Source organism: Narcine bancroftii, chromosome 5 (assembly GCF_036971445.1).
Source record: "Narcine bancroftii isolate sNarBan1 chromosome 5, sNarBan1.hap1, whole genome shotgun sequence".
Lineage (NCBI taxonomy): Eukaryota > Metazoa > Chordata > Chondrichthyes > Torpediniformes > Narcinidae > Narcine > Narcine bancroftii.
Genome location: NC_091473.1, coordinates 121,730,635 through 122,018,992, shown reverse-complemented (window position 1 = coordinate 122,018,992; position 288,358 = coordinate 121,730,635). Strand labels below are relative to the sequence as shown.

General features: G+C 41.0%; 5 protein-coding genes and 1 long non-coding RNA gene across 17 annotated transcripts in view; 4 read left to right on the top strand and 2 right to left on the bottom strand.

Annotated features, from left to right (window-relative positions):
- Positions 1-3,731, top strand: part of rad54l (RAD54 like) — a 36,062-nt gene extending 32,331 nt beyond the window's left edge. For both annotated transcript variants that reach the window (XM_069938953.1, XM_069938954.1), the window contains 2 exons: positions 1,201-1,364; positions 2,686-3,731. In XM_069938953.1, the coding sequence (XP_069795054.1) occupies positions 1,201-1,364; positions 2,686-2,887 (366 nt within the window). In that variant the 3' untranslated portion in view covers positions 2,888-3,731. The remainder of the gene's footprint in view (positions 1-1,200; positions 1,365-2,685) is intronic.
- Positions 1-32,157, bottom strand: part of lrrc41 (leucine rich repeat containing 41) — a 33,546-nt gene extending 1,389 nt beyond the window's left edge. Inside the window, exons 1-10 of one of the 4 annotated variants that reach the window (XM_069938949.1) lie at positions 31,182-32,157; positions 23,941-24,027; positions 19,764-19,834; positions 17,011-18,682; positions 16,117-16,356; positions 15,153-15,317; positions 14,251-14,349; positions 13,281-13,400; positions 11,394-11,469; positions 9,630-9,904 (exon numbers count right to left, since the gene is read on the bottom strand). In XM_069938949.1, coding sequence (XP_069795050.1) covers positions 9,664-9,904; positions 11,394-11,469; positions 13,281-13,400; positions 14,251-14,349; positions 15,153-15,317; positions 16,117-16,356; positions 17,011-18,682; positions 19,764-19,834; positions 23,941-24,027; positions 31,182-31,401 — 2,991 coding nt within the window. In that variant the 5' untranslated portion in view covers positions 31,402-32,157 and the 3' untranslated portion in view covers positions 9,630-9,663. Of the gene's footprint in view, positions 1-9,629; positions 9,905-11,393; positions 11,470-13,279; positions 13,401-14,250; positions 14,350-15,145; positions 15,318-16,116; positions 16,357-17,010; positions 18,683-19,763; positions 19,835-23,940; positions 24,028-31,156 lie in introns of those variants that run through there. The other 3 variants (XM_069938950.1, XM_069938951.1, XR_011357911.1) reach the window with 3 other exon arrangements.
- On the top strand, positions 31,554-63,029 carry atpaf1 (ATP synthase mitochondrial F1 complex assembly factor 1). Its single transcript, XM_069938955.1, has 9 exons — positions 31,554-31,848; positions 33,762-33,867; positions 40,334-40,390; positions 41,621-41,683; positions 44,011-44,061; positions 44,154-44,201; positions 45,134-45,229; positions 48,080-48,187; positions 58,110-63,029. Exons 1-9 carry the CDS (start codon positions 31,619-31,621, stop codon positions 58,299-58,301), a joined length of 951 nt encoding a protein of 316 aa, XP_069795056.1. The 5' UTR covers positions 31,554-31,618; the 3' UTR covers positions 58,302-63,029.
- A 50,153-nt stretch (positions 63,030-113,182) lies between these two features.
- On the top strand, positions 113,183-174,462 carry LOC138763934 (MOB kinase activator 3C-like). Its single transcript, XM_069938948.1, has 4 exons — positions 113,183-113,384; positions 144,142-144,702; positions 166,824-167,026; positions 173,768-174,462. Exons 2-4 carry the CDS (start codon positions 144,285-144,287, stop codon positions 173,795-173,797), a joined length of 651 nt encoding a protein of 216 aa, XP_069795049.1. The 5' UTR covers positions 113,183-113,384; positions 144,142-144,284; the 3' UTR covers positions 173,798-174,462.
- LOC138763935 (uncharacterized) lies at positions 146,084-196,229 on the bottom strand. 3 transcript variants are annotated; one of them, XR_011357909.1, is made up of 4 exons: positions 195,469-196,229; positions 188,681-188,971; positions 164,217-164,327; positions 146,084-147,263 (listed from the first exon to the last, which is right to left on the bottom strand). It is a non-coding gene; the product is annotated as an uncharacterized lncRNA (long non-coding RNA). The 3 variants fall into 3 exon arrangements; XR_011357910.1 differs by lacking the exon at positions 164,217-164,327 and having other exon boundaries at positions 146,084-146,310; positions 147,172-147,263; XR_011357908.1 differs by lacking the exon at positions 164,217-164,327.
- LOC138763933 (MAP kinase-interacting serine/threonine-protein kinase 1-like) lies at positions 195,085-265,380 on the top strand. Of its 6 annotated transcripts, XM_069938947.1 has the most exons (14): positions 195,251-195,942; positions 212,183-212,284; positions 213,912-214,009; positions 224,415-224,494; positions 233,634-233,707; positions 237,566-237,670; positions 239,684-239,739; positions 242,571-242,666; positions 251,146-251,340; positions 253,228-253,392; positions 255,069-255,112; positions 257,155-257,390; positions 263,471-263,546; positions 264,637-264,960. In XM_069938947.1, exons 2-13 carry the CDS (start codon positions 212,188-212,190, stop codon positions 263,509-263,511), a joined length of 1,287 nt encoding a protein of 428 aa, XP_069795048.1. In that variant the 5' UTR covers positions 195,251-195,942; positions 212,183-212,187; the 3' UTR covers positions 263,512-263,546; positions 264,637-264,960. The 6 variants fall into 6 exon arrangements, with proteins under 6 accessions (XP_069795043.1, XP_069795048.1, XP_069795047.1 ...); XM_069938942.1 differs by lacking the exons at positions 195,251-195,942; positions 237,566-237,670 and adding an exon at positions 195,085-195,172; XM_069938941.1 differs by lacking the exons at positions 237,566-237,670; positions 264,637-264,960 and adding an exon at positions 265,055-265,380 and having other exon boundaries at positions 195,257-195,942.
- The last annotated feature ends 22,978 nt before the right edge of the window (positions 265,381-288,358 follow it).

Genomic DNA, 288,358 nt, shown 5'->3' with positions numbered 1-288,358 from the left:
GTATGGATAAAGTATTCATTTTTTCACAATGTCTGAAATTTTCGGCACTCCCTTGCTATTTTCTGACTTTTGGTTCTGCTATGTTTAATCGACTGAGGTTTTTTTAACTGAGGTAAATGTTTTTATTTTAAGTTGAGTAAACATTTTCATCAATCAAAAACATTTGAAAAGTCCATTTAGTAGTTGTTCAAAATGGCAGCTACATCTAGTGTTGAGACTAAGAAATAAGATGTAGATACATTGCAATTTACAGTTAGAGACTATGTTCTAACCGGCCATATTCCATTTTATTTTTTTAAAATTCATCCTGGGCCACTTAAAAATAGGCAACAGGCCGCAGTTGGCCTGGGGGCCTTAGTTTAGCCACCCTGTCCTAATCTATTCCAATTTCCATTCATTATTGGCCCCTTGATTTTTTCTTTTTTTCTCTCAACATGTCCTCCAAATGTAAAACCCTTGGTCTGGTACATACACTTTAATGGTTTTCCATCCAGTCGTGTCTTTAGAAACTCAGTATTAAAGCTATGTTTTTACTCCTAAAAATCTTAACTAAAACTTATTCAAGCATTAGAATGTCAATTGATATCTTTTTAAGATCAAGAAATAAAGAAAATCTAAAGGTAATAATTTTCCTGATAGTCATTTCAGTTTGTTAATAGGATTTTTGCATTATTTACATTATCATAGTTTTACATTACAGAAATGGGCCCTATGGCTCACCGCATCCATGTTGACCATTTCATGTTTCATTTTGTTGATATGTTTGTCCATATAATATCGAAGACAGAATTTCAATAGTATCCATGAATTATAAAGCATTTTCAGTAATACACAGGATATGATAAGATGGCATGTAATTCTATTTTTCTCTTTAGAACTATTTCACTCTGTTACAGCATTACTTGTAAAGGTTTTCCAAAGATTATTTGCATAGAAGGAAACACATTGCATCCCCTTTATAAACTTGAGCTTTTCTATTCTGTTTTTGGTTGCAAACTATTTTATTATGTATCCTGGCATCTGGGAGGCATGGGTAGTATAATGGTTAGCACAACACCAACAATCGGGACATGGGTTCAAATCCTGTGCTGTCATTAAGGAGTTTGTATGTTCTCCCCATGTCTACCTGGATTTCCTCCCACCTTTCAAAATGTACCGGGGCTTGTGGACCAAAGGTAACTCTGTCTTGTAATGTTTCAGACTGGGACAATCGAGGAGAAGATTTTCCAGCGTCAAACACACAAGAAGGCACTGAGTAGCTGTGTTGTTGATGAGGAGCAAAATGTTGAAAGGCATTTCTCTCTTGGAGAGCTTAAGGAGCTCTTTACTCTAAATGAGACCACAGCAAGTGATACACATGATAGGTAACAATTATGACTGATCAATTTTACAGCTGTTTTTAAATCTGTTACTTCACAATATGAGTTGCTATAAAGATAGGGTATGGAGTGATGTTGATTCTGCATTAATTTTTGGTCAAGTTTATTAAGCATCGATGCAATTAATAAAAAGCAGAAATAAAGCTCCGAGAGAAGAAAATGAAGATTATTTTGTTCTTTTTTGCTATTTTACTTAAATTAATAGGTACAGGCTCCTTTAATAGTTAATCCTGAGTAAAAGGTAATTTTCCCCTTCATTTGGCCCAAAAATCACGCATTTTCCATATATCCCATGTAAAAAGTCAACGCCCCGCGACCGCGGATCCTCGTCCTAGCCGATCGCCCATCCGAGCTTTCAGTGCCCCAACCCCGCATTTGAGCTCCCGACGCTCCGAACGCAGACTTGCCACCCGATCCCGCCCATCCGAGCTCCCGACATCTCGACCATGAACCCTCGCTCCAGACGTCTGCCTACCAGAGCTTCCAACACCCCGACTGCAGAACCTCTCATGGCTTGCTCCCGATGCCCTGACTGTGGATTACCCCGGCTGCCCAACCACTGGAGCTCCTAATACCCCGACCACGGATCCCCGCCCCAGCTGTCCCCCCACTGGAGCTCCCGAAGCCTTGACCATGAACCCTCATTCCAGACACCCACCTATTGGAGCTTCCCACACCCCAACCATGGATCCTTGCTTCGGCTGCCTGCTCATCTGAGCTGCCATGCCCTGAACGCAGACTTACCGCCCAGACCCGGCCATCTGAGTTCCCAACATGTTAAACGTCACAGAGATTTGCCATGGACAAAAGTAGTATCTGTGATAGTCGACCTCCTCAATTTGACCTGCAAAATTGGTCCGCAAAGTTTTGCATATTACATGAGAAATGGAAACAGATAAGGCTCAAATTGGTAGTTTAGGTGTGCTTGTTATAATAGATTTGCTCCACACATAGTTATCTCGAAGAAAACTGCAATTAAGCATCCTAGCTACAGGAGAAATATATCACAGATTCATTCTGACCTTTATCTGTTTCCCATTCCTGATGTATATTTAGCACTGAAGATTTAAGTTATGTACTTAATCATGGAGTTTTCAGATCACTCCACTAATTCAAATTTCAATCAGTTGCACATAGACCAGAACATTGTTATAAGGCAATGAGACCAGATGAAGGTTGATCTGACAGGTATTTTCTAACCCAGAATAATGTCACTTAATTGTAATCTGCAGTGGTTTAGTGAAATTGTGTAATTTATTTTCTGTATCTGAAGCTTGCTGGTGTCACCACCCCTTCCTTTCTGTAGGTTGAAGTGTCGTCGATGTGTAAATGGTCACCAGGTGCGCCCTCCTCCTGAAGGTTCAGATTGTACATCAGATCTTTCTCAGTGGAATCACTGTGCAAATAAACGTGGACTACAAGATACGGTCCTTCAATCTGCCTGGGATGCTGCAGTCTCCTTTGTGTTTCATCATCACTCTCACGAGGAACAACGTGGTCTTATCTGAGATATCTGAATACACATGCAAAATTGTGGTGAAGACTCATTAGTTAATGGTGTCTGGAACAGTTTGCCTTTATGAAATCTAGTTGCATTGTAGATTCAGCGGTGTGCTCTCAGTGGAATCTCTGAACTTTAAGGAATCTGAGGATCAGCGAGCTACATTGTCCACCTTGACTGTATTTATTTGAATATGCTGCTCTGTAATGATGGCTAAAAATATGCATTACTGTCCTGTTCTCGAATGTTTTCATCTCCTGATGAGACACCTGTCTATTAAGGGAATTTGAATGACCACACAGCTTATTATATAAAGATGTTTTATGATCTATTCTGTGAATAGCCAAAGGCTTCTAAACTATATTTTGCAAAAGGTTTTGGCGAGTTGAAAGTTGTATTGATGAATCAGTCATACTGAAGTGTTCACTTGATATTTTATGTTCGGTGTATGAGGAATAACTGATTTAAAATTTACAGCTTAAGCATATACAATTTCTGTCATTCTCTCCAATGCTATTAAAAAATATTCAGGAATCCTGAAGATCCTGGATCTTTGAGCTACCCATCGTCAGCAAACATGGAAGCACAGCTGTGTGGCTGTGATACTGATTATTGGGAATATCAGTATTGTTTTCCACTGTATTCTTTTCTGAGGGTGCAATTTTTTGTCTGGCTCTATGTAAAACACCATGATCCTGCTTAATAAAGTTACAGCTGTAATTTGGGGAAGTCTGACCTCTGCACTCAATTAATTCTGCCTTTGTTAACTATCTGCCCTTGAAGTACCTGTTGGTTGTGGCCCTCTATTATATTCATGATGTGATCAGCCGTGGCAAGGATCAAATGTAATCGTCTCCCTTAGTTTTAATTGCACCAAGTGCACAATACTGAGCTCAATGTACTGAGATAATGAAAGTCCGAGTTTCCCTTTGGTTTGAATGTAAATCATGACTGAAGTAAACCCGTTACCTTTCCATTTTGAAGTAGGTGTGGGTTACTTTAAATTAAACATGTACCTTTCTCATTGGATGTGGTATTAGTAATGCATGTTTTTCATTGATTGTGGTGACATGTACCCTCTTGAATGGCTTCAGTCATTGCTGCCTGATAGGCAAAAAGTTTCAGGATTTTCAGCCAGTTGTGAAACAACAGCTATTTTTGCAAACAAAAAAAAAGGCTGAAGTATTTATGTTTCTGCTGCACCTTGATGCACTTCATCAGCCATTCTCAATTTTTTTTTGGCAATGGCTCCCCTAGGACTCTGCTCACTTCCCTATGAAGCAGTCAAGATTTGGTTTCTTCCATACTTTTCTCCTACAGACTACATAAAAAAAAATGTGAGATGAAAACAAGGCTTTTAAATGTACTGTGCCCCATCCCCCCCCCCTCAGGGACTGTTGGGAATGTTCTAAATGGTAGAGGTAATAAATTTTAGAAGTACTGTGCAAGTTTTTCAATTGTGGAAGTATATAATGTACAATCGCTGGATAGGGTGCCTATCAAGCTTTTGTTTTCGGAGCTGAATGCATCCAGGTCTCTGGAGATTATTCCATTGCCCTCTGTGGCTCACAGAAAGTAGACAGGAGATGAGCCAGGTGTTGCAGAAATCTGCTGATGCTTTGTATTCACCCTACTAACGTAACAGGTTCAGCCAAGCCACTGATCAGCGGTAATCCCATGGACAAAGGGCTGACGTTGAAAATGAAGACCAATGAAGAGGGCAATGAAGGCCAGTGAGGAGGGCAATGAAGGCCAGTGAGGAGGGCAATGAAGGCCAGTGAGGAGGGCAATGAAGGCCAGTGAGGAGGGCAATGAAGGCCAGTGAGGAGGGCAATGAAGGCCAGTGAGGAGGGCAATGAAGGCCAGTGAGGAGGGCAATGAAGGCCAGTGAGGAGGGCAATGAAGGCCAGTGAGGAGGGCAATGAAGGCCAGTGAGGAGGGCAATGAAGGCCAGTGAGGAGGGCAAGTAAGGCCAGTGAGGAGGGCAAGTAAGGCCAGTGAGGAGGGCAAGTAAGGCCAGTGAGGAGGGCAATGAAGGCCAGTGAGGAGGGCAATGAAGGCCAGTGAGGAGGGCAATGAAGGCCAGTGAGGAGGGCAATGAAGGCCAGTGAGGAGGGCAATGAAGGCCAGTGAGGAGGGCAATGAAGGCCAGTGAGGAGGGCAATGAAGGCCAGTGAGGAGGGCAATGAAGGCCAGTGAGGAGGGCAATGAAGGCCAGTGAGGAGGGCAATGAAGGCCAGTGAGGAGGGCAATGAAGGCCAGTGAGGAGGGCAATGAAGGCCAGTGAGGAGGGCAATGAAGGCCAGTGAGGAGGGCAATGAAGGCCAGTGAGGAGGGCAATGAAGGCCAGTGAGGAGGGCAATGAAGCAGTAAGTTGAAGATGGTTTAACCTCGAACTTGGCTATGAAAATGTCCAGCAATGTTTTGAGGCCAAGGCAATTAACTTGGAACAAGTACCATGTTTGAGATTTTGATTAAAGTTTCCCTCATCTTTTATTGAGGCTCCTTTATACCATAATAGTGCAAAGGCTGCTAGCATGAGAATGAAAGAGATAGCTGGGGCAGGAGCTATGATCTTTGAATCCTCTGGCTGCAGGGGAGGGGCTGGAGGATGGGAAAATGGCAAATGAAGTCCCATTGTTTAAACAAAGGTAATAGAATCTTCAGATTATAAACCGGTGGGTCTTGTGTCATTGGTGCATAAACTAATGGAGAGAATTCTTAAGGATAGGATCTATGACGATTTGGAGAAGTATAGTCTACTCAAGGATAGCCAGCATAGCTTTGTGAAGGGAAGGCCATGCCTCACGAGCCTAATTGAGTTTTTTGAGGAGGTAACAAAAAAGATTTGAGGGTAGGGCAGTAGATGTGGTCTATGTGGATTTTAGCAAGGTTTTTGACAAGGTTCCCCACAAGAAACTCATCCAGAAAGTCATGGAGCTTGACTGTGTGGATAAAAAAAAAAATTTGCTGGTATAAAGAAAGCAGTGGAAGGAAAGTATTCTGCCTGGAGGTCACTGATTAGTGGAGTGCTGTAGCGATCTGTTCTGGGACCCCTACTTAATGATTTTTATAAATAACCTGGATGAAGAGGCAGAAGGATAGGTCAGTAAGTTTATGGAGGTTGTTGAAGGTAACAAGAGGATATAGACAGGATGCAGAGTTAGGCAGAAAAGTGGCAGATGGATAAGTGAGGTGGTGCATTTTGGAAGGACAAACCAAAAGGGTTAATGGTCAGTTGCTTTAAGTGTTGAACAGAGGGACCTTGGGGTTCAAATCCATACATCCCTCAAAATCGCCGCACATGTTGATAAGATAGTTAAGGCCTGTGGGACGCTGGGCTTCATTAATAGGAGGATTGAGTTCAGAAGTAGAGAACTCTACAAATATCTGCTAAGACCACTCGGAGTAGTGTGTTCAGTTTTGGTCACCTCATTATAGGAAGGATGTGGAAGCTATGGAGAGGAGGTAGAGATTTAACAGGATGTTACCTGGAATGGACAAAACGTCTTGAGGCAAGGTTAGCAGAGCTGGGACTTTTCTCTTTGGAGCACAGAAGGATGGGAGGAGGCTTAATAGAGGTTTACAAGACTGAGAGGCATAGATAAGGTAGACAGCGGGCACCTATTTCCCAGGGCAGGAATAGCAAACACCAGAGGACATGTATTTAAACTGGAGGGAGGGAAGTTTAGTGGAGACATCAGGATAAGTTTTAAAAAAATCTACATAGAGTTGTGGGTGCCTGAAATGACTTGCCAGGGATGGTGGTGGAGACTGAAACATTAGGGCAATTAAGAGACTCTGGCACATGGATGGAGGAAAAGAGGAGGATTACAGAGTAGGGAGTGTTTTTAAAGGAACATATGGGCCTGTACTGTACTGTTCTGGGTTAAGTCACTTAGATTGTCTAATATTTAATAGTGTACTGAACCTAAATTCAACCTTAAGTGAATTGGAATAATTTTTGAACACCAGCTTGCTCTTCTTTCTACCCTATGTTATCACTGAGATATCCCAATTGCAAATCATTAGCCTATTGCAGAAAGTCTTGTACTTTTTAAAAAAAAAATGCTTTGCCCAATGAACTTTATTGAAAAATGTCATTACAATACTTAAATCAATAACTCATTACTTCAAAGTACATTTTCTTTATAAAACCATACAGAGGTACATAAAATTAAGTGTAACCCAAGATCAGTACATGCTAAGGCCAAGTCAAAATCCCACTTTAAAAAAAAATAGCTTTAGTCCAACATGCTGTCTGAGAACTTCAGGGTGGTGGTGGGGGGGGGGGGGGGGGGTTTGTGGGAAGGAGGAGAATATTTACTTCAAAATACTTAAACAGTTATGTTTGAAATAGGTTCTTTGGAGTGACTTGGATTTTGAGGTTTGGAAGACTACCTGAGTGCAAGTAAGCAATAGCTTTGGTCATAAAATACTTATTTGTACAAGGGCTCCAAAGGTACAGACCTACTCCACAACAATCTATCGCTACCCTACCACACACCTGTAATCTGTTTTACTCACATCCATCTGAGTCTCAAGTGTTCCTATTGTTCCAGCCCCCATCATTGTTTTTTTAAAAAAACTTAACTGACATCTCCCCAAAATTTACTCACAGATTTCCTTTGTACCCGAGAAAAATGCAGTCTGTAAATGCTAAATAATATGCTTTCTTCAAATGGCAATTTGTACAAGGGCAGATCAGGACAATTCTCTGAAGGGATTGCAGAAGTTAATCAATTGTTATGCACTCTGCAAGAATTACCAATGGGACAAGCCATGAAAGACTGGGCCATGAATAAAGGCATTTTTTGGGTGTATTATGTACCCTATTATCCCCAAGCATCAGAGTTGATTGAGAGGATGAATGTACTTTTGAGGCAACAAATCTCTCTGCTTAAAAGCCACCCACATCCAACAGGGGTGGTTAGCTGTCCTGAACAGACCTTTCCTCAGGACCTTTCACAGAATGATTGTGAGTACCACTGAACTGGAGGAGGAAGCAGACACATGCTACAGGGGTGGTTAGCTGTCCAAAACAGACCTTTCCTCAGGACCTATCACAGAATGATTGTGAGCACCACTGAACTGGAGGAGGAAACAGACACATCCTACAGGGGTGGTTAGCTGTCCTGAACAGACCTTTCCTCAGGACCTATCACAGAATGATTGTGAGCACCACTGAACTGGAGGAGGAAGCAGACACATCCTGCAGGGGTGGTTAGCTGTCCTGAACAGACCTTTCCTCAGGACTTTTCACAGAATGATTGTGAGCACCACTGAACTGGAGGAGGAAGCAGACACATGCTACAGGGGTGGTTAGCTGTTCTGAACAGACCTTTCCTCAGGACCTATCACAGAATGATTGCGAGTACCACTGATCTAGAGGAGGAAGCAGACACCTGCTGAAATGATTCCTCCAGTGTGCTGGAGTGGATGAGTGCACATAAATTCTCTGGCTTGCAAGGGGGAAATTGTAACAAACAAAGAATGTTAACATTTAACAGGTATCAGGACCAGGGAAACTCCATCTGGTGTATTTAAATCGACAAAGTGAGAGCAGTCTCAACATTTGTACAAAAATGATGCTACTTTGTTTGCTTTTAAATAAAATGAGGGTAACGGATCAACAACATGGACTTTCCTCTGGGGTAGAGGATGCCTCCTGGATGTGGAGGAAGGACAGACAAGGATCACCCTCATGTTAAGGGAATAATGCTTCTCATTCTGACGGAATGAACAGTGACTGAGGCCTTGGTTGATTTTGCTTCAGGAACTGCTCTAGCAGCAGCAAATTTCTCAACAGTCATAATGATTCTTGAGAATACTCAGTGATCTTTTTAAAATCTCTCTCGACTATTCTGAATTACCCTTGATAGATAAATAGAAGACCTGAATTTGTACAACGCAGCGATTAGATAGTTTGACATGCACCTTGGAGGATGCAAAGGTAGAGTTCTCGTAATACCTACATGGGACTGTCGTTATGTTAATTCTGCTGTTTAACATTGATACTACGATCAATTTACATTTAATGTGCTGTTTTGTTTCTCACAACATACTCATGAGAAATCAAAGGGATGGAATGTACAGAAAGGTTCATCAAAGGCACTGTAATTTCTCTTTGGTAGGTGTAGAGTGTTGATACCAACACAGTAGTTATAGGTTGCAAGTGAACAGGGTCTTTAATGCAGACTCATTGCCTCGGTTTCTAAGATAATGTGCCAAGGCAAAGGGTCACAAGAGCAAGACATTATAAAATGGCACCTCAGAACAGATAGAAAAGTACTGGGAAAAGAATGTAAAGTTTAATTGCGTGACATACAGACAGTATAGTGGATAGTTCTGAAGAAATGACAAAAATTCTGGTGAGGCTTCCAAGTAAAAATTTGTACCATCACTCCATAGGAAAGGTACTGGGCTGCAGACTCTACTGAAAATCAGATGGGTAGAAAAAGTTGCTATTTCTTGGTGCAGCTGAGACTTCATTTTAGATTTGGAATCATAGGACAAGTGCTACGAGTTGGTGCTAACCGACTGATACAAGAAGGCTGCTAAACCAGGGTTTCCCCATAACATGGGAGCAATTGATTAAGTATTTTCCTTCTGTATTTTATTGAGGATTTGATGAGTAGTTTGATATAATCTTTGTGTAATCAGAATAAAGTAGCTTTTAGTCTTTAACATGTATATAGTGTCTCCTTTGTGAATACCTCTTGCTGCTGGATCAGAAAAGAACAAGGAACAAATTTTGAAATATTATTGGTACAATTGGAATATTTACATCACACTGGAATGGTCTGCAAGTGCTTGCAACGGGTCTGTAAGAGACTGTACAGTGATTATACGACACTTGTTTTTGAAGAGTTTGAGTGCTTCTTCAGTAAGTGCAGGATCTCTGAAGAATAGGTTCTCGCTTACGTTCAGTTCCTTCAGCTTTAGCCCACCAGGCAGTTCTGATTCAGCTCTCATAAGTAGCATTGCAAACTCAAGTAGTCCATCTCCGCGAATACAATTAGCACTTAAAACAGAAAATATGTTGAGATCATAAGATTTGATTTAATTTGAAAATGCAGTTTTATAAATTGCTGTCGTGTCGTGCAATGGACATCACTGGTGAAATTAAATGTCCTTGCTTCAAGCAAATTGACATTTTTGTTCCCAGTGCAATTTGCATTAAACTGCATATGATTTCTACAGGGATGTATTAGATACCTCAGAAGGCATAAAGGTAGATTGGGGCGGCATGGTTAGCGTAGCAGTTAGTGGAACGGTGTTACAGTGCCAGTGATCGGGACCAGGCTTTGAATCCTGTGCTGTAAGGAGGTTTGTATGTTCTCCCCGTGTCTGTGGGTTTTCCCACTATTTGCATGTGAATGTAGTACTTGTGACTCATTTTAAAAATCGATGGCATAAAAAGTTGTGATGTTGATGTCGGAGTCGTCTTAAGAAAAACACAAAAGTCATGGTTGAAGTAAAAACACAATGCTGGAGAACTCAGCAGGTTAAATAGTGTACTTTACAGAGCAAACATAAATATACATAACCCAGGTTTCGAGCTTGAGCTGTTCATCAAGATGGGCAGGCACCCGAATAAAATAATGTTAGGGTGGGGGAATGGGGGGGCCACTTTGTGGTCTTATTCCACAGAAAAATATTGATCAGATGGAAAGATGGACAATATCAGATGGAATATAATCCCAAATAAGAACAGGGCAATAAGCTTTGATGGCTCCAATAAGGGTAGTACATAGACCATGAATGGTAGAATCACAGGGATTATTGAGGACTGGAGGGACCTTGGTGCATGTTCATAGATCCCTAAAGATGACAGCACAAGTAGATAGGTGAAAGATAATGTATGTGTGATCCTTGCTCTCAGAAGCTGAGGCTTTGAACTGTAGGGTCCTGGGAATCAGAAAGGAAGGAGATGCAAAAAAATTTACTTGGGGCAAGTATAAAGTGAAACTTAATATTTCATGATATTTACGAGATGGGAAAGAGAATCACTCCAACAAAGACGTTCCCCCTGTTCCAACCATCCCCTTCTCCTAACTTTTTATCCTCATTCTCAGTTCTGATGTAGACCTTGGACCTGAAATGCCAACTGTTTCTTTCCATAGATGCTGCCTTAACTGTTGCGCTTTTCCAGCATTTTCAGTTTTTAATCATTGAACAGAAGAGCATAGAGCTCACAGTATATAAAAAAAATCTTTTATAGCACCTACAGCTGAAATATTTTGTGCAGTTCTGATTGACACTTGAAGAAGGATGCGTTTCCATTAAAGAGTGTTTACAGGAGACTTAGCAGAACATCACCCTGGGATGAAATGTTTAATTTAGGAGAAAGAAAGAAAGAAAGAAAGAGAGGGGAAGCAGTGAGATGGATATTTGATATGGGCAGAATTAGCTTTGTGGCTTTTTGTGTGGATAACTATGAAAAGCAGGAGGTTATCTACCATCATCTCAATCTGAGGATCTGGAATGAAGTAATTAAGAAAGAAAATTACCTCACATTCAAGCAGGTGATGCATGATAATGAATCCTCGGTAAAGAGTTTGGCCAGTGCCAACAGACCCTTGTTTCCTGATTACAAAAAAAATCATTATGTAGCAATTCAAAAATGCAAAACCGTAATCAAAACATTCTTGCCTTTTTAAAAAAATTTTTTTTACATCGACTAGTTAGCCCATTTTGGCATTTAAACATCTCACACTCTACTCATTGGATTGGGAAGCCAAGAGCTTCTGGAATGTGGAAAAAAAATGTTCTTTTAAATAGAGGCTGACAAAGAGAATGTTCCAAGTTTATTCACATACAAGGTTCAAAGGTCAGTTAATAATTGGAAAATCAGAAAAGAAATCAGCACAGGCTCAATTAAAGTAAATATCTGGATTGACACAAGTTAGGAAATTCAAAGCGAGGACTAAAATTAACGAAGAAATACCAAAGACTGGAAAAATAGAAGTTGAAATTACAAAGTGTGTACTGTTAGGTCTGCTTTGTTCATGAATGAGTGAGTCAGACACCAGACTGAGTCGAAATCAAGGTTCTTTGTTCTTTATTACCGGACTGTAACACTTGCAACTAACAGTGTTAGTTGGAGAAGGCGCATTCTCCCGTTATCAGCAAGTGGTGTTTTTTTTATACCTTAGGATATGTACTTAGTAAATTATCATACCATGACATTGTCCAATGAATAAACTGTTGCTATCCTTCTCTGCTAGCTTCCTGCACATCAATTTGTCATCCCCACTCTTATCTTGAGAGTACAAGGTCACAACTGCATCTTGTTACGGCCCAGCACTGGGTGACTCCTTCTACATTCCCAGCTCATGATGTTTTTACCTAACAGTACATAGTGTTCAGAAGGTACTGTATAAAGTTAATTATCCAGTCATCTTAATAAATGAAAGAATGACAAATTCCAAAAGTGGGCATGGACTTAGACTGAATGCTGAATGGAATTTACTGAGTGATGACTTTGTTGTTGGAATCTATGAGATGTCCAATTATGTAACTAGCTCTTGCTAGTATTCTGTAGCATAACGATGGAGAATTAGTGCCTCTAATTCCATGCCAGGACATATCTGCCATGGGATTATTAGATGCGTTTATTACAAATGGGGATTCTCAACCTGGCAAATGATAAAATCAGGTTTTATTTTTGGTTAATTTTGATTTAAATTATTTTATAGTTCATACAGAATTTGTGGATAAATGTTAGTCAATTAAGATATTTTTTTTTGTCAATCTCTGAATAGCAGAAAGCAGCAACCAGGCAGGTTGACTGCAAATGCAATCCCCTCTTAGGTTTGGCTTCTTTTAAAGGCCATGATGGTGAAGACAGACTCAGTCGTGTGGTACACAAAGCCTGTTTGCTGAAATGTTCTCACTGGTTTACTCTGAAGTGTGAATGCCTTGGAAATAGATCTTCTGAATCTTGTCCATATAAGTACAGATTTGCAGGGATCACGGGCGGCAAGTTAGATAACAGTATTATTCATATCAAGTTGTTTCTAAATTATATTACCTTGTGCATAAAAATATTTCTCCTTGGAATAATAGATTAGAATACTCAATTACATGACTACAAACCAACATTAAATATTTCCACAAAAGTGGAACAGTACCAGAGTATGAATGGTAAACAGAAATACTACACAAAATAGACACCTCAGCCCTCTCCATCTACGGTAATCCTGCTTCATTAACATTAATCCTTTCTTAATTGCCATCTTTTATTCTTCCCATATTTCTTAGACTTTTACCAGGTTCCGACCATATTAGGGACAACTTAGAGGTCAATTAACCTACAAGTCTGTATATTTTTGGACGCGGGAGGAAATTGAAGAAACTAGAGGAAATCTATGCTATGAGTAAAGAAATATACCAACCCAATCGATTTGCAGGTAAGGACAGGAATTTGAGGAACCGATTCTGTTTCAGAGCAGTAACAATTTCAGGCACTGTTTCAGTGTGGTTTTCAAACAGCCGGCAGTTATCAAAAGTTAAGCCTGTGAACATCATGAGAAAAGATATTTACTGTAGTTTTCAGGTTATTTTGATTTGTCATAAATTTTTAAATTCTTTTTTTATTAAATTTATAGGACAGTAGAAGCACATTCAAGCTATTTAAACTTCTGGTGCCCAATTACATCCAAATTAACCTGCAACCCTGTACATTTAAGAGGGTGGAAGTAAACTGGAGCAACTGGGGAAAACCAATGGATATGCAGCAAGAACGTACAAACTCCTTGCAGACAGTGCTGGATTCGAACCCAGGTCTAACTCCACTAACCTTGCAACTGGTCAAATAATTAGTACACAAAGGAAAAGAACTACACTAATATGCACCTTTTAAAAAAATTTTTTAAGGTGTCCCAAATGCAGTACTGCCAGAGAACTATTTTTGAAATGCATTTCCAATTTGCATGGAGCGGGATGCAAGGTAAAAGAGCAAAAAAAAAGAAGCATTTGCTTCTTTAGTGAAAGTTAAAGTATAATTGTTGATCAGAAAAATTACCCAATTTATTCTTCAAATAAATCCAGATAATTTTTTTTAAATATATTGATCATAATGCCTTGGTTACAAGTTTCATTTCAAATTAGAGGAAAGAAAAATTGTTTGTAGTTATCAATTTATGTGATCACATTTTTGGGTTTAAGTAGAAAAAATATTGCATTAAATATTTACACCAGGGTTAAGAGGGAAAAAAATTACTAATTTAGGATCCATATAGCTTGCAGCAGTGTAGCACTATTTTAAATTTCGAACACCTTTTACAAATGCCTTCACATTCTTCACACCCTACAAAGTTATCAAACATTTTTCATCAATAGTAATACATCATCGTTTGTTCTCACCTTTAAGAGGAGCATTACGCAAAAGTTCTAGAAATTCCTTAAAGCAAGCAGCAAGGTTAACATCTTGTATTGTAATCCATTCTAATGAAGGGAGAGAGACTAGGAACAAAATTATTAATTCAGTAAGTAACAGTGCTTAACAAATAAAGACCACAGGCGATGTGGAGTTCTGCTATCAGCAGAACACTTCTTTTTAAACTTTCACCAATAATACAAGAATTTTGAAATTGATAACTTATCCATGTTCCAAGCAACATATAATAGAGGTGTAAGATTAACAAACTCAATGTTAAAATCTTTCACATTCAATACACAATTGCAGAGTTACATGCTACACTATAGAATGATCACTTCAGCTAATGGGCTTTACAAAATTATGAAAGTAATAGATGGAGTAAATGCGAGCAGCACCCCCCCCCAAAAAAAAACCCCCACTAATGTTAGGTGAGACAAGGACGAGAGAACATGGGTTAACCACGAAAGGAAAAAAATTAAAGGGAACACTCTCTTCAAACAGAGGGTGGAGAGATTGTGAAACAAGCTACCAGCTGAAGTGGAGAATACAGCTCCATTTTGACATTTAAGAAATAAACTGGGTGGGTACATGGACAGGAGGAGTATGGCAGGCTATGGATCAGGTTCAGGTCATTGGGACTAAGAAGAATAATAGTTCATCGCAGACTAAATGAGTTGAAGGGCCTGCTTCTACCCTGTAGTGTTTTATGCTATGGTTCTATCACTTTCAATGGAACAGATAGCATATTTGTGATTGTGGTTGAGACAAAGTGAATAATGTTTGCTTCACAGTGAAGTATACATCACTCCACATAGGTTGTGCAATGACAGTAGAATTTTGATTTAAATAAAACTTTCAACAAACTTTAGGGTACATTACCACGCACATGTAGTTGCATGCAGCAGTTTGCCAAGTTCCTCAGGTGGACTGAATGATGCCCTGTGCAAATTTAGGCTTCTGAGAAATTTCAACTCTTTCAAAACAGTGAGCAAAATGTCAACCTGCAGAGGTATATTTGTGCAACTCAGACTCAAATTCTCCAGACAACTACCTGCAGAAACAGAAGTCAGAAAAAGGAAAGACATTTCAAAGTATCCAAATCTTTCGATCTTTATAATTAGAAGTTAGAAAATAATTTTGTAATGCCATGTACATTAACTAGGACAGTTAACCAAAATTCGTTCAGTACTAAACTATACAAGTTTAAAAAATAACAAAATCAGGTGCAGAATTGATCATTCAGCAATCCAGCCCATTTCACCATTCAATGGCTGATCTAACTATAACTTGAGCTCTGCCTGGAGTAACATCATTTCTTACCAAAATTCATCAACATCTGCCTGATGAATTCAACATTTTGATTCTACCACCCTTTGACGATGAGAATTTCAAAGTCATAACCTTGACAGAAAAGAATGTCTCTGCTCTTTTTGAAATAGGTGACCATTTACAAAAAAAAGTACCCCTAGTTCTAGATTCTCACATAAAAGAAACCTCCTCCCTTCACCAATCATTATAAAACCCATTTAGAAAACATTTCACTCTTATAAACGCCAGTGGATTCAAGCTAGCCAATCAGTATTTTCTCACAAGACAGACTGTTCATTCCAGATCTGTCAATCTCTCCACTTTTGCCCAGCTGAGAATCTCCTGTTGTTCTGTAATCAATTATACCTCCAACATTTTCCAAATTAATCAAAAGATTGATCACTTTCCCAGCTTTCTTGGCAATCTTCTTCTGCACAGATTTCACATACATGTTTTGGAACAGGGATAATGATCATATTTTTCTTTCAACAATCCTGGCAATAAGGTGAAATAAATTAATCCAATGGACATGTATTACCAACCTGTTATGTCTGGAGTACCCGTCAACAACTTGTTTTCTAATGTCTCATTTTGTATTTCCAGCAGAAATCCCAAATGGAATATTTGAAGGCGAGGGAAGATGCCAATAATAATTTTTATTAATTTTACCAAGGGAAGGTGTAGGATGTCATCTTTTAATACAAGAGTGGAAAGACAACTGCTGCGGCAACAAGAGAGAACGTAGAGTCCCTTGAGGATCAAGAAAATAGCAGGACCCAGGCCTAAAAGCAAAGAGAACAACCAAATGTGACTAGTGAGTTTTTTTTAAAAAAAGCATGTGACAATTTCTATTGAGCAATGTTTTGTGAAGCTTTTTGACTAATTCATCCCTAATCTACCATCAGGTTATAAGGTCGATCAAAGTCTACTTACAGGTGAATTACTTGACGAATGATAGACAGAAATTATGTTGATGTCTATTCCTCAAACGCTTAGAATAGCAAAATTGCTTAATAGAATTAGATGAAATGATCATTGCTCTTTTTTTATATCCTCAGAAAAGTGAAAAATAGTAATAAAAACCTTTAAATAATAGCATTTCTAACAAATTGATGGTTTCTAAAATTCAAGAGAATTGCACATGGCAAAACATGTTTTTTTTTTAAATCTGGAGGGGAGACTCAGCAAAGCCCTCAAAATTCAAATTCCTAAATATTTTTGAAGGCAAGAGTTGGGGAGAGGTGGTTAATAAAAATCCTTTAGGATTTGCTGCACGTACAAAGCCAAAATTAAAATGTTACCAATTTCATGTTACATTTGTGTAATAAAGATACTTCATCATGTTCTAACTTCCTGCTTTTCTCAAACAGTATAGGATGAACTGTAATTCCAAATTAGATAAAGCTATTATTTCTTTGAAAACCTAACAAACTGACCATTATACTCTAAGACCAGCTTCTGAAGAGAAACCCACGAACTGAGCAACTTGGATAGCATCACAGCAGACTTGTAGGACAATGAGACTGAGGTAATTTCCAGCACTGACACACTCCTGAAATGCAGCTCAAGACAGGGAGGAAGTGTTTTGTCAACTTGCTCTTCTCCAGTGGAAGGATAATCATTCAGTTCTTCCAACAGGCTGTCGTTGTTTGCATCAGTACCTGATGTGTCTTGTATAGACTTTGTTTCACTTTTACCCATCATGAATATATAGTCATAGATGTCCCCTTGTTTCTCAATCTCTTCAGATAACCTTTGATTTGTCTTTGATTTTTCTGCTGTCTTGAAATTACATACATCGGTGAGTCGTGGCTTTTTACATACTCTGTTATTTGCATAACATGGAGCCAAATCTTCTGAAGGACAAGTATTTGGATGGAAAACATACAATTCATTTAAAGCTTCACTGTGAGCAGTTGCTTCACATTCCAAGTTCACACTTGCAGATCCAAGTTCTTCTGAAAAAGTAACTTCTTCAGTTACAGAGCTGTGTTTCTGAAAACCATTTGCACATTTATGAGGCACCAGCTTTTCTGAAGGTCCTGGGGCAGTACCGAGAAACCTCGGCCCAGTAAAGGTTCTTTTAGCTTCATGAGAATAGATAGCTTTTTCTTCAAAAGCATAGTGCTGTTCAGAACACCCACTTTCTTTCAGAACTCTGTCACAGGTACATGCAGGATATAACTGCCCTTTAATAATCTGCTGCCCTCTGCAACAATTGCTTCCACAAGAATTATTAAAAAGATAGGTAGGTTCAAACAAATCAAGTCGTACACAAGAATGTGATTCTGACAAAGCTCTTTCATTATCTTCATCTGAAGCGCTGCTAAGTGCATCACGATTCCTCAGTGGATCACACACCCTGAGACAGGATTTGCATTTTATAGGGTCAGTCTTGCATGTATTGCGCCTACTAGACCCCTCTGCCATCCCTACTTCGCCGTGCAAAATTTCCTGATAGATTCCATGATATATATTTGGAGATATCAGATCACAGGAAGTCAGGTTGACAATTGTAGACAGGTCTTTCTTTGCTCCACTTTTGTCAGTGGTGGTGAATCTCCCATCAAATAAAGCAGTCTTTCCAGTCTCCTGCTGGTAACAACCCAATATATTTCTCTGAACCGTTGAATCCTTTCTTTTCAAGTTCAACTTTAATCTATCCTCATTACAGCATTCAACGCACTGATATTCCTTCTTCCCTACGTGCCACAGCCCTGCACTTGTCCTCAGGAGGAGGGCCAATAATTCAGGGTGGGGTTCATTCCAATGTGACAATGCCACTTGCCTCACAACTCCATGATGAATGAGGTTATGAAGCAACGTTAACAACGAATCTTGCAACATTTGATCAACAGAGCGTAGATGCTGAAACACCAGCTTATGTACGGTGCATACCAAATGTTTACAAATGTTTGAATTATCAGCAAGTTCTTTCACTCCTTGCAACTTGTTGCGTATGACCAGCTTGCTAACATGTTGGGAAGCAAGAGCTAATGCAGAACAGCGAGAATTATTTAATCGCCTGTCATTCAAAATATCCAGTGTTCCCCACAAAACACCATGGAAGAATGTTTGTAAGAATTTTTGCCTCCAGTTAATAGGTTCCTGTAATAATGAAAGAAAGACATGTTAAGATAAAGAAATAACATTTCACTGTAGTATTTCCAAAATCATCATATACAGCCTGGGCTAGAGAGAGAAAGGCTAAGCGGGCTAGACCCTCATTCCTCAGAACACAGGACGAGTGATCTCTTGGAGGAATAAAGCTGGTGAATGCACGGAGTCTTTTGCCCAGAGTGGCAGAATCAGTAGCTAGAGGACATAGGTTTAATGTGAGGAGGTGCGATTTAATAGGAATTTGAGGGATTAATTTTTTTTTAAAAAAAGGGTGGTGAGTGTATGGATCAAGCTCTCAGAGGAGATAGTTGAGGTACAATTGCAACATTGAAAAACCATTTGGACAGATACCAGGATAGTACCAGTTCCAATTACACCCAAATGACCTACAACCCGGTAGGTTTATTGAAGGATGGGAGAAAACCAGAGCACCTGGAGGAAACCCACGAAGACACAGGGAGAATATACAAACTCCTTATAGGCAAGGTGTGGATTTTATATGTGCAAAAATTCAAATTCATTTATGTACATTCAACAATGTACATGCCAATAAATTCATAACCAAATGTTTCACTCTATGTTTCCATTCACTTACTGATCAGATGATCTTGTGTGCAGCTTATCCCAGGGTCATCTCAGTTTTACCCGATCGACGACATTTCCCTTCCACATCCTCTCTACAGCTAGATAAACTTTTTTTTCTCTCCTTCCAAACTCTAAAGGGTTTTCAATCTGAAACATTAGCTTTTTTTTTTCTTCCCACAAATACACCCTGATCTGCTAAGAATTTCCAGCACTTTCTTTTTTTTAAAACTTCATTTTTCATTTAAACCCATTTAAACTTCTTTACATTGTGGCGAATTAAAGGGAAAAACTAAGTAAAAGACATAATACAAATTAATATTTTCATCAGTAACAATAATATATACTGCAGCATGTTTTAGAATTTGAAAAAAGTATTAACAATGAATCTAAATGCTGAAGTCACAAATTTTGATTCAAAAGTATCTTAAAATTTGCATGGAATAAGCATAAAATTATGAAAGGGGTCCAGAGTGCATAAACTCACTGTTTTAGCTTTAGGATTCGTTCCTATCACATCCTTCCAAATTTGATGCCAAAAAGCCTGAGTAGAAATACCTAGAATACATAAAAGCACACTAAATAATAAAAACTGATCAGCAAACTCCAAGACCTGTGACTCAACACCCCTTTGTGTTATTGGATCATGGACTGTCTCACCTCCAGACAACAATCAGTGAGGATTGATAAGAAAATTTTTTCCACATTCTCCATCAGTACGGAACACCTCAGGGCTGCATTCTTAGCCCCGTACGGAATTATTGTATGTAATATTTTACTGCTCCTGTGCTTATTCACAGACATGTCGCTTCAAATGTTGGGTGACTGGAGCTGTAAACTTGCAGTGTAATAACCTGAATTATTCAATCCGTTGAGTGGTCAAAAAGTTTAGTTCTCCCACAGATGCTGACAGGATGTTTCCTTGTGTATTTGTCAGTAATATTGTTGAGGGCAATTGCATAAGTTGCGAGTGAAGAGTTGAAAAAATAACATCAAAGGTGATTCTTAAGAATTGAGTCATAGAGGATGGAAACAGGCCTCTTCAGCCCAACTTGCCCATATCAATCATACCAGACAAAATATCCCACCCACACTAGTTCCACCTGCCTGCATTTGGCCTATATCCCTTGGAAATTGTAGTGGGTTGCATAATGAAAGGTGACGAGTCAGCATACAAGAGGGAGTTTTAAAACTTGGCTGAATGGTGCACCAACAACCACCTTGCACTCAATGTCACCAAAACCAAGGAGCTGATTGTTGACTTCAGAAAGAGAAAGCCAGAGGTTTACAATCCAGTGATCATTGGGGGATGAGAGGTGGAGAGGGTGAGCAAATCCTCGCTTGGAGGATTTTTTCTGGACCCAGCACACTAATGGCACCACGAGGAGATCATGTCCATGCCTCTACTTCCTCAGGAGTTTGTGGAGGTTTAGTATTTCAACTGAAACCCTGGCAATTTCTACAGCTGTATGGTGGAAAGTGTGCTGACCGGCTGCATCATGGTCTGATATGGAAACACCAATACCCCTGAGTGTAAAGCCCTCCAAAAGGTAGTGGAGACAGCCCAAGACATCATAGCAAAACCCTCCCCATTATTAAGATTATCTACAGGAAACACTGCTGTCGGAGAGCAGCAGCAATCATCAAGGATCCACATCACCCAGCACACACTTGGTTCTCACTGCTGCCATCAGGAAAGAGGTAATAGGTGCCAAAAGACTTGCACCACTAGGTTCAGAAACATCTGCTACCCCTCTACTATGTCTCCTCAACAACAAACTCAATCAGGGACTCATTTAAGGACTCTTACTTGTGCACTTTATTGATTTTTTTAAATTCTCTCTGTATTGCAGTTTTCTTTCATTTTCTGTTTACAGTTCTTTATTTTGTTTACATGCATAGCGGTGTACATTTTTTTTGCACAACCAATAAGCGGTAATTCTGCCTCGCCCACAGAAAAAAAATCTCAGGGATGTATGTGATGTCATGTACGTCCTCTGACAATAAATTTGAAATCTAAAAATTTGATATCTGAATCTGAAATCTAATGGAGTCCAAAATTTTATTATTGAAAGTCAATTATGTTTCATCTTAAACAAATACATGAATAAAAAATGGTTTAGAGATGTGGGCCAATTGCAGGCAAATAACAGTTCAGCAAAGATTAAGAGGACTGAAGGACTTGTTTTCTGTGCTGTAATATTCAAGGTAAGAATTAGGATTAGCTTGGTAATCATGGACAAGTTGGGCTGAAGGGCCTGTTTACTTGCTGTAGAACTCTAAGACTAAGTTAGAATAGAAGTGAAACACATTAAAATATTAAGACAAATACAGTAAAAGTCCATTTTCACAAATGTTCTGGGAATTCAGGAGTCTGATGGCTTGGGGGCAATAAATTGTTGCCCAACTGGACACAAGGGCCCGAGTGCTGTAGTACCTCCTGCCAGAAGGGAGAACAGTTTACATGAGGGGTGTGTGGAGTCCTTCACAATGTTTATTGCCTTTTGCCTGCATCGAGTATTGTAGACGTCCTTCATGGTAGGAAGAGAGCCCCCAGTGATCTTTTCCGCCAACTTCACTATCCTTTGAAGGGTCTTGCAGTTCAAGGAGGTACAGGTTTCAAATCAGGCTGTGATGCAGTTGCACAGGATGCTTTCGATATATCCTCTGTAGAATGTAGTGAGGATGGAGGGTGAGAGATGAACTTTCCTCAGCCTTCACAGGAAGTATAGGCACTGCTGGGCTTTCTTGACTACGAGCTGGTGTTAAGGGACCAGGTGAAATTCTCTGCCAAGTATACTTGTTAGGGTTGACAATCTCAACAGTGGAGTCATCAATGGTCATCCATGGTCCCCGCAGGCCCTCCTGAAGTCGACAGCATCTCTTGTTTTTTTAAAAAAAATGTTCAGATACAGATTGTTGGCTCTGCACCAGACCATTAGCAACTATGCTCTAAAGAACATAGTAATATTTGAAAGTGTTTCAAGCATTTAATAGAGTAATACAGCATGGAACTTCATTCTAACTCATCTTAGATTTTCATTTATGTTAATCCCATTTGCTTGCATTTAACCCATACCTGTCAATCAAACTAAAGCGGCATCGTCTGCAAAGAGTAGTTCACGGACAAGAGCAACTTGTCCGTGAACTACTCTTTGCAGACGATGCCGCTTTAGTTGCCCATTCAGAGCCAGCTCTTCAGCGCTTGACGTCCTGTTTTGCGGAAACTGCCAAAATGTTTGGCCTGGAAGTCAGCCTGAAGAAAACTGAGGTCCTCCATCAGCCAGCTCCCCACCATGACTACCAGCCCCCCCACATCTCCATCGGGCATGCAAAACTCAAAACGGTCAACCAGTTTACCTATCTCGGCTGCACCATTTCATCGGATGCAAGGATCGACAACGAGATAAACAGACTCGCCAAGGCAAATAGCGCCTTTGGAAGACTACACAAAAGAGTCTGGAAAAACAACCAACTGAAAAACCTCACAAAGATAAGCGTATACAGAGCCGTTTTCATACCCACACTCCTGTTCGGCTCCGAATCATGGGTCCTCTACCGGCATCACCTACGGCTCCTAGAACGCTTCCATCAGCGTTGTCTCCGCTCCATCCTCAACATTCATTGGAGCGACTTCATCCCTAACATCGAAGTACTCGAGATGGCAGAGGCCGACAGCATCGAATCCACACTGCTGAAGATCCAGCTGCGCTGGGTGGGTCACGTATCCAGAATGGAGGACCATCACCTTCCCAAGATCGTATTATACGGCGAGCTCTCCACTGGCCACCATGACAGAGGTGCATCAAAGAAGAGGTACAAAGACTGCCTAAAGAAATCTCTTGGTGCCTGCCACATTGACCACCGCCAGTGGGCTGAGATCGCCTCAAACTGTGCATCTTGGCGCCTCACAGTTCGGCGGGCAGCAACCTCCTTTGAAGAAGACCGCAGAGCCCACCTCACTGACAAAAGACAAAGGAGGAAAAACCCAACACCCAACCCAACCAACCAATTTTCCCCTTCAACCGTGTCTGCCTGTCCCGCATCGGACTTGTCAGCCACAAACGAGCCTGCAGCTGACGTGGACATTTACCCCTCCATAAATCTTCGTCTGCGAAGCCAAGCCAAAGAGAAGAGAACCCAGACCTGTCTAAACCTTCCAAGCTGTGTACCTGTCTGAATGAATTTTAAACAATGTAAGAGAAATTACCTCTACCACCTCCTCTGGCAGCTTGTTCCAGATACAGTAAAACCCCTGGTATCCGGCATCTATGGGGATTGGTAGATGCCGGATAAGTAAATTTTCCGGTAGCTTAAGATCGTGTGGATACTCAACTAATAGTGAGGCACGGCAATTATAAACTTCAGTATTTCTTATCTATTTTCCGTGATTTTTGTTTCCGGTTGCTTGAATTCTGGATAACAGGGGTTTTACTGTACTCACCTCCCTCTGTGTCAAAATATTGCCTTTTAGATCTGCTTCAAATTTTCCTCCTCTTGCCTTAAACCTATGCTTGCTAGTTTCAGGCTCCCCCAATCTGGGAGAAAGACTGTGGTTATCTACCCTTAACTAAACATATAGTCCAATTTTGAAAAGAATTCAATGAAAAAATTATAGAATTTCTCCAAATAATGATTTAAAGAACTCATAACTTTGATCTTACCTTTTTTTACTGCAGCCTTTTCAATCTTTTCAAGGTCATAAATGTTAAGAAATTGCAACAGCTCTTGAAAAACTGCTGCTGGTAAATCTACATGGTAAACACAAGATTGAAAAGACAAAAATCAAGGAATCGTGTACATACACTTCCCTTTCGCAGTCTCTCCCCTCTTACCTTAAACCTATCATTTTAATTCTAGAATTGTCTACCCTGAAAAATATACTGCAAACTAAATATGACCATCATGATTTTATTAATCTCCATAAGGTCACCCCTCAACATCCTACACTCTACAAATAAAGATCCAGCCTTTCCAACTCCTCTACCTAACTCCAGCTCTTCAGTCACAACATCCTGGTGAATCACCTCCGCGGTCCATTCCCTTTCCTTTATCGGACCCACTGAATATACCTTTGATGACTCCACTGTTAGGAGCTTCTATTTGTTCATGATTCCAGCATGTTTAGCTCTTGTGTTTCTCATCAATATATCTCCAGTGTCCAAGTACTTATTTTTGGTTCTCTACTGTTTCTTACAAGAAAAAGGAAATGATGGTGGATTTGAGGAGGACCAGGAACAACCACTCTCCAGTGCACATCCATAACTCAGCAATGGAGAGAGTTGAGAACAGCGAGTTCCTTGTAGTGACCCATCGAGGACGCCTCACGTCAAGAAAGTGCAACAACGATTGCACTTCCTGAGAAGACAAGCGGGCATGGTGTTAAGGGTTAACACTGTGAGGGTGTGACGCCATTCGTCACACGTGTGACTGACATTATCATGTTAACGTCGGGAGGGGCAATGTACTAGGGAACCATGTTATTTATTTATTTGTTTGTTTATTTTAATATTATATTTTATTAGAAGATAAAGTTATAACCACAATTACAAAATTGAAACGTTAACAACTATCCAAAAATACTACATGGTTACATAGAAAAAAAACTACAAAGACTACAGAAAACCCTACAAGAGATCCTAATCCTCCCACCCCCCCCCCCCACTAATCCTAGAATCTACTCCCTAAAAGAAAAAAAGTAAGGAGAATAACTTAAATCATTACAATGTGGAGGTGAAGCTGCACCCATTGCCATTCTCAAATTTTCAATTTAAAACAATCCAAATATGGGCTCCAAATCTCCCTAAATACATAATATTTACCTGTATATTATGTCATTTTCTCCAATGGCATACAAGACCTCATTTCTAAATGCCATCTTTGTAGATTAAGTTCCATCTAATCTTTCCATGAAACTGCTGCTAGCAACACTAATCGTAAAAATGCTATTTGGAATTTATCTAATTTATTAACCAAAACCATTTCAGTAAATACCCCAATTAGAAAAATCTTTGGATCTAAATTAAATTGTATTTTCAGGATGTCTTGCAAACAATTTCTCAATCTCATCCAAAAACCCTTAACCTTAACCCAAAACCAGACTGAATACAAAAAAGTACCTTTCTGCTCATTACAACAAAAACACAAATCCGAATCCCTCAAACATTCTGGGGTTAAATACAATTGATTTAGAAAGTTATATGTTAACAACCTATACCTTACATCACACATGTCAAACTCTGGCCAGCGGGCCAAATTTGACCCGCGATATAATTATATTTGGCCCGCAAGATCATATTAAATATATATTAGAGTTAGCCCGCTGGCCGCCGCGCCAGTATAGTGCATGCACACTGAAGGTGAAAATGAAGACGTGGAGGGATCTCAGAGTCCCGAATCCCGGGGATCGGAGCGCCGCACTCAGCCCGCCCGGGTCCCGGACACACAGACGCGGCTGGAGTTGGAGACCATCCTCGCTGGGCCTGCACTTCAGCGGCGACGCTGGACCGAACGTCTCATTGGCGATGCCTTCCCCCTCGCTCCGTGTGCGGCGGACCCTGCCTCCCGCTCCTTTTGTTGGAGACGAGCCCGGCGCCGTGAGATCGCAGTTTAATCCCTCTCCAACCATAGCAGGGGGGTGGGAGCAACACACTCTTCTCGGCCAATTCCTCCACCGCCCCGGACGCCGGCGTTTCAACGGGGGGTTCGGGTGCCTTCGTCAGGCGATCGACCTGTTGGTCCAAGACAAGGGGAGAGCGTACAAACTCCACACAGACAGCACCTGAACTCGGGTGAACGTGGAGCTGCGACCCCACATTCCACATCAGGACTGTGTGTAAGATTGGGAGCTTATTTTGTTCCTGTGATTTAAGCCTTTCTTGGGGTGGGGTGGGGGTCCTTCTCTGACCACATGCCTAACAATTAACCTAATCAGATGTGGAGTTACCACAATGCAACAGTTCTCAACCTTTTTCTTTCCACTCGCGTCCCTGTGCCATTGGTGCTCTGTGATTAGAAAGGGATTGCTTAAGGTGGTCTGTGGGTGGAAATAAAAAGTTTGAAGACCACTGCTTTAATCATCCCTCATTGACTCGTCATGTGCACGGTTTCAGACGCTAAAGGAAATGGGCCAATGACAATGACAATTAAAGAGTTTATCCAAAACTATTATTAAACATTTATTTTAATAAGAAAAAGTTTAACATTACATATGTTGAAAGAAGAGAAAACCTGCAGATGTTGTTGAAAATTTTCAATAAATATTTAGTTCGGCCCTCGACTTAGTCCAAGTTTTTAATTTTGGCCCTCCGTGAATTTGAGTTTGACACCTCTGCCTTACATTGACCAACTTTGTCATAGTGTCCCTATTTAGCTTCCTCCAACCATTTTAGTTTTTGGAGTAATAAAGAATACTGAACAGCTAACTGGTGTGTTGGACTCTTTGTAAGCCCAAATACACAACAGACTGGGGACAAGGATAAATTTGAACCTCACCAGCAGAAAGGACACACCACTAAATGCATTGGTGGTGAGGAAAAACAAATATCCAAGCAAACAGCTCAGCCACAGAGAACAAAGACATACTGCCTCAGTATGAAGCAGTCATTGCAGAAAATGAAGATTGATTGATTATGTAGAGAGATTTATACACATACAACCGTATTTCATATGGAATATCGGCAGCACCAGAAATATTCCAAGAGGTAATGGATAAACTACTACATGGAATCAAAATGGGATGTTACCTCGATGACATTATAATCACAGGCCAAAATGACACTAAGCACCTCACCAACTTCAAGAAAGTGCTGCGCTTACAGCAAGCCAACATACGTCTCTGTCAGGACAAGTGCGTTTTCATGGTACCCTCGGTGACATATCTAGATTTCACCATCGATGGAAAAGGGGTAAGAATGGACCCGGAGGGGACAGAAGCCATCCGCAAAGTATCCTACACCACAAGTCAAACAGAATTGCAATCATTTCTGGGATTAATCAACCATTATCGAAAACACATCCCCAACATGTCCACCCTATGTAGGCCATTAAACTAGCTGATGAAAAAGGAGCAAAAATGGTACTGGAATGAAGAAAGCAGTAATGCAGTAGACAGGTTAAAAGAGACACTGACACTCCAAGATAATGTCCTCATCCACTACAACCCAAGTAAAGAAATTACCCTGGCAGTGCGTGTTTCGCCAATCAGACTGGAAGCAGTATTAACGCAAATCATAGATAAAGGAGAGCAACCAGTAGCATACGCCTCTCGATTCCTAATGACCAGTGAACAAAATTATGCGCAGCTGGAAAAAGAAGAACTAGAGATAATATTCAGCGGAAAATGTTTCCATCAATACTTGTATGGTCGAAAATTTACGCTGGTAACTGACAACAAACCACTCCGTCTGATCTTAGGCCCAAAGAAAGGTATACCAGTACGAGCCGCAACCGGGATCCAGAGGTGGGCCATATTACTTGCTGCTTAGGATTTTGACATAAAACATAAGCCAGCAGCCCAAAACAATCACCCTGATGCGCTATCTCGCTTACCACTGCCCAAGACAGGATCAAAAGATGAGATAATCAAATGAACGGCGGAAATAAAGAACAAATCAATCACTTATGGCCAAAATAATCAGCAGGGAAGCGAAAAAGAGTCCTATACCTCACCTTGAATGGATAGCCCAAGGCTGAAGCCATTGCAGCTGAACTAAAACTATAGTATCAACAACGACATGAACTGTTGATCGAAGTAGGATGTTTACTATGGGGATTCCAAACAATTATCCCCGCCAAATGGCAAGAAGCCACCCTAGCTGATCTTCATCAGAATCATCCAAGAATAAAAGCTTTAGCACGGATGCATGTATGGTGGCCCGCTCTTGATATAGACATAGAACTAACTGTGAGGAGATATAGTACCTGTCAATAGATGCAAACAAAAGCCCCCATGGCTGAAGCAAACCCATGGAAATGGCCATCACGACCGTGGCACAGAATTCACATCGATTTTGCCGGACCCTTTATGGGGGGGAAAACTTCCTGATTGTGGGAGATATACATTCAAAATAGCCAGTGGTGCAAAAAATAAGAAAAACGACAATGAAACTGACCATCGTATAACTACGAGACATCTTTGCAACATATGGGTTGCCAACAGAACTGGTCTTGGATAATGGGCGCAGTTCACATCAGAGTTTCAAAACATTCATACTCAATAACATTCGGCACATCTATTCAGCACCATATCACCCAAGCACCAATGGGGAGGCCGAACGCTTTGTGCGAACCTTCAAAAGGGGCATGAAAGCCAAGAAAGAGCAAAATGCCATGTGGGTTCACAAAATCGCAGATTTTCGGTTGGGATACCACAATACACCCCATGCTACAACCCAGCAGACACCAACAGAATTGATGTTTGGATGGAATTTGCACACAGTATTTTCAATGGCACACCCAAACATCGGCCTTCTCATACAACAATCTGCATTGCCGAACAAACCTCTCAGACCGATCAGATCACTGCAGGTGGGTGAGCAAATGTTGGTACAAGATTTTCAAGCTAACAAAGAATCTTGGGTAAAAGGAGTCCTACTTACAAAATTGAGTCCTTGTGCATACCTGATGCTGGTCGGTACCAAAACATGGAAAAGACACATTGATCAGATAAGAGCAGTGGATGACCCCAAAGCTACACCCAAAGGCTATGATATAGATGAAGACCCCGTATATCAAAATTACATTCGCTGGTAAGTATCCTTCCAAGACACAATATCCATTGGGGATAGACTTCAAACATTAACAAGCCCTGCCTCTGAAAGGACAACAGCAAAATCCGATTCCAGAGGGACAAGAGCGAAGTTTAGCCTTACAGGCTTCCCCACCAGTCACAGCCAAGAGCCCAAGAGAAACGGCAAAGGCCAAAAGCCCAGGGAAGGCCCAAGACCTGGAGAAGACCACAGGCCGTCAAACTCAATGATCTGATCCACCTGTCCTTCAGCAGTCTAAAAGAGAAAGATGACCCCCAGAACGATTGAAAAACTATGTAACATAATGGAACATTACTAATATTTTCTGATATGTAGCCACCTCAGCACACATTATAATCTATTCCCTTATATTTACTGTACATTAGCATCACGCCATGTGTATTTGTTGGCAGTCCCTTAGTAATTTCACATCATAGTTATATGGATGAGGGGGGAAGAAAGAGTATTAAGGGTAAATAAACACTGTAGGGACGTTATCACATTAATGTCAGGAGAGGACTAGAATACAATGTACTGGGAGAACCATTTTAGTTATTGGAGTAATAAAGAATACTGATGTGTGGGACTGTTTGTAAGCCCAAATACATAACACATCACCATCATGTTAGCAGGTGCACTATTGAGTACATCCTGGCCGGCTGCATCAGAGTGCGGTAGGGTTCCTGCATAGAACTGAACCGGAGGTCAATTTTCTATCCACAAAATCTATATCCCAAAATACTGGTTTTGTCTTTCTGCGATAGGTCCAACCTCAACACCACATATTCTACTCGGATGAGTATTCATGTCCAATGCGCCTCTCGATCACACGACTCCAGCAGTGTTTCACCAACCTATTATTGAATTTCTCTTCCAAACTTTTACTGCCACTGGACCTGACTCTTCTCAGTGGACGTATTATTTCTCATCCTCCAGGAATTTCAGCCCTTCCATTACTTTCCAACCTATCTCTTTCTATCCTACCATAAAGCCATCCTTCACGAAGATCTAGGTCACACATGTCAAACTCAGGCCCGCGGGCCAAATTTGGCCCGTGATATAATTATATTTGGCCCGCAAGATCATATCAAATATGTATTAGAGCTGGCCCGCTGGCCGCCGCGCCAGTATAGCGCATGCACAGCAAATCCCAGAATGCTTTGCAAATGCATTGCCGCCGGCCCATCAGCCCGCTAATCGCCCCCACCTCCTCTCTTTACTTTCATTAGCACCTGTGACCTGTCGCCCAACTCACATGTAATAAACCCCTTATGAAAAATGGCCAAACGAAAGACAGAAAACAGGACCTTTCAAGACAGGTGGGAGGCAAACTCTGACCCCAGAGTTTGATGAACTTGCATCTAAGAAGAGATGCCAAGTATCTGGTTTAGACCCAGGTGCATCAGAGTAAATCACAGTAGAGCAAGCTAAGCTTGGATTCATATTTTCTTTGGTTCACTTAGTTGAAAGATTGAATTTTCATTGAAGCAAGTTGTTATTTTTTTGACTTGTTGGCTTGTGAAAAAAAATACATTTAAAAGGAGCTTAAAGGCTATAGAGAAATATTATTTATTGAATATTTTATTTCTCATTTGTTAATGCTTCTTCTGGAAAGAGTTTAACCAAAACTATTATTAAACATTTATTTTAATAAGAAAAAGTTTAACATTACACATGTTGAAAGAAGAGAAAACATGCAGATGTTGAAAATTTTTAGTTTGGCCCACGACTTAGTCCAAGTTTTTAATTTTGGCCCTCTGTGAATTGGAGTTTGACACCCCTGATCTAGGTGATCTTCTCACCTAGATCATCAATCCTGGTGGTCTCCTTCACACCCTCTTCCCACACAGTTCAATTAACCTTTTTCAGTTCTGTGCCATCTGCCAACTCTCGAATTCCTCCCCCCTTCGAAACCCTGCTTAAAACCTGTCCGAGAATATGCTGCCCTGCCCAAAGTGTGCCCCAGCCATCGAACCTCAACAGTTCAAGGCATTCTCCTTCCTGAAGCAATGTCTCCTCATTAATAGAGGGAGTTTCTCACTGGCGCCAATGTCCTGACACCAAGTGGCTCCCCAGAAGTGACGCCGGTTGCCGGCAGCGTGGCAGTCACCCAGAGCTCCAGGTCTCTTACCACACACCCCCTGCTCCAGTCTAACCATATTCTCGCTGATGTTCCGGGCACAGCAAGTGAATAGAGTGGGTACATCGCCACTGATCTCGCCGCAGCCGCTGGCCTCCATCATCCACCCGTGGTTTGGGGGTGGGGGGCTGACCTTCATCCGTCCCGCACATCAATTCATTCCGCCGCATGACGGGCTCGGGCTGGTGGAAACGTCCGTGCTCGAGACCAAATGCCGCCGCAGTGGTTGAAAACATATTATGTTACGTGAATAAGATTATTCTGAAGGGAAAGTTCTTCTGTTTAGGATCGCCCCTCTAATTTGGGGGGGGGGCGGAACCTTTGTCCGGGGGTCCTGCTTCTGTTGCGCCGCGTGATGTGCGCGGAACCTTTGTCCGGGGATCCTGCTTCTGTGGCGCCGCGTGATGTGCGCGGAACCTTTGTCCGGGGATCCTGCTTCTGTGGCGCCGCGTGATGTGCGCGGAACGGGACGGGATGGCAGCCGTCCGGGTGCTCTGGTCGTTCTCTCACCCAGCCCTGGCTGTCAGGAACCGCTGCCCTCTCCCTTCCGGGCTCGGCGTGGTTTCCAACCACGTCCGCACTTTCTCCCTGTCCGGCAGTTTCCAGCGGGCCGAAATGGAGCAGGAATGGCGGGCAAATCCCTATTATAGCAAGTACCAGAGGAAGATCCAGGAGCTGAGGAGGTGAGAGAGAACCGACGTCCAACCCTCGTTCCTAACCCAGTCTATTTACTGCTGGGAACACGGACCCCCGTGTTTCTGTTCGGAAACAAAGCACAGGCTGCTGGAACAGTTACTTTCAAAGTATTTTAAAGCGGATAAATCTTGCAGCTTGGAAGAAGGTCATTCGGTTCGTGCAGTCGCTGTCTGTCTGTCTCTTGGGCGCTCTCGGTAGCCCCAGTCACGACGCAGACTGAGGGGAACGATGGGCTTCATTGAGCTAGGGGACTGCTGGCCTGGGTCCAGGCTAGGAAAATGAACGGGAAGGAGAGAGAACTCGACCTTTATGGCCCGGAGGATTGAGGGAGGAGCTTAAGGCAGGGAGACACCCGGAGGGCGGGCCAGCCAGTGCAAACAGTCATATCACCACAAACTGCCCGAAGTTCCTCTTGCTGTGAATTATTTCTTGTGCATCCAGTCTTATTTGGGAGTACTTATTTGTAATCAAATCAGTGCCGTATTGTGGTTTTTCATGATGACCTTTCTCTCATCTATTGTTTCTATTTGTGTATCAAAACCTAGATTTAAATGAATTCATAACTCACTCTGTCACTTTCAACAATTTGTTCACATCAGGATCAAGATTCATTTTATTACCACAGTAATAAAACAGTGACGTATTACATTAAATTTCTTTTTGCTTGCAGCAAGGCAGACAGATTCGCCACTGGCAGAAAATGCCTAAGTGCCCCGTACAGTCAGACTTGTCGTCAGAGAGAGACAAGCAAAAGAGAGTCCTCCCAGAGTCACTGAGTGTCTGCAGCTGTTCCGCAGCCCCCATAGCCACAGAGTCCAGTCCAAACCATTGGCAACCCACGCTCCAGATCTGAGCCTCTGACACAGTTGGGAACCCCTCAATGCCCTTCAACACCTCCTCGCATCATGGTTCTGATATCTGGTACCCCTCCAGCCAGTTCGAGCCAGACTCCAGCAGTCCACAGCGAGTCTCCTGACAGCAATCTCCAGCAACCCCCAGCTTCCACGGATTCCTCGCCTCAAGTCTCCAGTTGCCTGCTGAATGCGCTGGTCCGTCAGCCGCAGATCCCCCTCACTGATCCTCTGTTGTGGTCATCGTCCATGCGGGTCATCTCCTCTGCTTCTCCCTCTCAAATAATGCATGATCTTCCTGTTCTCTGGTGCCCTGCTCCAGACCTCCGCTTCTCTAGGGTCTGCAGCCCCTCGTGGTGCTGACAATTAATAGGTGCCACCATTTTGGGTGCAGACCTGCAGACGCGAGTTTTCAAATGAAACCCCCCTCCCCCGGCTGCTCCCTCAATGGGCCACTCAAAGCATGTGAGGAACCAAAGGCAGTCAACTGGGTGGCTAGACCTGTGGGACCGCTGCATCTCCACTTCCTTGCTCCCTGCGGGTCTGCACGAGCGGCAGCGCTGCTGCTATAGCGGCTCCATAAGTACCGCCATCTATTTACCTCCAACTCTCTTTATTCCCTACTAAGAATTGAACTCTCTGGCTTGTATCCCTTTATCTTGTGCTTTCTACTGAAATGTTTTTTCTACTCAAATTTTGTATTGGAAGGTGACTATTAACATTGCACTGGCACAAAAATATGAAATGTAACAAATAAGCTGGAGTGTCTAGTCAGCACTTGATTCTGCGCTGCCACAGTGATGCTCTCCTTGCAGCAACAATGTGTTAGTATGCCTCTTAAGCATGCTTTGTTACAGGTATAACGTTAGATTGATGTCTCTTTTTCTAGTTTTGATAAGTTATTTACATGGTTACACTATTTATAGTAGATTGGTGTTTCCCTATCTTTTCCATAGTTCTGTAATTTATTATTTATAATATTAGAATCTTTGTCTTCCCTGCTTCCATTTTTATCTTTTTAATTTTTTAAAATCAATTTTTATTTCTAGAATAAAACCAGCTGAGTATGAGACTCGTATGTTAAAAAAAGAAGTTACAATGCAGCCACTAGGACATTCAAAGCAGGCTGAATTTGTCAAATTTATGGAAGAGAAGGTAAGAATCTGTATGGTAGTATTAAAATACACAGATTTAAGTTTTCAGTTAGTTTAGTGAGTTATTTGGAAATTAATAAAGCGTCGGCTTTGGCCCCAGGTGGTAGTACCATTGCCTCTTGAATTGGAAAGTTGTGGTGTTCAGTTACATTCTAAAGAACTGGACTCAGAAACCTAGAATAACAATTTCGGTACTCAGTGAATGTCACACTGTTCAAGGAGCAATAAAGAGGCAGGCATTCATCAGGATGCTCTATCGACTATAGTTTGGCATTTAACGCCAACATCCCTTCAAAAGCAAACTCAAAGACCTAAGATTCAAAACTCCACTATGTAATTGGATCATGGATTTCCTCACCTCCAGGCCACAATCAGTGAGGATTAAGAACAATCTCCATCAGTACTGGAACACCATAGGGCTTTGTCCTTAGTCCCCTGCTCTACTCACTTTACACCTACGATGGTACAACAATAACACTATCTACAAATTTGCCGACGATGCCACTGTTATTAATTTCATTCAGGTGCCTTGCTGTTTGGCATAGGCAATCATGTGTCTTCATCCATCATGATCTCTGACCCTCCAAATTGTAGTTGTTGCCTCTTCTCCTTCTTTGAGCTGAGACCATAGTCGATGTTGAATTCATGATTATATCAGTGAAAAATACTGAAGTGGTTTCCCATTGTCTTCTTCAGTTGCAATGTCCTGTTGTGGGCCCAGAGGAACCTAAAACCCAGCAGCAATAGAAATTCACCAAATCAAATGGTTACTTAAACAAAAGTTCCTTTTAATTATCTTTAAACATGAAAAGAGGATTAAACTTTAACATTACTATTAACTTAACTTAACCCCCTTCTAATTCTAAGCGCACATGTATGTAATTTGTATGTAAGTTCAGAAAAGTCCTTTAATTCACAGTTCAATCTCACTTCTCACTCCTCCAAGTTCACTGGTTGCAGGCAATTCTTATATTGTGCACAGAATTTAACATTTATGAATTTCATCAGGCATTGGTGTTTGAAAGGTAAATGGTTACTGCTCAGGAAGGTTCTTGTTGGTTTTCAAAGAGAGATTTGTTGTTCGTTGGACACCCACTTCTGATCTGCCACTTCAGTGTCTTGCCGAAGAAACTTGCCCCATCAGGGTTTTCCAAATGATAACCTTTTTCTTTCAGGTCACCATAGAGTTCCTTTTTGTTTCTCTTATTTCAAGTAAAACATTATGCAGCCAGCCATCTCCTCTTGTATGTAACACAAGGGCTTTGACCAGGCTGAATAAAGAACTCACAACCCATCTTCAAAATGGGGTTTTTCCACAAGCTTGCCAGCTTGTCCTGTTCCAGTCCCAGCTGCTGCTGCTGAACTGTAGAACTGAATTCTCTTTCTTTTTTTCTCTCTCACTCAGAGAAAACCATATGACCCTCTCGGATTTGCCAATTGCACACAGACAGACTGCGGCTCTGGACCTAATCTTCCGAGTTCGTTCATCTGTTGCTTTCCAAAACTATAATCCATTACTCCACAGCATGTCCAATTAACACCTACTTGTGAAGTCCTTATAAGTATTCTTCAAAGTTTTTGCAAAGGCACTTGGAGCCTGGGCTGTCTGGCTTGTGTAGAGCTCTGGCATTTTAAATGAGATCTGTTTTGTTTATATGTGACCTACACTAAAAAACTTGCCATAATTTATCTCCTTTAAAACCTATCTTTATACAATATAACATAATCTGTCATAGTTCATACTGGATGGGTAACCCTGGTTATTGATCAGCTGATTCATCTGCCCAGCGGTTTTAGTTTTAAATTCCAATTTGTAGAAGCTGCTTGTAAAAACCATCCACCACCTGCAAACCATGTGACCTTGATTTGGAACCTAAGCAGGTACTACACATTTCCCAAGGGTGACCTGAAGGCTGTTGGACTGAAGGTGCGCCTTCCACCTCCTTTTGCTGAGCAATTGTACCAGCACCAACACCGATACTGCTATAGTGGGTTGTATAAACAAAAGTGATGAATCAGTATACAGGATGGAGATTGAAAACTTGGCTGAATGGTACACCAACAGCAGCCTTGCACTCATCGTCCATACAACCATAGAACACTACAGCACAGCAAACATTCCGCTAGTCCCACTGACCTGCACCCATTCCATAACCATCCAGACCTCGCCCATCCATATATCTATCCAATTTATTCTTAAAACTTAAGAGTGAGCCTGCATTTATGTCAGATGGCAGCTTGTTCCACACTCCCACTACTCTCTGAGTGAAGAGGTTCCCTCTAAATCTGCCCCCTTTCACCTTAAAGCCATGTCCTCTTGTATTTATCTCTCCTAATCTCTCATCATTCTTCTATGCTCCAAGAAATAAAGTCCTAACCTGTTTAATCTCTCCCTGTAACTCAACTCCTGAAGACCCGGCAACATCTCTGCACTCTTTCAATCTTACTGATATCCTTCCTGGGTAGCTTGGTGATGAGAATCGCACACAATACTCCACATTTGGCCTCACCAATGTCTTATAAAACCTCACAATAGCATCCTAACTCTTATATTCAATACTTTGATTTATAAAGACCAAAAGTTTTTTTTTACAATCCTGTCTTCCCATGTCACCACTTTTAGGGAATTATGTTGCTGTATTCCCAGATCCCTTTGTTCCTCCGCACTCCTCAGTGCCCTACCATTTACTGTGTATGTGCTATCTTGGTTTGTCCTTCCAAAATGCAACACCTCACACTTGTCTGTATTAAATTCCATCTGCCATTTTATGGTCCATCTTTCAAGTTGGTCTCGATCCCTCTGCAAGCTTTGAAGGCCTTCCTCACTGTTCATGATGCCTCCAATTTTAGTGTCATCATCAAACTTGCTGATCCAATTTACCACATTATTAGCTAGATCATTGATATAAGACAACAAACAACAATAGTCTCAGCACCGATCCCTGAGGCACACCACTACTCAGAGGCCTCCAGTTTGAGAAGCAATCATCCACTATCAAAACTAATGAGCGGATGGTTGACTTCAGAAAGGGAAAGCCAGAGGTATACAATCTAGTGATCATTGGGGGATCAGAGGTGGAGAGGGCTAGCAAATTTAAGTTATTTGGAGTCACTCGCTCGGAGGATCTTTCCTGGACCCAACACACTAATGGCACCATGGGGAGAACATGTCAGTGCCTCTACTTCGTCAGGAGTTTGTGGATGTTTGGTATTTCAACTGAAACCCTGGCAATTTCTACAGCTGTATGGTGGAAAGTGTGCTGACTGGCTGCATCCTGGTCTGAAAGGTAAACACCAATACCCCTGAGTGTAAAGCCTTCCTCAAGGTAGTGGACACAGCCCAGGCCATCACCGGCAAAACCCTCTCCGCAATTGAGAAAGTCTACAGGGAACACTGCCATCAGAGAGCAGCAGCAATCATCAAGGATTCACACCACCTAGCACACGCTCTGTTCTCGTTGCTGCCATCAGGAAAGAGGTGTAGATGCCACAAGACTCACACCACCGGGTTCAGGAACAGCTGCCACCCCTCCACCATCAGACTGCTCAACGACAAACTCGATCATGGACTTATTTAAGGGCTCTTGTGCACTATTAATTTTAAAAAATTCTCTCTATATTGGACACTTTGTGTACATTTGTTATCTGTTTGCAGTTCTTTATTCTGCCATGCCCGCAGGAAAAAGGAATCTCGGGTTGGTTTGTGATGTCATGTATGCTCTCTGACAATAAATCTGAAATCGAAATCTAATTAACCATAGTATTTTGGCTAATATTGATCGCCTTGTGAAATAGTAGATCCATTTTTTTTTTGTATGTCAATTTGTATTCACTTTCTGCGTAGAAATTAGCAGTACATATACCCTATATCGCAATGAGGAATAAATTTTAAATAAAGAGACATGAAAGATGCAGCTTAGCTGCACGTTTCCTCTGTTGTATGTTCTTGCTTTATTCATTATTGGGATGTTAGTTTTAAAAGCAAAGCCGGTTCTTAGAATAAAATGCTGTCATTAAATGCTTGAGCAATAAGATGATGGATGTAGTATTATATAAATGTCAAAAATATAAGATGTGAGAGATTAACAATAAATATTGGAATTCAGAAGGAATTGAGATTATTGTGGACAAATCTCTGAAAAATTCAAACAATTTAGAAAGCAAATTGAATGTTGGCCTTTATTGCAAAGGTCTGTCGTTTTCAATTGTTTATTCTCACATGTACTGAGATATAGCAAGAGGCTTGGATTTGTGTTCTATCGGACAAGTTAATCAATAGTGTAGTAGCAGAATCAAACAAATAAATAAACCATATAGGGATGAGTGTTAACTATGAGATAAAAGTTCAAAACCTACTGCTGGGTATAAAGAAGTTTGCAGTGACAAACAATGCAGGGCATTTTCTTTTGCCAGTGAGATATCCATTTAAGACTCTAATTGCCTTAGGAAAAAAATGAGTTTTAAATCTGTAGCTTCATTTTTTTCAAGCTTGTGTATCTTCTGCCCAATGGAAGGAGGAGAGATGGCTGGGGTGGATGGGTCCTTTGCTATCTCATCATCTTTACTCAGACAGGGTAGAATATAGGTGGAGTTAATTGAGTGAAGGTTGATTGGAATGATGCCTTTTCTTGCAATCTTGGGGTAAGCAGTTCCTGAAATGCATATGTTGGTGAGGATTTTGTTGGAATTCTCGTAGATCTTTGAAGAGGCCATATCTATAATAATGATCCAAAAAAAGGATTTGCTTTCCTTTGGTGATGGCAGCAATGGTACTCAATATTTATTTCCATGTGAAAAGACTGCCGCACAAGAAGTCCTGCACCATGGTCTCTTCACAAAAGTTAAGAAGAATGAGGGCTGGTTTCACTGTAATGTATGAAATTCTCAAGTAATAGATGCCACTGAGAGTTCCTTTTGAGAGAACATAGATCTTAAGAGGCCTAATTCTAGAATTAGGCATTTGGAACTAGAGGATCTTTCTTATCAGAGAGAGCATTCAAGATTTTGAACTTTTGGTAGAAGTGGAATAAAGGGAAAATGCTGGATGATGTTGTTTCAGCCATGATTATTGAATGGCAAATGGATATGGACTGCTAAAGTAACTGTATGAAAATATGGTGAGATACTCATGGTCTTATTGAGTGGTAAGGCAGACTTGAGGAGGCACATTTCTGTGTATGTTGAATACTACTGAAGTTATATTAGTTGATTATGAGTACTAATCTATATAAAAATTAACATGTACTTCTCTACATTTTCTGGGAATACCCACTACTCAGCAGGAACACAGTTGAAATCATCAGTGAAATCATTTGGAAATATTGTCCTGGATTTTGCAATTAAAACATCGGTGAAGCTGTGAATGTCTTGTGATATTAGGCTACAAAACCTCTAACAATTTGTGGAAAGTACAACTGCATGGTCAAATACACAAATCGAGAGATTCCTTTTCCATCACAGGTTTCCTGTTGTAGCAAACTTCTGGTATAGTCAACAGATTAGGTACGCTGAAGAGAACAGATATTTACCAATAGTTCCCGCCATTTAAAAAAGAAACTGAAAACATGATATTTTGTTACAGGAATTGAGAGAGTTTGTTTGCTGGCACACTACTGTATATTTACTACTAACCTTTTATAATCTCAAAAATTTCCTAAAATTTATTGCTAAATGTTGTGGCTTTTAATCTTTCATTTTTAAAAATGCATTTGTTACTTCATCTTCTTACTTTATTTCACGTGTATTTGTTCTGTGTGAAAAATTTTCTCTTTGTGGATCTTCTTTGTGATTAATTTTTAAGGCAACCAGAGATCCCCAGAGCTGATGTCAAGAAAGGTAAAATTCATGCCACATAGATCATAGGATGATGTGCATAGTCAGGGCCAATGCTCAGTTTTCTGCTCTATTTCCCTAATTTAACTGTGGTACAGTAATCTACCAATTGTGCCCTCTGGTGGCAATTACAGAAACTTTGTAACAAGATTGCCTTTGGGATTATGCTTCTACATTTTTTGAATGCTCTCTAGTTATAATTATATTAAGAATTTGTGTCCATCAGTTCTTTGCTCAGCTTCTCAGAAAAGTAGACTGCAATGTAAATGTAGTTCCAGGGTAAACAGATACATTTTAATCCATTGGTTGCCACAAATTTATTTTACATTACCATTCTCTCACAGTAGCACCCATTGATTTCATTTCTGTGAAAATTAGTTTTTTTAGAATAATGTTGTGTTGCTGAATCTTAAGTCACTTTTGTAGGAATGAAAACTACAGATGTTCACGAGAAATATTCAAAGCATGATTAATTAAAATACCACTTGCTGGACTGAATGCCTATTGAGTGCAAGTGAGGTCTTTGTAAACCGCTCCAAGACATGAGTATTTAGACGGGGTCAGTGTCTGGAATGGTCAGTACCTTAGTGTGTTTGAGATTTTTGTTGCATGGTATTCTTTTTTTCCCTCCACAGTCAAAACAAGTCAGTGAACGAGCATCTGGAAAAAGAATTGGTTTCACTAAAGATAAGGTAAGAGGTATTTAGTCCCTTGAAACTCTATCATGTAGAATTACAGCCCATAGGCAATTGTAAATGAGATGAATTTAATAGATCAAATATTGCCATGATGTTGCTTGAACCATGAGATTAAATTGCAGCATTTCAGTCTTTTTTTGGTATTCTGGGTTTATGCAATTTACTCTCTGAGTATGATGCAACTGATTTAATCTAATTCCTGAATTATACAAGATTTTCTAAGTTGGCTAATTTAAGATGTTCATTTTGGGGTTGTGAATTTGAACTAGATTACTGTTGTATTGAAATTAATAGTTAATTGTTGTTCAAGCATCAAAGCATTTACCATATATACTTGTGTAATAATTGAGTCCTTTAGATCAATTTTTTTGGTCAAATTTGGGGTGTCAACTTCTACATGGATACTACTATTTTTCAGCGGTAAGTACCTGCATCGTTCAAGGTGTTGGGAGCTCACACATGGCTGGGTAGTAAGTCCTCATTTGTGGGATTGGGAGCTCTGATGGGCAGGCGGCCGAGATGAGGATCTGCAGTGGGGACGTCAGAAGTTCAGATGGGCAGGCGGCCAAAACAAAAATCTGCAGTCGGGGTGTCGGGAGCTCTGGTGTATGTGTAGCTGGAGTGAGGATCCGTGGTCAGGGTGCCGGGAGATCAGATGGGCAGGCGGTCTGGGCCAAAAAATAGGGGGGGGGGGGGTCATCTTTTATACGGGCCATATAAAAATCGAGCGATTTGTGGGCCAAAAAACAGGAGGGTTGACTATTACACAAGTGTATACGGTATGTGCTTGCTAACAGTATGGAGATGTGAATTTTCCTTACTACATGATGAGTAGAAATGCACTGCTTGCCAGAACAACAATGAAAAATGCTCTAAACACTTTATAGATCAATAGATCAATTTTTTCATAAGTCGCCTTGCCCTGTTTAGGGATTGAGATATTACCTTGAAAATGGCAGTTAAAAAGGGCGATCAGATTAAATTGTTGTTAAATTAGAAATCCTATTTTCATTTCATCCAGATTGTTTTCTTTGCACTTTATCCCAGTTCTCCCTTGTCAAATTTCTTCTTCCATAAGCTGTCAGCTCAAAGTGTGAAGTAATTGCTCTTGATCAGTGTGTGCAAATATTATTCAACATTTTCAGTTTCATTAAGATTCGTTATTTTGGTTTTGATGAGATGATTTGTCTGAGGTTTATTGAATCTTTCTCCGTTGTGCTTTAGACACTCCAGTCAATACTCAATCTGGATATGGTGAAAGATAAAACACCAGATGAAATAGCTCAGGTGAGTATTTAAGTAGAAAATAAGCCATGAAAGAAACATCCCCAAAACAATTTAAAAAACCCTCCCTCCCAACCCTCCCTCCCAACCTTCCAAAGTACTTAGTGTACTAACCCCCTCCACGACACTGGTAGCGAGCGGCCTAAGCCACTAAGTGACCAACGGATTCGGGTTGAGATACAATGAGGTTTTGCATCTCTCCCAAACAGAAATAGCAACACAGTATAAACAAAAAGTTCAAGTATGATGAGCTTCTTTCAACTCTTTAATCACCTGCTCCTCATCAATAGTTATCTCTTCAAAATCACTACATTCCTTCTTTTGCGCCTCTTCGGTCTTTCTGTGCTTTCTTCTTTTTCTCCTTCTGCACCCCATTATCCTTCTCTCTGGAAACTCCATTGGATTTTTGCATCTTAGAAGACGAAGACTGACCCTTTTTAAGATCAAGTAAAGAATTGGCAAAAATCAATGCATCTCCACCATCATCAAAAAATTGAGATTCATATTCCCCATAAAAAAACCTTTAAAATACAGGAAATCTGAAAGCAATTTTATAGCCTTTCTGCCACAGGGCTGCTTTCACCGAATTAAATTCTTTGCATCTTTTAATAATATTTTAACTGAGGTCCGCATGAAAGAACACTCGATCACCAATGGGCATCCATGATATCGGCCATTTTGAACTGCCAATCTTAATATCAGTTCTTTGTCTTGATAGCATAAACACCTCACCAAAACAGACCAAGGTGGCTGACTGGGCAATGGTTTCCTTTTAAATCGCTCTGTGGGCCCTGTTCAATTCCAACCCATCTGGAAACATCTGATCCTAAAACCTCTGGAATCAATTTTTGGAAATTGGAAACTTGGTTTGAAAAAAGAGGGAGTACTACAATAAATATAGGAAACAGGGAAAGAAGGAGATGTTTGGGTACTATATTGAATGTAAAAAGAATCTTAAGAAAGAAATTAGAAAAGCTAAAAGAAGGTATGAGGTGGCTATAGCAAGCAGGGTGAAAATAAATCCAAAGGGTTTCTACAAATATGTAAATAGCAAAATGAAAGTGAGAGATAAAATTGGTCCCAATAGAGAATCAGAAAGGACAAATGTGTGTGGAGCCAAAAGAGATGGGGGAGGTCTTGAACAATTTCTTTTCCTCAGTATTTACTGAGGAGAAGGTTATTGAACTGTGCAGGGTAAAGGAAGCAAAGGGGGTATATATGGAGACTATAGTGTTTAAGAAAGAGATAGTACTGGAGCTTTTGAAACATAAATGTGGATAATTCTCCATGTCCTGACAGGATTTTCCCCAGGACCTTGAGAGAAGTTAGTGAGGAAATAGCGGAGGCTCTGGCAGTGATTTTTCAAATGTCATTAGAGACGGGTAAAGTGCCGGAGGATTGGCATGTTGCACATGTGGCTTCTCACGTGCTTGCGGAGCAGGATTGGCCCTGGGGATGTCAACCAGGTTGGCAGCATGGTCCCTGACACGGATTTCCAGGGGAAGGGAAACAACCTTTCATGTGGGGTGGCATTGGTGGCAGTGCACAGCAGGAATCTGATTGTGTGGAACTGATCCCTTTTAATCAGCCACATCAGTGTCTTTCTGAAGAAACTTGCCCCATCAGGATATTCCAGATGAGCTGAAGTTACTTTGCCTTCAAAGCTTAGTGTTTCAATGCCACTTATTTCTTATTTCAAGTGAAACATTAGGCAGCCAGTCCTCTCCTCTTGTATGGTTCACAAGGGCTTTGACCAGGCTGAATTTACAACCCGTCTTCAAAATGGGTTTTTTTCCACAAGCTTGCCAGCTTGTCCTGTTCCAGTCCCAGCTGCTACTGCTAAACTGAAATCTCTCTATCTCACTCAGAGAAAACCCTGTTTTATTCTCTCTCTGCTTGCAAAACCACATAACCCTCTTAGAACAGCAACCTCCACTCAGACGGACTGTGGCTCGGAACCTACTCCACCGCGTTTTTTCATCTGTTGCTTTTCAAAACAGCAATCCATTAGTGAAGTATCAAAGCTTTTGCAAATGTATTCTGAGCCGGCCTGTCTTGCTTGAGCAGAGCTCCAGTATTTTAAATGAGATCTGTTTTGAAGTGTTTGTATGTGACCTACACTTAAAAAAACCCTGCCACACTTATAAAACACAACACATTCTGTCACACAATTCTTGCATAGCTTGTCAATGTTAGTTTTGTGAAGGTTGTGTTAAAAAGTTATTCATCTGAGTTTGATTGATGCAAAAAGATTATCTGCTTTTTTTCAAATGTTATGTAAACTTTGGGAATACCTGCAGTTTAATTCATTCATATTTATATATTTTCAGATCTGGAATCTGTATTTTGCTTCAAAGAATACAATCTCGGCAGTTATTCCTGTAAGTATGATTTTGATTTAAGGATTAACTAAAGAACAATTAATTTTAACTTTTAAAATGGCCAATTTTGTAATAATTTTCTTCCTTCAAAGAGTGCAACATTTGATCTGATGCACAGGAGATCACAAAAATGCCCCACTGTGAGTAATAATTTAAATTTAATGTCACCATAATGAGATCTGTTAATTTTTTCATTGAAAGGACTTTATTGTAGAAGAATTATTTAATTTGCATATTCACAATGTTTTTTTTCTCAACTCATATTCAGTTTGTAAAATTGTTCAAAAACTGAAGAAATCATAAAGGTTTGACAAGTATATTTCAAGAACTTGAATTGAGAAGAAAAAATTAACTACATTTGCAGCAGAGAAAGAGCAAGAAAGGAAAATTCAAAGCCAACCTATTGATACAATCAAGTCAAGAAGTGTTATTGGCTGAATAGAACAAGAGGGAGAAAGGGTGGTGGAGGAGAGGTGGGTGGGTAGGGGGAAGGAATTGAGACCATATGTGAGATTTTTTTTGGTGACTCCACCAGATGTGCAGCTGTTTTAGCAGAACCTTTACCAAATATAGGAATATATAACGGTGAGCTGAAATAATATTCCAAAGCAATTCAATAATCAGAATACACTTTTACTTTTTGTGAGATTATCTGTGATGCAGCCCAGGTTCACAAATCTGCTGAGTCTGGGTCCTGGGATGTAGTTTTGAATTCCACCCTCCTTGCCATTTTAATCCAAAATACAACAAAACAAAAATCGCCCCCAATGAACTTCGAGAAGGAGTCTTGATGGCAAGAGTTACCCTGTCTAAACAGTTGTTTTGAATATGTTCCATGCCACACGATAGATATCTCTGAAGGCTATTTTTCATTTAAGTAAAAATATAAAATGCTGGAGAAACTCAGCAGGTCAAACAGTGTCTTTTATGTAGCAATACAGAACCGACATTTTGGGCTTGAGCCCTTCATCAAAGTATGAAAAAATGCCGGCAGGTATCTGAACTAAAAGGAGGGTGGGAGGGTCATTTTTTCATTTAGATGCTTTTTATAATCAAAGTATTTTTGTTCCAGTTCCTATATGCTTTGCCAAGACAAACAGGCTATGAGTTCTTTGTGGGGCAGTGGTCTGCAACTGAGCTTCATTTTTCTTCATTAATAAACTTTCAGGTATGTGACTGAATATCTAAGGAGTGTCTGACATTAGAGAAAGCTCTTTTGCTGCTCTGTGGTGCATTATTGATGTGCTAACAATATCTGTTATCATTATAATTTATTTCCAAGAAAACTACTCCATTACAGTTACTCAAAAGAACTTGCCACTTTTAGAAAATAAAAAGACGGAATCAGGATGTCAATGAAATGTTTTCCTTCTTCCTGAATCTTGGCTTCCCCTCCACCATTGTAGACCAAACCTGTATCCATGTCTTATCTACTTCCTACATCTCTGCTCTTGCCTCTTTTCCCTTTTGGATAGAGTAAGAACAGTGTTCATCCTGTACTCACTGTCCAACCCATCTTTCAGATCCAACAAGTCCTCACTAACAAGCACCTATTACCTTCCCCTTCAGTTTTTCAAAGAGAAGGGTTCCTTTGCAACTCTCTGGTTCACTCTTCCACCCCCAACTGCTATTCTCTTTCATATAAGCTCTTTTCTATGCTACTGTCAGAGCTGTATTACCTGTTCTTTCATCCTTTGCTTTCCTACCACCCAGAGACTTGAACAGTCTTTCCAAGTCAAGCAGCAATTCACTTGCACTTCTTCAGATCTTGTGTACATGTACTCCATTTAGTCTTCACAAATGAGGCTCTTCTGTGATGGAGAAACCAAACAGAAATGAGTGGGAATGCTCTACAGAGCACCTGTGCTCATTCTGCAGGAGGGAACTTGTGGTCTTTGCTATCTTGTTTAATCCATACATCTCTCAAGGTTGCTGTGTTGGTTGATAGGATAGTTAAGAAGGCCTATAGGATGCTGGGCTTCATTAGTCGGGGGATTGAGTTCAAGGATCGAAATGTCATGTTGCAGCTCTATAAATCTCTGGTGAAACCACTAGAATATTGTGTTTAGTTTTGGTCACCTCATTATAGGAAGGATGTGGAAGCTATGGAGAGGTTGCAGAGGAAATTTACCATATGTTGCTTGGATTGGAAAATTTATCTTTTAAAGCAAGGTTAGCAGAGCTAGGGCTTTTTACTTTGGAGTGAAGCAGGATGAGGGGTGACTTACTAGAGTCTATAAAATTATGAAAAACTTAGATAAGGTAGAGCACCTTTTTTTCCCAAGATGGGAGTAACAAATACCAGAGGACATCTCTACAAAGTGAAGGGAGGAAAGTTTAGGGGAGACATCAGAGTTAAGTTTTTTTTTACATACACATGTATGGGTGGTGGTGGAGGCTGGAACGATCGGGGCATTTAAGAGACTCTCAAACAGGGATATGGATGAAAGAAAAATAGAGAGCTATGAGGTAGGAGGGGTTTAGTTTTTAGGTAGGTATATATAGGTCGACACAACATTGTGGGCTGAAGGGCCTATACTGTGCTGTCATGTTGTATAGCCAGAAGCAAAATAAAGGGTGGATTCTAACTGAGGTTTATAGATATAGTAAGGGAGAAAGTTTCAGGCTAGAATTTAATCATGTGGTCAGATAGCTGGGAGTGGACTATTTAACTTAAAGATATGTAAAATCGGACCAGAAAGTTTGTGCAAATTGTAAACCCAAGTAACCATTGAAATTTAGTTGTAATTTATATCGTTAAACCTCTTCTCTATTTGGTATGTGTTTAAAAGTGCACATCTCCATTCAAACTGAAGGCAATAAGCATCTCCATTTGCTGCTGTCCCCAGTTACAGCTGCTGGGCATTTCAGAGATTGTCTTGTCAGTTTCCTTGACAATTTTGCAGGAATGCCACCCCTCTATAATCTGTTTGGGGGGGGAAATGGAGGGGGTGTCACTTGAATATACCCACACTCTGCTTTGAGCTTTCTTGCAAAACAAGGATACATTATAGTCCTCTTACTCCAGGAGTTCACAGATGCATACCTCCTTGTACTTTAAAGAAGACCACCACTTGGTGTCTTCTTAACAACAGGAACCTAGTGGAATTCTGTTCCTCCACTGGTGCTCCCTTAATAATGAAAGGGTGCCATCATAATTAAGTGTCTTGCTGTTGTGCATCCATTAAGGCAATTTACAGAGATGTTTGTGTCCGCTGTGTTTGTTGAGCAATGGTGGACTTTGTTGAGATGTGGAACACAGGGCTGCATCCTGGCTGACAATTTGAAAAGATCATTACTGGGCATTGTGCAGTGAGTGTCTGTAAAGACTAGTGTTGGAAGGTCTGGGGCATCCCATTTCTAAATTGCAGACTCAGGCTGCACTCGATCTATGACAAATTACATATTTGATGGTGACTCCCACAGTCTTTTCAATTGGTTTTGTATCTCTTCTTCTTCTTCATTTGGCTGCATAGCTCACCCCAGGCTAGAGATTTTTCTATGGCAACAAGCACAACAGTGATCATCATGGCCATCAACTTCCATCAAATCTAGGAGAAGATGAGAAAGACTAGAGGCTCTGACATTTGGAGCAGCTGCTGCCAGACCTAGCGATGGTCTTCATTCACTGCCCTGGCCAGGAAACAGCCCTAATACTTATCTCAGCATTGAGCAGTTACTCCACTCATCCTACTTTGCCCAACACCAGCCCTCACAGATGGCCTTAGTTGCTCACTCCATACTGAGCCATGAAATGAGGTGACCTCTAATCATCTCACTGTTCCAGGATGAAAAGCAAATGCTAGGCTTTTTGTACATTTCTCTCTCCATTGAGAGCTGGTACCATTAGCATAATCTTTGCTGGGAATATATACTGAGACATCCGTGGATGTTATTCTATTTTCTCTTGTTCATCTGTGCCCTTTTTATGCCGAGATTATGCATCCTATTGCTCAAGAGCCATTGGTATAAAAAGCTTCTTGATTCTCTGTCCCATGATTTCACTTATGCTTTGCAGTCTTTGGGAGAGAATTCGCCAAGTCAGCTCATAATATATCATTACCCCGACCTTCAGAAGGAAAAGGGCATTGTGCTTCTTACTGCAGAAATTGACTCAACCTTTCTGGTAAGGCATTTTATTTCTCTATGTAAAAATATTAAATATTTGGAATAAATCTTTCTCAAAAAGTGGTTGCTAAGGAAATTCTTTGCTCGAGTGTGAGTGAAGTTGTAGGGTTCAGAATAGATTGGGATAAAATTGTGTAGAACTAAATTACTGGGATTTTTGAGTAGCTGAGGAATGACCACGGCCGTTGTTTTACAATATAATGTGCCTGCAAATGTGTGAGAATCTAGATAGTGAACAGAAATCATTTGCACAGAATTTTATAAGTCATCATAGAAAGATACAGCACAGAGAGGGGCCCTTTGGTCTTCTAAGACCATCAATCACCCATTTACAGTAAAGTTACATTAATCTCTTTTTTAAATTCTCTCGCATTCATCAAACACCCCTGCACTCACCCACGCACTAGCAGCAATTTACATGGTCAATTACTTACAGCTTTGTCATGTGGAGGAAAACTGAGTGTTAAGAGGAATCTGCAAACTCCACATCAAAACACCCAAGATGAGGATTGAATAGGTCTCTGGCACCGTACTGCTGTGCCGGTTGACTGCAAGATTATGGGAGAAAGGGTCAGAAGAATTGAGGAAACCTCTTTTTCAAATTGTTGTAGGTGTGTGGCACTCAAAGCCTAGATAGGAAGTGGTAACAGAAACTTTTGTCACATTAAAGTGTACCTGGATAAACCCTTGAATTCCTGTAACCAGCAGAAATATAACGAGAGCTGAGAAGTGTGATTAGCCTTTCCTGGCCAACATGGGGATGATTGTCTCCCCCTTAACTAAATTTCTATGATTCTGCACGTGATGTTTTGTGGAAAAAGGTATTTTCTTAATTTTAATAAGTAGAGTTTTTTTTAATTTAAAATATATTCCTACTTGCACTGTATGAGAAATGTCTTCATGCTCATTAATAAAGAGATCCTCAGGATTAAATAACTATTCTTGAAGTCATCTCCCATAGATGGCACTGCCAGATAATTTTCAGACCTACACAATGTCACTTACATTTTATTATACACAAATGTATTAGCTGGTCTGGACAGTCTCTTCAAAGTGGGGAAATTAGCTCGAAAAGTGATAAATAGCCTGAAAATAGCCTCTGTTTTACAGTTTACCACAGTTTGGTCATTGTAAATGCCAATACTGAGATTGAGTATACTGTCTGCCAGTTGTGTGGAGTAGACAGGATGCAAACTCTGCTCTTAAACAGCAAAGCAGCACTTCAAAGAAGAATCAGAAACAAAGTAAAATAAAAATATTTTATTGGCATCTATTTTCAGAAGTTCTAAATTAAGCTAATTTTATTTAAACATTGCACAATTGTAAAGGGGAGAAGTGCAAATGGGTGGCATGAATAATTTTTGAGCTTTACAGTTTTTACATTATTTTTTAGGACATCATTGTCAGTATTAATTGCCCATTCCCACATGCCTTTGAGCTGGTGGTGGCAAGCTGCAGCCTTGACATTCTAGATGTTACCGTTGGGTAGAATTTTAGATCTAGTATCAGGTCATGAGAAAGTGAACATTAATCATAAATTTTGTCTAAAAATTTTGAGATTTAGGAAGTAGTTTTGTTCCATCTGAAACCAGAGTCATAAATCTGAATCAGCAAATCGTACAGCACACTGATTGTTGTGGTTGATCAGGAAACTGCATATAAGAATGCAGCAATAAAGCAATGGCTAACATTAAAAAAACTAGTTTACATATTATTAAGACCAAGAAAAGGAAATGTAATCTAGCCTTGGCTATTAAGGGAAGTTAGAGATTGTATTAAATTAAAGATTAAAGCTTGTAGAATTCAAAAATGGATGATTGAGATGTTGAATAGAATGGAAAATGGAATACAGAAGTGGTTTTGTTGAGAAAAAAAAAGCAAAAACTGGTTGTAAGAGCTTCCAGTGAAATATTAAAAGGAAGAAATTAACAAAAGTTAATGTGTTTACTTTGCAATGATGCAACATAATTGGAAACTAAAGAAAATCAGAAAAGGGAGGAGTCATGTGATGGGAGTAATGGCCGGTAGGGTAATACCAGCCCTCTCCAGAAAAGAAGAAAAAGAAGTTAAAAAAGACAAAGTTCAATATATACAAAATATAAGAAATAAAAGATAAAGTTGCAGAGAAGAAAAAGAAAATGACACCTCAGAAAGAAAAAGTAAAAACAACGGGGGAAAAAAAGAAAATATACCAGAAAAGAAAGGAGAAGGCCTTACCTGCACAAAGGAACAGAGAGCCGTGGTGGAGAAGAGCGCCCGATCTCCGAGGTTGGTGACGGCCCTGCGGAGTCGCGAACCCCCGACCGGTGGACTGCAAAAATGGCTCTCTGAGCCAAACAAAAATGCACAGTGCCCAATCTAAGGTGAAGGAAAACACTGACGGGAGGGGTCTCAGCCAAGGAGAGGGCAACCACGGCACGACCAACTGAGGGATGCCCGACACCAGGGCTCTGAGCTGGAAGATGAGGAAAGTGGTAGGAGAGGGAATGAAGTACCAGGTGAGAAAGAAAGTCGACGGGGTGAAAGGAAAGAGGAGCAGCAGCAGAAGGCTCAACAGATGAGCATCTCAGAAGAAGAGGACCAACACAAGAGGCCAATCAAGAAGAGGCCCGACAAAGTGAGACAAGCAACTCGGGAAAATCAGAAGAGAAACAGATACAAAGAAGAGAAGAAGAAGACACAAACATAGGTACAGACACAGAAGAAGAAGACCAAGATCTTCACAGAGATAGAAGGTAAAACAGATGAACAGAATTTTTTTGAAGAACAAATGAGAGCATTAAAAGAATGGTTGTCGTTAGAATTTAGTGCAATTAAAAGAAAAATGAAAAGAACAGGAGATAAAATGTAAAGATTAGAGCTCGTCATGACAGAAATAGGGAAAAGAATAGAAAATGTGGAAGAATGAGAAACGGCTATAGAAATGGAAGTAAACAACAAGAGGAAAATTGAAAGAAAGTGATTAAAAAAAAATTAAAGAGACACAAGAGTTGTTAGCTCAGAAAATTGATATGTTGGAAAATTATAGTAGGCGAAACAACATAAAAATAGTGGGCCTAAAGGAAGATGAAGAAGGCACAGATATGAAGGAATTTATAAAAGAATGGATCCCGAAAGTCCTGGGAACGGCAGAAATGCAGGAAGGAATGGAAATAGAAAGGGCACAAAGCTCAAAAACCACAGACACATCAAAAAGCAAGATCCATTTTAGTAAAAGTTTTGAGATATACAACAAGAGAAAACATGCTATAACAGACAAGGAATAAAATTAGAGAAGACAATAAACCATTGGAATACAAGGGCCAAAAAATATTTTTTTACCCAGACATAAGTTTTGAACTCTTAAAGAAGAGGATGGAGTTTAATACAGCAAAATCGATCCTATGGAAAAATGGATATAAATTCATGTTAAGACATCCAGCTGTGCTTAAAATATTTATCCCCGGGGAGCAAAACAGACTGCTCCCGGATCCGGAGGAAGCACAAGAATTTGCAGAACGCTTTCAGGAAAGAAGTAGAGATGAAGAGAAGTAATAAGAATGAAGAACGGTGATAAAATATATATAAAGATGTAAAAACAATGTATATGTAAAGAACTAAAGAAGGGAAAGAGAAGGGAAGGAAGGAAGTAAGGGGGAAAGAAAAGGGAGAACTTTGTTATATATGTAAAAATAAGTGTTTTCTGGAGGGGTTGGGAGGGGGAGAGAATAATTGTCACTGTGAAATCAGTTGACACTTGCGAGCAGGTTCGCAATCCAAATGGAAAGGGGAGTTGTGGTTGCCTGGCAAGGGATAAGGGGCAACTCAGAGAGGAGGGAGATATTTGGGGTTAAGGGAATATTGGATGTGGGAGTTGTTGGTGTATTTTATGTTTTAAATGTGTTGTCATACATTGAGTTTAAAAAGGGAAAACAGATGAAAATGGGGAAAAGGGGGATGGTGGTGGTGAGGAAGCGGGAATGAGGTGTAAACAGGATATGAGATGGCCACGTTGAAGTATATGACTATAAACATTAATGGATTACATAACCAAATTAAAAGGAAGAGGCTATTAAATTTACTGAAAAAAGAAAAGATAGACAAAGCATTTGTGCAGGAAATGCATCTAACTGAAGTGGAACATAACAAATTAAAGAAAGACTGGGTAGGGTACGTAGCGGCAGCATCATATAATTCAAAAGCTAGAGGTGTAGCTATATTAATTAATAAAAATGTACCAATCAAAATAGAGGAGGAAATAATAGATCCAGCAGGGATGATAAAGTGTCAGATATATTCAGAATTTTGGAATTTGCTCAATGTATATGCACCTAATGAGGAGGATCAAAAGTTTATGCAAGATATTTTTTGAAGATTGTAGATACACAAGGAAATATATTGATATGAGGGGATCTTAACCTTAATTTGGATCCAATGTTGGATAAAACTGGACAAAAGACTAGTAAAAAGAATAAAGTGGCCAAATTTATGGTTAAATCAATGCAGGAAATGAAACTTATGGATATATGGAGGAGGCAGCACCCAAGAGAGAAGGAATACTCATATTATTCAAGTAGGCATAAAACATACTCAAGGATTGATATGTTTTTGTTGTTGGCCCATATTCAAGGGAGAGTTAGGAAAACTGAATATAAAGCTAGATTACTATCTGATCATTCATCCTTGTTATTAGCAATAGAACTGGAGGACATCCCACCAAGAACATATAGATGGATGTTAAACTCCATGCTACTTAAAAGGCAGAATTTTAGAGTGTTTATTGAACGCCAAATTAAAACATATTTTGAAATAAATACGGAATCAGTGAAAGACAAATTTATATTATGGGACGCAATGAAAGCCTTCATTAAAGGGCAGATAATGTTATGTAACTAAGATGAAAAAGGGAAATAGAGCAGTTGGAAAGGGAGATAGTAAGTACAGAAAAGGAACTAGTAAAAAGGATGATATAACGAAAAGAAGAGAATTGGCGGTCAAAAAAATAAAATACGAAACATTACAAATGTACAAGGTGGAGAAGAACATAATGAAAATAAAGCAAAAGTATTACGAACTAGGAGAAAAAAAACACATAAAATATTAGCCTGGAAACTTAAAACAGAACAAGCTAAAAGAACGGTATTGGCATTAAGGAAAAAGGACAAACAAATTACATATAACCCAACAGAGATTAATGAGAACTTTAAGGAATTTTATGAACAATTATACCAAACTGAGAACGAAGGGAAAGATGATGAAATAGAAGAGTTTTTAGCTAAAATTGAACTGCCGAAATTGCAAGAGGAACAAAACAAACTGATAAAACCATTTGAAATAGAGGAAGTACAAGATATATTAAAAAAGCTACCGAACAATAAAACGCCTGGGGAGGATGAATTCCCAATAGAATTCTATAAAACATTTGAAGAGTTATTAATTCCTCCTCTCTTGGAAGTAATGAACCAGATAGAAGAAACACAAAACTTGCCAGATTCATCTAAGACAGCAATAATTACATTAATACCAAAGACAGGGAAGGATCCACTAAACACCAGCATCATATAGACCAATATTTCTACTTAATTCAGATTCTAAGATAATAGCAAAATTATTAGCATACAGATTGGCCGATTGTGTAACAAAAATAGTAAAACAAGATCTAATTGGATTTATTAAGAAAAGAGTTATTAATCTAATTCATGCAGTTCAAGGAAATAGGAAGCCAACAGTGGCTGTTGCTTTAGACGCAGAAAAAGCCTTTGACAGAGTAGAATGGAATAATTTATTTAAAGTATTACAGAGGTTCAGTGTACCAGAAAAATATATTAATTGGATTAAAGCATTATATAATGGACCATTGGCAAAAAAATGGATATGAATTGAACCAATTTAAATTATGTAGGTCAACTAGACAGGGATGTCCATTATCTCCCTCACTGTTCACTTTAGCAATAGAACCATTGGCAGAACTGATAAGAACAGAAAATAAAATGGAAGGGATAAAAATAAAGGAGTATAAAATCAGTTTATTTGCAGATGATATCATAGTATACCTAACAGAACCAGAGGTATCAGTAAAAGAATTACATAAGAAATTGAAGAAATATCAGGGTACAAGATCAACGCAAATAAAAATGGTGATGCCAATGAGTAATGCGGATTATACAGAATTTTTTTTTTAAAATCACCATTTAAATGGCAAACACAAGCAATCCAATACCTAGGTATTAGGTTAGATAATAACTTAAGCCACCTGTACAAACTAAATTATCAGCCATTAATAAAGAAATTGCAGGAAGACTTAGAACATTGGAAAGAATTATCGCTAACATTGATAGAGAGGGTAAATGGCATTAAAATAAATGTTTTCCCAAGGATACAATACTTATTTCAATCATTACCAATTCCCTTAACAGAGAAATTCTTTAATGAACTAAAGAGAATGATAAGGAATTTCTTATGGAAAGGGGGGAAACCGATGATATCACTAGATAAATTGACAGAGAGGTACAGCCAAGGTGGTTTGCAGTTACCAAACTTCAAAAATTATTATAGAGCAGCACAATTAAGGTATTTATCAGATTTTTACCAGACAAGGGAAAAACCAGACTGGACTAAGATAGAACTAGATTAAATAGGGGAGAAGGTACTGGAACATAAACTTTATAAGTGGGATGAAAAGCTGGTACAATATAAAAGCTCACCAGTCTTCTTTTTGTCTTCTTTGGCTTGGCTTCGCGGACGAAGATTTATGGAGGGGGTAAAAAGTCCACGTCAGCTGCAGGCTCGTTTGTGGCTGACAAGTCCGATGCGGGACAGGCAGACACGATTGCAGCGGTTGCAAGGGAAAATTGGTTGGTTGGGGTTGGGTGTTGGGTTTTTCCTCCTTTGCCTTTTGTCAGTGAGGTGGGCTCTGCGGTCTTCTTCAAAGGAGGTTGCTGCCCGCCAAACTGTGAGGCGCCAAGATGCACGGTTTGAGGCGTTATCAGCCCTCTGGCGGTGGTCAATGTGGCAGGCACCAAGAGATTTCTTTAGGCAGTCTTTGTACCGCTTCTTTGATGCACCTCTGTCATGGTGGCCAGTGGAGAGCTCGCCGTATAATACGATCTTGGGAAGGTGATGGTCCTCCATTCTGGAGACGTGACCCACCCAGCGCAGCTGGATCTTCAGCAGCGTGGATTCGATGCTGTCGGCCTCTGCCATCTCAAGTACTTCGATGTTAGGGATGAAGTCGCTCCAATGAATGTTGAGGATGGAGCGGAGACAACGCTGATGGAAGCGTTCTAGGAGCCGTAGGTGATGCCGGTAGAGGACCCATGATTCGGAGCCGAACAGGAGTGTGGGTATGAAAACGGCTCTGTATACGCTTATCTTTGTGAGGTTTTTCAGTTGGTTGTTTTTCCAGACTCTTTTGTGTAGTCTTCCAAAGGCGCTATTTGCCTTGGCGAGTCTCACCAGTACTGCATCATTTACTCAATATATGGAAGAAGATCCACTTAGAAAGGAAAAAAAATGAATTACCAAATACCAAAATTACTATTGACGCAAAATCCGCTAATCCCTTTTACAACAGATAACCTTTCCTTTAGAGAATGGGAGAGAAAAGCAATCAAAAGAATAGAAAATTGTTTTTTGGGAAATAATTTATTAGCATTTGAACAGTTGAAGTACTCATGGTACAATGTTTGCATATTATCAATTGAAAGCTTATTTAAAGGATAAATTGGGAAACAGACTGAGATTACTAGAAGGAAGCAGCTTTGAATATGTGATTACAGACACAATGATAATTAAAAGATTTATAACGAACATGTACATTAAGCTACAAGATAAGGAAAATGATGAAATAAGCTATAAACCCAAACAAAAGTGGGAAAAGGATTTAAACATAAAGATAAAAAATGAAACATGGGAAAAGTTATGTTCTGGAACTATGAAAAATATAATAAACACAAGGATTTGCATGATACATTATAATTGGTTACACAGGTTATATATCACGCCCCAAAAGTTTTTTTAAAAATGGGATCCAACATTATCAGATAGATGTTTTCGCTGTAAGAAAGAAATGGGAACAACAGTACATGCAATTTGGGCATGTAAGAAAGTGAAAATTATATTAAATAAAATCACAAAAAATCACATACCAAAAAGTCCAGAGATCTTTCTTCTAAGTAATATAAGAAGTAAGGAATTAGTCCTCAAATTGGATAAAACGCAAAAAACATTTATTATGATAGCCTTAGCAGAAGCAAAAAAAATGTATAATGTCAACTTGGAAAATGGAAGAGAGCCTGAGTACAGCAATGGTACATGGAAATGAATAAATGTATTCCATTGGAAAAAATAACATATAATTTAAAAAATAAAGTAACAGTATTCGAACAAATTTGGGAACTGTACATGGTACACCACAGAGAGGGCCTACCGTGGACCCTCCACCCCCTAAAATGATAAAATGACAAAACAACTTGATCCAGTGTGTAAAAGTAGATGACACATTTTTCTTGTTTATTTTCATTGTGTGATGACATTGTTTAATGGGTTTATTGTATTGTATATGTTGAACATTTTATGGGTTTGGAGGGAGGTGAGAAGTGGGGGAGGGAAGGTAGGGGGGGGAAAAAAGGGGAGAAAATGCCACTGTGTACATTTAATGAGAAACATTTGTATATATTTTGGTTGATATGGCTCACAATGTGAAAAATAAAAAAAATATATATATAAAAAAAAGAAAATCAGAAAAATGAAAGGAAGATTTCATGTCTATCTTCATGATGGAGGATGCAGAAACCCTCCTGGAAATAGCAGAAGCTGCAAGCCTAGAGTGAATGTGGAGTTCTAAGAAATTAGTGAAAAAGTGTAATATTGGAGAAATTAATGGGACTGAAAGGGAACAAGCCATCTCAGGACCTGATGAAGTGCGTCCTTGGTTTTGAAGGAGGCAGCAGTAGAGATAATGGATCCATCTTCCAAATATCTAAAGATTCCGGAATGATTCATAGAGATTAGAAGATAACCCCATAATCTAAGAGGAAAAGAGAAAGGAAAATGTGATTGCTTGGGTGACACTTGCATGCTTTGTCTTGGGTTGTGTTGAGCTTTCTGATATTTATTGAGCAATTCTCATTCTGAAAGATTAATCATCATATTCCTGTTTGTCTTACTGTGATTTGTCATTCAGCCCATCAAGTTCATACCAGCTCCCAGTAGGATAATCCCTTCACTCTTATTATCCCTCTCACTGTTTCCTTGGAGCTCAGCAATTTGTTGTCTTTATTCTTTCCATCATGCCCTTTAAGTCTCCCTGCCACATATTAGTATGAACCTCTCAGCACATCTTTAAGATTTGAGAAGGAACAGAAGTACCCAGGGATATCTCGTCTAGTTATGGTGTGCAAATTCCATCCTGTCAACATCCATGGTCAGTATTGATTCTGGGACTCTGGAGCTATGTGACAGCAGCACTAACTGCTGCATCACCATGTTGATTTGAGTTTAGTAGATGGTAAAAATGCCATGGGGTTGTCAGGAGGTCTCCAAAACTCCTGCACAAGGATCCCAACCTCTGACTTGCCCACTTTGTTGGCTCACTTAAGTTTCTGGCTAATTCTGATCCCATCAATGTTAATGGTAACAGAATCAGAGAGGATTGTTAAAGTATGCAATTGGACTATTTTTGGACATGGCCATGATTTGGCACCTTATTATTTGATGCCTGAATGTTGTCTAGATCTTGTTGCATTCATTTTTTAAGGATCTTAACACTTATGAAATTACAAATTAAGAAAGGTCATTAAAGATGGATGGACCTATGATGCTGTCCTGTCAGACTCGTGCAGTTATGACTGGGGTGATATGTAGAGGAGGAGGATGGATAGTTTAAAATTGAGGTGATGTTTAAATAATACAATTTACTGAAATTTGTGGTTCTGACTTAGAGCATTCAAGACGCACAGTGTCTGGCCAATGAAGCTCAGCTTTTCTACGCCACAGACTGCCAAAGGACCTTCAATCTGGTGAAGACATTCAACCTTAAATCCAGTGATTTCAAACACATGTCAGTTATTGCTGAGATTGAGCAACATGGAATCGGAGGCCAGTTGGTGAAAGAGGGGAACAAGCAGATTTAGACATGCATATCTCTCACAGAGAAGTACAATATCATTAAATCCAAGTAATCATTTTCGTGGAGTTTAAAGCATCCAATTTTGTTGGATGATTTCTGTGAACAAGTAGGAATGTTAGAGCAATAATTCACCAGATAAAGTTTCAAGAGAAGCTGGGGCATTGTTATCATAAACAAGCCACTGAGTTTTGGTGATTTCTAAAGAGCAAAGTGAAATCTTAAATTCATTAAGCAGTTTGTGACAGCTTGTGTACATTGGGAATGTGACATTTATAAACCTGCCCCAAATCTTTCAATCCCATTCATGGGCCAGTTGCTGACCAGGTAATCCATTTATCTGTGTCCAACAGTATCATTATGTAATTTGATGCAAAATAGCCTGAGAAAGTAAATGTAGGTGTGACTTTTACCCACTGCCTTCCAGAAGCAAAGCTCATTGTCCAGAATCTCAAAGTGAGGAATTGCAAGCACAGCCATTCCATCGCAACGTATGTTTATGACGACTTCTGTTTTAAGATGATTACAATCTATTCTATTCTATTCCAATGTAATTTTCTAATGTTCATTTGAAAATATTTAAACAAAAATCAGCCATCGTCTGCTGCAATATTTAGAACTAAAATTTGTCACTATTTGACCCTATAAATAAACTTTATTCTTCAAATGAAAGTATTGGTTTAAAAATAACATTAGCGATGTAATATATGGAAATGGCCAGTATTTTGGGCCTCAGAATTAAAAGGTAAATGTTATAACTAACTGCAGTTTTTCCAAGAATGGGATTGTAGCTTTTGCACCAATCATATATTTGGGACCTTTAATAGAGTAAAACATTACAGGCTGTGGAGGGGCATTGTCCAACAAATTTTGGCCCTGAGCCACATTAGGAGTTATTGAGGCATATAGGTACTTGATTGCAAGTAGAAGTTTTAATGAGCGTCTTAAATCAAGAAAGAGAGATAAGGATTTGGGGAGGAATTCCCAAAGCTTAGAATTTGGAAGTTAAATGTATAGTTCCTGATTGTGATTTGTTTAAAATCATAATGTTAAAGAGGCTAAATGACTCATTTCACCTCTGTAACATTGTTGACTCCACTGATGTCTCATCCACATCTTTGTTGTTCTCAAATCTGAACCATTTTAATGTAGACTTGACCAGTCATATTTGTTCCACCCTCTATAAACTTGATATGTTTCAAATCTCTAGTGCAAGGACCTGTTTAACCATCTTGCTCATTCTCAATAACTAACATTTATGTTTGGTTTAGCAGTTCCTTCAACTTTAAAATTCATTTTTTTGGTAATCTCAGAGGTGCATACAAGTGAAGTGGCTATAAATAGGTCCTCATGTAAGTTGGGACCAGAGTTTTGGAACACCTTGACTTTATGCAGGGAATAAACAAGTATGGGTGGTTAAGACCAAAGGGTAACCAAGATGTTGAGACATCAGTGGAGTCAGTGATGCTATAGTCATAGAGTGCGACAGTGCAGAAATACCTTTTACCGAACTCCACTACACCAACCAAGTTGCTGACCTGAGCCAGTTCCATTTGCAGAGGATGGAATGGGTAGTGTTGGTGATACTGCAAAATCAAAACGTTGAAGGTTTGCAGACAGTCTTACTCAATTACATATGGTTACCTGGGACAGGGATACATTAGTGGCTACAAAACCTTTTTTGGGGTCTGCATTGTGATATTGATTTTTTTTAAAAATCTATAGATGTTTGAAGCCCAGAAAACGTTTGAAGCATTTAACTATTTTGGGCAGTTTTGTTTTCCAGAGATGCTGCCTGACCTGTTTCCAGTAGCTTCAAGTTATTTTTTTCAGTATTCTGATTTAAATTGGATGTAGGTAAAATAGAGGTCCAGGTGACTTTAAAGGATCAGTTCATTGGCGTAGTTTGGGATAGGTTGTTTTCCAGCAAGAATATACAAGGTAAGTGTAGGACCTTCAAAGGAGAAATTTTGAGAGTACAGAGTTTGTACGTCCCTGTCAGGATCAAACGCAAGGTTAGAAAGTTTTGGGAAGCTTGGTTTTCAAGGGATATTGGGAATCTGGTTCAGAAGGTGTATAGCAGATCTAGGCAACATGGAGCAAATGTGGTACTTGAGGAGTATAGAAAAATGCAAGAAAAACCTCGAGCAAAATCAGGAGGGCTTAAAAAAAAAAGACAAGGTTGCTTTGGTAGATAATGTGAAGGTAATCCTGAATGATTTATATAAGTATATTAAGAGTAAAAGGATAGAAAGGGGCAAAATTGGTCCCCTAGAAGATCAGAGTGGTCGTGTATGTGGGGAGTTTCAAGAGATAGAGGAGATCTGAAACAGTTTTATTGCATCAGTATTTACTCAGGAAACTGGCATAGATTATAAGGAAGGAAAGGAAACAAGCAGTTGTGTCATATTAGAGATGAAAGAGGAGGAGGTGCTTACTGCCTTACAGCGAATAAAGGTAGATAAATCCCGCAGGCCTGACAGCTAGTGTAGAAATTGCATGGACCCTGTCAGAAATATTTAAAATGTCCTTAGCCATGGGTGAGGTGCTGGAGGATTGGAAGGTAGCTCATGTTGTTCCGTTGTTTAAAAAAGGCTCCAAAAGTAAACCAGAAAATTACAGGCCGGTGACCCTGATGTCAGTAGTAGGTAAATTATTGGAAGGTGTTCTGAGAGTTCAAATATACAAGTGTGACAGAGTATATAGATATGTTTTTGGGAGATAAATTGGGAAAGGTTTGTTAGAGTAGGTCACATACAAACATTTTAAAACAGGTCTTATTTGAAATACTGGAGCTCAGCCCAATGCTAGACATATCGGGACCTTAGAAATTTTGCAAGAGCTTTTGAAGAGTGCTCAAGAGACTTCACTAATGGATTGTTGTTTGCAAAAGGCAACAGATGAAAGACCATGTTGGAGCCACTGCTGTATGGAAGAGAGCCTGCTGTTGTAAAAGGGTCATGTGGTTTTGCAAGCAGAGAGAGTCAAACAGGCTTTCTCTCAGAGAGAGAGAGAGACACACACACACAGATCACATGTACAGTGTTACAGCCAGTAGAAGTAGCTGGGACTAGAACAGGACAAGCTGGCAAACCTACTTGGAAGACGACCTGGTCAAAGCCCTTGTGGTTCATGCAAGAGGACAGGACTGGCTGTCTAATGTTTCACTTGGAATAAGAGAAACAAAAAGGAACTCTGGTGACCTGAAAGAAAGAGGTTATCAGCTGGAGATCCCTGAAGGGGCAAGTTTCATCAGCAAGACACTGAGATGACTGATGGAAGTACCTCAGTTGTGGATGTCCCGGAATGACAAATCTCTCTCTAAAAACCAACAAGTACCTTCCTGAGCAGTAACCATTTACCTTTCAAGGATCAAAACCTGGTGAACTTTATAAATGTTAAATTCTGTGCACAGTATAAGAATTGCCTGCAGCCAGTGAATTTGGAGGGATGAGAAGTGAGATTGGACTGTGAGCCAAAGAACTTTTCTGAACTCACACACACACACACACACACACACACACACACACACACACACACACACACACACACACACACACACACACACACGGGATCTGTGCTGGGACCATTGTTATTTGTTGTCTATACCAATGATCTGGATGATAATGTGGTAAATTGGTTCACCATGTTTGCTAATAGTACTAAGATTAGAGGTATGGACAGTGAAGAAGGTTTTCAAAACTTTCAGAGGGATCTCGACCAACTGGACAAATGGGACAGAATATGGCAGCTGGAATTTAATGCAGACAAGTGTGAGGTTTTGGGTTTTGGAAGGACAAACCAAGACAGGACATACACAATAAATGATAGAGCACTGAGGAGTACAGAGGAACAAATGGATCTGGGAATACAGATACATAATTCTTGAAAGTGGTGTCACAGGTAGACAGGGTTGTAAAGAAAGCTTTTGGCATCTTGGCCTTCATAAATAAAAGTATTGAGTATAGGAGTTGGGATGTTAGGTTGTATAAGTCATTGGTAAAGCCAAATTTGGAGTTTTATTTTCAGTTCTGATCACCTAACTACCGGAGGATTAAAAAATTGCAGAGAAAATTTACTAGGATGTTGCTGGATTTTCAGGAGTTGAGTTGCAAGGAAAGATTAAACAGGTTAGGACTTTATTCCTTGGAGAGTAGAAGAATGAAGGGAGATTTGATAGAGGTTTACAAAATTATGAGGGGGTATAGATAGACTAAATGCAAGTAGGCTCTTTCCACTTAGATTAGGAGAGATAAATACGAGAGGACATGGCTTTAGGGTGAAAGGGGAAAGGTTTATGGGAAACATTAGTGGGGAACTTCTTCACTTCGAGAGTGGTGCAAGTGTAGAACGAGCTGCTATCTGATATAAATGTGAGCTCACTCTTATGTTTTAAGAATAAATTGGATAGATACATGAATGGGAGAGGTCTGGAGGGTTATGGAATCGGTGCAGGTCAGTGGGATACGCGGAATGATATTTTGGTACATACTAGAAGGGTCAAATACCCTGTTTTCTGCACTGTAGTGTTTTATGATTCAGATTTATTGTCAGAGAACGTGCATGATACCACATACAACCTGAGAGTTGTTTTCCTGCCTAATTTCTACTTATCGGTTACTGTAAACTGAACTTAAGAAAAAGATACATATACAAAAGAGAGAAATGTAAATAAAGAAAGAAATGTAAGCAAACTGACTGCAATACTGAATAAAATAAATACTGTAAATGCTTATTCTTTTTGAACTATTTTTATAAATTTGATAGAAATGTTACATTATATATTTAGATATTAATTTTATAGCTTTTATATAATGCAATACAGAATATAAGTCACATATCAATTATACATTGTCTTATATAATTATCAAAAACAGTGAAATATCCTTATGAGAATTTCACCTCATATTCTAATACTGAGGTATACATTGTGATTATGTAAATAGACCTATGTCTTCTAGTTAAAAAACAAAAATAAGAACAAAAGAAAAAGGAAGAACCTCGCCCCCCCCCCCCCAAAAAAAACCTAATTAACCCTCCCACTAAACATGGTCAACAGCAAATAAATTGTAAAGAATCGAGTATTGGCTGTCAGATATCGGATAGAAAAATCCCAGAGCAACACTGCCTAAGTAATCAAATTTTGATAATAGTCCATGAATGGGGCCTATATCTTGTCAAATTAAACCTTGATTTCTTTAACATTATATCTAATTTTCTCCAAACTCAAGCAAGACATAACATCCTGTGACCATTGTACATGGGTTGGTGCTCTGCTGTCTTTCCACTTTATCAAAATTGCTCATCTAGCCATCAATGAAGTAACATCAAATACTGTATAAGTCTGTAAAAGTCAAATTTCGTAGGCCATTTTTAATGTCAAATTTATGGGGTTGGTGGATACTTTTGAGAGGCTGAAATTCACACAAGAATCCAAAATACTCTATCAGTAGTAGAATCTAAATAATATCTAAATGAATAATAAACAGAAACACAATGAATTAAAGTAATAATGCAGAATCTGGGCATCAAAACACGTCCTACCAGGGAGAAGGTTGGAACCGCTGTAAGTATCTGCATTGTTGGAGCTGTCGGGAGTACCGATTGGCGCATAGCCAGGGCCAAGACGAGAGTCCACGTTTGAGACATCAGGGATTCCAAAGGGCGGTTGGCTGGGGCCAAGGTGAGAGTCTGCATTTGAGGGTCAAGAGCTCAAAGGGCGGGCAGCCGGGGCTGAAGCATGACTTTGCTACCCAGAGCTCCAGTCTCTGGGTGGCCAGGGTAGAGGTGAGAAAATTGGGTCTACCTTTAGACGAAATTGACTTTTACGCAAGTATATACAGTATTCAATAATAAATAATGTGCAAAGTAAGATTCCTTGAATGAGTCTCTGATTGAGTTTGTTGTTGAAAAGTCTACTGATGGAGGGGTACCAGCTGTTCCTGAACCTGGTGCTGTTGAGTCTTGTGGCACCTGTACCTTTTTCCGGATGGCAGCAGCAAGAACAATGTATGTAAAAGCACAATGTTGGGAGAAACTCAGCAGGTCACACAGTGTCCTTTATGTAGCAAAAGTAAAGATATATCACTGGTGTTTTGGGCTTGAGCCCACCGTCAAGTATAGAAAAATGTCAGCAGGTGTCTGAACAGAAGAGTGGGAGGGTGGCATGGTTGCAAAGGCAGGAGGTAATAGGTGGAGAAGAGAGGGAGGGACCAGCAGCAAGCAAGGGGAGGAGGGATAGCTAGGTGAAAAGAGAGGGAGGAGAGCTGGAAGTGGGGAGGGGGAAGTGTGGGGGAGAGGAGAGCAGGTCAGCAGAAACCAGAAAATTCAATGTAATACCAGCTGGCTGGAGAGTGCTAAGACCAAAAATCAGGAGTTGTTTCTCCAATTTACGGGTGGTCTTTAAGGCCGTGGATAGATGTGAGTGTGGGAGGGTAACAACAAACTGAAATGGTTGGCTACAGGGAGGTCTCTGTCACTTGTGCAGACGGAGCGAAGGTGCTCAGTGAAGCCATCTCCCAATCTGCACCCAATCTGATGTAGAGAAGGCCACAAAGGGAGCACTGGATGCAGTAAATCAGTCCTGCGGATACACAAGTGAAGTGTTGCTTCACTTGAAAGGACTATTTGGGGCACTGGACTGTGGTGAGGAAGGAGGTGTGGGCGCAATTGGTGGGGAAGGATGAGTGCATGAGGCAGTCATGGAGGAAGCAGTCCCTATGGAAGGTGAAGAGAGGAAGATGTGTTTGGCAGTGGGATCCTGTTGAAATTGCATGAAAATCCAGAGGATAATGTGTTAGATGTGGAAGCTGGTGGGGGGTTAGTTGAGGATAAGGGGAATTCTCTGTTTGTTGCATCTGGGGGCAGAGAGCCAGGGTGGATAAGCAGGAAATGGATGGAGATGCAGGAGAGGGCTAAGTTGATGGTGGTGGAGAGGAAGCCATGATTGTGGAAGAGTGCAGACATCTCAGAAGATTTGGACTGGAGACCTCATCTTGGGAACAGATACAGTGGAGATGCAGAAATTAAGAGAAGGGAATAGAATCCATGCAGGGGACAGGATATGAGGAAGTGTAGTTAAGGGAGTTGTAGGATTAGTGAGTTTGTAATGTATGTCGGTGGAAAGCTGGTCTGAGATGGAGACAGAAATTCAGAAAGGGCAGTGTTGTTGGAGATGGACCAGGTGAGTTTAAGATCAGGGTGGAAGTTGACCATAAAGTGGGTGAAGTTGATAAGCTCATCGCATATGCCTGAGGCAGCCCTGATGTCATCAATATAGCAGAGGAAGAGTTGAGGGGTCTTGGCAGTGTAGGCTTGTATCATGGATTGCTCCACAAAGCCCACAAACAGGCTGGGTCCCACACACGTACCCCTGGCTACTCCTTTAATTTGGAGGGAGTGAGATGAGTTAAAGGACAAGTTGTTTAGAGTGAGGCAAGTTCTGCCAGACAGAGGAGAGTGGTGGTAGAGTGTGACTGGTCAGGTCTCTGATCCAGAAAGAAGCACGAGATTGACTTTTACACAAGTATATACGGTATTCATTAATAAATAATGTGCAAAGTAAGATTCCTTGAATGAGTCTGATTGAGTTTGTTGTTGAGGAGTCTAATGGTGATGGGTCCAGGAAAGGTCCTCTGAGATAGTGACTCTTAGGAATTTAAATGTTCTCATCTTCTCCACCTCTGATTCCCCACTAATCATTGGATCATACACTTCTGGTTACCCCCACCCCCCCACTAAAGTCCCCAATCAGCTCCTTGGATTTTATGGCATTGAGTACAAGGTTGATATTAGTGCACCATTCAACCAAGTTTTCAATCTCCCTCTTGTATTCTAACTCATTGGCCCTTTTTATATAGACCACCAGCATGGTATCAACAAATTTGTAAATGTTGTTGTACCGGGCCACAGTCATAGGTTTAAAGTGAATAGGTACATGGTGGAGTGGTGCTGATGTAGCTCATGGAGGAGATGTAAGAAAATATTTTGTTAAATACAAATGTGTGCAACCTTCCATTTCACTTTCAGTATTTAACAATAGCTCTAAGATCTGCACTGTTCATTGTCGATTGTTTATGCTGAAGACAATGATTAATAGTTGCTCAACATCTGACCTCTAGCTAGTTTCTGACTTCTGGTTTAAAGTCCACAGGAATTAAAATCAGAAATGAGCTCTTCTGTGTCAGGATCTGACTCCTGGCTCAACCCACATTGCAATGCACAGACAACGATGCTAACGTAAACTGTACCTGGCCACCGATCCTCTGTCAAGTTCATGATCAGAATCAATGTCTGTCAGTGCAACCTCAGCTACACTTTTCCCCAATGCTTCTGCCTAATTGCATGTTTTAGTATGGAGCATTCACTTTCAATGCAACCATTGTGAACTTTTTAGCACAAATGTTTTTTTTTCAAGTACATGTCATCTTTTCTGTTGATCTAAAATGCCAGAAGTAAGACCTTTCACAAGCTAGTCAGCAATGAATGGTAATTCTTGGGCATTTCTACAAATTGTGCTTGCTCATGGACCTCTGAGGAGCTTTCAGAAATTGATCTAAACCTTTTGGGTATAAATAAACCAATATAAAATTTAAAAAGTTTCTGAATGATGTTTTTAAGTTATGGAGGAAGTAATAACCATACTTCAAAGCAGCTGGAATGTTCAGTGAATTGAATATTGGCATGGAAGAATGACAGCAGTGTGTAAGTCTGTAATATCTCGAATAAAGATCTAATTGAAGATGTGGATTAATTTTCAGGTTCAACTTCATGGAAGATTTTGTTATGTGTTTGATCATGTTAGAATGGCACATGGTCTTCCAGGTTTTACACTGTTGCCATCTTCCCTGCTAATGTAGTGATCTTCCCAAGTGACAAATGAATCTGGCAATTTTGAACCTTGTGGTGGAATCTGTTCATTATATAACCCGACCCTGTCACCATGAGCACAGGTGATAATAATGCAAGTCACATCAAGCAAATCCTGAAGCCATTGAACATCCTGCCAGAATCGATATCCAGTTTTTACATTTTTCCTATTTGCTATTCATATTAATAGAATTTAATATTCTTCAAATGTTGCAAAAAGTTTATTTCCCTGATGAAATATTTGAAAGGTATTAATCAAATTGTAGATAAACAAGAAAATCTTCAGATGCTGGAGTCTTGTACAGAACGCAAAAGAGGTGGAGAAACTCAGCAGATCATGCAGCATCCGAGGAAAGCTCAACACAGTCAACATTTCAGGCCTGAGTCTTTCATCAGGAATGTTGATGAAAAGGTGGAAGAAGGGGAGGAAGATGAGGCCACTCTAAGAGATTATAGGTGGGAGGGCAGAAGGGAAAAGTTGAGAAGCGATGTGGAGAGAGGGCTAAGAAAAATAGCTCTGATAGGAGAAGGAAGGGGGTGGGGAGGTGAAGGAAGTCAGACAGAGGGATAAGAAAGAGACCAGGGGAGAGGATCAATGGAAATTGGAGGTCGATTTTTAAGCTATCTATTTGGAGAACGGCAAGACAAAATATAAGGTGTTCCTCCTATTTGTAGGTGATCTCAATTTGGCAGTACTTGAGCCCATGGACTGACATGTCTGGTAATGCTCTGTTCAATTAAAATGGTTGTCCACTGTGAGGTCCTTGCTGTTGCAGTGGACAGAGTCAATGAAACAATCTCCCAGTCTGTGTCCAGTCTTCTCAATATAGAGGAGGCCACATCTAGAGCATTGAATGTTGTAAATAAACCCTACAGATTTGGAGGTGAAGTCTTGTTTCACTTGGAATGACTGTTTGGAATCAAATTGTACCAAGTTCATGAAAATGAGTAATTTAAAACAAAAATTGAAATTCAATAGATTGAGAGATTGTAATAGAATTTCTGATGAAGTTTGATTTGTACGAGGCTAATTATAGGAAACATACTAGTGTGAATGGAACTTTGGCTGATTGGGAGGAAGCAGAGAATTGGAATTCAGGAATTATATTCAGGTTGACTGTCAGTTGCTAGTGGTGTTCCACAGGGGTCGGTGTTGGGGCCATTTCTTTTATTATGTTGATTATAGAATGAGATGGCTTTGTGGCCATGTTTGTAGATGATACAATGGTAGGTGGAGGACCAGGAAGTGTTGAGGAAACAGGGTAGCTGAAGAAGGACTTAGCAGATTAGGGTGGCACTGTTGGTGTAGCGGTTAGCACCATGCCTTTACAGCACCGGCGATGGGAACCAGGGTTTGAATCCCATGCTATCTGTAAGGAGATTGTACACTCTGTCTGTGTCTGCATAGGTTTTCCACAGGTCTCCAGTTTCCTCCCACCATTCGAAACGTGCCGGGAGTGTCATTTAATTAGGTATAAATTGTGCAGAATAGACTCATGGGCCGGAATGGCCTGTTACCATGCCGTATCTCTAAATTGAAAACAAAAATTAAAATAGGAGAATGGGCAAACAAATGGCAAATGAAATACAATATTGGAAAATGTATGTTCATGCACTTTGGTTTAAAAAATAAACAGGCAAATTATTTTTTTTAATGGGGAGAAAATTGAAAATAACCAGATGCAAAGGAACCCAGGAATACACTTGCAGGATAGCCTGAAGGTAAACTTGCATGTTGAGTCAGTGGTGAAGAAGCAAATGCAATGCTAGCATTCATTTCAAGAGGAATAGAATACAAGAGCGGCAATGTGATGTTCATGCTTTATAACACACAGTGAGAACTTATTTGGAGTATTGTGATCAGTTTTTGGCTCTTCAGTTAAGAAAAGATGTGATGATGATGGAAATGGTTCAGAGGAGGTTCACAAGGATGGTTCCAGGAATGGAAAGGTTTATCATATGAGGAGCATTTGACAGCTCTTGACCTATACTCATTGGAATTTAGGAGAATGAGGGGGGAATCTCATTGAAACATTTAGAATGTTGAAATATGTAGACAGAGTAGATGTAGAAAGATTGGGAGTGTCTAGGACAAGAGGGTACAACTTCAGGATGGAAGGGCATCTGCTTAGAACAGAGATGCGGGGAATTTCTCCAGCCAGAGGTAGTAAATCTGTGGAATTTGTTGCTAAAGGTGGTTGTGGAGGCCAGGTCATTGGGTGTATTTAAGGCAAATATTGATAGATTCTTGAATAGCCAGGACATCAAAGATTGTGGTGAGATGGCCAGGTAGTGGGGCTGTAGGAACATGGATCAGCTCATGATTAAATGGCTGGGAAGATAAGATAAACTTTATTGTCATTGCGCAAGTACAATGAAATTGAGTACACATCCTGATGGTGCATACATACATCAAACACATAAGATATAGAAACAAAAACACAATAAAACAATACAATATTCAATGTTTGCCAATATTTAGTTCACATATGGCTCTAGGGTGAAAACTTTTTAAATCTGTTTGTCCATGATTTAATAGACCTAAAACATCTACCGGAGAGCAGCAGATCAAGCAGTTGATGATCAGGGTGGTAAAGGTCTGTCAGGATTTTGGCTGCGCTATTAAGGCAGCAATAGCTGAATAAATCCTCCTAAGAGGGCAGTGAGCATCTGATAATCTTCTTGGCCGTATTGATCACCCTCTGAAAGTCCCTCTTGTCTGCTACTGAGCAGCTGGAAAACCACATAGGAATGGAGTAGGCCAGCGCACTCTTGATAGAGCAGTGATAGAAGGACACCAGCAGTTTCTTCTGCAATTTAATTTTCCTGAGAATCCTCAGGGCATGGAGTTGTTGTGCCTTTTTAACTACTGCAATGGTATTGGTAGTCCAAGAGATATCTTCAGCAAAATGCTCACCCAGAAACCTGAAAGCAGTGACCCTTTCCACACAGTCCCTGTTGATATATAATAAATCTGGAACTATTCTTTGGCTTGGCTTTGCGGACGAAGATTTATGGAGGGGGTAAATGTCCACGTCAGCTGCAGGCTCGTTTGTGACTGACACGTCCGACGCGGGACAGGCAGACACGGTTGCAGCGGAAAATTGGTTGGTTGGGGTTGGGTGTTGGGTTTTTCCTCCTTTGTCTTTTGTCAGTGAGGTGGGCTCTGCGGTCTTCTTCAAAGGAGGTTGCTGCCCGCCGAACTGTGAGGCGCCAAGATGCACGGTTTGAGGCGATATCAGCCCACTGGCGGTGGTCAATGTGGCAGGCACCAAGAGATTTCTTTAGGCAGTCCTTGTCCCTCTTCTTTGGTGCACCTCCTGAAGTCTATTATAAGTTGTTTTTGAGGAGTACAAGACGAGATTGTTCTCTGAACACCATGCCGTCAGTCTTTGGACTTCATCCCTGTAGGCTGCCTCGTTTCCTCTTGAAACGTCCAATCACAGTTGTGTCATCTGCAAACTTGATGATGATGTTGGTAGAATATGTGGAAGCACAATCATGGGTATAGAAGAAATAGAGGATGGAGCTCAGTACACATCCTTATGGGGATGTATTGGCACTCATCTCAGTAGAGTAAAAGGGTAGAGATCAGTGCCAATTTTAACAGTCTGGGAGTGATTCTTTAGAAAGCCCTTAATCCAGAGACAAATAGTTTGGGAAAATCCTATTTCAACCAATCTGTAACTAGTCTGACCGGGATGATGATATTAAAGGCAGAGCTGAAGACTCAATGGGCTGAATAGCCTATTATTCTCCTATGTGTATGGTCTTGTGGCCAATGTTTTCATGGGATATTTTCTAATCTTTTATTAATAGAATCAATGGGGGAAAGTCTACTTCATTTCCACCAAACCATAACTGTGCATTCTTGAAATTTCAGTTTTTCCAGTTTAATTAAATCACTTTTTCCTCCTAATTAGAATTTTATATTGCCTAAGGCACTTGTTCTGAAGGAAAGCAGACTTTAGTAAGGCCTTTGACAATGTTTCACATGGGAGGTTGGTTCAGAAGGTTAGAACACAAGGTATACATTGAGAGGTTGCAAACCGGATTCAAAATTGGCTTGGTGAAAGAAAACAGAGTGGTATTGCATTGATGCTTCTCCGACTGGAGGTCTGTAATGAGTGGTGTGCCTCAGGGATCTGTGTTAGGACTGTTACGGAGTCCAGAGGACCCCAAAAACCAGCACCACAACACAGGGTTACTTAAACAAAAGTTGTTTTTAATTATATTTGAACAAGAAAACAGAATTAAAATCTAACTTATTACTTAACCTACCTAACTACTTAATTCCCCCGCCCCCACCATCAAATACTAAGCACAGGTGTGTACAATGTATATTTAAGATTAGAAAAGTTATTTGGATCACAGTCCAATCTCACTGGTTGCAGGCAATTCTTGGACTGTGCACAGAAGTTAGCATTTAAAAAGTTCACCAGGCTTTGGTGCTTAACTGGCAAATAATTACCACTCAGGAGGGTTCTTGCTTATTTTCAGAGAGAGATTCCTTTTCCAGGACATCTGCAACTGATTCCTTCTCAATCAATCTTGCTGACGAAACCTGCCCCCTTCAGGGTTCTCCAGATGATCCTCTTTCTTTCAGGTCATCTTTCATACCACCAGTCTTCTCCTTTGTCCAGGCAGCCTTCCAAAGTTTGCCAGCTTGTCCCTCTGGAATGGATTTCTATCTCTCTCCTCTCTGTTTCACACCCTCCCACTCTGCGAGCAGAACTCTTCTCCTCTGCCTGCAAAGATCACATGCTCTCCTAGGCAATCTGTTGTCAATACTTTGTTGTCTCCTGCAAAAACTATTCTGCAAAAGACCTGCAAATATTCTGTGTTTTAAAATGTGTCTGTGGAAGCTGCTCTAACAAGTCCTCCCAAACCACCTCTAAATGCTCTGTCACACCTTCCCCCTTTTTAACAATAATTTATTTTTCACACTGTGAATCATGTCAACCAAAATATGTACAAACGTTTCTCATTAAATTTACAGTGACCTTTTCTCCCTTTATTCCCCCTTTCCCTCCCTCCCCTCTACCCACCTCCCCAAAACCCATTAGTATTCAATATATACAATACAATAAAACCATAAAACGATATCTTCACACAAAGGAAAATAAACAAGAAAAATGCGTCATCTATTTATTACACTCTGAATTTAGTCATTTTGTCTTCTTATTTTCATTTTAGGGGATGGAGGTCCAAGGCATGCTCTCTCTGATAAGTTCCATGTATGGTTCCAAAACTTGTTCAAACATTGTGACTTTGTTTTTTAAATTATATGTTATTTTTTCCCAATGGAATACATTTATTCATTTCCATGTACCATTGCTGTATACTCATGCTCTCTTCCATTTTACAAGTTGACATTATAAATTTTTTGCTACTGCTAAGGCTATCATAATGAATTTTATTTTGTACTTTGTCCAATTTAAGGCCTAAATCTTTACTTCTTAAAAGAAATATCTCTGGTTTTTTTTGGTATGCTATTTTTTATAATTTTATTTAGTATCTGATTTAGTACTTCCTAAAAAGTATTCACCTTCGCACATGTCCAAGTTGCATGTAAAGTTGTTCCCATTTCCTTCCCACAGCGAAAACATCTATCTGATAATGCTGAGTCCCATTTTTTAAAATTTTTGAGGAGTAATATATAATATATAAGTAACCTTGTTGAGGAACTTTGGGGGACATCCGATGCGCTCTAGTATTTGCCAAAGCCCTTTCCTGCTCACGGTGTCGAAGGCTTTGGTGAGGTCAACAAAGGTGATGTAGAGTCCTTTGTTTTGTTCTCTGCACTTTTCTTGGAGCTGTCTGAGGGCAAAGACCATGTCAGTGGTTCCTCTGTTTGCGCGAAAGCCGCACTGTGATTCTGGGAGAATATTCTCAGCGACACTAGGTATTATTCTATTTAGTAGAATCCTAGCGAAGATTTTGCCTGCAATGGAGAGCAACGTGATTCCCCTGTAGTTTGAGCAGTCTGATTTCTCGCCTTTGTTTTTGTACAGGGTGATGATGGTGGCATCACGAAGATCCTTGGTCCCAACAAAGCTTGAAAAACTCATGCAGTTTGGCATGCAGAGTTTTGCCGCCAGCCTTCCAGACTTCTGGGGGGATTCCATCCATACCTGCTGCTTTGCCACTTTTCAGTTGTTCGATTGCCTTATATGTCTCATCCAGGGTGGGAACCTCATCCAGCTCTAGCCTTAGGGGCTGTTGAGGGAGCTGGAGCAGGGCGGAATCTTGGACTGAGCGGTTGGTACTGAAAAGAGATTGGAAGTGTTCTGACCATCGGTTGAGGATGGAGATCTTGTCGCTGAGGAGGACTTTGCCATCTGAGCTGCGCAGCGGGCTTTGGACCTGGGGTGAGGGGCCGTACACAGCCTTTAGAGCCTCGTAGAAACCCCTGAAGTCGCCAATGTCCGCGCTGAGCTGTGTTCGTTTGGCGAGGCTAGTCCACCACTCATTTTGGATCTCCCGGAGTTTGCGCTGAAGATGGCTGCATGCGCGACGGAAGGCTTGTTTCTTCTCTGGACAGGACGGCTTTGTAAGGTGAGCCTGGTGGGCAGCTCGCTTCTTTGCCAGCAGCTCCTGGATTTCCTGGCTGTTTTCGTCAAACCAGTCCTTGTTTTTCCTGGAGGAGAAGCCCAGTACCTCTTCAGTGGATTGCAGTATGGTAGTCTTCAACTGATCCCAGAGGGTTTCAGGGGACGGGTCCGTGAGGCGGGTTGCAACGTCGAGCTTTGCTTTGAGGTTTGCCTGGAAGTTTCCTCTCGCTTCGTCTGACTGCAGTTTTCCAACATTGAACCTCTTTCTGGGGGCTTTATTGTTCCTGGGCTTTGGCTTGAAGTGAAGGTTGAGCTTGCAGCGAACCAGCCGGTGGTCAGTGTGGCATTCCGCGCTAGGCATGACCCTGGTGTGGAGCACATCTTGTTTGTCACTTTCTCGCACCAGGATGTAGTCCAGGAGGTGCCAGTGTTTGGATCGGGGATGCATCCAGGTGGTCTTAAGGCTGTCCCTCTGCTGAAAAAGGGTGTTTGTAATGACAAGCCGCTGTTCTGCGCAGAGCTCCAACAGGAGGCGCCCATTGTCATTGCACTTGCCGACGCCATGCTTGCCCAGGATTCCTGGCCAGGTTTCTGAGTCTTTGCCGACACGAGCGTTGAAGTCGCCCAGGATGACAACCTTGTCGGCTGTAGGGGTACGTTGGATGAGGTTGCGCAGGTCGGTGTAGAACTTGTTCTTTTCTGCTGGTTCCGCCTGGAGGGTTGGAGCATAGACACTGATGAGGGTGATGTGACGCTTGTTTTGAAGTGGGAGTCGCATGGACATGATTCGGTCCGAGAGGCCTGTCGGAAGGTTTTCGAGTTTGGAGGCAATGAAGCTCTTGACCATGAAGCCTACACCAGATAGGCGTCGTTCATCCGAAGGCTTGCCAGACCAGTAGAGTGTGTAGCCCGCGCCGCGTTCTTGGAGGCTGCCTACATCTGCCTTCTCCATTAACAATGGCGTGAAGCAAGGCTGTGTTCTCGCACCAACCCTCTTTTCAATCTTCTTCAGCATGATGCTGAACCAAGCCATGAAAGACCCCAACAATGAAGACGCTGTTTACATCCGGTACCGCACGGATGGCAGTCTCTTCAATCTGAGGCGCCTGCAAGCTCACACCAAGACACAAGAGAAACTTGTCCGTGAACTACTCTTTGCAGATGATGCCGCTTTAGTTGCCCATTCAGAGCCAGCTCTTCAGCGCTTGACGTCCTGCTTTGCGGAAACTGCCAAAATGTTTGGCCTGGAAGTCAGCCTGAAGAAAACTGAGGTCCTCCATCAGCCAGCTCCCCACCATGACTACCAGCCCCCCCACATCTCCATCGGGCACACAAAACTCAAAACGGTCAACCAGTTTACCTATCTCGGCTGCACCATTTCATCAGATGCAAGGATCGACAATGAGATAGACAACAGACTCGCCAAGGCAAATAGCGCCTTTGGAAGACTACACAAAAGAGTCTGGAAAAACAACCAACTGAAAAACCTCACAAAGATAAGCGTATACAGAGCCGTTGTCATACCCACACTCCTGTTCGGCTCCGAATCATGGGTCCTCTACCGGCACCACCTACGGCTCCTAGAACGCTTCCACCAGCGTTGTCTCCGCTCCATCCTCAACATCCATTGGAGCGCTCACACCCCTAACGTCGAGGTACTCGAGATGGCAGAGGTCGACAGCATCGAGTCCACGCTGCTGAAGATCCAGCTGCGCTGGATGGGTCACGTCTCCAGAATGGAGGACCATCGCCTTCCCAAGATCGTATTATATGGCGAGCTCTCCACTGGCCACCGTGACAGAGGTGCACCAAAGAAAAGGTACAAGGACTGCCTAAAGAAATCTCTTGGTGCCTGCCACATTGACCACCGCCAGTGGGCTGATAACGCCTCAAACCGTGCATCTTGGCGCCTCACAGTTTGGCGGGCAGCAGCCTCCTTTGAAGAAGACCGCAGAGCCTACCTCACTGACAAAAGGCAAAGGAGGAAAAACCCAACACCCAACCCCAACCAACCAATTTTCCCTTGCAACCGCTGCAATCGTGTCTGCCTGTCCCGCATCGGACTGGTCAGCCACAAACGAGCCTGCAGCTGACGTGGACTTTTTACCCCCTCCATAAATCTTCGTCCGCGAAGCCAAGCCAAAGAAAATAAGTAACCTTATATATGGTTATATAATATATACCCTGTGTAACCAATTATACTGTATCATACATAACCTTGTGTTTATTGTATTCTTCATAGTTCCAGAACATAACTTTTTCCATACTTCATTTTTTATCTTTATGTTTAAATCCTTTTCCCATTTCAGCTTAGGTTTATAGTTTATTTCATCATTCTCCTTATCTTGCAGCTTGATGTACATGTTCGTTATAAATCATTGTGTCTGTAATCACATATTCAAAGTTGCTTCCTTCAGGTAACCTCAAGTTGTTTCCCAATTTATCCTTTAAATAAGCTTTCAATTGATGATATGCAAACATTGTACCATGAGTTATTCCATATTTGTACGTCAACTGTTTGTAGAGCGTGTCAAAAGAACCAAAGACTTGTTGATCCAAACCAAGGCTTTTATTAACTAGAAGACTGGAGCGTATCACATGTAGGTCGACCAGTCCAGAATGACCTGGTCTGGCTAGGATCAACCCTTTAAGACTTGCCAGTAGGCATGGCTATGCTCTCAGCCAATCGCAGTCATTCTACACTACAATCTGTACATAGACACATTGGTGATAGAATCTGTCCTATCACACTGCACAAGCATTAATAAATTATTTCCCAAAAAATAATTTTCTATTCTTTTGATTCTTTTTCTCTCCAATTCACTAAAGGAAAAGTTATCTATTGTAAAAGGAATTAGCGGATTTTGCGTCAATAATAATTTTGGTATTTGGTCATTCACTTTTTTTTCTTTCTAAGTGCATCTTCTTCCATGTATTAAGTAAATGTTGCAATACTGATGAGTTTTTATATTGCACAAGTTTATCATCTCACTTATAAAGTATATGTTCCGGTACCTTCTCGCCTATTTTATCTAGTTCTATCTTAGTCCAGTCTGGTTTTTCCCTTGCCTGGTAAAAATCTGATAAATACCTTAATTGGGCGGCTCTATAATAATTTCTAAAATTTGGTAACTGCAAACCACCTTGATTATACCTCTCTGTTAATTCATGTCATGCTACGCTTGGTTTCTTCCCTTTCCACAAGAATTTCCTTATTGTTCTCTTTAGTTCATTTTAAAATGTGTATGTTAAGGGAATTGGTAACGTTTGAATTAAGTATTGTATCCTTGGGAACGTGTTCATTTTAATGCAGTTTACCCTCCCTATCAACGTTAGCGGCAATTCTTTCCAATGTTCTAAGTCTTCCTGCAATTTCTTTATTAGTGGCTGATAATTTAGTTTGTACAAGTGGCTTAAATTATTATCTAACCTGATCCCTAGGTATCGGATTGCTTGCCATTTAAATGGTGATTCTTTTTTAAATTCTGCATAATCTGCGTTACTCATTGGCATCACTTCACATTTATTTATGTTGATCTTGTATCCTGATATTTCTCCATATTCCTTCAATTTCTTATGTAATTCTTTTATTGATATCTCTGGTTCTGTTAAGTACACTCTAATGTCGTCTGCAAATAAGCTAATTTTATACTCCTTCTCCTTTAATTTTCTCCCTTTTATTTTATTTTCTATTCTTATCAGTTCTGCCAAAGGTTCTATTGCTAAGGCAAACAATGAGGGGGGATAGTGGACATCCCTATCTAGTTGACCTACTTAATTTAAATTGATTTGATACTTATTCATTTACTGCTACTTTCACCAACGGTCCATTATACAATGCTTTAATCCAATTTATATATTTTTCTGGTAGATTGAACTTCTGTAATACTTTAAATAAGTAGTTCCATTATACTCTGTCAAAAGCTTTTTCTGCATCTAAAGCAACAGCCACTGTTGGTTTCTTATTTCCTTGAACTGCATGAGTTAAATTAATAAATTTACAGACATTGTCCGCTGTTCATTTTTTCTTAATAAATCCAGTTTGATCTTATTTTACTATTTTTGGTACACAATCGGCCAATCTTTTTGCTAATAATTTCACAATTATCTTATAATCTGAGTTAAGTAGAGACATTGGTCTATATGATGCTGGTGTTAATGGATTCTTCCCCATCTTTAGTATTACTGTAATTATTGCTGTCTTAGATGAATCTGGCAATTTTGTGTTTCTTCTACCTGGTTCATTACTTCCAGGAGAGGAGGAATTAACTCTCTAAATTTTTTATAAAATTCTATTGGAAACCCATCCTCTCCTGGTGTTTTATTGTTTGGCAGCGTTTTTAATAAATCTTGTACTTCCTCTATTCAAATGGTTTTATTAGTTTGTTTTGTTCCTCTTGCAATTTCGGCAGTTCAATTTTAGCTAAAAATTCCTCTATTTTGTAATCTTTTCCTTTGTTCTCAGTTTGGTATAATTGTTCATAAATTTCCTTTAAATTTTCATTAATCTCTGTTGGGTTATATGTAATTTGTTTGTCCTTTTTTTCCTTGATGCCAGTACCATTCTTTTAGCTTGTTCTGTTTTAAGTTTTCAGGCTAATAATTTATGTGTTTTTTCTCCCAGTTCATAATACTTTTGCTTTGTTTTCATTATGTTCTTCTCCACCTTATACGTTTGTAATGTTTCGTATTTTATTTTTTTGACCGCCAATTCTCTCCTTTTCGTTATATCATCCCTTTTTACTAATTCCTTTTCTGTACTTACTATCTCCCTTTCCAACTGCTCTGTTTCCTGATTGTAATCCTTTTTCATCTTAGTCATATAACTTATTATCTGCCCTCTAATGAAGGCTTTCATTGCATCCCATAATATAAATGTTATCTTTCACTGATCCTGTGTTTATTTCAAAATATGTTGTAATTTGGCGTTCAATAAGCTCCCTAAATTCCTGCCTTTTAAGTAGCGTGGAGTTTAACTTCCATCTATATGTTCTTGGTGGGATGTCCTCAACTTCTATTGCTAATAATAGGGGTGAATGATCTGATAGTAGTCTAGCTTTATACTCAGTTTTCCTAATTCTCCCTTGCATATGGGCTGACAATAAAAACATATCAATCCTTGAGTAAATTTTGTGCCTACTTGAATAATATGAATATTCCTTCTCTCTTGGGTGCTGCCTCCTTCACATTAGTTTAATTTCCTGCATTATTTTAACCATAAATTTGGCTACTTTATTCTTTTGTCCAGTTTTACTAACATTGGATCCAAATTGAGGTTAAAATCCCCTCCTATCAATATATTTCCTTGTGGTGTGTCTGCAATCTTCAAAAAAAATATCTTGCATAAACTTTTGATCCTCCTCGTTAGGCGCATATATATTGAGCAAATGCCAAAATTCGTATATCTGGCATTTTATCATTACATACCTCCCTGCCGGATCTGATATTTCCTCCTCTATTTTAATTGGTACATTTTTGTTAAATAGTAGGGGTACACCTCTAGCTTTTGAATTACAAGATGCTGCCACTACGTGTCCAACCTTGTCTCTCTTTAATTTGTTATGCTCCGCTTGCAGTTGTGTTTCTTGCACAAATGCTATATCTATTTTTTCCTTCTTCAATAAATTTAGTAGCTTCTTCCTTTTGATTTGGTTATGTATTCCATTAATATTTAGAGTCATATAGTTCAACATGGGCATCTTAAATCTTGCTTATATTTCTTTTCCACCTCTTCACTACCTCCATCCCCCTTTTCCCCATTTTCATCTCTTAGTTTTCTCTTATCAAACTTAATGTACAACAACACATTTAAGACATAAAGTACCCCCGTGGTTCCAACATTCACTAATACCTTAACCCCAAAAGTTCCCTCCCTCTCTGAGTTGCCCCTTATCCCTTGCCGGGCAACCACAACTCCCCTTTTCATTTGGATTGTGATCTTACTCGCAGTGTCAACTGATTTTGCAGTGACAGTTCTTCCCTTTCCCCCCCAGCCCTCCCCAGAAAACACTTTTTTAAAAAAAACACATATTACAAAGTTCTCTCTCTCTCTTTTTCCACCTTTACTTCCTTCCTTCCCGTCTATTTTCCCTCTTTAGATTTTTACATATACATTGTTTTTACATCTTTAAATATACTTTATCACTGTTCTTCATTCTTATTACACTTCTTCATTTCTTCTTCTGTCCTACAAATGTTTTGCAAATTCTAGCGCTTCCTCTGGATCCAAGAATAGTCCGTTTTGCTCCCCAGGTATAAATATTTTAAGCACAGCTGGATGTCTTAACATGAATTTGTAACCTTTTTCCTATAAAATCATTTTTGCAATATTAAACTCCTTCCTCCTCCTTAAGAGTTCAAAACTTATGTCTGGGTAAAAAAATATTTTTTTGACCCTTGTATTCCAATAGTTTATTGTCTTCTCTTAACTTAATTCCTTGCCCGTTCCAGTATGTTTTCTCTTGTCGTATATCTCAAAAAGTTTACTAAGATGGATCTTGGTTTTTGATGTACTTGTGGTTTCGGAGCTAGTGCTCTGTGAGCCCTTTCTATTTCCATTTCTTCCTGTATTTCTGTAGTTCCTAGGACCATTGGGATCCATCCTTTTATAAATTCCTTCATGTCTGTGCTTCCTTCACCCTCCTTCAGGCCCACTATTTTTATGCTGTTTCATCTACTATAATTTTCCAACATATCAATTTTCTGAGAGAACAACTCTTGCGTCTCTTTAATTTTTTTGTCACTTTCTTCCATTTTTTCTCTTAAGTCATTTACTTCCATTTCTACAGCTGTTTCCTGCTCTTCCACATTCTCTACTCTTTTCCCTATTTCTGTCATTACCAGTTCTAACCTTTGCATTTTATCTTCTGTTCTTTTCATTTTCCTTTTAATTGCATTAAATTATAATGATAACCATTCTTTTAATGACCTAATTTGTTCTTCAAAAAAAACTTTATCTATATTCTGTCCATCAGTTTTTCCTTCTATTTCTCTTTGTCCATCAGTTTTACCTTCTATTTCTCTGTAAAGATCTTGGTCTTCTTCTTCTTCTGTGTATGTGTCTTCTTCTCTTCTTTGTGTCTGTGTCCCTTCTGTTTTTCCTGTGGATCTGCTTGCATCTCTTTGTCAGGCCTCTTCTTGCTGGTCTTCCCCTCTTGGGCTACTCCTCTGTTGTGCCTCCTGTCGTTGATCTCTGTCTCTGTCCCATGTTGGTCCCTTCTCCGCTGCCTTTCTCGTCTTCCAGCTGAGTGCCCTGGTGTCGGTGGTCCCTCAGCTGTTCGTGCTGCGGCGGCCCGCTCCTCTGCTGAGCCCCCTCCCACCGATGTCCTCTTTTCCCCTTATTTCCATTGGTGGCGCACTGCGCACCTTTGTTTGGCTCTGAGAGCCATTTTTGAAGTCCACCGGCAAGTGAGTCGCAATTCCACAGGGCACTGACCTCAGGGGTCGGGCGTTCTTCGCCACTTCAGTTCTCGTACTTATTTCTATCTCCATTCTTAATTTCTCTAATTGAAACTTTCTGTCCTTTTCAGGTTCTTCTACCTCATATATAATTTTTTTCTCTTTCTTCCTCCACCCTCAACTTCTCCAATTCCAATTCAAAAGATCTATTCTCTGGAAAATTTTCTAAGTCTTCCTCAACAAAATTTCCCTTACTTACATAATATTTCACTATAATCCTCTGTATTTGTACTTTGCTCATCCAACGTTTAACTTCAGTCAGTTTTAATGACTTAGAAATAGCCATCAGTTCCTCTTTTCTCTTGCTCTGCAGGTGATGGTTGTAATAAAAATGTATCAACTTCCATTGCTGCTGTTTTTCCAGGTATCAGTTTGCAAAAATAGCTTACAAAAATTCCAGACACAATAGCTTGCAAAAAAACCCAATTAACTAATAAATCTCCAAATCGCAATGTTCAAATCCTATAGGACGACCCCCATAAAATGTTACGGGGTCCAGAGGGCCCCAAGAACCAGCAGCAATAGATATTCACCACAACACAGGGTTACTTAAACAAAAGTCGTTTTTAATTATATTTGAAAAAGAAAACAGAATTAAACTTTAATTTATTACTTAACCTACCTAACTACTTAATTCCGCCCCCCCCCCCACCATCAAATATTTAAGATTAGAAAAGTTCTTTGGATCACAGTCCAATCTCACTGGTTGCAGGCAATTTTTGGACTGTGCACAGAAGTTAGCATTTAAAAAGTTCACCAGGCTTTGGTGCTTAACTGGCAAATGATTACCACTCAGGAGGGTTCTTGCTTATTTTCAGAGAGAGATTCCTTTTCCAGAACATCTGCAACTGATTCCTTCTCAATCAATCTTGCTGACGAAACCTGCCCCCTTCAGGGTTCTCCAGATGATCCTCTTTCTTTCAGGTCACCTTTCATACCACCAGTCTTCTCCTTTGTCCAGGCAGCCTTCCAAAGTTTGCCAGCTTGTCCCTCTGGAATGGATTTCTATCTCTCTCCTCTCTGTTTCACACCCTCCCACTCTGCGAGCAAAACTCTTCTCCTCTGCCTGCAAAGATCACATGCTCTCCCAGGCAAGCTGCTGTTGATACTTTGTTGACTCCTGCAAAAACCATTCTGGAAAAGTCCTGCAAATATTCTGTATTTTAAAATGTGTGTGTGCAAGCTGCTCCAACAATTCCTCCCAAACTTCCTCTGTGATAGTACAGATTCTATCACCGATGTGTAGATATACAGATTGTAGTGTAGGATGACTGTGATTGGCTGAGAGTGTAGCCACACCTACTGGCAGGTCTTAAAGGATTGCTCCTAGCCAGACTAGGTCATTCTGGACTGCTCCAGTCTTTTAGTTAATAAAAGCCTTGGTTTGGATCAACAAGTCTTTGGTTCTTTCGAAGCACTCTACAACCTCTAAATACTCTGTCACGGGTCCATTATTGTTTGTTATCTATATAAATGACCTAGATGATAAGGTGGTGAATTGGATCAGCAAATTTGCTCATGACACAAAGATAGGAGGCATCGTGGACTGTGAGAAAGATTTTCAAAACTTGCAGGGGGATCTGGACCAGTTTGGAAATTGGGCCAGTAAATGGCTTATGGAATTTAATGCAGATAAGTGTGAGGTGTTGCACTTTGGAAGAATGAATCAGGGTAGGACATACACAGTAAATGGTAGGCCATTGAGGAGTGCAGAGGACCAAAGAGATCTGGGAATACATATACATTGTTCCCTGAAGGTGGCATCACATGTAGACAGAGTTTTAAAGAATGCTTTTGGCATCTTAGCCTTTATAAATCAAAGAATTGAGTATAGGAGTTGGGATGTTATGTTGAAGTTATTCAAGTCATTGGTGAGACCACACTTAGAATATTGTGTGCAGTTCTGGTCACCCAGTAGCAGGAAAGATATCAATAAGATTGAAAGAGTGAAGAGATTTACTATGTTACCAGGTCTTCAGGAGTTGAGTTGCCAGGAAAGTTTAAACAGATTAGGACTATACTCCTTGGAATGAAGAAGGAAGAGTGGAGACTTGATAGAGGTTTATAAGATTATGAAGGGTATAGACATAGTAGATGTAAGTAGGATGTTTCCATTTAGATTGGGGGAAATAAATAGAAGAGCTCATGGCTTTAGGGTGAAAGGGGAGAGGTATAAGGGGAACATAAGAGGAAAGTTTTTCACTCAGAGAGTGATAGGAGTGTGGAATGGGCTGCCATCTGATGTAGCGAATGCAGATTCAATCTTGAGTTTTAAAAATAAATTGGATAAATGCATGGATAGGAGAGGTCTGGAGGGTTATAGAATAAGAGTAGATCAGTGGGACTAGCTCATTTCATTGGTCAGCACAGACTGGCCTGCTTCTGTGCTCTAATGTTCTATGGTTCTAATTATTCTTGCTACTTCTTGCAAAGCCAACTCAAGAAAATTTTAAGTATAGGTCTCTATTAAAATAATGGCAATTTGGGTTTGCATTTATTTTCCAAAAAAATGTAATTGTGTAAAGAGAATTTCTAAGTTTCAGCTGTCTGCACTAAATTTTCAGATGTTTCCTCTTTGGTCTCCTGCCAACCCAAGTTTGGCAATATATCACCTCGAAAGTGAAGGCAGATCTTCTTTCCTCCTTTTACTGATGTTGCCGTTGAAGTAACTGCTAAGATTTGCACTGTCATGGTTTGGGAGCGATTTGTTTGTCATTTCTCCTTTCTCTGTCAGAAACAATTGTCATGAGCTGGGAGAAATGAATTAAATCTCTGTTAATTAAATGGATACATTTTTAACAGCCCGCAAATGGCCATTTGCTGATAGAAAAAACATCTATTTTATTATTTTTTAAAAATAATGGAATTTAGCAAATTCAAGTTCAAATTTATTGTCATTTGATTATACATAACAACCTGACAAAACAGCACATCTCTAGACCATAGTACAGACATACAGTGCACCCGAAACATGAACAATTTGTAGACATAGCAATCCAAAATAAATATAATTTACAGGTTTCTAGGATTATTCAACAGTCTCACAGCCTGCAGGAAGAAACTGTTTCTCAACCTGGCAGACCTGGTTTTCATGCTCCTGTACCTCTTCCTTGAAGGTAGCGTGTCAAAGATACTATGGGCTGGATTATAAGGATCCTCAATGATTCCCTGAGCCCTCTAAGCACCATTCCTGATAGATATCATCAATAGAGGGAAGCGAGACCCCAGTGATTTGCTCAGCAGTTTTAATCACCCTCCATGCTGACCTCCAAGCTGATGTTTTGCAGCTATCCATATGCAGCCAACCAGGACACTCTCTATTGTGCTCCTTTAGAACATTGTTGGGATGAACATTGTTAGGATGGTGGCTGGTAGCCTTGGCCTCCAACCTCCTTAAGAAATGTAGGCACTGTTGCACCTTGCTGAGAAATGAGGAGGTGTTGTGTGCCCAGGATAGGTCATCTTTTAAATGGATGCCAAGGAACTTTGTACTCCCCATTCTCTCGACAACTGAGCCATAGATATGTAGTGGGGAGTGGACCTTCGTCCTCCTGAAGTCAACAAACATCTTCTTTGACTTGTCCACATTGGGACTCAGCTTCTTGCTCTTGCACTACTGTACAAGCCTTTCAACCTCCTCTCTGTTGCCAATGAAGAAAACTGCCATGTTATCTAAAAACTTGATGACTCTGTTGGAGCCAAACCTGGCACTACAATCATGAGTTAGCAACACGAACAGTAGTGGTCTGAGCACACAGCCAAGAGGTGGACCATGCTCAGTGTGATGGCACTTGCGATTTTGCTGACAACCCAGGTGGACTGTGGTCTTTCAATCAAGAAGTAAATGTGTGAAAAAGAAAAAGTGTATATCATGGCTAATGTGATTTATGGTGTGAAAAATAAAAAAAATAAAAAAAAAAAAAAGAAAGAAGCCCAGGATTCAGTTGCAGAGAAGGGTACTGAGTCCCAGTGAATACAGTTTATCCACCTGCCTCTGAGGTACAATCGTGTTGAACGCCGAGCTGAAGTCAATGAACAACAGTCTGATATATGAGACATCATTCTCTAGATGGGTCAGAATAGAATGGAGGGCTATTGCGTCATCTGTGGATCAAACTGGAATGGTTCCATTGTTGCTGGTCGGTGCGCTTTGATGCATTCCATTACCAGTTGCTCAAAGCATTTCATGATCGTGGAGGTCAGTGGCACTGGATGGTAGTCATTTAGTCCAGCTACTGTCGCTCCATTGGGCACTGTGATTTACTTCAATCCTGCGGGGACAATGGAGTGAGATATTAACGATGTCCATTGGGACCTCAATCAGCTGGTCTGCTTTCCCTCAGCACCTGACCAGGTATGTAACCTGGTCCTGCTGCTTTGTGCAGATTCACCCTAGATAGGATCCTCCTCACCTCAGCTGCAGCTATGCAGGGGAAAATGGGGCTTTGGCATCATGTGGTTTTCTGCCTCAAACCATTCGTGGAAGGTGTTCAGCCTGTAGGAAGAAGGGCATCACTGTCACTGACCTGCAAGGTTGACTTGTGGACCATTATGGTTTCAGTACCTTGCCTCGTGTTGCCAGTGTCACACAGTTGTCTGTCGATCTTCTATGTGTACCTCTGCTCTGTTTTTTTTCCTTTGGCTTGGCTTCGCGGACGAAGATTTATGGAGGGGGTAAAAAAGTCCACGTCAGCTGCAGGCTCGTTTGTGGCTGACAAGTCCAATGCGGGACAGGCAGACACGATTGCAGCGGTTGCAGGGGAAAATTGGTTGGTTGGGGTTGGGTGTTGGGTTTTTCCTCCTTTGCCTTTTGTCAGTGAGGTGGGCTCTGCGGTCTTCTTCAAAGGAGGTTACTGCCCGCCAAACTGTGAGGCGCCAAGATGCACGGTTTGAGGCGTTATTAGCCCACTGGCGGTGGTCAATGTGGCAGGCACCAAGAGATTTCTTTAGGCAGTCCTTGTACCTTTTCTTTGGTGCACCTCTGTCACGATGGCCAGTGGAGAGCTCGCCATATAACACGATCTTGGGAAGGCGATGGTCCTCCATTCTGGAGACGTGACCCACCCAGCGCAGCTGGATCTTCAGCAGCGTGGACTCGATGCTGTCGACCTCTGCCATCTCGAGTACTTCGACGTTAGGGATGAAAGTGCTCCAATGAATGTTGAGGATGGAGCGGAGACAACGCTGGTGGAAGCGTTCTAGGAGCCGTAGGTGATGCCGGTAGAGGACCCATGATTCGGAGCCGAACAGGAGTGTGGGTATGACAACGGCTCTGTATACGCTTATCTTTGTGAGGTTTTTCAGTTGGTTGTTTTTCCAGACTCTTTTGTGTAGTCTTCCAAAGGCGCTATTTGCCTTGGCGAGTCTGTTGTCTATCTCGTTGTCGATCCTTGCATCTGATGAAATGGTGCAGCCGAGATAGGTAAACAGGTTGACCGTTTTGAGTTTTGTGTGCCCGATGGAGATGTGGGGGGGCTGGTAGTCATGGTGGTGAGCTGGCTGATGGAGGACCTCAGTTTTCTTCAGGCTGACTTCCAGGCCAAACATTTTGGCAGTTTCCGCAAAACAGGACGTCAAGCGCCGAAGAGCTGGCTCTGAATGGGCAACTAAAGCGGCATCGTCTGCAAAGAGTAGTTCATGGACAAGTTTCTCTTGTGTCTTGGTGTGAGCTTGCAGGCGCCTCAGATTGAAGAGACTGCCATCCGTGCGGTACCGGATGTAAACAGCGTCTGCTCTGTAAAGTACAACTAACATCATTTTTTTTGGACTAACTTCAATCTGAAGCCAAGGCTGAAAGTGGCTTTATTAAAGTAAAAGTCAAAATAATATTTTACTCGTATAAGAATAAAATAGTGGCAGAACCATGACCCACACAAATATGTTTCTTTGGGAACCTCAAAACTTGCGAAGATTATTTTTGGCCATTTAAGGAATCATACAGCTCAAAAATGGGCCCTTGGGGCCACTGAATCCATGCAGGACATTTTATGCCCATCTGACAGAAATATTTAAAATGTCCTTAGCCACGGGTGTGGTGCTACAGGGTTGGAGGGTAGCTCGCATTGTTTTGTTGTTTAAAAAAGGATCCAAAAATAACCCTGGAAATTATAAGCCTGTGTTCTAAGAGATCGGATATACGATTATTTGGATAGCCATGGATTGTAAATAGTAAGCCTAGGAAGATTATATGCTTCTTCATGGTGCAATGTGCCTCCCCAGCAAAGAGATGCACTTGATCTGTGAAACTTGTTGGCCATTTGGATTTGAGCCACCTTGACAGGATAAGTAGCAATTGGCTAGTGAGGGATGTGACAGAGTATTTAAAGTTGGTTTTGGAGGAATTGTAAGAGCTTGCATATATACACATTTTAAAGCACAGAATATTTGCAGGACTTTTGCAGAAGATATCAACAGCAGCTTGCCTGGGAACATGCGATCTTTGAAGGCAGGAGGAGAAGAGTTTTGCTCTCAGAGAGGGAGGGTGAAAACACAAAGAGAGAGGTGACAGAAATCATTTCCAGAAGGACAAAGCTGGCATACTTTGGAAGGCTGCCTGGTCGAAGGTGAAGGCTGGCGGTGTGAAAGGAGTCCTGAGAAGAAAGAAGATCACCTAGAGAATCCTGATGGGGGCAAGTTTAGTCAGCAAGACTGATTGAGAAGGAATCAATTGCGGATGTCCTGGAAAAAGAATCTCTCTCTGAAAACAAGCAAGAACCTTCCTGAATGGCAATCTTTTGCCTCTTAAGCACCAAAGACTGGTGAGCTTTGTTAATGCTAACTTCTGTACACAGTACAAGAATTGCCTGCAACCAGTGAGATTGGACTGTGATCCAAAGAACTTTTCTACTCTTGAATATACATTACACACACAGGGATCTCTATTGACAGCGGTGGACAATACTTTTGGAAAGCATGCATAAAACCCATGGTGCCATTTGAAATGTTATGGAACAAAAGGTCGGCACACTGAAACAGCAATTCCATTGCCAGGAATGATCTGATGACCACTGCAGAAGTCTGAACGAGTGGCCATATATGTGATGGGGGCTTAATTTTGAACAACTTTGTCAGTAGCTACAAGGCATGCGTATGTTTGTAAGCCAGGGGAAATCAAGCATCATTGGATGTGTGAGAACAAGGAATGCATATAAAGATACCATTAAAACTTCAACAATAACTCCCACCCAGCACTCCCCACCAAGCCCTCTCCCATAGATGCTGTTCGGCCCATCTCCAGCAGTTTGTTTACTGCTTCAGATTACAGCATCTGTAGACTCTTGTGTTCCAAGATCTACCATTAATTTAATTTTAAATTTAGACATACAGCACGATAACAGACCTTTTTGGCCCATGAGCCTATGCCACTCAGTTATTCCCAATTGACCTACATCCCCACCCTGCTTTGTTTTTTGAACAATGGGAGTAAACCGGGGCACTTAGAGGAAACCCACACAGCGCCATGGGGAGAGCATACAAACTCCTTATAGACAGCATCTAATTCAAAGCCCTGGTGCTGCAGCATCTTTCCACTAAATGTCCATATAACAATGACAGTACGGAAACAGGCCATCACGGCCCTTCTTGTCCATGCCGATACTCTCCTAGTCCCACTGACCCGCATTCTTCCCAGAACCCTCTATACCTTTTACATCCATGTACTGATCCAAAGTTTTCTTAAAAGATAATATTGTATCTGCCTCCACCAGAAACTCATTCCACACAGACCCCGCTCTCTGAGTAAAGAAGCTTCCCCTTGTTGTGCACCTAAACTTTTGCCCCCTCACTCTCAGCTCTTGTTTGAATCTCTCCCATCCTCAATGGAAAAAGTCCATCCACATTTACCCTATCTCTCCCCCTCAACATTTTAAAGACCTCTATCAAATACTCCCTGAGCCTTCTATACTCCTAGGAATAAAGGCATAACTTGTTTAACCTTTCTCTAGGACGTAGGAGCTGAAACCCAGGTATTGTTCTGGTTAATCTTCTCTGTTTTTTCTCCTTTGTTCACATCCTTCCTGTAATTTGGTAACTAGAACTGAACACAATATTCCAAATTTGGCCTCACCAATGCCTTGTACAATTTTAACATGACCTCCCAAATCTTATACTCTATGCTCTGAATTATAAAGGCCATTATTCCAAAAACCTTATTCACTACCCTCTCCACCTGAGATTCCACCTTCAGGGAACTGTGCACCATTATTCCTAGATCTCTTTGTTCAATTGCATTATTTAATGCTCTACATTCACCATGTATGTCCTATTTAGATTAGTCCTACCAAAATGTAGCACCTCACACTTGTTAGCATCAAACTCCATTTGCCAACTTTCAGCCCACTCTTCTAACTTGCCCAAATCTCTCTGCAACATTTGAAAACCTTCCTCATTTTCCCCAACACCACCTTTCCTAGTATCATCTGCATATTTACTCATCCAATTTACCACCCCATCAGCTAGATCATTCATGTACATTACAAACAATGGGCCCAGTACAGATCCTTGAGGCACACCACTAGCCACCAGCCTCCAACCCAACAAACATTTCTCCACCACCACTCCACACCTAACGATTGAACCTTCCACGTGGGACCTTGTCTCAGGCCTTACTGAAATTCATATAGGCAACATCCACTGCTTTTCCCTCATCAATTTTCCTGGTAAACTCTTCAAAAATTTCAATAAGATTTGTCAAATATGACCTTCCACACACAAATCCATGTCGACTGTTACTAATCATACCATGTCTATCCAGATAATTATATATACCATCTAAGAACATTTTCCATGAGTTTGTCCACCACTGACATCAAACTTACAGGCTGATAATTGCTCAGTTTACTCCTTGAACCCTTTTTATAGAATGGGACAACATGCGCAATCCACCAATCATCTGGCACCATCTCTGTCACTAATGACATTTGAAATATTTCTGTCAGAGCCTCTACTATTTCTACACCAACTTACCTCAAAATCCTAGGGTATATCCTGTCCACCTTTATATTTCTTAAAAGCTCTAAATCTTCCCCCTTTTCAATCATCTGTTTTCATAATTTCCCTACTTGTTCCTCTTTCCTTACACAATTCACTATCTTTCTCCTTAGTAAATACTGAAGAAAAGAAATAGTTCAAAATCTCCCCCATGTCTTTTGGTTCCACACACAGCTGACCACTCTGATTCTCTAAGGGACCAATTTTATCCCTCAGTATCCTCTTGCTGTTAATGGAACTGTAGAAATCCTTTGGGTTTACTTTACCTTATTTGCCAAAGCAACCTTGTATTTCTTTTAAGCTTTTCTAATTTCTTTCATCAGATCCTTTTTATTGTACGTTTGTTAGATTCTTTGAGTGCCTCATTTTCTCCACGCTGCCTATATTTACTGAGGGCATCTCTCTTTTTTCTGAACCAAGTTTCCAATTTCCCTTGAGAACCATGGCTCCCTCAATCTTTTAACCTTCCCTTTCAACTTAACAGGAACATAAAGATTTTGTACCTCAAAATTTCACCTTTGAATAACCTCCATTTCTCCATTACATCCTTCCCTTAAAACAAATCACCCCAATCCACTCCTTTTAATTCCTCTCATTTCCTCAAAATTTGCCTTTCTCCAATCGAAAATCTTAGCCTTCTCCATGACTATTTTGAAACTTATGACATTATGATCACTGCTCCCAAAGTTCTCCCAAACATACATCTGTCACCTGACCTATCTCATTCCCTGACAGGAGATCCAACACGGCCTCTTCTCTAGTTGTTCTTTTATGTATTGCTGCAAAAGATTTATTGCACACCATTTAAACTCCAAACCATCCAGCCCTGTTACCATATGGGTCTCCCGGTCTATGTTCAGAAAATTAAAATCTCCCACAATCACCACCCTGTGATTACTGTACATATCTGCAATCTCCTTACAAATTTGTTCCACCAATTCTCACTCCCCATCAAGCATTCTATAATACATTTCTATAAGTGTTACTTGCCTTTCCCGTTCCTCGTTTCCACCCAAATAGCCTCCCTAGAACGAGTCTTCTAATCTATCCTGCAAAAGCAATGTGATAATATTTTCTCTGCAAGCAATGCCACACCTCCGCCTCTTGTCCCTTCCAATCTATCACACCTGAAGCAACGAAATCCAGGAAATGTGCCATCCATTGTCTCAATAACACCACAGATGGTGGCCACCACAGTAGCTCCTCCTCTGGGTGAGAGGTCATTCACCTGTGTCTTTTGTCAGTTAATTGTTGTCTTGATTTTGCCTCACCTTGTTCTGCATTGAAGAGGGAAATGAGCTGTGTGCAATGTGTTTGGGTGACAAGATATCATAGTGAAGTCATTGTCAATGTGTGCAAGTTGTAAGGTGTATGTGTGTGTGTATACAGTTTGCATAAATCCCATTTGTAAAGATGAAGTCAAGTATCAGAATTGGGAAGGTACTAAATTTCTGACTGAGGAAGATCGGGAAGCTAAGGGGTTAGCATAGTGATTTAATGCAACGCTGTAACAGCGCCAGCGTTCAGGACCAGGGTTTGAATCCCATGCTGTCTGTAAGGAGTTTGTATGTTCTCCCTGTGTCTGCATGGGTTTATTTTCCTAGGGCTCTGGTTTCCTCCCACCCTTCAAAACCGTGCCGGGGGTTGTTGGGTAATTGGGTGGCATGTGTTCATGGGCCAAAATTTAAAATTTATAAATTTAAAAGTAAGATAAAAGTATTGTGATTGAGCATTGAATGAGGAGACAGTGGAACAGTTGGCAGCATTGGAATTTGTATTTAGATTCTGTGACCTTGACCATCCAGAAGGCCATTAAATTGCTTTCAACACCACATCCAAGTTTGAGCTTGAACGTTGCATTGGCATCCACTGCCTTTGGGAAGTTTTGCATCTTAGCTTCCTGTAAATTATACACATTTCCCATTCTCCTTTTCCCCAGAACCAAGGCTTCCAATGTAAAGGGAGAAAAACCCAGAAGATCATCTTCTGAGTTGTGGTTTTCCTCAATGTCTGTTGGTCATAATGAGTTGAGTAATGTTATCTGACAACAAAGGGGTACCCGCTTGGATCCCAGTTCAGCATACCCATTTTTGGCTTTATGGAGCAATCCATGCTACAATCCTACACAGGCAAGCCTCCTCAATCTTCTTCCGCTAAATTGATGCTATATCGGTACTGCCCCATGCACCCATGAGAGGCTTGTCAACTTTATTCACTTTGCTGCTAACTTTCACCCCAACCTCAAATTCACTCGGTCCATCTCAGATGACACTCTCGCCTTTCTCGATATCTCTCTGCCTCCATCTTGGGAGACAAACATACTGTAGTATTCTTTACAAACTCATCAACTCCCATAATGACCTCGACTACACTTATTCACACCCTGTCCCCTGTAATGATTCTATTCCTTTCTTTCAATTCCTCCATCTTCATCATATCTGCTCCCAGCTTGAGGGCTTCTATTCCAGATCGTCCATGATGTCTTCTTCAAAAAACGTGACTTTTCCACATGACATAGGATGCCATCAGTGTTCTGTGGTTAAAAAGGCATTACTTAAGGTGATATGTAAGTGGGAAAAAATATTGAGAACCACAGCCCAAGACACCACAAGAGCAAAATTCTTCTTGCCCCTCGTCAACCACCCCACCAACCTCTGCATCCAACATATCATACTCTGCAATTTCCATCACCCAAACATGATCCCATCACCAGACACAACAACTCCTCTCCTTCCCTCTCCGCTTTCCTCAGGGACCACTCCCTCTGTGTCTCACTCATCCCTTCGCACTGTTTGCCCCCTGAGCACCTACCCCTGCAACTGCAGGAAGTGCAACAAATTGGCCACACCTTCTCCATGACTATCATTCTGGGCTCCAAACAGTCCTTCATTCACTTGATCTGCAGGGTTCATTAACCTCATCTGGTGCTCCCATTGTGGCCTTCTCCTCATCGGAGAGACTGGAGTTTGCTTCGCTGAGCACCTTTGCTCCCAGAGGTCAACCGTTTCAATTGCGTGCTCTACTCCCTTGACGACATGTCGTCCATAACCCCATCCACTCCCAAAACAATGGCACCTTTAAATTGGAGGAGCAACACCTAATATTCCATCTGGGTACTCTCCAACTTGGTGGCTTTAACATCAATTTCTTGGTTTTCTTCTAGTCCACTCCCCTGTTTCCCTCTCTTTCCCATCCCCTGGTGTCCTTTTCTCCAGCTCTCCACCCTCTTCCCTCTGCATTCAGAGCTATCCCCTTCCCCATCACTTCTCAGCATTTTTCTCTTGTGCTCTCCCTCCCGTATCCACTGATGACCTCTTGCCTTTGGGCCTGTACTCCTCCCCCAACCATTTTATTCAAGCACCTGCCCACATTTTGCTCATGTCTTGCTAGAGGGCGCAGGCCTTTACTACATCAAGAACGCTGTGAGACTTGCTGAATTTATCCAGCAATTTTGTGTACAGCCAGTCCCTCAGTGAGTCCCTGACTGAGTTTGTTGTTGAGGACATCCGATTTATGAACAACCCATGGTTATGAACCGGCAAGCTGACTGGACATAGAATGGTGTCAACTTCCAGTTCGAGCGAGGTTGGGTCTAATTTAAATTAAATTCTTTTTCTTAAATGGGGGGAGGGGGAAAAGAGTAAGTGAATGCAAAGGATAGAGGAAGCGGGGGGAAGAAGAGAGTGAGCAAGAGGGAGGGGGAAGGAGAGAAGATGGGGAAGAAGTGAGGGGGAAGGAGCAAGTGAGAGGGAGGGAGGTGGAAGGAAAGAGCAAGTGAGAGTGAGGGGGAAGGAGAGAGTGAGAGAGAGGGGAAGGAGAGAGCGAGCAAGAGGGGGAAGGAGAGCACAAGCGAGGAGGGAAGTAGAGAGCAAGCGAGAGAGTGGGGGAAGGAGCAAGCGAGTGAGAGGGAGGGGGAAGGGGATGGAGCGAATGAGAGGGAAGAGCGAGCAAGAGGGAGGGGGAAGGAGCAAGCAGGAGGAAGGGGGATGGAGTGAACACCAAGGGGAAGAAGGAGCAAGCAAATGGGGTGATGGAGTGAGCGAGGGGGGAAGGAGCAAGTGGGAGGGAGAGGGGAAGGAGTTGAGAGGGAGGGAGAGAAGGAGCAAGCAGGAGGGAGGGGAAGCAGAAGGGAGGGTAAAGGAGCAAATGGGCAAAGGATGGAGAGAGCAAGGGGGGAGAGGAGCGAGGGAGGGGGAAGGAGTGAGCAAGTGAGTGAAGATGTGGGAGGGCCATGGAGTCAGGGGCGGAGTTGCTGCCATCGCCCAGCATCGCGTGAGAGTAGCCATCTGTTCATCATCTTCTGTGTGTTAACTTTTAATCGAAAAAAATGACCGTATGTAGTTATTTTTATTATTGTGTACAGTACTGTATTATTATTATTATGTACTGTAATATGTTTAAGATGCTTTAGTTCATGGGGAAGTGTTTTACATGCTTAGAAAGATAAAAATATATACCAAATATGCTAAACATTTGCTTGATGCTAAATAAGGACCATATGCACTTGTTCCGACTTAAATACAAACTTGTTTTTAACCCAGGGACTGCCTGTATTCTACAATCTTAATGCATATCCAATTAAGAGTTGTAGATGCCCTTTACATTATGAAGGATGCTAGTCAATCACTGGTGAGCTTAACATCATCTCCGTGAGGTGACTCGGTGAATCCTGAGCGGCATCCTGTGGGACGACGAGTGGTGGAGGTACTGGCTGAAGGAGGAGTATCAGGCCCTGATTGTGGTGCACTGTAAACTCTGAGAGTGTCTTCGAAGGGCTGGCTCAGGCTTATATGCCGGATGGTGATTGACACGTGACCGGGTGGGGCTTGGTCTATTCAGGTCAGCTGATTGAAAGCCGACCAGGTGTTGTCTTGTCCCCGTGCTCTTCTGCAGGTACAGAGGTTACTCCCTGCAGTAAGCCAGAGGTGTACCATCACACTGATTAAGTACGTAGAGAGCAACAAACTTATGGACGATTGATTTGGACTGGAGTCCAACAAGGACAGGATGAGGTGGATCTGAAAATGTTGGTACATCTATGAACTTCTGAAGTATAAATTCGATATCTAGTTTGATATCCCTGTCACCTAATCCATGAAAACTCTGGAGATCATAGTTTCCAAGATGGATGGAAATAGTGTGCAAATGTACAGAGGAGGAAAGATCTGTTTGACCGAACACTTCAAGCCATTGTGGGCTTGGAACGTGCCAAAGTTTGGGTTGGAGCACCTGATGGGATTAGGTCCTTGGCTGGCCGTCGAAGTGCCCAATGTCATCACCAAAGACCTCATCCAGCACAGAAAGGGGCAGGGAAGGGCCAGGGGAAGGAAGATTGGAAGGTGCCATTGGGAGCTGGATGGAGTTCAAAGCTCTTTTCAGAGCACATACAAACCAAAGATTCTTATTCCTGCCAGGCAAGCAAAATTTCGAATCATCAGGATCTGTAAACTGTACTCAAGTGGAAAGGTATGTATACAAAAGAAATATATGTAAACAAACTGTGCAATACAGAAAATAAATATTCAGTAAAGTGCAAAGTAAGAGTTAAACAAAACCAAAAAAACAGTGAGGTTAGCACTGACTGCAAAGAGCAATCATATAAATTAGAAGAAAGTCATAGCTCAGACTAATGAATGTGCCTAATTTAACGCCCAATACCTTTGTTCTGAATTTATTTGCCTGAAGATCTCTTGCTTGTTGTAGATAAAAGGAAATGAGCTGGACAGTGTGGAATGTTGAGAGAGAGAAAAAGCAGAAAATTCTGGGGGTATAAATTAGGCCAGTCAGCAGAGCAAATCAAAACATCATTAATTCTCTTTGGTACCTTAACAAGAGGTTACAGATACCAGACCAGCAGAAAGAAGGTGAACAAATCATTTAAAGTGAACATCTCTCTGAAAATGGGATGGTAAATATTGAAATTGAATGCCTGTGGGAAATGATAATGTCAGCAATATCTGCAGATAATTGTACATTCATAAGACAGGCAAAGTGGAGGAAATGAGATTTAAATCAGTCAATACAGGAGTTGCATATTTCAACCACCTGCGGCTGAATGCTATCCTGCTGCATGTTAAACACATAATGCTTACTGGTATATCTCCTGCAATGAGGAGTTTTTGAGCTTTGTATATACAGATCTTGTGATTCTCTTTTAGCGGCTATATTAAAATCAAGCAGCATTGCTAAACGTAACCTTTTATAAACTTCCAAATCCAAAGATGAAAAGTAAGTGTGCCCTTACAATAACTACTGTTACAAACTAGATACCTTGATGAAGGGCTTAGGCAGGGGTGTCAAACTCCAATTCACAGAGGGCCAAAATTAAAAACTTGGACTAAGTCGTGGGCCAAACTAAAAATTTTCAACATCTGCATGTTTTCTCTTCTTTCAACATGTGTAATGTTAAACTTTTTCTTATTAAAATAAATGTTTAATAATAGTTTTGGTTAAACTCTTTCCAGAAGAAGCATTAACAAATGAGAAATAAAATATTCAATAAATAATATTTCTCTATAGCCTTTAAGCTCCTTTTAAATGTATTTTTTTTCACAAGCCAACAAGTCAAAAAAATAACAACTTGCTTCAATGAAAATCCAATCTTTCAACTAAGTGAACCAAAGAAAATATGAATCCAAGCTTAGCTTGCTACACTGTGATTTACTCTGATGCATCTGGGTCTAAACCAGATACTTGGCATCTCTTCTTAGATGCAAGTTCATCAAACTCTGGGGTCAGAGTTTGCCTCCCACCTGTCTTGAAAGGTCCTGTTCTCTGTCTTTCGTTTGGCCATTTTTCGTAAGGGGTTTATTACATGTGAGTGGGCGACAGGTCGCAGGTGCTAATGAAAGTAAAGAGAGGAGGTGGGGGCGATTAGCGGGCTGACGGGCCGGTGGCAATGCATTTGCAAAGCATTCTGGGATTTGTAGTATTAGCTGTGCATGCGCTATACTGGCGCGGCGGCCAGCGGGCCAGCTCTAATACATATTTGATATGATCTTGCGGGCCAAATATAATTATATCACGGGCCAAATTTGGCCCGTGGGCCTGAGTTTGACATGTGTGGACTAAGGCCTGAAATGTTGGTGATACAGGTACATAATCTTTTATCCGAAACCCCTGGGACCAGGTACTTTTTGGAACTCGGAATTTTTCGGATAATAGAATAGTAATGGCAGAACGTTAAGTAAATGCACTGATTTCAGATTCATGCAAAACAAAGACACACTCCAACAAGAAGGGTTTATGGACATGGGGGGGTGGGGGTGGTGATGGTGCTGAATGGGGTGAGGGGGGGCTTTGTAAAAGAAATGAGGTAAAGATACCTAGTGTACTTTTTATTTTTAAGTAAAACGCAGTATAACCTCAAACATAAACTGGTGCAAACTAAGCTAAACACCATCATCTTCAGGTTGGAGTCTTTTTAAAGACTTCTTCCAGTGTCATCAGGCTTCCGAGCAGGAGCGGGGACGCTGGGTTCCTGGGCAGGAACGGCAACTGGCGGCAGCCATGGGCAGGTGCTGGGGACCAGCAGCCGTCTGAATCGAAGAAGTTGCCTCGGGCTCCTGGGCAAGAATGTGGACCATGGGTTCCCGGCAAGTCTAACTGGTAGGAGCACTGAGGCATGGTGCTGGATGCGGGTGGGTCACGTTGCTTGGTGCCAGACATGATCTTAGGTGTGCCGACAGCATCCATGGAAATAATGTTTGATTTTCAGATGTTTTGGTGTTCAGAATTTTGGATAAAAGAATATGTACCTGAATATCATTGCCTTCCATTGACACTGTGGGACCTGCTGAATTTCTCCAGCACTTTTATGTATTAATTGCTGCATTGATCTGAATGGGGTACCCTACCATCTGTCATTCTGAAAACCATTTTAATCCTTTTGCTTACTTTCAGTTTTGTAGTTTGCTGTATATTCTTTATTACTTGGTGCAAGCCTCTGAATCTGCTATTATTTAAGCTTTTTTAAAATCCAGATATATTACATCTGCTAGTCTACCTTTTCTGTTAACACTTTTAAAAATTCAATTAGGAGCCAAGTTTTATCTTCCTTCTTTTTTGTATTCCCTATTTTTCATTCTTTCTTGTATTAAACTGTGCATTTTGTGTTATATTTTCTGTTTCTCTTTCTAAATGTTTAATTGGTCCATCCCAGGTGCATAAAACACAGCATGTTGATAAAAAGATAATAAAAGGAACAGAGAAAAAAATAAATATTCTCAATTGGCTGAAGTGTAACAAATGTGCTGAGTCAGTTGTGCAGACAAATGATTGGTGGTCTTGAAGTAGTGTTCAAGTGAGGATGAGCAGGGAGATTCAACAGTTTGATTGTTGGAATCAAATATGAACCTTCACTGATAGGGGTATGCTGATGAGGAAGATGAGGTTCCAGTTGCAGAGTCTCGGATCCCTGAATATGGTTGTCAGTCCAGAAGGTGCAATGGCATTAAATGCCAGGATGTTGTCAATCCAAAACAGCCTGATGTAGGTTTTCCCAATTGAGCACAGAGTGAAAGGGCCAGTAGAATGGCATGTACTGTTGGCCTGTTGTGACAGTAGGTGGAGAGAAGTGGGTCTAGGTCTTTCCTGAAGCAGAATTTGATTGACTCTCTAACTAACTCTCAAAACACTTCATCGTGGTGAGAGTAAATGCCACCAGCCGGTAGTCAGCATGACAGACTTATTTAATTTAGATTTCAGATTTTATTGTCAGATATCACGTACAACCCCGTGATTCTTTTTTTCTGTGGGCGAGGCAGAATTGCCACTAATTGGCAGGACAAAATAAAACTGTACATAGCATATACATGTAAACAAATAAAGAACTGTAAACAGATAACAAATGTAAAGAAATTGCAATGTAGAGAGAATTTTTAAAAATCAATAAAATGCACAAAGACTTTAAATGAGTGCCTGACTGAGTTTGTTGTTGAGAAGTGTGATGGTGGAGGGGGAGCAGCTGTTCCTGAACCTGGTGGTATGAATCTTGTGGCACTTATACCACATTCCTGATGGCCACAGTGAAATCAAAGTGAGCGCTGGGTGGTGTGAAACCTTAAATCTATTTATTTATTTTTCACACTATGAACCAGACTGACCAAAATACACACAAACATTTCCCTCTTGAATATACACAGTGTCATTTTCTCCCCTTTTCCCCCCTCCCTTCCCTCCCTCCCTCATCCCCACCCACCCAACGCCCAACACACATGATACATTGAACCCATTAAACAATGTCGTCACACAATGAAAATAAACAAGAAATTTGTGTCCTCTACTTTTATATATTGGGTCAGTTCATTTGGTCTTCTTCTCTTTCTGTCATTTTAGGTGGTGGAGGTCCCCGGTAGGACTTCTCTGTTGTGTTCCATGTATGGTTCCCAAATTTGTTTGAACACTGTGATGTTATTTCTTAAATTATATGTTATTTTTTCCAATGGAATACATTTATTCATTTCTATATACCATTGCTGTATTCTCAGGTTATCTTCTAATTTCCAGGTTTACATGATACATTTTTTTTGCTATAGCTAGGGCTATCATAATAAATCTTTTTTGTGCTCCATCCAAATCGAGTCCAAGTTCTTTACTTCTTATATTACTTAGAAGAAAGATCTCTGGATTTTTTGGTATGTTGCTTTTTGTGATTTTATTTAATACCTGGTTTAGATCTTCTCAAAACTTTTCCACTTTCTCACATGCCCAAATTGCATGTACTGTTGTTCCCGTTTCCTTCTTACTGTGAAAATATCTGTCTGATACTGTTTGGTCCCATTTATTTAACTTTTGGGGCATGGTGTATAGCCTTTGTAACCAAATATATTGTATCATGCGTAACCTCGTGTTTATTGTATTCCTCATAGTTCCGGAGCATAGCTTTTCCCATGTTTCATTCTTTATCTTTATGTTTAGATCTTGTTCCCATTTTTGTTTAGGTTTACAGTTTGTTTCCTCGTTCTCTTTCTCTTGCAGTTTTATGAGTCTGGAAAAACAACCAACTGAAAAACCTCACAAAGATAAGCGTATACAGAGCCGTTGTCATACCCACACTCCTGTTCGGCTCCGAATCATGGGTCCTCTACCGGCACCACCTACGGCTCCTAGAACGCTTCCACCAGCGTTGTCTCCGCTCCATCCTCAACATCCATTGGAGCGCTCACACCCCTAACGTCGAGGTACTCGAGATGGCAGAGGTCGACAGCATCGAGTCCACGCTGCTGAAGATCCAGCTGCGCTGGATGGGTCACGTCTCCAGAATGGAGGACCATCGCCTTCCCAAGATCGTATTATATGGCGAGCTCTCCACTGGCCACCGTGACAGAGGTGCACCAAAGAAAAGGTACAAGGACTGCCTAAAGAAATCTCTTGGTGCCTGCCACATTGACCACCGCCAGTGGGCTGATAACGCCTCAAACCGTGCATCTTGGCGCCTCACAGTTTGGCGGGCAGCAGCCTCCTTTGAAGAAGACCGCAGAGCCCACCTCACTGACAAAAGGCAAAGGAGGAAAAACCCAACACCCAACCCCAACCAACCAATTTTCCCTTGCAACCGCTGCAATCGTGTCTGCCTGTCCCGCATCGGACTGGTCAGCCACAAACGAGCCTGCAGCTGACGTGGACTTTTTACCCCCTCCATAAATCTTCGTCCGCGAAGCCAAGCCAAAGAAAAGAAAACAGTTTGTTTCCTCGTTCTCTTTCTCTTGCAGTTTTATGTACATGTTTGTTATAAAATTTTAATTATCATTGTGTCTGTAATCACATATTCAAAATTGCTTCCTTCTGGTAACCTCAGCTTGCTTCCCCATTTGTCCTTCAAGTAGGTTTTCAGTTGGTGGTATGCAAACATTGTACCGTGAGTTATACCATATTTGTCCTTCATTTGTTCAAAAGATAATAATTTATTTCCCGAAAAACAATTTTCTATTCTTTTGATCCCTTTTCTCTCCCATTCTCTAAAGCAGGGGTGTCAAACTCAAATTCACCGAGGGCCAAAATTAAAAACTTGGACTAAGTCGAGGGCCGAACTAAATATTTATTGAAAATTTTCAACAACATCTGCATGTTTTCTCTCAACATATGTAATGTTAAACTTTTTCTTATTAAAATAAATGTTTAATAATAGTTTTGGTTAAACTCTTTCTATAAGAAGCATTAACAAATAAGAAATAAAATATTTAATAAATAATATTTCTATCTAGCCTTTAAGCCAAGGATCGCACGTTGCCGAGAAGCATGCCAAGGAGCGGAGGGCTGCAGGGAGCCCTCCCCAGCCCAGCCAGCAAACCCGAGCGGCATCCCCCCCCGCCCCCTCTCCCTCCTCCGCCCCGTCCTCCGCCTGCCGCAACCGCCGCCAACAACCCAAGGAGTCCCCGCTGGTCTCGCCATCTCACTGGGAATACCGTGAGAGCGGTGGAACTCGTCCGCGACCTCCACCCCAGCGGAAAGTCCGATGCCCAGCAGCACCCGCCCACAGATGAAGCTCGAGGAGACGCGGAGGTGACCCACCATGTCCAGCCACATGGAGCTGGGCGGCGGGTCCGTTGGAGCTGGGCGGCGGGTCCGTTGGAGCTGGGCGGCGGGTCCGTTGGAGCTGGGGGGCGGGTCCGTTGGAGCTGGGCGGCGGGTCCGTTGGAGCTGGGCGGCGGGTCCGTTGGAGCTGGGCGGCGGGTCCGTTGGAGCTGGGCGGCGGGTCCGTTGGAGCTGGGCGGCGGGTCCGTTGGAGCTGGGCGGCGGGTCCGTTGGAGCTGGGGGGCGGGTCCGTTGGAGCTGGGCGGCGGGTCCGTTGGAGCTGGGCGGCGGGTCCGTTGGAGCTGGGCGGCGGGTCCGTTGGAGCTGGGCGGCGGGTCCGTTGGAGCTGGGCGGCGGGTCCGTTGTCTCGGCGCCACTGTGAATATCTAATTAACGTTCCCGTTAACTATATCGGTGTACTGCTGTGCCTGCTGTGGAAGTGCTAAAAACTACTATGGTGGTGCCTGCTGCTGTGCATGTGCTATACTTGCGCGGCGGCCAGCGGGCCAACTCTAATATATATTTAATATGTTCTTGCGGGCCAAATATAATTATATCGCAGGCCAAATTTGGCCCTCGGGCCAGAGTTTGACATGTGTGCTCTAAAGGAAAGGTTATCTATTGTGAAAGGGATTAGTTGATTTTGTGTCAATATTAATTTTGGTAGTTGATAATTTGTTTTATTCCTTTCTACGTGAATCTTCTTCCAAATGTTGAGCTGATGGTGGAGTACTGGTGAATTCCCCTGTTGCACCAGCTTTTCATCCCACTTATATAGTATATGTTCAGGTACCTTCTCCCCTATTTTATCTAGCTCTAATCTGGTCCAATCTGGTTTTTCCCTTGTTTGATAAAAATCTGATAGGTATCTTAATTGTGCTGCTCTATAATAATTCTTAAAGTTTGGTAGCTGTAAGCCCCCTTGTTTGTACCATTCTGTTAATTTATCTAGCGCTATCCTCGGTTTCCCTCCTTTCCATAAGAATTTCCTTATTATTTTCTTTAGCTCCTTGAAGAATTTCTCTGTTAGGTGAATTGGTAATGATTGAAATAGGTATCGTATCCTTGGGAAGATATTCCCAATTTACCCTTCCTATCGGAGTTAGTGGTAAGTCTTGTAATTTCTTCATTAATGGCTGATAATTTAGTTTGTATAGATAGCCTAGATTATTATCTAGTTGTATACCTAGGTATCGAATTGCTTGTGTTTGCCATCTAAATGGTGATACTTTCTTAAACTTTGTGAAATCCGCATTATTCATTGGCATTGCTTCACTTTTATTTGCATTGATCTTGTACCCCGATACTTATCCATATTCCTTCAATTTCTTATGTAATTCTTTTATTGATATTTCTGGTTCTTTTAAGTATACTATGATGTCATCTGCAAATAGACTGATTTTATATTCATTCTCTTGTATTTTTATCCCTCTTATTTTATTTTCTGTTCTTATCAGTTCTGCCAGTGGTTCTATAGCTAACACGAACAGTGAGGGAGATAGTGGACATCCCTGCCTAGTTGATCTGCTTAATTTAAATTGGTTAGATATATATCCATTTACTGTCACCTTCGCCAATGGTCCCTTATATAATGCTTTAATCCAATTAATATATTTCTCTGGTAGGTTGAACCTCTTTAGTACTTTGAACAAATAATTCCATTCTACTCTGTCAAAGGCTTTCACTGCAACTAAGGCCACCACCACTGTTGGCGTCTTGTTTCCTTGTACTGCATGGATTAAGTTAATGAACTTACAGATATTGTCCATTGTTTGTCTTTTCTTAATAAATCAGTTTGATCTAATTTTACTTTTTTTGGTACACAGTCGGCCAATCTGTTTGCTAATAGTTTAGCTATTATCTTATAATCTGTATTGAGTAGAGATATTGGTCTATATGATGCTGGTGTTAATGGATCTTTCCCCGTTTTTGATATTACTGTAATTATTGCTGTTTTGCATGAATCTGGCATGTTTTGTGTTTCTTCAATCTGGTTCATTACTTCCAGGAGAGGTAGAATTAATAAGTCTTTAACTGTTTTATAGAATTCTATTGGGAGTCCGTCCTCTCCCGGCATTTTATTGTTCGGTAGTTTTTTTAATATATCCTGTATTTCCTCTATTTCAAATGGTTTTATTGATTTATTTTGCTCCTCTTTTTGCAATTTCGGTAGTTAAATTTTAGCTAGAAATTCATCTATTTTGTCTTCTTTCCCTTCGTTCTCAGTTCGATATAGTTGCTCGTAGAATTCCTTAAAGTTTTCATTGATCTCCATTGGGCTATATGTAATTTGTTTGTCCTTTTTCCTTGATGCCAATACCGTTCTTTTAGTTTGTTCTGTCTTAAGCTGCCAAGCTAGTATTTTGTGCGTTTTTTCTCCTAGCTCATAATACTTGTTTTGTCTTCATTATGTTCTTCTCCACCTTATATGTTTGTAGTGTTCCATATTTTATTTTTTTGTCCGCCAATTCTCTTCTTTTTGTTGTATCTTCCTTTATTGCTAATTCTTTTTCTGTACTTGCTATTTCCCTTTCCAGCTGTTCTATTTCCCGATTGTAGTCCTTCTTCATCTTAGTTACATAACTTATCTGCCCTCTGATGAACGCTTTCATTGCATCCCATAGGATAAACTTATCTTTCGCTGATTCCATATTTATTTCAAAGTACATTTTAATTTGTCGCTCAATGAATTCTCTAAAATCCTGTCTTTTAAGTAGCATGGAGTTTAATCTCCATCTGTACGTTCTCGGTGGGATGTCCTCCAGCTCTATTGCCAATAACAGGGGTCAGTGATCCGATAACAATCTAGCTTTATATTCCGTTTTCCTAACTCTCCCTTGGATGTGGGCTGACAACAGGAACAGGTCTATCCTTGAGTATGTTTTATGTTTACCTGAATAATATGAGTATTCCTTCTCTTTTGGGTGTTGTCTCATCCATATATCCAAAAGTTGCATTTCCTGCATCGATTTAACCATAAATTTGGTTACTTTGTTCTTTCTGCTAGTGTTTTTTCCAGTTTTATCCATCTTTGAGTCCAAATTAAGGTTAAAATCCCCTCCTATCAGTATATTCCCCTGCGTATCTGCAATCTTCAAAAAGATATCTTGCATACATATTTGATCTTCTTCATTAGGTGCATATACATTGAGCAAATTCCAAAATTCTGAATATACCTGACACTTTATCATTACATACCTCCCTGCTGGATCTATTATTTCTTCCTCTATTTTGATTGGTACATTTTTATTGAGTAATATAGCTACTCCTCTAGCTTTTGAATTATATGATGCTGCCGTTACGTGCCCTACCCAATCTCTCCTTAATTTCTTGTGTTCCCCTTTAGTTAGATGTGTTTCTTGCACGAATGCTATATCAAATTTTTCTTTCTTCAGTAAATTTAACAGCCTCTTCCTTTTGATTTGGTTATGTATTCCGTTAATATTTATAGACATATAGTTCAACATGGCCATTTCATATTTTGTTTACCTTTCCTTTCCGCTTCCTCATCACCACCTTCCCTCCTTATCCATTTCTGTTTTCTTTTTTTGAACACACTGTAAGACAACCCTTCTAAAACATAAAATATTTCCTCTATTCCCACATCTAAAATTCCCTTAACCCCAAGTGTCCCCCCCCCCACCTCTCTGAGTTGCCCCTTGTCCCTTGTCAGGCAACTAGGGTGGTGTGAATCCTTGATTCCAACATTAGCGTTCGCTGTATATGTTCTCAATAGTGGGGAGGGTTTTGCCTGTTATGTCCTGGGCTGTGTTCATTACCTTTTGGAGGGCTTTTCACTCTGGGGTATTGGTGTCTCCATTACAGACTATGATGCAGCCAGTCATCACACTTTCCACCACACCTCTAGAAATTTGCCAGGGTTTATGGTGTCATACCAAACCTCCATAAATTCCTGAGGAAGTAGAGGTGCTGACGTGCTTTCTTCACAATTACATTAGTGTATTGGGTTCAGGAAAGATTCTCCAAAATAGTGATTCCCAGGAATTTAAATTTGCTCACCCTCTCCACCTCTGATTCCCCCAAATGATCATTGGGTCATTCACCTCCTGCAGTCAACAATCAGCTCATTAGTTTTGGTGACATTTTGGTGAAATTTTAGCTTTTAACTCATTGATAGGTAGATGAGTAATTTTAATGAAATGGAAAGATAACTCTCCACCCACTCATTCTCAGTGGTTACATGATGTTATGTCCGATTTAAGCTTGGAAAAAAAATAGGTACAGCATTAAAAATGCAAAGTTTCAATTTGACAAGATGTGGAGTCCATTCATCGATTTACCATTATAAGAAATCTGGAGGCTCCGGTGACTCTGTCCTGGTGTCTGGAATCTACATCCTTATGATTTTACAAGTTAACCTTGGTTAGAGGGAGGGTTTGATTAGTCAGAGGAATTTTGTTTTCTTTTTTTTGATTAATTAGTTAAAGATGGGTTTAAATATGGTTTATCGTGGATCATATCATTAATTAAGATCGAATTTACCCTTTGTTTATATAAAGGGATTGTTTAATTTTGTTTTATCTATTTGCGATCCAAAATTATACTAGGATATATTATGAGAAAGGGATAAACTGTTAAATACCATATTAATAGAATTTGATGTCTTGTAGAAACAAGTTAAATAAACAATTATGGATAGATTTTTGATTTAGACGTTTAATATATATGTAGATGATATGACCTGCTATTATTAGATGACTTTGTATGTAGGAATTACATATTAAACAGATAAAAATATTTTAAAAGGAAAGACATTGAGTGTTCTTGGTGCATCATTCAGCCAAGTTTTCAATCTCCCTCCTGTGTGCTGACTCATCACCTTTCTTTATACAACTCACTACCGTGGTATTGTTGGCAAATTTGTAGTTGGTGTTATTGTCTTACAGAGCCACCCAGTGGTTGATGTAAAGTGAGTAGAGCAGGGGGCTAAGAATGCAGCCCTGTGATGCTCTGGTACTGATGGAGATTGTGGAGATGTTCTCACCAATCCTCACTGATTGTGGTCTGGAGATGAGGGAATCCATGGTCCAATTACACAGTGGAGTTTTGAATCCTAAGTCTTGGAATTTGCTGATCAGTTTTGAGGGGAAGATGGTGTTAAATGTCAAACTGTAGTCAATAAAGAGTATCCTGAAGAATGCATCTTTACTGTTGAGGTGTTCCAGGGCTTGATGTAGGGCCAGTGAGATGGTATCTGCTGTAGACCTGTTGCTATGATAGACGAACATGTTGCCGCTCAGACAGGAGCTGATGTGCTTCAACCACCAGCCTTTCAAAATACTTCATCACTGTTGATGTAAGTGCTACTGGTCAATAATCATTAAGACAGGTTCTTAAACATTGATATGATTTAGTGCCTGTTTGAAATAGGTGGGTAGCATGCCCTGCTGGAGTGAGTTGATGAAGATATCCATGAAAACATTGGTAAGTTGGTCAGCACTGATTTTTAATATTCAGCCAGGTAGTCCATCTGGGCTGGATACTTTCCTCAGATTCACTCTCCTGAAGGGAGCACACACGACACCCTTAAATATGGACAGGATGATGTCATCAGGTGACTTGGGGATGCGAACAGGTGTTTCTTCGCTGTTACTCTGGTAAAATCAAGTCAAGTTGATCAAATCACATTCAATAAATTTCTGAAAATTCATATGTATTTCTGCAAATGATTTTTGAACACATCACTTGTTAATGTGGTCAATGTTACACTTGATATACTAGTGTGGACAAAAATGAAAAAATGCAGTTCACATTCTTTAGACTGATGCATCTAGTAATGTAGTAACCACATTATCACACAATAAATGAAAAATAATTTACAGAAATGCATTTGATTTAGTATCTATAGTTAATTGATTAGCTTAGATATATTTCCAGTGTCATTGGATAGTTCTTGTATATCCTCAGGAAAGATTTTACAACTGGATTGTGAATTCATTCGGAGGTACAAAAGAGCTGTGAATTGGTAAATGTGCAATTCTCAAACATTGTCATCTGCAGTCCAGAGCCAGCTCAGGAAGGAAACAAGTTACAACGGAAAGCATTCAGGATAAGTTATTTAAAAATCAATTAAACAATCCATGTAAACTTCCGGCTGCAGTGTAACAAGAACTATGATTAGTCTCTAATTGCCACTGAACTATGCTCACTCTATTGTGGAAACAAGTAGTTATTATATTTGTATTTATTCTTGCCCTTTAATGACTGTGTCATTGTTGAAATTGTGGCTAAAAGCAGGTGCACAGCTAAGAAGAAGCAAAAATAAAGACTTTGCAGTAAGGACTTCAGGAGGATGTCTGTATTGTTAGATCAACAAGTGATTATAAGAATTTTATAGTTCTGCAAACCTTTTGGGAACTTGCTCATTTTTAATATGGTCAAAAATGTGGGTTTGCATCCAATTTCTGATGGATAAATCTGGCCAGCCATAGAGAAACAAAGTTGTGACCTATTCACCATGAATAAGATGAGAGCATATGGAATTAACAGAAAAATAATAGATTGGGTAGAGCATTGGCTGATAGGCAGGAACCAAAGGGTGGGAATAAAGGGATCCTATTCTGGTTGGTTGCCTACTACCAGTGGTGTTCTGCAAGGGTCGGTGTTGGGGCTGCTTCTTTTTACAATATATATTGATGACTTAGATTGTGGATTAAAAGATGTCGTGGCGAAGTTTGCAGATGACACCAAGATAGGTGGTAGAGTACAATGTGTAGAAAGAAATCGAAAGCTTACAGAGACTTGGACAGCTTGGGAGAACGGGTGAAGAAATGGCAGATGAGATATGATTTTCAGAAATGTACGGTTGTGCATGTTGGTAGAGGAAATAAACGGTCAGATTATTATTTGGATGGGGAGAAAATTCAAACCTCAGGAGTACAAAGTGACTTGGGGGTCCTCATGCAGGATAACCTGAAAGGTGACCACCAGATTAGATCAACGGTAAAAAAGGCGAATGTTATGTTGGCATTTGTTTCAAAGGGGATTGTGTATAAAAATAAAGAGGTGTTGATGAGACTCTATGAGGAAGTAGTGTGTGCAGTTTTGGGCCCCATATCTCAGAAAGGATCTTAGCAAGTTCGGAGAGGGTACAGAGGAGGTTTACCAGTGATTCCAGGAATGAGAAGGGTAACATATAAGGAAAGCTTAGCAGTTCTTGGACTCTATTCATTAGAATATAGAAGAATGAGAGGGATCTCATCGAAGCATTTCAAATAATGGATGGATTGGAAAGAGTGAATGTAAATGTTTCTCCTGTTGGGTGATTCCAGGACAAGAGGGTACAGTCTTAGAATTAAAAAGTTCCAATTTACAACAGAGATGAGGAGAAATTTCTTTAGCCAGAGGGTAGTGGATTTGTGGAATTTGTTGCCACATACAGCTGTGGAGGTAGGATCATTAGGGGAATTTAAAGGGGAAATTGATAGGTATCTAATTAGTTAGGGTATCAAGGGATATGGGGACAAGGCTAAAACTTGGAACTAGATGTGAGAACATTGTAGCCCAGGGAGGTTTCACTGAGCAGACTCGATGGGCCAAATGGCCTGCTTCTGTTCCTTTATCTTATGATCTTGTGAAGTGCAAAAGATGTAGTCTTAACATTTTCATTTATCATTCAAACTGTACCAAGAATTGTTTAATTTCCGTGATCTTATATGAACATTAACTTTGTATATTTTGGAATGAGAATTGATTTTGAAAGAGCTTGATTAAGTTGTGGTGAAGAGTGACTCAGAGACTGGACCAGAGGATGCAATATATCTTAGTTTGATTTCAATACAAACATTATGCAGGGAAGATCCACATGAAAGGGCTTTCCTTGAGATTCGGAACATATTATGTATCATATACTTTAAATTAATTGACAAAAATCAGAAGTGCCCATGACCACTTTGTTGAGACAGGTAACTGCCTAACCTCAATTGAAATATCAAGAGAAGACAATGAGATACCAATATAGGATACAATAGAAATAGATTAAGGGATAATGTTTTCTTATTTCCAATTTCTCTCTCTCTCCCTCTCTCTCTCTCTTTCCCTCTCTCGCTCTCTCTCTCTCCCTCTCTCTCTCTCTCTCTCTCTCTCTCTCTCTCTCTCTCTCTCTATCTATCTAACAGGTAAAAATTAAGCCAATTTAATAATGGATATAATTGATTATAAAAATTGAAAATAAACAGTAATGGAGTCAGAGTTCTACAGCATAGAAAATGGCCCCTCAGTTTTCAGTTTAGGATGAGCATCCTGCGTATCTATTCTAATTCCAGTTTCCTGCATTAATTTAAAACTGCTCTAGGCCCTGCTCATTCAAGTACCTCTCCAGATGCTTTTTGAGCAGCATGGTTAGTATAGCAGTCAGCACGACGCTATTACAGCACCAATGACCCTGATTCAAATCCGGCATTGTCTGTAAGGAGTTTGTACATTCTCCCCAAGTCTGCATGTGTTTTCCTTGCGTGCTCCAGTTTCCTCTTGCCCTTCAAAACGTTTGGGAATTGTAGGTTAATTGGGGGATTTAAGAGGCACATCTTCTTGAGCTGGAAGGGCTTGTTATTATGCTGCATGTCTAAGTTTTAAAAAGATTAAAATAAATATAATTTTTTAAAAATTATTCTTGCTGTTCCTGTCTCCAGCACTTGGTCTTGCAGCTCATTCCAGATAACAACACTTTGCCTGAAAAAATGTATCCTTCAAATATCATTTAAACTATCTCGCTCTCTGATTTTTCCTATGCCCTCTAGTTTAAGATACCACTATCATTGCAACAGACATTGCCATTTACCATGTTATGAGCCCAGAGGACCCATAAACTCAGCAGCCACAGATATTCATCAAGACAAATGGTTGCTTAAACAAATGTTGTTTTTAATTATCTTTAAACATGAAAACAGAATCACACTTTAACTTATCACTATTGACTTAAATAACCTAACTTAACCCCACGCATGTCTATGTAATGTGAGTGTAAGCTCAGAAAAGTTCTTTGATTCACAGTCCAATCTCACTTCTCATTCCTCCAAGTTCACTGGTTGCAGGCAATTCTTATACTGTGCACAGAATTTAACATTTATAAAGTTCACCAGGCTTTGGTGCATGAAAGGTAAATGGTTACCACTCAGGAAGGTTCTTGTCAGTTTTCAGAGAGAGGTATTTGTTGTACCAGGACCTCCACAACTGATTTACTTCCATCAGCCACTTCACTGTCTTGCTGATGAAACTTCCCCCCCTCAGGTTTCTTCAGATGATAACCTCTTTTTTTCAGGTCACCACAGTATTCCTTCTTGTTTCTCTTATTCCAAGTGAAACAATAGACAGCCAGTCCTCTCCTCTTGCATGAACCACAAGGGCTTTGACCAGGATGAAATAAGAACCCATCTTCCAAATAGGGTTTTCCACAAGCTTCCCAGCTTGTCCTGTTCCCGTCCCAGCTACTGTTGCTGACTGTACCACTGTAGCAGTGATTTCTCTCTGAGAGAAAAGCCTGTTTGACTCTCTCTGCTTGCCAAACCATGTGATCCTCTTCGAACAGCTCCAGACAATCTGCGGCTCCGACAAGATCTCTCATCTGTTGCTTTTTTTTAAAACAGCAATCCATTAGTGAAGTCTCTTGAGCACTCTCCAAAGCTCTTGCAAAGGCTGTGGAGCTGATGTGTCTAGCATGAGCAGAGCTCCAGTATTTCAAATAAGATCTGTTTTAAAGTTTTTGTATGTGACCTACTCTAACAAACCTTTCCCAAGTTACCTCCCAAAAACATATCTATATACTCTGTCACACCTGAATATGTCTCTCATAATTTTATATACCTCTATTATGTTACTTCTCAGGCTCCTTTATTCAAGGAAAACTGACCTAACCTATAGTTCTTATAGATATCATGATTAGTAAACACTGTTACTGTTAACTGTGTGGCAGCAAATGATATCCATCATTCCTGTTGATGTGGATCTTGTGTAGCTTCGGGCAAATCATGTTTAACTTTCCTGATTGGGTTATTAACGAGGTTATTATCTGTGATAAATTTGTAAGTAAAGAACAAAGTGTTTGGGATTAAAAATAATGCAAGCAGAGATATTAAAATTAACCAAGGGATAGAATGTGAAGAACATTGCTGAATGAGGATCTTGTGCTCCATGTAATTAGAAAGTAATTCCCTCAGTTAGTATTCTGCTCCAGCGCAAAGCAAGTGATGGGTTAGTTTTCTCCTTGCTCTTCCACAAAGCCAGCCAGATGTATGATTAATCCTCAAGCATTCAAATCATAGCAAAGCATTTATTAGATCATTTGTCAGTTTTTCAGAGGTTGAACTTGGAAACTCAGAGAATATGATCCCATTGCTTTTCTTGGAGAACATTTGTATGGTATTGCCAGCCGTAGGTTCATGTATCAGGAGCATAGTGTGCCGTGCAAATATGGTGGAAGGTGCAAACCTCCTACTCCATCGTGGAAGAATCTGGTTTGCACATCAGCCTATCAATTATGTCAGAACTCACAAAATCAGAGTGGAAGCAAGTCATCCTCGATTGTCAAAGAAAAGGTTAAATTAAAAAGTATTTATGTGAGGAATTACAATCCATTTTTGTATTATCTTTTCTTTAGAATCAGTGAGTTTAGTGAACAATAAATTTTGCACTTTGAACAATTATGAATTCATTCAGACTTTGTGCAACAAAGTGTAATTATTTTGAGAGTATTTACAATGAGGCTATTTGTTTAATCTTCAAGCAAATTCCCTTGAGATGGAGAACACTGCGGAACAATGTAGCTTGAGAAGTGCCAAATTACTGACGGAGATTTGGAAGTTCATCATTAAAACAGAAGTGGGGAGAAATCTCAAATTTGCTATCAGTTTTACATGTGAAGGCTAGTAGCTTTTGATGAGGTTCCATTACATAATCTTGGCCAGAGATTATTGTGAAATAACTCCTTTTTGACATCTCATATTTTACTTAGATCTAAAAAAAAGTGAATAAAAGATTCTCAGAGAAGCATTTTGAATAATTGTGATCTCACTGAAGAGTTTAAAGAAGAAAACTGCTAAATATGCATGGATGAATACAGTCACTTAAAGCATTTCATTTATCACTGAGGTTTCAGATATTTGATCTGTTTAGCATTTGATCTGAAATTTGTATGAAGTTAAAAATGCTGAATATTCTGTTAAAATGATAAAACACAGACTTGCAATGAATGTGGTTCCTTATCCTCCACAACCCTGACATGCATATTCTGACACTTTGCAGTTAAACTAGATAGAAATGACTTAAAAAAAACTTTATCATTTAAAAACACAAAATACAGTTCTTGAATTGAAATAATGAATGAAACAATGGCATTTTTTTCTCATTCCTTTGACATCCACTTCCTTTGCACGGAACTGTACGAAACCAGGAAGTGAACCTTTTAAAGATTTTTTTAAAAGAAAGTTTATGAAAATAAAGATCAACAGATGTGTCTCAGGATGTGACATCATAGACAGGAAAACAGAAGAGTAACCCAGTTAGCTTCTACGCGCTTGTCCTAGCACCGTGTGAAATACTGGACTGGATTTGTAGAGAAGAAAGAACCAAACTGTGTAGCTGTGTTAAATTGACCTTCTCAACAATGTAAACCCCCTGCAGCTGCAGCTTCCTGTGGCAGCTCTGAAGATCTGAGTACAGCAGAAAAAGTAATGCTCCTTGAAGTATATGGGGTAAGTTCAAAAAGTTATTATTCTTTTCACTCTCTTCTTTATTTAACTGTAACAAATAACGTGTGATCCTTTCCCAGGAATTGCTCTGCAGATTTCAATTCACTGAATATCAGCCTTTGGGAATCAACTGCAGAGTGATTTGTGGTATGCAGACTAAATGTAAAGGCAGCTGTTTCAGTACATTCCCCACATCAAAGGAATTTTAACAACTTTTCTCATGCCAGGAAAATGAAATGGTTGAAAAAAATTACAACCCGCTTTAAACAATTGAAAAACAGATAACTGTTTAATTATGATTTATTTTGAAATTGCAGAAACTTTTCCAGGATATTACAAACAGTTAAAATTGGATTTCTGGGCAAGGACAACTCATAGACACAACACACTGGGGGAAAATGAATAGATAGGACGTGGATGAACATTAAACAATCCCTGGCCTTCTATTAAAGTTAAACTCTGTGATTATGCTGCAGTTCTTTATGAAATATTTGACAAGTTTCTTGCCTGGAAATTATACCGCACCCTGAAGGTTGTCTAGAATAGTGTCTAGAATAATGATGACTGCTTTGGGTTATTGGCTAAAGGCAGGAAAATTCAGCTGCATCGGTTGGAAGAAACCTGGTGTTGCAAGTTTTTATACTTCTCTCCCAAGGCCAGGCTCAGGATGTCAGGCATTTCCCTCAGAGACTGTGTGGGGGGTGGGTGAGGGGGAACTGGGGGTAGGGCTCTGGATCAGGGTTTTCGTCACCTCTGCAGCAGTTGCTATTTCATACGTGCAAGAGAAGAGATGAGTCACCCCAGCATGTCTGGTCATGGGAGGGGGAAATTCTAAGCCAAGTGTTTGGGTGAAAATGTGATTGAGGAGGCTGGCATTTTCCAAGAAAAGATCAGGAAAAGGCTGAAATAAAGAAATTTGGCGCTTGAGAGTAGCAGTAAAGGTGAAAGAGTCAATGGGTTGAGTGGATTGTGCAGTCTAGGGTTCAAGAGTAGATGGAGAAGGTTGGGGTCAGGTTGGTCTGGTGTAAGCAAGGACAGGAATGCTGAAGATGGCAGTAATTTACTTAGCTTTCAAGTCTTATAAATTGTTTTTTTTTAAAGGCCATCTGATGTTTCAAATTTCCCTGCCAGGTGTGAAAAGTAGTGTAACATTGGGGTACAACACGTATGTGCCTCCGATATAAAAATGTCAGCAGGTTTGCTCAGGTGTCTCACACAATGTTACATTAAATGGGAATGGTTCTAATCTCATTCAGGGTTGAAGAATCCAGTTTCAATTGAACAATGCTGGAAGAAACATGGATATATGTTTGAATTTCTTCACATTTATCTACTTGTGCTGTGAAAATTAAAAATAGTGAGCTGCCAGGATGTATTTATGTCTCTATAATGACGACTGGCATTTATCCCTATAGAAATCCTTTTGCTAGGGTTAATTGCCAAAACTAAACATTTAGAAGCCTTCACAATCACCCACGTATCATGAGGCTCAAAAGATTGAAGATGCTGGAAATCCAAAATGAAATCAGAAAATGCTGGAAACACTTCAGTCAAGTGGCATCTATGGATAGAAAACAACTTACTGCAAATGTCACACAGTGCAGTTGCAAATGGGGCAAGGAGGGTAAAATATCCTGACATATCGTGAAAGCACACATGTATTAGATATTAGGTAGGAGATGGGTTAAAGCCAAGACTGTGGTCAAAGAGGTTAGTTTTGAAGAGATCTTTTTGGGTAGTGGGTGAGGAAACATAGGTCCATTCAGGAATTTAATGGCTGTGGAGAAGAAACTGTCTTGGGAAATTGTTGGTTCATGATTTCATACTCTTCAACCTTTTTCTTGATGGAAGGAGGGAGATGAGAGAGTGGCCAGGCTGGGGTGGAACCTTCAGTATGTTGGCTGCCTTTCCAAGGGATGGAGTTGATAGTTGATGAAGGGAGGGGGTGGGGGGAAGGAGGAGTTGTGTGAAAATCTGAGCTGCATTCACCACCTTCTGCAGTTTCTTGCAACCATGGACAGAGAAGCTCCCAAGGGACATTGAGATGCATCCAGTGAATTTCCTGAAGGACATGGGGGATATGCCAAACTTCCTGATCCTTTGAAGGAAGTAAAGGATTTGGTGTGCTTTGTTGACCTTCACATGGACGTGGTTGGTCCAGGTCACATCACTGGCAAAGTTTACGCCAAAGCTATCTACTGTCTTGACTTCACTAGTATTGATATGGACAGAGGTTTGGGCCCTATGGGAGTTGAATACATAGTGTAACAATCTCAGAGGACCCCAAAACCCAGCAGTATAGACATTCACCAAGACAAATGGTTACTTAAACAAAAGTTGCTTGTAATTATCTTTAAACATGAAAACAGGATCAAACTATAACTTATTACTATTGACTTACCTAACCTAACATAACCCCCTTCTAATTCTAAGCACACGTGTACGTAATGTGTATATAAGTTCAGAAAAGTTCTTTGATTCTGTTACAAGGCCAAAGGACCCCAAAACCTAGCAGCAGTAGATATTCACCAAGACAAATAGTTACTTAATCAAAAGTTGTTTTTAATGATCCTTTTCCATGAAAACAGAATCAAACTTTAATTTATCTCTATTAACTTAATTAACCCAATATAACCCCCTTCTAATTCTAAGTGCAGGTGTTTGTAATGTGTGTGTAAATTTAAGAAAAGTTCTTTGGTTCACAGTTCAATCTCACTTTTCATTCTTCCAAGTTCACTCGTTGTAGGCAATTCTTATACTGTGCACAGAATTTAAGATATATAAAGTTCACCAGGCTTTTTTGCTCGAAAGGTTAAGGTTTACCGCTCAGGAAGGTTCTTTGTAGGTTTGCAGAGACAGATTTGTTGCTCCAGGATTTCCACATCTGAGATGCCACCATTAGTCACCTCAATGTCTCACTGATGAAACTTGCCCTGTCAGGATTCTCCAGATGATAACCACTTTCTTTCAGGCTAACACAGAGTTCCTTTCTGTTCCGCTTATTCCAGCTACGACTGTTCAGTCTCTCTCTCTCTCTCTTTCTTGCAAAAACCCCCTTCTTCACCAGAAAACAATAGAAGTTAGTCTTCTGCTCTCATCTGTTGTTTTTAGGTCAACAAGAACCCAGGAATGAGCACTTTGCAGCAAGGTCAGAAGTCTTGTAAAAATATTCAACACAATTACCTGTCTCCAGTCCATTCATTTTATGACATAATTTCAATTAGCACCTACTTATGAAATGTGCATAGCATTCTACATAGTTTCTGTAAAGTCACTGAATATAAATTCTTCAGTATTTCAAATAAGATCTGTTTTAAAATGTGTATATGTATGCAACCTACTCTAATTTTACCAATTTATTTCCCAAATACATCTACAAATATTACATCACAATTCACAGTCCAATCTCACTTCTCATTCCACCAAGTTCACTGGTTGCAGGCAATTCTTATACTGTGCACAGAACTTAACATTTATAAAGTTCTCCAGGCTTTGGTGCTTGAAAGGTAAATGGTTACTGCTCAGGAAGGTTCTTGTCAGTTTTCAGAGAGAGATATGTTGTTCGCTGGTCACAAACTGATTCCTTTTAATCAGCCACATCAGTGTCTTGCCAAAGAAACTTGCGTCATCAGAGTTTTCCAGATGATAACCTCTTTCTTTCAGGTCACCACAGAGTTCCTTTTTGTTTCTCTTATTTCAAGTGAAATATTATACAGCCAGTCCTCTCCTCTTGTATAGACCACAAAGGCTTTGACCAGGCTGAACTCAGAACTCATAACCTATCTTCAAAATGGGGTTTTTCCACAAGCTTACCAGCTTGTCCTGTTCCAGACCTAGCTGCTGCTGCTGAACTCAATTCTCTCTCTCTCTCTCTCTCTCTCTCTCTCTCTCAGAGAAAAAAAAACCTGTTTGACTCTCTCTGCTTGCAAAACCACCACACCGTCTTAGAACAGCAAACTGCACTTAGACAGCCTGTGGCTCTGAAATTAATCCTCCAAGTTCTTGCATCTGTTGCTTTTCAAAACAACAATCCATTAGTGTAGTCTCTATATGCCCTCCTCAAAGCTTTTGCAAAGGCCCTCAGAGCCATCCTGTCTGGCTTGAGCAGAGCTCCAGTATTTTAAATGAGATCTGTTTGGAAGTGTTTGTCTGTGACCTACACTAAAACCTGCCTCAATGTATCTCCTTTAAAACATATCTATATACAATATACAATTCAACGAAATCTGTCACAATAGCCTTGCAGAGTTGAGTATGATCACAGGGGAATGTTGATTCCCACCTTCCCACCTTCAGCAGACTGTGAGTCAGGAAGCCATAAATCCAGTTGCAGAGGGGGTGGCCGAGGGCAAAGTCTTGAAGTTTAGGGATGCATTTACTGGGGACTAGAGTAGTGAAGGCAAAACTGTAGTTGATAAGCTCATGGGTGACCTTGGTATCCAAATGTTTTGGTGCCAAATGGAGGGCTAGGGAGATGGCATCTGCCATGGACCTCTTTGGATGGCAGGCATATTAAAATGGGTCAAGGTTGAAAAGGAGGTTTGAGTTGATGTGAGCCACAACCAGCCTCTCAAAGTACTTCAAGATTGTGGATGTCAGAGCCACCAGTTATTTAGACCTGTTATTGTTCTTTTCCTTGGTAAGAATAGGTGAAACAGGTGGGAAGTACTGCCTGTGGCTTGCAGAGATTAAAGTTCAAAATATTCCTCAAGAGGAAGTTAAAAGAACACAAACTAGTCCTCATCGAGTGAAGGTAGGTCAAAAAATTCAAATTCATAGTTGTCAACTTCTCTGTGGATCTGCTCTGGAGCCTCCATGTTGATGCAATCATAAAGAAGGCTCGTCAGTGGCTCTACTTTGTGAGGTGTTTGAGGAGATTTGGCATATCATTGAAGACTCTCTCAAACTTCTACAGAGGTCCTGTGGAGTCCATTCTGGCTGGTTGCATCAACATCTGGTATGGAGGTGCCAACACTCAGGACAACAAAAAACTCCCAAGATGTAGACAGCCACTGCCTTTGGATTGCAGCCGCCATACTCGCAATAGTACACTGTGCATGCGTGAGCTCCACGAGAGTGCGTCAATTGAATTGACTACTAGCAGGGAGCAGATGCCATGCTCTGGGCTCTCTCTCCCTCTCTCTTTGATTGTGTACAGTAAATTTGTTTGCCTCACCTCATCTGCTGACTTGTCTAGTTATTCAGCATGCATTAATGAGTATGGTGTCAGAAGCAGGATCGAGAGTATCCCAAGCCTGATGCATTCCAATTGGTCGCAGTGAGTAACCAGAATCACATTTGCAACAGCTGCCATAATGGCGGACCGATTTAGACAGCCTGACCCACTCGTGTTTGAAGGAAATGTAGCAGAGAACTGGCATATTTTTGAGCAAGAGTGCGACATATTTATTGCAGCAGCACACATCAACAAGCCTGCCCCCACCAGAGCATACATTTGGTTAAATTTGGAGGCGCTGGAAGACATTGAAAGGTAGAGGTCATTCGTGTACGCAGATGAAGAGGAGCTCTTTACCAGCTCAGCTAAGTTGAGATAGGACCCCGAATGTTTAAAACAAAAATTCAGGGAAATGTGCAATACACAGAGAAACATGACGATGGAAAGGTACAAGTTTAATACTTGAGACAAAAAGCCTGGAGAGACAATCCATTCATACATCAGCGATTTGGAAATCAAGGTAACCTGTAACTTTGAAACGCTCTGTGAGGAATTAATTAAAGATGGGATGATTTGTGATGACAGCATGCAGAAAGTGCTTCTGCACAACAGCGAGCTAATGCTAGCAAAGGCCATTTCTACCTGTCTGGCGTATGAAACTACCAAGGAAAACAGCAAAAAGCTCGCCTCTCCACAATAGCAGGCCACATGCATCAATGCAATCCAGCAAACAGACAATAGCTGGAGGCCAGGAGGAAGAGCCAGCCAGGACACCTAACACCCTCATCCAGGGCAGGGTGCGGCGATCACATGCCGAGAAGAGAAATATGCCCAACGTTCGGCCAGCAGTGCAGAACCTGTGGGAAGTGGAACCATTTCAGCAGATGCTGCAGATCCAGGCAGCAAGCCAACACACGGACCAGACCCAGAAGGACAATCGACCAGTTGGAGCCAGACAGGGGAGAGACTAGGGCTATAATAAGTACTATGTTGAAGGGCTGACCCCACTGATAGCAGGAAACTCAGTGGAAACCCGGATCAGAGGAAACAACGAGGCATTCGTATCCATGAAAGTCAACGGCAAGGCAGCAGAGATAAGGATCGACACAGGAGCAAAGTGCAACGTCGTGTCACTAAAGATGCTCAACCAGCTGAAAAAAGCTGAACAGGTTAAACCATGCATCAAGTCAATGAGTCTGGTGGTGTACAGAGGCAGTAGAATTCAAACCAACGGCACGGTGTGGCTACAGTGCTATGTACAGGGATGGTTACATGTATTAACGTTCTTTATAGTTCATGAGGACATCATTCCCTTGCTAGGCCTGAGTGGATGAATGGACATGGGACTCGTTTTGTTCAGCAGAGAGGTATGCTAGATAAGCCCCTCCAAAGAAGACCTATCACAGATAATTTTTTCCAAATATGGTGAGCTTTTCACAGATGAGCTGGGGAGGCTGCTGGTGACATAGTCCATGCAGCTTGACCCAGAGGTAAGACCTGTGGTTCGTCCAGCGCACCACATACCATTGGTGATGAAGGACAAGGTCAAGGCCAAGCTGGACAGAATGCAAGGTTTGGGGGTAATCACTCCAGTTTTGGAGCCGAGAGAATGGGTGTCCTCCATGGTGGCCACCAAGAGGAAAGATGGACAGAAGATCCAGATCTGCATAAATCCACAAGACCTCAATACAACCCTGAAGAGACCGCATTACCCCATGCATACCATGGAAGTTGTCGCACAGACGGCAGGCGCAATGGTATTCTCGGTCCTGGATATGAAAAACCCATTCTGGCAAGTCTCACTTAACTATAACTCATCGCTACTGACCACATTCAGCACTGGTTCCTGCAGATGCAATTTGGAATCAATATGGCCAGCGAAGTATTCCAAAAATGCATGGAGCAAATTTTCGCCGGGTACCCTTGTGCCATCATAGTCGATGATATATGGATAGGCGGCAAAACTAAAGGTGAACTTGCCGCAAACTTTAAGAAGGTGCTTGACCGAGCACGGAAAGTAAACTTGAGGTTCAACCCCCAGAAGTGCAGGTTCCACCTAAACCAAGTCAGCTATGTAGGCCACATGTTCACCAGCAAAGCCCTGAAGGTGGACCCCTCCAAAACAAGGGCCATTAGTGAAATGTTGGTGCCAACAGATGTGGCTGCCCTCCCAAGATTCCTTGGCATGGTAAACTACTTGGGCAAATTTATCCCTAACTTGAACGAGCTGACAGCCCCACTGAGGCACTTGACGCACAGAGACGTGGAGTGGACCTGGCACAAACAGCAGCAGAATGCTTGCGACACTTTAAAGAGACACATGTTGTGCCCACCAGTCCTTTCCTACTGCAACATACAAAGACCAGTGATGCAGACCTGCGAGGCCTCTCAGTATGGCCTAAGCGCAGCATGCCTGCAAGATGGAAAACTGGTGGCATACGCTTTAAGGTCACTCACTGACACGGAAACCAGGTACGGACAAATTGAAAAAGAACTATGGGCAGTTGTTTTTGCCTGCTCTAAGTTCAATGACTTTGCCTATGGTAGGCCGATTACCATAGAAACTGACCACTTACCCTGGTGATAATACTGAACAAACCAATACACGCAGCGCCAGCAAGACTACGGTGAATGAGGCTCAGACTCCAGAAGTACAACATCACTCTGGTGCACAAGTGTGGTAAGAAGATGCACTTAGCCGATGTGCTATCATGTACCCCCAGAAAATGCACGGTCCAGCAGGTTGAAGAAGAAATCAGTTTTGATGTTATGATGGTCACCCACATCTCCTCAGCCCAGCTGGAGGAACTAAGAAAACACACGGCAGAAGATGATACTTTAAATACCCTAGGCACCTTCATCATGGGCAGCTGGCCGAACAAGCAGTACAACCTTACTTTCCCTTCTGCGACGAGTTACTCATTGATGAAGGGGTCATGATGAAGAGCCAAAGAGTGGTAATCTCGAGCTCACTGCAGAGTACATACATCGAAATCCTGCACAGAGGGCACCCAGGCGCAGAGGCAACAAAACACAGGGCGAGGGACATTGTTTTCTGGCCAGGCATGACAGAAAGCATAGACCAAGGGGTGTGCAACAGCACTAAACCACACCAGCAGAAAGAGCCATTGTAGCTCCACCCTGTACCAGACTTAGCCTCGTTGACGGTGGCAACGGATATTTTTGAAAGATGAAAACAGCAATATTTGGTACTAATTAACTCATACTCAGGATGGTTCGAGATAGACCTGCTGCGCGACACGACCTCCTTTGAGGTCATAACCAAACTGAAATGACACTTCTTGGTGCATGGGATGCCTCACACTCTGCTATCAGACCAATGGCAGGCGGTTCACCAGTGAGAGATTCAGAGACTTTGCAGCACCAGCAGGCCCAGAGTACCTACAGTCAAATGGGCTGGCTGAGAGAACTATAAGAAGTACAAAACAGCTCATGGAAAAGTCTCACAAGGAAAAAGCAGATGTGTTCCCCAATCTACTCAACCTGCGGAATGTCCCTCGTGACACCACATTGGGGTCACTGGTGCAATGGTTAATGTCAAGACAGACCAGGACAGCCTCTACCAGTGGCAAGGAGGCTTCTAGAGTCTCAATCAAGAAACCCACAAGAAGTCAAGGCTCGCGCAAATTATATGTTATGACAGAACAAACCGACCACTCGAACCATTAGCAGAAGGGCAAGTCATAAGAATACAGACTCCACAGGGCTATGACCATATGGGCACGGTCAAAAGGAGCTGCCAGGTCCCAGGTCTATACCTGGTGCTTTCAGAAGGGAGGGTCTCAGAACAAACAGACAGCACATCCTCTCGGTAAGGGAGCCACCCCCATCTCAACCCAACCAAGATGAGACTGTGTTCCTGGACTTGGAACATGAGCCAGAGATCGGCAAGGGTCCCCCAGCAACCACTAAAGAGACAATGGACAGTACCTCTGAGACAATGGACAATGCACACCCTCAGGATGGGGCACCCCAAGCATGTTACAGGACATGCACTGGGAGCATCTGTACACCCAACCCGAAATACTGGCACTGAATGGGGTTGGATGTACGATATTCAATGTTTAAAATTTGCTCGTACTGTGATATGTGGAAGGTTGCTCAAGAAAGGGGATGTAGACATTCGCTGCCATTGGCTGCTCTGCCCGTCTGAAATTGCATTTGTTACGAGCCCAGAGGACCCCAAAACCCCAAATCTCTTGCTCACTTACTGCTTTGTTCCTTAAGTCAATAAGATCTGTATCTGTCCACTCTTGCTGAATTAACTCTTTCCTTGACAAAGAGAAATCCTTCCTCACAATTACCCTGCTCTTTCAAAACTATTCAGAAGCACTGGGCAAGTCTCTCTCAACTGGATCTTCTTCAGCTCTCATCATTTTCTAATCCAAAGACCTGTTACAGCACATGCAGGAAATATCTCACAATCCTCTTTAACCTCATCCTTACTAGGCCGATTTGTTAATCTCAAAGCTGACCCAACTCCATCCTCTGCCAATTCATTCCCTAATTAAAATGAGACTCCTTGCATGGGTAACTTTGAAATTACTCCTACCACAACAGGTCCTTTAATTAATTCTGAATTCAGCACAATGTTGTGAAGAAATATTGACTCTACCTCATCTCCAACACCTTTAATCAAAGTTGTCTCCCCTGTGTCAGTCCTTTGGTCAAGAGTTAAAACACTTTCCAACAACAGTGAGTGAGTAGCCCCAGTATTTCTAAGAATTTTAACTGGAACCTGTGATTCTCCTTCCTTTACTGAAACTAGGCCCTCTGACACAAAAGGTTTGAAAACATCCATAACACCCTTACAAGGTTTGGAACATTTGGTCTCCTTAAATTCAACTGTCTGAATACATGCTTCGGGTAAAACCTCATTTTCTCGTCTCTTTTTCAAAACTAGACAATTTACAATAACATGACCAGGTTTCTTACAAAAATGACATTCTCCCCAGACCTAATTTCAGGCTCACTAGTCTGCTCCACATTAACCTTCTGAACAGGCTTATTAATCTGCTCCAAATTAACCCTCTGAACAGGCTTATTAATCTGTTCCACATTAACTCTCTAAAAATACTCACTATTCTGAAATGTATTTTTGTGAATTAGGGAAAATTCGTCTGCTAATCCAGAAATTTGTCGCCACATCCTCACGTCTCTCTCATCCAGGTATAACTTAATATCTTTTGGAACACGCCTTTCAATTTCCTCTATTAATATTAATTCTCTCAATATGTCAGAATCATTATTTATTCCTTTTGAGGCGCACCAACGGTCAAAACACAGATTTTTTCAGAGCAAACTCCATATAAGATTGATTCCATGTTTCCCCAAACTCCTAAATTTTTGTCTATATGCTTCTGGAACCATCTCATAAGCTTTCAGTACTGCTCATTTAACAGTATCATAATTTGCCACTTGCTCTGTAGTCAAACTAGAGTATGCAATTTGTGCTTTTCCTTTCAATACACTTTGGAACATAAGAGGCCCTTTTTCCTTTGGACATCTTGAGCTCTCATCAACCTTTTCAAAAAGATGAAAATATGTATCCATATTTTGCTCATCAAAAGGAGGAACTAGATTTACCTCTCTACTAACCAAAAACCTCTCCCCAGGAATTACAGCCTCAATTCTCTTACTTCCCTCCATCTTAATTTTTAACTTCTCTAATTGAAACTGTCCATCCCTTTCAAACTTTTCCAAGTCCTATTTTCTTTGTCTTTCATAATCCTCCCTCTGTTTTTCAGCTTCCTCCAACTTATTTCCTCTATTTTTCAGCCTCTATCAGCCTCCATTTCTCTCTTCTTCCATCCTCAATTTCTCCAATTCCAATTGCAACTCTACAGATTTATTCTCTGGAAAATTTTCAACAAATTTTCCCTCATCAATATAATATTTGACTATAATCCTCTGTATTTGTATTTTCCTCATCTAACGCTTGACTTCAGTCAGTTCCTCTTTTCTCTTGCTCTGCAGCTCTGCGGGTGATGGTTGGGACAAAAATGTATCAACATCCAGTGCTGCTGTTTTTCTCCATACAAGCTTTAAATTAGTTTGAAATTAGCATAAATCACAAAAACTCCAATTTTCAATCCAGACCTACGAGCCCCCATAAGTTACGAGCCCAGAGGACCCCAAAACCCAGCAGCAATAGATATTCACCAAGACAAATAGTTACTTACACAAATGTTGCTTTTAATTATCTTTAAACATGAAAACAGAATCAAACTTTAACTTATCTTAACTAACCTAACTTAACCCCCTTCTAATTCTAAGTGCACGTGTGTATAATTTGTGTGTAAGTTCAGAAAGGTTCTTTGGTTCACAGTCCAATCTCACTTCTCATTCCTCCAAGTTCACTGGTTGCAGGCAATTCTTATACTGTGCACAGAATTTTACATTTATGAATTCCACCAGGCTTTGGTGCTTGAAAGGTAAATGGTTACTGCTCAGGAAGGTTCTTGTCGGTTTTCAGAGAGAGATTTGTGGTTCCAAGGCATCCACAACTGATGTACTTCTATCAGCCATTTCAGTGTCTTGCTGACAAAACTTGCCCTTTCAGGGTTCTCCAGATGATAACCTCTTTCTTTCAGCTCACCACAGTTCCCTTTTGTTTCTCTTATTCCAAGTGAAACACTAGACAGCCAGTCCTCTCCTCTTGCATGAACCACATGGGTTTTGACCAAGCTATCTTCAAAATGGGGCTTTCCATAAGCTTGCCAGCTTGTCTCCTGTTCCAGTCCCAGCTGCTCTTGCTGGCTGTAACACTGTGGAAGTGATCTCTGTCTCTGTCTCTGTCTCTCTCTCTCTTTCTGTGAGAGAAAGCCTGTTTGACTCTCTCTGCTTGCAAAACCACATCACCTTCTTTGAACAACAAGTTCTCTTCTAGACAAACTGCGGCTCCAACAAGACCTTTCATCTGTTGCCTTTTATAAACAACAATTCATTAGTGAAGTCTCTTGAGCACTCTCCAAAGCTCTTGCAAAAGCTGTGGAGTTGATAGGTCTAGCATGGGGCAGAGCTCCAGTATTTTAAATAAGATCTGTTTAAAGTGTTTGTATGTGACCTATTCTAACAAACATTTCCCAATTTATCTCCCAAAAAACATATCTATATACTCTGTGACACATTGCAGCCACAGTGTGCTGCATATGCATGAGCTCCATGAGGGCATGTCAATTGAATTGAGTACTAGCAGGGAGCAAACACTCTAGTTATTCAGCATGCAACAATGAATAAGTGGGGTTGTTAACTCGGCTTGCTACATTATGGGCACCAGTTTTTACTCCATCGAGGATGCCTACAAGAGATGGTGCATTAAGAAAGCAGCCTCTATCTTAAGGACTCCCACCACCCCGACCATGCCCTCTTCACTCTGCTACCATTGGGAAAAAGGTACAAGAGCCTGAAGACGAGAAGTCAAGTGGCACAAGGACAGCTTCTTCCCCACTGCCATCAGATTCCTGAATGATAAATGAACCAAAGACACAGCCTTATTTTGATTTTTTGTGCACTACTTTTATTTATTTTTGTAAGGTGTTTTATATAAATATTTGCACTCTGATGTTGCTAAAAAACAAGAAATTTTGTGACTTGTTCATGACATTAAATTCCGATTCTTATTCTGAAGCATAGCTGACATTGTATCTGCTCAGACTCTCAGGACGTGATCAAGGATTCTGTCTGAGCTGGTCGCTTTCTGAAGGTTCATTCTCCAGAAAGCTAATCTGACGTCACCAGGAGTGACCGCGGGGGCAGGACTGCATGAAATAGTTGAGGTGGATGTTGCTGCCCCACTGGCTCCTTGTTTGAAGTGAGCGTAGAACATAATGAGCTCTTGTTAGGCTTCTTTGATAATTATCTTTGTGTTGTTATGGACCCTGGACAATTTTATTTTCAGATCAGGGTCAAGACCACTGCTGTGAAGCACTGAAGTAGCGCTGGGAAAGCTGACAGCTACATGGGAACCGCTGAAACAGCGCTGGGAAACTAACAGCTGTCAGATGCATGAGAGCCATGCGCTGGAAGCTGGTGGGCTCTCAGAGAGCGCACACGCTGTTGTCAACCTCTCTCCACCAATCAGGAGAGCTGAAGGCAAGCACTAGGGCAGTGAAGAGCCCAGCGCTCTGAGTTTTGAACTGGTTGGCCAGTTGTTCGGAGGGTAGTCAGTCAGACAGTCATTCTGTGTATGTGTGATTACACTTCAACAAATGAGGTTGAGTTGCTTTGTTCATGGTTGCATACACTGCTGCCTGTAACTGTCTGTCAGTATGCTCACTCAGTAGCTTCAGTGGGAGAAAGGAGACTGTGCTACTTTGTCTGCCAGCATTGTTGTCCTGGCAGCAATTTGCACCACTCTGCTACCCAGAGTATCTGTGTGTGTCTGACCTGGGCTTCCCCAGTTCCCTTCCAAGAGGAGGACTTCATGTGACAGGATTCACTTGATGACTAAAGATAGGGTGTTTAGAGGGGAAGATTTGTGTGACAGAGGACACTTGTTAACCCTAAAGTGTGCTTCGGAGGAGTGAACCTTGTGTAGTGACAAGGAGGCCACTAGGTGAAGATTCCCATGTGAAGAAATCAAAGGTGGTGGTTGCCACATTTGAAACTCAGGAAAGTTGCAAGTCTACAATGATCATGGCCATCTCTCTCCACGCCCAACTAAAGACCAGTGAGGAAACCAAACGAAGAATCCCAAGCCTGGAGACCAAACTCTGTGAGCTGTTCCTTTTTGACTGACGGACTTGACGTGACTGACTTGAAGTTTTGTTTTGGGGTATTTTGAGCTTGGACTGTAATGGTCCGTGTATCCCCCCCCCCCCCCCACCCCCACCACATACACCTAATGTTGTTAATGTTTACCACCTCTGCTGCTGAATATCCAAGGTTAGCCTTTACTGCAGTATGCATGTCAAGGGGAACCATGGGTAAACGCTCGCACCACGTAGATGCATCGCCACTTGCTGTCAATGCTGCTTTCAAATATCGGTGAAAACGCTCAACAAAGCCATTGGCCTGTGGATGATAAGCCATGGTGAGAATGCAGGTAGTTCCCAGAAGATTAGTGAGAGGTTAGAACAATGTCGACTCGAACTGAGAACCTTGATCCATTGTAATAGTACCCAGAACATTGAAAGATGGAATCCAACAATGCATGACAGCAGCCCAAGCAACTGTCTCTGCAAAAATATCAGTGACAGGAATGGCCTCCTGCCACCTGATAGTCCGGTCCTCACATGTGAGCAGATAGGTATATCCCTGTGATGGTGGAAGCAGGCCTATCAAGACCAGATGCATGTACTGGAAATGGGAATCTGGAGTGTGTCTGGAGACTTTAGAGCATTGACCTAGCAAGCAAGTCCTTGCCCATAATCCAACATCCCATTTAATGTGAGGCCAGGTAAAATGTTCTGTAATCAGTTTGATCGATGAGATAGATTATGAAGAGACTTAAAAATCTCCCACCTCATTGCCACCGGCACAAAAGGGCTAAGTATTCCTGTGGAAAAATTGCAGACTAACGTCCCCCCCATTCATTAATGGACACACTTTGAAGATAGCTGGGTTGATCAGGATCGATGTGCCGTACATGAGCCATGGTGGTGAAATTTATGGCAGTATTTGTGTGTAAGGCATGCAAATGTAATGCCTGGACAGGATGTTGGCCACCCCATTTGCTTTTCCTTGGATGAGCCATAGGTAAGATGAAGTCTAAGTGACGTATCTCTCAGGGGCAACCTTTCCAAAAAGAGCAGAAATGTTTCACTACAAGATAGGTAGCTAAAAGTTCTTGACCAAACATATTATACCTTGCCTTAGCTGGTGATTGCTTGGCTGAAATAAAACACTAGTGGTTCCAATTGTTCACAGGCTCATTGTTCTAACAATGATCCACCAGCATTCTCAGATGCATCTGTGGTAGGAGAGAGTAAGGCTTGGGCTTTTGATGTACGGGCACTGTGGCATTCGCACGTGCAGTCTTCACATTGTTGGAAGAACACAAGGCATTGTCTCCCAAAGTCAATGGTCTTTTAGAAACGGACTTAGCAGATCCTTTTAGTTGTTCAGTAAGGGGTATTAGAGATGCTGCAGCATTTGGCAGGAATCGGCAATAGAAATTCATCATGCCTCAAAAACGATGCGACTGGCCACATGTAACAGGTGCAGGAAATTCTCGAATCTCGAATAAAAACACATTTATTGGGATTGATCACAATGCCAAACTCGTCAAACCTCTGAAATGAGTTAAGGTGGTGCTTCTGCTCCTCTTCATCCACTTACGACCAGAATAGAATAGATGTAAACCAGTTTTCAAACTGCCCTCCCAAACTCACTTTCCACCTTAAGCAATCCCTATGTCATCAGTGCTCTGTGATTAGTAAGGGATTGCTTAAGGTAGTATATGAGTGGGAAGGAAAGTTGAGAAACACTGCTTGAGAAAAATTGTCACTGACCCATTTCCTTTGGAGCTATGAAATCGTGCACATAACGAGTCAATTGGGTACAATTAAAACAATGGTTTTCAAACCTTTTTCTGTCCACTCACATACCACCTTAAGCAACCCTTACTAATCACAGAGCACCTATGGCCTAGGGGTTGCTTAAGGTGGAATATGAGTTTAGGGGGGCAGTTTGAAAACCACTGATGTAAACAAACAAAATCGAGGCTGGCAAGTACGTAGTCCAAAAACGGATAATCCTGACGCTCTCACTCTGCATCTGAGATCCATCATCCATATGCTGACTGCTTACCTAACCCACACATGCACGCTATTACTCCCGTGCGTTGCTTCAATTCCATCAGCAGTAGCGACTGGCACTGCTCCTGACGCAGATAAGTACACGGCCATGACACTCCTTCACTTTCATCAGATCAGAGAAGCAGAATTAATATTTCAGATTGAAAACTTCTGTGTTTTCAGCAATTTTGTTTTGCCTCCAATAAATTGTGTGGACAGAAAATTGCAAGGGGTTCCTGTATGCAATTATAATTCTCCCTCCCTCATTCTATCTTGACCTATGATTTCTCTGTCTCTCTCCATCTTTCCCAATTTCTTGTCTTCCTTCATCTTCTGCTCTTTCTTTCCCTCCCCATCTCACTTGTTCTCTCCGTTCATCTTTCTCCCCCTTCCCCCTTTCCACCTCTCTCCCCTCAATCCCCTCTGTCTCATTCTCTGCTCTCCCCCCCCCTCATCTCTGCTCTTTATCCATTTCTTTCTCACCTCTTTCCCACTACCCATTTATTTCTTAAAATAAGAAAAATAAAAATGTTCTGACAAACAAAAATGAGGATTCAATTAAAATGACCAAATGGAAAAAAATGCAAAGTTTACAGTCACTGGAGACTCAAGGGGGGTGAACCAAATAGGAGGATGAAAACTGAAATTCTCTCAGGGGAGATATACCACCATTCCTGTGGAAATCTCTTTGTCCTCCAGCACTTGCATTTCTCAGCAATCTTTCATTTAATTATTTTTTTTCCCACCAATTCAACTGAAAAAAATTTTAGTGTAGCCTCAGTTAATTTGGAATGCAATATGCCATAGTATATTCGGAGTAATTATTTTAAGACACATGAAAAGCAAAGTGCAAAATTTGGTTTTGTAGTTTTCATTTGTCACAATTGTTTTCTTGGTTGGTCCATATGATACCTGTATATCACATACACATAATCTGGGAAAGAGGTATCACAGTGGTGTCATAGGTGGACAGGGATGTAAAGAGAGCTTTTGGCATAAATCAAAGTATTGAGTATAAGAACTGGGATGTTATGGTAAAGTTGTAGAAGATATTGGTGAGGCCAAATTTGGAGGATTGGCTGCAGTTCTGGTCGATTTACTAGGATGTGGCCCGGACTCAGGAACTGAGTTACAGGGAAAGGTTAAATAGGTTAGGACTTTATTCCCTGGAGCATAAAGAATGAGGGGAGATTCGATGGAGATATTTAAAATTATGAGGGGGATAGAGAGAGTAAATGGTGGTAGCATTTTTACACTGAGGGTAGGTGAGATACAAATCAGAGGAGTAAAGTAGGTGAGAGGGGTAAAGTTTTGGGAGGAACTTCTTCACACAGAGTGGTAGGAGTGTGGAAACAACTACCAGCTGAAGTGGTGAATGTGGGCTCAATTTTAACATTTAAGAAAAATTTGACTAAGTGTTCCTCATATGTTATCCTTCTCATTCCTGGAATAACTCTGGTAAACCTCCTCTGTACCCTCTCCAACCTTTCTATATCTTTTCTAAGATATGGGGCCCAAAATTGCACACACTACTCCAAATGAGGTCTCACCTCTACTTCCTCAGGAGTTTGCGCAGGAGCTTGTAGAGTTGTTCAAGTGAACCGGTACGGACTTGAAGGCCCAACATGGCCTGTTTCCGTGCTGTAAACGGTTATATGGTTATAAACAATACAATAAACCCATTAAAAAATGTCATCACACAAGGAAAAATAAACAAGAAAAATGTGTCATCTACTTTTACACAATAGGTCAGTTCATTTCGTCTTCTCATTCTATCATTTTAGGGGGTGGAAGTCCGAGGCAAGCCCTCTCTGTTATGTTCCATGTACGGTTCCCAAATTTGTTCAAATAATGTGACTTTATTTTTTAAATTATATGTTATTTTTTCCAATAGAATACATTTATTCATTTCCATGTACCATTGCTGTACTCTCAGGCTCTCTTCTGATTTCCAAGTTGACATTATACATTTTTTTTGCTACAGCTAAGGCTATCATAATAAATCTTTTTTGCGCTTCATCTAGTTTGAGGCCTAATTCTTTACTTCTTATATTACTTAGAAGAAAGATCTCTGGATTTTTTGGTACGTTGCTTTAGGTAATTTTATTTAATATCTGATTTAGATCTACCCAAAAATTTTTCACTTTCCCACATGCCCAAATTGCATGTACTGTTGTTCTCATTTCCTTCTTACAGCGAAAACATCTATCTGATACTGTTGGATCCCATTTATTTAACTTTTGGGGCGAGATATATATATGCCTGTGTAACCAGTTATATTGTATCATGTGTAACCTCATATTTATTATATTTCACATAGTTCTGGAGCATATTTCATTTTTTATCTTTATGTTTAGATCTTGTTCCCACTTTTGATTGGGTTTATAGCTTATTTCATCATTTTCTTTCTCTTGCAGCTTAATGTACACGTTTGTTATAAATCTTTTAATTATCATTGTGTCTGTAATCACATATTCAAAGCTGCTTCCTTCTGTAATCTCAGTCTGCTTCCCAATTTGTCCTTCAAGTAGTGAAGCGATGCCAATGAATAATGCAGATTACACAAAGTTTAAAAAATAATCACCATTTAAATGGCAAACACAAGCAATCCGATACCTAGGTATTAGACTAGATAATAATCTAGGCCATCTATACAAATTAAATTATCAGCCATGAATGAAGAAATTACAAGATGACTTAGAACATTGGAAAGATTTACCACTAACACTGATAGGAAGGGTAAATTGCATTAAAATGAATATCTTCCCAAGGATACAATATCTATTTCAATCATTACCAATTCCCTTAACACAGATATTCTTCAATGAGCTAAAGAGAATAATAAGGAAATTCTTATGGAAAGGGGGGAAACCGAGGATATCACTATATAAACTGACAGAGAGGTACAGCCAAGGTGGTTTGCAGTTACCAAACGTTAAAAATTATTATAGAGCAGCACAATTAAGATATTTATCAGATTTTTATCAAACAAGGGAAAATCCAGCTTGGACCAAGATAGAGCTAGATAAAATAGGGGAGAAGGTACCAGAGCATATACTTTATAAGTGGGATGAAAAACTAGTGCAATATAGAAGTTCACCATTACTGCACCATCTGCTCAACATTTGGAAGAAGATTCACATAGAAAGGAAAAAAAAACAAATTACCAACTACCACAATTATTATTGTCGCAAAATCAACTAATCCCTTTCACAATAGATAACCTTTCCTTAAGAGAATGAGAGAGAAAAGGAATTAAAAGAATAGAAAATTGTTTTTTGGGAAATAATTTATTATCATTTGAACAAATGAAGTACAAATATGGAATAACTCATGGTACAATGTTTGCATTTTCTTTGGCTTGGCTTCGCGGACGAAGATTTATGGAGGGGGTAAAAAGTCCACGTCAGCTGCAGGCTCGTTTGTGGCTGACCAGTCCGATGCAGGACAGGCAGACACGATTGCAGCGGTTGCAAGGGAAAATTGGTTGGTTGGGGTTGGGTGTTGGGTTTTTCCTCCTTTGCCTTTTGTCAGTGAGGTGGGCTCTGCGGTCTTCTTCAAAGGAGGCTGCTGCCCGCCAAACTGTGAGGCGCCAAGATGCACGGTTTGAGGCGTTATCAGCCCACTGGCGGTGGTCAATGTGGCAGGCACCAAGAGATTTCTTTAGGCAGTCCTTGTACCTTTTCTTTGGTGCACCTCTGTCACGGTGGCCAGTGGAGAGCTCGCCATATAATACGATCTTGGGAAGGCGATGGTCCTCCATTCTGGAGACGTGACCCATCCAGCGCAGCTGGATCTTCAGCAGCGTGGACTCGATGCTGTCGACCTCTGCCATCTCGAGTACCTCGACGTTAGGGGTGTGAGCGCTCCAATGGATGTTGAGGATGGAGCGGAGACAACGCTGGTGGAAGCGTTCTAGGAGCCGTAGGTGGTGCCGGTAGAGGACCCATGATTCGGAGCCGAACAGGAGTGTGGGTATGACAACGGCTCTGTATACGCTTATCTTTGTGAGGTTTTTCAGTTGGTTGTTTTTCCAGACTCTTTTGTGTAGTCTTCCAAAGGCGCTATTTGCCTTGGCGAGTCTGTTGTCTATCTCATTGTCGATCCTTGCATCTGATGAAATGGTGCAGCCGAGATAGGTAAACTGGTTGACCGTTTTGAGTTTTGTGTGCCCGATGGAGATGTGGGGGGGCTGGTAGTCATTGTGGGGAGCTGGCTGATGGAGGACCTCAGTTTTCTTCAGGCTGACTTCCAGGCCAAACATTTTGGCAGTTTCCGCAAAGCAGGACGTCAAGCGCTGAAGAGCTGGCTCTGAATGGGCAACTAAAGCGGCATCATCTGCAAAGAGTAGTTCACGGACAAGTTTCTCTTGTGTCTTGGTGTGAGCTTGCAGGCGCCTCAGATTGAAGAGACTGCCATCCGTGCGGTACCGGATGTAAACAGCGTCTTCATTGTTGGGGTCTTTCATGGCTTGGTTCAGCCATGTTTGCATACCACCAACTGAAATCCAACAACATTTTGTTGAACCACTTCTGCACCCTTTCCAACACCTCTTCATCCTTCCTGTAAAGCAAAGACCAGAACTGCACAGAGGACTAACCAGTTTTTTACAGCTACAACATAACTTCCCTACTTGTACACTCAGTATTCTAACAGCACGATCCACTTGCACCTGAAGCTCTCTCTGTTCATCGATTCTCCTGCCCTTTACTGTATACCTCCAAAGTGCAACACCTCACACTTGCCTAGATTAAACCCAAATTGCCATATTACTAACTGATCCATATCCTGCTGTAACCTTTGACAACCTTCCTTACTATCCACACCACCACCAAGTTCTGCATTTTCTGAATATTGTACTTACTAATCAGCCCACTATATTTTCATACAAATCACTTATACACCCTTGGTATCCAGCACCTACGGGGATTGGTAGATGCTGCATAAGTGAGTTTTTCCAGTTGCTTGAGACTCCATCTAACAATGCCTAATGAATACACCTGGATTAAGAATAAACAGTTCAAAAGACAAAAATGCTATACTGTACTTACATTGAACAAACTTCTCTTGTATGAATATATAAACCTTAAAGAATTTTACTTTATTTTCAGTCACATTCTTTAAAAACATTTAACCGTTGCTGCATCTGTAAGTTCCCCCCTCTCCAGGGAGCTGCCCAAAAGATGAACAAGAACATTATAATTAACCCTCTTCCCCAAGTGTACAGATAAAGCATTACTCTTTGGCTTGGCTTCGCGGACGAAGATTTATGGAGGGGGTAAAAAAGTCCACGTCAGCTGCAGGCTCGTTTGTGGCTGACAAGTCCGATGCGGGACAGGCAGACACGATTGCAGCGGTTGCAGGGGAAAATTGGTTGGTTGGGGTTGGGTGTTGGGTTTTTCCTCCTTTGCCTTTTGTCAGTGAGGTGGGCTCTGCGGTCTTCTTCAAAGGAGGTTACTGCCCGCCAAACTGTGAGGCGCCAAGATGCACGGTTTGAGGCGTTATTAGCCCACTGGCGGTGGTCAATGTGGCAGGCACCAAGAGATTTCTTTAGGCAGTCCTTGTACCTTTTCTTTGGTGCACCTCTGTCACGGTGGCCAGTGGAGAGCTCGCCATATAACACGATCTTGGGAAGGCGATGGTCCTCCATTCTGGAGACGTGACCCATCCAGCGCAGCATTACTAAAATACTTAATAATATATAATAATATACTAATAAATATAAAGACAATTACTAAGCAGGAATAAGGAGACACTTTAAGAGAGTCACCCCAAGGGCAAGTGGCATCAACCAGCTGTTCATCCTGGCCGATGCCATTGCTGTTTCGCACAACTTTATTCGAACAACTCCTAAGAGCATAGCACAACCAAGGCTGCATTTGTTCTCTCGTCTTCACCAAAGGTTTACGTGTCACTTCAGAGAACATTTACTTTTACAATTTTAAACTTTCATCTAATTTATTATTTATATCATATCTATTTATTTATTTATATATTATTTTCCTTGATTCTTTTGCCAATTGCTTGAATTCTGTATAACAGGGATTTTACTGTTAATATATCACAAATAACACTAATCATTGTGGAACAGCACAGGTCACAGACCACCAGTCAGAATAACAACCCTCCACTCCTACCCTCCTTCTCTGGCCAAGCTAATTGTAAATCCATACTATCATGTCTCCATTGATCCCAACTTTGGGATCAATCTAGCATGAGAGACTTTGTTGAAAGCAAAATAAAATTCACGTTCACAAACCTATAGCCCTCAATCATCTTCATAACCCCTTCAAAATTTTCATTCAAGTTTGTAAGACATAATCTCTCCCCTCACCCCATATAAAACCATGTTGTCTCTCCCTAATAGTCTATGCTTTTTCAGTTGTGATTTGGATTTTGCCCCACAATTTCATCAAAATTGATGTAAGGCTAATGATTTCCTGATTTGTCCCTATTGCTCTTGTTATGGGGTATATTATATTTTATAAAAATATGTCTTTAAAAGGAATAGATTGTGGGGGTTTAGTGTAGGTCACTTCACAAACTGATAGTTACAAAATATATCTCATTTCAAATACCAGAGCTTTGCTCAAACCAGACATCCAGGCTCCGAGTGCGTTTGCAACGATAATGAAACGACTTTGGAAGAAATTTTAAAAAGCAGGTGTAAATAAACAGTCCAGGCTCAAAGCGCTGATAAAGATCATTCAAGGATAGGGTTAGCCCTGCAAGAAATTCTGGTTTTTACATGGAGAGAGAAGGAATCAAAACCAAATAGGATTTCTCTTTGAGGGAGAGAGAGAGAGTTCGACAATTCTACAGTGGCTTTGAGGCTGCAGCATGGCAAGCTGGCAAGCTTGTTGAAGACCCAATTTTGAAGACTGGTTGTGAGTTCTGAGTTCAGCCTGTTGAAAACCCTTGTGGTCCTTACAAGTGGAAATGGCTGGCTAAAGTGTTTCTCTTGAAATAAGGGAAACAAAAAGAACTCTGTGGTGACCTGGAAGAAGAGGTTATCATCTGGAAAACCGACAATGGGGGACATTTCTTTGGTAAGACTGTTAAGGGCCCAGAGGACCCCAAAACCCAGCAGCAATAGATATTCACCAAAACAAATGGTTACTTAAACAAAAGTTGCTTTTAGTTAACACTATTAACTTAACTAACCTAACTTAACCCCCTTCTAATTCTAAGTGCACGTGTATGTAATGTGTGTGTAAGTTTAGAAAAGTTATTTGATTCACAGTCCAATCTCACTTCTCATTCCTCCAAGTTTACTGGTGGCAGGCAATTCTTATACTGTGCACAGAATTTAACATTTGTGAAGTTCACCAGGCTTTGGTGCTTGAAAGGTAAATGCTTACCGCTCAGGAACATTCTTGTTGGTTTTCAGAAAGTGATTTGTTGTTCCTGGACACAAACTGATCCCTTTTAATCAGCCACTTCACTGTCTTTCAGAAGAAATTTGCCCCTTCAGGGTTTTCCAGATGATATCCTCTTTCTTTCAGGTCACCACAGAATTCCTTTTTTGTTTCTCTTATTTCAGATGAAACATTAGTCAGCCAGTCCTGTCCTCTTGCATGATCCACAAGGGCTTTGACCAGGCTGAACTAAGCACTCACAACCTGTCTTCCATATAGGGTTTATCCACAAGCTTTCCAGCTTGTCCTGTTCCAATCCCATCTGCTGCTGCTGACTGTAGCACAGCAGATCTGATCTCTCTCTCTCTCTCTCTCTCTGAGAAAAAGCCTGTTTGACTCTCTCTGCTTGAAAAACCACATGACCCTCTTAGAACAGCAAGCTGCAATCCAAACTGCCTGTGGCTCTGAACTACTCCTCCGATCTCTTTCATCTGGTGCTTTTCAAAACAACAATCCATTAGTGAAGTCTCTTGGGCACTCCCCAAAGTTTTTGCAAAGATCCCCAGGAGCTGCCCTCTCTGGCTTGAGCAGTGCTCCAGTATTTTAAATGAGATCTGTTTTGAAGTGTTTGTATGTAACCTACACTAAAAAAAAACCTGCCCCAATTAATCTCCCAAAAACATATCTATAATCTGTCACAAGACACTGAAGTGGCTGATCAGAGAGAATCAGTTTGTGTGTGTCCAACGAGAAACAAATCTCTCTCTGAAATCAAAAAGTACCTTCCTGAGTGGTAACCATTTACCTTTAAGCACCAGATCCTGGTGAAAATTCATAAATGTTAAATTCTGTGCCCAGTATAAGAATTGCCTGATACTGGTGAACTTGGAGAAGTGAGAAGTGAATAACTGGACTATTAAAGCAAGGAACATTCTTAAACATATACATTATACATACATGTGTGCTTTGAATTAGAAGGGAGTTAAGTTAAAGTTCAATCCTGTTTTTATGTTTAAAGAAAATTAAAAGCAACTTTAAGTAACATTTGTCTTGGTGAATTTCTATTGTTGCTGGGTTTTGGGGTCCCCTGGGTCCGTAACACTCTCCTTGAACAGAGAGACAGCATTGGCTGTTTTTCAGTTCTGTGGCTAAAAAGGATACAAAGATCTATTTCAAGGCCCCAGCAGTCTCCTCTTTCTCCTTCCTCAATAAGTTGGGATAGATCCTATTAAGCCCTAGGGGCTTGCCTTAATGATTTTCAGGAGACTCGACAGTTCCTCCTTCCTTCCAACATAGCCAAGAATATCAGCAACCTCTTCTTTGATCTTGCTGTCCTCCGAGTTCTTCTCTTTGATGAATTCACATGTAAAGTGCATGTTTTGGATCTTGTCAACTTCCTCTGCCTTAAAGCATAAATTCTCATCTTTATCCTTGAGAAGTCCTACACTCTTCTGAAAGCTGTGAGAACTTGCAGCTTATCAGTGGAGCACATTGTACTGAAAATAAGATTGATTGTAGTGCAGTGTTTCATAGGGAAGCCCAATAACATTGTCCTAAGAACCTTGCAGTTGACGGTTTTACTCTTCATGTGACTTTCACATATTATATAAAGATAACTTTAAGCTGTTCTAACATCAAAAGTAAAATAGTTTGGAGGAACTTCTAATCCATTGTTTCCCCCGTGTGAGGAACAACACAAGAGAGTATCAGTATAATTTTAAATGCAAGATAATTAGCAATAAATTTAATTGGAAGTATAGAAAAATCTCTTTTTTAAATTTACAGCACAATGGAAGCCAATTCCAGCCATTTAAACCCATGTCCAGGACACCAATAGTTTCAATTTGTTTTTCTTTTAATTACAGTTAAATAGTTTAGTTAAAGTGTTATATAGTTATATAATTTTAGTTTATAAAGCCATGATGACCCTTCACTATAGTTGAAAAAACTTAGTTAGTTAGTGTGGCTACTCAGCTCCAGGAAGACATACAGGCCGAGCTGTGCGACAATGGGTCACTGCAGGAACTAGGCTGGAGAAAGTGCGGTAAGTAAGCAGAGATTCCTGCTAGGCTGAGAGCAAACTCCTGCCACCTGGCTCTCCCATCCATCCTGTTGGCTAATGTCTGTTCCCTGGTGAATAAAATGGACGACATCCGACTCCAGAGTGGGAGTACAGGGACTGCTATGCTCCAGTCTTCACTGAAACATGGCTTAGCTACAGGGTTCCAGATGCCACCATTCAGCTGGATGGGCTCACCTTATTTTGGGATGACAGAGATGCTGCTCGATGTGAAAAAGCCTGTGGTGGTGGCCTGTGCCATCAACATGGAATGGTGTAAAGATTTGGTACGATGCTGATGGAATTTGTTACTGTCAGATGCAGACTATTTTATCTACTATGGGAATTCTCCACTGTCCTCATAGGTATGTACATCACCCCCAGCATGAATGCTAAGGAAGCGATCTGGGAACTGTATGAGGCATAAACGAACTGGAGACCACACACCCTGATGGATTGATCATTATCACTGGGGATTTCAACCAGGTGAACCTCAAGTCAGAGCAACCTAATTTCTACCTGTATGTGGACTTTGCTGCAAGAGGGGCGAACACTTTGGACCTTGTGCACACAAGCATCTCTGACACATATTGGGTGGAGCCTCGACCCCCACCTCAGATACTCAGACCACATCTCTGTAATGCTAATCCCAACATGCAGATCCCTCACTAGATGCTACAGGCCAGTCCTGAAGGAGGTTAAAATCTGCCCAGCAGGGGCCATTCACAAGCTTCAAGACTGCTTTGAGCTCCCTGACTGACACGTTCAAGGAAGCATTAACCATTCTTGACTGCATAAATCTGGAGGAGTATATGGCATCAGTGACCAGGTAGCATTTCATCAGATGCAAGGATCAACAACGAGATAGACAACAGACTCGCCAAGGCAAATAGCGCCTTTGGAAGACTACACAAAAGAGTCTGGAAAAACAACCAACTGAAAAACCTCTCAAAGATAAGCGTATACAGAGCCGTTGTCATACCCACACTCCTGTTCGTCTGCGAATCATGGGTCCTCTACCGGCATCACCTACGGCTCCTAGAACGCTTCCACCAGCGTTGTCTCCACTCCATCCTCAACATTCATTGGAGCGACTTCATCCCTAACATCGAAGTACTCGAGATGGCAGAGGCCGACAGCATCTAGTCCACGCTGCTGAAGATCCAGCTGCGCTGGGTGGTCACGTCTCCAGAATGGAGGACCATCGCCTTCCCAAGATCGTATTATACGGCAAGCTCTCCACTGGCCACCATGACAGAGGTGCACCAAATAAGAGGTACAAGGACTGCCTAAAGAAATCTCTTGGTGCCTGCCACATTGACCACCGCCAGTGGGCTGATATCGCCTCAAACCGTACATCTTGGCGCCTCACAGTTCGGCGGGCAGCCACCTCCTTTGAAGAAGACTGCAGAGCCCACCTCACTGACAAAAGGCAAAGGAGGAAAAACCCAACACCCAACCCCAACCAACCAATTTTCCCCTGCAGCCGCTGCAACCGTGTCTGCCTGTCCCTCATCGGACTTGTCAGCCACAAACGAGCCTGCAGCTGACGTGGACATTTACCCCCTCCATAAATCTTTGTCCGCGAAGCCAAGCCAAAGAAAAAAGAACATTAGTAAGTGAACTGACAATATCACTGCACCCAAGTCCATTACTACTCATTCTAATCAGAAACCATGGATGACTGCGGAGCTACAGTGCTGTTCAGAAACCAAGACACGACCTTCAGAGCGGGTGACAAGGCAGCCCTAGCAATTGCAAGAGCCAAGCTGTCTAAGGTAATCAGGAAGGCAAAGCATGCGCAAGCCCAACACATTCACAGTCACTTCCTGAGCAGCAAGGACGCATGATGCATGTGGAAGGGATCCAAGATATCACTAACCACAAGACTACACTATTTGCATGTGCTGGTGATGCCTCCCTCCCAGATGAACTGAACAACTTCTAAGCACGGTTTAAAGTGAAAAAAGATGTGGCAGCGGAGAAAACCACTCCTCCAAACGATCAGGTGCTGTGCCTTACAGTGGCCGACGTTAAGAGAGAACTAGGCAAAGGAAACCCAAGGAAAGCTGCAGGATATTATAACATTCCCGGCAGAGTGCTCAGGGGTTGTACGACTCAGCTAGCCGATGCTCCACTGACATCTTTCACATCTCCCTGAGTAGTGCTGTGGTCCCAACGTGCTTCAAAGCTGCCACCACTGTCCCTGTGCCAAAGAAGTCATCTGTGTCCTGCTTTAACCGTCATGTTGCACTCATGTCCACAGTCATGAAGGACTTCGAGAGGCTCGTCATGGAGCACATCAAAAACCTGCTGCTCCCCTCACTGGACTCACTGCATTTTGCTTATAGATCCAACCCTCCATGGCTGATGCTATCGCCACCACTCTATATCTAGTCCTCAACAACGTGGAAAATAAAGACTCATGCTGTTTATTGACATCAGTTCTGCATTCAACATGATCATACTGTTATGAGCCCCCACGACTCCAAAACCCAGCAGCAACAGAAATTCACCAAGACAATGGTTACTTAAACAAAAAACGTTTTTAATTTTCTTCAGACATAGTAATAAGATCAATATTTAACTTATTAAGATTAATACTTAATACTCTTCTAATTTTAAGTGCACACGAATGTAATGTGTATGTGTTCAGGAAAGTTCTTTATTTCACTGTCCAATCATTCACTTTTCATTTGTCCAAGTTCAATGGTATCAGGCAATTTCTGTACAGAATTTAGCATTTATGATCTTCACCAGGCTTTGATGCTTTAACTTAAATTGTAACCACACAGGAAGGTCTTTGTTGGTTTCAGAGAGGGATATTTGTTGTTCAATGGACACACACACACACAAACTGATCTCCTTCAATCAGCCACTTCAGTGTCTTGCCGAAGAAATTTGCCCTTTCGTGGGTTTTTCCGAAAGATAACCTCTTCTTCCAGGTTACCACAAAGAGTTCTTCTTTTTCCCCTTTTTCAAGAGAAACACAATAACCAGCCAAAGTTTTTGTAATTGACTACAGAGGTTTATAATAGGCTGAATTCGGAACTCAAAATCCATCTTGAAATGAGGTCTTGCAGCAGGTCTTCAAACTTGTAGACTTCAACACCAACTGCTGCAGTAAACTGACCTTCTCTCTCCCCAAAGAATGGCATATTTTTTTCTCTTTGTTAGAACAGCAGACTTCAACCAGAAATTTGAATCGCTGGCACCAGTTTAGCAATAAAAGGTTAATCAGTCTCTGAGCCTGGACATCTGTTCAAACATGTTGTTCCTTTAAATACAATAGACCATTTCAATTCTACATCAGTCCAATTTAACACCTACTTGTGAAGTCTTCTCAGGCACTCTTCATGGTTTTTGTATAGTCAATGGCAGACATGGAGTCCATACTTAGGCTTAGCTCTTGAATTTTAAATGAGATGTCTTTCTGTGAAATGTTAATGCTTCTTGTAGAATGTGAACTAATACCTAAACCCCCCTCCCCCCACAATCTAACCCCTTAAGATATATTTTATTCCATAATTGTATTAATTTATTCCATAACAATACCTCAGTACCTGATAAGAGCGTTGGGCCTGCAGGGTCTAAACACCACCCTCTGCAATGGATTCTCAACTTCCTGATGGGGAGACCACAGGCAGTCCAGATCAGAAACACCACCTCCAAGACCATCTCACTGAGCACGGGGCCCCCAGGGCTGCGTGCTCTGTCCACTGCTGTTCACTCTGCTGACCCACAACTGTCCAGCCAAATCACATCATGAAGTTTGCTGACGACACGACAGTGGTGGGCCTTAATAGTAAGAACGAGGAGGCAACATACAGAGACAAAGTGCAGACACTAAAAAACTGATACAGAGCAAACAACTTGTAACTGAAGATTAAAAAAAACAAAAGAGATGGTTGTCGACTTTAGGAGGGCCCATTGATGGCTCCACTGTTGAGGCCATCAAGAGTATCAAGTTCCTCAGAGTGCACCTGGTGGAGAATCTCTCCTGATCCCTTAACACCAGCTCCATAGCCAAGAAAGCCCAGCAGCGCTTCTACTTCCTGTGAAGGCTGAGGAAAGTTCATCTCCCACCTTCCCTCCTCACTAGGGAAGCACTGCTGGGCTTTCTTGGCTATGGAGCTGGTGTTAAGGGATCAGGAGAGATTCTCCACCAGGTGCACTCTGAGGAACTTGATACTCTTGATGACCTCAACAGTGGAGCCATCAATGGGCCCTCCTAAAGTCGACAACCATCTCTTTTGTTTTTTTTTAATCTTCAGATACATGTTGTTTGTTCTGCATCAGTGTTTTAGTGTCTGCACTTTGTCTCTGTATGCTGCCTCCTAGTTCTTACTATTAAGGCCCACCACTGTCGTGTCGTCAGTGGTTGTATTGAGAGCATCCTGTGCAACTTATCTCTGCCTGGTTTAGAAGCTCGGACCACAAAACCCTGCAGGGGATAGTGAAGTCAGCAGAAAAGACCATGGGGGAACCTCTTCCTAGCATCTACCACACTAGATGCAGGCAGAAAGCAATAAACATTGTGAAAGACTCCACACATCCCTCATGTAAAGTGTTTTCCCTTCTGCCATCTGGCAGGAGAGGCCATAGCACTCGGGACCTTATGTCCAGAGTGGGAAACAGCTTTTTCCACCAAGCCATCAGGCTCCTGAACTCCAAGTACAGATGCGGACGGTGTACCTTGGACTTTCAGTGTATACGCCTTAGTACCTTAATATTTTAATGTGTTAACTGCTTTCCTAACTTACATCTATGTAAAAATGGTCCTGGAGAAATGCTATCTTGACTTTATCATGAGAGCGTGGTATGAACAAGAAATAAAGTGTCTTGATGTTGCCCAATTACACCCAAATTATCCTACAATGCTATACGACTTGGAGGGTAGGAGGACACCAAAGCATCTAAGGAAAACTCACACAGGCATGGGGAGAACGTACAAACTTATTACAGACAGCGCCGGATTCGAACTCGGGTTACTGGCGCTGTAATAGCATTGTACTAACTGCAGCGCTAGCTGTGGCGCTTGCCATGCTGCCTTATTCTTGAACCAACATTTGTGGAGAATTTGCATCAGTGGGTAGTTGAAAGAAAGTATTGATGCATTTTAAGGTTTACTTTTATGACAGTTGTGTCATCTTTATTTCAATGAAGGGTGACATGCTGATAGAGGGAGGAAGTTTGTGCATAAATGTCAGTGGGAGCTGGTTTGACTGTCTTGCTTCTTTCTCTGATGTATAATTTATGTAATCCATGGATCATTTTTTCAATGCACCTCATAGAATTTAATATTTCAGTTCAGGATTATACTATTGCCATGATGTAAGAGAAACTTTAATGCAAGTTATTCAAACTTGCCTTTTGAAAAATAAGTCTGACTTTCACTTTCTTACAGAAGGTTTGCCGCATCAAGCTTTAGAGAATGAACTGAGTAAGGTCTTCAAACACCCACCTGTCAACATTATCGAAACAAGTAAACTATTTCTATGTTGAATCGTGCTTAAGGAAGAAGCGTTCCTTTCTGCACCTCCATGAAAAATGGCTCTTTGTCTGAAGCAAGTTTTCAATAAAGACAGGACATTTCGACCCCGGAAGAAGTTTGAACCAGGAACCCAACGCTTTGAGTTGTATAAGAAAGCTCAGGCTTCACTTAAATCTGGTGTTGATCTCAAGACTGTGGTCCAACTTCCTGTGGGTGAAAACCTCAATGACTGGATTGCAGTCAACACTGTAGACTTCTTCAATCGAATCAACCTTATCTATGGTACTATTTGTGAGTATTGCACTGCAAGGAGCTGTCCTATTATGTCAGGAGGACTGAAATATGAATACAGGTGGCAGGACGAACACAAGTATAAGAGACCTACCAAAGTGACTGCTCCACAGTATATGAATTTGCTCATGGACTGGATTGAAACCCTGATCAATGATGAGGAGAACTTCCCCACCAGAGTTGGTAAGACATCTGATAGGAAAAAAACCCAGTATATGAATAAGAGTAAGGCACTGTGAGCGAAATAAAAACACAACGCTGGAGAAACTCAGCAGGCCAAGCAATGTACTTTATATACCAAAGATAAAGATAACCAATGCTTTGGACTTGAGCCCTTTATCAAAGTATGAACAAAAGGTAGACAGGCACCAGAATAAAATAGTGGTGGGGAGGGGCAGGGGAAGGAGCACAGGCCCACAGGCAGGAGGTAATAGGTGAATAAAGGAAGGAAGGCATACCAGCAAACAAGGGGAGGGAGGATGGCTCTGTAAATGGAGTGGGAAGGGGAAGAGAGCTGGAGGAAAGAACCTCTTTCCTCCAGGGAGGGATGGGGGAGAATGGAGAGGGGGGCTAGTAGAAACCAAAGTCGATGGCTCAAGCCCAAACCAGTTGGTTTTATATCTTTCTTTATCTTTGCTTTATACATTCTTTGACCTGCTGAATTTCTCCAGCATTGTGTTTTTACTTGATAAGGTTTAATTTTGTTATGACAGAATCATGTGCTGAATGGAAAATATTTTAATGTTCCTGAAATAGCAGTGCTTCTTTGAAGTTAATGTTGCCTTTTAGAATCAAAAATTTAATATATTGATGGAAGATTTAGCATGTGGAGAGCACCGAAGTCCCTCTTCGCCCAAAGATTGAAAATGCTAATCCAACACCTTTAAATTGACGACTAGTAGCCTCTAGCCAAAATCTACACATTTTAAAACAGAATTTTGGCTAAAAAGAATCAGAAGGTTCCCCCAAAAAGGTTGAAGTCAGCTATGAACCTATTGACTCATGATTGCTTTCAACAGCGTAGTGAGCTGCAGCGGAGACACAGGCAACTGCAGATGCTGGAATCTGAAGCCAAACTCAGTCTGTCAAAACCCAATGCTTCTTGTCCCGCAGAGTTCCTCCAGTTGCGTTTAGCTGCAGGGGACATCAATTTGGTACCTCCAACTTGTTGAGTAGATATTAATAAAGCAATAAGATGGAAGCTGTTTGGCTTTCCAATTACCACGTTGGGCAGACTAATCTACAATGTTTTTCTCATTGGCAAAGTCAACTTGGAGTGCAGTCATGCTGAATAATATTCCATTGTTAATTCTGAGGTCTAAAATGAGTGATCGCAAACCAGATCAGAGGGATTAATGAAAAACCGCCACTTCTGCTGGACTTGCTTATCACCTTTCATTTTCCAGCAGATGATTTTTAACTCTTTTGTGTCGAGAACCATGGGTGTAATGCTGCAAATAGACAACTCATCAGAAAGGAGACTGGTTAAAAAAATAACAAATTACCAGATAAACTCCATGGGCTTGACCCAAAACATTGACCATTACTTTGCCTCTGCAGAAGCTGCTTGACCCATTGAGTTTTATTGGAAAGATTTGCAGCTACAATATGAAGGCAAGATACAGGGAGGATCATTTGTGAGCTGACTTTATTCTGCATTGTAAATATTGGCAGCTTTCTTTCAAGCCATGTATGTCACTCTGCTAGGATCAGCCCTGAAGCAAAATTCTGAATTGGGTAACAGTCAAGTTATGGCAAATTAAGCAACTGGTTCCTGCAAAGATGTGGAATCTGATGAATGTGAAAAATACTAATATCAGTAAAATGGCATGTGTTCCTAATAAATAGACAGAAATATTATCAATTTCCCGAATTATTTCATGACATAAAATTTGCAATGCATGCAGAATTTAAACAAGAGTAATTAGCTCGTTCTTGATACATTCATTCTCAACGGGGGCCCACATCACTTTTAAGGGAGACCACAGACCAAAATCATAAAATATTTTTTATATTTCTAATGTAGTCAAGAAGTATGGAAGAAACCAATTCAACGTGACAGCTTCACAAGGGGGGGGGGGGGGGGGGGGTGCCATAAACTTTGAGTAGAGTCCTAAGGGAGCCATAGCCAAAAAAAAGGTTGAGGATTGCTGATTTAGAAAATCATTCTGGAGTCTGATGGCAGAAAATAGCCAGATACTGATTATTTGAGAATCATGGATATTTAGCTGCTGGAGCAAATTTGTTTATAGAATATGTTAGCTGTTTTTTGAGGGGGAGAAATTGAATCCCAGATGTTGAATATTCCAAAAATAACCTATAAAAAGTGTATTTGTAAATGGATAATTTAATAACCAAAAATTACGAAACTCTGAAAACTCTTTCCAAATTATCATTATATTCATGGCAGTTAACCAGGAAAAAGAATAATTTTATGTTTTAAGCTGTGAGGATTGCCATAAACCAATTAAACATCTAAAGAGATTTTGAATACATAATTAATAAAATGGCAAATCTACTTAAAAGATATGGTCAAAGCTATAGTCTAACATTGCTATTGGAGAAATTACTGGGAAAAATATATGTACATAGAGAGCCAGGGAACAATTAAGGATAATCAATGTGGTCTTCCACCACGACAAATGGCCAAACCTCTTCTTTCTTTAAATTATCGCGTTCAACTCATCAAGGTTGTTTTCTGTCGCCAGCTCTATTTGCATTGGTCGTCGAACCATTAGCTCAAGCTATTAGACAGAATGAGAATATTAGAGGTATAAAGATAGTAAATGATGAATATAAGATTAATCTATCTGTGGATGATGTTTTGATATATTTAACTAATCCGGAACTATCTTTAATTTACTTGCAAGATTGTTTAGAACAATATGGTAAATTATCAGGATACAAAGTGAACTGGGATAAAAGTGAAATATTACCAAGTTCTGAAGGAAATTACGACCAGTGCAGACAAATTACTAAACTTCGTTGGACTGATAAAATTAAGTATTTAGGGAAAATGATTGATGTAAATATTCAATCATTGTATAATTTAAATTATGTACCATTAATGAGAAAGAAAAAAGCTGATTTGATTAAATGGAAAGATTTACCTTTGTCATTAATAGGTCAAGTAAACTGTATTAAGATGAAGATCTTTCCATGAATTCAGTATCTTTTTCAATCGATTCCTTGTTCTCTTTCAAAATCTTTTTTTTCAAGATTTAAATAAAGTAGTCCGAGAATTTTTATGGAAGGGGAAACTAGCAAGAGTAGTGATGCATAAATTGATTTGGAAGTATGCTTTGGGAGGTTTGCAATTAGCCATTTTCAAATTATTATGAAGCAACTCAATTAAGATTTTTTAATCGTATGTTAGATGTTTCATGTCCCCCTAGTTGGGTCAGGGTAGAATTGGCTGGTGTACTGGAATCTTGTCCACATCAATTTGTATTTAAATGGAATTCTGTTTTATTACAGAGATATAATGTACCAGTTTTGAAACACTTATTAGGGATTTGGACCAAAAGGAATTTATTAATAGGCTCAAAAGGTACAATATCGGTTCAAGCCCCAATATATCAAAATAAATTAATTTCTTTTTCATGGAATAATAGATTTTTAGGAAATTGGCAGATCAAAGGAATAAAGTTATTGCAGAATTGTTTTGAAGAGGGTAAATTTTTATCATTTAATCAACTTAGAGAGAATTTTTGGGATTTCAGGGAATTCTTTGTTTGTTTATTATCAAATTAGAGCCCGAGTGAAAGTTAATTTTAGAAGAGAAATGAAAATTCCCAAGTTGTGGGAGGGGGAAACTAGTGGAATGGTTTGTGTGAACCGGCATGGACTCAAAAGGCCGATATGGCCTGTTTCCATGCTGTAAAGTTTCATATGGTTAACGAAATTTGAGTTCATGATTTCTCATTTTTCAGATAAGGGTTTTATTTCAGAGATGTATGCGTTGTTACAAGATACTATGGATAAAATAAATTTAGATTAATCCAGGATTAAATGGGAAAATGATTTAACTTGTGATATCGATCAGGCCGGCTGGGAGATGAAGTGTTTTGAGGGTGTGAAAAAATTGTTTAATGTAAGATACAGTATATTTTGCATCAGTAATATTTAACCCCTGAGAAATTGAGAAAATATGGATTTAGTAATTCAGAGTTGTGTTTTAGAAGTGGATCAGGTATTGGAACTTTTTTACATTCTGCTTGGCTTTGTGATAAAGTTCAATCATTTTGGTATAAAATTAGGGAATTTCTTCAAATTTGTTTAAAATTCAATTTTTATTAGATCCCAAAAAAATTTTGTTGGGTTATATTGTTCCATTTATGGACTTGGCATTAAATAAGTTTCAGACAGCATTTTTGCATTTAGCATTGGCGGTAACGTGTAAATGTGTTGCGACTTTCTGGAAAGACGAAGTCGAGATAAGTGTAAATCGTTGGCATAATGAGTTGAGGTCCTGTATTTATATGGAAAAAATAACATATAATTTGCATGATGATTATGATTTTTTTTGTTAAGATGTGGTCGCCTTATTTGAAATGTATGAATTTAATAATATCTTAAACTGTGGTATGTATTTTCTTTAATGCTTCCCTTGTGGAGTTTGTTGAGGGTGGGGGGAGGGGGTGGGATAGTTGTAGTTTTAATCTTTATATTATGGATTTTGTAAAAGTTTTTTGTTTGGAAAATATTAAATAAAGCTTTTTTTTAAATGTGATCTTCCACCACAGAATGACTTTGATGAGATGGTAAAACAGGCTGAGAAATAATGGATGGAACTTAATCCCAAAAAAATGTAGGCTGATGCATTTGGGGAGGCCTCATATGGCTTGGAAGTACTAAGGAACAGATGGTGCTTGATATACATGTGTTTTTTTAATTTTTTTAAATTTTTCACACTATGAACCATATTAACCGAAATACACACAAACATTTCCGTCTTGAATATACACAGTGTCATTTTCTCCCCTTTTCCCCCTTCCCTTCCCTCCCTCCTTCACCCCCCTCCCTACCCACTAAACGTTCAACATATACAATATAATAAACCCATTAAACAATGTCATCACACAATGAAGATAAACAAGAAAATTGTGTCATCTACTTTTACACACTGGGTCAGTTCATTTCATCTTCTTCTCATTCTGTCATTTTAGGGGGTGGAGGTCCGTAGTAGGCCCTCTCTGTTGTATTCCATGTATGGTTCCCAAATTTGTTTGAATACTGTGATGTTATTTCTTAAATTATGTTATTTTTTTCAATGGAATACATTTATTCAGTTCTATGTACCATTGCTGTACTCTCAGACTCTCTTCTGATTTCCAAGTTGACATTATACAGCTAAGGCTATCATAATAAATCTTTTTTGTGCTTCATCCAAATCGAGGCTTAGTTCTTTACTTCTTATATTACTTAGAAGAAAGATCTCTGGATTTTTTGGTATGTTGCTTTTTGTGATTTTATTTAATACCTGATTTAGATCTTCCCAAAGCTTTTCCACTTTCTCACATGCCCAAATTGCATGTACTGTTGTTTCAGTTTCCTTCTTACAGTGAAAACATCTATCTGATACTGTTGGGTCCCATTTATTTAAATTTTGGGGCGTGGTGTATAGCCTGTGTAACCAATTATATTGTATCATGCGTAATCTCGTGTTTATGGTATTTCTCAAAGTTCCGGAACATAGCTTTTCCCATTTTTCATCTTTTATCTTTATGTTTAGATCTTGTTCCCACTTTTGTTTGGGTTTACAACTTATTTCATCGTTCTCTTTCTCTTGCAGCTTGATGTACATGTTTGTTATAAATCTTTTAATTATCATTGTGTCTGTAATCACATATTCAAAGCTGCTTCCTTCTGGTAACCTCAGCTTGCTTCCCAATTTGTTCTTCAAGTAGGTTTTCAGTTGGTGGTATGCAAACATACCATGAGTTATACCATATTTGTACTTCATTTGTTCAAAAGATAATAATTTATTTCCCAAAAAACAATTTTCTATTCTTTTGATCCCTTTTCTCTCCCATTCTCTAAAGGAAAGGTTATCTATTGTGAAAGGGATTAGTTGATTTTGCGTCAATAATAATTTTGGTAGTTGGTAATTTGTTTTTTTTTTCTACATGAATCTTCTTGCAAATGTTGAGCAGCAGGTGCAGTACTGGTGAACTTCCTTGTTGCACCAGCTTTTCATCCCACTTATAAAGTATATGTTCTGGTACCATCTCCCCTATTTTATCTAGCTCTAATCTCTCCAATCTTTTCCTTTGTTTGATAAAAATCTGATAGATATATTAATTGTGCTGCTCTATAATAATTCTTAAAGTTTGGTAGCTGTAACCCCCCTGTTTATACCATTCTGTTAATCTATCTTGTGCTACCCTCGGTTTCCCTCTCTTTCCAAAGAATTTCCTTATTATTTCCTTTAGCTCATTGAAGAATTTCTCTGTTAAGGGAATTGGTAACGATTGAAATAGGTATTGTATCCTTGGGAAGATATTCATTTTAATGCAATTTACCCTTCCTATCAGTGTTAGTGGTAAATCTTTCCAATGTTCTAAGTCATCTTGTAATTTCTTCATTCATGGCTGATAATTTAATTTGTATAGATGGTCTATATTATTATCTAGTCAAATACCTAGATATCAGATTGCTTGTGTTTGCTATTTAAATGGTGATTATTTCTTAAACTTTGCGAAATCCGCTTTATTCATTGGCATCGCTTCACTTTTATTTGCATTGATCTTGTACCCCGATACTTATCCATATTCCTTCAATTTCTTATGTAATTCTTTTATTGATAATTCTGGTTCTGTTAAGTATACTATGATGTCATCTGCAAATAGACTGATTTTATATTCCTTCTCTTTTATTTTATCCCTTTTATTTTATTTTCTGTTCTTATCAGTCCTGCCAAGGGTTCTATAGCTAATGCGAACAGTGAGGGGGATAGTGGACATCCCTGCCTAGTTGACCTGCTTAATTTAAATTGGTTAGATATATATCCATTTACTGTTACCTTCGCCAATGGTCCCTTATATAATGCTTTAATCCAATTAATATATTTCTCTGGTAGGTTGAACCTCTTTAGTACTTTGAACAAATAATTCCATTCTACCGTGTCAAAGGCTTTCTCTGCATCTAAAGCAACTGCCACTGTTGTCGTCTTATTTCCTTGTACTGCATGGATTAAGTTAATGAACTTACAGATATTGTCCGTTGTTTGTCTTTTCTTAATAAATCCAGTTTGATCTAGTTTTACTATTTTTGGTACACAGTTGGCCAATCTGTTTGCTAATAGGTTTGCTATTATCTTATAATCTGAGTTAAGTAGAGAAATAGGTCAATACGATACTGGTGTTAGTGGATCTTTCCCCATCTTTGGTATTACTGTAATTATTGCTGTTTTGCATGAATCTGGCATCTTTTGAGTTTCTTCAATCTGGTTCATTACTTCCAGGAGAGGAGGAATTAATAAGTCTTTAAATGTTTTATAGAATTCTATTGGGAGTCCGTCCTCTCCTGGCTTTTTATTGTTCGGTAGCTTTTTTAATATACCCTGTATTTTCTCTATTTCAAATGGTTTTATTAATTTGTTTTGCTCCTCTTCTTGCAATTTTGGTAGTTCAGTTTTAACTAGAAACTCATCTATTTTGTCTTCTTTCCCTTAGTTCTCAGTTCAATATAATTGCTTGTAGAATTCCTTGAAGTTTTCATTGATCTCTGTTGGGTTATATGTAATTTGTTTGTCCTTTTTCCTTGATGCCAATACCATTCTTTTAGTTAGATCTGTTTTAAGCTGCCATGCTAGTATTTTGTGCGTTTTTTCTCTTAGCTCATAATACTTCTGCTTTGTCTTCATTATGTCCTTCTCCACCTTGTACCTTTGTAGTGTTTCGTATTTTATTTTGTTGTCCACAAATTCTCTTCTTTTTGTTGTATCTTCCCTTGTTGCAAGTTCTTTTTCTGTACTTACTATTTCCCTTTCCAGCTGTTCTATTTCCTGATTGTAGTCCTTCTTCATCTTAGTTACATAACTTATATTCTGCCCTCTGATGAAAGCTTTCATTGCATCCCATAATATAAATTTATCTTTCAAGGACTCCGTATTTATTTCTAGTACATTTTAATTTGGCGCTCAATTAATTCTCTAAAATCCTGTCTTTTAAGTAGCATGGAGTTTAATCTCCATCTATACGCTTTTGGTGGGATGTCCTCCAGCTCTATTGCTAAGAACACGGGTAAGTGATCCGATAACAATCTAGCTTTATATTCCGTTTTCCTAACTCTCCCTTGGATGTGGGCTGACAACAGGAACAGGTCAATCCTTGAGTATGTTTTATGTCTACTCAAATAATATGAGTATTCTTTCTCCTTTGGGTGTTCTCTCCTCCATATATCCATAATTTTCATTTCCTGCATTGATTTAACCATAAATTTGGCTACTTTGTTCTTTCTGCTAGTCTTTTGTCCAGTTTTATCCATCTCGGAATCCAAATTAAGGTTAAAGTCCCCTCCTATCAGTATATTCCCCTGCGTATCTACAGTCTTCAAAAAGATATCTTGCATAAACTTTTGATCGTCTTCATTAGGTGCATATACATTGAGCAAATTCCAAAATTCTGAATACATCTGACACTTTATCATTACATACTTCCCTGCTGGATCTATTATTTCCTCCTCTATTTTGATTGGTACATTTTTATTGATTAATATAGCTACTCCTCTGGCTTTTGAATTATATGATGCTGCCATTACGTGCCCTACCCAGTATCTCCTTAATTTCTTGTGTTCCACTTCAGTTAGATGTGTTTCCTACACAAATGCTATATCATTTTTTTTCTTTTTTCAGTAAATTTAATAGCCTCTTCCTTTTGATTTGGTTATGTATTTTGTTAATATTTATAGTACAAAAACAAAGGCGAGAAATCAGACTGCTCAAACTACAGGGGAATCACGCTGCTCTCCATTGCAGGCAAAATCTTCGCTAGGATTCTCCTAAATAGATTAATACCTAGTGTCGCCGAGAATATTCTCCCAGAATCACAATGCGGCTTTCGCGCAGAGGAACTACTGACATGGTCTTTGCCCTCAGACAGCTCCAAGAAAAGTGCAGAGAACAAAACAAAGGACTCTACATCACCTTTGATGACCTCACCAAAGCCTTCGACACTGTGAGCAGGAAAGGGCTTTGGCAAATACTAGAGCGCATCGGATGCCCCCCAAAGTTCCTCAACATGATTATCCAACTGCACGAAAACCAACAAGGTCGGGTCAGATACAGCAATGAGCTCTCTGAACCCTTCTCCATTAACAATGGCGTAAAGCAAGGCTGTGTTCTCGCACCAACCCTCTTCTCAATCTTCTTCAGCATGATGCTGAACCAAGCCATGAAAGACCTCAACAATGAAGACGCTGTTTACATCCGGTACCGCACGGATGGCAGTCTCTTCAATCTGAGGTGCCTACAAGCTCACACCAAGACACAAGAGAAACTTGTCCGTGAACTACACTTTGCAGACGATGCCGCTTTAGTTGCCCATTCAGAGCCAGCTCTTCAGCGCTTGACGTCCTGTTTTGCGGAAACTGCCAAAATGTTTGGCCTGGAAGTCAGCCTGAAGAAAACTGAGGTCCTCCACCAGCCAGCTCCCCACCATGACTACCAGCCCCCCCACATCTCCATCGGGCACACAAAACTCAAAACGGTCAACCAGTTTACCTATCTCGGCTGCACCATTTCATCGGATGCAAGGATCGACAACGAGATAGACAACAGACTCGCCAAGGCAAATAGTGCCTTTGGAAGACTACACAAAAGAGTCTGGAAAAACAACCAACTGAAAAACCTCACAAAGATAAGCGTATACAGAGCCGTTGTCATACCCACACTCCTGTTCGGCTCCGAATCATGGGTCCTCTACCGGCATCACCTACGGCTCCTAGAACGCTTCCACCAGCGTTGTCTCCGCTCCATCCTCAACATTCATTGGAGCGCTTTAATCCCTAACGTCGAAGTACTCGAGATGGCAGAGGCCGACAGCATCTAGTCCACGCTGCTGAAGATCCAGCTGCGCTGGGTGGGTCACATCTCCAGAATGGAGGACCATCGCCTTCCCAAGATCGTGTTATATGGCGAGCTCTCCACTGGCCACCGTGACAAAGATGCACCAAAGAAAAGGTACAATGACTGCCTAAAGAAATCTCTTGGTGCCTGCCACATTGACCACCGCCAGTGGGCTGATATCGCCTCAAACCGTGCATCTTGGCGCCTCACAGTTTGGCGGGCAGCAACCTCCTTTGAAGAAGACCGCAGAGCCCACCTCACTGACAAAAGGCAAAGGAGGAAAAACCCAACACCCAACCCCAACCCACCAATTTTCCCCTGCAACCGCTGCAACCGTGTCTGCCTGTCCCGCATTGGACTTGTCAGCCACAAACGAGCCTGCAGCTGACGTGGACATTTACCCCCTCCATAAATCTTCGTCCGCGAAGCCAAGCCAAAGAAAAGAAGAAAGAAGATAGTCATATAATTCAATATGACTATTTCATACTTTGTTAACATCTCATTTCTGCTTCCTCACCACCACCTTTCCCCTTTTCCCCATTTCCATTTCTGTTTTCTTTTTTTGAACGCACTGTATGACAACACTTCTAAAACATAAAATATTCCCACCGTCCCCACATCTAAAATTCCCTTAACCCCAAATGTCACCCCCCCCTCCTCTGAGTTGCCCCTTGTCCCTTGCTGGGCAACCACAACTTTCCTCTCCATTTGGATTGCGAACCCACTTGCTAGCGTCAACTGATTTCGCAGTGACTGTTATTCTCTCCCATCCAAACCCCCAGAAAAGACTTTTTATCTTCACATATAACAAAGCTTGCTCTCTTCCCCCCCCCTTACTTCCTTTCTTCCCTTTTCTTTCCCTCCTTTAGTTCTTACTTATACATTATTTTTTCTTCTTTATATGTAGTTTGTTGTCATTCTTTGTTCTTGTTACATCCCTTCATCTCTCTTTCTGTCTTGCAGACATTCTGCAAATTCTCGTGCTTTCTCCGGATCCAAGAACAGTCTGTTTTGCTGCCCCGGGATAACTATTTTAAGCATCGCTGGATATCTTAACATAAATTTATAGCCTTTCTTCCATAGGATCGATTTTGCTGCATTAAACTCCTTCCTCTTCTTCGGGAGCTCAAAACATGTCTGGGTAGAAATTTTTTTTTTGACCTTTGTATTCCAGTGGTGTTTTGTCTTCTCTCGTTTTATTCATTGCCTTCTCCAATATATTTTTTCTTGTCGTGTATCTTAGGAATTTTACTAAAACGGATCTTGGTTTATGTTGTGGCTGTGGTTTTAGGGCTAATGTTCTGTGTGTCCTTTCTCTTTCCATTCCTTCCTGCATTTCTGGCATTCCCAGGACCTTTGGGATCCATTCTTTTATAAATTCTTTCATATCTTTGCCTTCTTCATCATCCTTAATGCCCACTATCTTTATATTGTTTTGCCTACTATAGTTTTCCATTATATCCATCTTCTGAGCTAACAACTCCTGTGTTTCTTTAACTTTTTTATCACTTTCTTCAAATTTTCTTTTTAAGTCATTCACTTCCATTTCTACCACCATTACATGTTCTTCCTCATTTTCTAATCTTTTCCCTATATCTGTTATGACCAGCTCTATTCTACTCACTTTTTCTTCTGTAATTTTCATTTTTCTTTTGATGTCACTAAATTCTAGTGTCAGCCATTCTCTTAATACTTTCATATGTTCTTGAAATTTTTTTTATCTATGTACTGTCCATTCATTTTACCTCCTATTTCTCTGTGCAGAGCTTGGTGTTCTCCTTCTTCTTCTGTGTCTGCTCTTGGGTTTGTGTTTTCTATTTCTCTTCCTTGTATGTGTTTCTCTTCTGACTTTACTGCTGAGTTGCTTGTCTCAGTTTGTTGGGTTTTTTTTTCCATGGTGTCTTGATGTTGGTCCTCTTCTTCCGGTTTGGTTATCTGTTGTGTCTCTAGTTTCTTTTTTTCATTCTCTCCCCTCCCGTTCCCATTGTTTTCTTTATCTTCCAGCTGGAAGCGCTGCTCTCTCAGCTGTTCGTGCTGTGGAGTTTCACTCCACAGCTGGTCCCCCCCTCCCGTCGGTGTTGTCTTTGTCGTGCGCATCGCACATCTCTGTTTGGCTCCATGAGCCATCTTTGCAGTCCTGCGTTCGATGGGTCGTGACCCTGTGGGGTCTCCACTGACCTCAGGGAGTGGGCTCTTCTTTCCATGGCGGGTCCCTGCTTTTTCGTATTGGTAAGGCCTTCACCTTTCTCTTCCGGCATCTTTCTTTCTTTTTTTCTTCCCATTGTTTTTGGCTTTCCTTTCTTAGGTGCCATTTTCGCCACACCTTTATTTTTTTAGTTGTTGTGATTTGTGTGTCTGTGGCTTTTTTCCTTCTTTTCTGGAGAGAGCTCGTATTGTCCTACCGGCCACTACTCCATCACGTGACTCCTCCGTCTGATATACATGTTCAAGCATTAATGAAGGTAGCAGGAGATGGTGAAAAAATATAAGCAGAATTCTTCCCTTCATTAACCAGGGACTGAATTCAACTATATAAGACATCATCAACAAGTAGAGGCTGAACAGGGTAAGTTTATTTTCCTCGAAGTAATGGAAGTTGAGATATAAACAATTATGTGGACCAATGATGGGACAGATACTGAGAAATCTTTCTCTTTAGTATCTATGACCAGAGTGTGCAGGTTCAAAATGATTGATAGGAGATTTAGAAGAAATAAAATGAAGAATTTTTCTTCTTGAGAATGGTTGCAATCTAATTGAGGGGGTAAGGGAAGGAGATAGTGTCACAATGTTCATGAGCTGTTTCCATGCTGTATCTCTCTATGATCCTGTGACTTCAAAAGGTTACTGACAAAAACTGGATGGGAGAGTGGCCACAGTATAAAAGTCCATCAGGCAAGGAAGGACTTTGCAAGTTGAATGTTTACTTGGTGTTATTTAGATGAGCACTTCATATATCATGCCATAGAAGGCTACAGTCAGAAAGCTGGAAAGGAGAGTTCGTATAGAGAGATGCTTAAAGCGTGGTCACGGTAGGCAAAGGGTCTGTTTCCCTGCTGTTTGACTCAGGGTAACCAGCAAATAGGATCAAAATATGAGGAAATTTCCCACCCCAGAACACAGACTTCAGACAAAAAGCTCTCTACATGGCAGCCACAATACTGTGGCATTAAAGGATATCAAGTGGATGAGGAAAATTATGTAAGTGGGCAGTCCAAATCACTCCAATCCTCTAACTTTTGGCACAGATAGAGCCACTGCAAGGTGCAGACTCACTCCTTGGCAGAATCGCTTTGTGGTGCATGAAGATTTGTAAAAATCAGACAGATCAGACTGGCAGATGCAGAGAGTTATGCTCTGATATCTCAGTGGGAACCTTTCATTAACACCTCGTTGCTGACTTGCTATGAGGTTCACTCCTCATTTTACTGGGAGCTAAAAACAAAGCTCATGAGTTACATGTTGCTGGTTCAATTTCTGTCAGCAAGGCAAAGAAAAGCATTGCTTCCGATTATGATGATGACATCATCACATGTCCAAATAATGCTGGAGAAATGCCAAAAGGACTAAGAAGACTTGTGCCCAGGCCAATTTCTCTGTCAACAGGCCTGCCACCCAAAATAGTTGCCATTATGTTAAAATATAATACGAAAATGCTTTGAGATGTCCTGATGTTGTGAAATATGCTATGTTATGCATATTTGTCTAGCTTGTAAACAAAATTATATTAATCCCGAGAGAGAATTTAGTTTTCTTTGCATGTTCTTTCTTGTGTGATTCTATGAGCGATGGCATGCCAGTAATGGAACCTGGCAGAATTCATTTTGAGTGCCTTATTCCATTATTGCATGACAATTCTGAATGTTTCCTTCCTTAAGTGGATTTACGCAACCATGCCAACCAATATTAGCGACTCGAGTGACGATTTGAAATAAATTGTTTGTTTGACTGAAAATGACATCTGTAATTTTGTAGATGTTTCAGAATTCTGAATTCAGCAAAAATATAATTAAGCTGGAAAAATTGCAGGAAAAAAAAAGCACAAGAATATTACTGAGTCCAACAGGCTTGAATTTTAAGGAGAGGCTGAATAGGCTGGAAGTTTAACCCGGGAGCAAAGGAGGATAAGGGGGACCTTATTAAAAATCTATAAAATCATGGAGGATATAGACAAGGTAAATAATCATGTTTGTTTCTTTTCTTTTCCTTAGCATTCATGATTATTGAATCAGTCAACTTCAGTTTTATCAAGCTCTAAAGAGTAGAAACTTGATATCAGGGGCAAAGCAAGTCTATCACTGTATTTTCTCTGATGTAAATTATTGATAATACAAGTCAGTGATACTCAATCTTTTTCTTTCCATTCACATACCACTTTAAGTATTCCCTACACCATAGATGCTCTGTGATTAGTAAGAGATTGCTTAAGGTGGTATGTGGGTGGAAAGAAAATGTTTGAAAACCACTGTTTTAATTGTACCTTTTTCTTTGGCTTGGCTTCGCAGACAAAGATTTATGTCCACGTCAGCTGCAGGCTCGTTTGTGGCTGACAAGTCCGATGCGGGACAGGCAGACACGGTTGCAGTGGTTGCAGGGGAAAATTGGTGGGTTGGGGTTGGGTGTTGGGTTTTCCTCCTTTGTCTTTTGTCAGTGAGGTGGGCTCTGCGGTCTTCTTCAAAGGAGGTTGCTGCCCGCCGAACTGTGAGGCGCAAAGATGCACGGTTTGAGGCGATATCAGCCCACTGGCAGTGGTCAATGTGGCAGGCACCAAGAGATTTCTTTAGGCAGTCCTTGTACCTCTTCTTTGGTGCACCTCTGTCACGGTGGCCAGTGGAGAGCTCGCCATATAACACAATCTTGGGAAGGCGATGGTCCTCCATTCTGGAGACGTGCAGTTAGATCTTCAGCAGCATGGATTCGATACTGTCGGCCTCTGCCATCTCGAGTACTTCGATGTTGGAGATGAAGTTGCTTCAATGAATGTTGAGGATGGAGCAGAGACAACGCTGGTGGAAGCGTTCTAGGAGCCGTAGGTGATGCCGGTAGAGGACCCATGATTTGGAGCTGAACAGGAGTGTGGGTATGACAACGGCTCTGTATACGCTAATCTTTGTGAGGTTTTTCAGTTGGTTGTTTTTCCAGACTCTTTTGTGTAGTCTTCCAAAGGCGCTATTTGCCTTGGCGAGTCTGTTGTCTATCTCGTTGTCGATCCTTGCATCCAATGAAATGGTGCAGCCGAGATAGGTAAACTGGTTGACCGTTTTGAGTTTCGTGTGCCCGATGGAGATGTGGGGGGGCTGGTGGTCATGGTGGGGAGCTGGCTGATGGAGGACCTCAGTTTTCTTCAGGCTGACTTCCAGGCCAAACATTTTGGCAGTTTCCGCAAAACAGCTGAAGAGCTGGCTCTGAATGGGCAACTAAAGCGGCATCGTCTGCAAAGAGTAGTTCACGGACAAGTTTCTCTTGTGTCTTGATGTGAGCTTGCAGGTGCCTCAGATTGAAGAGACGGCCCCTCAACCCAAGTCCAAAGCCCGCTGCACAGCTCAGACGGCAAAGTCCTCCTCAGTGACAAGATCTCCATCCTCAACCGATGGTCAGAACACTTCCAATCTCTTTTCAGTGCCAACCGCTCAGTCCAAGAATCCGCCCTGCTCCAGCTCCCTCAACAGCCCCTAAGACTAGAGCTGGATGAGGTCCTCACCCGGGAAGAGACATATAAGGCAATTGAACAACTGAAAAGTGGCAAAGCAGCAGGTATGGATGGAATCCCCCCCAGAGGTCTGGAAGGCAGGCGGCAAAACTCTGCATGCCAAACCGCATGAGTTTTTCAAGCTCTGCTGGGACCAAGGAAGCTGCCTCAGGACCTTCGTGATGCCATCATCATCACAAAAACAAAGGCGAGAAATCAGACTGCTCAATCTACAGGGGAATCACGCTGCTCTCCATTGGAGGCAAAATCTTCGCTAGGATTCTCCTAAATAGAATAATACCTAGTGTCGTCGAGAATGTTCTCCCAGAATCACAGTGCGGCTTTCGCGCAAACAGAGGAACTACTGACATGGTCTTTGCCCTCAGACAGCTCCAAGAAAAGTGCAGAGAACAAAACAAAGGACTCTACATCACCTTTGTTGACCTCACCAAAGCCTTCGACACCGTGAGCAGGAAAGGGCTTTGGCAAATACTAGAGCGCCTCGGATGCCCCCCAAAGTTCCTCCACATCCAACTGCACGAAAACCAACAAGGTCGGGTCAGATACAGCAATGAGCTCTCTGAACCCTTCTCCATTCACAATGGCGTGAAGCAAGGCTGCGTTCTCGCACCAACCCTCTTTTCAATCTTCTTCAGCATGATGCTGAACCAAGCCACGAAAGACCTCAACAATGAAGACGCTGTTTACATCCGGTACCGCACGGATGGCAGTCTCTTCGATTGTACCTAATTGACTCGTTATGTGCATGGTTTCATAACTCCAAAGGAAATGGGCCAATAACAATTTTTCTCAGGCATAATATTTCAGTAACAATTGTGTCTAGGACAGTGATTCTCAACCTTCCCTTCCCACTCACATACCATCTTAAGCAACCCCTTAATAATCACAGAGCACATGGCATAGGGATTACTTAAAGTGGTATGTGAGTTACCCTTTAGACCTACTTTTGAATAAAGCTTATTCTGATGATTGTTTAACATCCTTTCTCCCAATTATATAGTTACTTGTTAATTCAAGTTCTATCCTGATACAGACCTGAATGCAAACTTCTAATCCTGTGATTGCTTTTGTTGCAAACTAGATTTGTAAATTAAGATTTATTCTGCTTTAGCTTTACTGTTTAAAAATATTTGCTTGGTTAACAGCTCTCAAAAATAGTACAAGCCAAGATTCTCTTTGTTGTTGTGCATCATATGTGGTAGTAGTGAGTGAACAGCGGGGCACAACCAGGCTGAGAAACAGCTTTTTCCCACGGGCAGTGAGAATGCTGAACGATCAAAGGAACTGCTCACACTAACCATCCGAGATGCTCATATTTCCTAAACAATATCTATTTATTTGAATCTATGAATACTTGTCCGGCATAAGTCTATTTTGTCTGTATCTGTGTTATGTCTGGTTGCATGTCTGCATGTTTTGCACCAAGGACTGGGGAAAACTTCATCAGGCTGTACTTGTGCAATCAGATGACAATAAACTTGACTTGAAATTGGTCCTAACAGTTTACCCTTTTTTGGCTCCTTGTAATTTTACTTACATCAATCTTATCTCACCTCACTCTTCTGCACTGAGTAGATGCTGCTTTCAAGGTTTGAGATGCCCACAGGATATGTTGCTTGTAACTCCTGCTCTCTTTCACATACTGCAATCTTCTTTCCCCCACCCACCAATCTCTTGCCCACACTGACCTTGCCATTTTTTAATCCTTTGTCTTCTCTTTCCCATCTCCAATTTCCTCTCCTGATCTGATCTCCAGCCATCTCCTTCCTTCAATCATTTTCACTCCAATCTCCTTCTCCTCTCTCTAACCCCCTCCAAAATCTTCTTCCACGATTCTCCTTCTGAACCTCATTTCCTCTTCCAGCTCCTTTCCTTGTCCCACTCTTTTTTGCATGTTAACTGTAAGTTGACTTAAAAAAGGCTGGTGGTATGTTTTGGTTTCCAACTGGGTGGATGTGCAGCCATGCCATTGGATAAGCAAGTGAAATTCTCGGACTTTGACTCCACAAACACTTGTGCATCTATAGAAAGTGCTTCCTAATATTGCCAGGGATGTAAATTCTGACTCTTCTGAGACTGTTCATAAAGAATGTTACCCTAATCAATGCAGTCAGCGGCCAGAGAACTGATACACCAAGCAGAAAGTATTTCTGTGCTGTTGACAAGACAGGTACCATCTCACAACTAAATGGATGAAATTCTAGGAAGTTTCATTGGGTCTGACACGAAGAGACAGAAGATAGTAGAAGCTGAACATAATTCACTGGAAATTTATCCATTCCCTCCAACATTGGCATATTGCAACTGTGGTATGTGTTACCTACTGGCTACATTGAAACAACTCACCTTCAACAGCACTTCGTCATTGCTTCAAAAGGGAACCAACTTAAAACAAACCATGGTAGAGCAAGTAATGCATTTTAGAAGATGATAATATTTGGTATAAGTCTCTTGCTCAAAGGCAATATTCTTCATACTTTTTCTCTGACTGCAATGTGTAATTAATTTTCTGGCTTTGAAACAAAATAAATCTTGTTGAAAACATCAAAAAAATTCCTGCAGGCAGTAATAGTGCATGGATATAAAACACATTGTTTTATATTGCTCTATATGAGTTTGTATTGGCCAACACCAGCTCATTGATTTTAACTTTAATCTTGGTAGAAAGTTCTGGGAATGATCTACAAACTAATCTATGCTGTCAGAACAAGCCACGTCCTCTTCTCTCCATTTGTCTCACTCTCTCTTGATCTCAGTCACTGCATTCGACAGTCACCCAATATGCCCAGGCACTTGGTTGCTCAGTTGGACAATGAAGGTAGAAAAGAATGCAAACTGGAATATTTTCATACAGGGTGAGGAGGAGGAAATGTCAACCTTGCAAGAAGCGCATACAGTAGAAGGTCAGAACCTAACTTGTAAATTATCTACTGAACTCAGCATTGGGAAGGCATGTGGGTTCTGAAAATCAAACAATGCATGGTTAGATGAAACTTCACCCTGAACATCAACATTCAGTGGCAGAACTGTTTGCTGATTCAGACTTGCTGTTAAGCCAAAGGTCTCTGTGACTGAATGGGGTTTAGTTTCTCTGACCTAGAAATGGTTGAGTGCCCTTGAAAACTGCACCAACTACTCACTGGCCTCAACTCAATTTCGTCCTTAATTTGTCATGAATTCTGATTGTATAAACAAAGAAATGGATGTTGGAGAACAGTCTAAATTTTTTTAAACCAAATACCAAATTGATTTTCCTTGTATTATTAAAGATATGTTAACATAACGAACAAAAAACATATAATTAAACAGAAGAATTTAATTTGAAAATGAACATAGAATTTTCCAACTGACAATTAAAGTGTTAATTTGATTGTCACTGCCTTGCTTTGATTGAGAATTAATTGAAAAACACATTTGCACTGACTGGAAGATGACTTGTACACAGCAGATGCATGAGAAATAACCTGAACCAAAACCTATATTTAACTCAGAGTTAAAAAAACAGTTGTAGAACTACATTTGACTCTGAGCACAATCTATCTTACAAAAGAGGATATTCTAAGATTTTATGATATTTTGGCTTTGAACTCAAGAGTAGGATGTGGGAGGGGTTTGATTGTGCTTATAGGTCTGGCAAGATGAATAGGCACATCAAATAGAATTTCTTGTTACAAACTTGTCACACTTCTTCTCTCTTCTCCTCCCCCACCCCATCTTTTTATTCGGACACCAGTCTAGGTTTTGCTCATATCTTGACAAAGGTCTCAGGCCCGAAATACTAGGTTACCCTTGTTTAAACTCCACTTAAAATTCTCTACTCTTCTTCAGAGTATCAATGTCAATCTTCCAGTTACTATCACTCCACCTTCTTTCCAATATCCTATCACCTCTTCACCCCTTCCCAGCTTCTTCTCTTACCCTCATCTTGATAAAGTTGATATCACCCTTCCTACTCTCTCGATAGTGTCCTGATCTGAATGCTGCCTGAAGAGTCTTTCCAGTTGTTCTTTGTTTGTATAATTCCAGCATCTGCAGTTTTAAAAAATTAATTAACTGCTCATTTAGTATTACTACATTCATTGGCAGATAAGTTTTCATAATCCAAAAAATATATATAACAGCCCTGTTTTATTTCGGGAAAACAGGTAGTTAGAAGACATGGATTCAGATTTTAAAATCAAATCATCCTTCTCATGAAGGTTCTGAATAGCTGCCTCACTCAACCTTCACCTCTTGTTCCCGTCTCTTTCCTGGTTTTACATCCTTTTTGGAGTATGTCTCTCCAACCTCCTTAGTTGGTCTTATTGAAGAAATTGAATTAAAGAAAGTCAAGGGTGTTAATGATATTTATTCCTTGAATGTTCTTAATAGAACAGATTATCTGTTGTCTGGGAACATTTTGAAATGGGTGAGTAGGTGTTTTTTCTTCTTTCTTTGGCTTGGCTTCGCGGACGAAGATTTATGGAGGGGGTAAATGTCCATGTCAGCTGCAGGCTCGTTTGTGGCTGACAAGTCCCATGCGGGACAGGCAGACACAGTTGCAGCGGTTGCAAGGGAAAATTGGTTAGACTTGTAGATTTCACACTTGTTGCAAACATTTACATTTAAAACCAAATGTAGAGCTTTTTATCATGTTACATCTGCATCAAACATTAGTTAAATCACATGCTCAATGCAGTTTGGGTTACCTTTTTATAAATAGGATATGGAGGCGTAGGAGAAGGCGCACAGAAGATTTGCAAAAGCATTCATAGAAGAGGAGGGTCGACATATCAGCAAAGGATGAACAGTGTTATTTTTTTCTTGAGAAAAGAGGACTCATGGGTAATCTGAGTCCTTCATGATGATAAAGGATTCAGAGAGGACATTTCCACTTGAGGGGAAAACTAGAGTCTCCTGAATAAAATATGCAGCAAGAAATCAAAAAGGAAATTCAGAAGAAACTTCTGAGTGGGCACATGAGTAGAGAATGGTGGTAATATGAAATGTGGTCACCTTATTTGGAATGTATGGGTTTAGAAATATCTTAAGATATTATGTAGTTTATGTTTGTGTCTGGTTGATATGTCTTTTTTTTGCTCCCCTTGCGGGGCGTGTTTATATTGTTTTAGTTTAGTTTATTTTGTTAATCTTAAATAAAGTTTTTTTTTAAAAACAGAGAATGATGGTAATATGGAATTCCATATTGTAATCAAGATATTCACAGATATCGCCCTCAAATACTGAAAGATTGCCAGACGTGTTATAGACAAAACCAGAGCAAATATCTCTGTTCAGACCCACCATTCCAAGATGATAGAATAAATTGTTACCTTTTATTGAATCAAATTCCAAATTTTTATTAGTACAGTAAAACCTCGTTAGAACGCAGTAGTTAGGGTCCAAGATTTCATACCGCGTTACAACCGGAACGAACAGGAAGCAGGAAATCAAACCAAAAATTGAACATAAGCAAACATTTTTTCAATAAATATAAAAGCAAAAAACTTCACCAGAAGAATGTTTTTAATTTAACAATGTTTTTGAAGTAGGAATCACATTCCCCAGAATAACCAAGTAATGAAAATAAATATAAAAACTAAAGATGCAGGAAATCTGAAAAAGAAAACTGAAAATGCTGCAGTCTCATGTAGCATCTGTGGAAAAAGAAACAATTACAATTTTAGGTCAAATTATTGTAACCAGGGAGTGGTTACAAATGGGGAAGTTGGATATACCCCTGAGGGAGAAAATGATGTGAGGGCTCTGCTGAATATTTTGGATAAGGAAATAAGAATTGAACACAAGCACCGCACAGATAGATGGGCCAAGGGTCCTGTTTCTATGCTGTGTAACTTTTAATTTCACATAATATAATAAGGCCATTAGGTTTAAGTTTTTTTTAAAAAATGAACTGTGTTATTAATGTATTCCTAAAATACAGTGAAACCTCGTTAGATTCGTTAATCTGTGGAACCGCTTATAGCGCGGGTGTCTGTGGACCCCAAACATTGATTTTAGGAGGCCAGGCTAACAGTGGCCAACAGCCACAAACTCAAAAATGGACTCTTGTGGCTCATTTACAAGATGAGTATGTTAATATGTGGAGTTTAAAGGTCTTATTATAGGGTTTGAGTCACAGTCGTCTGTTTTCCTGCTTCCTGAATCATGACATGCATGAATCTGTTCCGCGACTCGGCTGTAACGCGGTATGAAATCTTGGACCCTAACTACTGCGTTCTAACGAGGTTTTACTGTACTAATAAAAATTTGGAATTTGATTCAATAAAAGGTAACAATTTATTCTATCATCTTGGAATAGTGGGTCTGAACAGAGATATTTGCTCTGGTTTTGTCTATAACACGTTGTCTGGCAATCTTTCAGTATTTGAGGGCGATATCAGATCTTGATACTCATTACCTTGGCTGTACTGGTCAACTGCCTTACAGGAGGAATGGAAGAGCCCTTTGAAGTGATATTGGAAAGAGTCTTATGTATATGTGTTTTTTTTTTTCCCCAGACCTTACTATTTTTCTCTTTGCTAGGTGTTCCCTTCCCCAAGAATTTCATGCAGATCTGTAAGAAGATCCTCACTAGACTTTTCCGAGTCTTTGTTCATGTTTACATCCATCATTTTGATCGGATTACCACAATGGGAGCTGAAGCCCACGTCAATACATGCTACAAACATTTCTACTACTTTGTGACTGAATTTGACCTGATTGATGAGCGGGAGTTGGAACCTTTGGTACGTTTGTTTACATCAATTGTTGTACAGCATACTTGCTTGACTAATGGGTACATTTTATATATGTGCTTGCATTGTCATCATATGTATGTGATACTCCGGTTCTCGGTTACTCTTGATATTTGTTTGCAACTAGAAGATTCTCATCAGTAATGAAATTCTTTGGAGGGGGATGTCAATCTTGTTCCCATCTTTATCCCACCTAATAAAAAAGGAAAGGTTTCAAAGGATATGGACCAAATGCAGGCATATGGGAAAGGTTTGGTCAGTATGGACAAGTGGTGTTGAAGATTCTGTGTCTGTACTTTAAAACATCACGGCTCTATGCAATTTCTAATGTCTAACATTGTTTTGATCTCATACAAGCCTGTCTCTGCTTTCCTCTCCCTGCTTACTTTGTTCTTTTCTGTGGTTGAATGCATTTACCTACAAGGTTTTTTTTAAGATTTTTTCCTTGATCTCTTTTTTTTTTGCTTTTTTTTTGCTTTTTTTTCTGGTGCTTTTTCAAGGTAGTAAGTTCAAATTCATTATAATCTAACTGTACATATACAACCAGATGAAACATGTTCCTCTAGACTATGGTGCACACACATACACATATAATACATTTCTCTCAGAGCACATAATAATCACAAAAATATAATATAAAATAAATATTCAAATGAATTTAAATTTATAAACTTGCCCACAGTTTGACCCACACTTCAATTCCCTTCAATGGCAGTTGAGATGAGAGCCTAAAAGGCATATGTTCAGAGAAAGCGCTAATCAAACCAAAAATTGAACATAAGCAAATATTTTGTCAATAAATATAAAAGCAAAAAACTTCACCAGAAGAATGTTTTTAATTTAACAATGTTTTTGAAGTAGGAATCACATTGCCCAGAATAACCAAGTAATGAAAATAAATATAAAAACTAAAGATGCAGGAAATCTGAAAAAGAAAACTGAAAATGTTACAGTCTCATGTAGCATCTGTGGAAAAAGAAACAAGTATAATTTTAGGTCAAGGACCATTCTTCAGAATTGAGAAAGAAGGAAAACAAAGCAAAATGCTGCAAGAGTTTAGTGGATCAAGAAGCCTCTGTGTGCTGATATTTTGAGTTGATCCCCCCCCCCCCCCCGGCTTCCTCCCATGGATGCTGCCTGACCCACGGAGCTCCTCCAGCACATTGTTTTTTCAATCCAGATTCCAGCATTTGCAATCTCTTGTCTCAGAGAAAAAGAGAAAATAAAATAGCCTAAATAAAGAGGGCAGTGTCAGGAATAGAGGCTGGCTGTTTCCCTCTGGCATTCCTCTTTACCTTTTTATAATCATGTCCCAGAAAGTGAGACTTTTCAAAATTACCTTGATTTCACAACTTTAGCAACAGTACACAGATAAAAGACCTTACTTCTGATTTAATGAAGAGAATTATTTAGTATTACATGCACCAAAATACAGCAAAAAAAATTGTTTGGTGTGCCATCCAGACAACTGACTACATTACTTCATCCTAACACAAGAATTTTAGTGTTGCACCTGTTGCTTGAACCCCCCCCCCCCACCCCCCCCCCACCACCTCCCCTGACTAACTTGTTTTCTTTCTTTCTTAGTTCTGATGAAGGGCCTTTGACCTGAAACATTAACTGTTTCTCTTCGACAGATGCTGTTGGACCTGCTGATGTTTCCCTGTCTGTTTTTGTGACAAAGTAATGTTGGGTTACAGCTACATGATTAGATTGTTACATCTACCAATAGAAGACATTTTTTGAAGGCAATGAAAAATGGTGTACCATTGATACCAGCGGATATAGTGAATTAAAAATTTCTTATTTGTCCAAACACACATGCTATCAGTTATATTGCTTGCCAACTGAGAAAATGCTGTGATAAACGTAGCAAATAATGTGCTAAATTAATTTATTTGGCTCCATCAACATTAGAATAGGGGATGATGGTACCACCTCTTTTCCAAATAGCATCATTCTAAATGATTTCATTTGATTTCATCAAAATAGAAACAAAGTCAGGTGGGAGGGAAAATAGTTACAAACTAAAACTGGAAGAATTCCAAGCCAGATATCTGTAATATTAGGAAAATTAATGAAGGCAGAATAGTAGACATGGTGATGTTGTCACTTGGTTGGAGCAATAGAGTGGATTATACAAGGATTATTGCATACTGGAATCCTGTCTGAAGCATAATTAGATGGTGTCCCCTGTTATTGAAGGGTCATGACACCATCTTTGTCTTCACCCAGTTTGGCTTAACACCAGCTAACCTCTCTTGGCTCCCGGTAAAGCAATGCCTTGTTTGTAAGATTCTCGTTGGTGTTTACGGTGGCCGTCATGGTTAGCATAGCGGTTAGTGCAATGTTATTATAGTGCCAGAGCCCTGGGTTCGAATCTGGTGCTGTCTGTAAGGAGTTTGCACATTCTCCCTGTGCCGGTGTGGGTTTCCTTTGGATGCTCTGGTTTGCTCCCATCCTTCAAAATGTACAGGGTAGGGGTTTGTTAGTTAATTGGGTATATTTGGGTACTATGGGCTTGTCGGCCGAAAGGGCCTGTTACTGTGCTGTGTGTCTAAATTTAAATTTTTATTTAAATATTTAAATTTACAATTTAAAAATTCCTAATCGGCCTTGCCCATCCCTATCCCAATAATCCCAAGATGCAGCTGCGTACCCTTGGGAACATTGACGTGTCTACTATTCTATCCTCTTAATTGCAGCTAAATATAGTTGCTCTGCTATTAGCAGAATGGTCAATGGGTCTAGGCAGATTAGGCACAGACTAGATGGGCTGAAGACCTTTTTTTGTGCCATAGTGTTCTATGATTCAATGGAGCGACTTCATTGATAATGGGTGTAAACTCTGGAATTCTTTCCTTTTATATTTCTGTGGCTTACTTTTCTCACTTCCTTTAAGATATTAAACATGAAAATTATTTCTTCATTTATCTGACATTTTGTTGCAATACACATTGTCAAATTTGCTTAATTGGAATTGATGGAAATATTTGATGTTCTGATAGCGACCACCGACAGCTGCCAAGATGAAAGGGATACTAATTAAAATCCCTGGTTCTAATCAACAAGAAGATCAATTACAAGACGATTGCATCATCATTATATAGTAGTCGTCGTCATTGAAGGGTCAGATTTGTAATCACATGAGATACTTGGTGTGCAATATCATAATGTATTGCTGGACAATACCTACAGCTCCTAGAACGCTTCCTGGAACGCTCCATCCTCAACATTCATTGGAGCGACTTCATCCCTAACATCGAAGTACTCGAGATGGCAGAGGCCGACAGCATCGAATCCACGCTGCTTAAGATCCAACTGCACTGGGTAGGTCAAGTCTCCAGATTGGAGGACCATCGCCTTCCCAAGATCGTGTTATATGGCGAGCTCTCCACTGGCCACCGTGACAGAGGTGCACCAAAGAAGAGGTACAAGGACTGCCTAAGGAAAGCTCTTGGCGCCTGTCTCATTGACCACCACCAGTGGGCTGATCTCGCCTCAAACCGTGCCTCTTGGCGCCTCACAGTTCAGCGGGCAGCAACCTCCTTTGAAGAAGACCACAGAGCCCACCTCTCTGACAAAAGACAAAGGAGGAAAAACCCAACATCCAATCCCAACCAACTAATTTTCCCCTGCAACCGCTGCAACCGTGTCTGCCTGTCCCGCATCGGACTTGTCAGCCATAATCGAGCCTGCAGCTGACGTGGACATTACCCCTCCATAAATCTTCGTCCGCGAGCTCCCTCAACAGCCCCTAAGGCTAGAGCTGGATGAGGTCCTCACCCGGGAAGAGACATATAAGGCAATTGAACAACTGAAAAGTGGCAAAGCAGCAGGTATGGATGGAATCCCCCCCAGAGGTCTGGAAGGCTGGCGGCAAACCTTTGCATGCCAAATTGCATGAGTTTTTCAAGCTCTCCTGGGCAGTTTTTCAAGCTGCCTCAGGACCTTCGTGATGCCATCATCATCACCCTGTACAAAAACAAAGGCGAGAAATCAGACTGCTCAAACTACAGGGGAATCACGCTGCTCTCCATTGCAGGCAAAATCTTTGCTAGGATTCTCCTAAATAGAATAATACCTAGTGTCGCCGAGAATGTTCTCCCAGAATCACAGTGCGGCGTTCGCTGGACAATAAAAGAATATTAACGCAAATTAATACAATAAGACCTTAAGACATAGGAGTAAAAACAGACTATTCAACTCATCAAGTCTGCCCTGCCATTTTATCATGAGATGATCCATTTTCTTATTTGGCACCACTGCTTGGCCTTCTTCCTGTAACCTTTGATGCCCTGGCTAATCAACAACAGTCAGTCTCTGCATTAAATACACCCAGTGTATTTCTGTGGGTTTTTTTTAACCACTAAGTTCCACATTATAAAATGATTTTTACTAAAATAATGAATAACAGGTCCACTCTGAATGTTGTCAAGTTGTTTCCCAAACTATGATAAATAAAATTACAATGAAAACTACAGCATCTTTATTCAAATATTTCTTTGCCCTTCACTCCTGCACAGACCTAAATTTCATAATTACTAACAATTAGCTTTAATTTCAGAATAGAGATAACCCTTGTTAATAAAAACATTGTCCAGTATTTGTCCAACAGTAGATTTATTAATGTCTCAATTTTTTTTCAATTCTTTCTCTATTTTACAACAATTTTTAATTACTCCAAGGAATGGTTTGGGTAAAAATCCCTTTTCAGGTTTAGACTTTATGAACAGATGTGAAAACAAAAATGCTCTCTTTAACCCCACTAATTCATGATACTTACATTAAAACCACAGGGTACCTATGACTTTGTATGATGGATATAAAACAAGTTCCTTCCCGATGTAGGATTTGTCTGATCATCGGGAACAAATGAGAACTAGTGATAACCGTTCTGGCAGGCAGTAATGTAATTTGGAGTACAACAGTAGAAAATGTATTGCCATTAAAAAGAATGGTGCTCTAAGTTGTAAAGTTACAGTAAGTGATTAACACTGGAAAGTGTACAGTTATGACAATAACAAGGTCACATCTTAAAAATGTTAAAGTTCAATCTGTTTTATCTCATGGCACTAATTGTCAGCAGCTGGGCATAAAGTAGTTATGCCATGGTTGCAAATCACTGTTGCCAATTTAAGCAGTGAAGAGATCATTAAATTCTCTGAATGCATTTGTGAACTCAATGTTGACTGAGAGCAGTCCCACATTTAATTTTTTATTCTTTTGCATAATTTACCTTGTTTGAAGGAGTCCAGTTACACAAGATAACCTGCAGATGCCGGGGTCAAGTGCAATACACAAATGTACTGGAGAAATTCAACAGGTCATGCAGCATCCAAGATTCAAGATTCAATTTATTGTCATAGTAATAAAACAGTGTCATATTACATGAAATTTCTTTTGCCTGCTGCAAGGCAGACAGGTTCGCCACTGGCAGAAATTGCCGAAGCACTTCCTACATTTCTTTCAGTCAGAGAGAGAGAGAGAGAAGCAAAAGAAAGTCCACCCCAGAATCACTTGAGTGTCCGGCCAGTTCAAGCCATTCTCCAGCAGTCCGCAGCCCGCTGTGAGTCTACCGACAGCAGTCTCCAGCAGCCCACAGAAGCTGTGGGCTCCTCGCCTCAAGTCGCCAGCAGCCCACCGCATACACTGGTCCCTCGCCCTCATAGTCTCTCACTGGTCCACTACCATGGTACAGTCCCGCGGATCATCTCCTCCGCTTCTCCTTCTCAGATGGGGGTGGGATGATCTTTCCATCCTCTGACGCCCTGCTCCAGTCCTCCGCTTCCCCACAGTCTGCAACCCCTTGTGGCTGCTGCCGATTAATAGGGGCCTCCATCTTGGACACAGACCCTGTAGTCGCTGGATCTGAAATAAAACCACCGTAGGCTCCTCCAATGTCCAATGGGCCTTTCAAAGCCTGTGTGGAGTTGACGGCAGGCGACTGGACGGCTGGACCTATTGGGTGTGCTGCATCTCGCAGTAACATAAGCTCGTCAACATTTTGGGCCTGAACCCTTTGTTTTTTCCCGGGCTGCTGAGTTTCTCTGCACATTTGTGGATTCAAGGAGTCCAGTCTCTCTTGGCAGACCAAGGAAAGGACCCTTTATTGTTATTTCAGTTGGATCAATTCTAAACAGACAAAATGTTTCAACCTGTTAAGATCACAAAAAAAGAATCTGGGTATGTAACTCATGGAAAAAAAAATCATGAATGAAAAATCCAACTGGGGACCCACATGCTTGAATGATAACAGTGTTAGAAGAAATATGTTAAACTTGAAATTGCTTAAATCAATATCTGCCAATTAAATGCAATATTCTAGTACTTTAAAAAAAAATTCACCAACCCTAAGGAATGGATGAAGCAAAAATCTACTGAGGTTTATATCCACCCTTTCCTATTTGTGGATTGTTAAAAGTTTTCAGGGTTTTAACATGCTTCAATCTAAGACCACAAGAAGTGGAATAACTAGATTGCAGTCATTCACTACAATAAACATCTTGAAAAGTCTTACTACATTAAGGAGGCGTGGGTGGGGTTACATACATGAAAACTATTCCTGCTGACTTTTTCCGTGCCACAATAAGCTTGGCTTCAGAGTTTTCTGTCACCCAATTTAACAGTCTGGTTATTCAAGAAAATGTCTGTGCTGTGAAACTCTACTAAGTTCTAATTATATTCGTTTTCATGCGCAGAAACTTAATACATTGTTCTTCTTTTTAACAGAAAATCATGACAGAGAAAATTTGTCACTAATTCCACTTGAGAGTGGCCACTCAAAAAACTCTCCCAGAGGCATTTAACTCAGAATTTGAGCTTCATATTATCCAAGACAAAGAAAATAATCAGAAAATGGGCATCTACAATTTAAATTATTGCAACTCCTGCACAAGCAAATTCTTTTAAAGTCAAGAATCAGACTAATAGCTACAGTGGACACTGAAAATTGTGCTTTCTAAACACTTTTGGGTGTATTTTATGGATTTTGGACTCCTGATCACAAAAATCACCTTAAAGCTTTCATATCATGTACCATTTCTAAGATAAAACCTATTTAGCAAACTACATCCAGCTAATTGACAACATGCTTCATGCATACATAACTATGAAGTGCAACATTTCATTGAAAATTTATTTCTGCATTCGCACTTGAACTTTTTCCCTGCTGACCTTAGTGCAGTCAGTGATGAACATGGTCAAAGGTTTCACCAGGACATTGCTACCATGGAAAAGTGGTATCAGGGCAACTGGAATTTATCAATGTTAGCTGACTATTGTTGGACTTTGATACGAGAGGCATCAAATGCAGAGTACAAACGAAAAGCAGCAGCTGAACATTTTTGGGTCAGCTGAAGTAACACAATGTATCAGCATTATTATGTGATTTAACAGGCTAAATTCAATAAAAGGTAATTTAATGTTTCTCCAACCTCCTACGTGATACAGCAAATCTGAAATTATCTTTGTGTTCAGCTTGATGTTGTCTATCATAATCCCCAATTTTTTTTTAGGAAGCAAATTTTTGGAAAAGTTTGTTGCTCAGTATTATCCAAGTCAAAGAACATTATTAGAAAATGGGCATCTGCAATTTAAATTATTGCAACTCCTCACAAGCAAATTCTTTTAAAGTCATAATCAAGAATCAGACTAAAAGCCGTCCAATCTTGAAGTTATTGGAAACAGAGTGTCAGTGACAAATTGATGAAATGACACTCACTTCAGTAGAAGTACCTTTGGAAATCCCACTTTGCATTCTCAAAACTAATTTATTTCAGTCATCTGACAGCAAATCAATATTCCTGTTATTTTTACTCTTAGGTTCGAGAAAGCAAATACGGTTGTTCTAAACGCCACCTAAAAGGTTCTATTCTGAGAATTTCTCTCTAAATTGAAATAGTTAGTTCAAGTTATGACGTTTGTTTAATTAAGAAGGCCTGGATTATAATGGGGACCATAATATACTGGCCAAAAGCAGTGTGGTTCAAACACTATTAGTGGATGTGCAATCATTGCAACATCTTGCATTCCACCCAGCTTTGACCCATCCAGGTTAATGCAACTCAGCAATGGATTCAGACAAAAATGACTCCATGTATGATACCAAAACTGATCAGAACTTGGTACTAGCATGTGAAATGTAACAGGCTGGAAATTGTTGCAAAATGCCAGCTGGAAATATTTTTCAAAAGCATCATTCAGTTCATGATTCCTGCAAGATCACAGAAGTCCTGGATTCACTGGCTGCTCTTATCCTGTGATTGATGGCTGTGATCGGATGGTGGTCTACACGTGCAGTTCAGCAGTAGAATGTGAATCAACGCTGTCACTGTCAATGTTACTCATTGAACCTGTACGAAGTTAAATCTTGGCTCAGAAATACCATGTCATTTTATTTTTTTTAACAGAAACGACAAATATGAGTGAACTAGGTAAGAAATTTGTTATTTGCATTTTCATACTTTCGTATTTACTTGAGTATTTTGTTTTAAGTAGTTCTGAGGTGTTTGAAATGTCCATATGTTTTTTAATTACTTTGAACTTTTTAGAAGAAGCAGGTTTGTGTGGCTTAGCTGACAGATTCTTTTAAGTATTTGTGTGCATGGGACTTTTTCTGGTCTGTCCTGTGACTGCATCACTTCTTGCAGCCCTGCCACCACACATGATTTAGAACTGAGCTGACACTTATCACAAAAATGCTGGAGAAACTCAGCAGGTCAAACGGTGCCTTTATGTAGCAAAGGTAAAGATACATCACCAATGTTTTGGGCTTCAGCCCTTCATCAAGGTGTGACATTTATCACAAGTTTGCACCATGAACTTTACAAAAGATATAAGATAGGTTAGTGTCACATGCAGGTATTTTGCCTCTTGGTGTAAGTTTTAGTCAAATATCATTCTCCATGTTGTGGTAGTGGGATTATGTAACAGATTCGAGAGTTTAAGGAGTTACAACCTTGGACGTGTTATTATCGCAATGCAAATTTTATTTACAACCAGGAACAAAAACAAAACCAGAGACAGAATGCCCACATGCAAATCAATCTTGCTGGCATACAAGTTTACTAAACTACAAATACCTAGAGAAGTTCATTAGAACTACTGAGGGTTAAAACAAACAGTATCTGCCACCCTCAATGTACAGGCGGGGCACATAAAAAAATTATCTCTCGACTGTTTTGAATGTACAAGTTAAACTAATTGATTCATGAAGGTTCCCAGGTGCACACGATTGAGTCCCATCTCCTCAGGGCACACACACCTCACAACTGGTCTTCCAGCGCTGATGATCACACCCAGGAGCTGGCACGGGCAAACAAAAAGAGTCAAAATACGTGCTGCTTTTTTTATACTCCTAGGGCTAGAGGCCAGCCAAGGTATCCAGTCACGTGACTTCAGGTGAAGAGGATTTCAATTGGTAGGTTGCTTAATCTAGGATTTAGATTGATGATTTCCTCATCTCACACTCTGTAAACTTCAGGTCACACAAAGCTTAGTTGGCTATGTTGTAATTTACACCAGACCAGTTCTTCTGCTGTTGTGGGTAGTGGCTAATCAATATTGATTCCTAATTAAGTAGTGTTTCAATTTTAAAATTCTTATCCTTCTTTCCATATCTCTGCAAGGATCTATCCATCCTATTTTTATAGCTTTGACCAGATCAGCAGGTTATGGGATATATGCACTTTTCTATTTTATTTGTGATCAAGCCTAAATTGAATTTCTCGTTTGCCAATAGGTTTGTAAAAGAATTTCCTCCCTAAACCTTTTCACTTCCCTATTTTACTTTTCTCCATTGAGTTCCTTAAAACCAGGCATTAACCAAGGTTAAAGTCAAATGCTCAAATACTCTACAATCTCATAATGTGGCTGAGTGTCAGATATTTTTATAATGATTCTATGAAATGCCTTGGCATAAGTATTAGATAAATTGTGGTTACTGATTGAATAGGTAGCATCATTCCATCCAGATTAAAGCCATGACCACCAAGTATCAGAACAAGATAAGCCAAGCATCAAAAACCCAATTCGAAAGAGATCAACTTCAGCCATTAATAAGCAGGTAACTATGTACCACCAGAGATCACATCCAACATGAGAATACTATAGGTATAATCAGGGGTGTAGTGCTAATTTTTTAGGTGCCGGAGCTCATAACAAATGGTGACAATGAGGTGCCAGAGCTGCCCCCTGAGATGCTGGTGCGGTGCTCCAGTGAGCTCCAGCAGCACTGCACCCTGGGTATAATACCTGTGATTCAGTCCATTTTTATCTCCATTAAATGTGATAATTCATAAAATTGAATTTATTTAATTTATACATTAATTCTGCTAAACTCTCAAGCAATGATCAGGCTAATGTAATAACATCACTAATGGCATGCTAGCCATTCAATGACCTTGTTCTTAAAGAACTGGCACATTGGAAATGGACAGACACTTTTGTAATGCTCAATCATGAGAGAAAACACTCCTCCCTGATACATAAGGGTATATGCAAAAATGATACAATTGAACAGAAATTAATTGTTTACTTTTATCCAGTATGCAGTGTTCTTTTACAGGATTTAAATTTGAACTAGTTTAGATGACAACTTATATGTGAGCCACGTTTTGCATTTTCTAAAGCTAGCAGTCACTGAGTACAAAGCTTAAAAAAAATGAAGTAGCCTGTCAGTTATCAACATCTGAATTGGATGGGATTGTGTTTTACAAAACCTTTGTTAGACTGCAGAATGCCCTGAATCCTAAATTTAATTTAACTACAGGACCTTGTAGAAGGTGGAACAATTCATATCAAGATCATTAAATAGCTGTCAACCAACACAGTCCAACATTTGGAAGTGCTATATCATGTTATATTGGAATATTTTTCTCGGGCAAAGTGAAAATAAAGTAACTTTAGAATTTTAGACCTGTTACAATAGTGTTGATCAAATAGCAAATGTGTGGAAAACAACATGGGTTTCTTTACATAAACAAGTTCCAACATGTAGCCATGCACTACTTGGAAGAAAGGCACACTCATGAGTGTAGTCAGGTTAAGCTCTCTGCTTTTATTGGGGCTCAAGCCCGACTTTTATACCTCTCGCATGCACGCCATTAGCCCCAATTGCTGATATAATGACCCGCATAATAAAACCGGGTTTCCCGCGCGTGGGTACCTTCTTGCATGACAATACCTTCTTCCCCGTGTGCTGTCCCTGCCTGTTGGCTGTGCAGCGGGGGCCAGCGACATTTTGAGGTCACTGGCCCTTAAGCTGCCCTTGTTGTTCGTCCACCAGTTCGCTTGCTAGGGCCATCGCTGCTGCATGAACTGCTGCCTTTCAGGTGCGCTCGCCGCCTCAAGCGCTGTTTTGATCGATGCGTTGGTGGGCCGCTACAAGCTTGCTTGATTTTCTACAACTGTGAAAGCAACTAAAATTTATAGAAAAATCCAGTTCACCTCAGAAGTTGCAGGAAAATCTCCCTTAACTTTCTGTTTATCAAATGTTGTTTTAAATTTTGCTATGAAGAAGTATTGGTTTGACTCCAAATTGTTTCATCAGATAAAAATTTAACTGTGACTTTGCCAGTTTGCTTTGCCTTATGGTGAAATTTTCCATGTTTGCATATTTAATTCTCTTAGTCGTAGAATGCTACAGCACAGAAAACAGGCCATTCAGCCCTTCTTGTCTGTGCCAACCATTGTTCAGTTAATCCCAATAACCTTCTCCCATTCCATAACCCTCCAGATCTCTGTCAGCCATGTTTCTATCCAATTTATTCTTAAAACTCAAGATCGAGTCCGCACCCACCACATCAGATGACAGCTAATTCCACACTCCCACCACTCTCTGAGTGAAGATCCCCCTAAGCCTTTTCCCTTTCACCCTAAAGCTATGAGCTCTCATAGTTATCTCTCCCAATCTAACTAGAAAGAGACTATTTGCATTTACTCTGTCTATACCCCACATGATTTTGTAAACCTCTAGCAAATCTCCCTTCATTCTTCTACTCTCCAAGGAATAAAGTCCTAAACTGTTTAACCTTCCCCTGTAACTTAATTCTTGAATACCTGGCAACATCTTAGTAAATCTTCTCTGCACTTTTTCAATCTTATTTATATACTTCCTTGTAGCTAGGAGACCAGAACTAATCACAATATTTCAAATTTGGTCTTAAATACCTTCAACATAACATCCCAACTCCTATACTCAATACTTTGATCTATAAAGGCTAAGATACCAAAAGCTTTCTTTACAACTCTGTCCACCTGCAACACCACCTTCAGGGAACAATGTACCTGTATTCCCAGGTCTCTTTGCTCCTCCACATTCCTCAGTGCCCTACCATTTACTGGGTATGTCCTTCCTTGATCTGCTCTTCCAAAATACAATACCTCACACTTGTCTGCATTAAACTCCATCATTCATTTACTGGCCCATTCTCCCCATTGGTCCAAATCCCTCTGCAAGCTTTGAAAATCTTCCCCACTGTCCACTTTGCGTCATCAGCAAACTTGCTGAGCCAATTCACCACGTTACCATCCAGATCATTGATATGGACAACAAACAACAATGATCCCAGCACAGATTCCTGAGGCACACCACTCGTAACAGGCTTCCAGTCTGAGAAGCATCAATCCACTGCCATTCTCTTGTTTTTTCCCACACAGCCAATTTTGAATCCAGTTTACAACCACTCTATGGATATCTAATGTCTTAGCCTTCTGAACTAACTCCCCTTGTTGAAGGCCTGACTAAAGTCCATGTAGACAACATTCACAGCCTTTCCCTCATCTACTTTCTTGGGAACTTCCTCAAAAAACTACAAGATTTGTTAAACATGACCTACCACGCACAAAGCCATGGTAACTGTCTTTAATCAGCCCAAAGCTGTCAAAATACCTATATATCCTATCTCTCAGAACTCCTTCCAAATTTACCTACTACTGATGCTCACTGGCCTATAGTTACCTTGTTTACTTTTGGAGCCTTTATTAAACAGCAGGACAACATGAGCTACTCTCCAATCCTCTGGCACCTCTCCCGTGGCAAAGGACATTTTGAATCTATCCATCAGGGCCCCTGCAATTTCAACACTTGTCTCCCTCAAGGTCTGAGGGAATATCATATCTGGCCCAGGGGATTTGTCTACTTCTATTCACTATCAATCACCTCCTCATCCTTAATCTCTATATGTTTCATGACACTTCTATTTGTTTCCCTTCCATCCATATGCACTACGCCAGTTTCCTGAGTAAACACTGATACAAAACAAAATTTAAGATCTCCTCCATTTCATGATGCTCCACACATAGTTGACCACTCTGATCCTCTGGGGGACCAATTTTGTCCCTTGTTATCCTCTTACTCTTAATGTACTTATAAAAACCCTTCAGATTTACCTTCACATGTAGGTTGAGGGATTATTAGTGGCCAAGGCAATGGGAGGGTTCAATTTGTTTATCTGAATAATGCAATGGAGCCTTTTTTTAAGTTTAACTTATTTAAAGAAGCATTGCATCAATTGAATAATGAAATGATAACCTAGCTCAATTCCTTCAGGTTTGTGGGTTAGAATTCTACAACTAAAGACAATAGACTATGGGGAAAATATTCCAATGGCCAACCATTGCCAAAGATCATCAGATGTCAATAAATTCAGCTCCAGAGGATCATTGCAGAGTTCCTCATGGAGGTAATGCCAAACATCTTCAACTGCTTCATTCATGACCTTCCTTCCTGAGGTTGATCTCTTATACAATCAGAAATATTCACAGATAATTCTACAACATTCAATTTAATTTGCTGCTTCTAAGCAAAAGAAGCAGTCCTTCCATGTACATACCAAGCCCAAGATGATATTCAGACATGAGGTACTAAATGGCTATCAGCATGTAAGTTACATATCAATAATCTTCAATAAGACAAGCGTCTAAATCCAATGTCATTGCCATCACCAAGACTCCTACTATAAATACCCTAGCAAAGAGGGTGGGTAAGGTTGGGATTACAATTGTCCAAAAACTTAACTAGATTAACCACATGAACACATGGTTGGAGGCTGAGTATTCTGTGGTAAGTGACTCACTTTCTGACATGCCAAAACCTTTCCAACAATTACTAGGTTTTGAGGAATGTGAGAGAATACTCTCCACTTAAGTGGATGAGTGCACTCAAAAGGAGATTCATGCTATCCAGAACAGACTCTTAAACTGGCTTCACACAGAATCTTCAACATTAATTCCCTCTACTCCTTTCATGGCTTCAGCATGTACCATTTACAAAATGTGCAGTTACTCACCTTAGCTTTTCCTATAATTCACAATCTCTGTTACAAAGGCAACCTGCAGCTTCTCTAAATTATACATCTCACTTGGACATACGTTTTTGTTGAGTCTCAATCCTGGAACTCCCTACGCAGCAGAATTGTGCAAGTACATTCACCAGAATGACTACAACAGGTTGAGGTGGCTCCTGACCACCAATGTCAAGATAACATTACAAATGTATGTAGAAATAGGTTACCTTTTGGAAACAGTTGGCTGGGATTCCATTGCTCAGTTTCTTTTTAAGAGGTAACTAAATAGAATCCTCAACTGCATCCCATAGTTTTTTTAAATAGAGGGGCCCTTCTTTTCCATGAGCCTGTGCCGCCCAATACACCAATAAACTTACAAACCCCATATGCTTATGGAGTATGGGAGGAAGCTGGAGCACCTGGAGGAAACTCACACAGTGACAAGGAGAATGTACAAACACCTTACAGACAGCGCCAGATTCGAACACAGATTGCTGACAGTGTAATAGTGTTGCACCAACATATACAATTGTTTGAGTACACATGTTGTTGAAGAACCAATTGCTCAATTAGTTTATAAAGTTTAACTTTATTAGTTTGAGAAAGTTATGAATTGTACTCCACTTTCTATCCTAGATATATTGAGCCTGAAGAGTTTGATCAATGATCAAAGAACTATTATTCAGTTCATAACTGAATAATCTGATAATGATGATCTGATTATTGAGGAAATTAATAGTTGGCTGATTTAAGATGTTACTCTCTGTGTTGTTTTTACATGTAATTACTATTAAAAAAATGTATCATTCAATTTGAAGATGTCACATATCTTCTGATAATATAACTGCAAACTATTACATTAAATATCAGTAGTTATTCAATAATTGCTAGGTACTCAAGAGCAGAAATGGCGATCTGCTTGTACCTGTCCGAAATCAATATGAACTGGGACATCAAACATCCTTCCTGTTGTTAATAGTTCAGGTATTCACTGGATGAACTTTCTGAGCCATTTGGACAATTCCTTTACCTCAATGCAGATGGTCTCCGATTTATGATAGTCTGACTTATAAATTTTCAAAGTTACGATAGTTTGAATCTGTACTTTCAATTTTGAGTTCTGACGTGTCTCAGCGCTTGTGATATGAAACCCGCTATTCTTGCACAATTCTGGGCAATAGCAGCACCGTGCGAGAGTAGCATACATCATATTCTCTCTCATTGCTGACTGAACCACGCTCGCAGTCTCTGTATTCAACATTCAACATGGTGTATTCAATATTTAATTATAAAAATATTCTTTATTGAGCTACGATTTTTCAACTTATGATGGGAGTGCCGGGCTGCAACCCCATCGTAAGTTGAGGAGCACCTGTATAAAATTTCACTTGATAAAGGTCGGATAGATTTTTTAAAAATTAACTCCATGATTATTGGTTTGAACGAAAGAAATGAAGCATTCCATTGTTAAACCTTGTACATGAATGTTTAAACCTTTGTAAAACTCCAGAATACTCCTGTATCATGTGAAGTTGTGTCGATTTGATTGCACAGAATCTGCAGAGAAATTTCTGCTTGAGAGAGCTATATCTGTGGAGCTGAAATTGACTGAGTCATAAACATCTCTTGAAAGTTAATGACCATTAAAGATTGAGAGTTGCTCCTCTACATGAACTTATGCTGGAGTGAACATGCATGGAATTTGTAATAAACAAGTGCAAAGAACTGAAATGCACAAAGGCATAAATAAAATGATTCATTGAGGACAATTACTTTGTTTCTGTAAGATTTACTATTTCTGATTTTAATCTTTCTCATACCATTTTCTTGTAAATAAAACCTTTTGTTACTTTGCATTGCAAATCATTGGGATGTATGGATTTTATTTTGAAGAGAATTGCTGAACCAAGTTTAGTTCAATTGTTTTATAAGTTGTGAAGAGTAGTATTATTGCTCTTGAACATAGATTCCTTTATGCATTTACGTTTTCAATCAGTAGGAAGCACATATGCTTGCAGGAATTATATTTCAACTGTGGCTAGAGAAGAGAGAATTACAAATTATAGAACAGAAGTTCATAGCTATAGTAATTTGTCTAACAATCATAAAAGGAGCATCAGCCAATCCAAAATTACAATGGGAAAAAGTCCAAGAAGAAATTATCAAACTGTATTCTGCTCCAGCTGTCCCACACTTCTGACCACTGGAAACCAAAATAGACATTAACGAGAAGAAGAGAGTTTGGAGAAGAACTGCACATCTAAGCTCAGTTTGATTGGTTCCAACAATAAGGAAAGACTCCATGCTTCTAGAGGTACCATTGTAACATTGGTAAAATTGTAATTATTTTATCTCCAAGCATGTGTAACAATGTTGGGTTTGGTTCCTTTGGGGGAGCATTTGGTTCACATCCATAAGAACAGCAGTATTCTCTCCTTTGGAGGTGAAATATTGATTGAATAAATAGATTTCTATTCTGCCTGAGAATAGCTATGACCAATAATTCTTTACTTTATAACAGTAATGGGTAATGGTGGCACATTAACTGTGACGATGATGGGAAAGAAAGTTTTTTTTAACATTTTACCTCTCAGCCTTTATTGCTTTCTCTTGACAAATGTTACAGCACCTCTTTGACGTGTTTATATACCACTATCTCTTCCAATCAATTTTTACCTTTCCTCTCCTGGCATTCTATCTATGTCCAATTATCACCCTTTGTCTGTTGGCCTGTCTCCTCCCCCGGCTCTTTCTTTCCCCTTCCCCAGACTTTTAATTCAGGCACTTGCCTGCTTTTTACTCATACCTTGAAGAAAGGCTCAGCCCCAAAACATCAGTTTTAGATCTTGACCTCTTATGGACACTGTGAGACCTGCTAAGTTCCTCCAGCATTTCTATGTTTTCACTACAAGCACAACATCTGTAGACTTTAATGTTTCAATCCTATACAAGCACCAAAACAGCCCCTTCGAGTCAATATGTCCTATTTCCCTGCATTTAGCTCATATTGCTCTAAACCATGAACGTATCAAAATGCATTTTAAACATCGCAATTGTACGTAGCCCTACCACTTCCTATGGAAGTTTGTTCCACACACCCACTACCCTCTGTGAAAAGTTGTACCTCTGATCCCTTTTAAATCTTTCCCCTCTCACCTCAAATCGATGCCCTCTGGTTTTAGATTTCCCTTCCCCCTCATAAAAACCGACCATTCACTCCTGTGCTCAACAATGCCCCTTGTGATTTTATAAACATTTATATGGTCACTGCTTGGCCTCCTGTGCTCCAGGAATGAAGCCCTAATCTATCCAGTCTCTCCTGATAACTCAAGCCCTCCAGTCCACAAAATCCTTCTGAATCTTTTCTGCACATTTTCAGCTTAATGACACCCTTCTAGGTGCCCAGAGCTGCACACTGTGTGGTTTCACCAACATTATGAATTGTTGTAACATGATATCCCTGCTCCTGTCCTGATGATGACTGACGCCTTCTTCAACACCCTGTGATTTTACTTTGTAGTTGTATGAAGAGAGTGAAAGTTCTGAACCCAAGCTATGTTGACTTGGGACCTGCATAATAATTCTGTTATTAATGGAATCATTAATAAATTTCCTGCTGTAGCCCACATTATTGATGGAGAAAGAACAGATGGGTTTTGTAGTGGGGTTAATGTTTCCATGGGAAAATTCCTCAATGCATGGAAAAAATTGTCTTTCCTTCGCTCAAAAATAGACCCTTTGGCGGCGGCCCAACTTGTCTCAGCTGACCACTTTATCAACTCAAGCCATGTTTGCCTATGTTCTACCCTTATCCCTCTAACCCCTTCCTATTCATAAATCTGTCTAAAAGTAATTTAGTGGGGAGGTAATGAAGAATATAAGGATAACCAAGGAGGTAGTGATGGCTGTGTTGAAAAAGATAAAGGTGGATATATCTCCGGGACCGGACAAAATATTCCCAAGGACATTCAGGGAGGCTTGTGGACAGATAGTGGTGCCATTAACAGAGATATTTAGGATGTCACTGGCCACGGGGGTAATGCCAAAGGATTGGAGGGTGGCGCATGTGGTTCCGCTGTTTAAGAAAGGGTCTAAACGTAAACCTGGGAATTATAGGCCCGTGAGTCTGACGTCTGTGGTGGGCAAGTTGATGGAAAGTGTTCTGAGGGATGGTATTTACAAATATTTGGAGGTACAGGGATTGCTAGGGAGTTATCAGCATGGTTTTGTCAGGGGTAGATCATGCTTGATAAACCTGATTGAGTTTTTCGAGGGGATTACAAAAAAGGTTAATGAAGGGAAAGCTGTGGATGTTGTCTATTTAGACTTTAGTAAAGCTTTTGACAAAGTTCCCCACAGAAGGTTAGGAAAAAAGGTGGAGGCATTAGGTATAAATGAGGAGGTAGTGAAATGGATTCAGCAATGGTTGGATGGGAGGTGTCAGAGAGTAGTGGTAGAAAAGTGTTTGTCCAATTGGAGGCCGGTGACTAGTGGAGTTCCTTAGGGATCGGTCCTCGGTCCACTATTGTTTGTTATATATATTAACGATCTGGAAGTAGGGGTGGAGAATTGGATAAGCAAGTTTGCGGATGATACAAAGATTGGTGGTCTTGTGGATAGTGAGGAAGATTACCATAGATTAAAAGGTGATTTAGGAAGGCTGGAGGTGTGGGCTGAGAAATGGCTGATGGAATTTAATACAGATAAGTGTGAGCTGTTACATTTTGGAAAGGCAAATCTAAATAGGTCATATGCATTAAATGGTAGGCTATTGAGATGTGCAGAGCAACAAAGGGATTTAGGAGTTGTGGTAAATAGTACCCTCAAGGCTGATACTCAGGTAGATGGGGTGGTGAAGAAGGCATTTGGAATGTTGGCCTTCATAAATCGGAGTATTGAATTCAAGAGTAGGAAGGTTATGATGAAATTGTACAAGGCATTGGTGAGGCCAAATTTGGAGTACTGTGTACAGTTTTGGTCACCAAATTATAGGAAAGATATAAACAAAATAGAGAGAGTGCAGAGAAGGTTCACGAGAATGTTGACAGGATTTCAAGGTTTGAGTTACAGAGAAAGGTTGTGCAGCCTGGGGATTTTTTCTCTGGAGCGTAGAAGATTGAGAGGGGACTTGATAGAGGTGTTTAAGATTTTAAAAGGGACAGACAGAGTAAACGTGGATAGGCTTTTTCAATTAAGAGTGGGGGAGATTCAAACTAGAGGGCATGGTTTAAGATTGAAGGGAGAAAATTATAAGGGGAACATGAGGGGTAATTTCTTTACGCAAAGGGTGGTAGGGATGTGGAATGAGCTTCTGACAGACATGGTCGAGACGGGATCATTGTTACATTTAAGGAAAGACTGGATAGTTACTTGGATAGGAGAGGACTGGAGGGTTATGGACCGGGTGCTGGTCAGAGGGACTAGGAGGGTGGGGATTTGTTACGGCATAGACTAGTAGGGTCGAACTGGCCTGTTCTGTGCTGTAAGTGGTTATATGGTTATATGGTTAATTGTTACAGTTGTACCCTCTCCCTCACACCTTCTTGCAGCTCGTTCCATATACCCATCACCTTCTGAATGAAGATGGTATCCCTCAAGTCCCTTTTACATCAACATATACTATATAAGTGGAATGAAAAGCTGATGCAACATAGGAATTCACCAGTACTGCACCATCTGCTCAACATTTGGAAGAAGATTCACGTAGAAAGGAATAAACAAATTATCAACTACCAAAATTAATATTGATGCAAAATCAACTAATCCCTTTCACAATAGATAACCTTTCCTTTAGAGAATGGGAGAGAAAAGGGATCAAATGAATAGAAAATTGTTTTTCAGGAAATAAATAATTATCTTTTGAACAAATGAAGTACAAATATGGTATAACTCACGGTACAATGTTTGCATACCACCAACTGAAAACCTACTTGAAGGACAAATTGGGAAGCAAGCTGAGGTTACCAGAAGGAAGCAATTTTGAATATGTGATTACAGACACAATGATAATTAAAAGCTTTATAACAAACATGTACATCAAACTGCAAGAGAAAGAGAACGAGGAAACAAGCTGTAAGCCCAAACAAAAATGGGAACAAGATCTAAACATAAAGATAAAGAATGAAACATGGGAAAAGCTATGCTCCGGAACTATGAGAAATACAATAAGCATGAGGTTATGCATGATACAATATAATTGGTTACACAGGCTATACACCATGCCCCAAAAGTTAAATAAATGGGACCCAACAGTATCAGACAGATGTGTGAAAATTTAAAAAACCCTTGCACTTTTCCTCTATCCTGGGAAAAAAATATTATGCCCCTTATGATTTCCTTAATTCTACAAGCTCCATCCCTCTGCATCCTATGCTCAAGGGAGAAAGATTCCAGCCTCTCTTTGCGATTCAAGATCTCCAGTCCTCATAACATTCTCATGGATATCTTCTGCAGCCTTTTCAGCCTAATAATATCTTTCCTATGGCTGGGTGATCAGAACTGCGCTCAATGTCCTGACTGTCTTGTACAGTTGGAACATGACATTCCAGTTCTGGTATTCATTGCTTTGAATGATGAAGACAGATGTGCCAAATGCTTTCCTCACCACCCTGTGTGTTTGTGTTGCCACTTTCATTGAACTACATAACTCTAATATATTACATTTGACAGCAAACCTGCAAAGTTTGAAGGAAGTTCAGGGAACAGAATTGGGAGAGTTTCTAAAGAATATGGAAACAGGGTCCTGGTGTTTTTCAAACAAGTGCAATGCGATCATTTGCTCTTGGTGTGAGTTGGTCCCCCATCCCAAGATAGCGGTGGCCAAGTAGTCGTAAGAACATAAGGAATAGGAGTGGGAGCAGGCCATCCGGCCCATCAAGCACGCTCTGCCATTCAATAAAATCATGGCTGATCTGATCATTGACTCAACTGCACCTACCTGCCTTTTCCCCATAACTCTTACTTCCTTTCTTATGTAAAAATCTATCTAACTGAACCTTAAATATGTTTAATGAAGTAGCCTCAACCGCTTCCCTGGATAGAGAATTCCAGATTCACTACTCTCTGCGAAAAACAGTTTTCCTCATCTCTGTCTTAAATCTACTCCCCTGAATCTTGAGTTTATGCCCCCTGGATCTGGTCAATCTTTGGAGGGCCACCTCCAGTGTCTCTGTTAATTTAACAGCCCCTTGCAGGTCGAGTACCTTCTGCTCCAGGAGTCGCTGTCTTATGTATCTGGAGTGGATGCCTACCACATTCAGGATGAGGTCCTCTGCATTCTGGGCGGCTGTCAATGCTTTGCAGTTGCATGCCCTGCAGAGGGCCCAGAGGGCCCATAGGTACTCGACACTCAACTCACCGGGGGTTGTTGCTTCCTGGTGTCCAGGAGATGTCATGCATAGACCTTGTTCACCCTTCTGTGATACTGGTCCTTCAGTGGCCACTGAATACATGGCCTCTGCATACAATTTGGTGTCGTTGATCATTGGCAAGACCAAGGTCCAACTCATGAGAAGAGGAGCTTCAATCTGTCCTCGTCTGTGTCGCGGTCGCTGATCGGAAATTCTCAAAACAGCATAGCCAGAGTTTGAATGGTTATAGGTTGCTATGACTGGATCCAGTGTGTTGAAGAGACGTGGAAATTAGGGTCCTGGAATGTTAAGGGAAACACAGGAATCAACACCAAGTGAGCCATATGCTGAACCATCAGAATTTCCAAAGAGGATTAATGGATTTTTAGTGTAAATGGTAGAGCAGGTTTGAGGATCCAAATGGTGCATTCATGCTCCTAAATTGAATATTTCTTTGTTCATATATTGAGGATTATGTTTTATTTTCTGAATTTGTTTCTTTAAACTGAGCAAAAAGCATTTGCAAAAATGGTTCATTTAAAATTTAGCAATAGTTTTATCCTTCAAATCTAAGATTCTGTGCCACTGAGAGTATAGCAGAGAACATTATTTCTGTAAAGAGAAGAATTATTTTAGTTTGACAGATGATATAAGCAGGCAATTCAAAGTAATACATCCTGATTACTCCCACTTTTTTTTGTCAAAGAAAAATGTTTGCAAAAATTACATAATTCCAACATCGGGCCTGGAAAGAAAACACTAAGTTTTACATGGAAGAAAATAAAACATTTTTCAATGATGAGGTGAGCTGGTAAGCAATTATTCATGGAGGTCGTCATTCTTCAAGAATTTTCAAGAGGGAAATCAATGAATCATCCGTATTGCTATTTTACAAATATTGGCAAAAGCTCTCAGCGCAGTTTACAAAAGTTTAATATTCTTCATCTTGTTACTTTGATCTGCAGTTTTAAGTGTTAGTCATAGCTTGAATTAAAATGTCAGCTTTATGAAGCAGCCAGGCACATTCCAATTACAGTCCATGTGTATATTGTACGTACTGTATTTGACATTAAAGTCTCGTAACATGGCAAAATAATTCTTGGATGATGACATTTGGCAAATCAGATTCCATATATCAAAGTAATTTTTTTTAAATTTCAGATCAGTAAAAAGTAGCAGGGTCAGGGACATTGCCAGGTTCTAAAGTTGGGAGGAGCGAGCACATAAAAAAGGTGCCAAGACGCCTACCAAATAATTTTAAATTCATTACACATTTTTAGTTTGTATTTTAACATCAAAACACAAGGAGATAACAGTTTTAAAGGAAGTATGTAATTGTTCTTTTGTAGTGTTCGCGATACACGAGTGTGGAGAAGAACGACAAGCACTCCAAAGCCTTGAAATCAAGATTGGTTTATTGCACTGGCCGTTGCACTTACATGGGCCCCAGATGCTGATGGCAGGGGCCCTCGTCATCAGAGCACTGGCCCGGGATTGGCCAACATCCCCGCCACAGTCCCCCATTTTCCTGTCGTGTGGGAGGTCACTTGGAACGATGGACGGAGTCACCCCCAGGTCTGCGCGGTGGCCACGTTTATCGACCATTTGTAGGCTGGTCCGTGTCTCTGTGCGCAGGCCACTAATGACCCCCACCTCCCTCACCCCCAGAACAAGCTATCAGGCCATCGTCCATTGACTTGGGCAGTCTGTCCCTGCGTTGCAGGGGGAGGAGTGGAGACCAGATAGGCCTGTTTCAGGTGGTCGACAGTAAAAGTCTCCTCCTTACTGCCGATGTCAAGGACGAAGGTGGAGCCATTGTGTCTGACGACCCAATAGAGCTCCTCGTAGGGGTGCCCATTTGCACAAGAACATAATGACAAGCTTTAAATCCCTGGGATGTTACATGTGGGCTGGCTGTGTGGTGAGGGTTGTCACAGGACCGAGGACACCAGTTTTCACTGCAAGTTTTTGAGGGTTGCCATGGGACCTTCCGAGCATTTATTGGGGGCCAGGAACTCCCCTGGAATGATTAAGGGCACACCATGAACTATTTCTGCCACCGAGGCATTGAAGTCCTCCTTCAGTATGGTATGAATCCCCAGCAGGACCCAGAGCAGTTCATCCTCCCAGTTGGGACCCTTGAGCTGGACCATCAAGGCTGCCTTGAAGTGAAACTGCTCCACCAACCCATTGGCCTGAGGGTACTATGCTGTGGTGTGGTGTCCCCAGGAAGTTCGCCAGCATTGCCCAGAGCCTAGAGGAAAATTGTGCCCCCTGTCCGAGGTTAGGTGCTCTGTGACCCTGAATCTGCCACATGTCAATGAGTGCCCTGGCAGAGTCTGTGGTGGTATGAGCCAACAGGACTGCCTCAGGCCACCTCGTGGAGCGGTCAACCATGGTCGAGAGGTATCTCACCCCATGGGAAACTAATTATCATCCTATTATGTCAATATGTATGTGGTTGAACCTGCTGGTTCAAAGGTCTGTATGGGCACCCTCATGTGAATCTGCACTTTGGAGGACTGGCAGTTTGTGCAGGTTTTGGCCCACTGGCTGACCTGCTTTTGAAGGCCATGCCAAAGAAACCTGCTAGCCACTATCTTGACTATGGCTCGGATTGCTTTACGCACCAGGCTGTGGATGGTATTGAAAACCTGGTGCCTCCATGCGGCCGGAACGATGGGGCATGGACTGCTGGTAGAGATGTCACACAGTAGTGTCAAATTACCTGGGTCAATGGTGACATCTTCCACCCTGAGACCGGAGACAGCTGTTCTATACATGATCTCAGGGTCCTGCTGCTGCGCTTTGGTGAGGGAGTTGACTCCCTGGGATAAGACTCGATCGCGGGGCAGAACAGAGCACACTGCTTTTCCCCAGAAGTGCTGTATGTCCTGGGTAAATTCAGACAAGTACTTCTGTTGTCAGGCCAACCACGGGTCCGATACCTTACGGAAGATGAAGGTCAGTGACTTATGATCGGTGAAGACCTGGAATTGCTGACCTTCCAAAGAGTAACATAAATGTCTTACCGCCAGATATAGTGCCAATAGCTCTCGGACAAAAGCATTGTATTTGAGCTCGGGGCAGGAGAGGGAGGGTGGACGGAGGTGCCCACTGATAAAGGCCAGGAGTTACTACTGGCCTTCAATGAGCTGTTCCAGTATGCCCCCTACTGTTGTGCTGAAGGCTTTGACTGTCAGGGCAGTAGGTGCCTCCGGTCTGGGGTGGATGAGGAGGGTAGCTTTGGCCAGTGTGACTCGAAGACTCATTGTCCCAGGTAATGTCCTTTGACTTGCCCACCATCAGTGTGAAGAGGGGTCGCATGATCGTGCATCTGTCGGTATGAACCTGTGGTAAAATTTTATCAAACTGGTGAATTCCTGTAGCCCTTTTACTGTGAATAGCTTGGCGAAGTGCCAGACTGCCTCGACCTTCTCGGTGAGGGGTGTAGCCCTGTATCTGTTTATCCTGTGCCCCAGAAAGTCAATAGTGTCCAGGCCGAATTGGCACTTTGCAGGGTTAATCATCAGCCAGAACTCACTCAACCGGGTGCACAGTGGTCTCAGGTGGGCTGCATGGTCTTTTTGGCTGTGGCTAGGGATGAGGCTATCATCCAAATAGATGAATGCAGATGGGAGATCCAGGCCCATAGCGTCCATTAACCACTGAAATGTTTGTGCTGCGTTCTTTAGACCAAAGGGCATACGGAGGAATTGAAACAAGCCAAAGGTGGTTATAATCACAGTCTTGGGGATGTCCTGGGGGTGAACTGGGATTTGGTGGAACCCCCCAGATGAGATCCACCTTGGAAAATACCCGTGCCCCAGGTTGGCAGAAAATTCTTGGATGTGGGGCACAGGATATCTTTCAGGCGTGTTGGCCTCATTAAGACAGTGGTAGTCGCCACATGGCCTCCACCCCAAGCTGTTTTGGGCACCATGTAGAGGGCAGAGGTCCAAGGACTGTCGGAGCACTGCACAATCTCCAGCAACTCCATTTTCTTAAACTCGTTGGTTGTGCAGAGTTTTTTAAGAGGGAGTCAGCATGCCCTGGCATGGAGCAGGGGGCCCTTGGTCAGAATGTGGTGCCTTACCCTGTGCTTTGGCTCAGTCACAGAGAACTGTGGCACCACTATTGAGGGGAACTGCACTAGATGTGGACCAATTCGTTGTCCGGAAGCATTATAGATTTAAGGTGGGGGGTGGGTTGTTTGGCTTCCCCCAGAGGCAGAGTCTGCAAAGTTCTGGTGTGCACCAAACACTGAGGTCAACAAGCAGGCAGTGGGTACAAAGAAAGTTGGTGCCCAAGAGTGGTTGCGCTACTGTTATGAGGATGAAGGCCCATGTAAAGTAGCTGTTGCCGAACTGAAGGGGAATGATCTTGGTTCCAAGAGTCCGAATGGAGGAGCTGTTGGCTGCCCTCAGGGTTGGGCCCTGCTTGCCATTGCAGGTGTCAAGGCCTGCAGTGGGTAGGACACTTATCTCAGCGCTAGTGTCGATCAGCAAACGCCTGCACGTCAAGGAATCCCAGATGCAGAGGAGGCTATCACATGGGCCAACCGCCATAGCCATCACTGACGGTTGGCCAGGGTGTTTCCCGGAAACCCGCAGGGTGGGCGGCATCGACAGGCCTCCACATCCCATCGCTGATGATAGTAGCAGAGCTGTCCTGGGGTATTACCTTGCCTTTTTGCTGGTCTTGATCTCGCAGTTGGTTGTTCGTGGGGTTTGCTGATGTGGTCTATGATGGGGCTGGTGTCCTTTTTCACTCTGGAGAACATGTCAGCCCGGGCTGCAACCTTCCAAGGGTCGCTGAAGTCCTCATCCGTACACAAGAGTCAGATATCCTCGGGCAGCTGCTCCAGGAGGATCTGCTCAAAGAGCAGGCAAGGTTTGTGGCCCTCGGTCAAAGTGAGTATCTCACTCATTATGATGGACAGGGCTCTGACCCCAAATCTATTGGGAAAGACCGAAAGTGCTCTTTGAGGGCCATGTATTTGACTTGCTCCGGAGGCTGCTGTAGGAAGTTTACAACCCTTGCCGCTGTGTCTTGAACGACAGCACTCACAACAGAGAAGCAGCAGGTGTCATTGGTGGCGATGAGCCGAAGCTGGAACTGAGCCTCAGTCTGCTTGAGCCACACGTGTGGCTGCGATACCCCAAACGTTGGGAGCCTGAGTGAGACCACGTAATTGGACACTGGCTCCACTTGATCTGTCATCTTCAAGTCCAAAAGGCAGTTGGACCTGTTGGGATCACAAATGTAGCATTTGTGCCACACGGGCGTGGAGAACAGCACCTACATCAAAGACTTGGAATTGAGAACTGGCCTTCACACTTATATGGGTCCCCAGGTCCCCAGTTCAAAACACTGGGGGATTGGTCAAATAAGGTAATGAATCCAGAAAATTCTACCAAGGCCATGAGATAAAGTAAAACAAAATGTGGTTCGACTTTTATCGCACAAGGGAAGTAAAGATGTAAAAGATTGTTGAAAAGGTGTGACTTTTGAGGAATGTGCTCCCTGCTTCCCCTGTAGCTACACGACTGAGCAGGGTAATCAATAGTGAAGAGAGAATTATACCCCTGTTTTGACATTGTGGACCTAAAACAATTTTGCAGATTATTAGCAGTGGCAGATTAACTGCTTTAGTAAGTCCTCCCTGACCTTGCCCAACAGCCTCCACCCTTCGTTGAATAGAATAAAGTGAAAGTTTTTCCATTTATTAGCCCTTGGGCATGATGCCCTCATATGTTCTAAATTTATCTGCTGGGTGTGTGCTGGGAATACACCAGTTGGTGTTTGGTTGGAGGAGGGGAGGAAAAACTTCATTAAAATCAAACAATACATTACCTTACAAAAGCCATCTGCTAACTCCGAATAATTTGAACAGTCTGTTAGTTACAAAAGGATAAATAAAATCAGTTCTGAAAAGTCTCGATTCAAAATAATACAGAAGGGAGAGTTTTTTTTTTAATTATACCTTCTGTGAGCGACACTGCAATGAACTGAGCTCCGCTGCTGGGGGGCAGACCTCAGACTTGCGCGGGCGTACAAATGTGAGCATTGACTGACTGGTAGGATTGGGACCTTTGGTGCAAAATTTTACACAGACGTAGAACAGGGCATAGTACCATGCAGCCGCCCGTGGAATTCCCTGGAGCTCACCCCGGTTCCCCCACCACTCCCCCCCCCCCCCCCCCCCCCCACAAGCCAGCGGCTTCTCTTTGGGATGCAGATCCCCATCTCAGCATTGATGAGAGCAGTGCGACCCCCTACCGCGCAGCTCTGCTTCCACCGCAGCCAGTTGGGGTGTTGGAGAGCACCGCGCGTGCTCCACAAGTCACTTCTGAGCCATTGGCTCCTTCGGCGGAGATAAGGTGCATCCTCGCCATGGGGTTTGTGGGTAGTTCTGATCGCCATGAAACTGGCTGCTGCATTGTTTGGGATTCTGTGATGTTTGCCACAGCCACTTTTCAAAAGACCAAGAGCCCCAGGTTTGGCATTTTGGATACTAAATAGTGACGGACTCTGAATGAAAGCACTTTAATCAATTTTAAGAGAGTTGATTGCCACTGGTGGGCCAGTGGTCGTGACGGACCCCCTTAACTTTCGGGCCCCTAGGCTTCAGCCTAGTCCGCCTAATGGTTAATCTACCACTGATTATTAGTCATTACATCATAAACAATGAGAATTGACTTCCACAAGGAAGTCCTTTGTGGATTTCAGAGGACATAGCAAAAAAAAAACTCTTAAAGATCTTGTGTAGACGACACATTTTAAAATTTCAGACCTTTTAAGCTAAATGCCCCTTAAACGAAGTGATCCAGTTGTCACTTGAGTGGGCCAATTTAAAACAGCGTTTCGGGAATTAACTTGGTTTCTTTTGTTCTTGAGACGGATCATCCTCCAGTTCCCGTGGCTTGGATTCCAGGCTTCAGTAAATGAGTGGAACTAAGGACTTCTTCGGGGATTTATTTTAAACCGGAGTCCAGAGCATTACACGTGACCTCAACAACATGGCGCCGTCGGCCAGTGCTGCCCGCGTGACCTTTCCAACGTGGCGCCGCCGGCCAGTGTTGCCCACGTGACCTTCCCAACATGGCGCCGTCGGCCAGGGTTGCCCACGTGACCTCTCCAATGTGATGGCTTGTGGGTCCTGAGTCCAGATGTGCTGGGAAATGCAAGCTGGCGGAAGCCGTGGAGGCGGAATTTACCCCGTGCAGGTCATTGCAAAGTGTCGCCGTCAGGCCGTTGAGCGAGGCAGGTCAGGACCGAGTGTGTGTATGTGTGGGAGGGAGTTGAAAGGTGTCCCCAGCGACTGGCGCCATGGCAACCGCTTGCCGGCTCGCCTCTGCTCTGAACATGGGGTTCTCTCTCTTTCTCTGCCCTGGAGCCTGCAAGTTGTGTCTCGTTTGATGGATGATGCTGTCTCCCCCACCCCCGGAGGCCGTATTTAATCACGGGCAGTGCTGCCGGCCGCCGGGGCCTTGCCTGCAGCCGCTGGGGGGGTTGCTGTTGCCCTCGTCTCCGGCCGACGTGGCCAGAACTCCCGTGATGGTTCAGCTGAGTTCTAGTTATTATCAGGGATCTCGCTGGGAATCGACGGACAACTTGCATCATGTTTAGGCGAATCGATCACCGTGTCCTGAAAACAAAGTTATCACCGGCCACAACTCTTGTTGCAGTCGCTCACTTGGTTCCAGACCTTGCCCAGAGGGTCTTGGGCGTCCAACTGCCTGTGATCCTGACCTCCAACTTAAATAGACCCTGAGGGAAAAGATCAAGGGGATTTGAAGAACCTGCTTTGAGGATATAACTCCGCTAACTGATATGATAAGCTGGAATAAAATTTGTATTTGAAGTCTGCTGTTTGTATTGGATTGTTTAACTGTATTGGATTGGCCTAAAATGGCAGAGGTTCCATCAAAAAAAATAATCTAAATTGATATTTTAAAAGGAACCTATTCAAAGGATGTTAAAGATGGACGATTCTTATTGCATGTTCTCCCAAACAAAGTGTGTGGTGTTCAAAACTTCTGTTCGGCACTACCAATGTAGGGTACTACCAGTAACCACAGAGACAAGCTGAGGAAATGATAGGCTTTAATACACAGAAGAACCTTGCTGGCCTGGATCCCAGGACAGGAATGGTGGCAAGGGAGAGGTGGCTCGACCTTTATGGTCCAGGACCACGGGGGAGGAGTCATAGGGTATGAGTCATCAGTGGGCGGGCCAGCTCCATATATACAGTAGTCATCAATAACTGTATACAGTGCAGGAAACATATCTCAACAACCAGTAACCACCAAGACTAGGCTGAGGGAACGATCGGCTTTAATATACAGAAGAACCTTGTGTCACATTTGTAGCCCGAAATGTGAAATTGATAACACCATCAACACATGGTTTACCTGTTGAACATCAGCGTGTCTTTATTTCCCTGCTTCCATTATTCCTCCATTTAGTGCCTCCCTACGACACTCACATGCCCTCTCACTTCTGGTCAGGTGAATACCTCAACCTCTATCTGCATACATCTCATGCATATTCATCATCATGACATACCTCCTTTCACCGGAAATAAACTTTATATCTTTATGTGTCTTAACCTTTCAATCTAAGTGTCTATCTCGTATGAATATCACCGAACATAATACATTGCTGTGTTTCTTTCTGTTTAAATGCAAACACTTTAACACTATCAATAGCATTTTTCTGCCTTCAAACCAACAAAAGCAACATCAAATTCCCTCTTCACAAAATGTAACATAACCATGTTATAACCAAATGTAATATAATGGCTCAACATTTCTTCTGTAGTTATACTAATACAATGGTCACCTCATATGCAAAATGTACACGTTTAAAATTATACATTTTTTTTCATTTAATGCCAAATAGTCGACCAAAACAAAAATGTAATTCTTACAGCACTCACACATGTACTTTATGATGTATTTATCAAAATCGCTGTCCAAATTTTCCCCTTATCATTCCTCTTGCTGCATCCAAATACTCCTGATTGTTGGTTACTGCTACTGATGGTCCAAAGTCAAACCACGTCAAGTATAAAATAAATGTTGGGCGCACAGTTTTTCTAATGACACTAAACACAACAAAACAACGATGATCCAGGTAATCATAGCACAACTTCGCAAAGGTCTCTTTCTTGGAGTTCGTGATAGTTTCCTTCCTAACCTCCACATATACGCATTCACTGCATTTTCACAAGGGCAGTGTTCGGTGTACACCCTTTTCATTATTTCTCTTTTTTTCACAATCATCACACATTTCCACTTTTCCTTGGCGTGTATCATTACTGCGCTTTCACCGAATCAATGCACTTTTTTTCTTCATTGAAACTCATTCCAACTATCACAAACTTTCACTTTCATGATAATGCGGGCACGATTAGAAATATGGCACAAAATCTTCATATCGCTTAGGTGGTTTCCTGTATACAGTATTGATGCCAGATCTGCTGGCATACGCAATGATTCTTGGTCCCTCATCATGCGTCTGGACCAACACGGCTCCTAAACCAACAGAACTAGCATCCGCTATGACTTTGGTTGGTGCATCCGGATCATAATACCCAAGAGTATCGGCATTCGTCAGACTTTGTTTCAGAGCTGTGAATGCTTCCTTCTGCTCAGGGCCAAAATGGAATGGTATACCTTTCCTGGTTAGTTTCCTCAGTGGTTCTGCCAGTGAGGCAAAATTAGGGATGAACTTTGCGCAATAATTGACCAATCCCAAGAAACTCCTCACCTCTGTTGCATTCTGGGGTTCTCGTGCATCGGCAACAGCTTTAACTTTGGCATCAGCTGGATTTAGTCCTTCCCGTGTAAGTCCCATAAAGTCCATCTCTGACACATCGAACTGGCACTTGTCTCCATCCACGGTAAGGCCTGCCCCCTGTAGTCTGGATAGCACAATCCTCAACCATCTGTCATGCTCTTCCTGTGTAGCCGCATGGACTATGATGTCATCAGAAATGTTGGCGACTCCAGGAATGCCTTGAATCACTCAATGGATTTCGTACTGGTAGATCTCAGGAGCTGCATTGATGCCGAATGATAGCCTCTTGTACTGGTACAATCTACAGTGAGTCATAAATGTTGTCACGTCCCTGGATTCTGGGTCCAGCTCTAGTTGATGATAGCCCCATTTTAAATCAATTTTTGAGAACACCTGACTGGTTGTTAACTCCTGGAGTACTTCTTCTACTGTTGGTATGGGGTGTCGTTCTCGAATTATAGCTTCATTGGCCATCCTCATATCAACACACAGTCTCATGTCACCATTTGGTTTGGGCATGATCACTACTGGGCTGACCCATTGCGTTGAATGTTCTACAGGTTCAATAATGTCTTGCTCAATCAACTCTTTGATTTTGGCTTCGACTTTCCCACGAAGTCCAAATGGGGTTCTGTGCAGTGGTTGTGCCTTGGGCTTGACCGTTTTGTCCACTGTTAGCTTTAGTTTTCGACCTTTCAGCTTTCCTACTCCCTGAAAAACTGCGGGGTATTCTTGCTTCATATCCTCGTATGACTGAACTGAATTGACACGAGCTCCTATATGAAGTATTGCCAGATCTTGCGCCGTGCGTCTACTCAGCAATGGTTCTCCCCTCTCGTCTATGACAACAAACTCTGCTTCGGTGTGCTTGTCACCAGCTTCAACAGTCACAGTGAAACATCCAATGGTCTGCAATGGCTTGATTGCTGTGTATGGATACAGTTTCTTTGAACACTTCTTTGACGTACAAATGATCTTTTTTTTTCAATTCCTCTCATAAGTGTCGGTCAATTACATTACTGTCACTGCCTGAGTCAACAATGACCGGAACTGTCACACCACCAATTATCACTGGGACTTTCTCATGATGGTCATCATTCAACGTAAAGTGATAGTATTTCTGCCCATCCTGGTTGTCGTCATCATCGTCACTTTCTGGGTCACCTACTAAATAGCGAATAGTGCCTTTCTTTCCAGGAGACTTTCCTTTCCCCCAAGTTTTGCCCTTAGAAGCTGTGCTCTTCCCATTCTGGTTTTCATTTGACTTGCTTTTGCACTTCTTTGCAAAGTGGTCTTTACCTTCACACTTTCTACAAAGTTTGCCTTTTGCTGGGCAGCATGGGTCTTTTCCAAAATGACCTCTGTCTCCACATCTGTAACTCTCCAAGTCACGTGTCAGCATATTTCTTGGCTGGCTATGGCTCTGCGAGAGCCTGTTTACTTGTTGACCAACTTTGTCTTTACTGGGCTGGCTTGAGTTGTCTTTCAGTTTCATGGTATGAAATTGCCCCTCAACAACCTCTAATGCAGCAGCAATTGCTAAAGCATTGGTAAGTTTCAACTCACCCCCTTTTTCCAGCAATCGCCTTCTGAGTTTGTCTGATCTGCAGTGCTGCACGACTTGATCCAATAACTGGTTGTCCAAATCAGCTGCCACGTAATTGCATCCAACAGCCAGTTGTCGCAATCTCGTCACGTACTGGGTGACCATTTCCCCATCTTCCTGTTTTGTTTTGCAAAACAAATGGCGTTGAAATGTGGCATTTGGTGTCACTACATAGTGTGCATTCAATGCATCTACAGCTTTCTGGTATTCCTCCTTCCTTCCAGTATTTGAAAGTGTCTTAAAAGTTTCCCGAACTGCTGGTCCTGCGGTGAAGAGAAGTAACGTCCTCCGCTGCGCTTTCTGCTCTGCCGTACTCCCATCAAGAAATAGGCCACGACTGTCGCGTAAGCTTCGAACTCTTCAAGCCATGCCTTCCACTTCACGCTTACAGTGCTTGCATCGCCCGTCAGGTCAAAATGAGGAACACCGCGAAGTGCTAGAAATTCAGCTCCAGTGACTGCCATGATGAAACGTTCCAGCGCAAAGCCACAGATTCAAAATCCAAAATGTTTCTCCTCATCGCCAATGTCACATTTGTGGCCCGAAATGTGAAATTGATAACACCATCAACACATTGTTTACCTGTTGAACATCAGCGTGTCTTTATTTCCCTGCTTCCATTATTCCTCCATTTCGTGCCTCCCTACAACACTCGCATGCCCTCTCACTTCCGGTCAGGTGAATACTTCAGCCTCTATCTGCATACATCTCATGCACATTCATTATCATGACACCTTGCTGGCCCAGATCCAGGTAGAGGAAATGGAAGGGAAAGGTGGCTCGACCTTGATGTCCCAGGACCACAGGGGAGAAGTCATCAGTGGGCGGGCCAGCTCCATGTATACAGTAGTCAAAAATAACTGTATACAATGGAGGAAACATATCACAAGTTCCAAATAACAGTTTTATTGTAAGGTTGGGACTACAAGATGGATCACTACATTTTCAGTTCCAACCAGGCGATACTGCATCACCATTAGCTCTTTCAATTTATGTAACACCGCTTAATTAATGGTAAAACTCGAGAGTCTGCAGACATCGTGGTTGAAATAACACAATGTTGGAGAAATTCAACAGCTCAAACATAGCAAAGACAAAGATACATAATAAACTAAATGAGCCACTAAATGAATGGCTCAGACTGAAGCTTGACATAGGATAAACACCACATGTTTGTTCACTGTTCATGGTGCAAATTATTTCATATTGAAATAAAACTCCAATTGTTTGGATGGTTCCCTTCAAAGAATCACATTTTATTGTAACGCATTTGCATCTTGCTCCATGCATGCAAATCCATATTTATTATCGATCGAGAAACTAAAAAAGTTTCTGTCAAAGGTGCAAAGATATGTAATGTCAAGTGAAACATAATTCTTGTAGGGAATTTTTTGTGTGCATTCCGAACGATTTGCCTTAATCCTTGACTTGTTTTTGATATTGAGAGAATTCCAAATACCTATTGAAGATTTACCTTGATGATGTGTTTGGGTAGACGCAGCGATTGAGAATTATAATCTTCCAATTCAGTTTTGTGGGTTCTGAGACTACTAATGAGATTACACAAGCAACCACACTCTTGAATGAAGGGCAAACACTTTGAACAGAGATCTGGATGAATTTCTTCAGCCAGAGGGAAGTGAGTCTGCGGAATGTGTTGCCACAGGTGGTTGTGAAGACCGAGTCATTTCAGTGTATTTAAGGGAGAGATTGATAGGCTCTTGATTCGTCAAGAGCATCAAAGGTTATGGGAGAAGGCCGGGCAGTGGGGCTGAAAATGGATCAGCTCATGATTGAATGGTGGGCAAACTCGGTGGGCTGAATAGCCTATTTCTGCTCCTACGTCTTCTGTTCTCTTGCATAGTTGGGCAGGAGTGGCTGATGGCGTGAATGGAGAATTGGTGGGAAGGTGTGTTCCTTCTGCACATGCAGAGGTTTAGATCGTTCCCAAATGGATGTGAACTATGTTGTCAATACCATCTCAAATGCATCTTCTTCCATTGAGTAGTAAAGGGTCAGAAGATCTCAGAAGTTTGTGGGGATTATTCAGTTCTGCAAGGAAGATTTGAGATCTTTTTCTTCTTTCCACCTGGCAATCACTTCTTAGGACAGAGCTTTGAATAAACTGCCTATTTTGGGAGCCCCACATTAAGCATGTAAATAACACAGCCTACCCTTTTGCAAATTAAAAGTAATTATAGTCCAAATGCTTAGATATTAGCCTGGAAAGGATGCTGATTCACTTATCCTTGCAATTAATTTTGAAGAAACAATATTGGTGATACCTTTCCACCATCTTGAAAAATCTGCATTAGATAGTGAAGATTTCGGAGAGCATATTAATTTATCATGTGATTCTCATAATGAAAGCAGTTTTAAGTGGTCTTTACTAGTATATTGGAACATGAGTTCAAGAGTCGAAGATCAGATTATTATAAAGCAGCCCAGTTGAGATTTATTCATGTAATGTGTATTTTAAATAAAGTTCCAGCATGGGTGAACATAGAACCTAATAAGATAGGGGAAATAAACCCACAAGAATCTATTTATAAATGGAATACAAGATTGTTAATTTATTTTTTCTTTTCTTTGGCTTGGTTTTGCGCGCGAAGATTTATGGAGGGGTATGTCCACTTCTGCTGCAGGCTCGTTGGTGATTGACAAATCCGATGTGGGACAGGCAGGCACGGTTGCAGTGGTTGCAAGGGAAAATTGGTGGGTTGGGTGTTGGGGTTTTCCTCCTTTGTCTTTTGTCAGTGAGGTGGGCTCTGCGGTCTTCTTCAAAGGAGGTTGCAGTCTGCTGAACTGTGAGGCGCCAAGATGCACGGTTGGAGGCGAGATCAGCCCACTGGCGGTGGTCAATATGGCAGGCACCAAGAGATTTCTTTAAGCAGTCCTTGTACCTCTTCTTTGCTGCACCTCTGTCTCGGTGGCCAGTGGAGAGCTCGCAATAAAACACGATCTTGGGAAGGCGATGGTCCTCCATTCTGGAGACGTGACCCACCCAGCGCAGTTTGGTCTTCAGCAGCGTGGATTCGATGCTTGCGGACTCTGCCAGCTCGAGTACTTCGATGTTGGTGATAAAGTCATTCCAATGAATGTTGAGGATGGAGCGGAGACAGCGCTGATGGAAGCGTTCTAGGAGCCGTAGGTGATGCCGGTAGAGGACCCATGATTCAGAGCTGAACAGGAGCGTGGATATGACAACGGCTCTGTACACTCTGATCTTTGTGTGTTTCTTCAGGTGATTGTGTTTCTAGACTCTTTTGTGTAGATTGTTAATCTTTCTTTCTTTCTTTCTTTGGCTTGGCTTCGCGGACGAAGATTTATGGAGGGGGTAAAAATTCCACGTCAGCTGCAGGCTCGTTTGTGGCTGATAAGTCCGATGCGGGACAGGCAGACACGATTGCAGTGGTTGCAAGGGAAAATTGGTTGGTTGGGGTTGGGTGTTGGGTTTTTCCTCCTTTGCCTTTTGTCAGTGAGGTGGGCTCTGTGGTCTTCTTCAAAGGAGGTTGCTGCCCGCCAAACTGTGAGGCGCCAAGATGCACGGTTTGAGGCGCTATCAGCCCACTGGCGGTGGTCAATGTGGCAGGCACCAAGAGATTTCTTTAGGCAGTCCTTGTACCTTTTCTTTGGTGCACCTCTGTCACGGTGGCCAGTGGAGAGCTCGCCATATAACACGATCTTGGGAAGGCGATGGTCCTCCATTCTGGAGACGTGACCCACCCAGCGCAGCTGGATCTTCAGCAGCATGGACTCGATGCTGTCGACCTCTGCCATCTCGAGTACTTCGACGTTAGGGATGAAAGCGCTCCAATGGATGTTGAGGATGGAGCGGAGACAACGCTGGTGGAAGCGTTCTAGGAGCCGTAGGTGGTGCCGTTAGAGGACCCATGATTCGGAGCCGAACAGGAGTGTGGGTATGACAATGGCTCTGTATACGCTTATCTTTGTGAGGTTTTTCAGTTGGTTGTTTTTCCAGACTCTTTTGTGTAGTCTTCCAAAGGCGCTATTTGCCTTGGCGAGTCTGTTGTCTATCTCATTGTCGATCCTTGCATCTGATGAAATGGTGCAGCCGAGATAGGTAAACTGGTTGACCGTTTTGAGTTTTGTGTGCCGATGGAGATGTGGGGGGGCTGGTAGTCATGGTGGGGAGCTGGCTGATGGAGGACCTCAGTTTTCTTCAGGCTGACTTCCAGGCCAAACATTTTGGCAGTTTCCGCAAAGCAGGACGTCAAGCGCTGAAGAGCTGGCTCTGAATGGGCAACTAAAGCGGCATCATCTACAAAGAGTAGTTCACGGACAAGTTTCTCTTGTGTCTTGGTGTGAGGTTGCAGGCGCCTCAGATTGAAGAGACTGCCATCCGTGCGGTACTGGATGTAAACAGCGTCTTCATTGTTGGGGTCTTTCATGGCTTGGTTCAGCATCATGCTGAAGAAGATTGAAAAGAGGGTTGGTGCGAGAACACAGCCTTGCTTCACGCCATTGTTAATGGAGAAGGGTTCAGAGAGCTCATTGCTGTATCTGACCCGACCTTGTTGGTTTTCGTGCAGTTGGATAATCATGTTGAGGAACTTTGGGGGACATCCGATGCGCTCTAGTATTTGCCAAAGCCCTTTCCTGCTCACGGTGTCGAAGGCTTTGGTGAGGTCAACAAAGGTGATGTAGAGTCCTTTGTTTTGTTCTCTGCACTTTTCTTGGAGCTGTCTGAGGGCAAAGACCATGTCAGTGGTTCCTCTGTTTGAACGAAAGCCGCACTGTGATTCTGGGAGAATATTCTCAGCGACACTAGGTATTATTCTATTTAGTAGAATCCTAGCGAAGATTTTGCCTGCAATGGAGAGCAACGTGATTCCCCTGTAGTTTGAGCAGTCTGATTTCTCGCCTTTGTTTTTGTACAGGGTGATGATGGTGGCATCACGAAGATCCTGAGGCAGTTTACCTTGGTCCCAACAAAGCTTGAAAATCTCATGCAGTTTGGCATGCAGAGTTTTGCCGCCAGCCTTCCAGACTTCTGGGGGGATTCCATCCATACCTGCTGCTTTGCCACTTTTCAGTTGTTCGATTGCCTTATATGTCTCATCCAGGGTGGGAACCTCATCCAGCTCTAGCCTTAGGGGCTGTTGAGGGAGCTGGAGCAGGGCGGAATCTTGGACTGAGCGGTTGGCACTGAAAAGAGATTGGAAGTGTTCTGACCATCGGTTGAGGATGGAGATCTTGTCGCTGAGGAGGACTTTGCCGTCTGAGCTGCGCAGCGGGCTTTGGTCTTGGGGTGAGGGGCCGTACACAGCCTTTAGAGCCTCGTAGAAACCCCTGAAGATTGTTAATAGCGAACAGAGAAACACCCACACTGAAACATTTAATTGAGATTTAGAATAAGGTTGATAAAGAGATTGGAGGAGGAGGGTTAATGTCAAGAAGAACACCTTTATTTCAAAATAAACTTATTCCATTCTCTATGGGAAATCAATTTTTAAGATTTGGCAAAATTATGGTATTAAGAAAATTAAGGATTGTTTTGAAGCTGGGAAATTCATTCTTTTTAGTAGAATGAAGGATAAGTTTAAGGTTAAATACTCGATTTTGTTATTATCAAATTAAGAGATTTTTGTGTGAAAGTTTTAGTCAAGATTTGGTATTACCAGCAGAAACAGAGGTAGAGTTATTGTTATGTACTGGAAATATATAAGGAAATTTATTTGAAGTATGTATAAATTATTACAAAAGAAAACTTAGAAGGAAGGGGTTTGTAGCGCCACTAGTGGCAGAGCTATGAAAGAAAATGCCTGACTCAGGTTGAGATGAGCAGAAAAACCGTTTTATGCCCTTTCCAGCCAACTTTTATGTCACTTGCAGTCCGGCTGCCCCACAACCGGAAGTGATGTCATGATGCACTGACACATTTCTCAGTTTACGGGCTTCTTCCTCCAGGTGGAGGGGGTCCAGCGCCATCTTAGCATGGACACCCAGGATGCATGGCTGGCCACCATTACGGGGATGATTCGTATATAAAACCCAGCCCCCGGATGCTGCTACAGTGTTTATAAATCAAGACATAGATGGAAAGTTGATAAGCAGATAGATGAATATAAATGGACTGAGATATGCAGAAAAAGTATGAAAAGTACAATAAATGTGAGGTATAGGTTAGATCAATATAATTTTATTCATCAGTTATATTTGACACCACAAAAATTACATGAAATGAACCATTCTTATTTGGATTTATGTTTTAGATGTGGACAAAAACTTGGTACATTTCTGCATTTGACAGTGTTCCACAGTTAAACCTTTTTGGTTTGAAATAGGTAATTTATTAGAACGAATAACGGGGGTAAAATTCCCACAGATCCAGTGCTATTTTTACTGGGAGATTAGCCTAAATTAAAATTGAGTATGTAACAAGTGAAATTTGATCAAATTGCTTTGGCAATACCTTTAAAATTTATTGCTATAACTTCGAAGTTGGATATTGATTTTGGAATGGATAGCATACGGAAGTTCGGAGTTGTATTCCACTTGAGAAAATTACATATAATTTAAGGGAGAAGTACCATATATTTTGGAAAATATGGTGCCCATATTTACAAAATGTGGGTATTAATATTTAAATGAATCTCGAACATTCCCTTTCTCTTGTAGGTCTCCATAAGATATCGAAAAGTGAAATATTTCTGTTGTGGTTCTCTTGTCCTGTTCTTTTACTTTTTCTCTTGTGTTTGGAGGGAGGAGGGTGGGGAGGGTAAAAGGGGGTTTCTTCTGTTTTACTTTATTTTCTTTCTTTTTATATATCACTCATGTACACACATGAACATACTGGGATTAAATTTTGTAAATGTTTATTTTGTGGTTTTAAATTTTAAATAAAGTATATAAAAAAGAGTTGAACATCAGAGAGGGTGAAAAACAGCAATTGTATGTATAGGTTTGCTGGCAGAACAAATTTCAAGTACAGGAAAACCCCTGTTATCTGGAATTCAAGGAACAGACAGCCTCAAGCAACGGCAAAAAAATTGCGGAAAATAAATAGGTAAATGTGGAAGTTTTAAATTGGCACCTTGCCATTAGTTTGCCAATCATGCGTCTTACACAGTTTTAAATATCTAGAAAATTCACTTATCCAGCATCTACCAATCTCCATAGGAGCCAGATACCAGGGGTTTCTCTGTATAATATAGTGACTGTACCCTAGCTTTCAGAATTAATCACAACTTTCTTTGACAACATTCTCACTATTCATACACGATTGTATTCCATGATGTCTATGTAATGTTTAACTGCTGATGTAATGCAAGGTCCTCAGACCATGCTACTGTGAATTTTTTTTAAAAAGAAATAAAGCTGTGTTTGGGAAGGATTGGACGTGTTCAATAAATGGACATGAACACAATGCTTCAGAATGGGAGTTCATGAAATGGGAAACCGATGTTAATCATAAACTCCTTTTCTTTAATGCTCCATCATTTACTGAAAATGTTAATTTGACTGAATTAGAATCCAATTTAAATGTAAAATATGGGTGTATGTTATAAATGTAAAGAAAACAAACTTCTTTTCATACAAGATCAAATATCAGACATTTTTTTGTTAAAAGTCACAGTGCACTACCATGTTCATTCCTTTTTTTCCCTACGTGGTTACTTTAACTCATGATGTAATGAATGTAGCCACACCTGGGAATTTGTATTGCACATAGAGTTCTACATGATGACATTGTAGCATGCGCATTACTGCGAAGTGTGGGAAGAATGAAACACATCCAAGATGTTGAAGTCGAAGATTGGTTTATTACACTGGAAACTTAGTTTATATTCTCTCCCCGTCGCTGATGACAGGAGTGATGTCACAGCAGCGCCGGTCTCAGATTGGTCAGCATTCCTGCCATTGCTTGCTGCTTCCCACCGTGCAAGTTGTCACCTGGGACAAAGTTAAGGGAGGGAAGTTTAGGGGAGACATCAGGGGTAAGTTTTTTTTTACACAGAGTTGTGGGTGCCTGGAATTCCTTGCCAGGGATAGTGGTGGAGGCTAAAACATTGGAGGCATTTTAGAGACTCTTAGACACATGGATGAAAGGAAAATAGAGGGTTAAGGGGTAGGGAGGGTTTAGTACTTTTTTTAAGGGAGGAATATATGAGTCGGCACAATATTGTTCTATGTTCAGACGGCATGTGAAGAGGCAGGGAATGGAGGGGTATGGATCATGTGCAGGCAGATGGGATTAGCTTGTTTGGCACTGACATCATGAGTCAAAGGGCTGATTCTTGTGCTGTATTGTTCTATCACAAGTTTAATATGGTTATCAATCTGCAATGTTTTTTCTCCAGCGATTCTCTCTGATTTGTTGGATGTTTCCAGCATTTTCTTTTACATTTGGATTTTGAGTTATCTATAGTATCTAATATTTCTCAATCCATTTTTTCCCCTCTTGTCCTCATTCATCTCCTGTTGCAATTATCCAGCCTTCGTCACCCTCTTTAAGCCAATACCAAAACTGTTTGTATTGTTCATACTCTGCAATATCACAGATATAGCCTCTGTTCTCTTGAATGTTTTCTTCTTCACTAGAATTTAAAATACTGAATGTTAGATTTCTAACTTTCTCTCATTCTGATGAAAAGAATGTCAATCTGAAATACTAACTCCTTCCACAGGAGCTGCCGCTTTCGCCCTCTTTCATTAGAATGCTTCTTAGAATGAATGGCTTGCCACATGAAAAGAAAGTGAATAGAATTGGCCTTTTTTTCACAAGAATTTTCTCATTCAATGCGATTAGATTAAGATGTATTAAATTCTGAGAGGAATTGATAGGGTAGAACGTCAATAGAAACAATTCTCAGAAGTGCTGGAGGAACTCAGCAGGTTACACAAGAATATAGGGCATTAAGGTTTTGGGTCCAAATCCTTCGAAAAGGTATGCCCATTTACTCACACCTTGATGAAGGATGCAGGGCCAAAGCATTGGTTACCCTTTACTTCCAATAGATGCTGTGTGACCTGAGTTTCTCCAGTACTTTTGGGTATTGCACTGCAGTTACAGCCCAACAATGTTTGCAGACTTTCCTGTTAATCAATAGATTGTTTTTTCATGTTGTAAGATCACAGGTTGAAGGACTGGGTGTTTAAAGATGAGAAATTTGTTTCAACAAATTCAAGTTGTAATAGATTTCTGATTTTTTTTTAGGGTCAAGGAATTAAGCTACTATGTATTTAATAAAGGTTGAGATTAATAGCACAAAAAAGACTAGGCAGGAAGGAGAACTTGAAAGACTAGATCAGTTATTGAATTGAATGGTGAGTAGGCTTTGGGGATTATATGACCTAATGTTAATGTTATTTCTTTATGTTGCTATAACACTAAACTGTAACGTCCAGATTGGGCAACAGTTTCCACCCCCCCCCCCCAATCCAGCAGACTCCTGATTTCCATAACATATGTGTATAGTGTTCAGTGGACATTTACTGTATACATCTTAATATTTTAATACTTCATTGTGTTTAACTTCTATTCTAACTTTTATTTATGTTAATATACTCTGTGGTCCTGGAGAAATGCTATCTCATCTTTATCTTGTGAGCACGGTATGAATAATAAATAAAGGTGACTTGACTTGGCGTGCTTATGTAATGAATGGCTACTTTGTGGCAGAGCGCACAATTTATCCCAATCCCTGTAAGTGACTTGAAGTACACCAGCTGTTCAATTCATCTACCGACTGTCTTGATGTAAGTACCTAGAATTTTTGATGAAGACCAAGTAAAAAAAAACATGCTTATTTTCCCCTTTGAAAAGTATTTTTACATTTGAACTGAAAGAAAGAATTGCATATGCTGCAAATCTGAAACGGAACCCAAATATTTTGGAAACAAACAGTGGACTATGCAATATCCATGGATAGAACAAATGAAAGGAATTTTAATATTCATATGCTTGTTGGTTTGAAAGCAAATGAGCATAGTGAAATCTTGACAGCATGTTAAGAAAATACCCTGCATTGTAAATTATGCTTTTACTGAAGTGGGACAAATGGATAGGCTGCAGGAGGTAGGGATTTCAAATACTCTCTGAATCTGCACCTATTTACCTGGACAAATTTATTCTCCCCCATCAATTCCCCCAGATTCTTCTACTTCTACATAAGGGAACATTTTTACAGTGGCCAATTAACTTGAAAATCTAAACATCTTTGGAATGTGGGAAGAAACTGGAGCAACTGAAAGACATTCAAACAGTCATGAATTCCAGGATACTGCACTGAAGACCAGGATCAAACCAAGGTCACTGGAGGTATGAGGCAGCAGCTCTACCAGCGTCCCACGATGACAGAAATCCCTCCTTGAAGCTGCTTTTCAGCTATAACTGGATAGTCACGTTTCCCAGCCCTTGAAAATGTAGCAACTGCAGTAAGAAAAAAGTAAATACTTTTGCAACACTCTGTGTGTGATTGAAAGTGTTACGAGCCCAGAGGACCCCAAAACCCAACAGCAATAGATATTCACCATGACAAATGGTTAAACAAAAGTTGCTTTTAATTATCTTTAAACATGAAAATAGAATCAAACTTATCTCTATTGACTTACTTAACCCCCTTCTAATTCTAAGCACATGTGTACGTAATGTGTGTGTGAGTTCAGAAAAGTTCTTTGGTTCACAGTCCAATCTCACTTATTCCTTCAAGTTCACTGGTTACAGGCAATTCTTATTCTGTGCACAGAATTTAACATTTATCAAGTTCACCAGGCTTTGGTGCTTGAAAAGTAAATGGTTACCGCTCAGGAAGGTTCTTGTCAGTTTTCCGAGAAAGATTTGTGGTTCCTTTTTATTCAGCCACTTCAGTGTCTTGCTGATGAAACTTGACCCTTCAGGATTCTCCAGATGATAACCTCTTTCTTTCAGGTTACCACAGAGTTCCTTTTTGTTTCACTTATTCCAAGTGAAACATTATACAGTCAGTCCTCTCCTTTTGCATGAACCACAAGGGCTTTGACCAGGCTGTCTTACAACTGGACTTTCCAAAAGCTTGTGAGCTTGTCCTGTTCCAGTCCCTGCTGCTGTCTGCTGGCTGTACCACTGTACAAGTGATCTCTCTCTCTCTCTCTCTCTCTCTCTCTCTCTCTCTCTCTCTCTCTCTCTCTCTCTCGCTCTCTCTCTCTCTCTCTTCCACACAGAAGCGGCTCCGGCATGCTCTTTCATCTGTTGTCATTTGTAAACAATAATCCATTAGTGAAGTCTCTTGAGTACTCTTCAAAAGCTCTGGAGCCGATATGTCTACCATGGGGCTTAGCTCCAGTATCTCCAGATCTGTTTTAAAGTGTTTGTTTGTGACCGACTAACAAACCTTTCCCAATTTATCTCCCAAAAACATATATATATATATATATATATATACACTATCACAAAAGTTACTGCCCAAATTCCCCTATCATTAGTTCCTTCCTTTCCTGCTGAGCTAAAGCTTTTTTAATTTATCTGAGGAGACAACTGGAATACAATTACAGCATAATGCTATTACAGTGCCAGTAACTCAAGTTAGAACCTGGAGTTTGTATGTTTTCCCCGTGACCTGCATGGGTTTCTTCCGGGAGCTTCAGTTTCCTCCCACCCTCCAAAAATGAATGAGGATTGTAGGTTAATTGGTATATTTGGATAGCACAGGTTTATCAGTCAAAAGGGCCTGTTACTGAACTCGATCTCTAAATGCCTTTCTGAAAGATTGTTTTTCCATTAATGAAGCAGCCATTCAAAAGCACAATGAAATATTGGCATGGAATTTTTCTACCATTTGGGTTACTGTTTGTCTACGCACCCCTCAGTTTGCATTTCTTACTGCTAAGACCTTCGAGGCTTTGTGCATTCCTGGTATGAACTCTGTTCCCAATGTATTTTCCAATTATCAAATTTCTATCTGTGTCTTGTCCTCAGATACTGATCTATCCTTTGAAGCTGCTTGACCCTGTTGATATCACTATATTTGATCTCACATCATACTCATTCCTCCATTAAACCCCTCTCACCCAGAAAATACAAACTACCTATCTTTAGAAGAAATAGCATGTACCACATTTATTATCGTTTACAAATATTTTTCTTCTACTTTAGAAATTATGTCAAGTCAGCCTATCAATATTGTTGATACTGGCAAACGCAACAAAAAAAAGAGAAGAGCCAAACCATTGGACAGCTTTACTGGGAGGTTTGAAGGTTAGTGGCGTTAGTTTCTGATATTTGATCAGTAGAGATGTCTATAGATTTGGCATTCAAAAATTTGGTCCAAGTCTGGAAATATGAGTGGTCATTTCTGGTTGTGAATAAAGCTGGTCTGGACATTTTCCACAATGGGTATGCATATTTTGATGTTATTCCCTTACATCCTTCTTTTTGTTGCCACTGGGGAAATTGGCTCACATTGCTATTATACCTCTCATTCAGCACAGGAAGGTTTCAATGTACCAGAGATTTAAAAGTTGACCTCCATAATCCATTCCCAGATGGTCCAGCCCTTGTATGCTGGTCCCTGTTAATATAGTTATCTACCACAAGCTCAGTTTATGTGGCCACCATCTTGTCCTTCAGTTTGCCCACCACCCCACAATCAGTTATCTTCTGAGGCCCTGAGTTTGTGTAACAATTCAAAATTGTTGGGTGTCTCAAAATTCGGGGTGATTTATCAGCATGGATAGAGGATTGGTTAACCAGTAGAAAGCAGAGTTGGGATACAGGGGTGTTTTTCTCGTTCACAATCAGTGAAGCCACAGTGGTCGGTGCTGGGCCTACAACTGTTCATGATATACATTAATGATCTAGAAGAGGGGACAGTGTAATGTATTGAAGATTGCTGATTCAGTGGAAAATCAAATTGTGCAGAGGATATGGCAAGTCTGCAGAGAAATAGGTTAAGTGAGTGGGTAAAGTGAAGGGTTTGGCAGATGAAGTACAATGTTGGTAAATGTGAGGTTATTGCAGCATGTTGCTGTGCAGAAAGACTTGGGAGTGCTTGTGCTTGAATCGCAAGAGGTTGGTTTTCAGGTTGCACAAGCTTTTCTGAAGGCAAATGGAATGTTGCTAGAGGGATTGAATTAAGGAGTAGGGAGGTTATGCTGTAACTGTACAAGGTACTGGTGAGGCTGCATCTGGATTACTGCATGCAGTTCTGGTCTGGAGTTAGAAGAATGAGGGGATCTTAAATGTATAAAATTATGAAAGGTACAGATAAGATAAAGGTAGGTAAGTTATTCCTATTGTTGGGGGGGATGAGAACCTCAAGATGTAGGGTAGTAGATTTAGGATTGAGATGAGGTGGAACTGCTTTTTCCAGATCTATGGAATTCATGGCCCATTGAAACAATGGAGAGTATCTCAGTAAATATATTTTAGATAGGGTTGGATAGATTTTTAAAAGATAGGGGAACTAAGGGATATGGGAGAAAAGGTAGGTAGATGGTGATGAGCCTGTCAGCCATGAGCCCATCGAATGGTAGTGCAATCTCAGTGGGCTGAATGGCCTTCTCTTTCTGCTATTTCTTATGTTCTCTCTCTCTCTCTCTCTCTCTCTCTCTCTCTTCCCCCCCCCCCCCCCCCATCATTCTGCTGGTCCTAGACCCAGTTCAACAGCTGGCTGCATGCACCCCACATGAACACATGACTCAAAATGTGTTAGGCCCAATGCAATGGTCCCCAATGCTTTGTGCTGATATGCTTCTGGTTAATACATCCATCTAAGTTCTGACCTCATTTCTGTTATTTCAACATGTCTTCCATTAATGATGAACTGAAAATATTATAACTGCTCTAAAATAATTGCTGTCTAAACCATTCAATGCATTAAAAGATTTATACAGATTGACTGATGAACAATTAGGAGAAGGAACCTATGCAAAGGTCCAAAGCTGTGTTAATCTTCACAGTGGAAGAGAATACGCTGTAAAGGTAAGAAGGCTTTAATCAGAATCAGAATTTATTGTCGTGAGCATTTCACAAAATTTATTGTTTTGTGGCAGCATTAGTGTTAATATTGCTGTAGAGTTACATTTAAAACAATGAAATTAGTGGAAAAATAAGGGAAAATGAGATGGGGTGTGTTGTATATTGTCCATTCAGAAATCTGATGGCAGAGGGAAAGAAGCTGTCCTTGTGCTCAACCTCAGGCTCCTATAACTCCTTCCCAATGGTAGTAGCATTGTGAAGAAGGCATGGTCTGGGTGGCAAAGATCCTTGAGGATAGTGACTGCTTTCTAAAGACACCACCTCTTGTCAATATCCTGTTGCCTGTGATGACGCTAGGCAAGTTCACAACTCTCTAGATTTTTCTTGAGCTGTGCATTGGCACCTCCGACCCAGACGGGGATGCAACCAGACTGCTCTCCATGGTACCCCTGTATAAATTTGTGAGTCTGGTAATATACCAGATCGCCTCAAACTGATAACAAAGTATTGCCGCTAGGAAGCTTTCTTCGTGATTGCATGATGTGGAGGCCTAAGGTCAGATCCTCAGAGATGTTGACACTGAGGATTTTGAAGTTCTTCATTCTTTCCACTGCTGACCCTTTAACCATATAACCACTTACAGCACAGAACAGGCCAGTTCGGCCCTACTAGTCCATGCCGTAACAAATCCCCACCCTCCTAGTCCCACTGACCAACACCCAGTCCATACTCCTCCAGTCCTCTCCTCTCCATGTAACGATCCAGTCTTTCCTTAAATGTAAATCCAGTCTATCCTTTGATGAGGACATTAATGGTGGACATTGCTAATAAATTGGAATTAGTCCTCGCTGCCTCATATGGGTTGACAGTGATTTTGAGCAATAAGATTATTTCTGAATCCATGGAAATGTGTATCCTTGTATATTTTATGTTAAAGTTTTCTGACATAAAAACTGATCCAAGAGGCTCATGGTGGAGACTTTAAATCAAGTTCTGAGGAAATTAAGAGAAAATAAGTTGTAACATTGCATAAGAAGCCAGTAGTAATTGGTCTCAAGGAAACATAAATTCTGCTCATTTGATTAATAACCTAATGATAAAGGTAACTAACTAAAACTGATATCATTGGACATTTGGAGGAAATGGAATGAATGAAAAAAATTTGTTTAACTCTGTCTATTTACCTTTGGGAAGATGACTTTTTTTTTCTCTACAATATTCCAACTATGCTTTATCTGAATTTCATATTGAAAGTAGAGATGGGGTGGCAAAGAGGTCAAGTTACTTCACAGGCCATGACCAATGATCTAGAAAATTCCATTGTGGAACTGAGACATTTTCAATTAGTTAGTTAAATACATTTGAAAGAAAATTCCCGTATAGATAGTGGTAACCACATTGTTGGATAAATCCATTTGGATTACTAATGTCTTTAGGAAGGGAAGTTTGCCTGACGTGTCTTTTTCTAGCTTACATGTGACATTGATACTTAATTGTCCCCTGAAATTCAATTTAGGTGTAAAACTCGATAGGGTGCAAACCCTGTGGTTGATGTAAAAACACCAAAATGCTGAGGGACTCAGCTGGTCTTTTCATCATCTATAGGAGACTAAGATATATTGCCGACCTTTCAGGCCTGAGCCCTTCAAGGAAAAATCTGAAAAGGCAGAATCAGGATGTATTACAAAGTCTAATGCTTTGGCTGGCCTTGTGAAGCATGTTGATCTTTTTTCCCTCAGGCCTCTGCATGTGATGTTTGGATTTGATGTTAATATTGTATTGCAAAATCTATGTTATTTAGTATTCATCAATTTTAGTATGTGCTTTGCACATCAGTTGAATACTCGAGTGTTGACTATGTTAGACTTCCATATACAGTGTCAAATGATATCGTGCTTTGTCAGCTACAATCATGATGGCTGTGTTGACAATTATCATTTGGCCATTAAGAGTCTAAGAGTAAGAAATATGATCTAATTGAATAGCGAAGCAAATTCGAGGTCACATAACCTATAATATTTGAGCTCATTTGCATGTACCTGGATACTAAGAATAGAAAATAACAGCACAGTACAGGCCTTTCAGTCCTTGATTTTGTGCTGACAATTTTTTCCTTTTTTTTAAAAAAAGGTACTAATCTACCTCATAATCCTCTTTTTCTTTCATCCGTGAGTCTGAGTCTCTTAAATGCCCCAAATCTTTTATCTTCTACTACCATTTCCCCAGCAAGACATTCCAGGCACCCACAACTGTTTTTTTTAAAAAAAAACACTCTCCTGAATGTCTCCCCTAAACCTCCATCCCTTATCTTTGTCCTCTGGTGTTTATTGATCCTGCCTTAGGAAACAGGTGCTGGCTGTCCACCCTATCTATGCCACTCATAATCTTATGGACCTCTATCAAGTGTCTCATCCTCCTACACTCCAAAGAGAGAAAAGTCCCAGCTCTGCTAACCTTGCCTCGTAAGACTTGTTCCCTAATCAAGGTAACATCCTGGTAAATCTCCTCTGCACCCTCCTATAATGAGGTGTCCTGAAATGAACACAATATTCTAAGTATAGTCTTACCAGAGATTTGTATAGTTGAAACATGACCTCTCTATTCCTGAACTCAATCCCCCTATTAATGAATCCCAACATCCCATAGGCCTTGTATCCTATCAACCTGTGTGGTGACTTTGAGGGATGTATGGATTTGAACCCCAACGTCCCTCTGATCATCCACACTCTAAAGTAACCGACCATTAACCCTGTACTCAGCCTTCTTGTTAGTCCTTCCAAAATGCATCCTCACACCTATCTGGATTGAAATCCATCTGCCATTTTTCTGCCCAACTCTGCATCCTGTCTAAATCCTCTTGTAACCTTAAACAACCATCAGCTCCATTCACAACTCCTCCAACCTTTGTGTCATCCACAAACTTACTGACCCATTTTTCCACCTCTTCATCCCCCAGGTCATCTATAAAAATACAAAAATCAGGGGTCTCGGAACGGTTCCCTGCAGCACACCACTAGTTATCAACCTCCAGTCAGAATACTTGCCTTCCATTGCTACTCTCTGCTTTCTTCCTACAAGCCAATTAATTATCCATACAGCCAATTTTCCACTGATCCTGTGACTCATGACTTTCTGGAGGAGTCTTTTGTGGGGGACATTGACCAATACCTTGCTAAAATCCATATAAACCGCATCTAATGCCCTACTCTCATCAATTTCTTTTGTACCCTCCTCAAAAAACTCAATTAGACTTGTGGGGCACAACCTTCCCTTCATAAAATCATGTTGACTATCCTTGAATAGACTGTATTTCTCCAAATGCTCATAAAGAAACCTTTCCATTAGTTTACACACCACTGACATAAGACTCACCGGTCAGTCTATAATTCCCAGCATTCTCCTTATTACTTTTTTTATAAACAATGAGACCACATTTGTCATTCTCCAATCCTCCTGCGTCCAAAGAGGATTCAAAGATCATAGCTACTGCTCCAGCTATCTCTTCTCTCACTTCCCACAGTAGACTGCGGTATACCGAGTCCTGCCCTGGCGACTTATCAATCTTGATGTTTTTAAGAAGATGCAACACTTTCACTTCCTTAATTTCCACATTGTCCAGCACACAGGCCTGTTCAATTTCCACCTCACTGTGATCAAAGTCTTTTTCTCTTGTGAATACTAACACAAAGCATTCCTTTAGGACGTCCTCAACCTCCTCGCACATGTTGTCTCTCTTATCTTTTAGCTGTATTATTATATGTCATGCTCAATCCTGCTTCATATTCCCTTGTATTTCTTTGGTAATTCAGGGGAAGAATGTCAAATAATTTGAAATCTTATAGGTTAAGCATATGTTGTAACCGAGATTAATTCTGAAATTTGTATTTTGCATTAGTTAATCACAAAATATTTACTTGCGTGATTGCTACACAAGTAAATATTTATACATTTAGCCAGTGTAGTTTTCTTAAGCTTGTATGATCTAATATCATTTAAGCATGGGCAGGAGTAGCCCATACAGCCAATCAAGGCAGTACCATGACTGATCATGCAACTTCAGTACCCTATTTCTGCTTTCTCTCCATACCTCTTGATCCCTTTAGCCATAAGGGCCACATCCATCTCCTTTTTGAATATATCTAATGAACTGGCCTCAAAAATTCTCTGTGGCAGTAAGTTCCACAAGTCCATACTCTCTTAAGTGAAGAAATTTCTCTTTATCTTGGTTTACCACGTATCAGAAGACTGTGACACCTTGTTTTGGATTTCCCCAACATTGGGAACATTCTTCCTATATCTAACTTACCTAGTTCTGTCAGAATTTGATATGTTTCAATGAGAGCTCCCCAATTCTGCTAAATTGCAATGAATAAAACTCGAGTGTATCCATTCTTTCTTCATACGTTACCTTTGCCATCCCAGGAATCAGTCTGGTGAAACTTTACTGCACTCCCACAATAGCAAGAATATCCTTTCTCAGATTAGCTGCTGTGAAGGAGGAAGCAGGTTTGGTAGGTTCCAAAGGCAAGGACTCTGAACAAAGTTTTGATGGGGAAGTATTTTATTTTCAAAAGGCAAGTGTGAGAAATGGTAACTGATACAGCGCACACATGCACAGCTTACAGCAGCTGTGGGAAAGTAATAGCGAACAATTAATAACAAATGTGGGGAAAATAACACACACACACACACACACACACACAGCTGGTACATACAATGATCAAGAAAAAAATCACTACGATTCCCCACCCCCACCCCTTTGACTCAGTGCAGGCCCAGGTCTGTACTACAAGGGACACTAATTAAATGCTCCCAATCCTTTTAACAGTGCACATCTTACCAACAGTTTCTCCAGCACCTTCCACATTTCTAGGCCTGGAGTGAAGCAGGGTGATCCCAAGCTGGCAAGGAGAGAGAACAAAGAGCACATGGCACCTTTATAGTGCTGGAGGGTCCAGTTCAGATCATTTAGAGTGCCAATGGTTCCATGCCAGGAGGGTTAGTCTAACTACAACAGCCAATGGCAGAAGGCCAAGTACAGGCAGGCTGGAGAGTACAGTCCAGGTGTGCACTAATGGGGTGGGGTGGAACCAAACCTTGATTGGCAGCTGGTGTGTCCTCCGACTAGGTAGGGGGCAGGGCTGTCACGTGACAGCCACAACCCTTCCTAATACAATTCCCCCCACAGCCCACCACTGAGTCCTTGCAAGCCCGACCTGTCACCACGTGGTCCCAGGACCTCCGCAGAGAAGAGGGAAGTGAAGAGGAGGAGGTAGCCATGAGGCACACCAGGGGCCACTTGAAGACGAGTGAAACTCAGGATTTCTCAGCTGGCAGACCAAGACCATCAGCAACCAGGTGAGCACCTCGCCGTGTGGCTACTCAGACTGGGCTTCCAACACTGCTGTCTCCCATCAGGAGGCCAGTTCCCTGGATAACCTCTCTGACTCTCAGATGGTCAACAATGCCCTGCGGGTGCCACCAGAGGGGATCGAGTCATCCCTCTGGGAATACGCAGTCGCAGCCATACGGGTTCGGTATCCCACCTGGCTGGAGTGGCACCTCCACAGTAGGAGAGGGTACCCTGGTCATCAGGGAATGGACCCCGATAAGCAGGATTTACAAGGGGGGCCATCGGCTAAAATTTTATTGAAAATATGAGGGTGACTGGCGCACTCGCAGGACACCCTCATAACCACTGCAGCCCCTGACCTCGTCAGTCGCCCTACCCTCGTGGGGTCTTGCTACCAGAAAAATGGTTCGGGAGCCATCACCCTTCTGGAAGGGTTGGAGTATATTCCACAGGAGGTGGGCACCCTAATCCCAGGACCCGGACTCGAGCCCCCCCCGTGCCACGTAAGTGGCTATACTTCGACCCACTGTGTGCGGAGGTGGACTCCACTAACATTGATGGGGTCCCCACATGTGCCCAGTATGCTGGAAGGAACTGTGTAGGAGAAAGCTTGGCCATGGGAAGACAGGCCCCAACCCCCACACCACACAGCCAGTTCAGGCTGTCGCACTCACAGCCCCACCTGATCCCCACCTCCCTAGCCATGAAAGCTGAACTTAGGCAGCAGCTGCTACAGGAGGGGTCAACGCTTGCCGTTCATGATTAGCCTACCCAGGTAACCAGTGCCCTAGCAGGATACTCGGTCACCACCTGATTTGAAGTCAATGATTCTGCCCCTCGTGACACTGGCTAATGGGAAGACCGTGCGGGATGCCATCACCCTCCTGGAAGGGTTAGAATGCATGCAGTGAGGGGGTGGGGCACCCATCCAGGACTGTCGGGCAGCAGTGAAGTCTGAAAACACAATCCCTCCTGGCTTTACGCGCAGACAGCTGTTCTTCAATCTGCTGTGCACAGGGGTCAACCGTGTTAACGTTGATGGGATCTCAATCTCTGCCATTTACGCCCTGTGAAAAGAGCTTTGTGGGGGGGAACAAAGGCCAGGGGAAAACCTGCAACCACCCTGGGATGAAGCACCAAAACCTACCTGTTTCTACATTTAGAAAATCTTGCATTTAAGGCCAATGTGCTATTTACTTTCTTCACTTCCTGCTGACCCTTCAATGACTTGAGCATCGTTGCACCCCCCCTTTTCCTAATTCCTCACTATTAAGATAATAATCTGCCTTCCTGTCATTTGGCACTAAAATGGACAACCTCAAGGAAGCAGTCATTGTAGGAGTGGGCTAAGTCAGAGTGGTAAGGTGTTGGCTCAGAAGGCTTCGGTGAGGAGGAATAGTCGGAGTTGAAGTAAGAAAGGGACACCCTCTTCGAGGAACAAAGATACAGTTGAGGGCAGATTTTTAGATATCATATTTTGTTCCTCTTGTTATAGACAGGGGAATGGCAGTCTAGGCAGGAGAATGTTCCTCTTGCAAAATGTGGGTTGTCAGGGAAATTAGCAGTATCCCTGACGACTTTGTCTGTCAGAAGTGCATCCAGCTGCAACTCTTGACAAGCTGAATTAAGGAACTGGAGCTGGAGTTGGATGAGCTCTGGATCTTTTGGGAGGCAAAGGGGGTGAAAGACAGGAGTTACAGGGACACTATCAGACCTAGGAGGCAGGAGGAGGGTAGATGTGTGACAGGAGAGGGAAAGGGAGCAGGAAGCCAGTGCAGGGCATCCCTGTGGCCATATCCGTCAAAAGTATACCATTTTGAATACTGTTATGGGGTACAACCTACCAGGGACAGCTTCTGGCATGGAGTCTGGTCCTGTGACTAAGAAGGGAAGGGAGGAGGAGGCGAGCTGTAGTGATAAGGGATTCCATAGTTAGGGAGACAGATCAGAGGTTCTGTGGAGGAGATTGAAAATTCCAAATGGTATGTTGCCTCCCTGATGCCAAGGTCTGAGATATGGATAGAGTTCACGGCATTCTCAGGAGGGAGGATGAGAGGCCAGATGTCATGGTCCATATAGGGACCAATGATGTGGGTAGGAAGGGTGAGGATGTCCTGCAAGGAGAGTTCAGAGGGTTAGGTGCTAAGTTGAAGGACAGACCTCCAGGGTTGTAATCTCAGGATTTCCACCTATGCCATGTGTGAGTCAAGTTAGAAATAGGAGGATAATACAGCTTAACACGTGGTTAAAGACATGGTGCAGGAGGGAGGGCTTCAGGTTTCTGGATCATTGGGCTCTGTGGGACTTGTTCCGACATGATGGGTTGCACCTGAACTGGAGGGAGACTAATATCCTTGCGGGAAGGTTTGCTAGTACTACTCCAGTGAGTTTAATCTAGATTTGAAGGGGAAGGGAAACTGGAGTTCCAGAGTAGATGGAGGAGGGAAAAGATGATAAAATTGCATGTGTCATTAGAAGTCAATGGGTTGAATGTGGTGGAAATGTTCTCAGGTGCATCATTTCAATGCAAGGGGAATTGCAGGAAAAGCAGATGAGCTAGAAGCATGGATTAGCACGTGGAATTATGAGATTGTGGCACTTATGCAACTTGATTGCAGGGGGTGCAGGTCTAGCAGCTCAGTGTTCCAGGCATCTGTTGTTTTAGACGTAATAGAATGGGGTGGAGGAATGAAAGAGGGAGGAGTGACATTGCTCATCAGGGAATATATCACAGTTGTGCTCAGGCAGGACAGACCAGAGGGCTCATCTATTGAGGTTATATGGGTGGAGAGGAGGAACAGCAAAGATATAACTGGACTCATGGTGGTGTATTATAGACTGCCCAATAGTCAACAAGAATAGGAGGAGTAAATCTATAGAGAGACAGCTGTGGGAAACAAAAGGTTGTGATAGTAGGAGATTTTAACTTTTCACATAGTGACTGGGATTCCAATCTGTATGGCTTGGTGTTTGTCAAATGTGTTCAAGAAAGTTTTCCAAATTAATATATAGAGGTACCAACTAGAGAGAGAGAACTATACTTGATCTCCTATTATGGACAAGGCAGGACAGGTTACAGAAGTATGTGTAGTGGAACACTTTGGGTCCAGTGATCATGTCATTAGATTCAAGTTAACTATGGATAAGGATAGGTCTGGGCCTCGGGTTAAGATTCTAAATTGGAGAAAGGCCAATTTTGAAGGAATGAGAAAGGATCTCGATTGAGATAAGTGGTTTTCAGGCAAGGATGTGTGAGGTAATTGGAGGACCTTCGAAGTGAAATTTTGAGAGTACGGAGTTTGTATGTTCCAGTCAGATTCAAAGGCAAAGTTAGAAGGCAAAGGGAACCTTTGAGGGATATTGGGGATCTGGTTCAGAAGAAGAGAGGTGTATAACAGGTATAGGCAACATGGAGCTGTTATGAGCCTAGAGGACTCCAAAACCCAGCAGCAACAGAAATTCACCAAGACAATGATTACTTAAACAAAAGTTGCTTTTAATTTTCTTTAAACATAAAAACAGGATCAAACTAACTTATTACTATTAACTTAACTTAACCCCCTTCTAATTCTAAGTGCACGTGTATGTATGAACAGGAAAGTTCTTTGTTTCACAGTCCAGTCATTCACTTCTCACTTCTTCAAGTTCACCGGTATCAGGCAGTTATTATACTGTGTACAGAATTCAACATTTATGAATATTCACTCATGTTTAACGTTAAATGGTTACTGCTCAGGAAGGTTCCTGTTGGTTTCAGAGAGATATTTGTTGCTCGTTGGAACACACAAACTGATTTCCTCCAATCAGTCACTTCAATGTCTTGCCGAAGAAAATTGCCCCATCATGGGTTTTCCAAATGATAACCTATTCTTTCAGGTCACCACAGAGTACCTCTTGTTTCCCTTATTTCAGGAGAAATACTCTAGCCAGCAATTTCCGCTTGTAAGGACTAAAAGGGTTTTGAACAGGCTGAACTCAGAACTCACAACCCATCTTCAAAATGAGGTCTTTCAACAAGCCTGCCAGCTTGCCATTTTGAAGCCTCAACTCTCACTGTAGAACTGACTTCTCTCCCCCTCTCTGTTTGCTTTTCCTCTCTCTGCTTGTAAAAACCAAATACCTCTCCCAAGCCTCCAAACCCAATCTTTGAAAGATCTTGTGATGGAATATTTGGAGATGTTTTTTGGGAGATAAATTGGTAAAATTAGAGTAGGTTACATACATACACACACTTTAAAACAGATCTTATTTGAAATACTGAAGAATTTATATTCAGTGACTTTACAGAAACTATGGAGAATGCTATGCACATTGCACATTTCACAAGTAGGTGCTAATTGAAATGATGTCATGAAATTAATAGGCTATTGTCTTGGAAGAACAACCGGAGTCAGGTTGTCTGTGTTGGACATTTTTGCAAGGCTTTTGACCTCTCTGCAAAGTGCTCACTCAAAGGTCGTTGAGAGTTTTGTTTACCTAAAAGAACAGATGGAAGCAGAAGACTAACTCCTGTTGTTTGCTGGAGAAGGTGGGGGGTTTTGCAAGTGAGCGAGAGAAGGATATGTGGCTGGGAGTTGGAATCTCAGAGAGAGGGAGAGACTAAACAGTGTCAGCCAGGAGAAGCTTGTTGGAACTGAAACAGAAGCTGCAGAGTGGTGGAAGCTGGAAACTGAAGCTGGAAGTGCTATCTGTCTGATGTTTCTCTTGGAATAGGCAGAACAGAAAGGAACTCTGTGGTAGCCTGAAAAAAAGGGGTTATCATCGGGAGAACCCTGACAGGGCAAGTTTCATCAGCAAGTCATTGAGATGACTAATGGTGGTACCTCAGTGTGGAAATCCTGGAACAAGAAATCTCTCTGCAAACCTATAAAGAACCTTCCTGAGCGGCAAACATTTACCTTTCAATTCATCTTATTTTCTTATTGTGATGGAGACCTTCAATGGATGGGAGGATTGGCTTTGTCCCAACATGAAAAATAATGCAGAGCAGAACATTTCTGTTTTTTTTTTGCAATGTTTGGAATCGTTCCATGCACATTGTGTTTTTCCCTGCAGGTCATTGAGAAGAAATATGATCTGAGCCGAAGTAGGGTGTTCCGTGAAGTTGAAACTTTATATCAGTGTCAGGGAAATGAGTAAGTTTCATGTCCACCCAAATGGAAGCTACAACTATTCTGTGATAAAAGTGATTTATTGCTCTATCTGACAATTGTTTTGACAATATGAAATGACATTAACAAATTGATTTTTTTTTCAGATAGTCTTGATAAAAGTTAAGAAAGCATTGGGGATAATGGATCATTTGAGGGAAGTGGCCTGTTAATGATGGAAATCGATACTAGGCCCTCTGTTACTGGGAAGTGTTTGGTCATGGACTTTGGTAGAAGGAATAAAAGAATAGACTATTTTCTAAATGGGGTGAAAATTCAGAATATGGAGTTTCCAAGGGTCTTGGGAGTCCTATTACAGTATATTTAATGAACTAGTTAATTTTCTGTACCAAGGGGTTCCACAAGTTCACACTCTGAGTGAAGAAGTTTCTTCTCTTTCTTCTCACCTTGGTTCTCCACTTATCGGAAGACCCCATTATTCTGGACTTACCCAACATCGGAAGCATAGTTCCTACATCGCAAAAAAAATTAGTGGCAAGGCTGAAGCTGCTGTAACAGCAGTACTGCTTCTGGAGAGCAGGGAGTGGAGACTCAATGCTCCCCTGCAGGGTCCTATCATCCAGTTCTTCTGCCGATGGTCCATACAGGCTTTAAACAGCTTGCCAAAGGAGCCATCAATGGTTTATTTAAAATCCTATGACCATTGCATCTGGGCCCAAGATGGCAGCACTTGTGTTCTGCAGTGGCTATGAAGGGTTGCAGATTTTGGGGAGCCGCAGACTGGTGCAGGGCACCATTCATGGGAAGAACACCCCTGTTGAGAAAGAGAAGGAGAGGAGACAAACTGAAGCATAGTGACCACAGCAGCGGACCAGCGAGGGGCTCTGCGGCTAAAGGACACACACAGACAGTACAGCATACTGCGAGCCCTCTGACTTATTTCACATCAATCTAACCCTTCTATATCTTAGATCCATAACTCAAGATCCTTATGTTCCTACATACTGCTAAGATTCCTGCCATCAACCATGTACTCCACCTTCATGTTTGATCTCCCAAACTGGATTAAACTCCTTATTCCACTTATCCACCCAAGTCTGCATCCTGTTCATATCCTTTTGTATCCTATGACATACATCTCTTTGGCTTGGCTTCGCAGACCAAGATTTATGGAGGGGTAATGTCCACATCTGCTGCAGGCTCGTTAGTGACTGACAAGTCCGATGTGGGACAGGCAGGCATGGTTGCAGCGGTTGCAAGGGAAAATTGGTTGGTTGGGGTTGGGTGTTAGGTTTTTCCTCCTTTGTCTTTTGTCAGTGAGGTGGGCTCTGTGGTCTTCTTAAGGAAGACCTCTCTGCAAGTGAGGTTGCTGCCCGCCGAACTGTGAGGTGCCAAGATGCACGGTTGGAGGCGATATCAGCCCACTGGCGGTGGACATACATCTACAGTCTCCACAACTGTCACTTATCTGCGGACTTACTGACCTATCCCTCCACTTCTTCATCCAAGTCATTTATAAAAATTACAAAGAACAGAGATCCCAGAACAGATCCCTGTGGAACACTGCTAGTCATGGACATCCATTCAAACACAGCTCTCTCTATTACTACATTTTGCCTTCTGTGAGCAAGCCAATTCCAAATCCATGCAGCTAAGTTTCCACAGACTTTCTGGATGAGCCTTCAATCAGGATCCTTTTCAAACACCTTACTGAGATCCATATATATTGTATCCACTAGCCTATCTTCATCAATTTCTTGTAACTCCTCCTCAGAAAACTCAATTAGGCTCGTGAGGCACAACCTGTCCCTCACAAAGCCATGTTGACTGTCCCTAAATGCACTATGCTCCTCCAAATGCACGTAAATCCTGAACCTTACAATCCTCTCCAATAGCTGGTCTACCACTGATGTAATTTCCAGGATAGTCTCTATCACATTTCTTGAACGAGGGAACAATATTTACCAGTGAAACACAAAAGTTTGCAGATGTTCTGATTGCAGTATAAACACAGAAATTGCCAAATTAACTCAGCAGTTCTCGAAGCATCCATAGGAGGTAAAGATATATAACTAACAAAGATATATGTTCTATATCTTTACCTCTGGACTCTGCGAGACCTGCTGAATTTCTCCACGTTTTGTGTTTTTACAACATTTGCCATCCAAAAATCCTCCGATACCATTTCTGTGATGCAAGGACCATCATCAACACCCCAGCAATCTCTTCCTTTGCTTCCTCCATTACCCTGGGATATATTCTGTTTGGCCCAAGGTCTTATCTATTTGAAAGTTTTTCAGAAGTGCCTTGCTAAAATCCATGTAGACCACATCTACCGCACTACCTCATCAATTTCATTTGATAGTTCCTCAAAAACTCAATTAGGCACATGAGGTAGAACCTTCCCTTCACAAAGCCATGCTGACTATCCTTGGGTAGACTACTTCTCCAAATGCTCATAGATCCTATCCTTAAGAATCCTCTCCATACTTGCACACCACAGACATTAGATGTGCTGGTCTATAATTCCCAGGATTTTGAACAAGGGGACCACATCCTCCAGCACCTACCCTGCAGCCAAAGAGGATTCAAAGATTATCACTACTACTCCAGCTATCTCTTCTCTCACTTCCCACAGTAACCTGGTCTGGCCCCGGGGACTTGTCAATCTTGATGTTTCTAAGAAGATCCAACACTTCTTCTTCCTTAACCTTCACATTGACCAGCACACAGACCTGTTCTATTCTGACCTCCCCCTGATCAAGGTTCTTTTGTGAATACTGAAGAAAAGTATTCATTTAGGACCTTCCTAACTTCCTCCTGCTCCTCCAGGCACATTTTGCTTCCTTTAGCAACCCCACACTCATTCTCAACCTTCTGTTCTTCACATATGCATAGAATGCCTTGGTGTTCTCCTTAATCCTACATACCAAAGCCTTCTCATGCTCCGTTTGAGCTCTCCTAAGTTCTTTCTTAATCTCCTTCCTGGCTACCATATATTTCTCATGAGCCCTTCCTGTTTCCTGTTTCTAATATGTGCTTCCTTCTTCCTTTTGACGTCGTCTCACCTGTTTTATCAGCCACGGTTCCCTTTTCCTTGTCCCAGTAGGACAAACCTATCCTGAACCCAGCACGAGTGGTCCCTAAACTTCCTCCACAATACTGTCTCCAATTTACTCTTGCTTCTTCCTGCCACATCCCTTCAAAGTTAGCCCTTCCCCATTTAAGCATTTTACTATTTTGTCTGTTTTGTCCTTTTCCATAGCTATGCTGAAGCTAAGGGAATTGTGATCACTCTCTCTAAAATGCTCTCCTACCAAGAGGTCTGCCACCTGACCAGGTTCATTGCCAAGTAGGGATATTTTAGTCCTTACTTTGTTCTATTCAATTAATATTCTGACCATAATCGTTTCAATCTGCATCAAGCAGAAGGCTAAATTAGTCCCACATTCTTAAAGTTTTAAACATAATTCTTTTGCAACACATCCTTTCCAAATAACATTATTTTTTACTTAATTGATCACTGTAAAGTACTTTGCTGTTGACCTAACACCATCTATAAACAGAGTTAATACCCACAGTAGAGTAAAACTCCAATAATCTGGCACCCTGGCAACTTTAGTATTATAGCAAAATTTTCAGAATATAGGATTTGCTTTTGCAAATTTTAATTAATCTTTTAGATGGTGCATTGTGGTAACATGTTTTATAGCAAATCAGATGATCTTAAACAAATTGCTAACATGTACCTGATGATCTTAAAGGAAGGACAGGAAGAGGTCTCAGGTGAGTAAATAATGAGCATGGGGATGGGGCCACAGTATGTCAGATGCCATACCATTGGAGTTGCAAAGAATATGATAGAAAATTATTGGAGTTCTATTTAACCTTTAATATTAACAGTCTTTACAGCACTTTTCTATTTGAGTAACATTATCATACCATCAGGGACAATTTTATAATTGGCATATATATTAAAAGCACCTTACTACTTCATTTTGTTTAACATAGGAACATAGGAAGTAGGAACAGGAGTAGGCCAAAAATGGCCCATTGAGCCTGCTCCGCCATTCAATACGATCATGGCTGATCTAATTTATGACCTAATTCCACCTACCTGCCTTCTCCCCATATCCCCTAATTCCTCTTACAAACCAATGCAATGCCATAGCAGAGAGTTTTTAAAATGTTGTTAGGACTGAAAGGTTTTGGATATGAAGAAAAACTGCATAAACTGGGAGGTTGAGGGGAAGCTATGCTGGTGTATTAAGTAGCGTAAAGCCTAGAGAGTGAATAGCAGACTTCTTGTGGCAGAGAACTCAATGGAAATGCTACAGTTTTATAAGGAAACTTTGAGAACGTCCTTGAATTGTTTCCTCTTTGACCTTGCAACTCATACTGTGTAAGAGATTGGATTAGATTCTGTAAAGGCACTGATATACCACATTTTACAAACAAATAAAGAATACACTCACTTGTTTCTTTTCGCCCACTATGAAATCTTTTATTATTCACTAGACACAGAATTGCATTCTTCAACTCCCCAAACATCACCCAGCTAAACTCCTCTGACCTTCTCATTGGCTCACTGCCACACAGGTGATCCTGACACTCTCACTCTCCTCTTCCCAAGGAAGGTAGGTACGTGATCTTGACAGCACCCCCACCTCCAAGCCATACAAGGAGGCGACTTATTGGAACTGTCCCTCTATGTAATGGTCTGCAGGGCTGACTTCATACGATAGTGCAAGACAGGCGATGCATGGTCCGACTGATCCTCTGATTCTGGCTCTGAAGCGGAACGTGGACCGTTGACGTACGCCAGTTTCAACCTGTCAATTGAAATCATGTCTACTTCTCCATTCCTGCTGATCACAAAAGCATTCAGCAGGTATCGCAGGACCTGAAAAGGACATCGTAAACAGGCTGAAGTGGTTTGCGATCAGCGTCATGCTGGAGGAACACATGAATACAACATTGTAAATCGTTCGGCACATACAGGGCAGGTGATGCCTGCCGTGTAGGAGTAGGTTGGAGTAATCTCATGTTTTCCTGAAGATGATTAACATAACTAGCTAGATCACAGAGGGTTGTGCTTGGTCTCAGATTTACAAACTTGCCTGGCAAGGTTAACGTATTGCCATATTCTAGCTCTGACACTGAACATCCAAGATCTGCATTAACAGCAGTTAACCCTTGAGCTTTAACACTCAATGAGGCTGTTGGCCTGTAGATGGTATGCCATAGTGCAAATACGGGAAGTGCCCAGAAGATCAGTGAGATCTCGGAACAATGATAATTCAAACTGATTCCCTTGATTGAAAGATGGAATCCAGTGATCCATGAAAGCCATAGTGACGGCCTCCTGCCACCTGGTAGTCTAGTCTTCACTCGTGAGCAAATAAGTATATCCCCAAGATGGCGGAAATGGGCCTACCAAGTCCAGGTGCACGTGCTGGAAATTGAAATCTAGAACAACAAAATCTCTCAGCTTGCAAGCAAGTCCTTGCCCATAATCCAGCATCCTGTTTAACATGAGGCTAGGTAAAACATTCCGTAACTAGTTTGATTGATGCTCTTCCACCGTGATGAGATAGATTACGAAGAGACTCAAAAATATCCCACCTCATAGCCACTGGTACAAATGGCCTAGGCCTTCATCCAGGGTCATATCTTGAAGAAGGAGACCAGAATTGATCTGACGAATCCGGATGAGATCGGGATCAGTGTGCTGTGCACTAGCCATGAAGGTGTAATCGATAACAGTAGTTGTATGTAATGTGTTAATGTCGCTCCTGGACAGGGCGTTAGCTACGGCATTAGCTTTTCCACAGATGTGCCATATGTCCGATGAAAATTGTAGGATGAAGTCCAAGTACCGAATCCCTCCGGGCAAGTAAAGATGTGTGCTTGTACTCACAGTATGCGTAAGAGGCTGGTGGTCTGTATAAATGGTGAAAGGACAACCTTCCAATAAAAAGAAAAGTTTTGCTGTGAGATCAATGGCCAATAGTTTTCGACCAAATGTATTATACTTTGCCCAAGCCAGTGACAGCTTGGACGAAAAAATTGCAGAGATTCCAATTGACAACGGACTCATTGTTTTAACACTGCTCCCATAGCATTTATGGTAAGAGAGATCAAGGCTTTTGGCTTTAGATGTACAAGCATCGTGGCATTCGCAAGCTCAATTTCCACATCATTGAAAGCACATAAAGCATTATCTCCCAAAGTTAATAGTCTTTTGAACATGGACTTATTGGATCCTTTTAGTAGTTCAGTAAAGAGTATTAGAGATGCTGCAGCATTTGGCAGGAATCGAAGATAAATATTCATCATGCCTCAAAAACGTCGCAATTGACCAAACCTAATGGGTGTAGGAAATCTTCAAATCTCTCACACATTTGATTCATCAGGCTAAATACCATGTTGCATAACTCTATGTCCCAAAAATATAAGATCAGCAGTGCCAAAAACACATTTACTGGGATAGTTCACAATGCCAAATTCATCAAGCCTCTGAAACAATGAGATAAACTTGGGCTTGTACTCTTTTTCATCTACACTTGCAACAAGAATATCGACGATGTACACAAACACAAAATCGAGGCCGGCGAGTACATGGTCCATAAACCACTGGAATCTCTGAGCTGCATTCGTAGACCAAATGGCATTTGAAGAAACTCAAATGTGCCAAATGGGGTAATTATTGCTGATCCACGACATCAGAAAGCTCAACTGGAATCTGACAGTAAGCACGTACTAGATCTATTTTCACAAATACATGTTTGCCATGGAGGTTTGCTGAAAAGTATTATAAATTGGTCAGGCATGGTAGAATTGTTCAGGGTGTGATAATTAGCACAAGGCCGCCAATCCCCAGGACATTTTTTTTTGGAACGGTGAAGCCCAGCAGCTGTCAGATCTGTGGACTATATCCACCTCTTGCATTTGGTCAAATTCTGATTTTTGCAATTTTTAAGATGATCCAGGGGTAATTTACGAGCCCACAGTACCACCAGAGGACCCTGAGTCTCTATATTGTGGCTTACTGTATGTTTAACGTCTGTGTGACAATACTATGGGATCACTAGGTGAGGGAAACAATTGAGCAAGGCTTGGAAAGGGCAAGAGCCAGAATGAAGGCTCATCAGATGGCTGACGACATGGGAGGGAGGGCAGATGCAACTCACTTACATACAAAAGCCGAGGTCCACGACACAGCGATTTTGTTTAATATATTTCATATCCACCAACAAAGGAAAATGTAACAAGAAATCTGCTCCCAAAATGGAATTTTCCACATTTGCAACTGTGGTAGAAAATGTTTCTTGAGACAGAAATCCAAAGTGAGTGACCTTTGACCATATGTTTGAATATGAGAATTATTTGTGACTGAAAGAACACATGACATATTAGGGTGTCTGTGTTCCTATATGGTTGAAATGACCCCTGGAATCAACAAGAAATTGAACACCCAAGAGATGGTCTTTGAGGAAAAGATGGTAGCTGACATGTCCATGGGCAGCAGTTGACTCTACTGCCGGGCCTGGTCGCTTCCTGGCTGCAATTTTTAGAAGTCGCAAGGGTCACAGGACCAGGCCACAGCAGCAAATGCTTCCAACAAATACGCTGTCTGTCTCCTCTACCACGTCCTCGACCACCACAATTCCAACCAAGTCGACAGAAGGAATTCCATTTCATGCCCAAAGCCTGGACCTGCATAGTCCGTGCTGCCATTTGCTGCTCCAACTCTGGCACTACCTTCAATTGATAAGGTGCTGGTGGTTCAAAAGGTGCAGTAAGCAGTTGTTCGAGTTTCATTTGCTCCTGTTAACTAGGGGAAGAAGGCAATCCTTCTATCGTCCATGCAGAGGTCACTAACGAAACAAGGTCGGCATAATCCACCAATTGATCGAGGGTGGACATTCGAAAGACCCTCACCAAATGCTCTTTAAAGTGACATCGAAGGAACCTCTGTTTCCAAAAATCACCTTCAACAGGATCTGTTCCAGCTAACCAGCGCCGCCTCCTCAACATCTGTGACAGACACCTATTGTCTAGGCTGTGTCATCAGCTAGTAATTGGACAATACTAGTCTCCCTAGATGGCTGAGTGCACTGCAGAATAGCTGCCTTAAGCATGTTGTATGGGAGATTACAATCTGGATCGACTAAGTCATCCTCCACTTCATCTGCTCTGGAAGATACTCCACAAGTAAACCACACTTCATCTTCTGACTTATCACACTAAGGAAGGATCATAAACTACACTGGTGCATTATTAATCAAAAGAGGGGGTGGGGGGGATCTTTAGTTTGATCTTCCCAACTGCTCCTATAAGGAGCCATTTTAAATTAAAAGCTATTGTGAACTCATGGGGTCACCACTTGTAACGGGACTGATTTACCACAGCTGACAAACAAATGAAGTATTCTTTGTGCACTCATTCATTTCTTTCAGCATAACATGAAGTTGACTTTCTTTTATTATTCACTCGACGCAACATTGCATTCTTCAACTCCCCAAACACCACACAGCTAAACTCCTCTGACCTTCTCACTGCCACACGGATGATCCTGACACTTTCACTCTCCACCTCTCGACAAAGTTAAGTACTCAACCGTGACAATTCTGCTTTGGCAGTCTGGTGTATGACATGATGTGAACCTTGGAGACAGCAGAGTACATTTTCTACCTCTGAACTTAGTATGTTATATACAGGGAGTGGACACTGATTTTGATAGCTACAGTGCTAATGAATTTTCAAATATATAAAAGGAAAACATATTAGAATTCTGAATATTCCATTTAATCAATTTTAATTGTGGCAGACATTTTATACATTTGAAATTAGTAAACAATTTGTGTCAAATGAAGTGTACGAATTGATAAGATGTATTTTGATAATGTCAACACATCTCTTACAGGCTGAATCAAATTAAAATATGTGTGGATATCAAATTCCAGTCATTCTCCAATAGTTATCACAAAGAAACTCACTTATGAAATAGTTGCTTTGTTGATGAAACATAATCAATTTATGATTTTAAAAAAATAATTTTTCTATTGCAATAAGAGTAATATTTTACCTGATAATTTTTAAATCTTGTGTGAAAATGCCTCTTGGGATTTAAACTTATTTCCTTTTTTTTTATATATAGGAACATTTTAGAGTTGATTGAATTTTTTGAGGATGACACACGGTTTTACCTGGTCTTTGAAAAAATGCGTGGAGGTAGGCTGTTACTTCTCTAGAAAATGGTGTTCAGAAAGATGTTATTGCTTGAAGGCATCATGAGTGAATGAATAGATATTGCAATAAAGGAAAACTTTACTTCGTCATATTCACCATATGCTCAGTTCTAGTTTTCATTTATGGACTTCTTTGGGAAAAAAAAATCATTAAACACAAAATCGTGATTGGTGCTTTTTTATCGGAACTGATAGAGGGAGCCATTTATTCTTTTCTTACCCCATTTACTTTATTGGATATTGAGTTTGCAAGGCGTAAGAACTTATTTTGAATACCAATGTCTCCACGGGCAAAGCTATAATATCTATTTGTGTATTCCTTTTGCTCTGCAGTTTAAAATAATTAATGGTATGTGAAGATTTTTACAGTACTTTTGTCATTACAGGGAGGTGCTGGTTGTGAAAAGATATGGTGAACCAAGTTAATTTTGTATAACTAATACAGATAGATCCCGACTTACGATGTTTCAAAGTTACAATGATCAGAATCTGTACTTTCAATTTTGAGTTCTGATGTTTCCCCACATTTATGATACGCGGTACAATGACATGACACTCTTGCGATGCTAGCGACTGTCTTCATTGTACGCTATTTTGAATACTGTAAAGATATTCAGCATCCTCTCCCCATTCGCCATGCATCCAAGCTCCCGACCTTGGGTCCTCTCCACAGATGCATAGGTGGCCTGGGTGTCAGGAGCTCGGCTGCATGCGGCCAGGAGGAGGACCCGCGGTTGGGAGCTTGGATGCATGGGTGGTTGGGGAGAGGATGCTGAAAACCTTTGTTCAAAACAGCGTATGTTTCTACACTTGCATTAAGATTGGGTCTTTTTGTGTAGCTCTTATTATTTCCACTGCTTATTTTCTTTTGCCTGGAGAGTATTAACTCTGTTTTAAATTTTTTTGTGTGCATTATTCCAAGAATGAACGATAAGACTGCCACAGTATGTTTCTTTTTGATCTGTACAGATAGACCTCAACTTGAGATATATTCGACTTACAATGGAACTGACCCCATCGTAAGTCGGGGTCTACCTCTAATCTTTATTTCGAAGTGCATTTTCTTTTTAGGACTTTTTTTTAATGATTTAGAGTATTCTGTTCTCTAATTGAAATTAATTTGGAACATTTTTTTCCTTTTTACTTAACTACTTTGTAATTTAGTACTTCTTTCTTCATGTCATGCTGCCGGTTTGTGTTAGTGAAAACTAGGATTGAAGCCTTCTGTCTTGTTATTTATCTTTAATAAATCCTATTCAATAATCACAAATCCTCCCAATTTTTTTTATCATCACCAAACTTGTCAATTTTACATTGGTCGCTTCATTCAAATTACAAATATACATTCTGACTAGTATTCCTCAAATAGTCACTGCTTGCCAACACAATGAAGAATCATGTATTCCTATTGTCTATTTTCAGTCTTTCAAATAGTTTTCAACCCAGGCCATCCTCAATCCCACTCATGTTAATTTTGCATAGTATCATCTTGTGTGGGTCTTTATTAAATGCACATGCTCTATGTAAGCTCTATGACACTCTGCTCTCCTATGTTCCCTGAAGTTCGAAGGGCCTTCTTTTCCACACTCTCTCTGAGCACCACAGGCTCCCATCTCTTACATTTTAACCTACAATCCTGAGCCACACATTCTATTATTGATCCTTGCGTGAACGGTTTTGGAAAAGCGGTTTTAATATTTTATTTTAAATTTAGACATACTGGCCGGTAACAGGCCCTTCTGGCCCATGAGCCCATGCCACCCAAATATCCCAATTAGCTGACCACCTGCATGTTTTGAAGGGTGGGAGGAAACTGGAGCACCCGGAGAAAACCCATGCAGATACGGGGAGAATGCACAAACTCCTTAAAGACAGCGTCGGATTTGAATCCGGGTCTCTGGCACTCTTATAGTGTTACTCTAACTGTGCCATTCACTTATAACCATCTAACATATAACCATATAACAGTTTATGGCATGGAAACAGGGCATCTCAGCCCTTCAAGTCCACGCCGGTACACTCAAATGTAGACTTTAAGTATTTATTTGGTGTTAGCAACCGTAAACTGTTGGGGCAGAGAATTCCAGAGGCTCACCAGTGTCCATGTGAAGAAATTTCTACATACTTTGGTCTTAAATGACTTATCTCTATTTTTAAACTATGCTATCACATTCAAAACTAGTCAAGACACACTGATCATTGCTAAACTGAATATTCCAACATGATCTTCCCCCTATTGGCTAAATATTGGGCTGAATTGAGTTTCCTTATAGTTGGGAAGAGAATGTTATAAATTAGCTTTTATTTTGCTTTCTTGTTTACATAAGACTTTTCTTTGCTCTTGGGCCTGTATCTCATTAGAAATTTCTACTCGTTGATTTATTTCTCCTACTTTGTAAGCTCTGTTAGTACATTATGCAAATACTATAATTTAGCCATGTAAGATTAAGATTATACCTATGGAAAGAATTGTGACTGTCATGTAATTGCTGGGCTAATTGGGGCTTTAGATAATGGATGCTCAGCTTTATCATCATTGTGTGATATGGGAACTGCTCCACCTAAGACCACAAGAAAATGAAGAATTGTGAGCATGGATTAGGCCATTACACTTATCCTTTTCCCCTTCATTGATTCCATCAATACTTTCTGCTGCTTGGAAAAGCAGCCAACACATTAAAAGACTCGTCCCTCACTCTCTTCATCCCCTTCCCATCATAAAGAAGATTCAAGGGTCTGAAATTGCAAACTACCAGCTTCAAAGACAGCTACTTTCTTTGCCGTATCAGACTCCAGTATCCTGAATGATCCACAAGATGGTAGAATTTGTTGCCTTTGCTCCATACCAACTGATTTCTCTCTCTGTAATTGTATTTTTCTGCTTCCTGCAATATGTATGAGATGCCTCACAGTCTGCAATTTGTAGTATATGTGACAATACACTTGAACATCAACCAGAAGCTTCACATAGAGGAGTGCTTTGTTTTGTTAAACATATTCATTCAACCCTGGTCTGACTTGCAGCTTTTGTAATTATTATAATTTTTTTTACTTCCAGTAAAATCTTGTAATGGTAATAGCAAACCTGTTTCCTAAGCTGTCATTTATCTGGTGTATATGCTTGAAAAATACCTGAATATTAATATGAAAAGTAAGTTGTTCCATGTACAAAATATAAGTGTAAGGTTTGATGCAATGCTCACTTATTGAAGCAGTGCTTGAAAGACCAATAGAGACGATTGCAAGTACTTCACCACCTTCAAGTGGTTTTATTGAATTTAATGTTATCTTTGTCTGATCCCATTGCAAATATATTTTAAAATGAATATAAATAAGTTCAAATGGCTGGAAGAACTTACTTTTATTTTATAAAGCATCATGTTCTAATGACTATCCCTTTCATTGTAAAATAATCTTTCCTTCAGCGCACCATCATTGCAAAGCTCTTGCATGAATGAAATCGATTAGTTCTGATTTCCAGGGAAAAAGGGTTAAGTGGGATGCAGACAAGGCATTGAACTGCTGGAATTTGCAGGGGATTGGTTGCTGAAAGATGGTAAGGGTTTGACTGCCAGCGATTGGTAAGAGGTTTGGCGACTGGCAATTGCTGAGGATTTGTCTGCTGTGGGTTGATGGCAATTGCTGAGGATTTGTATGCTTGCTAGGGATCGGTGTTGGAGGATGGTGTGAGGAATGTAAGTGGGTTCAGTTTCTGGGGATTGGGAACTGAAGTTTGGACTGGAAAGTTAGTGATACAATTAAAACTGAGGTGCAACCTATGTTGCTTTTTCAAAAGTGGTATTCATGCAAAATTAACCTTTAATTTAACTCTGGGTCCCAGGCTCCATCTTGACCCACATTCAGAGAAGGAAGCACTTTAATGAGAGAGAAGCAAGTATTGTTGTAAAAGACATTGCATCTGCCTTGGATTTTCTGCACACCAAAGGTGAGAAATACTCACTCCAAAAGAAATGATCTGAAGTTCTGAAATAAAAGTGATTTTGGAAGGTAGTAGTTCGACAGCATCGAGTCCACGCTGCTGAAGATCCAGCTGCGCTGGATGGGTCACGTCTCCAGAATGGAGGACCATCGCCTTCCCAAGATCGTATTATATGGCGAGCTCTCCACTGGCCACCGTGACAGAGGTGCACCAAAGAAAAGGTACAAGGACTGCCTAAAGAAATCTCTTGGTGCCTGCCACATTGACCACCGCCAGTGGGCTGATAACGCCTCAAACCGTGCATCTTGGCGCCTCACAGTTTGGCGGGCAGCAGCCTCCTTTGAAGAAGACCGCAGAGCCCACCTCACTGACAAAAGGCAAAGGAGGAAAAACCCAACACCCAACCCCAACCAACCAATTTTCCCTTGCAACCGCTGCAATCGTGTCTGCCTGTCCCACATCGGACTGGTCAGCCACAAACGAGCCTGCAGCTGACGTGGACTTTTTACCCCCTCCATAAATCTTCGTCCGCGAAGCCAAGCCAAAGAAAGAAAGAAGAGTTGATGTGCCAGTATTAAGGTCAGAGAATGGAGGTCTGTATTTTAAAGCTTGGGTCTGATGATTAGACTTTTCATACCACAGTGGAAATGTTCTCAATGATGCAAGAGTAACTTCAGCACAAACCCAGTTAGAAAGATGCAACTATTTGTGGAGGTGCACACGATTCTGCAGATGCTGATATCTGGAGCAAAAATCCATCTGCTGCCGGAACTCAGTGTGTTGAGCAATGTCGTGGGAGAAAAAGAATGACTAATATTTCAAGTCAGAATCCATCATCAAGACTGAGAGTGCAGAGGAGAGATTTACAGTATAACAAGGATAGGGTGGAAGGGTTTGGACAAGGACCAGTGCAGATTAGTGAACCAGGGAGGTTCAAAGGATTATGGACCTATGAGGAAGTAAAGGCATCACACAAAAGTAGATAGAAGCAAGGAGAAAAAAAAACCACGGAGTTTCACGTAGATGAAAATGAGTCCTTTAGGTATACTTCACTCAAGTTAATGGTGATAGGAGGACAATCAGTCCAGCCCAAGGATATTACTATAGGATTTCTTCATGTTAGCATCGATGCCCAACCACCTTCAGCTGTTTCATCAATCACTTTCCTTCTGTTGCAAGTTCAAAGGTGTGGATGTTCACAGGTTTATGCCATGTCCAGTTCTATTTGAAGCAGTTTATGGTAATGCAGCAAGACCTAGAAAGCATTTAGACAGGGGCTGATATACATATACAAGTAATATACATACCACAGAAATACCAAGCAATCACCTTGTATAAGAATGCATATTCACCATCCCTGATATTCCTCACTGAGGAATACTTGGGGGTCACCAATGACCAGAGAAAATTGGCTGGTCCAGCCACATAAAGACTGATTCTTTATCTTTGTCAAAAACTGAGTTCCTTACTTGCCTCCTGGTATCACAAAGTCATTTTGCCATCAACAGGGTACGATGGAATCATCTCCACTTTCTTGAATGAATGCTGTTCCAGCAGTACTCAAGAAGTGTAACTTTGTCCAAGACCTATTAACCTCTTGACTGGTACACCATCCACAATCCTGAGCCTCATTCCCTTAACCACCTGTACAATGGCTCTAGTGAATGCTATCGAATAAAGGCACTGTCATTACTCACTCTGACAGCATATCCTGAACCCACAACTTCCACCATCTATAAGAAAAAATAGACCAATGATAAAAAGCATACATTTTATTTTTACCTTGTCAGGTTATTTTAAATTGTAGAATGCTGGAGATACCAGTAAATTCAAAATATTGAGCACTTTGAATGGTAATAATACTAAATGGTGGACAATTCCAAATACCCCAACAGGTTGGAAGATTATAGTTGGATATTTTGAGATTTTACTCTCGCACGAGAGAGAAATGTATGTCAAGCCATGTAAAATGTAGGACAGTTGTCTGTTATGTCATCTTTTTTTTAAATTCTTTTGAAGGTATAGCGCACAGAGATCTGAAGCCAGAGAACATCCTTTGTGAGTTTTCAGAAAAGGTAAAATGTCAGTTGTTCCTTGTTTAATCCCTGTGTCACACTGAGTGCATTTTAATGTCTAAGCTGCTTGACTATTCTGGAAAGCTTACCTAGCTTCTTGCCTTCTCATATGCATCAATATTCTGCTCCTCGTTGCTTATTTTCATGACTGAATTGTGCTGACGATATGATCAATAGTGAACTGAAGGAAAGGCAATAAAAAAATGCAGTGAAATAGCGATATGTCAAACAAGGCAAACTGCTTTGAAGAAAACATGAGAGAACTGGTGGCTGGAAAATTGCAGCATTGCCAGGGCATATCAGGCTTTTGACAATTGTGTTAAAACAAGCTAAAGCATTGTGTTAGGTATTCTAGGTGTATTGGATTAAGGAAACTGACAGAAGTTAATTACTAGCTTTTAACTTTTTTTTTAATCGTGTTATAAAAATCAATCATTACATTGGCAATGGTACAGAATTATGTTGCAATGCCAAGATAAGATTTGAAACTGGCTAGTGTTTGCATGAATATCTTTGTTTGGGCGGAATGTAATGTCATCACAATTTTGGCTCGTGCTTTTAAATGTCACTCCATATAAAGCCAGTATGATTTTTGCTTGCATCATTGTTTGATGAAACCATGTGTAGAATATAAAGAGAGAAGAGACTGCAGATGCTGGCAACTTGAGCAGCCCTGATGCAGGGTCTTGGCTGAAGCATCAATCTTTGCCATTACGTAGGCTGCTTGAATTGCTGTGTCCCTCCAGCAGCAAATTTGTTTTTTTTTTTTTGCATATACTGATATGTTTTGATGACGTATTCTCTGGTCTCTCATTTTTGTCACCCATTTTGTTCTGAAACCACAGTGGCTATAGGTGGGTAGGAATATGCAAACCTGGATCAATCACCCTTTTTATTTCATGAAGTGACTGCAAAGTATCTTCAAAGCTAGGTTTTCCCTTGTTGCTGGTGGAATTCAATATCGCTACTTTCCTAGTCTAGCAGAGCCGTTGTCATACCCACGCTCCTGTTCGGCTCCGAATCATGGGTCTGCTACCGGCATCACCTACGGCTCCTAGAATGCTTCCATCAGCGCTGTCTCCGCTCCATCCTCAACATTCATTGGAATGACTTCATCACCAACATCGAAGTACTCGAGATGGCAGAGGCCGACAGCATCGAATCCACGCTGCTGAAGATCCATCTGCGCTGGGTGGGTTACGCCTCCAAAATGGAGGACCATCGCCTTCCCAAGATTGTGTTCTATGGGGAGCTCTCCACTGGCCACCGAGACAGAGGTGCACCAAAGAAGAGGTACAAGGACTGCTTAAAGAAATCTCTTGGTGCCTGCCACATTGACCACCGCCAGTGGGCTGATATCGCCTCAAACTGTGCATCTTGGTGCCTCACAGTTCGGCAGGCAGCAACCTCCTTTGAAGAAGACCGCAGAGCCCACCTCACTGACAAGGCAAAGGAGGAAAAACCCAACACCCAACCCCAACCAACCAATTTTCCCTTGCAACCGCTGCCACCGTGCCTGCCTGTCCCTCATCGGACTGGTCAGCCACAAACGAGCCTGCAGCTGACGTGGACTTTTTACCCCCTCCATAAATCTTCGTCCGCGAAGCCAAGCCAAAGAATAAGGAAGAGTGAAAAGAGAACTGGTTGAATCAATTGCTGGAATTAATTTTTAATAGTTATAAAGTTCATTGAGTTTGGGCTGTCTTTTTGCTATTTTCTTTTGAATGCAAACTAATTTCAGATTTTACTCTCAGATTTAATTCTGTCAAAATGCCCTGTGGTGCAAATTCACGCATTCTCGAATTATTCTTACCAACTATGGGAGAGATGGCATTCTTTTAAACACAGTTCTGCTAAGATTTTATTTTAGTTGACTAATTTTATATCTACAGTGAGTTACAGTGATAGTACAGATTCAAATGATCTTGCCATAGAAGATGGAGGATGGTGATGAAAAGGTATTATTCTCATTGGAGGTCTGTGACCATGTTCTGCAGGGATTGCCTGCTGGAACCTCTGCAGTTTGTGAGATCCATACATGACATGGATGAAAAATTGGAGTTATGGACCATGTAAAGGACTATCAAACGATGCAGCACGCTATAAATCAATTACAGATATGGGCAGAGAAATGGTAGATGGAGTTCAATAACGAGTGTGAGGTGTTTAAATGTAAAGGAAAATGATTCATTTAGTGGCAAGATACAATATTGATCTACCTCTTACATTGTATATAAATGATTTGGATAATAGCTTTTTGACTAAATTTGGTAGAAAAAATGTATAATGGTTGAGCCAACAAAAAAAGTTGTTGGAGGAACTCAATGGGTTAGGCAGCATCCATGGGTAAACATGGTCAGTCAAAGTTTTGGGTCCAGGCCTTTTATTGAGATTTAGGATGAAACCTTAATCCCCATGTATGAGTTATTTCCCTGCCTAACACCAGCCTGCAAACACAGCAAATGAACTCTACATTGAAGTCTCTCGAAGCATTTGTGGTAGCATCAGTGGAGCCCTCAACACTTGGTTGAGTGTTAAAAGGGCAGCAAGGGGAGCCAGATTATTAGCTCAGTCGCACTGTTTCCATTGGCAACCTTATTCCTGGGAATGCATCCTGAGAATTAAGAGAGGTACTGGAATGAAATCTCACGGTCCAGTATCTTAACAGTTGTCTATCATTAATCTAAGCTGGAATTTGCATCTTTTGTGCTTTTGTATGCTTTTGTATGCTTGAAGTTAAACACTTCATTCTCAATGATGCCACTTTGACAATTTGATTTTTAAACAGTAAACTGAATCTTTTACAATCTCCTTCTCTCTTCATGTTACAGATATCCCCAGTGAAAATTTGTGACTTTGATCTCGGTAGTGGGGTGAAATTAAACAGTGCATGTACTCCTATAACCACTCCTGAGTTGATGACTCCTGTACGTAAATATGATTACATTTTCTGGTTTTAATCTTTGCTGTATTTTCATGAACTTTTTTCTGGCTAAAGTGTAGAAATTACAATAGTAATAATCCATAATCCAATCAAAGAAGGGACTTGGTTTTTTGATGTCTATATACAGGTAACTATATTTCAATTATTTTCTAATAACCAGCAGAGTATTTTGGTGGGACTAAGCAACTGATCTCCATAGTGTCACAGTAGTCATCCTCAGTTCCTGGTTACTTCCCATTTCAACCTTTCTTCCCATTCCCACTGATCTGTCTGACTTTATCCTAATCGAAGTACAAACTTGAGGAACAACACTTCATATTCTATTTGTGTAGTCTATAGCCCAATGGTATGAACATTGAATTTTCCTAATTTGGATACTCTTGCTTTCTATATATCTCTGTCTTCCCACTGCTTTCTCCCTTTCTATTCACCAGCCTTTACTCCCATTTTTGTTCCAAAACTGACCAAGTTTTGTAGTTAGGAATTGAATGAATGGTGTTATCTGTTCATCAGACACTGCTTAGACACTTCTTGTAAGTTTTTTCTAGCAGAGATTGTAAGAGATTCAAATTGATTTTACTGGAATTTGACTCTACTGGCTCTCAGGAATTAGGTGTTGACAAGACTTCACGGAGAAAAATCATAGTGGCTTTAAAATGAAAACTATGTTGGAGAGTAACTTTGAGCAGGCAATAGTCTACGTAGAAGTCAGGAAGTTGTTTTCTGACCTGCCCTTCTCTGAGAAAAGCTTTACTCTAATGGTTTCTCACAAGAGGCCTTGCATTGAATCGTGTGAAATTGTGATATTAGCCAACAAACATGCCAAATATCTGTTCCTTTCAGTACCGGTGAAATCTTGCAAACATCTGCTATGGCATTGAATATTGTAAATATGTGGCACCCTCAGTCCCTCACATTTAATTAAAGAGATTTTTAAAGTCAACCCAAATGCTTTACTTTTGTATCTCTTTAATTTTCTTAATCCAACAGTTTTCTCTCTCTAACATTGGCATTCATTTAAATTAATTATCTTTAGCCTCCATTTCCTTCTTTGTATCTTAGTTAAGATTCTTCAGTTTAATTGGTCCATTCATCTCTGTTCTAAAGGTTATCAGATTCCCTCTAGAGAGAAAAAATCCATTGACTTTGGGTCTCTCACAGCCTCTGCTAGAAAATCTTATAAAAAGTGTCTAAGCAGTGTCTAATGAACAGTTAATGCCATTCATTCAATTTCTGACCACAAAACTTGATTGGTTGGCTTTTTCTTAGCTCCTAATCTAAGGACTTCTAGTAGAAGAATAATTTTTAATAGTTTTAAGGTAAATAATTATAAAGTTCATTGAGTTTGGGCTGTCTTTTTGCTATTTTCTTTTGGATGCAAACTAATTTCAGATTTTACTCTCAGATTTAATTCTGTCAAAATGCCCTGTGGCGCGAATTCACGCTTTCTCGAATTATTCTTACCAACTATGGGAGAGATGGCATTCTTTTAAACACAGTTCTGCTAAGATTTTATTTTAGTTGACTAATTTTATATCTACAGTGAGTTACAGTGATAGTACAGATTCAAATGATCTTGCCATAGAAGATGGAGGATGGTGATGAAAAGGTATTATTCTCATTGGAGGTCTGTGACCATGTTCTGCAGGGATTGCCTGCTGGAACCTCTGCAGTTTGTGAGATCCATACATGACATGGATGAAAAATTGGAGTTATGGACCATGTAAAGGACTATCAAACGATGCAGCACGCTATAAATCAATTACAGATATGGGCAGAGAAATGGTAGATGGAGTTCAATAACGAGTGTGAGGTGTTTAAATGTAAAGGAAAATGATTCATTTAGTGGCAAGATACAATATTGATCTACCTCTTACATTGTATATAAATGATTTGGATAATGGAATAGATAGCTTTTTGGCTAAATTTGCGGATGACACCAAACTGGGTGGTAGAGCTGGGAGTACTGAGGACACGGAAAGAGAAACTTAGATAGATTAGGAGAATGGGCAACAGATGAAATACAATGTTGGGAAGTGTACAGTTATACATTTTGGTAGAAGAAATATTTAGATGGGAAGAAAATTCAAAATTCAGAGGTGCAAAGGGACTTGGGAGTTCTCGTGCAGGACACGCTAAAGGTTAACCTCCAGGCTGCATCAGCAGTGAAGAAAGCGAATACAACGTTGGCGTTCATTTTTAGAGGGATAACATATAAGAGCAGGGGTATAATAATGAGACTATAGGACACTGGTGAGACCTCACTTGCGTACAGTTTTGGGGGCCTTATTTGAGAAAGGATGTGCTAGCATTGGAGCGGGTTCAGAGAAAATTTACTAGGATGATACCAGGAATGAAAGGGTTAGCATATGAGGAGTGATGGTCGGCTCTTAGACTGAACTCATTGGAGTACAGAAGGATAAGGTATAGATGACACTTTCCTTATCCTAATATATCCTAATTTCAAAGTATTATCTTTCAAAGCATGAGCTACGATATCCCAAATTTTTATTTCTTTTATCCAACAAATACAATTCTGTGGCTGTTACTTTATGTACCTTTAATTCATTGATAAAACAGATAAGCATTTTGCATAGGTTCGCATTAAGACTTTCATAACTATGAATAACAAAGCATTTACTGTATAATGAAAATATAAAAATTATATAAAAAGCTTTTAAAGAGATACACAAACTTTAAAAAGATACAAAAATTAAAAGAAAAATTTCTCTTGCTCACATTTCCTTCACATCCATTTTAAAATATTTTATTTAAACTTCCTTCATATCTTGAGAGTAATGAGCAAACTGTTAAATCTAGGTGGATATTATGACATTACATCATAGTCACTATGGTAACATTACAAACAATAATTCTCTTAAAGAGAGGCACAAAAATTAACTAAAAATCAAAAACACAAGGTTTTAACCTTTACATTCTGGCCCCTAATTATTATTATGATAGATGTCCACGCTGCTGAAGATCCAGCTGCGCTGGGTGGGTCACGTCTCCAGAATGGAGGACCATCGCCTTCCCAAGATCGTGTTATATGGCGAGCTCTCCACTGGCCACCATGACAGAGGTGCACCAAAGAAGAGGTACAAGGACTGCCTAAAGAAATCTCTTGGTGCCTGCCACATTGACCACCGCCAGTAGGCTGATATCGCCTCAAACCGTGCATCTTGGCGCCTCACAGTTTGGCGGGCAGCAACCTCCTTTGAAGAGGACCGCAGAGCCCACCTCACTGACAAAAGGCAAAGGAGGAAAAACCCAACACCCAACCCCAACCAACCAATTTTCCCCTGCAACCGCTGCAACCGTGTCTGCCTGTCCCGCATCGGACTTGTCAGCCACAAACGAGCCTGCAGCTGACGTGGACATTTACCCCCTCCATAAATCTTCGTCCGCAAAGCCAAGCCAAAGAAAGAAGAATGGCTAATATATAATAATTACTATTACAGATACACAAGTAAGTATAATAAATATAAGATTAGAAATCAAAACTTTCAGCTTCCTGTAAAAGACAGATTTTAGTAATAGATCAATTTAAGTAACCAATCTCGGTTTTAATCCATTTGTGTAATGAAACCTTTCTTGTCTGGAACTGTATCCTCAATTTTCCCCAGAAACCAAGAATTTCTTGGTGAAGAATCATCCATGATAATATCTCTGCACACAAAATCGTGTTTAGCTTCAGACTACTTTTCTCGTTCTTGCAATAATGAAAGATATTCTTCAATCCATCTTTTCTGAAATACATCTGCAATAAATTGCACTTGTTTCCATCTGCATCTTGCATAAATATCTTCTTTTTGAAATTGACCTGGAGGCATCAAAGGTTTAGATTTGAGAAATAGGAGATGATTTAGTGTAAGTGCCTCGATGTCATTTGAATCAACAGATGTGTTTGTTACTGGTCGACTATTTAAAATAGCTTCGATTTCACACAAAACTGCCTGAAGACTGACATCATTGAATATTTGACTTTTCAAAATGGAATTAAGAATTCTTCTGATCGATCTCATCATTCTTTCCCACACACCTCCTTAATTGAGTGATCGGATCATTTTCATTAGGTATTTGAATAGTATTTACATTAGTGTTTTGGATTTCAGGATCTTCCATGGAAATTTCTTTTAATTCCTCTGGACTTTGAGGCCACTCTTCTTGAGATCGCTAAAGAAATTGAGGACCGGACACCCATGTGTTGGCTCGTATCAGAAAAGATTGAACTTTTGATCCTTGTGAAACCATATCACTGTTTTAACATATCTCCACTGATTAACATGCAAAACCTTTTCGATTTCATTAACTCTGTTAGTCACAAAGGTACAAAACCTTGTGGTTTTGTTATTAATGTATTTAAGCACTAATGTACTATCAGTCCAAAACATAGTTTGCTAACTCCATCTGTAATTCACTTCTTAATAGAGTGTCCATTTTGCTCTCCATCGTTGCAGCAGTCAATTCCATTCGTGGTATGGTAACTGGCTTTAATGGAGCTGCTCTGACTTTTCCCATTACAAGTCCACCATGTATTCGCTCTAGGTTATTTTATAGTACTAAATAACTGACAGTTCCAAAACTACGCTTGCTTGCATCAGCAAAGTGGTGTAACTGAGCAAATGTGGCAATTCCAAAGTCTGTTGGTTTAAAAACATCTGTTGACTTTTAAGTTTTCTAACATTTTAAGATTCTCAATCCAATTTATCCAATCTTGTGCGATGGATTCTGGCATAGTTTCATCCCATCAACATTTTATTCTGCACAATTCTTGCAAAATTTCCTTGGCTATTAATACTGCTGGTGCCAATATTCCCAAAGGATCGTATATTAAGCTTACAATCAAAAGAATACCTCTTCTTGTTAAAGGCAGTTCTCTCAAAACAATTTTGAATTTGAAAACATCAGATTGAACACACCATTGCCCTCCTAGAATTTTTTCATCAGGTAGAACATCACAATCCAAATCAAGATGTTTTATCTCATTTGCTCTTTCTGCCTCAGAAAAAATAGCCAATACATTTCAACTGTTGCTAATCCATTTCGTAAGGAAGAAACCTCCTACATGACAGATCTCCTTTAACTCTTGAAAAAGATCTATTGCTCTTTCTGAAACCGCTGAAGTAAGACAATCATCAACATAGAAATGATTTCTGATGATGGTTATAGCTTGAGAACTAAACTACTCTTCATTATCTTCAGCACATTTCCTGAGAGCAAAATTTGCACAACTCAGTGACGAAGTTTCTCCAAATAAATGAACTCCCATTCTGTATTCAGTCATATTTTTACTGTAATCTCCATTAGGCCACCACAATAATCATAAAAAATCTTGATCATCTGATGGTACTTTGACGAAACATCACTTCAATATCTGCAGCAACTTGTAGAAGTTGAGAATTCAATGGAACTCCTTGAAATGATGCTCCACAATCAAATACTACACTAAGCTTATTCTTTTGTGGATGTTTAACTCCATGATGAGTTAAATTACATTTTTTTAACCATCTTTATGTACCAACATATCTTCTGATACCTTTTCTACATAACCCTTGGCTACCATGTCCAACATAATATTTGTATATTTCAAATGAAAGGAAGAATTTATCCTGAATTTTCTCTTTAAATTCAGCATATGCTGTTCTGCAATTATTTTATCTGGCATACAAATTTCCCTTTTCTTCAAAGGTAATGCTATACAGTAATTAACATAAATTGAAATTAAATCCAGAAACTGCTTATCCTCCTTTGAAGGTTCTGTGAGATATTCAGGGAAATCAATTTTCAACTGTTGTTCCCATAGATCATTAAGTTTGACAACTGAAATTCTGTTGACATTTACTCTCTTGATCATTATTCATTTTCCCTCCTAATGGTCCGTTAATTGTCCATCCAAGCAACATTCTCACAGCATAAGGTCCTTCATTTTGACTCCTTATTACTTCTAGAGGTTCAGGAGCTTTTGGTACATCTAATCCAATTAACATCTTAATCTTGGCATCAATCTTAGGTAAGAAAACATCTCTTAGATGAGCCCACTGTTTGATATCATCTTAATATGGAATATTCTCCTTATTCACAGCCATAGTCTTCTGAGTAGATACACTTGTAAGATCACAAAAGTTATTGCTATTCAATCCAGCAATCTCTAAACCTGAAACTATATTAGTTTCAATATTCCTTTTATCATTCATTGTCTTCAAAATATAGACAACACTTTCCTTATTTTAATATATCCTAATTTCAAAGTATCATCTTCCAAGCATGAGCTATAATATCTCAAATTTCAATCTCTTTACTCCAACATATCAACCTCTGTGGCAGTTACTTTATGTAGCTTTAATTTGTTGATAAAACAGATAAACATTTTGCATAGCTTTGCCTTAAGATTTTAATAACGATGAATAACAAAGTACTTACTGTCTAATGAAGATATAAAAAGTATATAAAAAGCTTTTAAAGAGATACACAAACTTAGAGATACAAAAATTAAAGAAAAATTTCTTGTGCTCACACTTCCTTCATATCTTGAGAATAATGAGCAAGCTGTTAGTCTGGGCAGATATTACAACATATTATATCATAGTCACTATGGTACCACTACAAACAATAGTTCTCTTGAAGAGACTGGAACAAAATTAACTCAGAATTAAAAAAGACACAAGGTTTTAACTTTTATATGAGAGGAAACCTCAGAGACATTTCCAATGCTGAAACACCTGGACAGAGTAAATGTGTCAAAGTTGTTTCCTACGGTAGGGGACTCTAAGACAGAATCCATAATTTCAGGATAAAAAGGGGTCAATATAAAATTTCTTTAGCCAGAGGGTAGTGAGTCTGTGGAACTTGTTGCCACAGGTAGCAGTGGAAGTGAGATTGTTGGGTGTATTCAAGACAGAAATAGACAGGTATTTGGATTAGCCTACTCCTGTTCTTTTATCTTGTGAAAGATAGAGGATCGGGTCCAAGGCCATAGTTCCCAGAAGACACATGAGAGACTGCACATGGTAGAATCTATAGCAAAAAAAAATCTGCTGGAGGAACTCAGCAGGTCAAGCAGTGGGAGAAAAAGAATGGTCAATATTTTTAGGTAAGAATACTTAGTTAAGAATACTTAATCAAGAACCTCCATGGCTCCATAAAATTGGCCATATAAGTAGATAGGTGGTCAGCTCATTACAGGAAGCTTATGGAGGTTTTGGGAAGAGTACAGAAGATGAGATGGGAATAGACAGCTTTAAGTTCCACAGGGTAAACATCTCTTATGGCTTACCCTGGTACACCCACATTGACGCGGTGCTCAAGAAAGTGTTTCAACACCCCTACTTTCTCAGAAGCTTGAGGAAATATGGCATATCACCAGCATTCCTTCACAATTTCTGCAAGTGCACCATTGAAAGCATTCTATCAGGGTGTATCACTGTGTCAAAGGCTGCATGAAACTACAGAGAGTTATGAACCTGGCTCCACCCATCATGCATATGCCCCTCCACTCCAGTGACTCCATCTAGAACTCCAAAAAGTATCCAGCATATTGAAACACTCATTCAACCCTGGTCACACTTACTCATCCGCTTGCCGACATGAAGAAGATTCATAAGAATGAGATCACGCACCACCAGAGTCAAGGATACTTTTTTCCAGTTGTTATCAGACTCCTGTACGTTATGCCTTTGGTCCACCATCTATTCTCTCTCATTTGCTCTCTCTCATTTTGCGCTGTGTCTACTTGTTTACTATGTATGAAATGTCCGCTGGTCTCGTAAAACAGCCACTTTTACTACATCTGGGTACATGTGACAATGAACTTGAACTGCCTAGATTAGCGGGTATGAGCTATAAGGAGAGATTGGATCGACTATATTTTGTCTGGACTGTCAGAGGTTGAAGGATGTCTGATAGATGTTTACATAATCATGATTGGCATAGATAGGTTGAACAGAATCTTTTTTTTCCAGGGTAAATATGCCGAATACTAGTTAAGGAAAGATTGATGGGGAGGTGGGGTGGGGGGGAAGATGTATGGGGCAAGATTTTTTTTAACCCAGAAAGTGTTAGGTGCTTGGAACATGCTGTCAGAGCCAGTGGTAAAAACAGATATGAGAAGAGGCTTTCAGATAAACACTTGAATGTAAGGGGAATGAAGGGACCAAGATCATGTGTAGGCAGAAGAGATTTTGTTTTATTTTGGCATCATGTTCATTGCCTAAATCATTTGGCCGAAGAGCTTGTTCCTCTGCTCTGTGTTCATACATGTATTGTAAGAAACAAATTTATACATAATCCTAATCATCTTTATGGCAGGTGTGTAGAGTAAAACAAATATCCATGGTTTCAAACATCCAAAATGCTAATATAGTTTAGAGTTGCTCAAGCACAATTATTTATTAGGATTATTTAGAAATGAATGTTCAATTATCTTGATGTTTCCTTTCTAATGACTCTACTTTTATTCCCAGTGTGGTTCTGTGGAATACATGGCTCCTGAAGTGGTAGAGATGTTTACAGAGGAAGCATCATTTTATGATAAGCGTTGCGACTTGTGGAGTCTTGGAGTAATCCTGTACATTATGCTGAGTGGAAATCCACCCTTTGTGGGGAACTGTGGAACAGATTGTGGCTGGGACAGAGGAGAAGCCTGTAGGGCTTGTCAGGTAAAACAGTGTATTAAATCTACAGGTGATTCTGTAACTCGTCAGATTTGTTAAAGGCGTGATTTGTTTGTAAAAGATAAAATCATTAATGAGGGGGAAGAATGCCACTACCTGTACTACAAAATCGCACTGAGACTAATGCAAATATTGGGTTCAATGGACCAGTTAATTCTGTAATTCAGTGAGCACTTCCCAATAATGTTGATCAGATTAATAGCAAACTTTAATTGCAGTACCTATAGTTAGGATTTCCAGGAATTGACTATGGCTGAGCTGCATTTTGACTGGATAATTTAGCAATTGTCTTTCAACTCCTGAGTCTCCTCATCTTTAGTTACTTCAACATCAGTTTTTCACACTTGAGGGGGCTTTCTGGTCACACCTTTTGCCTGCCAGAGACCCCCCCTCAAAGTTGACTTCCTCTTTCATTTCTTTAATTAATTTGTTTAAGGTTGCAGTCTCCTTTCTTTTCATGATGCAAATATTTCAACAAGAGTTTCACTTTTAGCCTTATTTCCCACCAGGTTCTTCACTAGTTCCTTCAACAGAGCTCATGTATAAACACAAAATATTTTTTGGTGCAAATAGGCTTTTTGTGTAACTAGATTGTATGGTTGTTACTTGAGTCAACAAATGTTTTATCAAATTTAAACATTTTTAAAGTGTTGTTTATGACAAATTAATAGTCCTAAATAAGTTCATGGTGTTTAAAACATCAGGATTCCATTTCTCCTGTTGCACATTTTTATCATGCTTCTTCCTTAACTGGTAAGTATGCTTTTGTTTAGTAAATGCTGCTTACAAGTGTCCAATGACTGGGGGGGGGGGGGGGGGGGGAATATAACAGTGCCAGTAAGAACTGATGCAATACATAAATAAATGCAATGAACAGTAATGGAGTCAAAAAAGCAATTAAAATATGAATACTTTGCCCATCGAGGAGCACTGTTAAAGTAAACTGTGCCCTTAATTCAGTGGCTCTCAACCTTTTCCTTTCCACTCACATATCAGTTTAAGTATTCCTTATGCCATAGGTGCTCTATGATTAGGAATGGATTGCTTAAGGTGGTATGTGGGTGGAAACAAAAAGTTTGAAAATCACTGTTTTAATCATACATAATTGACTTGTTATGTGCATGCTTTCATAGCTTTAAAGGAAATGGTCCAATGACAATTTTTCTCAAGCAAAATATTTCAGTAACAATTGAGCCTAGAGCAATGGTTCTCAACCTTCTTTCCCACTCACATACCATCTTAAACAATCCCTTACTAATCACAGAGCACTTATGGCATAGGGATTACTTAAAGTGGTATATGAGTGGAAATAAAAAGGCTGAGAACCACTGCCTTAATTAGAAGCATTAAGCATTCATTTCATTTCTGTGTTATAAATGGTAAAATTTTGGTTGTAGGTCCAGTGAAATGTTTCATACAATGCTTCATTTAAGGATGACATGTATGCATACTTTTATCAGTTTCTCTCCTTTCTTTTGTGTTGTTATTTAGAAGAATATTTACATTCTTCGACCAGCAAATTAAAAAAAAATATTTCACCAAATATTGAAGGTTTATGCCCTATTTTCAGTAGATAGTAACCAAGCCACGACACGCCATATTTTTACTGATGTTGCCAGGGATGAAAATTCCTGCAAAGATTGCTAGATATTGGATAAGGAAGAGGCTGAATACTCTTCTGTTTACCCCCATATCCTCCACCACACTTCTCCCCCTCTCAAAATTCACCCAGAGCCATCTTTATCTTGACTTGAAGAGCAATTATTATCTCTTGTGGTATTCCAAAACAAATGATAGAACAACATTGGCAGGAACTGTCTGTTTTCACTGACTAGGTGACAATGTATAAAAATGAATTCACCTTGTCAACAGAACATTCTATTTGAGAGTATACAGGAAGGCAAATATGACTTCCCAGAAAAGGACTGGGCACACATTTCCAATGGTGCCAAGGATTTGATTTGCAAGTTGTTGGTACGTGACGCAAAGGATCGACTCAGTGCTGCACAAGTTCTTCAACATTCATGGGTGCAGGGGGTAAGTATAAAGGAATAAAATGCTTTTTAGCTTTTTGAAAAAGGACTTTAGCTTTTGGAAACAGGTCAGAAAAATAAGTGTTAGGGAATTTGATTTGATTTCCTTGAGATTTTGGTCACCCTAACCAAACTTTCACATTTACTATTTCACAACATGCGTAATTTCAATATGTGGACCATCATTTGCTGCCAGAATATACACAATCCACTGATCTCACAAATAAACTTTTTTTTCAAATTCTTCCTAGAAGTGAGAATAATCAGTGGAGATTATGACCTTTTCACCAATGCTTTTCAGTTTAAGGCCCCTTGTTATTTATATTATTGAAAGTACAATTGGTGAGATAATGGTCATTGCATTATTTTGAAAGTCAGAAGATGAAGGATCCCTACTCCAATCTAATATCTCAACCAATATCACTAGAGTACATGATTTTTTTTTCTGAGAGCTTGCTGTGCATTTTGACTGTTCACTGTCCTACACCACTATAGCAACCAAATTGATAGTGGCTATAAATCACTTTATGTCAGAGATAACGGAAGGCACTATATGTCTTCTATGCTTCTCATCTTTTAGCCATTATTTTTTTGGTGAATCAGAAAGTATAATTGCCATTAAATGTCATGCATTTTTTTTCAACAGATTAGAGTCATTTAACAACTAAAATATCTTTTGATATTAGGTAGCGTTAACATTTTTTGTCACTTAAATACACTGGAGAAAACACAGCCACTTTGATTGCAGTGATCGTCAAACTGTTCCCCACAGTATTTGCCCCAAAGCTTAACTGAATTGAGAAGCCACCTAGGCTGCTGTTGTCGTGTATTTCTCCCATTATTTAGTATTAAAACATACCAAAAGTAAAATACAATAAAACCCCTGGTATCCTACAGAGATTGGTAGATGCCTGATAAGTGTATTTTCTGGTTGCTTAAGACTTACTCTTACATAGCCTAACTAATATGCCTGCATTAAGAATAAACTGTTTAAAAGACAAAATTGCTATACTGTATTTACAATGAACAAACTTCTCTTGTATGAATATATGAACCTGAAAGCATTTTACTTCATTTTCAGTCAAATTCTTTGAAAAAATTTAACTTTCACTGCATCTGCAGGTTCCTCCCCCCCACCCCTCCCGGAGTCAACCAAAAGACAAACAATAACCCCTCCCTCCCCAATTTTACAGTTAAATCCTCTGACCAAGGTGACTCTTACTAAGCAGGGATAAAGAAACACTTTGAGAGTCACCTCCATGGTGAGCTTATCAACCAAGTCTTCATCTTGGGTGACACCATTGCTGTTTCACACAACTTATTCAAACATCTGCAACGAGCAAAACATGACTGAGGCACTCTGCTGGAAGAATATTTGCTCCCATCTTCACCATGTGTTACTTCAGAGAATATTTAAAATTTTAAACGCGTATTTTTTTTACCTATTTATTATTTTTAAAAAATTATTTACCTTGATTTTTTTTTTGCCGATAGCTTGAAGCTTCTGGTTGCTTGAATTCCAGATACCAGGGGTTTTTACCTTATTTTACTTACATAAATATATTCTTCCATTCACTTCTGCTAAAATTTTGTACAACTTTATTTTAAATGTTATTTCTTTTTATCTTAAAGAACGCTGTTGTTAATAAAACAACGTGTGATTTGTCTCTTTTGCTGTAGAGCGCCCCAGAAAGATGTCTGCCCACACCACAACTTCTGCAGAGGCAAGTAAAGTTTTCTTCTTTCTCGTTAACTCCGATAGGAATAACCCATGTGGTCCTTTGCACAGTTTCCAACAGTTAGATTTCATGTTTCTGACTTAGTTCTCTATTTTGTGAGTAGATATTACATGGAGTTAAATTCACTTTTCATTGCATGCCAAACATTAAATAGCTTTCAAACCAAATTGACTGAAGTGGGAGTATGAAAGGGGACATGCAAGTCATCTAGAAGATGAAGTAGTGTATTTGCATGGATCATGCAATGAGCATTTTTTTTCCAAGTCTAACTATACTAATACCACTCATATGCTTGTTGCATTACATTTCCAAGTGCATTGCATTACATTTCCAAGTCTTTAACTATACTAATACCACTCGTATGCTTGATGCATTACATTTTTCCTTTCATGTGGTTCTTTATATGTACTTTAACTACCGGAGTTTGACATTTCAGACCTGGATTTTGACATTTCAGACCTGTATTCTAAAATTACACATTTCATATAGTTAAACGAAACTAAACTTGTTGTTTGTTCTGGCTATTTAGTCAGACTTTGTGAAAGTGGGCATCCATCCAGGCATATTTCCAATTGACTGGAACCTCCCAGTATTTAGCACTTCTTATAATGATCAATAGTGCTGCACAAATGTTCTTCAAGGCAATTTTGCATGTTTAATTTATTACTTAATTTTTAAAATTTAGAGATACACAGTAACAGGACATTTTGGCCCATGAGCTCGTATCAGCCAATACACCCAATTAACCTACAACCCCCAGTACATTTTGAACAGTGGGAGGAAACCAGAGCCCCCGGAGGAAACCCATGCAGACGCAGGAAAAACACAAATTCGTTACAGACAATGTGGGATTTGAATTCTGATCGCTGGCGTTGTAACAGCATTGCGCTAAACGCTACGCCAAACATCTCACCAATTTTTTTGTGAGAGACCTCTTTTAGTCTGTCTAAGACTTTTTTAGATTTCATTCAAATTGGTATTTAATTCTGAGAAGCTGGAGGAACTCAGGTTAGGCAGCAGCCATGAGTTGAAATGGTCAGTCAACATCTTGGGTCTTGACCCTTCATTGAGAGTAAAGCAGGAAGGAATAATAGATATCAATTCTATCAAGGTGTGGGTGAGGAAGAAAGGGGTGACATTTTTGAAAGGAGAGTTGGGAGAGATCACTGAGGGGAAGGGGTGAAAGTAAGATCAGAAGGGAGGAAAATAGCAGATAGAAACAATGGAACCAGATCAAGGTGGGAGCTACCTAAAATTAGAAAAATCAATGTTCATACAGTTAGGACACTATAAAGCAGAGTTCTCGTCTGTTGGTCTAGCATCCATGGGGAGTGTACTGGGGCCACAGCATATTTAAGGGGAGGGCGACTGAAATCATAAAATATTTTTTATGTAGTCGATAGGAGAGAAGTACAGAAGGAACCAACTAAACTTGACTGCTTCACATGGAAGGGGACCCATCAACTTTGAGCAGAGTCCTAAGTGGGCAATAGCCCAAAAAAGATCGAGAATAGCTGATCTAGAGCCATGGGCTTGAATTAGCATAATGGCTGAAAAAAATAAATTCAAGTTATTGAATAAATTTGGAATTAAATATTGTGAGTGTAACAACCACAAAAATATTTGATTGTTGAAAATTTACACCGGGTCGACCAGCACCTTTATGATAGAAATTCAAAGTAGCCTGTCTGTGACTGCAATCTCACCAGCTTTGTTGAATCTTTTTTCCAGGGAAGTTAGGAATGGTAACAAATGCAGTCTTTGAGAAATAATTTGAAATGTGTCTTTGCTTCAGATTTGTTTGAAACCTACAGACTTTGTGCTCACTGAAGCTGATTTTGTATTTTCTGATTGATGTGGCCTTGTACAAATAAAAATGTTATGAAAAGGACAATATTCTTAACATCATTTATACATTAATATCCATTACTGAATTAATAAAGCTTTTATATATATTTTAAGATCGCATTATGTAATTTAAGCAGCATTATTCACCAATTTAAGTAACTGGGATGTCTCTTCCCCAGGAATAACAGCACAAAAGACCTGACTCTTTTTGCCGCAGAAGCCATTGCCTTCAACAGGCAACTTTCACAGCAGGACGAGGAGATGCAAGGAGAGCAGGAACCCCTTATCAAGACTGTTTGTTCCATGCGACTTTCTCCTCCCTCCAGTTCCAGGCTTGCAAAACGCAGAGCCAAGACACAGGCTGCAAAATGTCCTCAACAGCAGTTATCCACTCCAGCAACAAGTGTCACTAATGGTATTTTTTGATGGATATAAATTTTGTATCCAGTGCAAAAATCAAAACTATGCTTGCATTGCCATAGAAGTCTGTGAACATTTTTATTTGAACAAAACAAAATGATACTGCTCAGTCTGTTGCATTCTGCAGTTAATTTTAATAATTTTGAACAAGGTACCCTTGTGTGTTTATATTTTTTAAACTGCATGCAGGGTGTTATGCGAGGGTCGTACAGGGTATACATTTAATTGATTTTAATCTATATTTGTTGTGGTTGTGTACTTTCCTTCATCGAGAATGGTGCCGGCTGCCGCTGATGATGTAAGCGATGTGACACACGCATGCACGGGAGTGTTAAGCGTCAGTATATGGTTGATGAATCTCAGATGTAAGAGTAGGAGAGTGAGAGTGTCAGGATCACCCATGTAGCAGTGAGCCAATGAGGTCAGAGAAGTTTGGTGGTGTTTGGGGAGTTGAAGAATGCAGTGTTTTGTCCAGTGAATAATAAAAGAAAGGTCTACTTCATCGGGTGCTGAAAGAAACGAGTGAGTGTATTCTTTAATTGTTTGTAAACTGTGGTAAATCAGCACCTTTACAAGTGGTGACCCTGTGAGCTCACAGGACCTTCTAATTTAAAATGGACAGTGATGAGGATAAACCCCTTAAAGGAGCAGTTGGGGAGGTCAAACTAAAGATTCTTCCCCCGCCCCCCCTTGGTTCATGACCCTCAAAGCACGTTTCTCTGCCCTCAGTGTGACGAGTCAAAAGATGAAGTGCGGTTTACTCATGGAGAGTCTTCCAAAGCAGACTGCCTGTGAAGAGGAGGATGTCTTAGTGGATTCAGATGGTAATCTTCCATACAACACGCTTAAGGCAGCAATGTACTCAGCCATCTAGGGAGACATGTATTGCCCAATTACTAGTTAATGACAGCCTAGGCCAGCGTCAAAAGAACCACAGACTTGTTGATCCAAACCAAGGCTTTTATTAACTAAAAGACTGGAGCGTATCACAAGTAGGTCGACCAGTGATGACCTGGTCTGGCTAGGAGCAATCCTTTCAGAGCTGCCAGTAGGTGTGGCTACACTCTCAGCCAATCACAGTCATCCTACACTACAATCTGTACATATTGGTGATAGAATCTGTACTATCACAGCCAGCATTTCTGTTCCGCAGAAAGGCGCAAGTGTTCTGCAGAAGAAATGGGTAGTAATAACTATAACTAGTAATAACTTTTACTTTAAATTACTCTTTACCTTTTCTTTAAATCTGTGTGTTTCTGTGATGGCAGCAGATCCTAACAAAGAAAAATTGAGTCTTAAGGCCTGATGTCAGCAACACAGACTCAAATTTCTGTTGGCATGAGGCTTGTCTCATTTTTAAAATTTAAACTGAAAGAATTTCCACATATTGAGAACAGCGGGAATGGCTTTTGCTGACTCTCTGTGGTTTCTATGTTCCACCTCCCTTCCTCTCACTTACTTGCTCGCTCGTTTATTCTCTCCCAATCCCCTCCCCTCCCCCCCCCCCCCCCCCAGCCTTTACTGAGATTGGTATGGGAACTGGTGATGGAGCTAGCATGGGCGCCGGTGTGGTGTTGGTCAATACCGGGACCTGAGACAATAGAGACGTCAGGGCCTGCGGCATTCGGGGTCACCGGCAGAGTGCTCCAGCACTCAGTTAGTGGGGTGGGGGTTAGCGATGGAGGTGTTGGAAGCTCAACCCTGTAGGCAGCAGGGGCCAGGATACAAACCCACATCTGAGGCATCAGGAACTCCACCTGTGGGCAGCTGGATCCGAGGTGGATACCCACATCAGAGGCTTTGGGAGATTCGGCATGTTGGGGATGACTGGGGACCAGTTAGAAACCTACTTCTGTAAGGTCAGTGATGGAAGGCATTTGGTGTCAGGGAGGTCAGTGATATTTGTGTTGCAATTTGGTTAATATTCATTTGAAACAAAATAATCAAATTCTGAAGAAATTGTATTTTGGAAGCCCTGCCTCGATTGCTTACTGTTTAAGAAAAATAATTTAAATTAAACTCAACCACACTCCAAGCGGAAATTGATGCCATTCTACTTCTGGTTCATAACTACGGGGTTCGGCAATTTCCAAGTGCTCCCCAAAATTGTTCTGTGAGCTAAAACGTTTGGGAATCCATGGAATAGGCGATAGGCAACTGTCACAGATGTTGAGGAGGTGGCGCAGGCTAACTGGAACAGACCATGACAAAGGCAATTTTTGGAAACAGGTTCCTTCAATGTTTACCTCATCATATTTGAGAGAATTTGATGAGTGTCTTTCGAATGTCCACCCTCGATCAGTTGGTGGACCATGCGATTCTCGTTATGTCTAAGATCTCTGCATTGAAGATACCATATGTTTCTTATTATCCGAAAACCACTTCACCAAAAATCTCAGTTATCTGAAAAATATTTTGGTGGCAATATGACATCACAAGTTGAAAAAAGTTTTTCACCCAACATGTTCATGTGGGCCTCTGACTCACTGTTAGTGCCAGTTTGGTAACACCATTGAGCGACTGGAGGAAGTCAGCGGGTCAGGCAGTGAAGGGGAGATTGTCATCGTTTCAGTAGCTTCCTCCCCTCTCCTTTTCTTCTTTACCCTCCATTGTATTCTGCTGTCCCCAGAGTCGGTATCAGAACAAATCTAATCGGGCATTGGTCTGCAACCAGTGAATTTGGAGGAATGTGAAGTGAGATTGGACTGTGAACTAAATAACTTTTCTGGACTTGCACACGTGTGCTTAGAATTAGAAGGGGGTTAAGTTAGGTTAAGTAAGTCAATAGAGATAAGTTAAAGTTTGATTCTGTTTTCATGTTTAAAGGTAATTAAAAGCAACTTTTGTTTAAGTAACCATTTGTCTTGGTGAATATCTACTGCTGCTGGGTTTATGGGTCCTCTGGGCCCACCTACAGCCGTTAAGTGTGGCCAGTTGCGATGTTTTTGAGACATGATTTTTTTTTCATCGATTCCTGCCAAATGCTGCAGCATCTCTATTACCCCCCCCCCCCTTACTGAATTAGGGGCATTAGGGTAAAAGCCGGGTGGGGGGGGAACACTGATTTTTCGGTAGTGTCACACCCACGGGGAAGGTGGCTGCGGCAGTGTCAGACCAGGTTGGGGAGGCTACGGTGGCAACTTTGAGCAAGGGGAGGGGGTGACAGTGGCAGGAGTAGATCAAGTTCACCGGCGGTGGTGGGGAGGTGTCTGGGATTGGAGCGGGAACTTCGGGTTCCCAGACAGGTTCGGTGACAGCCAATTCAAATATTTTGCTGATGATACTGGGCTGCTTAAAGCTGAAAAATGCAATGAACCAATACACATCTGGCCTCGAGCATTTCGGATAATCGGAAATTACTGTAGGAGGATTGGTTTCTTCACTTAGTCAGCAGGAGCAAATGGAACTGGAACAACTGCTTACTGTGCCTTCATTCAAAGATAACACCAACACCATATCAATCGAAGATAACTGTTTTGGAGCAGAAAATGACAGCACTGATTATTGCAGGCCCAGACTTTGGACACCAATGGAATTCCATCCGTCGACCTGGTTGGAATTGTAGTAGTCAAGGCCGTGGTGGGGGCGACAGACATTGTATGTGTTGGAAGCATTGGAGATTTGGTACTGGAGCCTGGTCCTGTCAGCCGCCTTCTGCCATCTACAAATGGTAGCTGGGAAATTACCAGGCCCAGCAGTAGAGGTGACTGCTGGCCATGGAGTTGTCAGCCACTGTTTTTTCCTCAAAATTCATCTCTTGGGTATTCAACTTCTTGTCGATTCCAGTGTAGAGATTTCAGAGGTGCATAGATACCCCAATATGTCATGTGTTCTTTCACCTGCAAATGGTTCTCATATTCAAACATATGGCCATAGGTCACTCACATTGGATTTCAGTCTCAATAAACTTTTTTAATGGGTTTTCACAGTTGCAAATGTGGCAAATTCAATTTTTGGAGTGGATTTCTTGTCACATTTTTCTTTGATTGTGGATTTGAAAAATTGCTGTGTTATGGACTGCAGCTCTTGTATGCAAGTGAGTTGCATCTGTCCTCCCTCCAATGTCGTCAGCCACCTGATAAGCCTTCAACCTGGTTCCTACCCTTTCCAAGCATTGCTCAATTGTTTCCCTCACCTAGTGATCCCATAGTATTGTCACACAGACGTTAAACATACAGTAAGCCACAATATAGAGACTCAGGGTCCTCTGGTGGTAGTGCGGGCTCGTAAATTACCCCTGAACCATCTTAAAAATTGCAAAATTGGAATTTGACCACATGCAAGAGGTGGATATAGTCCACAGATCTGACAGCTGCTGGGCTTCACTGTTGCATATGGTTAAAAATAAAATCCTAGGGATTGGCGTCCTTGTGCTAATTATCACGCCCTGAACAATTCTACCATGCCTGACCAATTTATAAGACTTTCCAGCAAACCTCCATGGTAAACATGTATTTGCGAAAATAGATCTAGTACATGCTTACTATCAGATTCCAATTGAGCCTTCTGATGTCGTGAAGACGCCAGTAATTACCCCTTTTGACACGTTTAAGTTTCTGCAAGTGCCATTCGGTCTATGGAATGCACAGCAAATATTCCAGTAGTTTATGAATCTCTCGCCAACCTCCATTTTGTGTTTGTTTACATCGACAATATTCTGGTTGCAAGTGTGAATGAAGAGGAGCACAATTGCCATCTTATCTCATTGTTTTAGAGGCTTGATGATTTTGACATTGTGATCAATCCCAGTAAATGCATTTTTGGCACTGCTAATCTTATATTTTTGGGACATAGAATTATGCAACACAGTATTTGGCTTGAGGAATTGAAAGTGTGAGAGATTTGAAGATTTCCTACTATGGCAGAGTATATAGATATGTTTTGGGGAGATAAATTGGGAAATGTTTGTTAGAGTAGGTCACATACAAACACTTTAAAATAGATCTTATTTGAAAAACTGGAACTCTGCCTCATGATGGATATATCAGGTCCTCAGAGCTTTTGCAAGAGCTTTGAAGAGTGCTGAAGAGACTTCACTGATGGATTGTTGTTTACAAAAGGCAACAGATGAAAGAGTTTGTTGGAGCTGCATATTGTCTAGAAGAGAGCTTGCTGTTGTAAGAGGGTCATGTGGTTTTGCAAGCAGACAGGTTTTCTCTCAGAGAGAGAGAGAGAGAGACAGACAGACGGACACACACACACACATCAGTTCTGCAGTGTTACAGGCATGAGACAGCAGCTGGGACTGGAACAGGACAAGCTTGCAAGCATGTACAATGCCCCATTTTGGAAGACAGCCTGGTCAAAGCCCTTGTTGTTCATCCAAGAGGAGAGGCTGTATAATGTTTCACTTGGAATAAGAAACAAGAAGGAACTCTGTGGTGACCTGAAAGAAAGAGGTTATCATCTGGAGTAAGACACTGAAGTGGCTGATGGAAGTAAAAGTAACAACAAATCTCTCTGAAAACTGACAAGAACCTTCCTGAGCAGTAACCATTTACTGCAAGCACCAAAGCCTGGTGAACTTTATAAATGTTAAATTCTGTCCACAGTAAAAGAATTGTCTGCAACCAGTGAACTTGGAGGAATGAGAAGTGAGATTGGACTGTGAACTAAATAATTTTTCTGAACTTGCACACGTGCGCTTAGAATTAGAAGGGGGTTAAGTTAGGTTAAGTGAGTCAATAGAGATAAGTTAAAGTTTGATTTTGTTTTCATGTTTAAAGGTAATTAAAAGCAACTTTTGTTTAAGTAACCATTTGTCTTGGTGAATATCTATTGCTGCTGGGTTTTGGGGTCCTCTGGGCTCATAACACTACAGCCGTTAAGTGTGGCCAGTTGCGATGTTTTTGAGACATGATTTTTTTTCATCGATTCCTGCCAAATGCTGCAGCATCTCTATTAACCCCCCCCCCCTTACTGAATTACTAAAAGGATCTGATAAGTCAGTGTCCAAAAGACTATTATTTTTGGGAGATGATGCTCTGCATGCTTTCAGCGATGTGAAGACTGCGCTTGGGAATGCCATGAGTCTTGTACATCTAAAGCCCGACACCTTGCTCTGTCTTACCACAGATGCATCTATCAGTGCTGAGGGAGCAGTGTTGGAACAATGAGTCCATGGATAAATGGAACCTGCCATTTTTTTCAGGTAAGCTGTCACTGGTGGGGTGGGGTGGGGGGTGCTGTCATGGTTGTGTACTTGCCTTCATCAGGAGTGATGCCGGCCGCTGCTGATGACATAGTGGGTAATAGCGGGCCTGCGTGGGTGAGTGAAGTGTCAGTATATGAGTGTTGAATCTCAGATGTAAGAGGAGGAGAGTGAAAATGTGAAGATCACCTATGTGGCAGTGAGCCAATGAGAAGGTCAGAGGAGTTTAGCTGGGTGGTGTTTGCGGAGTTGAAGAATGCAATGTTGTGTCCAATGAATAATAAAAGAAAGTCGACTTCATGGTATACTGAAAGAAATGAGTGAGTGTATTCTTTATTTGTTTGTAAGCTGAGGTAAATCAGTGCCATTACATATTCATAAGTTTGAAGTCTTTTGTGTCTTACCTAATATGCCGATTCAGAAAGGATTGGATGAGTTAATTCTTAAAGTTAGAGTGGAGCTTGTACATTGTAACTGCAGGCTGGTGTGAAATACATACTTGCATAATTGTTTATCTTCACATTTAATTAAAAACTATGCAGGTTAAAATATCGAATGATTTGCTTACAATATAATAGCTTTTCTTTTCTGTGAGCCATTGGAAAAGTTATAGAGATAGTACAGAGATCTAGTGAGACATTAATTTATGTAGGTGTGTAATTTTGCTCTCCATTCCCAAAAGAATATATAGGCCTTTTTAGTGCTATGTAGATTTGTGAAGTTGATTTTCATAATGAAGGATTGACCTGTGAAAATAGAGTGAACAGATTATCCTATTTACACACAGGATTTGGAAGAATAGAAGGTAGTCTCAGTTAAGACATATTAGATTATAAAAGGGATTGGGATACTGAGAGGCAGTGTATTCCAGAATAAGAACCCAGAACAAAGGTGCACAATCTCAGACTAACATCAATGGTTGTGAATCATTTAAAATTCTCTACCTCATGGAGATGTGAATCCTCAATCATTTCAAGGCTGAGATCAATAGAATTTTGGACTAGGGAATCAGTTATGGAGAACAAGTAGCAAAGTTGAAGTACACAATGTTATTGAATGGAGAACAAATTACTTCTATTTGTGTTCTCAGGAAATCCTCAAACCTTTCTTTCATCCAATGCCTTGTGAAATCAATAACAGCATGGCTGAATTCAGAATTTGGGAAGTGTAAGCCAATTTTGTGGCAATCCCAACACACTTGATCAGTCTGCTGAAGAGCAGACATTCTTTTTAATAAAATATTTGTAGGCCTTTGTACATTGTACAAATATCAAATTGCAGGGAATTCAATTACATATTTTAGCCCTTACAATTAACGACAACCATTTGTATGGCTTGGCTTGTTGAGACTAAAGGCATTTAGCATCTTTGTATAAATGTATAATCAAATATGCTTTTCTAATGTAATATAAATTGAGGTAAATGTTTTAAAAATAAAGACATTCATCAAATGGTTTAATGAGTTCTCATTCCTACATTTGGTTATTTTCTTCTTTAAACCCTAATAGATGTGGGACGGATGACCTTTTGTGTTTATATCTGCATTGATGTCCAATGGGTGTGATTCTTCTAGTTCAGGTAGTGCAAGAGAAATAGAGTTCAATGAGTTGGAGCACCACCTTAATTAACACTGATGAATTTGTCAGCTCTGGAATTACTACATTGCTTCTGTGTGCAAGATGACTCACTGCATGAACCAATAGCACCAAAACTCAAAGTGAGAAGTGAGAATGGGAGCAGGTAAAAGACAGATGGAAACCGTGGAACTGGAACTAGGTGGGGGGGTTACTTACAATTGGAGAATTCAGAGAGTTCATTTATCTTTACAAATCCTATTTTAGAGTGCTTTGCATTGTCCTCCATAGTGCTGTTTATAAAGTGCTCCTGACTGCTAGGCACTCTAGAAAAAAAATCATGAGGTTATATGATAGTTTGAGAAGGAAATTAGTTGGGCAGAGAAAAGGACCCGTTAAGAGATTCAGAAACTGGCCCATTGATTTGTCATTCTTCTTTGGCCACTGTCGTAAATTGATTCAGATTATTTACACCCTTACTAATCCAATATTAGAAATAAATACAAAAAATTAGGTAAAATCTTCATCTTGATTGCATTAATATGACCTACTAATGATAATGGGGACTATATAAAAAGGGATTGTTTCACATGATCAATCAATGGAAAAAAATTAACTTGTCTAAATCTTTACATTTTTTAAAAAGAATTTTAACACCTAGATTAGTAAAATAATCCCTAACAATATTTTATGGTATATGCTCATAAATGAAATATAAATTGAGGTAAATAATTTAAAAATAAAGACATTCATCCCCTAATTATTCGGTGGAAGTAATTCAGTCTTGTGAAGATTTAATTTATAGCCAGAAATAAAACTAAATTGCAACAGAGGTAACATAGAAGGAATAGATTTCTCAGGGTCTTAAACATATAACAAATCATCCACATATAAAGATACTTTATGAATACTATCTCCCTTAATATTAGAATCTCAAAATAAAAAAATTAATTCAGCAGTAAGGGGCTAAGAGGGTGGCCCTGTCTAGTTCCGTGCTGGAACCTAAACATGGAGGATCTTTGATTGTTTGTAATGTTACGAAGTTGAGAGGACCCCAATACCAGCAGCAATAGATATGCACCACAACACAGTTACTTAAACAAAAGTAGTTTTTAATTATATTTGAACAAGAAAACAGAATTAATCTTTAACTTATTACTTAACCTACCTAACTACTTAACCCCCACCCATACTAAGTGCAGGTGTGTGTAATGTATATTTAAGATTAGAAAAGTTCTTTGGATCACAGTCCAATCTCACTGGTTGCAGGCACCTACTGTGCACAGAAGTTAGCATTAACAAAGTTCACCAGTCTTTGGTGCTTAACAGGCAAATGGTTACCACTCAGGAAGGTTCCGCCTGGTTTTCAGAGAGAGATTCCTTTTCCAGGACATTCGCAACTGATTCCTTCTCAATCAGTCTTGCTGATGAAACGTGTCCACTTCAGGGTCCTCCAGATGATCCTCTTTCTTTCAGGTCACCTTTCACACGGCTAGTCTTCTCCTTTGACCAGGCAGCCTTCCAAAGTTTGCCAGCTTGTCCTTATGTAATGGATTTCTGTCTCTCTGTTTCACACCATCCATCTCTGAGAGTAAAACTCTTCTGTTTCGGCCTGCAAAGATCACATGCTCTCCCAGGCAAGCTGCTGTCGATACTTTGTTGCATCTTGCAAAAAAATACTCTGCAAAAGCCCTCCAAATATTCTGTGTTTTAAAATGTGTGTGTGCAAGCTGCTCTAACAATTCCTCCCAAACCACCTCTAAATACTCTTGCACAGTAACAACAGATGCAAAAGGAGCATGATAGATCAATTTAATCCAAAAAATAAAACCAGGGCCAAAATTAAATTTCTCTGAAACCTCAAGCAGATAAGAACTTTTCACCCTGTCAAATGCTTTCTCAACATGCACTGAGATAGCATATTCCGGAATCTTAGCTGAGGGAGGATACATTATATTCATTAATCTGCTAATGTAAATAACAATTTTTAAATAGCCCGGTCTGATCATTAGAAATGATGCAGGGAAGAATATTTTCCAACCTACTAGCTAAAATTTTAGAAAGAAATTTAGAACCACATGGAATAGTGATAATGGTCTATAAGAAGCATAATTAGTAGAGTCTTTATCCTTTTTAAGAATTAAAGAAATTGCTGCCTTGTAAAAAGTCTAAGACAAGGTTCTCAAAGAAATGGAATTCTTGTATTTATTTCAAGCCATTCCAATTTTTATCCCCAAATGATATTAATGATTCCAATATATCTTCCTATAGTTGGCAGAATAAAAACGCTAGGCTAAATAATATTATTTACAGAAGTTGAAAAAGGATGGGGGATTGGCATTACCCAACCTTAGATTTTACTATTCGGCAATTAAGATTCACTATATCATATTCTGGATTTATTATTCTGAAAAACTTGAACGTCTGCCATGGTTAAATCTGGAATTGAAATTGGTGGAAATTTTTTTGATAATTTCCCTATTGGGAGCTGCCCTTTTGCACTTTTAAACTGATAACTAATCTTATAACCAAGCACACATTACAGATATGTTTTCAGTTCCGGAGGTTGTTTTTTTTATTTTAAAAGATTTCACTTTATCTGGTTTTATTTTATCTAACTTTTTCAGCTATCTATGAATGGCTGAGCTTTTTCTTTTTGGAAGGTTAAGGGTATCATATGTTCAGGATTTGTTCATGGAAGGTTATCTTGTGTTCTTTGAACAACTTTCAAACAAATATGGTCTGCCTAATTCACTTTTGTTTAGATATTTTCAAATTAGACATTTTTTTTGAATGCTATCTTACCTAAATTTCCCCTGCTGTATCAGTCAGATATGGTTGATGTTCTTTTTTGTTTGAACCCCTCTCAGAAGGGTTTAATAGCAATTATATGTTATTAAACTTGTGACCAGTCTCGATTGATAAATTTAAAAAGGTGTGGGAGCAGGTGCTCCAAAAGTCTTTTCCTATAGAGATGTGGGAAAAGATTCTTAAACTAGTTATTAACTCATCAATGTGTGCTTAACACTCCCTATTCAATTTAAGGTTGTACATAAGGTCCAATTTTTGTTAAGCTGTCTAGAGATAAGTTTGACCATATTTTTCTTAATTTTAATCCAATCTGTGATAGATGTAATTCGAAAATGTCTTAATTGACCTATATGTTTTGATCCTGTCCGGTTTTGGAAAGATACTGGAAAGATATCTTCAGTACTCTTTTAGTAATTCTTGCAATTGATTTATCCCGTAAGTGCTTTTTTTTGGAGTATTAGGAGCAGATGTACATCATTGTTCGGCTTCTGATCATCAGATGATCGCTTTTACCACCCTGATGGTTAGGAGAGCAATTCTTCTTAAATGGAAGGACCCCACTCCACCTACTATAGTTCACTGGTTTTCTCAAACCATGGCGTGTTTGAATTTAAAGAAAATTAGAAGCGCAACATTTAAAACCTCTGTTAAATTTGAAGAAACTTGGCACCCATTCATACAATGTTTTTACATGATATAATTTTTATAACTTTTTTTTCTGATTTATTGTCCCTGATATCATTAAGTTTCTCTTTTGGATGAGGGCCAGGCTTCTTATGTTTGATGGAAGCTGATCCAAGGCTTTCCAGTTTTTTTTTTCTTTTAGATTAGTATAAAGGGTTTTACTATGAAGTGATTTTTTTTTCTTTGAGTTTGGGGAGATACTGTTATTATTTACTGATTGTTGTATATATGTGATCTTTTCAATCATGTATCCTTTTTAATTCTGCATTGTCTATTGCATGTTTTATATTAAAATCAATAAAAAGATTGAAAAAGAGGAGTAATCAAATATTTATTAAGATGTGATAAACTCTACCTTGAGTCGTTGAGATTAAGAAACTGCAGCTCTTTCTCAGGTTGACAGGTTATGATTTATGGGCTACAATGGGGATTGGTATTTGGTCTCCAATGTTACACCTCATCAACAGCAACTGAAAGGCACATAATTAGATGGGTTAAGCTTAACTCAAAATTTATGAACATGTCAATAATATAATTGTCTCAAACATAAGCCTTTATGGCAACTGTATACTAAAAATGGATATTTATAGTTTGTATGTGGGAAAAAATACTCAGTCTAAGCCCAAATGCCCCAAAATAAAACCCCAAGTCAGTCTTATCAAGTAAGTCAGTCAAAAGAACAGTCCACAGAATCTGGTCTCCAGGCTTTAATGTCTTAGTTCAGTTGTGCACAGGTCTTTGAGTTGACCATGGAGAGAGAGAACTTGTCACTGAGCAGACGTATAACCTTGGCAGGTGAATACAGGAGACTTACCTTAATTTCTCATGTTATAACGACCACCTTCAGTTTTCTCACAAGGGAGTTTCTCACAGTGACCTAGACACTAGCATGAAAAGCCCTCTTTGGGGTTGCACCAGGTGACCCTCTGTTACACAAAATCTTCTCTTCCAAAACCCTGCCTTGGGTTATACAAGTAGCTTTTGTCACACAAAGTCCTCTTCTCGAAAAGGGACTGGAGAAGAACAGTCGGACATGCACTCTGGAATCAGAGTGTAAAATCTGTCCGAACAGCAGCACTGGCACCCGTGAACAGAGCAGCTCAGCCTCCTGCCTTTTCACAAGAGTGGACAGGTGAACACCCAGACAATTCATTCCTCAGCACGCTGGACGATTTGTAACTGCCGCAGCGCTTGTCTTCAGCACTCCTGATTGGAGGAGAGGGGTGAACAGCAGCAGGCGTGCTCTCAGCAAGCCCGCTGACTTCAACACGCAGCTTTCACGCTCCACACAGCTGTTCACTCTCCCAGCTCACTGCTCTGGCGCTCCACACAGCATGCACTCCTTTATCCCGCTGCACAGTCCGTCACTGTCCCTGATCAGAAATAACATCAGTTATTCCAAATGCACAATTTGCCCGAGAAGCCCTGATCTAATATTTCCAAGTTTACTGATGATACGAACCTTGGTAGGATTGTGAGTCGGGAGGAGATTTCAAGGGGAGTCAACTTGGTTTTGGTTCAATAAGGGCCCCAGTAAATACTTAATTTACCACTAAAAACATTGCAAGAATTCATTAACTCAATTAATTGAAGTGTATTAATCCCTTGCAATATCAAATCAATGATAAAGGTTCTAAGGTTACCACTCTGTCTTATTTCCCATTTCAGTTTGTATAGTTTAATCCATTCCATAATTCTCAATTAACTAGAAAAATACTTTATAATTTAGTAGAGCATTGAAGGATGCGTGCCTTGCCATTTACTGCTGACAAAAGCATCAGCTGACCTCTGTTCGAGAATGCTTTGAACAAGCTCAATCATCTTTTTAAAATTCAAAGTTGAAACTATGCATTTAAAAAAAAAGCTGATCAAAAGACAGTATTAGATGAAGCCATGTATTTGCATAGTGTCTTGTTTTTGAAGTTACAGATCTCTTTAAGCAAATATGATGTGACAAAGTGTGTGCCTGATTAGAAACAATTGCATCATTTTTAATATTACGGTTTGAACAGTTCCATTAGGGTTTGATTCCTTGCCACAGAGCTGAAACTGCCCAAATTAACAAACATCATCTACCATGACAGTAATTAAAATGAACTATCCCTCCTTGCTTTCTTTTCTGTTGCCATTGTGACTTCCCTTCATTCTAATCTTGATATTTTTATCTAAAGATTTCCATTTTTCCCCTGAATAATACACTCTGAAGAACTCAAGAATCTATTCTTAGCACTGCGTTAGATATCTTGTATATGTACATGTACACATGATTCTTCTGTAGACTCAACTTTCATAGATTCATTTTTGTGCTTCCACCTCTTCTCCAACACAGTCTTTGGATTAGTTTGTGACTTGTTCAGTATCCATGCTGAATGAGCTGAATTTCTTTCGATTAAACATTGGGATAACCAAAGCCAATCATAGAATTCTAGACATCTATGGTGCAGAAGGATGAATTCAGCACACTATCCATAGCAGGCAAAACCAGACTTCAGGTTAATTTTACTTCCTGGTTCCCGGAAGTATGGTTCCATGTGTTCACTCAAGCACATTTTAAAGTGGTGTGGATATTTACCTCCATCATCCTTTTGGGAAGCAAGTCCCAGAACTGCCCCTACCCACTCCACCAACTCATTAAGTGAAGTATTTCTATTTTAGCTCGCACCAATCCTATCAATTAATTTATAACCTACAGTTACTGAAATCTTTGCAAATGGGTGCTTTCATTGTTCCCAGTCTCAACCTCTCATGATTGATGAAACTCAGATAAACCTCTGCTCAATTACTATCCCCCCCCCCCAGAGCAAACTATCCCTGCCTTTTCTCACTCTTCTTGTAACTAAATATCTCCAACCCTGTCAAATCTCGTAAGGTTTTTTCCCTATCACATCCATACATTAATATGATCACCAGAATCGTACACAGTACCCTGGCCAAGCTGTTTTATACAGTTCTCGCATGAAATACCTTTTCTTGTATTACATACCTCAGTAGCCTGTAAGTCTTGGTAACTAGCATATGCACCAGTCTCTCTGCTATCAATATTTGTGCTGCAGGAGCCCTTTGTTCCTGGCCTTGCATGAGTTCCACTGCGACCTGGGCGTCACTCGCTTATACCATTTTATCAAGTCCCGAAATCTCCCATACACTGTCAGGAACGTCAGGACTATGACTGAGACGTGCCAGGTCTATGCGGAATGCAAGCCCCCGACCCTAGACAACTGTGGGACATCCAAGAACACTCCGGCCTGCTGTGCCTTTCCCAGCCCGGGCTCCCCGGACTCACTCCAACATGGAGGACAAACCCATGCCCCCCACCCATCCAATGCCTCAAACACACTTCAACTCCGGCTGCTCCGGCCACCCCACCGTGCTGCTGGACTGACTCCCGCTCCTGCCCCCCTGACTAGCCCCCGCTTACCCTTGCCTATCTTTGACCAGGAGCCAACCCTGTAACAGTTGCAGAGACTCCGCCGGACTGTCTAAACTTGTAAATAATGTACATATGTTTGGAGCTTTGTAGAATATGGAATGTAATCTTTCCCCCCCCCCACCCAACCCCGTGATAATTTTAAAGAAGGGGATGAATGTGGTGATACACCACTAGCCTACTGCAGGGGGCAACCTGTGTACCTGCAGGAAGAGCACTGGAGGACAAGGCAACATCTGGTCGTCTGTCAATCAGCTGACCTGAATGGACTACCTCCCACCCGGTCGGCTGCCAATCACCCTCCGGGATATAAGCTACATCCAACCCCTGGAGGTCATTCTCAGAGCCAGCACAGCTACTCTCACAGCCAGCTCTGTGGAAGTTTGTGTGGAATAAAGCCTGTTGAACAGACTTTGTGCTTTGTGTCTGCTTTTCTGTGATATAGCGCATCACACAATTTAAACAGTAGTGGTCCTACCACTGACCCTTACAGTACACCACTGGTAACTGGTAGCTAACCAGAATAGGATCCCTTTATTTCCACTCTGGTTTCCCACTGATTAGCCATGTTAGTATTTTTCCTGTAATTCCATGAGCTCTCATTTTGTGAAACACCCTCTTGTGAGGCACCTCATCGAAGGCCTTCTGGAAGTCTATGTGTCTTTGCCTAGCCTGCTTGTGGTTTCCTGAAAAAGTTGCAGTAGGTTTGTCAGGCAAGAGTTTCCCCTGAGGGAGCCCTGCTGACTTTGGTCGAGCTTGTCATTCCTTCAAGCTGATTTTCCTACTCAGACCCATTCCTCTGCCTTTTAATTTTTTTTAAAATTTAGACATATAACATGTTTACAGGCCATCCAGTACTCCATAAACTTATCCTTGACGATCGACTCTAAAGGCAGACTAGCTCAGAATGTGGATTGGCATGTAGAGTTGTGACATTGTGGCCATGAGTGAAACATGGTGGCAGGTGTTTAAGGTGGGGGGAGGGCAAGGATGAAAGGGGGAGAAGTGGCTTTGCTCGTCAGGGAAAATATCATAGCTGAGCTCGGACAAAACAGACCAGAGGGACTTTTCTACTGGGTGGAGCTGAGGAATGGGATGTTTCTGCTCCGTTAATGGTTATATGGTATGAGGTTGTATTATTGACCATCCAATAGTCAGCGAGAATTGGAGAAGCAAATCTGCAGACAGCTGCAGGAAACATAAAGTTGTGATTGTATGCAAGATTTTTACTTTCCATGTATTGATTTGGACTCTCATATTGTAAAAGGCTTAGTTTGTCACATATGTTCAGCGAAGTTTTCTAAATCAATATATTGAAGTAGTACAGCGCAATCAATGACCATTTGCAGACACGAAGCAAGCAGTCAAAAGCTTTATTAATCAGAAGACTCAGACATGCCTCTAGATGCTGCTGGCTCATGTCCAAGGCAGGTATGAGGAAGGAGACTAGGGGTCTCGGCCTTTATTAGGGGATCTTATGGAGAGGGGCTACAGGTACAGAAGGTGGGCCAGCCTGCCCAGCCCAGTGAAGACATGCCGCAGTATCGTGTTCCACCACATTCACTCCTATTCTTTGAATGAAGTCCAGTGGGGTGATGCGGGGCAATTTCCATCAGCATGGGTCTTGTAGTCCATACAGTTCAAAGGTTCAGCTGGTCTGGTGATTTTATTTAATGCTGAGATCTCCGAAGTACTGCTGACTGTATTGTTGGTTCCAGTGGAACAGTGGCTTGTTTGCTCGGCTAGGTGTTGGGGGGTTGAACAGTGTCTGTGTGTACCAAGTCTGTATGAGGTGAGGAATTTGTTTGTAACAATTAGGGGGGGAACACTCAGAGGCTGTGTTGGAGATGGGATCCCTACTTTGGTTGACAGGGTGATCCCTGGGGCCAACTGGTCGTTGCCCGTCGATATCGGGTGCATCTCTTATGCTGGGGCCCTTACTTGTGCCAGGTACTGGATGGACACTATATCATACCGTCCATCCGGGTACCTTATCAGTGCATTTGGGGGTTCACATGCTGGAGGTGCACTTCCTCGTCCAGTGGATCTGCCTTGTGCGTTCTGACATGATTCCAAAGAAGCACAGGCCCTGAGGTCATCAGCCAGACCAGCAGCATGGTTCCTGATGCCGATCTGCACGAGGGAAGGAGAACAATTTTTCATGTGCATTGGATTAATTGCAGTGCAAAGTAGGGTCCTGGTGGCATGCAGCACTTCTGGAAGGACCTCATGCCATTGGGATTTGGCCATTCCTTTTGACTTGAGGACCAAAAAGACTGCCTTCCAGATTGTACCATTCTCCCTCTCCACCTGCCTGTTCCTGTGGGGATTGTAGCTGGTGGTTCTGCTCCTAGCTATGCCCCTGGAAAGGAAGTATTGTCACAAGTCTTCATTCTGAAGGCAGATTCCCGGTTGCTTTGAACAGAACTGGAGTTTCCGAACAGGGTAAATACTGTGCGGAGTGCTTTAAAGACTGTGGATGTGGTCATGTCGGGGCAGGGGATGGCAAATGGGAAATCTGAGTTCTCGTCCACGATGCTCAGGAAGTAGATGTTCTGATTTGTGGATGGGAGGGGACCCTTGAAGTCCACACTGAGACATTTGAAGGGGTGAGTGCCTTGATGGGTTGGGCTCTTTCTGGTCTATAAAATTGTGGCTTGCATTCCGCACAGATCAGACAATTGCGAGTCAACTCCCTGACTTCCTCTTCTAATAGAGGAGGTTACGAGCCCTCACAAAATGGTAGAGCCTTCTAACCCTGGCAGAGGGTATCATTGAGGGCATGGAGGTGATCAAATTGCACCCTAGCGCAGGTTCACATGAACAGGGCATCGGTGGCTCATTGAGCTTGCCCGTTCAGTACAAGATCTCATAATTGTAGGTGGACAGCTCAATTCTCCACCTCATGATCTTGTCATTTTAAATTTTATCCCACTGTTTATTGTTAAACATAAAAGTGACGGCTCTCTGGACCGTCAGCAGGGTGAATGGTCTGCTGACCAAGTAGTGCCTCCAGTGGCACACGATCTTCACTATAGCTTGTGCCTCCTTCTCGATGGTGGAGTGCCTACGTTCAGGGCCTTGGAGGGTGTGGGGAAAAAAATGGCACTGGCCTTCCTGCTTGGTAGAGTGTGGCAGCCAGGGCGAAGTCAAGGCGTCATTTTTCATTTGGAATGGATCCATCAATAGCATGCATCCCCGCCTTAGCAATCTCGTCCTTGATTCCCTCAAAAGCCTCATGGGGCTTTGCTGATGGGGAAAAGGTAGTAGTTTTCACTAGGGGTTGGACCTTGTCTGCATAGTAGGGATTCATTGGACATAATACGAGAAGATCCCCAGGCAACTTTTTAAAGCTTTGAGGTTCTATGGCAGAGGTAATTTCAGAAGGAGCCACATGCAGTCAGGGGCGATGACGCCATGCTCCACCACGTACCCCAGGATTGCCAGCCTCCTGGAACAGGTTATTACTGGTAATGGGGGTGTGGGGCCCGTAAAACTGCATCAGCACACTCTTAAACAGGCACAGGAAATCCAGCCCCAGTATGATGGATGCACAGAGGTGGGGCATCATCAGCAGTCTGAAGTTCTTATACTTTGTATCTCCTACAGTTAGGCTCATGGTACAGCTCCCATGAATTTCTGCAGAAAAGGATTTAGAGGCTAGTGCTACTTTATACTTGGCTGGGACATGGTCAGGGAATAATGTTCAGCGTGCCCAGGTGTATGAAGCTCTCGGTGCTTCCCATGTCAAACAGGCAGCCAATGGTGTGGCTGTTTACCTCGATGTCCATCATCGATTGCCCCAGCTGGTGTGGTCTACTCTGGAAGCTAATGTTAGCTCACTGGTCGGAATTGCTGCTGCTATGACGTTGTTTCGGCTGCCTCCTGGGAGATTGTGAAGATGGGCATCCCTATGGTTTGCATGTGGTAGAGACCGAAATTGAAGCCAGACGTGGCATTCCTCCATATGTCGTCAGTTCTCAGCAACCAAAAATTATGACGGAAGTGGGTTGGCCCAAGATGGCAATGCGGGTCACAGTCTGCTCGCGGCACAGCTAGAATAGGGCTTAGAGTGACATAGGGCTTAGTGTGCTTTCCTCTGGCAATTCGAGCAAGTCACACTATACACAGACAGTACTTTCATGGGTGTTTGCTTTGGCCACAATAGTTGCACCTTATGCTAAGCGGTGCCATCTGACAGGGAAAGCTGCCCATTCTCCCCACCTGGTGGCCGCATGGCCTGCTGAGTAGGCCTCCGGATTCTTTTGAGCAGCCTCCAGCACTCGGGCCATCTACACCACTTCCTGTAGGGACCAATCGCCTTTCTCCAGGAGTCATTCATATATTTGATGGGAGCAGAATCCAACGACTAGCATGTCATGGATGAGCTCCTCCTGGTAGGTCGCTGCAGTCAGGTCCTGGCACCCGCAGTCTTGCCCTTGTTCCCACATGGCCCTCATAAAATCATCGACCAACTCACCCAAGCCCTGGCATTGAGACCCCAGCTGGAACCTTCCTCAGTGCTCTGTATTACTGTCAGAGTAGGCCCATTGTCTTTTTGTACCCAGTGCAGTCATGAATTATTTGGTACACTTGGTAACCCATAGCTGCGAAGAGCAGGTCGTGCCGATCACAATCGGCTGTGATTTCATGGTGCCTTCAAACAGAGTAGCCACATATTACACTTTACAGAGGCCTCCGGTTCCTTTGGATCGATCTCCAGCTTCTCCAGTCGGATTGCCATCTTGGGCCAACCCACTTCCGTCATAATTTCTGGTTGCTGAAAACTTCTGTTCAAGTGGCATAATCAATGACCGCTCGTAGACTTGAAGCAGGCAGTCAAAGGCTTTATTAATCAGAAGACCCAGACATGCCTCTACATGTTGCTGCTCACATCCAAGGCAGGTATGAGGGAGGAGACTAGGGCTCTCAGCCTTTATTAGGGGATTTTATGGGGAGGAGCTACAGGTACAGCAGATGGGCCAGCCTGCCCAGCCCAGTGAGGACATGCCCGGACAAGCCCACAGTACTGTGTTCCACTACAAGTAGCAACTGGAGAGGGTGCAATACTGGATCTTCTATTGGAGAACAAGACAGGGCAGGTGATAAGGAACACTGATCTAGTGTTGCAGTGATCTAATGTCATTAGTTACAAGGTAATTGTGGATAAGGATAGGTTTGGCCCTCTGGTTAAGATTCTAAATTGAGAAAGTGTCGTGGGGTCACTATGGTTATAGCTCAAGGTTGAAAGAAGACACACACCAAGGGAGCGTCATCGACACTGGCTTTATTGGACTGCAGCTTTGCCTTTTATAGGCAGCCGGCCATGTCACCACTGGGGCGTGGCTTGAGCGAGGCTGGCTGCCGATTGGCTGTCCTGGATGCGCTTGTCCGGATTGGACCCGATGTGATCCGCTGGCGGTGATTGGTTGATTTGACCTCTATTCCTGCGGTCTATGGGAGCGGACATCCCATGTGCTGTCTACTCGATCGTCATGTTTGACAGCTGTTTGAACTGTCTTTTGGTGGCCAACCCCTGCACTGTGGGGTTGGGTGAGTAACTGGCTGGTTAACATCCAAATACTGTTGTGCCTGATGACACGGTATTGCCCTGCATAAAGCTGTTGAAGAAGTGGATGGTGGGCCCTGCATCCGACGAATAAGTAGTGACAGTCTGTAAAGTTCTTTGAGACAAATGTGCTGGTTTGCCCATGAGCTCTGGGTTTAACCGGGCTAGTGTGCCCAGGCGTTCACACAGTCAAGACAATATAGCTGCTGGGTGTTCCCCCAAGTCCTTGGAAGCTGCCACAATTTTGCACAGGATGACAAGGAGCATGCCATAGACCAACTCGGCAGAAGTTAACTCAAGGTCCTCTTTTAGGGCAGTGCACATGCCTAGCAGGAACCAAGGGAGTTCGTCAGTTCAGTTAGTCTGCCCATCTGAGTTGTCCTCAGGTGCCCATGGAACCTCTCCATCTGCCAGTTGGCCTGTGGGTGGTATGCTGTGGTGTAGTGGAGTTGAGTCCCCAGGGCATTTGCTAAGGCAGTCCACTGGGTGGAAGTGAATTGGGCTCCCTGACAGATGTTGAGTGTTCGGGGACCCCAAATCATTCCACCCAGGTGTTCAGTAATGCAAGTGCACATATCCCCATAGAGATTTCAGGTAGCAGCACCACATCTGGCCATCTAGTCATTCGGTCGACCATGGTCAACAGATAACGTGCACCTCTGGATATAGGTAGGGGCCCCATAATGTCTATGTGCATGTGGCTGAAATGGGAGCATGCTGGTTTGAAGGGGCTTTAACAAAGGACTCTACATCACCTTTGTTGACCTCACCAAAGCCTTCGACACCGTGAGCAGGAAAGGGCTTTGGCAAACACTAGAGCGCATCGGATGTCCCCCAAAGTTCCTCAACATGATTATCCAACTGCACGAAAACCAATAAGGTCGGGTCAGATACAGCAATGAGCTCTCTGAACCCTTCTCCATTAACAATGGCGTGAAGCAAGGCTGTGTTCTCGCACCAACCCTCTTTTCAATCTTCTTCAGCATGATGCTGAACCAAGCCATGAAAGACCTCAACAATGAAGACGCTGTTTACATCCGGTACCGCATGGATGGCAGTCTCTTCAATCTGAGGCGCCTGCAACCTCACACCAAGACACAAGAGCAACTTGTCCGTGAACTACTCTTTGCAGACGATGCCGCTTTAGTTGCCCATTCAGAGCCAGCTCTTCAGCGCTTGACGTCCTGTTTTGCGGAAACTGCCAAAATGTTTGGCCTGGAAGTCAGCCTGAAGCAAACTGAGGTCCTCCATCAGCCAGCTCCCCACCATGACTACCAGCCCCCCCACATCTCCATCGGGCACACAAAACTCAAAACGGTCAACCAGTTTACCTATCTCGGCTGCACCATTTCATCAGATGCAAGGATCGACAATGAGATAGACAACAGACTCGCCAAGGCAAATAGCGCCTTTGGAACACTACACAAAAGTGTCTCGAAAAACAACCAACTGAAAAACCTCACAAAGATAAGCGTATACAGAGCCGTGGTCATACCCACACTCCTGTTCGGCTCCGAATCATGGGTCCTCTACCGGCATCACCTACGGCTCCTAGAATGCTTCCACCAGCGTTGTCTCCGCTCCATCCTCAACATTCATTGGAGCGCTTTCATCCCTAACGTCGAAGTACTCGAGATGGCAGAGGTCGACAGCATCGAGTCCACGCTGCTGAAGATCCAGCTGCGCTGGGTGGGTCATGTCTCCAGATTGGAGGACCATCGCCTTCCCAAGATCGTGTTATATGGCGAGCTCTCCACTGGCCACCGTGACAGAGGTGCACCAAAGAAAAGGTACAAGGACTGCCTAAAGAAATCTCTTGGTGCCTGCCACATTGACCACCACCAGTGGGCTGATATCGCCTCAAATCGTGCATCTTGGCGCCTCACAGTTTGGCGGGCAGCAACCTCCTTTGAAGAAGACCGCAGAGCCCACCTCACTGACAAAAGGCAAAGGAGGAAAAACCCAACACCCAACCCCAACCAACCAATTTTCCCCTGCAACCGCTGCAACCGTGTCTGCTTGTCCCGCATCGGACTTGTCAGCCACAAACGAGCCTGCAGCTGACGTGGACATTTACCCACTCCTTAAATCTTCGTCCGCGAAGCCAAGCCAAAGAAAAAAGAAAAATGTGGGTCTGGACCTTGGATGCCTAGCACTGAGTACATGTTTTGGCCCACTGAGTGACCACTGTATGGAGGCTCTGGTAAAAACAAGCTTGAAGGCCTTGTGTCTTAATGCAAGGAATATTCTTAATAAGGTGGATGATTTGAATGTGCAGATAGCTGTAAATGACTATGATATATTTGGGATCAGAGACATGGCTTCAAGGGGACCAAGGCTGGGAGCTTAACATTCATGGATTTTCAATATTCAGGAGAGACAGACAGAAAGGAAAAGGAGGTAGGGTAGCATTGTTGGTTAGAGAGGAGTTAAAAGCAATAGAAAGGAAGGATGTTAGGTTGAAAAATGTGGAATCATTATGGGTAGAGCTGCAAAATGCAAGGGGGCAGAAGACGTTACTGGGAGTTGTATATAGACCACCTAACAGTAGTAGAGAGGTTGGGGATGGCATTATACAGGAAATTGGAAATGTGTGCAACAAAAGGCAAGGCAGTTATAATGGGTGACTTTAATCTCCATAAAGACTGGATGAATCAAATTGGTAAGAGTACTGATGAGGATGATTTCTTAGAAGGTATACGGGATAATTTTCTAACCCAGTATGTTGAAGAACCAATGACGGAACAGGCCATTCTAGACTGGGTTCTGAGTAATGAGGAAGGGTTAGTTAACAATCTTGTTGTGCGAAGCCCTTTGGGCAAGAGTGACCACAATATGGTGGAATTTTACATTAGGATGGAAAGTGACAGGGTTAATTCTGTAACTCAGGTTCTGAACTTAAAGAAGGGTGACTTTGAGGGTATGAGACACAAATTGATTAAATTAGATTGGCAAATGTTACTTAAAGGATTAACGGTAGAAAGGCAATGGCAAGCATTTAAGGATCACCTGGATGAAATACAACGTTTGTTCATCCCGGTTTGGAAAAGAATAACTCAAGGAGGATAGTACATCCTTGGATAACAAGGGAAATCAGGGAGAGCATCAAGTGTAAAGAGGAAGCGTGTAGACTAGCCAGGAAAGACAGAATACCAGAGGATTGGGAGAAATTCAGAGTTCTGCAGAGGAAGACAAAGGGATTAATTAGGAAAGGCAAAAGAGATTATGAGAGATAGTTGGCAGTGAACATAAAAAATGACTGCAAAAGTTTTTATAGATATGCAAAGAGAAAGAGAAGAGTAAAGACAAATGTGGTTCCCTTGCAGTCAGAAACAGGTGAATTGGTAATGGGGAACAAGGACATGGCAGACCAATTAAATAACTTTGGTCTTCACTAGGGAAAAAATGAATAATCTTCAGGAAATAATAGGGGACCATGGGGCTAATGTGATGGAAGGACTGGGGAAAATAAGTGTAAGTTATGAGGTTGTGTTGGATAAATTGAAGGGATTAAAGGCAGACAAGTCCCCAGGGCCAGATGGTCTGCATCCTAGAGTGCTAAAGGAAGTAACCCATGAAATAGTGGATGCCTTGTTGATAATTTTTCAAAAATCTTTAGATTCTGGAGTAGTTCCTGAGGACTGGAGGGTGGCTAATGTAACTCCACGTTTTAAAAAGGGAGGGAAAGAGAAATCAGGGAATTATAGACCGATTAGCTTGACATCGGTAGTGGGGAAAATGTTAGAGTCAGTTATTAAAGATGTGATTGCGGCACATCTGGAAAGTGGTGAATTGATTTGTCAGAGCAACATGGTTTTATGAAGGGAAAATCGTGTCTGACTAACCTTATTGAATTTTTGAGAATGTAACTAGTAGAGTGGACAGGGAAGAACCAGTAGATGTGGTTTACCTGGATTTTCAGAAAACTTTTGATAAGGTCCCACACAGGAGATTATTATACAAACTTAAGGCACACGGTATAGGGGATATGGTATTGAGGTGGATACAGAATTGGTTGACAGATAGGAAGTAAAGAGTAGGAATAAAAGGGTACTTTTCAGAATGGCAGTCAGTTACTAGTGGGGTACCACAAGGCTCAGTGCTGGGACCCCCGTTATTTATGATATATATTAATGATTTAGATGAGGAAATAGAAAACAGCATTTCCAAGTTTGCAGACAACACAAAGCTGGGTGGGATTGTAAGCTGTGTAGAGGCTGTTAAGAGTGTGCAGGGTGACTTGGACAGGTTGGGTGAGTGGGCAAATGCATGGCAGATGCAATATAATGTGGATAAGTGTGTGGTTATCCACTTTGGAGGAAAGAATGGGAGGGCTGAGTACTCTCTTAATGGTATTGAATTAGGAAAAGGGGAGATGCAAAGAGACCTGGGTGTCGCTGTGCATCAGTCATTAAAAGTGGGCAAGCACGTGCAGCAAGCAGTAAAAAAGGCGAATAGTATGTTGACATTCATATCAAGAGGATTCGAGTTCAGGAGAAGAGAGGTATTGATGCAGTTGTATAGGGCCTTGATGAGACCTCACTTGAAGAATTGTGTTTAGTTTTGGTCTCCTTATCTGAGGAAGGACATCATTCCCATGGAGCGAGTGCAGAAAAGGTTGACCAGATTGATACCAGGGATGGCGGAACTTGCATATGAAGATAGGCTAGAACGACTGGGCTTGTACTTGCTGGAGTTTAGACAATTAAGAGGAGATTTAATAGAAACGTTCAAAATTCTTAAAGGAATTGACAGGCTAGATGCAGGAAGATTGTTCCCAATGTTGAGCAAGTCTAGAACCAGGGGTCACAGTTTAACGATAAAGAGGAAGTCCTTTAGGACTGAGATGAGGAAGAATTTTTTCACTCAGAGAGTGGTGAATTTATGGAATTCTCTGCCACAGGAAGTGATTGAGGCCAGTTCCATAGCTATATTTAAGAGAGAGTTAGATTTAGTACTTGTGACTAGGGGGATCAGGGGGTATGGAGAGAGAGCTGGAACAGGGTACTGAGTGGATGATCAGCCATGATCAAAATGAATGGCAGTGTAGGCTTGAAGGGCCAAATGGCCTACTCCTACACCTATTTTCTATGTTTCTATGTTTCATGCCAGATATACCTGTTGGCCATCATTCTAACTGTAGCCCTGATAGCAGGGAGAGGCAAATTGTGGACCGAATTGAAAACTCACCTCCTCCATGCGGCCAGAATGACGGAGCACAGTTTACCAGTTGAGGTGTTGCAGAGCAGTGTATGGTTACCCTGGAGTGATCTGGATGTCCTTTAGTTGCAGGCTGATAACTGCTGTCTGGTACGTCAGTATGTCAGGCACATTCACTAGGGCCGCATAGCTGATACCCGGGGAGGGGTCGTGCATCGCTAAGATAGCCGGAGAGAATAGGACATCAGCTACCACATTGGACTTGCTAGCGATATGTTCAATGGCTGTCGAAAATTCAGAGATGTAGGACAGGTGCCGCTGTTGCCTGGCTGATCACGGGTCTGATATTTTGCTGAAAGCAAAGGTAAGTGGTTTGTTGTTTGTGTAAATTTTGAGCTTCCAGCCCCCCAGGAAGTAACAGAAATACCGAATTGCCCGGTATGACACTAACAGCTCACTATCAAAGGCACTGTACTTGAACTCTGGTGACCTGAGATGTTAACTGAACAAATGCCAGTGGCTGCCACTGTCCATTAACCAGTTGCTCAAGTGCACTCCCGACTCCTGTGCTGGAGGCATCTACCATGAGGGTGGTCGGGGCATCTGTCCTTGGATGCACAAGGAGGGTGGCTTTGACTAGGGCAACTTTGGTTGCTCGGAAAGCCTTGGTCACCTCCTGTGTACATTGAATATCTTTACTGGGCCCTGCCATGATGGGAAATAGAGGGCTCTTGATGCGGGGCCACTGCAGGTATTAAGCGATGATTAAAAACTCTTGCAGCCTCTTCACAGTCAATGGTCTGGGTATAGACAACACTTTCCAGGTTCTAATATATCCTGATTTCAAAATGTCATCTTTAAGGAAATGTGGGGATGATATTCTGAATTACTATCTTATTAATCCAATAAACCAAACTTTGAAGATGCAGCTTTATTTAGCTTTAATTCATTGATAAAATGGATAAATATTTTGCATAACTTTGCATTAAGATTTTCATAATGATGAGTAAACAAAGCATATACTGTATTTAAAGATATAACGAGATTCAACTTTAAAGAGATATACAAGAAGAATTCAAAGAAAATTATCTTGAGCTCACGACTCCTTCATAGTTCATCAAAGAATGAGATGAAAGCTCTTAGTCTGTGCGGATATTATGATATATTATGCATAGTCACTATGGAAACTTAAAGAGACAGGCAAAAAATTAACTAAGAATCAAAAACACAAGGTTTTAACCTTTACACTGGGGAAGGAACAGATAGCGTCCACTTTGGTGAGTTGGCCCCATGTTGGTCAATACAATGGCCATGAAATCAATTGTCTCTCGGCCAAACTGGCATTTGGCCAGATTGATGGTTAAACCAAACTCACTTAGCCTGGAGAACAATAGTCTTAAGTGAGTGGCATGCTTGGTGCAGGTGTGGCTGGCTATTAAAATGTCATTGAGGTAGACGAAGGCAAAGTGTAGATCCTGGGCCAATGTGTCCATCAACCTCTGGAAAGTCTGAGCTGCACTTTTCAGCCAGAATGGCATTTGGAGGAATTCAAACAATCCAAAAGGGGTTATGATGGCAGTTTTGGGAATGTCATCGGAGTGGACTGGGATCTGGTGATAACCCCTGATCATTCTACCTTTGAGAATATCTGTGCCCCTTGCAGATTAGTGGTGAAATCTTGGATATTGTTCATGGGATACCTGTCAGGCATGGTGGCCTCTTTTAGGTGGCAGTAGTCTCCACACAGCTTCCAACCTTCTGCTGCCTTAGGTACCATATGGAGCGGGGAGGCTCATGGGGTATAGGAGCGCCGCACAATGCTGAGTTCCTCCATTTTTCAAAACTCTTCTCTAGTCAGGTTGAGATTCTCGGGGAGGAGACACCATACCCTGGCATGGAGGGGAGGGCCCTTCATAATAATTTGGTGTCTCACCCCATGTTTGGTTTCTGCTGAGTTGAAATGACGCATAGTGATGGAGGGGAATTCCGCTAAAACTCGAGCAAATTCGTTGTCGGGAGTACTCGCTGAGTGCAGATGGGAGTTAGTAAGTTCGGTGCCCTTGAGCGAGAGTGTTTGAAATGTCTAGGTGTGTACCAGCTGACATCCCTTAACATTCACCAGTAGCAAGTTGGCTCTCAGGAAATTGGCACTCAGTAACGGGTGTTGTACAGCCACCACCGTAAACTTCCAAGTGAATTGTCTGTCCCCAAAACGGAGAGAATTATATGGGTGCCAAATGTCCGAATGTTGGAATCATTTGCTGCTCGAAGCTCTCAGCCCACATTGCCACTCCGAGCCTCTAGGCTGGATGGGGGGAGGACGCTGTACTATGCTCTGGTGCCCTCCAAGAAACATCGGACTGACAGGGAGTCTTGGATGTGGAGGAGGCTATGCAGTTGGCCGGTTGTCACAGTCATCAATGATGGCTGGTCTTGGCATTTCCCTGGAACATGCAGGGGGAGCGACATTGATGGGCCTCAGTACCCTGCCATTGATGATAGAAACAGTACTGCTCACCATTTGGGTGCATCGATTGGATAGTCGGTCGATCGGATGGTCAGTCGCTGGGCTTCCTGGCCGGGCATTGCTGACGAAGTGCCATCACCTGTTCAAGCGAAGCACAGGCATCCCTCTTCATCTGCTCAGGCAGTCACCCTCCTGGGGTCGTCAAAGTCTTCCTCCGCAATGAGCAGCCAGATCTCTTCAGGGAGCAGCTCCAGAAAGATCAGCTGGAACAGGAGACAAGAGGTGTGGCCATCGTTGAGAGTGAGCATGTCGCTCATGAGGACGGAAGGGATCCTGTCCCTCAAACCATCGATGTGCAGCAGTTGGGCCGTGCACTTGTGCATTGAGAGCCCGAAAGTGCGGATTAATAACTCCTTGATGGCTACATACTTCCCTTGCTCTGGGAGCTGCTAGAGGAAGTCACTGATGAGGACTGCGGTGTCTTGGTTGAGGGTGCTGACCACGTGGTAGTAGCGCGTGTCGTCTGCAGAGATCCGGCGAATGGTGCCTTGGCCTGCTGGAACTACACCCAAGGTTGTGATGTCCAGAAGCCAGCCGCTTCAACACTACAACGTTGATTGTAGGCTGTTTCTCCATTGTTGGCATTTGGACCAGTTGGGGTTATCACAGTTGTGGGACTGCTACAGTTTTAGCTTGAGGTTTAATGGGTTATACTCAAAGTTGAAAGAAGACTCACACACCAAGGGACTGTAATCGGCCCTGGCTTTATTGGACAGCAACGGGGCATGGCTTGAGTGAGACTGGCTGCTGATTGGCTGTCCTGGATGCACAGGCCCAGATTGGATCCCCTGTGATTTGCTGGTGGTGATTGGTCAATTTGACTGCTAGTCCTGCTGCCAATGTGCTGTCCACCTGATTGTCACGGCTGTTTGCTGTATCCGCCTATGGAGTGGGCAGTGGGTCACTACAAAAGGCAAATTTTGAGGAAACAAGAAAAGATCTAGAAAGCATGAATTGGGTTAGGGTCGGGGTTGGCCAAACTTACTTAACGCAAGAGCCACGTACGATAAAATTCAAATCTTTGAAAAAATATTATATGCACATATTTACTGTTACATGCATATTTTGTTACAAAAGTTTTATATAAATATTAAGGAATACATGTAACTTTTATCAGCATCTCAGGAAAAAGTTTGAGCTTTTACCACATTGATAGCCAGATAAGTAATTTTATTGAAATGAAAAGATGATTCATCCCCTACTCATACACAGTGGTTATATGATGTAATGTCCTATTTAAGTCCAGAGGAAATTAGATATAATAATCAAAGATTGAAAGTTTCAGTTTATGAATTTGTGGGGCCCATTCTTAGAATTTTTTTTATAATTGGAAGAATTAACAATTACCATATTTTCCAGTCATTCATTGCCTATTCTCCAGGAGGCACCAATGGTTTCACATTATTGATTTTTATTTTATTAATTCAAAAAGTAAGCTTGATTAGAGGGAAGGGTTAGATTAGAGATCGCCTTAGTTTTTTTTTCTTTTTTTCCCTTCATTTTATGCAAGTTATTTCAATAAAAGGGTTTAACATGGTTGCATGGATCAATTCAATTAAATATTTTTGAGGTATTACAATCAATTATTGACGTAGTTTTATCTATTTTTTCCATTGGCTTTTTTTGTGCATGCTTCCTTGAATACATGAATTATTATGTAATTGTGAATTTTATATTTATGCTTGTGTTAAACTTAATAAAAATATTTCAAAAAGTGAAAGGAATACACGAATGTGATAATATTTATTCACGTATGAAGTTTTTAAACTGCAAATTTGTATTAGTTTCAATAATCAAAAGTACACATATACATACCAAATGTTGATTTTTTTAAGTCCATGGTTGAACCATCAGGAACTCAGATGAACACGCAGCCAGGGCACAGGCAAGAGTCCACAGCCAGGGCGTTGAGAGCTCCTGAGGGCGGGTGACCAGAGCCTAGGCGAGAGTCTGTGGTCGGGGTGTCGGGAGCTCAGATGGGGGGAGTTCCCTGCTCATAATTCTTTTTAGTTTTCTAGCTTTTTTTAATCTTTTTTTTATCTAGCTTATCTTTTTATAACTACTTTTTTCCTTGATTTTTTTTCATGTACATTCATTAAGACTACTCATGGAACCAAGTCAGGAAGAAAAAAAGGAAGAAGCTTCTACCTCTGGAGAGTTGACCCTTACTATGATGGAGTTTATTGAGGACCTGAGAAAGGAAGTAAATGAATGTAAAAATGATGGAAAAGAAATTAAAACTTCTCTTGTTTTAGTCAACATAAATTTCAAAGAGTTATAGTCTACCATTAACAAAATCAAGGAATTGGAAAAGTCAATTGAATTTTAAGATGCACAACTTGAAGGTTTAAAACCAACTAATTCGTTGCTAAGCAGATCCAATGAGATTTTACTGAATAGATCTGGAGGGAAGGAGCAGAAGAAATAATTTAAGAATCATTGGTTTAAAAGAAGGATCTGAATTGGGGCATCTTTCCAAATTCTTTGCTGAATTTCTCTGCGAGATATTTGGTCATAAAATTTTTGCCAACAATACCAGAAATTGAGAGAGTGCATCAATAGCTAAATTCCAAATCTGCTCCTGGTGGCAAATCTTGTTCTATTATTCTCTGTCTACATTTTTTCCAGAACAAAGATCAACTTTTAAGAGAATCCCGTCGAAGAGAGATGCTACAATATTGTAGATGACTACCCTGGTGAAGTTATGAAAGAATGGTCTCAATATAAATAAGTAATCTTTCGGCTGTATGAAGGTTGCTTCAATCCTTCGCTGCACTTCGCAGCCCGACTGCGAGTTACTCTGTCAGACAAATCTTCAAAGTAGTTCAGCTCTCCTAAGGCTGCCTATCAATTCATCTATGTCAACTAAGGTGCCTTCCCAAGGTAGTCCCCATTTCCTGCATTTGCGCATGTACCTCAAAAGTCTTTTCTATTTATATTCCTCTCAGAATGTCGTAATTACATCTGACTAGCATTTTCTCTTTCCATATACTCGCCACCCTTCATGTCAAAACAATGCCCCTTAGGCCTCTGTTTAATCATTCTCCTCTCACCTTAATT

Excerpts from the sequence above, each read along its gene's own strand:
- LOC138763933 (XM_069938947.1), top strand. The coding sequence starts at position 212,188 with ATGTCAAGTCAGCCTATCAATATTGTTGATACTGGCAAACGCAACAAA. Across the intron at positions 233,708-237,565 it reads CTTTGAAAAAATGCGTGGAG|GCTCCATCTTGACCCACATT; the intron begins GTAGGCTGTTAC and ends TCTGGGTCCCAG. Across the intron at positions 237,671-239,683 it reads GGATTTTCTGCACACCAAAG|GTATAGCGCACAGAGATCTG; the intron begins GTGAGAAATACT and ends ATTCTTTTGAAG.
- atpaf1 (XM_069938955.1), top strand. The coding sequence starts at position 31,619 with ATGTGCGCGGAACGGGACGGGATGGCAGCCGTCCGGGTGCTCTGGTCG. Across the intron at positions 41,684-44,010 it reads CACCAGATGAAATAGCTCAG|ATCTGGAATCTGTATTTTGC; the intron begins GTGAGTATTTAA and ends ATATATTTTCAG. Across the intron at positions 48,188-58,109 it reads AAATTGACTCAACCTTTCTG|AGCATTCAAGACGCACAGTG; the intron begins GTAAGGCATTTT and ends GTTCTGACTTAG.
- LOC138763934 (XM_069938948.1), top strand. The coding sequence starts at position 144,285 with ATGGCTCTTTGTCTGAAGCAAGTTTTCAATAAAGACAGGACATTTCGA. Across the intron at positions 144,703-166,823 it reads GAACTTCCCCACCAGAGTTG|GTGTTCCCTTCCCCAAGAAT; the intron begins GTAAGACATCTG and ends TCTCTTTGCTAG. Across the intron at positions 167,027-173,767 it reads AGCGGGAGTTGGAACCTTTG|AAAATCATGACAGAGAAAAT; the intron begins GTACGTTTGTTT and ends TCTTTTTAACAG.